Below are 254698 nucleotides of genomic sequence, written 5' to 3'. Positions count from 1 at the left end.
GTACTGACAAGCTGCTTTGAATTCATCTATAGGAACAAATATCGTTTTCATTATTGTAAGCTACTTCAGATGTTCGCGTGTGAAAAAAAGGAAACAAAGAAAGATAATTAAAACTGATAATCAACATATATAAAATTATTATCGAAAAAATGTACTTTACGATATTTATCCCTATGGCAATTTGTAAAAGTTAAGAAATTCAAAAAAATTTTATCTCACTAGTCATGCGTTTGTCTAACAATTACTAACAAAAAAGCATTTAATTGAACAAAAGCTATTGAATGCCATCAATTTCGCAGAATTATTGAACGGAATTGTTCAAAAAACAGAGCACAAAATTTTTTAACTTTTTAATAATTAAAATAAACAAATGCTTTCAAACAATTTTGTACGATTCACATGATTTTTCTATAAATTAACAAAAATTGTTCACTTTGTAATTTATTGCATTTTAAAATTAAATTGTAAAGTTACGTATGCTTTATTCAGCAACATCTACTATTATTTCATAAATGATGGGTTTTTTTTTTCAATACATAATATTATTTGAGTCTCCAAATATAGCCTGTACATATTACTATAAAAAAATTGTTCATGAAAATAAAATAATAGGCATTTTAAAAGGAGTAAAGTTTACAACTATTAAAGACAACTACGGTAGCTATAAAATAGCTAAAAAGAAAAAAAGGCATGCAAAGAAAATTTACATGGTTAAAAGTTGATAACGAACGAAAGGCGATATTTTTAGGAATAACTTTAGGAAAAAATATGATGAGCAAAGTGGTTTGTTCCTAAAAACTGTATTATAATACGCGAGAGCGCACTCTGTGAGAGGCGGGTCGAACGGCATAAAATTCAAAATTCAAAATTTCTATTTCGATAAAAATGCGTAGAGTGTTATGTCCTTTTGATAAAAATTAAAGTGAAAAAAAAGTGATTTAGAAGAAAAAAAAAAGATAAAAAATAAAAAAACGTTTGTACAGAGATTCTGGTTAATAAATTTTGTTACGTGGTTGACGAGAAAGGAAGAAAGGACGAGGAACAAGTACGCTAAATGGAAGAAGAGATTAAAAAAATAAAAAAATAATAAATAAAAAATGAACAAAAGTGGAAATCATGTATATTTTCTTCGTGAAAGTTTCACATCTAAATAGATAAACATTGCAAAAATGCTCTTTATGCTTAGGCTACATAAAAGAAAGGAACAAAAAATGGAAAAAAAAGTAATGTGAGTTATATTCGTGAGTGTCATATTTCTAAGGAAAACGCAGATCCACGGGCTAATGTTTCCAGCAGTTTCTGGCAGAAATGTCAGCGCTCCGCGCAAAAGCAACTTTCTTTCGGATACAGCCAAACGTCGATGCCGGTCATAAGCAGCAGCAGCGGGGCCAGTATCATTTTTGGATTGCCACACAATTGTATAAAATCTCTGTAGTACAAAGTCGACTTGTAAATGAAATTAACACGGGCAGCAAAGTAAAAAACCTTTCGGCAATACTTGGGAGGAAACTGCTCTCGAAACATTACTCGGTGAAACCAAAGTTCCTACTACATTTTATAAAGTTACTCGACTGTAAAACTGGGATTGTAAATAAAGGAGATACACAAGTATTACATAATTAATTAATAGTATTTACAGAATATGCACACACGAAAAAAAAAAAAAAATAACCTCCCCCTCCCCCACCTCAGGAACACAAACAAACACACGTCCATGTACACACACGACCAACAATTTCAAGGCTATTATATGAGAAAAAAATGTAACTTCATGGAACACCTCAATCGATACATTAAAACACAATATATCAAAGCAGTGCTTCTCCAAGTCGCATGTAAAATGTATCGACGAGAGCAAAAACCATCTCTATCGCCACGTCATTGCGAAAGCGTATCGTTCATTCATCCACGCAGATGTTATTTCGCTCTTCGACAGTGACGGGAGAATATAAAATATGCAGGCGTTCGTCCTGTTCGTCGTAAGCATTTTTGTCGCAACTTTTCACTCGAAAAATAAAATGAACAAATGATAGATCATGGCGAGTGAAAGATAGAGAGAAAGAAAGAAAGAAAAAAAACAAACAATAAAAACCTTGAAACAGTAAACGTACGTATACAGTCGAAAATTAAGCACATGAGTATACAATTAGCTTTAGATTGAATGTTAGCGCTTAGACACGATGTAACATTACATTACGTATTAAAAATTAAAGCAAAAAGGAACTTTAGCCCGTAAGCGAATACCTGTGTAAAAGCTAGTAGGTGTCCACAAAAATTAAATAAAAACATATATTGTGGTACGAAGCAGAGATGAGCATTTATTTATTTATTTATTTATTTATCAACTCCATTGTCTTTATTCAGTCGTCAAGTTTACATCAACTTCTCCTTCCATTAAACGTATCCCTTGCCACCTTTCATTTATAAATCATAAAATTAATTTATAATACGTCTCCTGAGATCGATGAAAATTTTTTTATAAAAATATTGGCGTCGCGCGTATAAAAAAAATACTCGGTTTTCGAAAATGCCACCGTATAAAAACACAATAAGTCATTTAATCAGTATTTTTCGGCAGTTGCGACTAACGCAAAGTCCGCTTTGTCGCGGCTCGTAACTTTTTTCACTCGACCCGTGCACTCGATTATCAAGTAACAAGTCACGCCTACGATCAAAACGACCATTAAAATGTACAATTTGACGCTGGTGCGCAAATATGGACTGTAGGCGTAAGTGATCACGGAACCGGTAGCCTCCCACAGCTTGAAGTTGGAATAGCCAGACTCTTCCTTTCCGGGAAACAATATTCCGCTTAGCGCTGAAAAAAAAAAAAAAATTTTATACATGAAATTCGAAATTTTGCAAAATAAGTATATATTGAAAGAAACATGATCTACTTTCACCGTTGGAAGTTCACAAAATTTTCGTGCGCCGATAACGAATCTCCCGCGATAGCGTACCGACTACTGGCCAGTTACCATTTGATAATCACCGAGGAAGGGCTCGACATGAAAATATGTACATATTACCTACACGTTTTCCAAATAAGCGCGACGAAAAACAGAGTGCACTTTATGTACAAATTTGACCGGAGAAGCTTAATTGTGTTTGTTCTTTTTTTATTAGATTATTAATCATCATGTATAATTGATTTTATTTATTTGCTTGCTTGAAAAGAAACTACTCAACAGCTACTTGTAACGAGTTCCTTGCCAAAGTTTTGCCCCTCAAGGGTGATTGAATCGGCCAACAGGTGTGGTACCGAGTGACCCGACTGAATTACAAATTTTATTCCGGGAAATGTGGTCCACGGAAAGCGCCGCCGGGCCATTTCAACACGAACGCAATCAGTCCACCTTAACTTTGAATAATCCTTGTAAAGACCAATGGTACATCGACCACTGAATTATTCAGGCCGCTAACGAGGAAAAAAACTTTTTTCCCTTCCCCGGAGTATGTATACATCACCGATTGGAGTTTCTCGGGTATAATTTACAAGGTAATTAGAAACGGCGAGAAAATTTTCGCGCGTTTGCTCGATTGAATGGCTTCTATGTTGCGCGTATAAGCAATTTAATTCAATAACCGAGAGAGAGAGGCAGCGTGTTTCATTAGTATTTACTGCCTCGAGAGCGGAGATGATATTTAAATTTGCCCCGGTAAGCAGGTGTGTTTACCATTGCGAAATTTAATACGCGATGGTTTGGCAGTGAATCGGAACGCGAAGGAAAAACAAACCAAAATTCGTAATTGGTTACGCGAACCGTGAGATACATATCCAAGTTAAGATTATCGATCGCGCGTGTATGGCTCGTTTCAGAATTTATCTCGCGAAACGCAACGAATACCTAATGCGTTGTGCTTCCAAGGGAAATACAAATCCGATGATTCTTCCTGGATCCGAATGAATTTGCATTTTTCGCATCGATCCAATCCCTCGAGATTTTAGTAAGTTTTTCGAGAGTTCGAGATCTCAGTCCGTTTCGTACGATCATTTTTTTCATCACCGGCGCAAGGGATAACAATGCATCAAGCACTCGACGGGGCATGAAATACAGTACGTGCTAAAAAATGTTTTATACATCCCACAGCTGTTACCGTTTTCCGAGATGCGTCCATTCAAAAGTTTTTTGCTTCGTCGAGTCGACCATCCTATTTCATAGTGCGTGCACGAGGTAAGCAGGTCTAGATTGTACCAAACAACTCGACAACGTGATGGGACTCGGGTGGCCGGGGTACGAATAGCGTGGCGGTCAAGCGCCCGCTCGTACTTGGGGTCACGTGTGCGAGAGCCGAAGATGAGATTGCAAGCTTACTACGGGTGTGCTTCAATTTCCGGCGCCCCCGAGTTCTGAGGTTGGATCGCCAAAGGGGAATCGAAAAGCATAACTTTGACCACGCGTCACAAACTGGCGATGCCACGTCCGTCCTTTTATTCGTTTTGAACGAAAAAAGGTGTGCGTTAAAAAAAAGAATCGTTGAATAATGTCAAAAAATCCATTTTTGCTCGGGGTTAGCTGGGAAAAAATAACCCGTTGCTTTGAAAAACTCAAAACCTTAAAACAAACAAGCGCGACGGCTGACAATAGAATGTCTTCCTGGTGGAAGAACAGGCCAACCGATGAATAAAAAAAAAAGAAAAGAAAGAGCATGCAAATTCGGAAAAATATATCCGCACATCTGGTATTTTCTTTGAAATCTCGCGCGTACAGATGCCCTGAATAAAATATGAGAGGCGGCTGGTCTTTGTAAAAGATTGCTCATCCATATTCAAACGCACGCGGGTCGATTAAGTACACGATAGCAATCGATGGGACTCGACAGAGCACACTGGGCTCTAATGGCTTCGTTTATTTTTATTTGAGTTTCCAGCTACTTTTGGCCCCCACCGGCTACCGTATACCAACAGCAAAAAGTCCATACTCACCGTTGACCTGCACGAGCCAGACGGCGTCGCAGACTCCCCAGAGTCCCGAGACCAGGAAAAAAATCCAGCCCTGCTGGGCTTGGGGCCTCCAGAGTAGCAGCGCAACGAGGATTCCCAGGTGCAAGCAGAAGGCGAACAGCATAACCGGCATGCGTCCCGTTACCTTGACTATCGAGCCGATCGCCGGGGCCGCTATGGCGTTCACGACGCCGAAGCATATCATCACGTAGCCGATTTTGCTTATGCCCCAAGCGCACGAGACGAAGGCCTGTGCAAACAGTATATATTATGCGTAATTAGAGCTGCCATTGCGTGTACACGTGGATAATGATAGGAGTAATTGCTCTTATTACTTGTAAAAAAAGAGAAAAATGGGGGCGTGATTATGTGTACAAATTGTCGCAACAGCGCAGTGTGTTTTATTTTTCCGTTTGCAGTAACGAGATTTCATCGGAAGAACTGGGTGTTACATAAGTGTGATCGGTTATCGGGAGCCGGTCGATTAACCAGCTCGTTGGAGCGCAGATGACGGTGGGTAAAGTATGACTTACGGCGTTGTAATCGGCAAAGAGAAAAGCCTGCTCCGCCCCGATGAATATAGTGATCGGCAAAATGAGCTGTTGGCTTCTTTCCCCGAGCAATTCGAGGGTCACGGTGAGTAGCTTCAATCCGGACTTGCCGCTGGCCGAGCCCTTGCGGCCCCTGTCGTACCTTCGATCATTTTATACATCATTTTTAACTGGACGAGTCGTGGTGTCCCTTGTAATGCCCATGAGAATTATAACTACTTTCTTTCCCATTTCCATTAGTCCATAGGGACTGGAATGATATCGGGGCTTTTAAAAAATATTGGACGATCGGGAGGCCGAGTTTTAATTCATGTGCGATTGCACTTCGAGTCCTTTCATTTGTCAAATGGAATGATTGATACCGGTAAGAAAGCTCAACAAAAAAAGCGTCAAGAAAGTGGCTCATGAAAAATTATAGTCGAATAACTTTTTTGTATAAATTACTGAGTTAATACAAATTGAGCGTCAAAATTATGTAAAATTCAAGAATCTGCTTACTTATTATAATATTCATAAATACAAGAAAATTGTAAGATATACAAGATTAATAAATTTTTAACAAAACGTTTGTGCGTTCGTGGAAAATTTAACAAATAGTCTAGTGCCATAACACAGGGTGACTTTACACTAAGTTTAACATATTTGTTGAGTTTAATTACTTTTCTCGACTGTCGGTCATAACAAAGAATCAAATATTAGTTTTATCAACCCAATATTACACAGATTGGCTCATAGTACCATGCAAAGCCGAAAATATATTGTAGTTACGCTGTAAATTAAACATTTTCGGCTGAAAATAATTAAAAAATTAAAAATCGCTGTATCTCCTCAAATAATGAAGATATCGCAAAACGGACGATAATTTGACAACATTAACATTTCAAGAAATGAATTTTCCAATCTGTTGTACTAAGGCCTATTGAGAAGATTAAATGATTGTTTTATTAGTTAAATGTCACCTATTTTACCTTATTACACTATGCAGAACTCAATAAAATTGGTGGCAAAGTTATAAGATTGGAATTTTTCATCTGGAAATAATCAAAAACTTAAAATCGCTATATCTCCGTAAATAATAAAGATATTGCGAAAAAGACGACGATCTGTGATCATTAAATTTCTGAAAATTTTTTTTTAATTTGTTGTACTCAGAACTATTTAAAAGATTAAATGATCATTTTATTAGTCAAATGTGACCCGTATAACCTCATTATTCTAAGCAGAACTCAATAAAATTGGTGGCAATGCTATAAGATTAGAATTTTTCATCTGGAAATTATCGTAAACTTAAAATCGCTATATCTCCGTAAATATTGAAAATATCGCGAAAAGGACGATGATCTGTGATCATTAAATTTCTAAAAATTTTTTTTTTGTCTGTTGTGCTGAGACCTTTTTAAAAGATTAAATAATTGTTTTATTAGTCAAATGTCACTCATTTTACCTTATTATACTATGCAGAACTCAATAAAATTGGTGGCAATGCTATAAGATTAGAATTTTTCATCTGGAAATTATCGTAAACTTAAAATCGCTATATCTCCGTAAATATTAAAGATATCGCGAAAAGGACGATGATCTGTGATCATTAAATTTCTAAAAATTTTTTTTTTGTCTGTTGTGCTGAGACCTTTTTAAAAGATTAAATAATTGTTTTATTAGTCAAATGTCACTCATTTTACCTTATTATACTATGCAGAACTCAATAAAATTGGTGGCAATGCTATAAGATTAGAATTTTTCATCTGGAAATTATCGTAAACTTAAAATCGCTATATCTCCGTAAATATTGAAGATATCGGGAAAAGGACGATGATCTGTGATCATTAAATTTCTAAAAATTTTTTTTTTGTCTGTTGTACTGAGGCCTTTTTAAAAAATAAATAATTGTTTTATGAGTCAAATGTGACCCATATAACCTTATTATACTATGCGGAACTCAATAAAATTGGTGGCAATGCTATAAGATTGGAATTTTTTATCTATAAATTATCGTAAACTTAAAATCGCTATATCTCCGTAAATAATGGAGATATCGCGAAAAGGACGATAATCTGTGATCATTAAATTTCTAAAAATTTTTTTTTTGTCTGTTATACTGAGGCCTTTTTAAAAGACTAAATGATTGTTTTATTAGTCAAATGTCACTCATTTTACCTTATTATACTATGCAGAACACAATAAAATTGGTGGCAATGCTATAAAATTGGAATTTTTCATCTGGAAATTATTGAAAAATTAAAATCGCTATATCTCCGTAAATAACGGAGATATCGCGAAAAGGACGATGATCTGTGATCATTAAATTTCTAAAAATTTTTTTTTTGTCTGTTGTACTGAGGCCTTTTTAAAAGATTAAATAATTGTTTTATTAGTCAAATGTCACTCATTTTACCTTATTATACTATGCAGAACTCAATAAAATTGGTGGCAATGCTATAAAATTGGAATTTTTCATCTGGAAATTATTGAAAACTTAAAATCGCTATATCTCCGTAAATAATAGAGATATCGCGAAAAGGACGATAATCTGTGATCATTAAAATTTCTGAAAATTTTTTTTTTCTGTCTGTTGTACTGAGGCCTATTTAAAAAATAAATGATTGTTTTATGAGTCAAATGTGACCAATATAACCTTATTATACTATGCGGAACTCAATAAAATTAGTGGCAATGCTATAAGATTGGAATTTTTTATCTAGAAATAATTGAAAACTTCAAATCGCTATATCTCTGTAAATAATGGAGATATCGCGAAAAGGACGATAATCTGTGATCATCAAAATTTTTGAAATTTTCTTTTTCTGTCTGTTGTACTGAGGCCTATTTAAAAGATTAAATGATCATTTCATTAGTCAAATGTCACTCAATTTACCTTATTATACTATGCAGAACTCAAAAAAATTGGTGGCAATGCTATAAGATTGGAATTTTTTTACTGGAAATTATTGAAAACTTAAAATCGCTATATCTCCGTAAATAATGGAGATATCGCGAAAAGGACGATAATCTGTGATCATTAAAATTTCTGAAAATTTTTTTTTTCTGTCTGTTGTACTGAGGCCTATTTAAAAAATAAATGATTGTTTTATGAGTCAAATGTGACCCATATAACCTTAATATACTATGCGGAACTCAATAAAATTAGTGGCAACGCTAAGATTGGAATTTTTCATCTGGAAATTATCGAAAACTAAAAATCGCTATATCTCCGTAAATAATGGAGATATCGCGAAAATGACGATAATCTGTGATCATTAAATTTCTGAAAATTTTTTTTTTTTGTCTGTTGTTCTGAGGCCTTTTTAAAAGATTAAATGATTGTTTTATTAGTCAAATGTCACCCATTTTACCTTATTATACTATGCAGAACTCAATAAAATTGGTGGCAAAATTATAAGATTGAAATTTTTTATCTAGAAATGATTGAAAACTTCAAATCGCTATATCTCTGTAAATAATGGAGATATCGCGAAAAGGACGATAATCTGTGATCATCAAAATTTATGAAATTTTCTTTTTCTGTCTGTTGTACTGAGGCCTATTTAAAAGATTAAATGATCATTTCATTAGTCAAATGTCACTCATTTTACCTTATTATACTATGCAGAACTCAATAAAATTGGTGGCAATGCTATAAGATTGGAATTTTTCATCTGGAAATTATCGAAAACTAAAAATCGCTATATCTCCGTAAATAATGGAGATATCGCGAAAAGGTCGATAATCTGTGATCATTAAATTTCTGAAAATTTTTTTTTTTGTCTGTTGTTCTGAGGCCTTTTTAGAAGATTAAATGATTGTTTTATTAGTCAAATGTCACCCATTTTACCTTATTATACTATGCAGAACTCAATAAAATTGGTGGCAAAATTATAAGATTAAAATTTTTTATCTAGAAATGATTGAAAACTTCAAATCGCTATATCTCTGTAAATAATGGAGATATCGCGAAAAGGACGATAATCTGTGATCATTAAATTTCTGAAAATTTTTTTTTTTGTCTGTTGTTCTGAGGCCTTTTTAAAAGATTAAATGATTGTTTTATTAGTCAAATGTCACCTATTTTACCTTATTATACTATGCAGAACTCAATAAAATTGGTGGCAAAGTTATAAGATTGAAATTTTTTATCTGGAAATTATTGAAAACTTCAAATCGCTATATCTCCGTAAATATTGGAGATATCGCGAAAAAGACGATAATCTGTGATCATTAATTTCCTGAAAATTTTTTTTCTGTCTGTTCTAAGGCCTATTTAAAAGATTAAATGATTGTTTTATGAGTCAAATGTCATCCATATAACCTTATTATTCTGTGCAGAACTCAATAAAATTGGTGGCAATGCTATAAGATTGGAATTTTTGATCTAGAAATTATTGAAAATTTGAAATCGCTATATCTCCGTAAATAATGGAGATATCCTAAAAAGGACGATAATCTGTGATCATTAAATTTCTGAAAATTTTTTTTTCTGTCTGTTGTACTGAGGCCTATTTAAAAGATTAAATGATTGTTTTATTAGTCAAATGTCAACCATATTACCATATTATTCTATGCGGAACTCAATAAAATTGGTGGCAATGCTCTAAGATTAGAATTTATTATCTAGAAATTATCGAAAACTTAAAATCGCTATATCTCCTTAAATAATGGAGATATTGCGAAAAAGGCGATAATCTGTGATCATCAAAATTTCTAAAAATTTTTTTTTCTGTCTGTTGTACTGAGGCCTATTTGAAAGATAAAATAATCGTTTTATAACCCAAATCTCAGCCATATTACCTTATTATACTATGCAGAACTCAATAAAATTGGTGGCAATGCTCTTAGATTAGAATATTTTATCTAGAAATTATCGAGAACTCGAAATCGCTATATCTCCGTAAATAATGGAGATATCGCGAAAAGGGCGATAATCTGTGATCATGAGAATATCTAAAAATTTTTTTTTCAATCTGTTGTACTAAAGCTTATTTAAAAGATTAAATGATTGTTTCATTAGTCAAATGTCCCCCATATTACCTCATTATACTATGCGGAACTCAATTAAATTGGTGGCAATGCTATAAGATTAGAATTTTTTATCGAGAAATTATTGAAAACTTAAAATCGCTATATCTCCGTAAATATTGGAGATATCGCGAAAAAGACGATAATCTGTGATCATTAATTTCCTGAAAATTTTTTTTCTGTCTGTTCTAAGGCCTATTTAAAAGATTAAATGATTGTTTTATTAGTCAAATGTCACCCATATTACCTTATTATACTATGCGGAACTTAATAAAATTGGTGGCAATGCTATAAGATTGGAATTTTTCATCTGGAAATTATCGAAAACTTCCAATCGCTATATCTCCGTAAATAATGGAGATATCGCAAAAAGGACGATAATCTGTGATCATAAAAATTTGTGAAAATTTTTTTTTCTGTCTGTTGTACTGAGGCCTATTTAAAAGATTAAATGATCGTTTTATTACCAAAATCTTAGCAATATAACCTTATTATTCTATGCAGAATTCAATAAAATTGGTGGCAATGCTACAAGATTGGAATTTTTTATCTATAAATTATCGTAAACTTAAAATCGCTATATCTCCGTAAATAATGGAGTTTCCGCAAAAAAAACGATGATCTGTGATCATTAAATTTCTGAAAATTTTTTCTTTAATCTGTTGTACTAAGGCCTTTCTGAAAGATTAAATGATTGTTTTATTAGTCAAATGTCACCCATTTTACCTTATTATACTATGCAGAACTCAATAAAATTGGTGGCAAAGTTATAAGATTGGAATTTTTCATCTGGAAATAATCAAAAACTTAAAATCGCTATATCTCCGTAAATAATAAAGATATTGCGAAAAAGACGACGATCTGTGATCATTAAATTTCTGAAAATTTTTTTTTAATTTGTTGTACTCAGAACTATTTAAAAGATTAAATGATCATTTTATTAGTCAAATGTGACCCATATAACGTCATTATTCTATGCAGAACTCAATAAAATTGGTGGCAATGCTATAAGCTTAGAATTTTTCATCTGGAAATTATCGTAAACTTAAAATCGCTATATCTCCGTAAATATTGAAGATATCGCGAAAAGGACGATGATCTGTGATCATTAAATTTCTAAAAATTTTTTTTTTGTCTGTTGTGCTGAGGCCTTTTTAAAAGATTAAATAATTGTTTTATTAGTCAAATGTCACTTATTTTACCTTATTATACTATGCAGAACTCAATAAAATTGGTGGCAATGCTATAAGATTAGAATTTTTCATCTGGAAATTATCGTAAACTTAAAATCGCTATATCTCCGTAAATATTGAAGATATCGGGAAAAGGACGATGATCTGTGATCATTAAATTTCTAAAAATTTTTTTTTTGTCTGTTATACTGAGGCCTTTTTAAAAGACTAAATGATTGTTTTATTAGTCAAATGTCACTCATTTTACCTTATTATACTATGCAGAACACAATAAAATTGGTGGCAATGCTATAAAATTGGAATTTTTCATCTGGAAATTATTGAAAACTTAAAATCGCTATATCTCCGTAAATAATGGAGATATCGCGAAAAGGACGATGATCTGTGATCATTAAATTTCTAAAAATTTTTTTTTTGTCTGTTGTACTGAGGCCTTTTTAAAAGATTAAATAATTGTTTTATTAGTCAAATGTCACTCATTTTACCTTATTATACTATGCAGAACTCAATAAAATTGGTGGCAATGCTATAAAATTGGAATTTTTCATCTGGAAATTATTGAAAACTTAAAATCGCTATATCTCCGTAAATAATAGAGATATCGCGAAAAGGACGATAATCTGTGATCATTAAAATTTCTGAAAATTTTTTTTTTCTGTCTGTTGTACTGAGGCCTATTTAAAAAATAAATGATTGTTTTATGAGTCAAATGTGACCCATATAACCTTATTATACTATGCGGAACTCAATAAAATTAGTGGCAATGCTATAAGATTGGAATTTTTCATCTGGAAATTATCGAAAACTAAAAATCGCTATATCTCCGTAAATAATGGAGATATCGCGAAAATGACGATAATCTGTGATCATTAAATTTCTGAAAATTTTTTTTTTTGTCTGTTGTTCTGAGGCCTTTTTAAAAGATTAAATGATTGTTTTATTAGTCAAATGTCACCCATTTTACCTTATTATACTATGCAGAACTCAATAAAATTGGTGGCAAAGTTATAAGATTGAAATTTTTTATCTAGAAATGATTGAAAACTTCAAATCGCTATATCTCTGTAAATAATGGAGATATCGCGAAAAGGACGATAATCTGTGATCATCAAAATTTTTGAAATTTTCTTTTTCTGTCTGTTGTACTGAGGCCTATTTAAAAGATTAAATGATCATTTCATTAGTCAAATGTCACTCATTTTACCTTATTATACTATGCAGAACTCAATAAAATTGGTGGCAATGCTCTTAGATTAGAATTTTTTATCTAGAAATTATCGAGAACTCGAAATCACTATATCTCCGTAAATAATGGAGATATCTCGAAAAGGGCGATAATCTGTGATCATGAGAATATCTAAAAATTTTTTTTTTAATCTGTTGTACTAAAGCTTATTTAAAAGATTAAATGATTGTTTCATTAGTCAAATGTCCCCCATATTACCTCATTATACTATGCGGAACTCAATTAAATTGGTGGCAATGCTATAAGATTAGAATTTTTTATCGAGAAATTATTGAAAACTTAAAATTGCTAAATCTCCGTAAATATTGGAGATATCGCGAAAAAGACGATAATCTGTGATCATTAATTTCCTGAAAATTTTTATTCTGTCTGTTCTAAGGCCTATTTAAAAGATTAAATGATTGTTTTATTAGTCAAATGTCACCCATATTACCTTATTATACTATGCGGAACTTAATAAATATGGTGGCAATGCTATAAGATTGGAATTTTTCATCTGGAAATTATCGAAAACTTCCAATCGCTATATCTCCGTAAATAATGGAGATATCGCGAAAAGGACGATAATCTGTGATCATTAAAATTTCTGAATTTTTTTTTTGTGTCTGTTGTACTGAGGCCTATTTAAAAAATTAAATGATTGTTTTATGAGTCAAATGTCATCCATATAACCTTATTATGCTATGCGGAACTCAATAAAATTGGTGGCAATGCTATAAGATTGGAATTTTTCATCTGGAAATTATCGAAAACTTCCAATCGCTATATCTCCGTAAATAATGGAGATATCGCAAAAAGGACGATAATCTGTGATCATAAAAATTTGTGAAAATTTTTTTTTCTGTCTGTTGTACTGAGGCCTATTTAAAAGATTAAATGATCGTTTTATTACCAAAATCTCATACATATTACCTTATTATTCTCAGCAGAACTCAATAAAATTGGTGGCAATGCTCTAAGATTAGAATTTTTTATCTAGAAATCATCGAAAACTTAAAATCGCTATATCTCCGTAAATATTGGAGATATCGCGAAAAGGACGTTAATCTGTGTTCATTTTATTTCTCGAAATATTTTTTTAATCCGTTGTACTGAGGCCTGCTTGAAAAATTAAATGATTGTTCTATTAGTCAAATGTCAACCATATTACCTTATTATTCTATGCAGAACTCAATAAAATTGGGGGCAATGCTATAAGATTGGAATTTTTCATCTGGAAATTATCGAAAAATTCCAATCGCTATATCTCCGTAAGTAATGGAGATATCGCGAAAAGGGCGATAATCTGTGATCATCAAAATTTGTGAAAATTTTTTTTTCTGTCTGTTGTATTGAGGCCTAGTTAAAAGATTAAATGATCGTTTTATTACCAAAATCTCAGCAATATTACCTTATTATTCTATGCAGAACTCAATAAAATTGGTGGCAATGCTATAAGATTGGAATTTTTTATCTATAAATTATCGTAAACTTAAAATCGCTATATCTCCGTAAATAATGGAGTTTCCGCAAAAAGAACGATAATCAATGATCATTAGAATATCTAAAAATTTTTTTTTTATTCTGTTGTACTAAGGCCTATTTAAAAGATTAAATGATTTTTTCATTAGTCAAATGTCACCCATATTACCTCATCATACTATGCAGAACTCAATTAAATTGGTGGCAATGCTATAAGATTGGAATTTTTTATCTAGTAATCATCAAAAACTTAAAATCGCTATATCTCCGTAAATAATGAAGATATCGCGAAAAGGACGATAATCTGTGATCATCAAAATATCTAAAAAATTTTTTTTCAATCTGTTGTACTAAGGCCTATTTAAAAGATTAAATGATCGTTTTATTAGTCAAATGTCACCCATATTACCTCATTTTACTATGCGGAACTCAATAAAATTGGTGGCAATGCTATAAGATTGGAATTTTTTATCTAGAAATTATCGAAAACTTCAAATCGCTATATCTCCGCAAATAATGGAGATATCGCGAAAAGGGCGATAATCTGTGATCATCAAAATTTGTGAAAATTTTTTTTTCTGTCTGTTGTACTGAGGCCTAGTTAAAAGATTAAATGATCGTTTTATTACCAAAATCTCAGCAATATTACCTTATTATTCTATGCAGAACTCAATAAAATTGGTGGCAATGCTATAAGATTGGAATTTTTTATCTACAAATTATCGTAAACTTAAAATCGCTATATCTCCGTAAATAATGGAGTTTCCGCAAAAAGAACGATAATCTGTGATCATTAGAATATCTAAAAATTTTTTTTTTATTCTGTTGTACTAAGGCCTATTTAAAAGATTAAATGATTTTTTCATTAGTCAAATGTCACCCATATTACCTCATCATACTATGCAGAACTCAATTAAATTGGTGGCAATGCTATAAGATTGGAATTTTTTATCTAGTAATAATCAAAAACTTAAAATCGCTATATCTCCGTAAATAATGGAGATATCGCGAAAAGGACGATAATCTGTGATCATTAAATTTCTAGAATTTTTTTTTCTGTCTGTTGTACTGAGGCCTATTTTAAAGATTAAATGATCGTTTTATTACCAAAATCTTAGCTATATTACCTTATTATTCCCTGCAGAACTCGATAAAATTTGTGGCAATGCTCTAAGATTAGAATTTTTTATCTAGAAATCATCGAAAACTTAAAATCGCTATATCTCCGTAAATATTGGAGATATCGCGAAAAGGACGTTAATCTGTGATCATTTTATTTCTGAAAATTTTTTTTTTAATCTGTTGTACTAAGGCCTATTTAATAGATAAAATGATCGTTTTATAACATAAATCTCAGCCATATTACCTTATTATACTATGCAGAACTCAATAAAATTGGTGGCAATGCTCTAAGATTAGAATTTTTTATCTAGAAATTATCGAAAACTTAAAATCGCTATATCTCCGTAAATAATGAAGATATCGCAAAAAAGGCGATAATCTGTGATCATCAAAATATCTAAAAATTTTTTTTTCAATCTGTTGTACTCAGGCTTATTTAAAAGATTAAATGATTGTTTTATAAGTCAAATGTCACCCATATAACCTTATTATACTATGCGGAACTTAATAAAATTGGTGGCAATGCTCTAAGATTAGAATTTTTTATCTAGAAATTATCGAAAACTTAAAATTGCTATATCTCCGTAAATATTGGAGATATCGCAAAAAGGACGTTAATCTGTGATCATTTTATTTCTCGAAATATTTTTTTTAATCTGTTGTACTGAGGCCTGCTTGAAAAATTAAATGATTGTTCTATTAGTCAAATGTCAACCATATTACCTTATTATTCTATGCAGAACTCAATAAAATTGGTGGCAATGCTATAAGATTGGAATTTTTTATCTATAAATTATCGTAAACTTAAAATCGCTACATCTCCGTAAATATTGGAGATATTGCGAAAAGGACGTTAATCTGTGATCATCAAAATTTCTGAAAATTTTTTTTCTGTCTGTTGTACTGAGGCCTATTTAAAAGATTAAATGATCGTTTTATTACCAAAATCTCAGCCATATTACCTTATTATACTAAGTAGAACTCAATAAAATTGGTGGCAATGCTCTAAGATTAGAATTTTTTATCTAGAAATTATTGAAAACTTAAAATCGCTACATCTCCGTAAATATTGGAGATATTGCGAAAAGGACGTTAATCTGTGATCATTTTATTTCTCGAAATATTTTTTTAATCCGTTGTACTGAGGCCTGCTTGAAAAATTAAATGATTGTTCTATTAGTCAAATGTCAACCATATTACCTTATTATTCTATGCAGAACTCAATAAAATTGGTGGCAATGCTATAAGATTGGAATTTTTCATCTGGAAATTATCGAAAACTTCTAATCGCTATATCTCCGTAAATATCGAAAATATCGCGAAAAGGACGATAATCTGTGATCATTAAAATTTTTTAAATTTTATTCCCAATCTGTAGTACTTTGACTATTGAAGGGATTAAAGAGTTGTTTTGTTACTTTAATATCATCCAGATAAGCTTGTTTTGCTATACAGAACCTGAAAATTTTAGTGGCTACGTTATAACATCGGAATGTTTGTTTTGGACATTATCGAAATTTGAAAATCGCTATATCTATGTAAATAACGATGATATCTTGAAAAGGACGATATTCTGTAATCATTCAAATTAAAAAAAATTTTTTGTAAACTGTTGGACTTTGTCCATCCCAAACGATGAATTATTTGTTTGTAACTCATCAATATACTATAGATTAGCTCATTATACACCACTACGAGCATGAAAAAAGCAGTTCGGTTCGCGACCAATTTTGATATAAATATGAAGCGCGCGTAATCAATCACCAGCAACGTACGGGACGGAGACAGCACGTACATCGGTGTAAGTTCGAAGTAGAAGCTTGCAGGTGGAAAAACTGTGCCGGAGAAAGAGGGAGGAGAAGGAGGAGAAAGCCATTTGTTACCCGGGTGGAAAAGACAAGCCGTGGAGCGTAATAAATAGATTTCGCCAAGTTTTGCGGGTGCAAATAGCCTTGGAATAACAAAAACCGGAGGGAAGACAAACGGGCCCTGGGCAAAGAAAATGCAGTCTGTTATGCGCGTGTAGCGATACGAAAAGACGACGTTCGTCATCGGTGGTGTACCAACCTCGCGAGAGAGTCAACGCTGAGGGCGACGATGAGCGAGGCCAGGAGCATGCAGCAGAGGTAGATCCCAGCGATCAGTTGGATCCTCTCCGGTGGCGGTGGCTCAAGGTTTGGGTTTTCCTCCGAAGCCGAGGCCACCCCATAAAAGTTAGCTCCACACAGCTCGGCCACCAACGCCAAGCTCCCGTTGATGTTTTCGGCCGTCGCGTTCACCGATGCTTCCTTTGGCTCCAGCCCGTACGACATAACTACGCACGTGTTGGAAAACATGCACCATATTACTTATACAAGACACTTTCTTCAGCCCCCGATGTTTTGTTTTTTACTTTCCTTTCGTTACGTAAACGCGAAGCTCTTGGAATAATCTTCGATAAATTAATTCTGTCCCCTCTCGCGCAGATTTTATCGGAAATGGTTAATTGTACACGCGTTGCAACGAGAAATCAGGATTTTTATTCCCCCGGTGTTAAATAAGCAAAGACCCTCGACAGCGGGCGTATAATCTCCCTCCCGGCTCTTTTCTCCCGATGGGTGAATGTGGCGCTGTTTATGGAAATTCCAAGGGCTCCGTCGCGGTGCTATCCTGAATCGATTTGCATTGAAAATGTAGATGGTAATAAAAACAGCGATCGGGGGTATTTAGCAGGTGTACTTATAAAAGTGGGGGTATTTGTAAAAGTACGTCTGACCTGCGGAGGAGATGAGGTTGCCCCAGACCTGGGCCATCTGGTAGAACATGAAAAAGAGCCCGAAGAACCTCGTGACCAGGACGTCGGCGCTGAGCTCGGATATGCTCGCGTAGGCCTCGGACGTGACGGTGAAGTAGGTGCACTGGGCGCACCAGAGTGGCCCGCCCCCAAGTCCAACCGCCAGCCCGGCGGGTATCATCGTGTAGAAGCGCGGCCAGAACTGCGCCGCGATGAAGGGCATGTACGCGACGAACGCCACGGCTATCGTCCACTTGCATCCCAGCCAGCTGTGGCATTGTTGTTTTCACGGGGTTTTCATCATTTTCATTTCTCCCTCTCTGATTGTGCCACCACGCATAACTTTCCGCGTCATTTCGACTATTTTGCTCTGACGCGTGTCGGGTCGTTCATCACGATTGGTTTCCTTCGAGTGTCAATGTGGATTTTGTTTCTCGAACAAATCTGGATTTTATGGCAACGCGGGAACAAATGGGAAATCTCCACTCGGGTGATTTGTCCCGGGGGGAGGGAGGGTGTAAGCCGAGTGCAGAATTTCCCAACTACGACTTTGCCCCCCCCCCGGTTTTAATTTACACAGATTTAAGCGAGAAACAAATTAATGAAAATCCACCTTGGCTCGCGCACAATAGCCTCGTTTGTGAAAACCACTCGGAATCTTCGGAGTCTTTCGAAGTATTTCTATTATGCCTCGAATGACTCTCTCGAACAAATTTTCCGAAAGAATTAATTTCGAGCCCTCGTGATTATTTGCTCGTTTTAACGGTGAGCATTGTTGTCTATTTTTACATTTTTCACGAGTGAGTGATCGATCATTTGCAGGTCGAAAAGCCGATGTAATTATGGAAATGAGCTAACGATCGTACCTGCAACTATTATATAGCAAGCTAATTTTTTTTAATTTTTTTAAATTTCTGTACGGTATCATTCGATAAATTAAAGGCGTGTTCCGTAGTCTGTGGAATAATCAATACCGATGCCAATCATCATGAATACAAGATGTTGCATTTTAATGCTCTTCCGATAAAGTGGGCTAAGGGTAGTTTTAATCAAATGGAAATTTTTAATTTATTTTTAAATACCTCCGCGCAACACTTTTAATCATCATAAATTAATAATGAAGTGGCATGGTGTACCCATGGGGTTAATTTAATTTTATGCTCGAAAAATTGTAACTTTTTTTAACTCGCAGAATTTCATAAATAAAAAATCCATGTACTCCAATATACGTAATACATCTAATAAATGATTTATTGACTAGATTTTTACGATTCTTTTTATACCGATCGATTAAAATCATACAGTTAAATTTTCGTCAAGTAAAGTAATGCTATTTATTTTCCGAAACCGAGAGAAAAAAGGAATTTGATAGACCTCGCACTTTTTCCTCGACTGTTGTATACGATTGTGCCACCGAGAGTCACGAATTATGCTATGAATTACCTTATAATCAAGACAGGTAGAAAAATATTGCTGAAAATCAAGCTTCCGTAAATAGCAGCCAGAGTAAATGTGCCCAGGGATTGGTCAGCATTGACGGAACTCTGAAGATTGCTCGCTCCCATGAAGGCTGTAAACTGGAGCATGAAGGCGAAGCCAATCATCAGGATGTTTTTCATGATTCTCCATCGTTCGGCTGGTTGAAAATCCGCTACTCGTATTTCCACAAACTTTGGCGACGGCTCCATTTATACTTCTTTCTCCTGAAATCTTTGGAGAGGTTTAAAAAAGGGCGTAGTGTGTGTTTTTTATTTGAACTTGCGTTTTTTCAACAATAAATTTTGCTACTCTAGTCTGAGGTTCTAATTGTAAATTATTGGCCGCAGAAAATAATCTTAAATACCCGACATTCAAGTGGGCACCAATATTCGTGAATTTTAATATAATGTATGAATTTTTACAGTAAGTATATATTTGGTGACGTAAGTAAATTCCATTCACTTTTGGGATGATAAATCGAAAATGTTGGCCAAGGATAAATTCTGAGGTTATTAGTGATTGGCAGTGTTAGCCTTTTTTCGAGCTCATATCCTATCGGCTTTTTACTTTCCCGATATTGATGTAACGGACGGTAAGTCCGTATAAAAAAATATTTAGCTTTCGGTTTGAGATTTGATTGGTTAAAAAAAATTTCTCATTGACCTAATTTGTGAATAAAAAAAAAAAATCCAATTAATTCCATACGCAAATTCTAAAACATTTGCTATTTAAGTGTAAATGCCACTTTAGTAATAAAAAAATAAGCTACCATGACGATTTATAATGAATTTGAGAATTAATTCAGTCGAGAAGGGCTAAGAAAAATTAATTAGAAATTTTTTTTTTTTTATATATCTCTTCTTATCCCTCGTAACATCACCAGTTTAACGCTGTATAAAATTGTTGCCAGTAATATCCCATTCCCATATAGCCGGTAGAAAAAATTTTTTCACGCAAAGTCATTCGATGTATAGCCGAGCTTTGAATACCACTACGGTACATGGTACGGCGCCCACTGTCATCATGCACGTACGCCCGCGCGCAGCAATCACCCAAGTACTAAAACATTCACACCACAGGATATTACATCAATGGGACTGTGTGTATACAGCGGCTGCGACGGCGCACGCTATACGTATATGTGCAAACACTGATTACCCGATTGCCGCCCTAGGCGTCCGTGACGGAGTATCCTTGAATAAGCGGACCTTTCACGCGCGCCTCAAGCCTGCTTGGGAGCGTCCCACTGCTGGATTAAAAGATTTATCAAGCTAAATAATTAATCGAGATTTTCTCGCGTTGATTAAACAAATTTCTAATTATAACGAGGATTTCATTGGTTATTTTTAACTCCAGTGATGCAAAGCTCTCCTAATAGCGTTACAAGGATGTATTTTGCGTTAAATAAATGAGCGAGCGGTGAAAAGTTGGTTTTTTTTTTTTTTTTTTTTTTTCTACAACGTAAAATATTAATCAAATTGAAGCTTGGTGCGAAAAATAAGGAGAGCAATCCGGCTTACCTTGAAGCTTTACCGGAGACTCCCGGATTTACTGCACATGCATTTTGAAGGATCGCCTGTGAATCACAACAACTCGCTAAATATTCGTTATACAATATGTACTCGATGTTTGCGTTATTTGCTTCCGAATATAATACGCTTCGCTGCTGCGTTACTTTGTTTACTTACGGAACAAACATGTACAAAGTATTTGTTTCAGTGCACGAGTAAGTATCGACTTTGATGTTACGGATTTGAGTGCGCCCGCCCGCAGTATTTTTAAACGCCGAATGAACAAAACCTGGGGTAAAAAAAAATAAATCACCAGATTGATCAACAGTTTGACTTTACGATACGTAGCTGCAAAAGCGTAAATTTCACCTTTTAATAGTGCGTATAGATAAGAGCGAGAAGATTAATGTTTGACTAGGTAACGCACACTGATATACCGAGATGTCGTAGCCAGACAGTAAAATTTATTTCTTTATTGTGTCATTAAAAAAAAAAAAAAAAACTCCATTATTTTCAGAATTTTCAGTAAATAACGAAAAAGTTCACTTTGAGATCGCGTTATTTAAATAAAGCTAGTTGATCATTAAAATATGATTCACTTTTGTTTTTCCTTACAAGTCCATTAGGTGTAGTTACTGATTGAATACACGTTTCCTTTTTACTCTGCTGCGCTTTTATTATTATTATTATTTTTTTTTATAGCTCGACACATGAATTTATTTTCCCGTACTTACTGTCCCCGGAATGAATGGAAGATAGGATTAATCATAAGGTTGTATTATAGAGTTGTAAAACCGTACTCGAGTCGGCTTGGCGAATCAACTATACGACCTTCACGACTTGCGCGGTCTTGTTATCTTTAATACTATGTACATCAAAGATCTCCAATGCACATTTTTTTTTCTAGATTTACATTGGATTTTTTAACCGATAAAAAAAGCAATGTGATAATTTATGTACTGCGGATCACACACTTTCAACGGAAGGCATTGCCAGGTATGTGTCAATTTGAAAATTAATTCATTGAAAGTGTTTGCTCTACCTCGTTGCGTGATGAATATTTTCATCATGCAAATAACCAGGACGCAGTGAAGTGAATATTATCGAGCAAGTGATGCATGTGCCTGCAACCGCATAGTTCAAAAAGTTAACAGTAACTAGGATATAAATTCAAATTACAACTGTTAAATGAGTTTGTGAAACGTTGGAACAAAGGGATTTTATATTGTTTTTAAAACATTGAACGTTAATTTGAAGAGTCAGTTGCGTGAAATTACACGAGGAGCTTTTGATGATAATTGGTAGTGCACGAATGATACGATTTTGAGAAAAGAGGGGCATTAACGTGAGATTATGGACATTACATTTGTGCCACGTGCGCTAAGAAGATTATTACAACTATTAACTCCTATTACTCAAACGATTCACCGCGCAGTCTATAGGAGTTTATATGATCGGATTAATATTGCGATAAAATTACCTGATCGATTTTTTAAATACCCAAACATGTACTTATTTGTTCGCGTTAAAAATCGAAAAACAGTAAATTAAATTTGTGGCTGCATAGTATCGGTCTTTGGATGAAAATTTAATTTGCGAGCACTGTAGCGAAAATAAAACAGTTACTACAGAGATGACATCGAGACATATAGAAAAATTAAACATTTAACGCGACAAACTCGTCAATTCGCACCTCCATTGTAACAGATTCACGCGGCAGGATAGTTTAAATTGCTAAAAGAAGTAAATACATAGACTAAACTGAAAAAAACCGAAAACGGTAAATCAGTGCACGAGAGGTGATGTTTGAGGGGTTAAACGTAACAAATTTTACTTACGTGGGTTGGCGCAGTCTCCGCGTCAAGTGAGCATTACACTGTCCAGTGGTTGATGCTTGTGCTACACCGCAAGCAACGACGGTAGCAGGGCGCTCGGGCAGGAGACACTCCGCGCGCGATATTTGATCGAGAAAAACCAGCGATACGTTTGCACACCCGCGACACTTCAATTTCAAACTGAGCAGTATAGGTACGGTCACGCGTACACACCAACAGACACCTCCTACCATTCCTTCCCGCCGCACTTTCTGTTTTTGTCATCCGGCTATGTACCTATAAGCGAGTCCGTCTGTGCCCTCTTACGCGCTGCCCACAGCTACGGAGCTTCGAATCACTGCGCCTACGCTTACGCAAATTGCTCCATTATACCCATTTAGCTTTATCGAATTGTTCCCCAAGCAGTGATATTTCACGCGCCGAGGCCGGCTTCCGGCACGTGTTTTTTATAGTATGAATGTAGGTACGCCAAAGAAGCTGAAGAATCGGTACACATCGTAACGAGGAGCGGTATATTTGATCGGTATCGAATCAAGTGGGCCTTATGATGATAGTGAAAAATCAAGACTCGCGTAAACCGGTTTTTTCTACCATACGATCAATAATCCTGCAATCATTTGCACGAAGGGTTGTTCAATCAAAAGCCCATATTTATGGTGATGGAAAAATGCTCCTCCCGCATGTAATCAGATGCTGCATATACGACCTGGCATATTTCAACGTTGGATACGTATAGCGAGTCAACTGATGAATGAGTCGCGGCATGATTTAGTGAGATTAAGCGCGCTCGAGCGGACTTAATCTCAAATGCTCAGCGAGATTTTTATCTCCATCAAATATGGAAAGGTCATTTTTCTTTGTGTATTTGCATACACGCGACACCCGAGCCCAATGAAAATTCAGTGGCACGGCTTTTCAAAATAAATTCCATTATATAATATAAGAAATTGGCGCACCCTTTTGAAAAAAATGGCCTTTCGACGTAACGCTATGAACCATTGGGTTATTATTATACTCGTGACTACCCCTCAACATAATTTACGGAGGAAAACCGGTAGCCAAGGGAACAAAAGCATGACGAATGCTCCTATTATTAAAAAATATTTAATCCCCTTGATCACGTCGAGTATACACAATGTATATAATATACTCATCAATCGAGAGGGGAAACGTGATATACACTTGAAACACGTACAACGGGATTAATCACCAATGCCGTGGTAGATTTTTAGTCATCATTCGTTATCTCGACTCCATATTTTCTTGTCCGCCCTCGGATGATCCTTTTTGATGACGCAACGATCCCATTCTTAATTGCTGCACTTTCAAGGTGAATACCAGAGATGGTTGATAAATACAACAAAGTAGTTCCCGAGCTCTTAGCTGGTGTCGGAGTAAAGTTTGGCTTGCTCTCATGAGCGCGTGCATAAGTAATGGTATGGAAGGAAGGATGACCGCGGTGTGGGTAACGAAGCCGGTGCGGGACATGATGAGCCTGGGACACTCGGTGCAGCGAGTCTCGGGGGTAATCTCTGTTTGTTGTCACCGCGAGACGTCACTCTTCCGCAGATCCTTGCCGCAATTCGCAAAGTTCGCCCCAATTATTAAGGTGAAACGAAGTTTGACGCGTGTATACATATACATTCAATCTTACATAGTCTATTGCGGGTAATGGGTAATTGCAAAAGAGTCGGCCGACTATATGGTACACCAAACTCGAAAATATGCGCCACGCGGCCTTCTTTGATTGCAATTTCCGTAATGATGACGTTAATTCACTTCAAATTATAATTCAAGGGATCATCATCAGGCCAGGCTTTTAATAAGATTGCGGGGCTGCGTCCTCAAACTTTGAAATTTATGGTAATTGTCGGCGTGATTACTGGGCTATCAATTTGAAGTAATAATAATTTAATACTCGAGAGAAAATGCTAACCCGGAACGACTGCGGAATTATTATTATTATTGATAGGGAGCCAGTGGTGGAGCTCGACTGGGCCGCGGGTATGTGCGTCCATACAGTTATACGCGTGAAGGGGATTTCATTAAATTTTGGGGGTACGTAAATTCATCGTGGACCGTTTCCGATAGTTCTGGCGATAAATTACGCCGAGGCGCGACCGAAATTTTGATTGAGACGATAAGCCACGTGCTACCAGCGCATTAGCTCGTTTTCGAAAGCTAATACTCCGAAGATGCGCGGAAGATGAAGGGGTGGAGTAGATATATGGGCGAGCTGTGCAAAACCCGGCCCAACTTGCCGCATTACACCCTCGCACGCGACGTGTGCGCTGCGTGTACGGACAAATGCATCCGGTTAAACTTTGGTAATCACGTGTGCGCGACAGAACTTTATTGAAAAGTTGCAAAAAAAAAAAAAAAAAAAAAAAACTTTTCGTGTTTATACTTTCAAAGCTATGCCGTGTACCAGTCTGCCTTTTTTTTTCTGCTGTGGCCACCAAGAGAAGTAAAAAATTTTTTCAGCTACATTTTTCCTCTTTTTCAGATATTTACAGACATAAACTCCTAAATTACTCCCATTTTTATTTACTGGCTCGTTAAAAGTATAAGTAAACTAAACATGAGCGCATGAATGGCACGGCTGTTGAAATTGACACGAGGTTTAAAATTTTTACTGTAATTCGTTATTATGACGTTACCCACTTTTTTACAAACTGTTTAATAGTTTTAGATTTTTTTTTCATTTTCATACACGTACGATAATTTATTGATACATATTGATATTTATACATTTATTTCAACTTTTGGCTAAACATGATCTCAGATTTTCGTCACCCTTTTGAAGTATAAGAGTTTAAAAAATGTATTTTTTACTGTACAATAAAAATCTTCTTTACTCCCTGTACTTTCAATGTCAAATTTTATTGTTACGAAGAGAGTCTTTGTGTAATTAGTATACTTTTTTTTAGTATTTTCGAACTAAAGATCCACTATTTTTCATGCAAAAAATGTAATATTTCTCGGATTTTAGCACAGTGTGCGAGGTACAGTTTGACGGGTCCGTATAGAAGTGTACAAGTGAGAGCACTCGAATTTCAAAAATTTTTACACTGAGAATCAAAAAATACACAATTTGGCCAGTCACCACTCGCTTCGTGCAATAGTTGCGTAAATATTTTCATTAAATTCACGAGCATATAACAACCACTGAAAAAAAATTAATATATTTCATGGGAACAAAATTCAGAATTGATTTGTAATGATTATTATTTTTAAATTCAAGTCCCACTATTATGAATAATATAAATAAAATTGATAATAGAAGATTTTAGCATGGGATTGTCCAAGTACATAAAGGACACGCGCAAAGAGAAAATTTCAATTGCAAATGAAGTAAGTTTAATTCACGCTAATAACAAAAGAGAGCACTATCATTTGCATCGTAATAATCCACTTGGAACTTTTTCACGTCTCCCATTAACATTTCCCATTATATAAAAAAAAAAAAAAAAAAAAAGAATTAAAATAAAAAAAACAAATTACTTTTTTTTTTTGTGTACCTTTTACTCGAGTAAAACCACGCATATTGTGCGTGTGCTTCTCTGCATATTGATGAAGCTCTCGACATGCGTTTCCATCCAATTAAACCGAACAAAACGTTGTTTCCAAAGCGTTGAGTCAAATTAATCGATCAAAGTAAAAATCGTCTCACGACAAGTCGAGGGAACCAATGAATCAAAACGACAGCCTTCACCCGATCGCTTGTTTTAGAAAAATTTGCGATCGGAGCAAACGTATTTCCTCCGTCCAATTATGTTTTTCTGCTCCCAAGTAAAACGCCGAGAGAGGGAGAGAGAGAGAGAAGAGGAGCGGCGGAAGAGAAAAAGTTTGTGGGCTAGTAAATTAGAGGAGGTACGGCGAGAAGAGCGGCAAATGAAAGAAGTACAAAGTTATCGTTTGCCATTAGTTTGTGTGTTGGGCATTGTTTATTTCCCTCTCCTCCTTTCAACAACGGAAAGAAGCTCCGACGCGGACGAAGGGAAAGTGGAATTAAAGGGAAAAACTTGGGAGCAATCTGCATGAACTTTTACGCGGCGACTTTTTTTGATTTCGTCTCGCTAAAGGCCCGCGTGAATGTAGGCATTGTCTATAGAAGTATAGGCGTGCTTCAGTCGGACAAACAAGAAAAATAAGCTGTGGGTGGAAGGAGAAGTGGCGCGCGACAAGGGGCATGAAGAGCATGGGATGCCTCGGCTGAGATGGAGGGGGTGGGGGGTACGCGCGGTGAATGCCGGTGGTGCGCGCTGGGATCCAGAGGCAGCCGTACAAGTTCAACCCTTCAGTTAAAGCGCGCAGCCACGCTCGAGCGGAGCCTGGCTCTTTTACCCTGTTCGAGTCGCTTATTCGGGACCTTGTACTTTTTTGGCCGACCAACGAGTGGTGGAATTTTTGAAAACGCCAGTACAACTACTAACCGCAACGTTTTGAGAATATTTTTTTTTCTTCTTTCTATCTTTATTTTCAGTAATGTGAAACAACTTTTACCGTTTATGGCCAGCACCGCGCTTTGGTGGATTTTACCGAAGCCAGCCTGCCAGTGTGTTTAAAGGTGTTGTAGCCTAGCGATTTTATCATGTGACGTTGTTTGCCTTTTTTTCCTTCTTTGCTGGATGTACGTGCTACTATGGAAATTTTTATTTTTCAAATTGCATGTACATATATATTTTAGTGCATCAATCTGCTTTTTTACCAAAATCAAGCTTTTTCGTAATTTTTCCATGTGCTCTCTCGTCGTTAAATTTATTTAATAATAAATTCTGTATACTTTTTTTTTTTTTAATTGCACAATCTGTTTAACGTGATGAAATTAAATTTACCTAATTCTCGTTGCTACAATCAATAACTCTATGCTCGTTGATTACAATTGCCGTCTGCAATAGACAACGTCACTGTGACAATAGTACAAGACAATATCATTAGAATTGTTATCGTTCAGATATAGACATTGAAAAGTGTAATTAAAGTACACGTAAACGAATGCAATATCGTAGCTCAGTAATTGCGTTCAAGATTGTAATGTAATTAAAAATACTCCATCGGCGTTACAAAGCTCTGTACTGGGATTGAAATTAAAAAAAAAAAAAAGGAAAAAAACGCGCTTTTCCAGAGCATTATCGAGCATTACTCTATTATAGACGACGGCAAATTGAATTTCCAAAAAGTCGAAATTAATCGACTTACAGGACGAAATCGACGAGGAAATAAGGTCGTGAAAATTTAACCGGAGCTAAAAGCGAAAACAATAGGTAACATACGTATACACTCTACGTTACGGATAAACGTAACAACGCGCGCTCGCGGGTAAATTTACAATTTTCGCCAAAGTGATTGCTCGACCTGCACTACTTACCCCTCCCCCCTCCCGTGATACGATCGATAAAACGAAACGAAATAAGCCGTATTTAAGTCGCAATGTCCTTCGATGTAAGTGAGGTAAGAAGTAGCTTAACGAATGGTACGGGACATTCGACAGGGAAAAACATTTTATTGCCTCGTGAGACGTCTTTGCACCTAGAGGAGTCGTCAGCCCCGGCACTGCGAGCTTTTCATTGTCCTTGCTTTGGTTAACCTGCATGGATTTACGGCAAACGACTTTCCTCCAGCTATACATTCGACTTGGTTTGCCTAGAAAAAGACGCTGACTACGGTTGCAAACTATAATGGAGGTTTAAGGGTGGTCGCGCACGCACAAACTCGCGTTTATAAAATATCCCAGGAATTTCTCATTAAATAAGAATCCCACATATATCCGCAATTGCGCTTTATTGCGTTGCGTTTGTTTTCTTTTTTCACTTGATTGTAAGTACTCGGAATTCCGCACGCGACACATGACGCTTCTAACAAAAACCCATTAATTATCAAGTGCCATCATTCGTTTGATTGAAAAGTTCTCATTGGCTCTCGTATTTTTATACCTTTTGATGTTAAAAATCTATTGTATGTCGGACTAAAATAAAATTTATTGAGGAAATTACAATTTTTAAAAGCAGAGGTGCAGGTCTTCAAAATTTTACAAGCTTATTTTTGACGAATTTTATAACTTGGCAGAGAAATATATCATGAACCGAAATAATAATTGTTTTATTTGAGTAATAATTTTACTACGAAAAAAAAAAAATGTCCTTAATTGATTAAGACGTAAAATCTTATGAACAAATGGAATTGACATTTGAGTTAATTACGAGAACAAAAGAACTACTTTGAATTAAATTGATTTAAGTAAGTATACAACTCTAAAACTGGAAGCTTATACGAGAGGATTTTTGTTCGTTACGTCTTGTCCTTCGCAATTATAAATAGTAATTATTCTTCGTGACAGTCAAGCGAAAAAGTCGTAACTCGAAGGCACACAATTTACGTTTTAATACAGCGTAAGCTGTCTTTACCTCTTTGTGTACGTTTAATAAAGCTTTTATAATAACACTGCGCTCAAACTGCTGATGATTAAAAGGGTCGCAAATTTAACATTTGTCAGACTTGAGATCAAAATTTTTGTGCATTTCGAGTGTATCTTGTAATAGAAAAGCTAAAATTTCGATCAAAGATAAATAAGAGGAAGTGTATGTAGGTATACGTTTAATCTCAAAACAAATTTTTCTCAAACGCTTAGAATGAAGATTGCAAATAGCGTATTGACAGTAGCAAGAAATGAAATAAAAGTATAGCAAATGTATTATTTCCGTCTAGATACGAATATTGCGGATCAAAAAAGTCTTGAATAAAAAATGAATGAAAAACTTGAATTATTCGTGTATATTTGATTTATTTGAATAAGAAAATTTAATTGAGAAAATGTTGTTTTACCATGACGTATATTGAAACAATTGGGATAAATTAAACAACGAATTTTATAAATTAATGCAATGTCATAAATCTCAGACGTCTAAAAGTAAAAAAAAAAAAAAAAAATCTTTGACAGTTCCACACAATTGAGTGACTCTTTCCAGATGCTTGTAGCGGAAAATCAGGTCAGCCGATGATTTCGTAATTTCAGGGGAGAAAATTAATTAGCAGCTCGCGTATAAAATTGAAAGACAAAAAAAAACCTTTTGAAATAAAAGTAATTTAAGTTTATGAAATTAAAAAAATCGAGGACAATACGTAAGTGTAGTGTCTCAGTATACGCGAGCGTGCAACAATGTAAGAGAGCGCCGTAGTTACTTTCGCGGCATTATTGCCGAGCTCGAGATGGAATTTTTTGATACTCCTTTCTCTCCAAGTTAAAAGTGCAGGCATGTCTCGCCGGTAAAATTTAAAAAGGAGCCTTTCACCCAAAGTTTTTAAATTCTTTGTACTCCAGCGCTTCCGATCCCTCGCTGTAAAAATTCATTTCATCAAAAAGACCGTCTTGAATACTCTCGTCAACCTGCATATGTTCATACTTACAGACATAACGTCGAAAATTAAACGTCCAATCCAAAAGTAATATGAAAAAACACGCCTACGTATAGCTAACTTGATCGGTGGACTTGATCCATTTATGTATATAAATTTTGCAACGCGTAAAGTAACTCGCAACGAGATACATCAGATGCCACCGGAATGACAATTGATAAAAGTACCAGCGGAGTTAAATTCTCCATTGTCGCCCGATGAATCGCGCAAAGAGCCTCGGGTTGGATTTAACTTTAGCGCCTCGGCTCACCGAACTACCCCGACATAAAACCAGATTATTGCCGGACGTAAAGGAAGCTGTGACTCCGGACCACCGCTTGATACGTAGCTGATCGCCGAGGGCCGTTGACTGATGACTCCTACGGCGACCCTGGCCGAGCGCGGAAACGCGGGATCGGTGCGAAGCTCGTATAAACGCCGATTTCTTTCCAACACCTGGTAACGTAATTAACCTGCCACGGTGTAGATGATCCACTTTGTGATGAGAATCATCTTGGTTCATTTGATTAACGCGTAAATTCAATTGCAACGTTTGCGAAAAATACACGATTTACCAGCGACTCGAGTGCTCGTTCTTTAGTATGCAGCAAAATGCGTGTAGGTGCAAAAAGCCGAGTAAGCCACGAAAGGCGATTGTCGCGGCTCGAAAATTCAGAGTCGCGAGCAAGGGAAGAAAGGTCAGTGTAGCGCCACGTAGAGGAAAATAATGAGCAAGCATGGGAAGGGGAGTATAATAGCGTCGGCGGCGGGGGTAAAAATTTTTACACGCTCCTTGCATCTGGGTCACCCAGGTCCTGCCTCTTTTCGAGCTCTCCCCCTCTCTCTCATTCGTATACAAGAGCACTAGAGTCGCGTGCACAAAAAAACGTCATTCCTCTTTACCGCTTCTCGACTCCGAACGTCTTTGTGCGCGTCTCCACCACCAGAGCCGGGTGCCAGTGTGGGCATTTTAACGAAGCCTGTTTGCCCTCACAACTTTACCCCCCCCCACATGTAGGTATATGTGTAGTGGGGCCGTGATATCTGATCTACACACGCGCCGAACAGGTCCATAATCGCTAAAACAGCCGGACGAGCGGGGCCAGATATAATGGCAGGTGAAATCAAAAAGGTACGCGTATTTACCCCACGGGGGGTCGCACAGAAGCCGAGCTGATTTTCGGGGCGAAATCGGACGGGTTATCTAATATACAGGGGAGTCCTGTATCGAAAGTACACGCGCGCACAAGTACCTGCCTCCTTTCGGGAAATCTAATAAGCCGCCACGGCTTGCGCATAGGTGGGGTACACAGAGCACCGGGGCGCGTAATTACGGCAAGAAGAAATATGCCCGCCTAATGGGGGCTTCTCGAGATTTATGAATACATTAGGTTGTAATACGCGAGCCTCGTGGACGGAAATTTCGAGGCGTATTTGAATTATTTGCCGGAGTATAACAGAGAGAAAGAGAAGAGTGGATGTATAAGGACGAGTATACGTGGGAGACACCCTGAATAATCTACAGGAGCCTCGGGAAGGGTATACATAGTCGAGGGAAGCAAATCGATCGGGAGCTGCTTATCGAACAGCCCCGCCGCTGAAGTAAGTATTTATCAACAGCCGGGACACAGCGAAGGAGGGGGGGCTCCATCATTTTTCCTCCTCTCGTCGACGCTCGACCAGAAATCCATTTCCCGTCGGCCGGCAGCCCGATGCGATTTATCGCCGAGGCGTGCCGGGCGCAAAAAAACTCGCGCCAACCGCCAATTAATACACGTTTGCCGAGAGACGACCACTCGATACTATGGCCGCTGGTACTTTTATTATACACTGGTGTATATATACACCTACCCTCGGCGCACCGGATGGGGATCACGTGTGTTTCGAGTGTAGGTAGCCAAGTAGCCTCGGGACGTGCTGTACTCCCCTTTAGCCACGGACGTGCGGTGCTTTCGTTAAATTTTTACCCGCCCGACGCCGCTGATGCTTCCTCCATCGGATAAATTGTTTTCGCCCGATGCTCGGGGCTGTTCGAGATGGCGCCGAAAAGTGATGTCGGACGCTGAACTCGAGCGAAACGATTCCCCCCTTCGAGTAACTCTTCCGCTTTATCGGTTCGGAGAGGAAGACGACAATCGCGGCTTGGCCATTTGAATTCTGGAGGAAAAGAAACTGGTGAGCGGAAGAAAACGCGTGGCAAGCGCACTGGAACAGAAGGTGTACTTACGCAATGATTGGTGTCGGCTGTAGGAGGAACAGGGGGCTTTTATGTAAGTTTTTAAATGTTGCGAAGCGACGATGTTTACGCAACGTGCTCGATGAAGTCGATACAAGTAATGACGTTGTCTAACTCTATTTATTGGATGAAAAAAATAATAATTTCATCCAAGTAATCAAGAAACGTCTCATTGATCATTAAAACTCGTACCTATAAAGCACGGTGGAAAGTGAAAGAAAATATCGGCAAATTACATGTTAAAGGGGGTCTACTTGATTTAGCAGGAAAAGAGGAATACAGTTCAAATCTTTTGTTGTAAAAATGGCATATTATTTATAAAAAAAAAAAAAAACCTTTGTTTTACAGCTTTTAGCGCATCTCCAGCTTCAAACTTCATTTCGAAAGTTATTGGCGCTACGAATTTTTTCTTGTACACGGCAGGTTGTCATCTAGTGTAGAGGAATGCAGTTTGAAGCCGAGTCAAGGTTTTAATTTTAAAAATGGAGTTTAATATACTCATTCGCTATGCGTTATAGTGCGGATCAAGGTTGGCGCGGAAGCTTGTTGCTGCGCGTTTTATTGCAACTTTATCCCTTATTGCTCGAAAAAAAAAAAAAAAAAAAAAAATTGATAATCCGCGATAAATATTCGCCAATAACTTTCGAAAAAAAAAGTGCATACCTCGTCGCCCGGGAAGAAGAAGGGGTCAATAAATTCGGCTTTGCGATATTTGACTGCGCACTATAAAGGGGATCAAGTTGATTTAGCAGGCGAAGTAGAGTCATCTCGGATATTTGAACGAACGGTGTTATCGCCTTGGACGAGTGAATTTAAAAACGTGCAGTAAAAGTATGACAAGCTGCTTCAGGGTTATTTCCCCGAAATAATAAACTCCTCGAGGAGCCGCGACAAACATTAGTCACACGAAGCTTTTGGCACTCGATCAACTCCCCGTGAAAGCTCATGAGATTCGACTAATGTTTTTTTTTTCTCGCAAAAAAAAGTCCCTCGCGCTTCGAACGATCTTTTCCTCTTTAATTTGCTCATCGCGCGTGATACAGTGATACCTTTGTAGAGCCGAATTCCCTCCCGTTTTCTCCCAAAGATCCGAATCGATCCCTATTCGCGTGGCGGAGCCTAACTTGTCTAGTTCCTCTTCCGCCGAGCCTCTCCTTATCGCCCGTTCGCGGAGGCTGCTGATCTCGGCGCTGCTCTTCTTTCTTTTCTCCCGAATTTTTTCGTAGAGAAAGCCGCGGAGACAAATTCCGACCTACGAAAATTTGGAAAAATTACGACGGCGATTACACTGCTACTCTCGAGCATCCACCCACAACTTTTTGTATGCACCATGGCGTACCTATATATACGTGCTCATGTACTTTCAACATAAATAACATAAGCTCGTACAACTTGTATCCAGCAGCTCATCAAAAGCGTGCTCGGTCAACTCGCCCTCTTGTTTGCATATCATTCCTCCCACCCTTCCATCCTATGGTTTCTTCATCTTGCGCGTAAATATTATATACACATAATTTCTCACCTCCCTGCACGCATGGCTAACAATTTAAACCCGAAATAATGGCACGAAAAAGCCCTCGGTTGAATTTACCGTCCTTTTGGGGGGCAAAAAACAATAAGCTCCGATACCTAGTGCGCGAAAGTAAATGATTTGCAGGGAACAACGGGGACCCGCGTGTCCGCGAGCTGCAGCCCACCTTGGGGCAAGAAGGAGAAGAAGAAGAGAGCCCGTGGCGTTATATATACACGTGACGCGGTCCTTCGGGGGCCATAATTCACGGGAGATGGAATGAAAGATGGCCGTGGCCGTGACAAACGAGCTCGGAATGAAATCTCCAAGTGGCTGAAATCTGGCAGTCGCCCCAAGGGGGGAGGGAAAAAAACACACACACACACACCACGAGCAGTAGCACCGGGGGATGGGGGTTTCCGCTCCGGTGACGGCGCAACAATTGCCGCGAGCGTAAGCACAGCAGTTTTGCAAATGCTCGGGCTGTTATAATACGTATACGTGGCCGCGAGGGGAGCGTGCCAAGTTAGCGGAACGCAAAAGTGTCGCGCCACCACGGCTCAACTCGAAGGACCGCGCTCCTTGTATTTATTTAGCCGACTTGGTTGATTTTTTGCCTCTAAGTAGGTACGTTACACGTATAATGGGTGCAGGGTGGTGGAAAACAAGCTAGAGCTGAATAGTTTATTGAGTTTTGTTTCCCACTCCACCTCTTTTTTTTTTTTTTTTTTTTTTTCTACGACATTCGAGCACAGCACGGGGTTTTCCATTTGAATATGTAAAATGACGAAAAGTTCGAGGGGTGAGGGGTTAAAACGATTCGTATGCGCATACCTGCACATGCAACTTTCACAGGTGAATCCATTCTAATATTCATAATTTTACCCTCCCTCGGCTGTACTATACCTGCGTTCCGGCCTCTGCAGTCCGTGATTAAAAGTACCATTTTTTTTTTTTCATGCGAAACGGAAACGATTCGCGTTGTAATGTGCACATGGTCAAAGTGAGCGCGAGGCGGTTCTTTTTCTCTCACCTTAAGTTTATTAACGTTTGGAAAATCCCATCTTTGTCGTTTAAAGCCGGTGCGGGGAGGCGCTCAAAGAAAAGTACACTATTGTAGAGTCAAAAGGGTCCGTTGAGCCGGACTTTACGTATGCACTTTTGTCGTTGTGTTTGCAGGGTAATGGGACGCGAGTGGGAAATAAAAAGAAGGAATGAATGAAAGTCCCGAGAAATGTAGGTAGGTAATGAGAAAAATAAATCATGAATTTTCATTACTGGTTATGAGTTGCTAATTTGTTGATATCGTTTTGTAATCAACTTAAAATAGTAATTAATGTTGACAGTCACGGGACACCGGCACTAGGTATGCATTCATCCAAGGGCAGCTCGTTGGGAAAAAACCGTAATCAGGTTTATATACGCACTTGCGGCTAAAATTTCCAAATACTTTGCGTGTACGATTGTGGGTCCAATTAAAACAAGCAATCTTGGATCATCGGTGAAACTTTAACGCGAAGGCAAAATAATATCCCGAGAGAGTTGCGATCTCCTGCGAGACGCAAACTTTGCGAGTTGTATAAAAGTTCGAGCGGATGTATATACGTATATGGAGTTCACAGATTCTTCGGAGTCGGATGGAAAATGTTTTCTCGGCGCATCAGTCGGACGGACGTGTATCGAGTCTATATATATACGGTACTTTTAAGAACTTGTATTAGCTCTTTTATCGAATATCGAATCCATACAGTATGACAATTAAAAATAATGACCAATCCGTAAACTTTTTCAATTTTTTTTTTCTAATGTATTATTTATGCCAAAGACATTTTTTCAGTTTTTTTATTACTACTCACAGTACGGTGCTTAATACAAAATTTTCCAGCCAAAATAATGCACTTTAATTTGAGAGAAAAAAAAATGTTTCCTTTCAGAGCGCTTAAAAATCATCAGCATAAAATAATTGTGCCCATACGTGCCATCGAGGAAAAAGTGAATTCAGACCGACAGCATCACCCGCGTGATCCTATCGACAAAACTCAACCCCATATGCCACGAAATTACAGCTCACCGAAAATCAAAATCATTAACTAAACGATTCCTCCTCGAGCCTTCTGGCGTTATAAGCCGAAAACCCATCCCTGATACTACAGGTACATATAGGTACATGCACCTGTAACAAGATGCACATCGTCCCTATTGCAATGACAAAGAATCATCGACAACGACATCACCTCGTATACCTGCCGCGTATATATATAAATACGTAATTTTCATCGGCCGTAGAAGACCGTGCTTATTATTATCGTTCCAGCTCGTACAGGTGCTGCGCGCATATACGCACGACTTGGCATTCGGTAAGATAGGCGCTCGCTATGTACATATACGTAATAGCTCGAGGGCACGGTACAGGTATACGGATAATACGAGCGGCACACGCGCGCGCCCACATTAGAAAGCTTTATTGCGAATTACCGGGTCGTAATAACAAGCCGCCCGAGCGGATAATGCCTTGTACGATTCAGTTGTATACGCAAACACTGGCACAAAGCCTTTTAGACGTATGTATATGGGAGTTGTTGTCGGCGCGCGAAATATTTACATGAGCAGCCATTCCGTAATCGGTTGAGTTGTTGCTGTAGTGTCGTGTTGTACTTTTGAAAAAAAAAGAAAAAAAAAAAACAACGCTTGGTCGATGATTCACGAGTCAAATATATAACCGGGGGAGCGCCCGAAAATCCACGCGAATATTTAAGCTTCGCTATTTACGGTCCCGAGTTTCAAGTTTTTCGATCGAGGTCTCCGGCCTTTAAAAGGTTTAACCTTTCCTCGCTCGACTCGCTTCGGAAGCGCCCTCCCGACTTTGGCAAAGTTTAGCCCCCCCCCCCAACTTTATCTCTTTGTCGGTGGAAAAAGTAAAAAAAATCCACCCACTGGTGCTCCAAAGTTGTGCCGGCGGGGACAAAGATTCCCACTCTGGGGCCGATACAGCGCTCGCGAATCTGCATAATTTCATTACAGCTCCCATAAACCGATCGGTAGGTATAATACTCTCCAAACTCCGACTCTATTGCCACTGTGTACACCCATTCGAATCTGATCGCAACGTGCCAAACTTTCTCCGATAGTGTGTGTTCCCCCGTGGACGAATGGACGTTTGTTTATTTTTTCTTTTTGGTAAATTTAATTGGTCGGTTTATCATGCAACGAGTAGCTGGATAGTTATGTGCTCTACCAATCAAATCTCGTTGGAGCTGGAAAAAAAAGAAAAAAGATCCGTTACCCCCAACTTTGATTAAAAATTTGTTGAGTCGAGGAAAAAAGGGTACTTAATAAAAGTTCGTGGAACGAGGGTGCGCCGAGTTGTGGAAGTAGTTAAAATTTCAAGGTGCCAACGATCGTTTTGCAAACAACCGAATCGATGGCTTGTCAATTATTTCACCGCTTGTCTGTTAAATCTATATGGTAAATCCCGAGTCGAGTTGACAATGTCGAAAATTTCCAAATCCCGACAATATAAATATCGCGTGTACATTCGACCGAGACATTATTTTCCGACTCAACGAGTCTCGAAGTGCAGTCCCGTCCCACGTGTGTGTTCTGTTTTACATTTTCCACGGTTCGTTTAAGCCCTCGTGGGAAAAGTTACGATCGAAGAGGGACGTTTTTCCTCGAAATTTCAATAAAAAGCCCAAAATCTTTCGCAACTTTTAATGAAACACCCGAGTGATGTGCTGTAAAAAAAAAAAAAAAAACTTTTTTTCTTCTTCCTTCGACGATACAGACCAGGTTCAGGGGGGGTAGGTAACCGCGAAATAGATAAAAAAGTTCCCCAAGTCGCATTATTACGGGTGGAAAAATGATGTTACGACGTCTCGAGGGCGCAACGAAGGATATATACATATATATATATATATATATATATAAAACCCGTGCTCCCGAAGGACACGTCATTTATTCCAACTAGCGAGTAGTACATGCTCTCCCGCGTGTGCTCGTATAGGGTATCGCGGAGGGCGCGAGCAAACGTCATATTGGGATTTCTCTCAGGCACCGGCGCATCTTGCGAATTCTCGCAGCGTCTTTGCCGTCTGGGGGTCGGAGGGTCTGGAATTGCACATCTAATCCACCCGCAGAGCACCACTACGAGCAAGTGCACGCAGCTTGAATTTAAAAAAAAAAAAAAAAAAAAAAAATCGAGCTCCCTTCCCTCTCTCTCTCTCTCTCTCTCTCTGTTTATACGCACTTTTTCGCGCGGCGCAGGGTTAATTTTGACCTTTGAGCGCGCGCGCTTGGCGCATTTTCGATGGAGGTATAATTCCCCGTCATTTTCGAGCGTGAAATTGCAAAAAGGAGGGAGCCGTGAAACGCATCCTCCCAAGGAAGTCTTTTCAACCGAGTTTTTTATTCCCTTTCTCCGCCTCCGGTCCGCGTGAAATTTTAATAGAGTCCCCCTGCCACCCGGAGTTACGTGCGAGCACTGCCAACTCCTTTCAACCCGGGGACTTTTTAAAAAACAATATTAAACGTCTCTACGTTGCCCCTTTTTTTTTTCCTCCGCCACTACACGAATATACGCGAGAGTACGCACACAATCGACGAGACGTCGCATTCGAAAATTCTCATCGAAGCGTTGAGAAATTGAAAAAAAAAAAAAAAAAAAAAATGGGCGCATAAATCAGGTGCGCGTATGCAGGAGCGCCATGCATTTCGAGGGAAAAATCGAAATCGAGCACGTCCTCGCGAGGTCCAAATATTATTGGTTTACGAGGAGTGGGGATCACACGCCCATACCCCAATGTATATATACACACAGTGGGGGACCGCGCAACAATCGAGTAGTCTTTTGTCAAGTATCAGTAACCGGGCCATCAGAATTGCAAATTGGACCAACAACAGGACCAACTCGAGGAGGAGGAGGAGGGTATATTATCCGCGGGCCAACCTGTTTGCCAAGTGGCCGAATGATTCACACAACGTGGCTCGCTGCTCTGCACACCGGGTGTATAGTTTCGTTGGCAAACTAGCCACCAACTAACAATATTTCGTTGCTCCTGAAACCACAAACACGCTCGGCTGCTCCTTCGCTAGGGATGTGCGTATATATATATATACTTTGGTGTGTTTGTGTGCAGGGAGTACCTATCAAGTAAGCCGGAGGAGAAAAGCCTCGGATAGGTCGGACCGCTAGCTCGCATTAATTAGGAACTCGGGGTCCAAAGTTGCAAGGGACGCGCGCGCTTATGTGCGCACGTAGTCCCGCGTCGAACTGCTTTTACACTTTTTTTTTTCATTTGATGAATCGGTGGGGAGAATTTCATAGATAGCGACATTTTTATCGAGTCGAATTTCGGGGTGATTTTTCGCGTGCCATTTCAGCTCGAATCTCTTTTTTCCGAGCGCACTTTTCGAGAGAAACTCGGTACTTTTGTCCAAACGACCCAGGCAGATATCCACCGTAGTCAAACTTTTACGACCCAAGGAAAGGCGAGTCACGCTCTTTTAACCACAAAAAAAAAAAAAAAAAAAAAAAAAAAAAAAAACGAGGTTGCGGTCGAAATATTTCTGCTCGAGGAAAAACGCCGCGCGGCCGCGAGTAAACAGTAAGCCGCGAAGAGTAAGCAGATAAGTCGCCTCATCCTTTGCGCATATACAGCCGCCCTTACCCCTTCCCGTTCCATTGCAAGGAGGTATGTATACAGGGGAGACAACGCGCGAATCATCCGAAGCGACGGTAAGTGGCGGACTCGGGGGATTTATTCAAATGTTATTCATTCCCGGGGTAGGAGTGGGCCGAAAGCCGCGCTTCGACAAATTCGGAACTTTTGCGCGCAAGGGGTAAGTACAAGCGGAGGTACCGGGAGTTGTGAGTTTGACTGGTTTTTTGGGTCGGTTGAATGGGAAAAAAAAAAAAAAACTATTTTCGACGAGAAGCAATCGAGCGCGTCCGTCACGGACACCCGACGGGAGCAAACGCACCTGCAAATAGACTCGTTTCCACTGCGGCAACAACACAGGAAGGGGAGATTGGTATACGCGCCGCGAGAGTTGCACACATACATAATACACACACCCAGTGGGCACCGCGCGTAGCTCGTTACGCGATCGGCGTATACATAATCTGCACACACAACACGAAAGGGACGCATGCAAGCGAGATTGCATCTCCGCAGACGCACCCGAGCACAATCAGCTTGTTGATATTCGCGATGTTATTGCTACGGAGTGCATCGCGCGATTGTAATAACACGCGCTCGGTTTTTTTCACTTCGTCCCTCTCGCCGCGTCAAAACGAGCATAGACTTGCGGGACGGATTTTTCCGACTACAGTTGGACAACTCACGGACTATCGCACGCGCAAACATGTGTGCCGGGCTGTTAACGGTATACAGTTACCGTGGCACACGAGCTTTGGGCGAAGGTTGCCTTTGGCGCGGCGTGTACATATACATACAACTTACCCACGGGAAGTTTGTGCGAGCGCTCGAGGGCCCTGTTAAACCGCCCTTTGCCCGCTTCGTATATGTATATACATATATATATTTACAAGAGCACTTTGCCTCCTCGACGTCGTCTAACAAATAAACGGCACTGAAACGTCGATTCGCGGCAAAGCTGCTCTCCTGTACACATTATACGCACCCGTGTGATGTACAGCACTGCACGTTGTATACTGTTATAAAACGCGGAGCGATTTCGAGGGCTTCCAGAGGCTGATTTGTATCGACACGCGGGAAACACAGGTATATACATCGGGGTTGCCGGGGTGTTTTTAATCCATCCGCCTCGCCCGCAAATTACGGTAATGGACCCCTGTTGCGATGTTAACTCTAAAGCCATGCAGAAAAGAAAGACATCGTGATTGTATCCAGATATATCCTGCAATAACCTTTGACGTAGCGGACTTTCAAGCGAAATATATATATACATGTCAAGTTTTCGGGTTCACCCGGGCTTTGGTGGAAGCTCGCGATTTAACAGTATAAGCAGAGGTCCAAAGGGATCAAAGAGGACGAGATGCGATACGCAACGGCTTTTTGTTCTTTTTGCTTACTATTATTATTTTCTTTTTCTTGAATGTAACTTGTGACAAAAGACAGAGGAGGGGAGTCCAATGGTAAAAAACTCAAAGGTCCACATCAAATGTATGACAGAGAGAGAGAGAGAGAGATAGGGTGAGGGCAACGGACAATGATACCGGCCGTTTTCTGTTTCAGCGATGCTGCCAGACAACACGGGCCGATGATACGGCTGTGCTCGAGGCTGGCCTTGATGGCCCTTTGGAGTGCCGCGCTCGCCGAACCCCCTTCCAAATTGCCCTCCCCGGCAATCACCGGCCTACGGACAACAACATTGGCCGCATCAAAGGAGGGAAATGAGCTGAAATTACCGTCGTTTGTTGAAGATCGGAGCACACCCTCTCTGGGAGTAACGACTCCGGGCTCCTCGGCTGCAGCTGGCGTTCTCCTTGCGAATGGTAAATTCGATCGAGAATCCAGTGCCGTTAATTGGGAAGCCAGCGAGGGCCGTCGGCCCCTTATTCTCCTCGGAGAGCCGTCCCTCGGGAGCATAATAGGGGACTCGGCCGTGGCAGCAACAGCGGGAGCGCCAACCGCGTCGATAGAGCTCGTAAACAACGAGCCGCCAGAGGAGGCATCTCCGGACTCGGGGCGTATCGATTTTCCGGAGGGTAGTAGCTCCTCGCCGGCGCCTCTGGATTATCACGCCGAGTTGGCTACCAAAGACGGGGGAACAATGCCGCCTGACAAGGAGGAGGAGGTGATGCTCTTGCCCCGCGAGCAGCCAGCCAAGCCGACCTCGGAGCTGTGGCCGGTCAAGCACAGCTCAGTGGTCGAGGGCGAGCTCGTCCTGGGTGGCCTGATGATGGTGCACGAGCGCGAGGACTCGGTTACGTGTGGGCCCGTCATGCCCCAGGGGGGCATACAGGCCCTCGAGGCGATGCTGTACAGCCTTGACAAGCTCAACGCGATGCAACTCGTGCCGGGCGTCAAGATTGGAGCTCACATACTCGACGACTGTGACAAGGACACCTACGGCCTCGAGATGGCAGTGGACTTCATCAAGGGTGAGTTTTGTGGAACCAGTTTTATACAAATTTATTCATTCGTTTATAAATACTTGCGGTGGGGGATACAGGCTTTCACACGTTACTTAGCAAATTAAGCAAAATCGGTAGTACAAGGTCGGTTTGGTCAGACCATGTCCCTCTTGTGTTTCCCCTTGTAATTTTGCTAAGCTCCATTATATGCACGTCTCATCTTTACAGAATTTTTGTGGAATACACGTAACATTTTACGTTCATAAAAATAAAATAAAATTATAAGATGGACATCGAATTTCATGCCCTGGAAAATGAGAGCTTTAGCTCGTTTTAACCGAGTTAAGTCATATTAACTCACATTTCGATAAAAGCCCTTTGAAATCAGGACAATTGGCAGTGATGCAACTTAATTTTTAATCACCCTACTCGAAGAGCTTACCCCCCAAATTTTTTTTTCCGCTTCTCGTGCTGTTTAAAATTCAAACGGAGACACCTCATTCCTAGGCCCCCCTTGGCTTTATCGAGTCGAGCGAAACTCTTCGCAAAGCTACGTAATTTCTCTTCGCTAATAATTTCCCGAAACGTGAGAATTGAAGTACAGCCTCCACCCATCTCTACATGTAACATCACCGGAATGACAATGGATGCCGAGCCTCGCGCGTTCATCATTAGCATAGAATGTAAAGCGGGCGTGGCAGAGTGAGAACCCACGACGCTTCCTCAACTCTGACAATGCACCCCATCGCGTATCGAGGATTACTGGTAATCGTGTTGACTTTGAAAACTTGCGGTTGTAACACCTCCGTCTAAAAATCAATTGACGCGTCCACGGGATACCTTGGCTTTGCGGACTCAACACCCGCAGCGTGTGAAATTTTCAGCCAGTAGCGAAGACTCGCGCCAGATGTCCACCAATTAGCTCATTCAAACGGCTCAGGTGCACCCACAGCCCAGGGGCGTGTATAATAAATGGAGGCGCAGCTACATGCGCGTGGTCATGGGGCTGCAATAATTTATACGGCTGCAGCACGCGGTGCGTATATATACTTACACCAACTGGGTAAGTTCTCATCCACCGCACCTCTTGCGTATACGCGTATCTTCTTGGAGATTCGGGTAAATCAAGCTCCTCCCTGTTTCTTTCGCTCGCGCACCCGGCGCCTGGGACTCTTAATTTTGTCGGCATATACACATATCGGCCGAGTAGCCTCGCTCTTTCTGTGCAAACTTACGATTTACCCGCACCCAATCATGCTCTCCGGGTGCATCTTCACTCGTAAACTTTTGAAAAATATACTACCAACAACCTCGAATGAGTAAAACATATTGGATACGTGTTTGGTCTTTCTTTGCGAGAACAATAATATGCTGAGGTAGAACTGTGGAAACAGTTAAAATACACAATTTACCTGACGCGCCGAAAGTACATAATAAACCCGAGACCCTTTGCCGTAGAAATCTGATTCCAAGCCATGCCGTAGGGCTACATAAATCTACATTTATTTTTAACAATTGATGACGAAGGCAATTAGCGAGTCCGTGGTCTTTCTCCCCCTTTAAGCTTGCGCGCCGAAGCACCGGGTAGCAGGCAGCCATTCATCGCGCACCAAGAGCGCAGTGGGGCGTACAATTGTTTTCAAAATCCCGGTTTAATTATCATCCTGTCGTGTAACGGCGAGTTTACATCCTGTTGCAGCAATGCTCCGGTTAAATGCGAACAATTTCGAGTAGCTGCACCCGCGCGTATATACACGAGTGCTAGAGGGGGAAAAAAAAAAAACGGTAACAAGCTGAGCTTCGTCGCTCCTTGAGTTTTCGATATTTCCACGTTCTATTTGATACAACCATGAAGCGAATACAGGGCGACGCACCACCATTATAACGAGCGTCTCGCGCGACTAAAGCGCCTTTTCCCCTCGGCTGCATCATGCCGCAGCTTAATTTACTTACGCGTGACAAGTTCCCGCTGCCTTTTCTTTCCGGGATCCTTATTGTTCGTCCCCCCCTTCCACCGTCGCGTTAATTCCATTTCCGCCGGAACGATTCAGCCTCGAGCTCGAGCGCTCAAAGTTTCCCGGCAGTAGGAGTATATAGCTCCCTGCCAGCTTGTATACTTAAAATCGAATATTATCGAGAGCCTCTCGCACCCTCCCCTTATCTTATCGCGCGGCGCTCGATCCCCCTCTAAATTGGCAATCCTCGGAGCAAGCCTTGAGGGAGACGGCTTTCTGCGAGCTGTGTAACTGAGCAGCGACGAGCTTACCCTCCCGTATCACCACTCGCTCCAACGGCAGAGCTGACGATCGCGGGGATGAAAAAAAAAAAAAAAACAGAGATTTCGCAACCAATAATATATCGGGAGTTTGCAGTGCTTGTTGGACTAGCTTTCCCGTTCGTTAAACTCGAAACAAGGGGCAAAACGTGTCAACAAGAGACGCGCGACCGTTGTATGGTATTATCCTCCTTCTTTATTTCCCCGTCTTCCCCCGGCAGCTAAATTAATTTCGAGGTTTACGTGCAGTGGCACGCGCTCGTGGAGAAAGCGATACGCACAATGTACGGGAGCTTACCGGGGTATACGAGTGGAGCTTTCATTCATCGTCCGCGCGCCTTCCGTTTGACTCGGGGCAAGAGGAGCTTTCGATAGCAAATCCCCCCCCCTACCTCCCACCACCCTTTCTACGCGACAGTGGGGGGTTCCGGTGTACGGCCAGTGGGGCACGTTCTCGACTTTTGTGCGAATCTATGCGCGTCCGATCTTTTGGTCCCATACACCATCTCTTTTGCCTTACTTTACTGCCGTGGCTTTCTCTCCCTTTGCATTATGCGCGCGCGTACATGCCCCGTTTATGAAAAGAGCGGGCATGTGCTTTTTTTTATTATTATTATCATCGCCGCAGTTTTTTTTTTTTTTTTTTTATTTCCCTACGGGGAAACAGCGGAATTCCTTCGGAATGGCCATTATGGAACGAGTCCTTTTTTCCCTCCGGCCCTAGCTGCAACACCGGGGACAAAGAAAGAGCGGACGCGGAGGGGGAAAAAAACGCGGTGCTACTAAATCTCCCGTGAAACCAACGGCGGGCCTCCGAGCATACGTTAATGCGCGTACGCCACGTCCTGCCTCGCGTCTGTTAATTTGAAAACAAAGAGGTCGATGAGCTGGGTGCTGCTGCTTTCTTCTCTTTTATTTTATGGGGGGGGGGGGGAAATGCGTTGCTTGCCGTGTTTACGAGGATCTTTGCTCGTAAAAACGATACCCTGGCCGTTGTTCATTTCGCGTTGGTTTTAACTAATTTTTAGGGTTTTCCTTTTGGAAAAAATATACGGAAAAAGGGCATGTGTCGCGCTTCTTTTTTCTTTTTTCCACAGGGCACCCGAGGATTTATCATTTGCGTAAAATATGCGACTTTCGAATTTTCGAAATCGTAACTCACGCTTTTAGGTATCACCGTACATCACCGCCACCCTCCGTGGCGCGGTAAGTAAATTGAAAAATAAAATGTTACCCTCGCGGTGGTTTTTTTTTTTTTTTTTTCTTTCTTCGTGATACCCAAACACCCTCTCTAATATGCTAGAACCTGTTTGGTACAGTTGAAGGAAAAAAAAAAAAAAAAACAAGTTGGGTTATTCTTTGGTGTCGTGAGTACGGTACACGTCACTGCTGGTAATTGGAGTCCACTGGTACATACTTTTACGAGTACACTGTAAAGTTGCGTGGCTGCACCAATACACGAGCACGCAGAAATGGAGCGAGGCGCGTACAAAAGTTATGACCAGAGGGTTATTTTCAAACGAGCGTGTGTGCTCCTCTCACTCACCGAAATTACATCGCGCAAGACAATGGAAAAAAAAAAAAAAAAAAAAAAAAACTTTGCACCTGCGAGGCTGCCGGTCGAATCAGCACTTACGCCGTTGTAGGGATCGCTCCCGCATCTTTAGCCGATCTTTGCTGTAAGTGACTGCTGGGAACCTTCCCGGGGACGAGATTTTCCGAAGCACTGGGTTTTACGGGCGCTACGGCGTCCCGTGTCCGAGACGAGCTCTGCTTTACGTAAGAGCACCCATCCTCCCTGTCGTTGCGTAACGACAAGTTGAGAGCGAGTAGTATGTTTTTTTTTTTTTTCACTCGTATCGCAGGAGCCAGGGAGGGATGAGGCTCCTCGCAGCTTGTTCCGCCGAGTCGTCGTTTCACCTCGCGAGTGCTCCCATCAGCTCCTGTCAAGCGGAGATGGCGATAGGAGAAAATGGGAATCGAGCCGCCCCTCGAGCTACTTCATTGAAAAATTTATACGAGGAAAAATCAGGAAAAGCGGGGAACGTTGACAACACTTTTTATCTCGCTACTTCGTTACAGCTGTACTCGTGATTTATCTATTGACGGCCGCTGCTCGCCCATCTTACCCCACCTACCTCCTATTCCCTTGTTTTACCTCTTTTCAGTTGCCCCCCTCCGACGTCAAACTCTTTTTTCTCCTAATTTATTCCATGAATAAACAAACAAACACCGACAGCGATATCCATCATTCGTAGGTATAGGTGGAACCTCTGGGTGGGGAAAAAAAAAAACTGCAAAAAAAGTACAAACATTGCCATATAGCCATCGACCGTATTTCAAAAGGGGTGAGGGATATTGTGCCTATGATACAGCTATAGGCGTGCATAGCCAAAGAGCTGCTTTTACCGGCTAAGCGCTTTTAACGCGACCTTCTCCTTTTCCCTCGCAGCGTTATGGGCCACGCCGTATACGTGGCATTAGGACGGGAGCAAAAGAAACGCTATGGAAGCGATAAATCATAGATTTTCCCAGCCGAGAGTCATATTTTAAACGTCGCGTTACAAAAATGCTCGGAGGAGGAGGAGGTGGGTGTTTCCCGAACGCGAAAAAAGCCGGGCTCGCCGCTAATGTCGTGTCATATCGCCCCGAGTGCCGAGCTATTTGGTTCGTGGGGGGGAAGGAAAAGAAGAGTCAACCGAGCCCGTAATAACTGCAGATTCCAAGACTCCAGCTCTGCCGTGCAGTACATTATTATGTGAAATCTGCGTACAAGGTTCGCGCGCCCGATTCTCTCGGAGTCGCGGGAAAGTATTGCGACGGTGGATGTATACTCCTCTGCGAGCACGGCTATGATAATAGCGTATGGAGAAAGAGCCGTGTCTCTCCTTCGTGATATATCATACGGAAGCCGTACGTGCGCCTAGGTTGGCGAGGCCAGTTTAGCGCTACCTTAGAGACGCGCTCGAAGCCGCATCGAAGTTCTCTGCAGTTCGAGGGCAACTTCAAAGCTCTCTCTTTGGCGGTGCTTTCACTCGGAGCTGGCCTGGTATTGCGGTAGGTGTAAATCCGGCTCTCGTTGCGTCGAGCTGGGAACGAGCTTCTACCGGTCTAGACGATCTTTTGTCCGCCATAGCGATTTCGAGCAGGTCCTTTTGTATTTTTTCCGTAACACTGGGTGATATCGATTTTGTACGTGATTGGACGTGTATTTTGGTTTTACCTCGAGAATTTTTTTTCGGAATATCTCGGGGCTTGATGCTTTACCACAGTTTTTATCGGGGGCAAGAGATTTCGCCCGCATCGGAACTGCTGCGGTTTGATTTTTTTTTTTTTTTTTTTTTTTTTTAACAAGAAAATTTTTGGAGGTGCCCTTATAGCTGAGTGTGCAGTTGAGGAAATTAATTTTTGGATTTCAAAAAAATACTGCTTTTTTTACTCACCGTGTTTATTGAACAAAAACTGTGATTCTTATGCCTTGAAAATAAAGAAAAGTACTCGAGAAAGGGAAAAAACAACTCAGTTACCGATCCACAACTTGTGAATTTGATATTTTATATACTTGAGTGAAATATAAATTTTTTTTTTTTTCAAAAGTTTTTTTCTGGAATTTATTTTATCGAAGCATTGTAAATAAATGACATAGGAATAGAGTTGATCATTTCCCAAAAAAATAGTCATACAGACTACACTACACACGTTGCTTCAAAGTCTTGTATCAGCAGCGGAAAAAGTTTCTATTTTGTTTCGAAAGTCACGGGCTTTTGTACAAGCTTAAGCACTAACGGCAAAGTCTTTGTTAACATTGGAAAAAGATACAAAGCGTCTGTACTTTTTTTTCAATATTTTTATATTAGGTAAGATTAAAAAACTTTAGACGGGTGTCTGACCATATCCAGATTTTTCTACTGATCCATTTCACGATTTGAAAGGATTTATTGATTAGGTTGTTGATTAAACGACATTGATTAAAACAGTTATAGTGCGACAAAGTGAATGAACGAAAAATAGAGTTTGCAGAAAAGGTTGCTTTTCTGGACTTCTGTTTCAATGGCTACGAGAGCGTAAAGAAAAGAAATGCGCTTGACACACTTTCTCTAAAAGAAGAAAAGAGTTGCAAGCTTCAGTGCACCCTATCGTCAATTTTATTTCACAAGCGCATACTATATAATGTTTCCTTACATTTGCCGTCGCAGTACATAAGTGGACACAAGAAGGCTCTCAAAAGCTAAATAAAAATATTTCGCGTGGCACTTTGGCACTGATGATGCTCATAACTTTTGAAGAACAAAGAAATTTATTAGAAACGCATCAAGCTAGAATTAAAAACAATTTTCTATCCTTGCGGAAAATTAATTTTCATTAATCTTTAACCTGCTCATTCGTTCATTTAGTCATTCATTGATTTATACGTATTATTTGAATGTTTCCACTGTGAAATCAGTAGTATAGGTCTGATTTAGTCAGACAATGTTCTTTACTAGCTCGTTGGTAGTAAACATTTTTTTTGCACCCAGCCATCTTATCGAGAAATAAAATTAGCTTGGAGCGAAATCTCACCCTTAAATCCCGTAAGATTTGTAAGGAGTGATGGGTACTAAAGCAACCCTCTCCGAAAGGCTGAAAAGGCTAATGCAAATGTGGATGTGTATACTAGAGATATACTGGAATTGTAGAAATGAAAATCCGAATACAAAGAAAAGAAGGAAATAGGCAATGATTTTTGCAACAGTAAAAATAAAAATAATAACAACAATAATAATAATAATCACCCATATTTAGTATTAATGTTATTTAAGTACATTAAAAATAGTTTTAGTTCCAACTAAAACACAATGTAAAACTATTGAAAAAATCGATAGTTATTATTAAATTTAATTATTGATTGGCCATTACATCCGTACATAATTTTATTCATGAAAAATTTTACTGTACGCGAACATGAAAGAACGAGTAAAAACGTGATGAAATATTTAAATTCAAAATTCAATCAACCCCTCTGTTTCTCAAAGGCCTATTGAAAAATATTGTCCCAACAACTTATCCAATATACCTTACACTGCTACCACTCGCTGAAGAAAAATTTAAAATATTCACGCGTAGCTGATACACGACTGGAAACTTTTATGAGTTTCAGCCGTCGATAAGGCAGTGAGCATTCCAACGGTGTGTCGATAATACGTCTGACTTGTTTGGGAAGAGACTACTGCGGGGATTGATTTATGTTTCCCTTGCGAAAGATATATCCCTGCATTCGGCTGGTAAGCAGATTCATCGAATAGATGGAGCAAATTATACTGATGAAAATTTTTCAATCACAATAAACTCGTGTCAAACATTTCTGTTGCTGCTTCAAATTAAATCCACATCTTAAATTCACTCTGCAACTTTATACTTTTTTACTCAAAGTTACGATATTTATGAGGCGCTTCAGCAGATGCCGTTGCGCTATCGATTTTATTAAAAAAGTGGTTTTTCAATCCAGTGGCCAGTTTTTCTATATAAAATGGCAAACAACCAAAGCAGATTTCTTCCAACACGTGAGGGATCAAAGAGAAAACTCTGCGGATTATCCGCTGTTTTCTCAGCTGCCACTCGCGGAATCGTTCAATATTTGCCTCATTTAAAAGTTTATTACACGAGGGGATTAAAAATTTTCCCTCATCCGACGTGGTCCGTCAATAACATCCCCAGATGAATGTTTGCCGTCGCATGCACTCAGCGATTCCCGATATAACTCACGCACCCCTCGTCCTGGCGTTTTCAGCAGACTGACTCGGCACCTGAGTAATGTCCTCCTGCTCCTGACGCTCAACACTCGCGGCCAAGATTTAAGCGCACCGACGCATCTCCCGTGTGGCGATGCGCGTTGATTCATGCAATAACAAACGATTTTTTTTTTTTTTTTTTTTTTTTTTTAGAAGGCCTCGGGTGATGTTCGGTTTTTGACTCAATCCTGCACGCGTCACTGATACTCCTTGATCAACCAGGTCGACGTTTGAAAATATTCCACGCGCAGTGCAAACAGTTGGCACGGAAAAATGAATGAAAATCAAAGGCCACAGCCGGAGGTGCTATGCGTCTCCACCTATATATATATATATGCACATTTGTACGCATGTTTGGACACGCATACGTACGAGTTGTGCTACGGGTGCGGCTGTTATCCGCATCGATATATCCAACCAACTTGCGCCCGAAAAGCAACAACGATGTGCGATGGAGCGCGTGTATTGTATGTCCCCTATCGCGTGCTCCGGCGAGCACAATCAGTATAACTGCACGCAAGATCAAAAACCCCTACGACTTTACCTATAATACCTTTGGACGTCATTCGCGTCACTTTTGTATATACGTATAGGAGCTGCGCGTAGCAGTTAAAAAGCAATAATCGTTTTCGCAATCGAATCACGATCAAATTCCCATCTATACAAAATTTGAATTCCAAACGCGTGCATTATCGATTCGTTATTTATTTCATTGCAAGCTTGCGGGCTCGCGTGATTTATTGTTATACCCACGTATATATACCTACGACTCGATGCATGGCTGAACTGCTTTTCTATACATGCTGTTGAATACGATTTCATATTAATAGGTTTACTGGTATCATTTTTGTTGTTATTATAATTATTATTATAAAGTGGGGCAGACGTTGAGAGGTAAATAGTCTTTTTTATTTTCGATGCAATCACTCAGCGATTGGCGATTTTTACGGCACCGGGGGAGAGTATGGAGGAAAAAAATGTATGGTGTTCCAGTCGATCCCACCTGTGAATCTATTGAATAAGTAAAAAGGCCCTGATTCGCGGTGAATCTTTGCTGATTGAAACACTTTAAATGGAGTTGGTGCAAATCAGCGAATACATTCACGAGAAAAATCGCGTGAAATTTAAAATATTCAACCACGTACATCGGTACTTTGAGGTTTTTTTGTGTTTTTTTATTTTTTTCATTTTTTCCATAGATCGAATATTTAAAGACTGGTTGACGGCGCGCTCTTACCGTGTCCCTGGAGATCTCATCAGCATTCGCGAGAGTTCGCCTCTTTATCCCCCTTATTTTTTTTACGCCGGATTCGCCCCGACTTTATTACAAAAGCCCGTCACGGAGCTGGATTTTTCCTTCCCGCCTCCCTTGCCCTCCTTCTTCTCATCATCATACTTTGAGTATAGGCGTGTTTATTTGTCATGACATTTGGGTCTTACCTACTCTTTCTCTTGTGTGTAAAATATCAAAATATTATAAATTGTAAAATCCAGAGTCTACAGTCCACATAGCGGAAGCAAGGGCTGCGTCGAAAAATGTGAGTAAAAATGAATGTATTTTTCAAACCTCTTTACTCTGGTCTGGTTTACTTATCGGGTTGCTGAGTACATCACGTATTTTACCGTTGGGGACTCGTGGTATTAAAAAAAGTGATAATATTCCATATTTGATGTTTCGATCCACGTAAAATATTATGTGTCATTGTGCCGCGTTGAGGAAAAAATACTGTTTATCCAAACTTTGTTATTCAACAAAAAATTTACAAAGTATTTCAAAATTATTGAATCATCTCCTTAATCCATCATTAATGATTGTTTGTTTCATTAATTGTTATAAACCACAACAAATGAGGGCTCGACCAAACAAATGGAAAATCAATCGATGGATGGGTTCGTCCAACGATAATATTGAACACACACTCAACGCGTACGTATTATATCGCGTGTAATCAAATCGAACGCAAGCCGCAAATTTAACGCAGTAACGATAATAATAAAACAAATTAAAAATCGAGGCGAGTTCGATATTCAAACGAGATGGAATTGTTGATCCGGTCCCCCGCACGAACAAATTTAAGCTTTATTTGCATGGTAATGGCGTATTAAGTCAAAGTTTCGCGAACGCGGCTATAAAGGCTAATTCAAACTATTAATGGCATCGCCAACTTTCTCGTCTTTTTATCCGGCATTAATAGCTCGGTCGACGACAGCGCTATGATACTTCCCGGCACGATATCACACAAACACACGCCTCGCGATGCAGCTATAAAATGTAAAGGCGCTTTTTATGCCAGCGTTACAAGCCGTGTATTATTTATGTATATTTTTCGATAGCGGGAGAAAGCACAAACAAGCCATTCGATCGCATGAATTGTTGTTACACGGTGGGCCGTGAAAAGTGTAGTTTTCTCTTGGAAATCAACTCTGTTGTTGAAAGAAAAGAAAAAAGGTACGAGCGTGGGTATTGCAATTAATTTGGACACGAGAAAACTCGGCGCTAGTGAAGTGCAATTTTTTTCCCGCGCCTGGGTACAATCGAGGGTACGAGGAAAGGAAAGCTGCGGGAGAAGGGCCGTGGCTGCGGGGGCACTTGACTAAAAGTGGCCTCTAAATTCTAGCTCCAATTTCTGCTCGCGACACTATTAGCCGGATGATCTGGTGGCTGCTGCGGCTTCTTTGCCTCGCTCAAGTGTGCGGGGGGAGCGAGTGGACTGACGCGTCCTCGGTGAACTCGAGGCGCGAATTAGCTCCGATGCGCGTCGATGAATTTTCGCCTCAAAACAATTTTTTTTTTTTTTATAACAAAAACTTTTGATTTAACGATGCTTCCCAACAATCGGCACGTGGCTGCTGGATGGGATGGTCGAAAATTTTTTCATCGAGAAATTTAATTTTAAAATTCTCATTACTCCGCCATCCCAGAGGGCAATTGCAAATTAAAAATGCACGGTATCCTCAAAGTTATTAGAAAAGCACGGTTTTCATTTTGCAATATGAAACGTGCGCTTTAAACATTATTAAATATTGTGCCACTCGCAGTTCAATATTAAAACTCGCCTTTGGTCACGGTGTATAGCATAAGTGTAGCAACAAATATACAGGGAGATTTCTTGAATATTTTTCACACTTTTACAAGTACTGCAACGGTAAAATAGTGCCACATTTTTCATCTGTTGATGGTTAAAAGAAAAATTTATTTCAATTCACTTAAAGCAAAGATATTAAGTCTATTTTTTTGTTATTTTGCATTTTTTTCAAAGAGGGGATAAACATAGTTGGAGGTTAAAAAAGGTTGAAGTTTTTTTTTTCACTACTTTATTTTTTGGATTATTATTTTTCGAGACGAAAAAACATCCACTCGTTTCCGTTTTTGGAGTAAAAGCATTAAAAAAATTGTTTATTTCTACCACGGGGCAATTTTCGTTACATTTGGACGTTTACTGGGCCCTCGGTGTTCAAGTATTTGTTTGGCACAAATAATAGGCCTGTCAAAAAAAAAAAAAATTATATTGGCTCATTAAAAGTAATTTTCCGCCCTCGGGTGGTTTTGGGAGGCTGGTACTTCCTCGGGCGAAAAAGCAGTTTTCCGGAACTCGTTCGAAAAGTCTCCTTTACGAACCTCGTTACGTCCCTCGCCTTCGGCTCGGGCCGCAAACCTCTCGATTCGCAAACAGAGACTTTTCAAACTCGTAGAAAAACTACTATTACCTCACACTTTTGCCAGATCGGCGATCCGGATAACTTTTAGCGTCCGAAAAGTTAACAAAATTTTTAACTACGGTAAGTAGCAAATGGACCGAAAACGCAAGTATGTATGATGGACCAGATTAAAAAAAAAAAAAAATTAAAAAAAACTCACTGCAGGTCGAAAAGTTTGTTAAAAGCACATGCGTTAGTAATTTCATCTACTACTAGATGCATTAGACGGGAAACGAGCTCTCTCGAGCAGTTAACCCGGTAAAAAGTGATGGGACGCCGCTGAGAGGTAGTAAATCAAAAAGAAACGCTCAGAGGAATCGAGGAGTCTATATACACGCGATGTAATGTACTCGCATCCGCGAGAGAGTATATATCCTCGATCGTAGGGTGGCGGCTTCGTTAGCGACGGAGAAAAACGACGGGGAATCCGCTCATCTTGCTTTCACCGTAAAATACTACTTTTATTCGCTTCTTTTTTTTATTTTTTTTTTTTTTCTCACCCGATGCGGGAGGGTAGGAGAAAAGAGAAGTGGGAGGACGCGGCAACTGCGAACTGACGCCTCCTCTGCAACGCCGTGGAAGCCGTATAAATTGCAGAGTCGCCCACGGCCTCGTTCTCCGTTGCCCAGCTGCTCCTGTGCGCCCTGGGTCACGTATACGTGCATAAAGTGCCGAGAGAAAAGCGATGGGTGAAATATTGTTTAAAAATTCATTTATTTACTCTTTCGAAAGTGCGCACATGGATAACCATATATTTTAAAATTTTCTTTTTCTTTTTCTTTTCGTTCTCACAGGAACACATTTATCTTAAATTTTCGAAAAAAAAAAAAAAGAAAAAAAAGTTTGTTTTACTACGAAAAACAGCCAAATCACTATCCTTACTATTTTAACTATTGATTGAGCAACTAAAAAAGTCCATCCTATTAACGTTATGTAAAGTGGTGTGAATTTCTCAATTTGGTTCATTGGTCACACAGAACCGTATTTTTTCCCGCGCACAAATTCACCGATCGGAGTATGACGTGTTGAAAAGTGTAGTCGTTCCAGTGAAATACACTTATAACGGCAAACAATTGTGAAAAGCACATCCGGCCATCGCGGATAAATTCACCACGCTCGCATTTACACGCGGAGCACAGCTCTTCCTCGAGAGGTGAGAAAAGCGCGATAGTCCATTGGCAAATTGCACGCCTCGGCTATTCTATTTATCGCGGCAGGCACGCGAGCGACCCCATACACCCCGTATATCTTCAGCTCGATTGTGGCACGCAAGTAATATCCACCTGAATTATTACGTGTTTTTTTTTTTTGTTTTTTTTTTTGTTTTTTTCATATCACCCCTCTTAGCGTTACCCTTTCGAGCAATATTTTCAAGATGTGCCAGTTGTCCTTTATTATTTTATGACCGAGCATGCACAAGCTCCATTGTCAATTTTGTTACAAATATGAACAAAAAAACAATAACCAAATTACCTCACTTCACTCGGATTGTCAATATATTACACTTTCAAAATTGTGAATTAACAACGAGCCAACGAATATTTTGTTCGATGCAAAGATACCCGCAAAAGCAGCGAGCTAAGAGAAACGATAAATCAATACGTGTGCATCTCGTGTTGCAATAAACCGCGGCCGCGAATACACATCGCTCAATGCCTACCCGCTTCGGTGAACGTTAAGATGCGGATTATAAAAAGAAAAATTGATCGATGATCCCTTTTTTTTCTCGAAACTCGACGCGCCTGATATTTTGAGAGTGGCACACTCGGAGCTTTCGCGGAGGAAAATAAACGTGTCAAATGAATTACACGTGGGCAATAAAGTTGTATTTGTACATGTTTCTATGCCTCTTATCAATAAAATTGGGGAAACCCGCAAAACTCTGATAGGAAATATACCTACTTCCACTGTTGGTCGCTAAAAATAACAGCATCAAGTAGAAACATCCGAGTTTGGTCAGACACAACTGTTTGCGGGATATAGGTACGCACGTGATGTATTACGAAGTATAAAGAGCATCTAAACACTAATTCGTATTTCTGTGGCATCTGCTTATGTAGTAGGAAACAAACGTGAAACTCATACAAAAAATACCTTAATACTTTGAGGCATTAAAAATAACAGGTCCAAGTAGAAACACTCGAGTTTGGTCAGCCACATCAGCTAGTTGAAGAGGATCGTGCGTATACTTGATATGTTACACGCGCGGGTAAACTGGACCGAATCAAACGTATTTCCCGTGGAAATGCTAATAAGGTACTCTAATTTGGTTGATAAAGCACCGCGCCAAAGCCAAGGCTGCATGGATATGACGATATTCGATTTGTTTTGAATAACACGCGTCCGTAAACACGAGCGCATTTCTCCGCTTTGAGAGAATCGACTAACAAGCTTTTAGCTAATGCACGCACGGTAATTACAGCGTATCATTACTACACAGACCACCGCCGAACTAAAGAGTAACGAGCTTATTTGTCCGCGTACATATAAATGCCTTTGTGGGGAAAAATCGATGATTCCTGGCTAAACGCACCTCCAAACAGTTAATTTATATAAGAGTAAAAGCACCAACCGTTTCTCAACATCTACTTCTCAGTGGGCATTTTACGATCAAAATCGAACCGAATTTCCTCCGTTCGCGATGCCATAGAAAGCGCAATGATAAATTTATCGAACAAACGCGCACTTTGGTAATAAAATGCGCGACGTCGATTTACGAGGGAAGGCGAAACGCGGGGTGGATCGAAAAGTGACGATTGCACAGAGCTTCAATCGAGACCACCTACGCGGCCCAAACTCCATCCGCGGGGTGTATGGCTTCCGGCCAAGAGCGGAAAATCATAAAGAAAATGCACGGAACCTCTCCGCGTGCATTTGTATACATATATACCACCGAGCTCGAATGGCGAAACTTCCAGCGTCCCTTGAATGGCAAGATCGCCTCTACCCGCGCGCGGCGTCTATTTACAATGCAAGCGACTCTTCCCCCTCCGCTTCGGCTCGGGTGCGCGAACCGACGTTTATCGCTCGAATAAAATACACTTTGCACTGCCATCGGCGCGTTTGGCTTGTTTTCACGCGTCGGTGTTATTGTTGGGCTGGAAATTAATTTCGGGGAAATGAAGGCCAATCAGATACACCACGACCTATTACGCGTGCAAACACTGTCGCGGCTTATCTGCTGCCTCTTTTTGCACACCACCCGCGGTGTGTTGTTCCAGGAATAACAGACCGAGAGAGAGAGAGAGAGGGTTCGAGGTAATTGATTACACGAGGGACTCGGCGAGTCGAAAAACTACCGACTAAAGTCCGTCAAGTCAAGTGCAGGGGGATAAAACAGAGTGCGGGGTACGCGAAGGAATAGTACAGTAGTGGGATGAGGTGGAAGGGAGCGCGCGTCGGAAAGTTGGTGCAGCAGGTAGTGGTAGCTACTTGGTAATCCAAATGCTATCCAGGAGCGTGAAATTAATATTAGCGCTATAATGTGGAGGTCCGGAAAACTCGGAGCTTGCGCGCGGGACGACCCGAAAGTGTATACACACACACACACCGTTTGTCGGTGCGGTGCATGTGTATACACCGTTGCTGTTACTGTCAAGAGCATCGTTGATTTACTACCGGCGCGCGAGTGTACACGCGTACAAAGCGGCTTGTCAGTCTGAGCAAACGAAGGGAGCCCGGCAATATCCCATGCGTGGTATTCCCGTGATGTGGATCATCATCAGAAAATTGGTGCAATCACCGACAACACCCTATACACTCCCTCGGCTTCTTATTATTAGTTGTATAATTATTATTGTTCATATGATCATTGGTATCATTATTGGTGTGATTATATCCTCGAGTAAAATAAAATATTTTTGAAATAAACACAATATAGTACAATAAATTGTGGAACCGTTGCATATAAACTGGTGATTCTCATGCAAGTATTGTTGTTATTCATATGTTATGGCAATCACAGCGAGGATAAATAACAATTGTTATTATTTAAAACAAGCCAAGAGAAGTTGAAAAGTTTTGTATACGATGGCACTTTATTCAAGCAAATCCTTACAATGCCCCACAGTAAAGAATAATGTACGGGATATGGGACGAGGTGCATGAGGTAAAGTCTCTTCTGGAAGGGGGCACGGAAAAGGGTGAAACCTTTCTACTGCGAAACAACAAATAAATTTTACCGTAAAAAAAAAATGACTCCAACAAAAACAATCTCCATCTGGGAGTAAACGCAATGCTCCGTGCGTTTAAAAAAAAAAAGACTGTACATTTATGTGGTAAAAAGTGGAGCATTTTCTAGCCCGTTCAAGTTGAAATATTTAATTTTAATTCTCTTTTGTTTTATGTTATCGATTTAAGATTTATAAACATATTAGCTCTGACTGCTAATGAAATTGTAAAATAAAATTTTATTTAAATAATCAACTAAAATTCTGAGTACAATAAAAAAAATTTTCCAGTCGATGAAAAAATATCATTTTATTATTGAAAATTTTTTATGTTAAAAATAAAAAAATCATATTATTCCACTCAGTAAAATGTATCTTTATAGTTAGCTGTTTTATTTCAAAAAGCGCGTAATTGTAGTGTTAATAAACAAAAAATAATTTTAATAAACTCAATACCTCGTACGACATCAAATAGTATCGAGGGTCCTTCCGATAGCTACATTTCATCATCGGTCTAGTCAATCCGAAGAAATTAGGGTTCAGAGGGAAGAGGGTACAGCTCTCCAAGTTCCATTACAGCAGTGCGAACTTTGTTTGGTTTGCACGAGTTGCTCGAATGCTCCGATTCACATCAGCCATAAGTACCCCGATAATGATAATATTTTGGTTAGCTAAAATTGGCTGCTTTAACGATTGCGAGAACTATGAGTGGATACAGGGTCGTACCACCAGTATTGGATGTGTAATTGCAGATTCATCGTTCCGCTACCCTGCGCATCTCTGTATTTTCTCAGATCAAACAACCTCAGAATTCGCTCGGTTTTCATATTTACCCCGAGAACTTTTTGAATTACCTTTTGAAAAATCTATGGGGTAGTTTAACCGCACGGCCTGAAAGACCGAACAAAGTTATGAAAAAAAAAAAAAAAAAGGAAAAGTTACTCTAAATGAGTATCTTTTTTTTCTATTTAACTTAAGTACCACAGCATTCCCACAGTAAAAGAGATCCACTGCAATTCACAGTTTACCCACTAATACCATCCAAGGTCCATACGGGCGCTTAAAAACGTGACCGAACAGGTAACCAACCCGTGTAGAAGCGAAGCAAGAATAAGAAGAGCCACCAAGTGGGATGGGTACATGCGTCAAAGAGACTCGGGTGTGTATGATCCGACACCGCGGGGTGGTGCGATGTGGCCGAGGGTGGCGCGCGCGAAGGGTCGCGGAGGGAGGCACGAGTCTGGCGCGCACCTCGAAGTCGTCGGCGCCTCAGTGGCTGCCCCGACGCCGAGCCGCGCGCGTCGATTGCCCCGCCGATCGGCCGCCGCTGGTGCCGTTCAGCGCCGTCGTACTCCCAAGCGCAGGGGCTGAAACTGAGAGACTTGCTCGGGACCGGCAACCGAAAGATACCGGTTTCTCCTGTGGTTTAGTTGGTGACGATTGATCGGCGACCCAGGTAACTTCTTGCTCTGAAATTAATCGTCCCTAGCGCTCGACGATATTCTACACTATACAAGAGCCGTCGTCGTCTCCGCTGACTAGGCGTTTCTCAACCACTTATGTCTATGTATACGCGGTTGAGGCATGACGAGGCAGCTTTCCTCTCTTCCGATCCTCCGTTTCTTCGTTTTTCCCGCTGTCGTGAGGGCGAAAAAGTTTCGATCGCTTCGCCGGCCCGACAATGGTAGATTGATGATGGGAAATTTTTTTTTTTTCCCACGACACCCGTAAAATTAACAAACTGGAAGGAAACGCTCAACGAGACCGAATTTCGTCACGCGCTTCGTTATGACTCTGTATACGGCAATTTGAAACTTGACTTGTTAAAAAAGTTGGCGCGGTCACATTTGATTTCCCACCACACCTTGCCCTTTCCGATGCTAATTTATTACTTTGAATTCGAGGCGAAAATTTTTATTAAAAAACTTTTACCCCGACGCCGCGGTGTAACTTCATTATGTCTCATTCCCAGAGTGGTAATAACAATAACCAAGCGAGAAATAATACACGTTCGTCCGATGGATGATGAAAAGCTGTTTGTTTTGCTGAAACAAGTGTCGTGTTTTTCATATTTTCCACGCGATCATCGCATCGATGCGGGTTATATTTTCTGCGCTATAAAAACGATGGAGCACAAATGCCTTGGAAAAACGTTTGATCGATCTCGGCATTGCTCGTTGGAATATTGAAGTCTATATACGGATGAAGGAGAAAAAAAATCTGCTATTCCTTTCACAGCCATATAGTTGAGCGTCCGAGACGTTATTACGAGGACATTATCAGGATTCTCGGCGTGTCGCATGATCGCACCTATTATAACTCAGCGAGTGGCCTTTGTTTGTAAAAGAGGCCGCACAACGCAAGCATCGGCACTTGGATTTTTTCCCGATACCAATAACCCAATAATATCTCGTATCGTCTTGGTAATTTTTACCATATCCACATGTCCAACGAAAATGAACATGACGGGTCAGGAAAAAAATAAAAGCAAAATACCAATAAGCAATAATTGCAGTGGGTGCACACCGCAAGAAACAATGTCGATTTAAACTTGGCCAGAGCGAAAACAACGAAAAAGAGGACAGAAAAAAAGGAGGGAGGGTGAAAAACGTCGCTTTTTTGGGCGAAAGTTACAACCGTCACTGGATCAATTAGACTTTATTGCTCGACATTCGCTTCTTTCGATCGAGCTCCGCGAATTCCCCCTTCGCATGTTGTCCCCTTTGGGATCTGCCGCGCGAGAGAGGATAGCGCCCAACAACAACGAAGGAGCTACGCCGTAAATTCCTCGGAAATCCAAGCCGGGTAACGAGGCAGCGATAGACCCGCGCTCGGGTACACGCGGGCGATACATAAGATATACAGGGGTGGGGGGAAGCTCCGTTGACACGCGATTTTTCAATTGATCGCAATTAATCGGCCACCGTGGCGTGAGTTTACACGCAGAGAGAGAGAAGGTCATATCTCCCGGTTTGTCGGTTTGAGCGAACGCCACGCACACGCGAGCACGTATTTTATCGACTGTTCGGCACCGATGGCCCGTAACAACGACGTATTTGAAGAGCATTAAATTCAGTGTGTGTATCGCTTACGGTGCTTCGACTCGTATCGGCGCCGATCGATATCTCCGTGTATATGAGAAATCTTATCCGCGGTGCAGTTGGTAACCTACAATTTTCACGAATTGGCAATTGGATCCATCACTCGAAGTAGCGATTGGAATTTCCATTTTTTCTCCTCCCCCTCGATCGCAAAGATATGATTGAAGCGATGGGTGGCAGAGTGGCAAAGAGCAAAAAATAGAAATTAATTGCACGGTATCGACCTTTTTTCTTTTTTATTCGCTTTTTTCGTATACGATTCAATAGCAACGCGGCCCATATAGATTCGAGATAGCCGTGACGTGTGTAACGCGGCTGTGAAAAAGAGCGGAAGGTAAAACTTTGGCAGGGTGCTGCGCACGTATGTTGCCCATGGAATGGGGTTGGAGGGGGAGAAATAGCGTGTATACGCTCGTGTCAGAATCGACAGATCCGTCGCAGTAACAGGCGGTACTTACGCTTTATGCGTGCACTCGCGAGAGCAAGGGGGGAAAGGAAAATATGCGCGCTAGAGCGTACACACACTTTTCCCTCTCTCTGTTCCCTCGTTGGCGAGGGAGGGAGGAAAAAAAGGGCTCGGACGTCCAAAGCGGAGACGATGGATTTTTATTGGCACTTGGCAGCATATACACGCGCGCGATCCGACACACGTCGTAGCTGTTTGACTGCCCGGGGGGTGATTCCCGCCCCGGGTCGTATAAGCAAGGGCTCGAGACTTTTTTGACGCCACTGTACTCCTCCCCCCCCCCCCCCCGTCCGAAGGAATGAGCTCTTGACACCGATACCTTTCTCGAGCCATCGGCACGTAAATTAACAATTTGACGTGAATTAAGGGAGCCGGCTGTATATATTTTCCCCTTCATTGTATTTCCGTACGAAAAAACGTGACTCAGGGACGACGAAAAAGTGCTGGTGTCGATAATAGCGAAAGTTTAGGCGAAGAAGCTGCATTATGCAGCCATTGCCATGATGTTCGTCGAATAATGCCGGGAAGGTGCTGGGGTGGGCGGGTCACGTGAGCCATTCAATAGCCAAAAGTAATTCCAACTTGGCGCGGGCACGGTACACATAGACTGCCTGTTGAATTTGGCAGTATGAGTTGGACGGCGGGTCTTGGTTGGAATTAATCTTGCAACCGATGGACAGGGCGGTGGGGCTGTCTTACTCGTTTTTCGACCATCTCGATTAAAGGTGTTTATGAATTTTCGAGCGGCTTGCCGAAAGTCGTTAAACTCCATTGGAATGTCCTCTTTTAAAGGGACGGGTTGAAACTTTACCATTTTATGCGCGTTTCGAAATGTACATTAAAAGTACGCTCCAAGTCCAACAGTGGTAAATATATTATACATCCGATAAAGTAAAAATACAACTTTTCTCGCTTTTAAAAGATTTCAAATCGTTTCAACTTTTAAAAGAATAGTTAAACGAACTCTGAAAATTTAAAATTTTAATTTTGTGTTGGTTCATATACTTATTTTCGTTTCGATGGCATAATTTTATTTTGAACAGAAAAACCCTGAAACTGATGATGACTGCCCAACTTCTCTAATTTTCAGAAACTGGGTTATAGACAGAGCATTGTGCCCACTTATATAGGAGCTCACTCACCCAATTAGGCATAGAATTATGAAATCTCGGGTTCCATTCGATACCAAATGGCATTATCCTTATTTAATGAAACTTTCCGTCACGATGTCGTTCAGATACGTAAAGTGTGAACAATTGAGGATATCTTGCAGCATCACCAAACCCTCATAATCTCATCGTGGTGTCCGATATTATTTTCAATTCCAACCCAACTCTTTAAAAATAGCTTTAATTAATCATCTTATTTTATGACGAGACGGAGATTTTACCTCAAGTTGAGAGAACCTGTAAATTTAAAAATATTCGACACGTCTAACTGCCCTCCAATAAAAGTATATGCGCAGCATCATACTTGCAAAAAGGTAATAAGGTAATTAATTCCTCCATTTGTAGTATCGCTGAAGCTCTGACAGCCTATTTTATTCAGATTTGCATAGCGACGAGCGAGGTGCGCGATGATGAAATGGCGCTTTCGTTTATTCATTAGTTTGTACCATGTTCTTTGACTATTCTCTTGACACAAACAATATCAAATGCACGAACGAGCGAAAGTAAAGGTCCAAAGTGATAGTAGATTAAATAAGAAATTCCGCGCTCTCCCGCGAGACCATACGTAAATTAACGCGTGACAGTTGTGAAAGTTATCTTTTCTACCACTGCGGTTTGAACAATTTATTATGCTCGCTTAAGATTTATCGTTGCCCTGTTCTATTTTAACGTTTTACTTCCAACGCGGTCCGGTACTGTCAGCGGTCCTAAATAGTTTATGTTTAGCTAAAATGTATATGTAATTAAAAATTCAAAACGTTATAAGGTATATCATAGCGCGAGAGCTACTTTACCTCATGAATTTTAAAATATTCATTGCGCAAAAAAGTTGTCATTAGTTTTAACTTACCGATCTTATCCCTCGTTAAAGCAGCGTGAGAAAAAAACGTCTCATTTTTAAGGTCACATGTATTATATACATGTTGGGCAACGAGTGCTTTTATATCCCCATTTTATCGTGTTCTCTTCAATCTCATTAATTAACGGCACTAAAAAAGTCAAGTTTTGTCGCACTTTTTAATTCGAAAATTCATTACGCTTCAGTAGATTGTTGTTTTTCGAGGGACGATATTATTCCATGATACCCTTGTTTGTTAACGAAACACAGGAGGAATTTTCACTTTGATGTTTCAATATGATTTAAAAATGACCTGGTATTCGTACAAGAATGCATGTTTATATTAAAATATTAATTAAATGCTCATTAAGGTGCTTTTAAATAAATATAAAATCCTACGTAATCCAATAATAACACGGGAACCCGACATATATAAGCTATTATTACATTTCTTCACGTTGATTATTTAAAAATGTTAGAAAAGCCGGTCGGTATTTGCTGATGAATCAACAAAATCAATGCAACTGTTGTTTTCCATAATCTGTTTGTACGAAGCGCACAGGGTGAGAAAACAAACTATTACAAGATAAATATTCGCCTCGATTAAGCCAGCCCTTTACCTCGCGTAATTCCCCTGGGGAGGGATTAGTGTGGAAATCCCGTGAAATTTGTGGCTCATTAAGCGAGGCTTTTCCAATATGCAAAATAAGCAAGTTGGTCTTGGGATTTTCTAATGCGTTGAAAACGTTAGTTGACTGTTAAGCTGCCAAAAAATAAACACCAACCCGACACTGGGCGGACGCGCGATAAACCGTCCACTGACCTCTGCGAGCTAAAGTCAATTTGAGGTATTTTTAAGGTGGACTAAAAAACAAATTGTACAATTTGTGCCTTTAATCCCGTGGCCATCAGCAGGTTACGATTATTAAGGATGAGTAGTTTGCGCCATGCTCACGTTCCCTGTTTTTGTTTTTTATTTTTAATCCGATGCTGTTAGAGTTTACGTTCACCGCAATCGGTCAGTAATTCATCAAGCTTTATCAGTGCAAAATCATTTACTATTCCTCGTCCAGATCCCACCGTAGGCCGCGTAATAACCTGAACCACTTAAGGGATCAGCAGCTAATTCCATACTAAAAATTATTACATTTTTTTAAAAATTGCGAGACTTGATTTTTTGTTTCTTTTTACGGCTAACCAGCCCCTGATGATCCATTGTGAATCAATTACTTGCTTCTGAATGATTGGACCGAGGTTTAAATGAGCTTTATTGCGTGGGTATCGATCAAAGTCCGTCCCCCTCAGGCCGAACAAAGAGTATCAAAGTGTTTCCTATCCGAAACCGTATTACGGGCTCTCAAAAGTTTTAGATGAAGAAAAAAGTGAGTAAAAAGAGCTCCTTTGTTCGAAGTATCGAAGATCGGTGTACGAGCGCACACATCATCCCCGGCTTTTATTACTTCAAGCCTGACATTCCGAAATATCGGGATTCGCGGGGGCAACACGGTAGTTTATTGCAAAGTGGGTCGACCAAACAGAGAATCGGAAAGAAATAAAAAAAAAAAGGGGGGGAGTTGGATTGATGAACAGCGGCGACGACGACGATGCCGATACACGTGTAAATATTTGATCAGCGCTTGGGTGGTACATCGTTCATACGTACGCTGTCCTCCATTAGTGGGGCAGGATATAAAAACCATGGTAGCGGCGGCTCGATCGGGGCACGGGTCCGCCGTGAGTAGGCCATGAGGTCCGTCCCGGGGTTGACGTCGCCGCTGCTACCGCTGCTGCTGCTGGCTTTGCTGGGACCGGCCGGGGCCCCGGGTGCTAGGCACCGGCGGCGGCGGCCCGAGAACCCCGAGAGCCACCATCCGATCCGCCACGGTGACTGGCAGGGTTTCCTGGCGAGCTCCCGTTGGCAGGCCCACGGGGGCTCCGGCCAGTTGCAGCTCCCGGGGTCGCCCACCTGGCCCGTCAAGCTCGAAGCATTGGTTGAGGGTGAGCTCGTCCTGGGTGGCCTAATGATGGTGCACGAGCGCGAGGACTCGGTTACGTGTGGGCCCGTCATGCCCCAGGGGGGCATACAGGCCCTCGAGGCGATGCTGTACAGCCTTGACAAGCTCAACGCGATGCAACTCGTGCCTGGCGTCAAGATTGGAGCTCACATACTCGACGACTGCGACAAGGACACCTACGGCCTCGAGATGGCAGTGGACTTCATCAAGGGTGAGTATTCGGGCTACTGGTGTTTGACAACATTATTTCTGACACAATACGTAATAATCCTGGCTGTTTTTATACAAATTTGTTTATTTTTTTGTTTATCGTACACGTACTACGTGATACAGATTTGAAAATTTTAATACTTGGCAAAAATGTGAAATCAGTAGTACAAACTCGATATGGTCAGACAATGATACTTGATACCCCCTTGTTACTTTACAACGATTATTAGGTGCGTTTTTTATTTTCAGTGAATTCATATGATACGCTTAACAGTTAACATTCACAAAACTGTGTGATACAATTTTTTGAAATTTTGACCCGTATTAAAAAAAAAAGCGAAATCAGTAGTACAGAGTTAGTTTGGTCAGACAATGTAATTTTGTAATTTTGCAAAGGTTATTTGGCCATATTACTTTTATTACGTGCATAATTTTTTGCCACCTCGTCTGGAATTTGTACTCTTGCTTTTGTAGGAATTACAATCATACCATTATATCGTATGCATCGATAAAATAACTTTTTAAACAGTAAAAATTTTATTTAGTTTATTCAACTTATTTAATGTGTAAGTTGTACTCTTCTAATAAGTTTGACATTTTTTATTAATCCAAATCAAAAGAAAAGTGCAAAGCTTTAAAACTACCGCGTAAAGTAAAAGTTGGAAAAGTGTTTCCTTATTAACAGAGTTAGTGCTAAAGTTCAAGTCCACAGTGCAATAATTCATACGGTCTATGTTTATTCTTAAACTTTTCATCGAGAAATTAAAATGATACCAAAGAATCAAGTAAAAAGTAAAAATTTTCAAAGATATTTCACGTACACGTGCTGTACAGGCACGCATTCACAGTCGTGAGGACAGAGAAAAATTATTACGGAGTAAAAAAAAAGGTAGAGAGGCACACTTGATGAAAAAGACAGAAGAAAAGAAAAGAGTCCTTCATGCGGACGCGGCAACAAAAGCCTGAAATTTTTTATTACTCGAGATTTCGTATACTTTATCGCCATCCATTTTTACTAAGCGCACAAATTCACATGAACCGCAGAGAGCTCGTTCTGCACTGCCACTGCGGTGTGTCGCGACAGCCCATTCACGCTGGGCGTGAGTAACTAATATCTCACCTGAACCAAGGCACAAAGAAGCGCTCGCGAAATAGAAATAGCTGACGCGGCAGGCAAATCGGAGCGGGTTTTCATTAAAATGAGTCCTTCTTTTTCTTCGTGCCCCCCCCCCCTGTTTTTTCCTTCTCACCTTCACCCTCCACATCTCTTATCCGTTGTGTTTTTGCTGTTCGCTTTGTACAGATTTATGAAAAATTTCAAAACGTTTTTTACTACTGTGGCCTTGTCACCCGTTGTTGTCTACCAAGACACGTTGTATCATTTTTTCGCTTTCTTAATTTTTCAAGTCAAATAAAACGGCCTCACATTTTTGAAGAGAGTCTTAAATTACGCGATAATTGATCGAACTGCTGAGCAGGATTTGACAGTAAACTGTCCATGAAATACAATAGAAATATGTTATAAGAAAAAAATTAATCGATTTGCAGTGTTTTATACATGTACTCTTAGTAATCATAAAAAATGAAAAAGTTTTCAAAGCTTTTTTCAAATTAAAAAGTTTTTTTGTATATTCAAAAGCTTTCTATTTTCAGCAATTTTTTGCGTTAAACATGTGTTTACGAATATTGCAAATTTTATAATAAATAAACTTATTCCTGTACTAAAGCTTAAAAATTATAAGATTAAATATTTTGTGATTTGGATGTCATCTAATTACCGTGAATGCCTTCGTTCGATGTGTATGTACGTTATTCCCATCCACTCCAATAAACAAAAATGTTTCCCAAGAATTCTTGTCGATCAGTTCAAGGAATAAATGAAAATATGTGTTTCATCTCAAGTGTAATTCATTGTGCTAAGTTTTGTCATCCATTTTTTATATTCTCAATATTTTTTTGTACAAGAAAAGTTTTATATTCACAACTTGATTATGATTTTATTAAATACCCATAAATTCAATATTTAAAAATAATACAGTTCGTACAAGTCTTAAATCTTACCGCACTCCCTGGTTTTTATAAACAAAGAGCATCAGTACCATAATACCCAAATATACGAGGAAAAAATTCCAACTGTGAATCAGATGCGTAATCCCTTGTCCGAAATCGCTGTCACACGAGGTATAAGAACTCAGAGCTCAACTTCCTCCGACTCGCCGACCAAGTACGCGCTTCTTTGGCAGCTGGATGAATATCTCCGGTAGGCCTCCTCGTCGCATGGCTTCCGAACGTGCGGGTAAGAACGGCACCAAACAAACGGGCACATGGCGCGACTCGGATTTTCTCATCTCCGAATGTATTCGGCATTTGAAGTTCAGGCGCAGTCGAGCGAGTTTGACCCAATAAGAGGATATATCCTCTCTCTCTGTAATACCAGACTCGCATTTCGCGTACATTACGTGTAACGTAATCTTATAACGCTCGAGTGTACTATCTTATTCTGTGCCTCTCGCGAGACTTGCTTGGAATACTACAACGTAAACTGCTTAAGAACTTATGCATAAGCGCCAACTTCGTCAGCTTGTTGTTATCATCAGTTTATGCAGCTTCGATGAGATGATGCAGCAAATGTTGGCTGATGTTGAGTGGAACTGAAAAAAAAGAGAAAATATAGAAAATTAATATTTTTCCGTAAACACATTTTCCCCTTTCCTGCGTAACTATGAGCCCAGAGTTAATAAAAATATTTTTCCTCGGCAAGCAATACGTAGACAGCGCTTAAAACGTTGAAATTAAAAATATCGACCCAGTCGGTAGCTACGCACAAATAAAAATAAAACAAATTGAGTAAAGATCCCATGTCGCGTAATAATGTGATAATCTTAGACCGACGATTCAGAAATCTTCCTCGTTGTATTTTTCGTTTTTATCAGTTCATCGACAAACTTTCAGCTCCGTGATTGACGTGTTTAAAATTGCAGGATTAAAAAAAAAAAAAAAAAAAAAGATCAATTTTTCCATCAGTGCTGAAATACTGACTGGAAATTCAATACACACTACTTCCAATCGATTCACTTCATCAATTGCGTAAGAAAAATCTTTTTCATCAAATCCTCATGAAACGCGGAGCTCGTATGGTTTTCAAAAACCACTCGAGAGTCCGCTCTCTCCGCACTGAGTTAATTAATGGTAGCAAAAAAAGCTCCAAAAAAAAAAAAAAAAAGAAAATTGAAAACATCATCGGCAAACGAAAACAACCAATTAAAATGATTAAAAATACGCAGGTGCGATGCCGTTGATTCGATTTGCAACCACAAGCGTACAGTGTCAGTACCATCGATGGCCAGCCCACACGCAGCTCGAGTTTGAAATTCGATCAATTCGCCGGACCAGGTGCATCCGACGCTCGAAAATTGCCCCAATGACGCGTCTCTACGCCTTGTCACCCGAATAACACTCACCGATTTCTTCCCTCCCTTCTCTCCGCGGTTGTTTGCATATACCGATTTCTCGTTCGAGTTTCGAAGGGAGGGATAAGGCGCGCTTTGATCAGCGATTGATAGGCCCGCCATGAAAATTCAAGTACTTAGTTGTCGGCCGGCCAAACGGCTCCGCTGAATGTTTAAGAGCCCGGTCGCGTAATGCGGCTCTCCCCCGAACTTTTCGAGTTTGAGCAAGTTCGAGGGGCTTCGACACGCCCTGTGGCCGGCAATTCCGGGAAACAGGTGTCGACGGGTCTTGGGACGCGGTATGAAATATCGCCGATTCAATGAAAACGTCCTCGATCATTTTTGTGGAGCATCGGGATTGGCAATATTGGGTCGCGCTCGGATGTCTAGCGCGGATGGACGGAAATGGAAATCTTCGGTGAAATACTTTTTGGCCGGGGCACCCGCGTGAATGCCATCGATACATGTATCGGCACGTCACGAGCTGACCGAACGTGATGTGGATGCCACGCGGGACTCGGAAATAGCTTTTTATCAATAAAAAAGTTACAAAAAAAAAAACAGACGGTATGAATACTTCTCGTACTTCGAACCACATGTGGTAGGCTTTTTTTTCATGACCTAGTTGTGTACATTTCCAGTGTTGCGATCAATGGAAAAAAATGTTTGTGTCTTTTACATATAAGGTGTCACTGAACCGATGTGGAAACAATTAATGATTAAAAGTTTCATGCGTTTGATGGTTTTTTTCAAGAGGAACTCGCAGTTTTTTCATTGACACGTACGTACGTGCACCATATGTGTAAAAGATGCCCTTTGTTATGACTTCGTCGTGCCTATATTTACCAGAATCGCTATTGCTTTATGTGTAATTATACATTGCATCCTTTTGCAATGAATTACCGGGTAACTAAAAACTATTGACTCGTACGCGCAAGCGAATCTATACAATTATACCGATTTATGTGAATGGATTTCGATCATTTTGGAAAAAATTAAATTTTAATTGCATCATAAATTGCGTAAGAAAAAGTCCGTGTGAGCTCCGAATAAGTAGGTATGCCAAATTAGTCGCAGGCTTTTCTCATTTCCAATTTCACGGTTCGAGAAGCAAAATCAAAACTTTAATCGGTATCGTGAATTACACGGTTGATTGGCATGTTTTATTTTATTCGTCGGTATTTAGCTGAACCGATCGTCAACCGTAGCACGAAAATCCCTATCGACGAGAGTAAGTTTCTCGTTCCAGATACCCGAGGCCCTGAAATCCAGAGATTGTGGGTAAAAAACAAGGCTCCCTTTCATACGCTGTATTGCATACAGCACAGATTTATTGCAACCACTAATGCAGTTGTAGCAGCATTGTGTACGTATATACGATGCTCGGCATTTTTCATTGTCGATGCTTTTTCCACTTAGTTTATTCATTTCGTAATTTTATTGGGCAGTAGATATTTCATCACAAGATACATTTTTAACTATTTGCATTTGCCGCTTTTGAATGTCGAATAATGCAGATGGTAATATTTTTTTATACAATACAACGTGACAGAGAAAAAGTTTCCGATGCGTGACATTTTTCATTCCAATGAAAGTGTATTACTATCACTCTTTGAACGAACTTCCGCTTTGATACTATTATACAATGGTGGTTTGAAACATTTTTTTGTTGTGGACACTGATTAAAATGGTTACATTCATCAGCATGTAGGAATTCTCGTACTCGAGAATGAAATGTTAACTCGAGCGAATTATTATTTCCATTTTTATCAACTACAAAGACCTAATTAATCTCAGATTCAAGTTTATTCATGCACTTCGGATTATTCTAGAATTAGTAAAAAAAAGTACAATTTTAGACTCGTGTACAAATGGAACTGTGCGACCGATAACTCCCCTCTAATCGGCTCACTTGTATTTGTGTACATTTTGAGAGAACCAGAAATTCTATAGGTATTGTTGATTTTCTGGTTATTCACGTAATGAACGTCATCGGAGAGCAAAATTCAAAAGGGCACATTAATTTCAGCCATTGTCATTATTTAGTGCAATTACTAGTAGCTGCAGAGAATGCAGATTTTTCTCATTGGTTAATAATTATATGGGGATTAATTTTAGTTCTACGTGCAATAAAATAAAATAACTTTAGTTGAAATAACGGAAATACCAATTGATGAAAAATGTACGTTCTGCATCCTGCTCTTTGTTGAAAAGCATACATTTAAGAACCACAAAAGAATGAAAAACAGAAAAAGAATGACAATGAAGCGAAAACGCTTGCGCTAACTTATTAAACGTCGCCAGAACTCCCTACAGCATCTACTTGCGAGAAAAACGGGCTCAAAATAAGATTACATTTTTCAAAACAAGAGAGAGGGAGGGAGAAAACACTTCGAGTCCTCGAGGAGTAATCCCGCATTTGCAATTCGGACCTCTTCGCTCCCGCAGCCCTCTGCTTTTCCCCACAGCGAGCTCTTTTCAAAAGGTGCCCCACGGGTCAAATTGATAAAACAGAGCAAAAGCTCCCCGTGGTATCATCGAGAAACCGTCCTCTCCCCTCCTTAGACGCTGCGACGTTACATTTCAGTCCGATGCGCGCATCCCTGGTATACATACCCGAGGACTCCTTTTTTCCCTCTCACTCGTCCATCCGCGCCTTTTGCGTGCCGAGGTTTTATCCCGAGGCCATTCCGCTCGCTTCAAAGGACTCGGCTATGGGAACTTTTCAATTTTGATATCTTCCGTACCCCCGTATTTTTCATTACTTATCTCCCTCCCGCGCACGGAAGGGCAATACCAAAAGAGATACGCCATTCTTGCACTCGTCGATTTTCTCCCGGTCAGTCGCCTCCTGTACGTCTCTGTGGTATATTCGTTTATGAAAAGTAAGAATTTAACGACCATACACACACTTACCGGAAAGCTGCAGTCGAGTTTGAGTTCGAGATGGTGGACGTTTACAACTTTGGGCGAGATTAAACTCCCAAAGGGGACATTTGATGTTGACGCTCAACCATGAGCATTAAATGCAACGCGGTGGAGAACACATCGTCACGTACCGGGTGGAAGGGGGTGGAAAGAAGCGCGAATTTCACGCTCGAGAAGAGTAACGGATGAAAAGTGGTGGCCCGAGGTGAAAAGGCTTTCCGTTGGTGTTGCCATTGTAAACTCTTCCCAGTCGCGAGATTCGCTCGTAACATACGCTACTCGCCGTTCGAACTTTGGTATCCCCTGAATGAAAATCCATCGAAACGTGTCTCATTAATTATACGCGCACCCCAACGATTATTGTACAAAAAAAGCAAAGTATATATATATACATGCACGAAACTTTGTGGAAAAGAAAAATTCACGGGAAGCCTCGACGTTTGCCTCTGAATTAGTCATCTCCGTCTGAAATATTTCTTCGCGACAGCATCCATCCCCCCTTTCTATAATTAGAACAACTTTCGTCGAACTTGCCAACTTTGATCGAAGTTTCAGATACAGGCGACGGTTCGCCGGATTAACTTTTTAACTGGATCCTCGTTTATATCAATTTCCAAGAATTTTTCCGGAGCTCACGCGAGACCCACTTAAGTATTTTGCGCTCGACGCAAACGCGTGTCATGTTCGTCCTGGAATCTTGGAAATCCCAATCGTACGGATGCCAACCCCCAGACTGATTTTTTTGACCCCTTTGCAAGCACGCGCTTGTACATGCATTGCACTCGGAGTCGGTGCATCATATTTAAATGGCCGAAAATTCATGTAAATCCGGTGAAACGTGTGGCAAAAGCAACTCGTGTATATTATTCAACTCGACGAGAGAGGGCACGCGCTTGTACGACAAATCCGATTACAGCCGCAGATCAGCCGGTGTTTTCCAAGGGAATAATCAACAACAACGGATAATTGCTCCCATGGCGTATAATTTTCGCAATTACCGGAGCCTCGGTGGAAAAACAAAAGCAACGGCGGACCCAATCAATCGTTTCGATCGGAGCTTTAAAGATCCCGAACAACAGCAGCACGTCCCATTATACTCCTGCTCCGCCGTTATTTCTCGAGGAGCGCGTGTGCACGGACCACAGCTCACGGTATATAGTCCAAGGTTGGCCCGAGAGTTTTCGATTGAAACCATCGCACGGAAGGGGACAAAGACTTGCTCGACACGGTGTGATACGAGTGTCGTGACGTGCTCGCCAAGGAGGAAGCTCTGCGTGGAACACTCGTGCCCGCCTAGATCGTGTACCCGGAGAGGAGAAGCCGATTAAATTTACTCGAGCATTCGGAGAATCGTCGGCCCTTCTTGCACCTGTACAATACGTTTCGATGCAGTCACTTGCCGGAGACGCTTGCGTCAAGTTGAGCTAACGGCCCTTGGAAGCGCGAGGTGCCCACGATTTCTTCCCTCGTGCTATTTTTTAGTCATATTTGAGGAAGCTCGTACAGTCAATTGTCTCCGTTTTCAGTGGAAAGTACCCAGCAAAGGCACATTTATTCCCTCGAAAAACAAAAACTGCTGATCCTCAAACAGAGGGGGGCTAAAATTTTCCCCCCACGACATGGTACACATAGGTATACGCGCACGTGGTAGCGGCGGGTTGTACAAGTCACGCTAGAAGTACCAGTGGGAGTGGCCGTGTTTGTTTTCTGCCGTTCCAACACTCGCTCGCAAAAAAGGGGATTGATTCGCGTGACTTGGCCTCTCCCGCAAGAAAATGTTTGCACACCCATACCGCGGTAGATTATCCATGTTTATGTATATAATATATGTGCATGGTCCGCGTCGCCCCATTGCGGTTCGGTTAAGCTACACACCGCGTGCGTGTGTCGCTCTCGTCCCGCAACGTCCCCTGCATCACCCTGTAATTACAAAGTGCATATACGCAATTTGTTATTCGCAGTGGCCACGTCCGATGCACGTCCTCCCACCCTGGATACCCGTGTGTTAAGGGCGCGTGTATACCTACACGTGCAGCCCATAAGTGCGCATACTACATGCGATAATATGCTTCAACTGTGTACGTGTACCTACCGTGGGCAGTTTGGGGGGGGGGGGAAGAACAACCGTCCAACCCTCAATATAATATAGTATATACCTACGCGTGCGTGCGCTCGGGTGCTTACATCAGCATCTCCCACCCCCCGTCGACTGTATACCCTCATCATCCGCTGATTAATTATGTAGACCGACCTGCCCATCTACGCGCCAATAAGTTATTATGTACTCGCTGCTACTGCCCAACAACTTACTCTGGTTAGCTTGATTGTCCCTCTCTCTCTCTCTCTCTCGACCTACCAGTGTATCGGAGGAAAGAACAATCAGCACTCCTGACACCGGATATCCGTGAAATTCGGCAATAGCTCACCCGACGATAGCTGTTTTTTTCGCGACTTTCGATGCCTTCGCGAAAGTCTTCCCTTTATGTCAGACGAGCGGAGCTCCCGCCAGTCTCTTTCCCCGGAAACACGAAAGTCGTGCACGAGTAGGTACGGAAAAGACAAACGATGCGTCGCGCGTTTGATTTCACGCTCCCCCGGAAAAAAAAAAACCATCTCGCCCCGGTGTATTTTCCCTCGTCGCGCTCAAACTCGTGAAACGGGCATTTCTCAATTAGCCCCCCCTAATGATACTTTTGATGTATAGGAGAGAGACCCGCCACGTTTATTTTCGACTAAATCGCTCGTACTTTTCAAAGACTCTCGAGATAAGTATACGTGTACACCGATACGCTACGGCGAAGAAGGGGAGGGAGATCGCAATTACGGGGCAACGCCTCTATATTCTTTCAGCAACCGGGGGGGTGCGTAGAGTCGACTCGAGCGCGTATTGTCTCTCTCTAGAGGCTTTTTAGCGCGCATTTATACACACCCGGGCCTCCTCCTCCTCCTCCTCTTCTTCTTAATGCCGCGAGATGCATCAGTAAAGTTAATTAAATCTAGAATACGAAGCAGCCCCGTCGTCTTGGGATTCCTTTGAATATATATATATATGTATATACCTAGAGGTGCTGGGGCTAAATTGCCTTAAAAATTCCAAATTAAAAGTAACATTTGGGGCGACAACTGCAGATGAGTCGGTTGGATCGTTAGGATTGATCGCCGAATAGGTACATACTCCAAGTTATTACACGTACGAGCGGCGCATCAATCGAAGACCCGGGTACACATCCGAAGCTCCTTTGAAGCGCCGTGCAATAATTAATACACAAAACGTGGCCCATACCTGCTCGGCATTGGGGTGCATGACTGGGTAAAGCAGCTAGTTTTGCTCGATTGGGAGGTACAGGGTATAATTTGAAGATATCCATATCTACAGGATATATATATATATATATGTATATGTTGCTTTGTGGCTGCAGCACTACACCGTATACCCCGGCTTTGTTGCACAATACGCACACGCGTGCCTAACCCTCATAGATATACATGTATGTATAATATATACCTACCGATCCTATGCACGTAGCCGGGTTAGATTATATGGATACCATACCGATTTCCACACTATACCCTTTGTACTTAATCCTATAGCTTTTTTTTTTTTTATTTTCGTGAACAACTATTGGCCCGTTTATTGTAAAAGCAAAAGACAACTCTCGGACTCGATTAAAGTCAATCGTACATCGTAGCGTGTGATGTCTTGGTACTCGGAGTGCTAGAGGGAAAGAACGAGGATACCTGGGGAAGAAAACTCGCGAGGGAAGGACCCGGAGGGACCGGGTGAAGCAAGTCGGAACTTTTCCCGCAAACAGGCAGAGGGAAATAATCGTCCCCCCCCCCGCCCGGGGAGACGATCGTCGGCAAGTCGAGCTCATTTCAAGGGAGTGCGTATCCTGTTTCTTTAAACTACCCTGTTGTTCCTCTCCCTGTCGCGTGTCGCGGCGACAAAGCTCCGGGCACACAGATATATGTACGTGGATTGTCTCCCAAGAATCCCAACTCTTCCTTTGACCCTTGGAACTCCCCCCCCCCAAAAAAAAAAAAGACAAAGATGGAGAGCTCGGCTCACGTTTCGGCGTCATCCTCGAGCAGCTCCAAGTATACGGCGGGAGGGTGATGCGCGGGATCAAAAAAGTTTCTCCGCGGTGGAACGTCGTTAGGTGATTTCGTGCCGGCTGTGCAATGCGGGAGGCTCATCTCATTAGCCCCGAGGTGAGGGCTTGAATACAAACAAGTTCGGCAGCAACAAGTTACACCCTGGTTCTTAGGCTGCTGATGGCGGGGAAAAATAAAGGCTACCCCGTCGCAAAGCGCATTAGGGAGCACGACATTCCTCTCGGCGCTTGTATACGCGCGTTGGCACGCTTTTCATTGTTTTCCGGGGTTTTTTTTTGCACCACCCTCCCCCCCTTCGTTTTTTTTGCACCGCATGAGCGCCTCGAGCTGTGGTTCATCGCTTTATACCCCCGACGGAGGAGCTTACACTTGCGCGCCGCGGTATGGGATTTTGCTCGTTTTCCAATGGAGGTATACCCACACACACCCATGAGCGCGCGTAAGCGCCTCGCGGCAACTTTCAAGGGGGATATTGATTTTCAACTCTGCCCTCTCTCGCGATGTATCTCTCGCTCTTGTACGTGCCATTCGCGGCCATGTAATTTTATTTTCCATTTCTGGACTTTCGGCCCGCGTCTACATGACCCGCGTCTTCATAGCTTCGACAGTTTTTTCGGGATGTGCCCTTTGAAACAAAATATAAAAACAACCGATGTATTATCGTACGGTTACTATTATTGCGATTCCATTGTAACAGGTTACTTTGATTGTTGTCAATTGATTTGCGTATTATTATTATTATGATCCAACGATACTTGATTCCTTGGGTCGACCTCTGCACCATTGCTATACAGTGTTGTACCATCTACTCGCAGAATTTTTACAGAGAGTACAATTCGAGGGCTGCTCGGCACGTGCTCCCGTTAATTACTAGCTGTTTTTTATTACTTTCTCCCCACTTCCACTGGTGTATTGGTAATTTGAGAATCAAGTAAACACACACACACACACACACACCGAGTGCCAGGAAGTTTGTTTCCGAACCTGTACGTGGCGAATTATAAGAGCGAGTCGGGCCAAGACTTTTTCACCCAGGACGGTTTAATAACGTCACCGCCAAAGGGTTAAAGAGGGAAAAAGAAATCGGTTTTACAAATCAAGAGGTTTTTATTCTGATTTGAACGACCATCGGAGCTTGAATTTCGAATGAAAATCCAACGCCCGCATGGAGCGTGCATCGGACGAAAAAACAAAATCAACAATACCCCCCTTCCACCCTCGGGTTATCTATATGTTGTACCATTTGTTGGCAGTGCAAACAAAAAAAAAAAAAAAAAAAAAAAAAAACGTACGAGATGGTCGGCCCACATACCTGCCTTTATCTAACTTTCCCCTTACGTCGTGCTTGTTGTTACTTACCGCCTCCACTCGCATCGGATATTGCCCGTCAAACTTTACCCTCGTAAACACACTGGGCTACTAATACCTAATAATCGGAATAATCCCTGTTTATACGCGTAGTTGAACTTTGATCGCGTAATGGATCGCAGCTGTATACGTGTATGTATATCGTACACTATATTTACAGCATAGGCCATCCGGTCAATTTAGGATTTCTTTTTATATTTGGGTAAGAGACATTTCATTGTATCCTATGCAACACGCAAAAATGATTCAACCTTTACAATTGCTCACTGATGCTTTGTACTCGCTACGATGGAAATGGGCAAAAATAATAAAAATTTACCCTCCATCCGTACGTATTTTTGGCCTCGAATGAAAATTCATACGGCACTCTAGCACTCGCTACCGTGTGTTCAAAGAGTGGGTAATAATACAAGTGATACATTTGGAAAGCGGGTGAAAAAATAACTCAACATTGCGATGTAATTAGAGCGAGAGAGCCCGAGTATTTTTATCGAGTTGGAGTTTATGACCTGATACAATTACGAAAAACAAAAGGTTAAAAGAAGCGAAAGACATTTTTTTTTTTTTCAAGAGGATAAAAACGTTTTGATGAGCATTTTTCTACTCCACGTAGTTTGCGAGCTTTTAATCCGCGAACAAGACTTTTACTTGCAAACGGCATTAGTTGTCACTCTACGAGTGGAAAACTCGTGTAAACTGGCACTGAATCAAATAATCCACCGACGCGCACTCAAATATTAAAAGATTAAGGTTATCCGCGCGTTGTTCATTATTGATAAAGTTGATCGAACATCGTAATACCCGAGGGATTGACGTATTTTTCGAAAGCACATTTCTCTCGTTGCAACTGTCGCCAACAGCCAAGCTCTCGATGGACACTTCAATATGCGCAGGTGTCGACAATCGCAATTCATTTCACACACTCGGCCTAATCGGATCAAAAACTTATTTGACAATGGCGAAGAATCAACCTCGTATATATACATATTACCTTTCCCGATGCACCCATTCATTAGTTGAATTTCAAATTAAATATTTAATTACACGCTCCACGGGTTCATCACCCGTGATAGGCATAATGTGCTTCTGTGCAAAACGAAAGCACCAGCTAACGCCCCCGGAGGAGGTAACAGTCGGGTCGAATTATTTTCGCTGAATTTCTCACCGAGGGAAATGTCATTTGCGCGCCGGGTATAAGAGGGAAATCATCCCAAGTAAGTGCACGGCGCGTTACCGCGAGTGGTAGTGGCGGGCCTTCCAGCCATTACCTCGGCGGGTATGTACACACCTTCTAGACGAGCTAGATAAAAGAACGCGTCAAGTACCCACTTTCCTGCTTTCCTGTATTATAGGTACAGAGAAACGAGTATGAAAAAAAATTTTTTTTTTTTTTTTCCTAAATCACGCTCATATCGTACGTAACGTTATATCAATTGTACCGTTATCCCTCGGGTGATTTCTGTTCTCGAAAGGAAACCAAGTGAGCTTGGGTGTATAGACACTGGAATCCGATAACTATTGGCCCACTACCTCGGGTATGCACGGAATCTCGGAATTTCACCGAAACTAAGCCCAACGATTTATGAAGGCATACAGCGAGCCTTGGTATACGTATGTCTTGGGTATGCATAGAGCCCGGCTTTTCCAGTTATATACCCACGGAAAGTGGCTAGATCTTTCTTCCCTTGATATCTCATGCGGTATTTTTGAGAGAACGAGTTCGCGCGTAAATGTACGGCGTCCACTCGAAAGAATGAAATTTCGATTAACGCCGACAGTGGGAGGGAGTCGTCTTCGTTGCTGAAATGTGACTTTGCTGCAAAAGCGCAATAATAGTGTATTACAGTGCCGAGATAAGCCGGGGGAAGCAGGGCTGTAGAGGTATCGCCCATTAGTCTCGACGAGAGACGGCGTAAACGTGCTCGGACCGTGCCGATTTCCCTTTTTTTTTTGTCTTTGAGAAGTACTTGGCCTTTTATCGCGTCAAACGCTACCTGTGAACACCGATTGATTTTTATTTTGTGCTTTTTTTTTTTTTTTTTTTTTTTTTGTCTACCATCCTGCCTGGAAGAGGCCAAAATTTTCCAATATTCGTTACCCAAAAGTCGGATTATGGCTCATCGGTTCCTGGGATGAGCAGCCTTTTGTACTATAAAATATTAAGGTCCCTCGAGCTGTTCGCTGCAGGAGTGTACTCTCGAAATATATTTTTCAACAATGGGAAAATCGAAAAAAATTCACGTTACAGCTGTTTTTTTTTTTTTTCCTCCAATTTGCAGCGTATATATATGTACGCAGAGTACAACATGCAAACATCATCGAGCGCTTTTATCATCAAGATCGACATTCAAAAATCTGCAGCTCTGCCCCATCTGATTGCTTTTCGCGAGCTCCACGGAAATACACGAGTGGGAAAGGCGAAATTCACGTTTATAAATCGTTTCACAACGAATCAATCGAAAGAGCATTTCACCGTTGATGGAAACCAACTAATATATTGCGCTCAATCTCCGACGCTAAGGTCGAGAAATAAAAAAAATTTTTTTATTATCCTTCAGTACCCCTTTGAAATTACAGACAGAGAGCATATATAATGTTCGTTTGAGTGGTTGGCTCACGAGTCCACGCGCAAAATTTCGTGGTTAACCTCGTTCGCGCGCACGAAGCCGACGCGTATACCGAGAAGTAGAGTGACCGGGCCTTAGAGGAAAATCTGACTTAAGCCGAGCCACCGGCGTATAAATCACACAATAACCCGCGCGCATCGTATAGATCGGTGGTCGCTAGGAGGGAAACCTCGGAAAAATTTAATCCCTACATCGCGATTGGGTGACGCGTACACATTGGGGGCAAAAGAGAGAAAAATGTTTTAAAAATAATGCATTGTATCGCCCCCCCCCTCTCTATATTCAAATCGCATTCCATTCGAACCGAGTGAGCACGAAGCTATACCGTATAGAGTTGCCCCGCTCAATGGAATATCGTGCACGAGATATTTTTACAAAATTAAACAGGATATATACGCATCGCGCGTTCGCAAAATTCAATCGGCCAATTGAAACGAGGAAAAAAACCAACGTAAATATTAATGCAGTGCCGCATTATCATTCGAATCTACTGCGCGCGTGAATTTTTTAACAATACGATTCCACCGTCGAGTTACTGCAAAACCGCGCAATAACGTAGCACGTTATGTATACTATACGAAAGCGCTCGCGTGGAGTTCCGAAAGACGGGGTAAAGGGCAAAAAGCAATGCATAAAAGAAAATTTTGTATCAGAATTCGAGAGAGAGTGTATACGTGACGAACAAACGGAGCGGGATATATTGTGTTTGAAGCGCGTCAAAAAGACGCGGTCGGATAGTGGGGTGGGGGGGCGGGGGTGCAGGTACAGGGTGGAAATAACGAGAAATAAAAGTGGCGGAGAAAAGGGAGGTGAAGAAAAAAAAAAAAAAAAAAAAAAAATAGAGATGTCTTATCTTTCTGTTGTGCGCATCTGATCGAGCACGTAACCCGGTAAATTCAGTCCCGGTAATGCGAGACGTTTTCCAAAGCGTCTTGTATTTATGGCGCTATAACCTTCGGCTTTTCCCCTCTCTCCGGCTCGATGCAGCCTCTATTTGAAATCCAAGCTCGCTCGCATCCACCGGCCACCTTGTATCGCCCACGTAGGTATATACACATATACCCATACACCTTGGCTTTTTTATATACCGATCCATACATGCGTGCCGGACGAATTTTTTACTCGCTCACACCCACTTGGTTGTAAAAAATGCATTTCGCTCGCGCGGCGTAATGAAACTCCATTGCCCCCGTGCAGGGAGATGGACCGATCAATCGCGAAAGTTTTCCCGAGCCGATTAAAACCCCGACAGTATGCTGTTGGCATTCTCGATCTCCGAGTATACCATGTATATGTACATATGTATACCATTCGAGTGGGTGTGTGTGTTCACATCGTCAAACAGAGGCGTAGCGTTTTCTTGGTGTACGCGATAGTTTCGATTCCCAATCAATAAACTTGGCTGCGAAAGCTACTTACGGGCCACCGAGTGAGCCTCCGCGATAAGAGAGCGCCAGAGTGAGCTTGTTACTCCTATCGCACAGTGGGACTTAATACTCTGGGAAATGCCTCTTGTGCGTGCAATCGAGCATCCAAAAAAAAACAAGGTTTTTCCTTACTCGATCTTTTAAAATAACGCGATATAATTTTCTCGACTCGTTGTAAAATTCTCAAAATGGCCCATAGAGAAATTAAGTTGGGGTATGCGTCCGATCGGTTAGACTCAGGATGATTTCAAATCATAAAATATTATTTACATCTCTATGTTTTTATTTGTCTCGGTGTTAAGAAAATGATTTTTTAAATATTTTTATTTTTTATTTTCATGGTAATTTTATTTCATTTTACTTCCCAAAATATACAGTTATGCAAACAATACTATACAGCCATGCAAACAATACTCTGTAAAAGCATACTTTTTCGTTGTTTTGTTATATAGTTAGGGAAAAAAAAAACTTGTCAAAAATTGCAGTTTCAATACGTACTAGTAAAAATATATCCCGATAGCGCACCTGTATATTGTACGCGTAAAAAAGCCAACCCATACGGGGGATATAAATTTCGCGTCGCGTGCTCGCGTGAACGCGCACTCCGCGGGCTCGCTGCCGTGTTAATCTTTGTTATTTACGTCTGTGATTTTCCGCAGCCAAGGCTTTCACTTGATACCGCGTGTATGCACAAGTACATATTATTATATATATATATATGTGTACGCGAGTTGAGAAAACAATCGGCCGAGTATCAGAGAGTATACACAAGGTAATGAATGGGCCTTTACACGTGGCCAACGGGAGAGCTTTTATCAAGTAAGTATATATACAATAACCCTGTAGGTATAATTAGTCGGGGACCACGTGTAATTGAAGGATCACGGCGCTCGCTGATGGAGACGTCAAGCGTGTATACAATGGTACAACGCACACGATGGAAAAACTGTGGTCGAAAAAAATTATTAGCTCGCTATATCTAGCACATGCATCTGTAAGCTTCGCCATCCGCGCCACACGCACACACGTATAGGTACAATCACGTATACGGTGTACAGCATAAGTATACACGAGAGAGAGTCCAACGAAAGAAAGAACAAATAATGGCGGTGAGCTCCCGTATATAGTTGGGTATGGGTGTAGGTATGTGTATATATATACTTGTTTGATGGGCGCAATTAAACCGGAGAGTGAATAGTCGTGTTTCCGCGAACAACTCTCTCTCTCGCCCTCCCTTTTTTCCCCCAAGTTCTCTCCGCACCTCGCGCTTTCTTTCTTTATTTTACTTTTTTTGTTTTTTTAGTTGTTCCCTCCTGATGCACTATAAGAGTAAGGCACTCCTACAACTCGGTACGATTCGAGCTCGCGCGAAGACATTCTTATTCGCAGGCTGCACTTGTATGATTAACGGGCGTCCTCGGCGCGGAATAATTAATTGCTCGCCGGTGCAAGTGCTCGCCAGCCCGGGCTACGTGTGCGCATAAGGGACTCTCTCTCTCTGTCTCTGCAGCTCGGCTGTTGTAAGTACATATACGTGTAGCCCTCGAGAGCAGTGTGAAAACGCTGACGCTGCAGCGCATGCCATATATGTATAATATATATATGACGCTACTCATATGGGGGTGTACAGTGTAGCGCGCGAGGTGTGGACGACGAAAAATTTCACGTGCCCTTTGGCCCCACCGTCTCCCGGTTATCATTGCTCGTTTCTTTCGTAATACGTTTTTCCCTTTGCCACCCGGACACTAACGAGTAAACCATACCCCCCTCCCCGTGGAAATTAAAATACGGCGAAAAACGCGTTTGTCATGGTTATTATTGCTGTTGTTTCGCAAAGTGCTTATCGCGTCACGGGGGGGGGGGGTAGGGGTGGGCAAAGAAAATTACGAGCCAGCGGGCGCCCGAGTGTTTTTCCGTGCCGGTTGGCGAAAAAAGCGATTCGTCCGGGTGAGCGCAAAGTGGCGGAATTTGCAAGCGCGCGTGTACGCACGGCAACTCCTTTTTCTCGCAAGGGGCTATATACGGTGAAAAATGGAGGACAAACAGCCGCCCGTCACCCCATCCGGTTAAAAATGTGCGAGGACATTTTTCACCCTTGAATTATTGAATGGAGCCGGCCCCTCCGAGCGATACTTCACCATCAGCGCGAATAATGAAACGCGTCTTCGTGATGACCTGGTTTTTATGTGAATGTAATACCTGGGGCTTTTGCCCGATACACCAAGACGCGTCGAGTCGTATCCAATGATTTTTATAATTTCTCCCGCGGAAGGGATGAAAAGCAAGTCGCATTAAAAAAGTTTGCCTGTGTATACGCAACATCCGGGATCAAGGGGCGCTCGCGACGAAGATTCATAGTTGGAGCTTGTTTGACGCAAATTGTGAAAAAGTATACACACAGCTCGTGGAAAGTGACCGGGAAATCCAAGTTTGATTTTTTTTTTTTTTCCCCCCTCCCAACTCTCCGTATTAAGGACTCGTCCGACAAAGTGCTCAAACTCCGTGTACCTGTATGTGCGTGTATATATGCGTGAACAAAGAAATGGCGGAAGAAAAAGATCGAGGAACGTATACGATGTTCATGTATTACATCATACAAAAGTTTTTTCCACCGGCACTTTTTCTCGATAAATTTTCTGCCTCGTCGAGTCCTCGAAACCATTATATTATCCACTATAGCTCTGCGCTTGCTATACTTGTACGTGCGCTGTGATTGTATACTCGCGAGCTTATTAGGGAGAGCAAGAAGTTTATCGAAAATTGTGCATATATATGCATATACTTTGTACTCGTTTCTATATAATTGGGGTGAAAGTTGTGCTTTAGTACTTTGTCTTGTCATAACATCACTGAGAGTTAATAACTATATCTTATAGGCAACCCAAACTAGCAATCGAATTTTTTATACCACACATCATTCTGTGATTTTATATGATTAAATGCCGGAAGATGTTTTATGTTTGCTAATTCGAGCACTCGAGCGTCCAACGGAGGACTTAATTTTGTCTGCATCTTAATTAATGTCCGCTAATGCACGAGCTCTAATGTGTATATGAATGTATACGAGCGTTTTTTAAATATGCATTTTTTCACGCATAAAAGAAAGATGAAAACGTGGCTGAATCTCGGGCGAAAAATTATTTTGAAAATCTGTTGATGCATTTACCCGTTTCAAGTGATAAATACATCATGCGACTCTGTACCGTTATAAGAATTAAATAAAAGAGGTGCATGAGTTTGTGTACTTTTAATTATTCAAAAATGTTAATGGCCACTGTTACCAATTTTTATTTTGGGAATATCAATTTTCACTTTGCATGCAACAAAGATAAACAAGACGAAATTTTCAAAAATTAAAAAAAAATCATGTGAAATCATGACGTGTTTGTGCAAGCGTATAATATAATACGATGTATTTCATTTGAGCTTTCAACGTGTTTTGAAAAACACGCAAGCAAACAAAAATTTCTGAGTAGGTGGATGATGTATTTTCAAATAATAAAAAAATATTGCGGAGGAATATCCCATTACTTACATTCGTGCCATGCTCGACCTTTTTTTGTAAACTTTGTGAAGCATTTGACATAAAAAAAAAAAAAAAAAAAAAAAAAAAAAAACTTTGAAAATGGGAACTCGGCATCGATGAACATCCAATAAATTCGTAAGATATGTCCGTTAGTATCGGCAAATACCGATGATGGATATCCCACTGTGATGCGCGTCGCTGGCGAATTTAAACCCGAGTAACCACAGTGACGCATGTAAGTGACGATAGTGCAGTGCCGTGGGCAAACGAGCAAATAAATAAAACAAAAAGTACTGGTCGGATTATCAGTTGGAAGTGGTTATTTATTTTTTTTTTTTTTTTCACCCAGAGCACAATCAGTAGAGCGTTCCCGTGGCAAACAGCTGCTAATTTTTCTCCCTCCCTCGCACCCTTACCACGCGCGTATACACACACCAGAGCCTCCGCTCTCCTGGCACGTACACCCCGTTATATCTCGACGACTTTTTTTTTTCTTCCTTTACGTTGCGCGCACACACCCCCTTTTTCCCTCGAGGTACGACTTTGCCGCGAAAATTATTAGCCCAAGGTGGTCGTGTTAAGTCGGAATTTAAGCTCCGCCGTTGGCTGTTAAGCCGCAGGAAATAGAGAAGAAGAAAGGAGGAAGCGCACCTGAAATAGCCCACCGGTGCAAAGAAAAGAGCAGCGAATTAGCTCCGCTCGTCAGTGGTGCGATGTGCTTTTTTTTTCTTTTTCTTTTCGTTGGCTCGAGTTATCGTATTTTCGGGACTCGAGGACAATATATACAAGCGAAAAGATGGGAGGGAAAAAAGTTTCTTCCCTCCAGGTCTCAATACGGGACGAGACGATGTCTTTCTTTCTTTTTTCCCCTTTCAGTGCACAGGCTTGATTTGACGACTTGTTGGAACTCTTTCTTTTTTATTTGTATCGTTATTTCCTTTTCAGTCTTCTCTCTCATTACTACACTCTCCTTCTCTCTCCCTCCACAACAAACTGTGCTGCACCACCTTTTCTTTGGGTATTTCTTCGTTTTTTTTTTTCTCCTACTTTTCTAAAAAATATATTTACTCACCTGGCTCCCTTGCGATTCTTTTCATTTTCTTCTCACATTTGTTGCAACATATATCGAAATAATGGTTTTGCGTGCCATTTCCCAACTCCGTCGGTTTTCGATCCTTTATCACAGCACGCGGTGCACGGAGAAATAATTTTACAAATCTAAGTAACAGGAAATTTCGTAGGAAATAATGTAACATTAATTAAATTTCCTCACAATATTTTTTCAATACATTTTCTTTTACCTTTTAATGGCTGATTAAAATGAATTTCTCACGAGAAACGGCAAAACCACTGTACTTGATTATGATTTCCTGGATCATTTTACAGCTAGTTCTGAGATATGCTGGAAAGAAACACTTTCAACGAAATTAAAAATAACCATCACACGGCAGTAGTAATAAAAAAAATTTTTTTTAAAAGTACAAATCAAGGAACGTATTTTTTCAACCCTTACCATTAAAAGTTTTTTCAATGTAGTTTTTTGTTTTCTTTTTCTTTTTCAAATCTTCCGATAAAAACAAGAGTAAAAGAAATTAAAACAAAAAAAAATCTTCTCTCTTTCGTTGCTCCCTTTAAATCGTCGATTCCGTGTTCGCGCTTAACTTACCTTCACTTACAAAGCTCGACTATCGGGATTTTAAAAATAAATCTCAAGTTACGTACCGGCACTCTAACGCCACAATTACTCATATAAACGCGCGCCGGTTAGGTAAATGCGACGGAAAACGACCTCCAACGATACACCGGTTATTGTGCGATAAAAATGAGGGAAAAAAAAACGCTCAACACCAAGTGCCTCGTTAAATCACCACGGAAGTTTTTTCCACCGCGTTTACCTTTGAACGGCGAACTGTATACGCCGACGCGCGACTAAAAGCCATACGCGGCATAAATGTGACGATACCACGAGTGGGGTCGACACGAAACCTCGACCAATTCGCAACGAGTTGCCAATTCAGCCTGGGCTCCCCAAACGTCACCGTACGAGTATGTTTTTCCTCCTCGAAGATGGAATATAATAAATTTCACCCGTGCGGGGATAGGTCGAATCAGCGAAACCCCAGCACTGCACTGGAGAGTACACACAGGGTGGCCGGGGTCGATCTGGCCTAAAAGGTTTTCCGTGTGACGGAGGCCCCGATATGAGACGCGCGTGCCCGGGATACGTTCGGCTGTTTTGCCGCTCCAGCGCCCATCCATTCGTCCCGGCGTTATACTCGTCCTCCGTTTGTTTGCTCTCCACCCCCCTCCTCCGTTTTTTTTTCTTCCCTCGTCCGTTTTCTCAAAGAACGCTGATTTTATCCGAGAAAAAAAAAACTAACAAAAAGTTATGGCCCCGGTAGCTTTTGTTTATGTTAATTTCATTGGCCGGAAAGGGGTTTGATGTTTTTCCAGCGCGAGCTGAGCCGTAATATGTGGACCGATCGATGAGAATATACCTATACCCAAGTGGGTACTATAGCTTCATGAAATTTGGGGCGAAATCGTGAAATACGGGATTTTAGGGGGAGGCAAATTAATTTGCGCGTTCACTAGGACGAATCGTTTGAAAAAAACAATCGCACATTAGTCACCCCGAGTGTGGTTTATCCAACACCCCCTGGGAGTTTCCAAGTTAAGTAAAATATGTACACGGGGTCTACTCTCGAAGCTATAACGGGAAATGTTCATTCCTAATGCATTTGTCGATCTCGCGTTGATCGTTGTATGGTTTCTCGGCGACCGGTGGGTGGAAAAATAAAAAAAATCTCTAATTAGCCACTACCAATTACAGATACGTTTTTCCAACTATACGTCCAACCAAATTTTCATAGCCAGCTCGAAAAAACGGTCAATTGCTTTAATACGCCGCGTAACGATTTCCAGGACGAAAATCGGCAACTCCATTACGAAATATCGTGACTCTGAAACTAGCGTTTATGTACCTATTTACGTAATGTATACTTGTAAGGGTTGACGCACCCCCTCGTCTGCGCTTATTTCCCTGGCCCTTCTCCTTTTTCCCGTTGGATTAATCACGGTAACAATCGCCGCGCATCCTTTGGCGAAGAATGAGCTCTCTCAAGTTAGATCAGTCGAATTAGTCAATATTGACTAATTATAAGTGAAAAGTCGTTTACTTATTGTGATGAGTAAACGATATTTCACTGACTGATTCAACTTTAGAGGGAGCGACAGATTGCAACGCGTCAAGCGAGAATGCACCCCCGGAAGGAAAGAAGAAAAGGTCGGGGGGGGGGGGCACAGCCACCTGGGAAATCACGTGGTATAGCGCTGGGCTCGATCGTGAAGGGTATATATACAAGCGGAGAGACGGACGCCTGCACGCGCGAACAAACAAGCGAAGGAGATTAGACGCGAGAGGCGCGGTGATCAGGAGGGACACACAATATGATAAGTAAGGCTCGGCGCGTCGTTTATTATACGGGACAATATTCAAATGTGGCCCGTTTGACGGGTACATATGTATATTGTATACAACAAGGAACTCGTGCACACACGTGTACATATCGAGTCTGCAAATATTTGTACCTGCGTGTATACATATATATATATATATATAGGGTACGCGTAATCCAATAAGGCACACACACACACACACACACGTTATAATGTATGTATAGGTACATGACCCGCGTACGTGCATATCTTTTGTACACATTGTGTATAGGTATATACGCGCGTGCACGTGATATTACATGAATGTATGAAATCTTGGGAGGAGGCGGTGGGGCGCAGGTGCGCCACGCGCTGTGCAAACAAGCTCTCACGTTCGCATCAGACACGTTTCGAGGGTCGAGTAAGGCGAGCATACAAATGTAGCGTATACGGGGGGGGGGGATACATTTTGCACACTCCCTTGGTCTTGGGAGCCCTCGTTTGCGCGAACGGAGGTGCATCGAGTGCAGCTTACTCGCGAAACGAGCGCTGCTAATTAACCAAGTCTCTCGCGGCTCAGATATAGTCCAACAGCCTTTTTTTTCTTTTTCTTTTTTTTAGTCCTCCCGTGGTATCACGAATATCATTTGCAAACGCATGCGAATCGCATTACCGCGTTAAAGTGTACCTACTCGAGGCCATTGCGGCTATTATGGTACAACCGCGATGGTATAGGCAAAAGTGAATACCTGTGCCATTCAGCGAACTTTGAGTTGCGTGTTTTGGGATATGTACATTTTGCCCTTTGAATCTTCGTCATTGCAAACTGTACAGCGTGGCATTTACCGCCATTCGGTGGCCTTAGCGTCAAAGCAACGGTGTAATAGCAACGCCTTTGACCTCGTGCCATTGGAGTTGTTTCTAAATTTACACTCCACGTGAATCGAGTACACTCGTCGTTTCAATTTACGTGAATCGACTTTGTGGGGGAAAATTTTAGCTCAACAGACACCTTTGCGCATTAAATTTCAATTGCCCCATTTGTGGCGTACAAAAAAAAAAAAAACCCCGTTTGTAAACCACTTTTCTCCCCTCCCAGCGCGGTTATTCTAACTCAACAGGTGCTGGATTCATCGCGCTCGTTCGCGGAGAAATGATATACATTTGCTTCCGTCTTTTTTTTTTTTTTTTTTCTCTTCGCGTTTTTACTACCGTCCGCGCAGCGAAAAATGAACAAGGCTTCCTCGCACGAAAAATTGCGTGGGATTAAAATTCAATCGGGAACGCGTTGGAGGGGATTTTTATTTGATCCGAGATCATCTGTATGAACCATTGCTGCGTAGGCGCAAGTGGTACAAGTGACTTGATCCGAAGGTCGCGCTTTGGTGGTATGCTTAGCAAAGTTTGTTGGGTCGATGGGCGATACTTGGAGCGTCTTCGCTCGGCTAATAACGTAAAATCACCGGCCAACTCTAGAGGTCGAATGTACAGCGTGGGGTTCGGAAGGGGAGCCAAGGTCGATCTCCTATACTCGTCGCGCAGCTTATTAGCCAAACGAGTGTGCCCGACCACCTGGTCCAGCGCGTGGATAGTCTACAAGCGTCCGACCCCGTCGACAAGTCGCTCCGAAGTAAAAATTCGATTTGCCCGAAAGTGGCTGTCCGAGGTTGGGTATAGGAGCGCAAGGTCGGTGTATTAGCATTCCGGGGCTTCCTGTCCGAATAACCCTGTGTATTATACGAGGGTCGATACAATCTGCTCGGGCAATTGATCATTAAAATTACCATATCAATTTCGCGTTTGGTGCGCGCCTTTGGGTTACTATATACACGAGACCATGGCCCTGCTGATGGTTATAGCGCGTCTCGAGGCTGTACACGTATAAGCTTGATTAATGGCGTTTGTCTTCCCGTGAGCGTAGCTTGACTAATGTGCAACGCGACGCTGTACGCGAGATTATGTGTCCAGAGTCTCCCTCGCAGATGCGCACAGCCCGGCAAGATCTTGATGATTTTTCAACCCCCCCACCCCCCTACGGTCTTGCACTCGAGCAAAGAAGTTTGGCCCTTCGTGCATTGTCTCCGAGATTTTCCCTCCGGCTTCTTCGTTAGTTGTATAGGTATACTTGACAACTCTACCCCTACCCCCCCCCCAGTATCGCATATGTATAGTAATATATATGGTTGGGAAAGTTTGTTTGCGGCACTTGCTCGCGAAACAATTGGCACGAGAGTGCGTTAGAAAAGTTTTCTCGAGTGGCCTTTAAAACAAAGAGATTTTTACGTTTTTTCCCACGATAGGTCTAAAGTGCAACTTTATGTGAGTTTTCCAAGGGTCAAGTGAAAAAGGAGTGAAAAAAAAGTGCCAAAACGTGAAATTAACGAGGTGGGTGGTAATTAACGTGTTCGCAGGTTCCATAAGCAACATCGACGGAGCCGAGTACCACTGCAACAAAACAGCCGTTCGAAAGGTGATTAGCGGCGTCGTCGGGGCCGCAAGCTCCGTAACATCGATCCAAGTCGCCAACCTCCTCCGGCTGTTCCGCATACCTCAGGTTGGTAACCATACGCTCGATACATTGAAAAATACTCGATGTTATTTATCTTACTCACCGGTACAATGAGCCAATTAGAATAGCGCTCAACGGGGTCAACGAAAAGGGCGTCGTTGGCACATCAGAAATTTATTTGGAGGGAAAACCCGATATTGGCAGGGATGTATTTATGTAATATTCCGAGTTTCGATTACTCGCGGGCCAGTTGATGCATGCGAGCGGTGGTGATTTCGTTCAAGCTTCACCGAGCCGTGCGAGCGAGCCACTGGCCTGAAAAGCATTGTGCCGTGAAATCACCTCGCCCCTCCTGTCATCTGACCCCCCCCCCCGTATCTCGCAACCTCCAGACGCTCCCTGCTCCTCTCGCACCCTATCTCTTTCTCTTTCTCATTTTCCGCCCCTGGACACCTCCCCCGCGCCAGCCTTATCCACCCAGCCACTTTCTTTCCCGAGCCTCTTATTGCCATTCTCCGTTCGCATTATCTCCCGAGCACCTGAATCCCCGAGATATATCCGATATTATATACCACCTACACCGGGTTGCATAGTGTATTCACCTTACTTGACCACCCTCCCTTGGGATATAAAAGGGCATAAACAGCTTAACCGATTGCATTTATAACTGCTACTATGCATATATGACCAATAACCCTCGTTCGAACTTTGTTGATTGAAACAAGAGGGAGCCGGATCTTATGCAGTCGTATTTTATGCAGCAGCGCATCATCATTTATTCCATTCCACCGTCAGAATGTATAAGTGTACGTACGGACGCGGAGATAATCAGTTTTTCGCATCTGCAATTTCGCGGTTATTCCTCGGATACATATATATATATATATACATGGACGGGGAGAATGGGGTGACGGAGGAAAAATCCAGGGATCATGTAAATGAGCGTTTGGCTTGTTTGATGGAGAGTCCCTGACTCACTCTCGAGTGTATATAGGTGTGGGACGACGGGGTATTCCTCTCACGTAAGCGGGCCCTATTTGCATCGTCGACGAGTTTCGACGACCCGTCCCAGCTGTGCAATCGCTCTTAATAGATCGGCCGGATGATGATTCGGCAAAGGCTCTTTGAAATGTATCGCGCCGTTGATGTGACCCCTACTCCCTTCCGGACGTAATGTTTAAAAGAGCCCCTGCCCCTTTGATATTTCGAGTTGTTTTCTCAGTGGGGCAAACTAATGTTTTTTGCCAAATAAAAGGTCAATTATTCGTGATCTGTGTAATAAAGACACTACTGTACGGCTATGATCTTCAACCAATTTTTTTTCAAAGATCGTGGATTTGCAGCAAAAAGGACGATAACTCGTTACCCTTGCCTACATGTTATTGTATGTGAATACTGCATTGACTGGATTTTTCTTAGACAATCGTCTTCTTTGTGATATATTTTGGATTAGTAAAATACAAAGAAACCCAAGAGTTAATATTAAGTCTTTTATTCAAATCTTTTATGATCCATTTTAATAAACACAATGAAAGCACCAAGTTTTTTCTGATTTATCTTAAGAGCTTTGGAAGCTTTTCTATGTATTGTACCAAAGAATAACCAAAAGACAGCGGGTAAATATTGAAAAAGACGATATGATTTGTTGTCACTGACAATTTCCAAAACGATGTCAAGCACAAAAATGCGATGGTAACTTTATACGATTCGACGCGAAATCAATATCATTAGCTACGGGTATGCAAAGTACGGCAAGATAAATGTCAAGTTGGAGGAATTTATCAATGTCAAACTGTTGGCCGTAAAATTTTTACAAAGCCGCGAGTCAGCACAAACTTACTTTTCAGCAAACAGCGTTTCCTGTCCTCCGATTCGCTTCGCGCAAATGCAAAATTTCCGACTGTCTGTTTCCCCCCTTGCCTACCATTGACAGTAATAGGATGGCAAAAAGTGAACGGGGAAACGCACGCGATGGGTCCCCATTATATGAGCTCAAGAAGTGAATAGAGGAGAGCTTTTTTCTTTTCTTGCGTTTCTCGGCGTTTTTCCCGAACATTAGTATAATACGTAGCATTGTCCCGTGAGCAAATGGTGATTCCATCGAAGAAAAATAAAAATCGTGCATGAGTTGTTCCCAAAGCATGTTCACTGTAACTAGGTACTTTGGAGGTGTTTCAAAATAAGACGCTCTAATTGAAATTTCAATGTTATTATGCAAAAAAGCTCCTCTGCCTTATTTCGCGACCCGCCGACCCTCGCCGGCGCAATATCGAATCCCTTAGTTTTCCCCGTTTCGTATAAATTTGCATACAAATGCCCAAATAAGAGCCTCCTCGAGAAAGTCGACTCGAACTTCTTCAACCGGAGTGTTGTGCATCGCCACGACGAGTACATGTATAATATTACTCGCACATAAAAAACAAAAGCAAGAAAGGGTTGAATCTCCGTCGAGGAGGTGATTGGTCCAGCAAACGTTTGTCGCCCCGCGGCGATTGCTAAAGTCGAAAGCAAAAGTGCTCCGCAACGAGCCGGCGATTAAACGAAGAAAGGGGGGGGTATGGGAGTGGAGTTATGGAAATTATCGATCGGAGTCGCGTCCATTAGCGGAATAAAGGAGTTATTAGCCCGGCACCAAGAGCTGGGCCCCCCGACCCTCTCGGATTTCAGACGAAGATGGAATTCTGGCACTTGACTTTTCCGCTCTTGCGCTATACAATTCGCCTAATCGATTATTCATGCGCTGCCCGCCACCGCCGATAAACTGCACAGGTGGTATACCCTGCGCAGTCACTCTATTTACAAAGTGTGGCCCCGGTATTGGGTACATCCCTCTCCAACCCTCCCTCCATATAGCCCACCGACTCGTGGACTCACGCTCTTTTACAGTTTTCATTTTCGAATCTAATCCGCGTGGATGCGCCCTTTAATTTGGCACTCGCGGTTGTCCAACATTTGACGCGCCACTGCAAAGAGAGAGAAAAAGGCGCGGGGGGGGGCAAGCCAAATTAATTAAACGGGTTGGAAAATATAGACATTCGCGTTGCGCCACCCCCACGGACGAAACAAACCAGTCGCTCTGGCTGTGCGTAGTCCTCCGGAATTATGCTCGATGACGTAGTCAGGATTCTCGGCCTCACCGAAATACGTTAACAAGATTATTCGGCCTCCGAACGATCGCTCGACGAGGTCGATTTCTTTGAAGAGCCCACTCGATTCGTTTATCGATTCTCATCAACTACGCCGCGATCCCGCCATCGTCATCATCGTTCGATTTAGCGTGTTACCTACTCCACCGAGCTCGAGCCTAATTTTCGTGGTAACCTAATTTCTCGTCCTTTGTATACCGATCACCGATTTACTTATTTAAAAAGGGAAGTATCCTTCCGTTTTATTAACAACTTTTTGTTTCTGTTGATTCGAGAGGAATAAATATGCCGACGATGATGAGCGTACACGTTACAGGTAACAATCAAGACGAGCCGAGTGGAGCGAGAGAAAAAAAAAAGGATTGCAAAGTATAGTGAAAGGAGATTACATGTATACAACGAGATGATACGAGTCTCGGGAGGTTCTACCATTACCGAGCTTTTCGATTCAAATTTCAAAGAATACATACAGCCACTCTCACGGAAGAGGTCCGTGCAACCCTGAATACTTTCAAAAATCACTCGGGCCTAAAAACAAAAACTTCCCCCCCCCCCACCCATTTTACGAAAGCACCCCTCGTATTTCGACTCTTTTGTGCCGAAAAGCACAGCTCTCGCATAAATATGCAAAGCGCATATTTTTCGAGTTTTTAAAATTCACCAGTTTTAGAAACGACAAGAAACGTTAGAACGAGAAATTAAAAAACTATAGATACAAATAAATACAGCGTAAACAATCAGACGAGCGCGTGTCGCAGTTTATCTGGAGCGCTCGACGCCCCAACTTTGAGCAATAAAAAGGAGTTTGAATAACAGCAAAAAGTCGCAAAAGCAATGAACCCCGACACCTCTACAGTGAGCGCGAGATGGGGGAGTAAAAAACAATTACAAACACAGCGCATGCAAATATGGTTTTACGCGCCGAACTCCTTTCTTTCCGTTAGATCTTGGCCCAACCGGTACGCGGTGCGAATAACCGCGGGGGTGCCGCAACTGCGAGAGCGACGACGAGCGTGGTAATCGAATTACCCCGAGCACAAGGGGATGTGTATATGTATCGCGGGATTGAATTACCGACAAACCAGATTGCTCTGTAATTTTAAAGCGCTTTGCCGGTGCACCACCACAATTCTCTGTACCCCGATCCCCTTCACTCAACCCGCGGAACGAGCTCTCGCGCGCCCGAGCTATTCGATGAGCGCGTGGAACGTACCATCTTTCTCGTTTCTTTCGATGATTTTTATTGCTGACAAACACTGAGCTTATATGCACCTGTTGGCTTTGGGTTTTCAGTAACCAAGACACCTGCCATTTGATTACATGTAAACTACTTGTATACACTGTGGGATGAAAAAGAAAAAAAAATTTGGCACATCTGTACGATACGATTTAAAACGATTCAGAGTGAAATGTGTAATTATCGTAGGTGTCGTTTTTCTCAACGAGCCCGGAGTTGTCGAACAAACAGCGCTTCGAGTACTTCACCCGCACCATACCCAGTGATCATTACCAGGTTAAAGCCATGGTCGAGATAATCAAGCAAATGAACTGGACTTACGTGTCGGTCGTTTACGAGGAGAGCAACTACGGAGTCAAGGTGATTTCAAATTGTACATGCATACACCGGATAATATGCGCGTTATTGTAACGAGGCTGTATCCACTTGGTGTTCCAGGCCTTCGAGGAGCTGGAGAGCCTGCTCGCCAAGAACGACATTTGCATCGCGGTGAAGGAAAAACTCGTCAAGGACTCGGGCGTCGCCGACGAGAGCGTCTACGACTCGATAGTCCAAAAACTACTGACGAAGCGCCGAGCCAGAGGTGACATTTCTCTTCATCTTAATGCTTTCGTTCACGAATTTTCACTCCCGATAATCCCGAGAGACCCCCCGTTATCTCATTTTCATCTCGCACACCCACTCCCCCCTGCACTCTTCATCACACTCCTAATCCCCCGCGAATCACAGCCGCGCGTATACACCCATCGGTATAGATGGATACGCGAGAACCGGCTTGTTGAGGCCCCCTCGCCCATCGATGTATCGTTTCCAGTGACGAGCTCCACGAAAAATCGCAAGTGCCATTGTACAGAAGCTTAAATTTTTAACAATCGCTTCGAGAGGCCGGGGGCGGACGTGATTAACAGCGTGATGGGGGAAGATATAATGACAGTGGTAATGGAATTGTTGCAGGTTGTATAATCTACGGGTCGGACCAGGAGGTGGCGGGCCTGATGAGGGCGGTCCGCCGGAGCAACGCGACAGGGGCGTTCTCGTGGATCGGCAGCGACGGCTGGAGCGCGCGGGGCTTGGTCAGCGACGGCAACGAGGCCGAGGTCGAGGGCACTCTGTCCGTCCAGCCGCAAGCCAACCCGGTCGAGGGCTTCGAGGAGTACTTTTTGAATCTCACCGTCGAGAATAACAAGAGGAACCCCTGGTTCGTCGGTGAGTCGGGCCTCGACCCCAATTTTGCTGAACCCCCTCCTTCATTCCACGCCTCGCGACAATCAGCGAGCTCAGCCGGATAATAACAACCCCAACTTTTCTTACACCCCCCTTCGCCCGTGGCCAGGTGGGAAACCTCTCGATAACTATACGTATATGTATACACGGTTGGGGGGAAATTGATTCCGACGTGTACGAGATGCGCGATATAAATGCGAGCTTCCCCTGATGGCTTTCCTATACGTGTCTGCAAAAACAAGCGAGACGCGAGTTGGCGGGGTCATTTACTTGGGCAATAAGCGAGTCAAAGGGGCCGAATTGATCGGTGGGATTTCGCGGAGCTTAGGAAGGAAGAAATGACTTGGAAGTGAAAAATTCGCGCCTTTGAGGAAAACGGAGGTGGAAGGGAGCTGGATTTACGTAATGGCATACGTGATCCCGAAAGACATACGCGACTTTTTTCCGGTGGTTGGGGGGGAAACAAAAAATTCCCAAAGAAGCGTGTTCATCCTTCCCGCAAAGTTTTAATAATCCATTCGACGCGCTTAGGGGCAGATTAGCGGGGGGGTTAATATAAATTCAGGTACGCGCGATAACAAAGTGTAATAGGTAGACCTCGGCGACCATCCAAGTGACCCCGATCGCTCGAGAGAGAAAAAAACAAAAAAGAAAAAAGTTTCGTAACGGCTTTGTTTGCGTGGCGCGGATGAATCGATATACGTGAAATACACCGAGTGAGCGCGTGGGTATTATACATACATAAGAGATTCGCTCTCGGAATCTTAATCATCGATGTGTATAAAAAGAGCTCGCAATTACGGGCGACCTTAATTAATACATCAAGTGAGAGCGCGCGGGGGAGAGAAAGCAGAGCGCCACCTCCCTTTCTCAGTGGCTCATTAGCTTTTGTCGTGGACTATATCTTGACTAGTGCCCGAAGGAAAATCTTGTTGTTGTTGTTGTTGTTGTACTTTGATATTATTTTCATTTTTTTGGATACGTCTATTTTTTTCCCTTTTTTTTTGCTTCCTCCTTGTGTGTAATTTTATTTTTTTATCATCATATTGTGAGTTTAGAAATAAAAGGTTTTCCAACGAATGGAGGTATTTTCATCTACGTAATTTACTGTATTTTCTTATTAAATTTTACGTTTATGTAAAAAAAGAAAATATTTCTTTATTTCATAGTAATTTTATCATTTTCATAATCTAACAAAAAAACAATTTTTTTTTAATTTTTTCGGCTTGGACTCGTTAAAATTACCTGATATATGAAAAACTACAATTAAAAACTTGATTATTTTCTAAATTAATACATACTTCTTGTGCGCGATGAAAACACTGGAAAAATTTCAAGTTAAATTTCTAGGCAACATTTCAAATATCTTATTTTTATTTCTTAACCTAATATTTTTCAAAATAAATATAAAAAAAAGTACAATACTGCAAAATTAAATTAAGGACGCGAAAATCTTTTTTAAATAAACTTAACTTTTTCACAAGTAATTGACAAGACATTTTTTCCCATCATTATAAATTACGAACCAAAGCCCAAAGTTTGAATACGCATGTCATGTACATCCAAGCCCTCCTTATTATGAATTCTCGCAGATGATCTTCTTTAGAGATTAACAGTTTAAGAGGGAAATCGTCGTTATCCGCGCAGCACTGAACGAACGCGAGCTGCGGCTGCAACGAAACTAATGGGATGCCCCAGCGAATGAAATCTGCTCAAAGGGAAAAAACACGGCAGAACGCGATTCAAAGAAAAAGATCGTATGTATAATGGTGGTTTAAGAAAATTTTCCTCGGCAAGAAAAAAAAAAAAAAAAAAGTTGCAACATTTTCCAAGATACAACGCCAATTTACTCGACACCTTACACCTACTTAAGCTGAAAAATTCACGTGTACAAGAGGCGATGGATGTCCCGCGTCAGCCGCGGACTCGAGTCAATATATCTTTCTTCCCTACTTACACCCTCGAGTGTCTAGCGACTTGGCCTTCTTTTACTTCCTCGCAGTAGCTATACCAGATATTATGTAGTACTAGCAAAAAAAAAAAAAAAAAAGAAAGAAAAGAAAAAAAGATTTCTCTGTAGCTCGAAGCCACGCGCGCTTAGAGCATGCAACTTATGACTACTTACGTCAAACACTCGAAAGGGAACCGCTTGAACTGAAAGCGACTCTTCTTTTTTCTCCCCTCCTCCTCCGCCCTTCTTTCACTCGACTCTCGGCAAATCTTAGACTCGCGATGAGCCCGAAATCATGCACTGCCAAGGAGCGTGCTCGTATTTGTTTCATTGTTTTTTTTTTTTTTTTTTGTTTTTTTTCTTCTACTTCTTGCGCGTCGGTGGCCTTAGAAATCAAGAATTAAATCGGCACGCCATGCACGCCGTAATGGTAAAAAAAAAAAAAAAAAAAATTATTGTCATGGTAGTAATTCTACAGAGTGCACTTCGAAAGCACACACGGATGCCACGTGGAATGTATACGAGCGTAAATTTAATTTCCAGCCGCATCAGGATACGTCGCGCGTGCATCAGAAAAAAATGTCATTTCCCGGATAACATAAGAAGAAAAAAAAAAAAAAGAATCGACGAAAGGAGGGTGGAAGAACCGTATTAAGGCGGAATATTGAGTTGCGCCCTGCATATCCTTTGACTTTATGCACCTCACATATTTGCGATGGTACATACGTGGGCGGATACACGTCACATAATATATATATATTATGTATCGTAGGTACGCCTCTTTTGCGACGTATTGATATTTCGCGATACTCGAGGTGTACGCATGTATGGGTAAAATCAAACATAAAGTCCATCATATATTTATTATACCCTCGATACGCGTATGCAATTCTCGTGCATTTGCAGCAAAATTTTTGTTAATGGTCATTATCGTATGTACTTACATGAAAATGATTTCAGAATTTTGGGAAGATCATTTCAAGTGTCGATATCCAAACTCATCACTGACACCTTACAACAGCAAATACGAGAATCTGTGCACGACGAAGGAGAGGCTGAGCAAAAAGGACATGGCGTTCGAGAACCAACTGCAATTCGTCTCCGACGCCGTGATGGCCTTTGGCTACGCGTTTCGGTAAATTTATCCGCGACCACAATCATTTTTTCATCGAAATTCGATTGATGTTATTTCACACTTTTGTTACATCCCCCCCCCCCACACGTTTGATGTTGCAGCGACATGCACAGCGACTTGTGCCGTGGTAAATTTGGCTTGTGCGACGAAATGAAGCCAACGAAGGGGGAGGAGTTACTGAAGTACCTACGCAAAGTCGATTTCGAGGGTAAGGCTATATACGTATACTGTTACTTTTTTTTTAAATAATCCAATCACCGACTGAGAAAGAGGAAGTAAAATTGATTTGTCGTGCAAGGTCTCAGTGGCGACAAATTCAAGTTCGATAGCAACGGCGATGGTCCGGCTAGGTACAACATCCTTCACTTCAAGCAAGTCGCCGCGGGCCGGTACGAGTGGATTCGGGTCGGCAAGTACTTGGAGGACACTCTGCACCTCAACATGTCAGGCAAGCCTTTGTTTATTTGTTTGTTTGTTTGTTTGTTGTCTCGTTGAATTTTACGCAATTGTTTCAACAACAGCACAGTGAACTATAATCTTATGCGTACACCTGAAATTTTTGAGCCAATGGCTGTGCCAGAGTGTACCTTTTTTTTTATTAAAATTTTCTAGAGATCACGTCTTGAATCTTCTTTAATTTCTCGAATCGACTCGAGTACGACAATGTGCAAAACGTGTAGTAAAAGCGACACTTTTAATAATTTGTTTGATACCTTTTGTTCCGAAATTCGAGATGATTATCTCTGGATATTTGCACATTACTGCACGTGCCCGCCAGTAAGTATCTGTCATTTCAACGTTTCCCGTGCAGGCGCGCAACTAAAACTCTCATCTCGAAGAGACAGAGTTCGCGTACAATGAACTACATAATATTATACTTGCGACGAAAGACAATGAAACTTGCGCCTTACATATATATATATACATACCTACACGTGACACGTGCCGCGGGGGCCAAAGTAGTTTATTCGTGTCTCTCTTGCCTTATGCTTCTCGGTGTCGGTGTGTAGAAGTGAGATTCCGACTGGAGCGAGCCGCCCCACCGGAGAGCGTGTGCTCCCTGCCCTGCGAGTTCGGCCAAGCAAAGAAGTACGTCGAAGGCGAGAGCTGCTGTTGGCACTGTTTCAATTGTACTCAGTACCAGGTTGGTCATGTCCCGCACGTCCACGGACGCCCACCCTCCGCCCCATTCTCGTTCTCTCCGCACGTTCCCAAGTCCATCTTTCTCCCACTCGCCTAATCTCCATCCCCCCTCTCCTTTTCTCCCTTCTCGCTTTGATCAATAGCGAATACACGCAGCTTCGTCCTGATTGCTGGATCGCTTACTCTTCGCTCATTGCGCACCTATTGAACCATCCCCGACACGTTTCCTTTTTTTGTCCCCCCTTCGCCGATTAGTTTCATCAACGGTACGTGCGATTGTTACAGGCGGAAGAAAAAAAAACGGTTTCTGCGAGACGGTTTTCTTTTTTTTACCTTTTTTGGGACATGATTTAATTTAATTTAATTTTGGGGAACTGAAACAAATAGCTTACTCAATTGTAAATCGTACGTTATATAAATCCGAGCTCGAACTTTGGTGAAACAATCGAGGCGAGAGGGGTGGAGGGTGGTGGAGAAAAAAAAAAAAAAAAAAAAAAAAAGAGTCAATTTGAGAATGCAAATTCAATGAGGCGAATGAATAATTTTCTCGTTCTTCTGGCCCGGCCCGCAGATACGGAAACCAGATGACGAGACTCAATGTATCGATTGCCCCGAAGGAACCGTCCCGGACGACACTCACTCTTACTGCCGTGATATACCGGAGGAATTTTTAAAGCTGGAAAGTGGATGGGCCATCGGCGCCATGTCCTTCTCCGCCATCGGGATACTGGTAATTGATGAAATCGATTCCCATTCCACGCCCCGGTGAATCAAATGAACGACCGCCATCGATACAAGCCATACATATATATAATACCGGCGGCTCTGATTTACCAACCTTTTTTTTCACTTACACATACACTTTATTAACAGCAACAGTGGCGCTATTTTTAATTTCAAAGGGGGCACGAAAAAAAGAAAAGAAAAAAAAGAAAATACTTTTTTTCAGGTGACGCTCTTCGTGGCGGGCGTTTTTCTCAAGCACAACGACACGCCCGTCGTTAGAGCTTCCGGCAGGGAATTGTCTTACATTTTACTGTCGGGGATCCTCCTGTGCTACTTGGTTACGTTCGCCCTCGTCTTTCGCCCGACGAACATTGTTTGCGGAATCCAGAGGTAAGACGACGGCTTTTCCACCTATTCGTGCGCACACGCCCCAAACCGAAAAGCTTGGAATCATCCAGGTACGCGGATTACTCGCGCTTACACGTGTATTAAACTCCATTCGAAATTGCCCTCCTCGTTACAGCTCTATTGAGGCTCTTAAAACGTGTTTCCAGCAACTTCTTGTGGCTGTCTGCCCCTGATGAAACGCCCCTTGATTGATTTACCGTTAATTGAACGCGACGCTAACTTGTAAATTTGCATCAGTAATTACGAATCGACTTTTTAACTTGAATCCCCCCGCGTAATTTGGCAATATTTCACGTGTTTACATTGATTCTCCGTCGCTGAAATGAAGTAATTTTTTCTCTTTCGGTGCATAATATACAATTCAATTGTGCGCTTGGCACTTGGAGCTGCACGTACCATTTTCATACAGAGTTCAAAAGGAGCAGAGTGTCTTTGTGTGGATACACATTTTTTTTCTCTGATTTATTTTTTAAATAAAAAATAATCACGCTCTCCCTCGGTCCGTACAAAAAAATACGCAAGAGCGCGTTCTCGGCAGCGCAATTACATTAGCCAAAGCACTGCCTCTATCTCGATCTCAGCCGATGCCTTGGGGCCGCGTGATTCAGCGAACAAAAGTTCGTTGCGGCACCACCTCAATGATCCCCCGAGAGCTTACTCGCAATTAAAAAAATTAGGTTAAAATTAATTAAGATCGATGTCGTTCGATGGGTCTAATAGCCTCGCTAAAGGGCTCCTCCTTTTCGTTGATTAAAAAATATTTCTCCGTCAAAGAGAAAGGAAGGGAGGAGGGAGGAGAGCTCGTTAAGAGCGGGATGAGTCACAAAGGTGTGTGTAGGGTGGGGAAAATAGAGTCCACGCCCACCCTATGAATCTCTCTTTTTTCGCATGTAAGTCCAAAGTGAATCGATGGAGCAAACGAATGTGTATCGCCGTAGATTCGCGGCGGGCTTTTGCTTCACGGTGGTGTACGCGGCGCTGCTGACCAAGACGAACCGGATATCGCGGATTTTTCGGGCCGGGAAGCACAGCGCCAAGCGGCCGTCCTTTATATCGCCCCGTTCGCAGCTGATTATCTGCTCGATGCTGGTCTTTGTGCAAATCCTCATTAACGGGGTCTGGATGGCCATTGATCCCGCCCGGGCCATGCACCATTACCCGACCCGCGAGGACAATCTCCTCGTGTGCAACAGTTACCTCGACGCCAGCTACATGATTGCCTTCACCTACCCCATCATCCTGATCATCGTGTGCACGGTCTACGCTGTGCTCACCAGGAAAATACCCGAGGCTTTCAACGAGAGCAAACACATCGGTGAGCCGTGCCTTGCCACGCTTTAATTGCATAATTTTACCACTTTGGCTGCATGGTCAATTTTTAACGAATCAAAACAACAACAGTAAGGATTTTGTATGTACTCCAATGGTACTTTAATGGGATTGAGTTTTAATGTAGCATTTTGTGTTGTAGCGTTTTGAGGGGGCTGAAAATCTGTATGTGTGTAATAAATAACCCAATGCCAAGGAAGAAAAATATTACATGCATACGTTATTTTTTATCAATATCATTTTGTTTCGGAATTTATGGTCTGGGAACGTTGTGTCTTTGAATTTTCGCTAGAAAATCATGGCAATCTTGAATTTCTGGAAGAAAAGTCATTAAATTCCGAAAGTGTTCGCAAGAAGACATTGCATCTTGGAAACTCTTGGGATTCCATGATGTGAATTGTAAATCGATATTTTGCAGCATGAAAAAATAGTGTTTGTGAAAAAAAATTTTTTTAATAATAATCATACTTTGATGTGAATGAAATATATTATTACGATAGAGGAAAGAATTTTCATCAATCCAAAGCAATCATTCATTTCGTTGACGTTTTAAGAAGATTCCTTCTCTTTTTTTTTTTAATTTACTAACAAAATAACTGTACCATCCAGTCCTGAGACAACCCCAACCACCGTCTGGGTCCATGTTTTTCTTTTTTTTAAACGTTGGTTAGAATATTGTTTCACATTTCAGAGAAAATTCTGCGGTATGCCAGTTTCTAGTTTGTGCATCGTTCTGTCCATACACTAGCAGGCCATCGTATTGTTACTGCAATGTAGAACAATTTTCCGACCAACGTTTACAAAAAAAAAAAAAAAAAAGAAAATTTTTTTGGGTACCCAAACTGCAACAGTAAAAACACATACCTGGTATTTTTTACCACTCTTTCCTTTAAAATTATAGTGTATAAATCCCGCAGAAAGGCTGGAATAATTATTAAAGACGATACTTTCAATCAAAAAATAATTAAAATTTTATATTTTATATCCATTTCCACAAAAAAAACTCTACTTTACCTCTCTCTCTCTAAAACCCGTGTTTCGGCCTGCTATGGCCGATCGATTAAAAATGGGCTTTACTCCCCCGTTTTGTCCAACACATATACATACTTTGCGGTGGTGTACTGAAAAATAAATGACCTCCTGCCGGCCACCCCTTGTAAAACGCAACCTTGTAACCCAACGAATTTTTTTTTTTTTTTTTTTTTTTTTTCATCGCCGGCTCTCCCATCACATCGTTAAACGGCTCGACGCTCGACTGCCCACCTCTTCATTCATTTCATTGGTTTTTCAATAAAATTCTCATTATCCGCGAACGCGAAACCTCGAGCCCTCATTTTTAGCTCTAACATGATCAAAAAAAATCCCTTCGTTATAACGCTAATGGCTATTTGTGTAAAAATGACGGGAAATGTAGGTCGCCCTCTCATTTGATTTTAAAATGCATTATTTTTTAGCACTCGCGTGAAATCGGCGCCCGATGGTATTAATAACTCGACATCGTGGACCAGCTTGTGAGAGTAAAATTCTCTCGTAAGAATCTTAAAAAGAAAGGAAAAAAAAAAAAACTAAAGAATATTCAAATTACCTCGTTGCTAAATTATTCGTAGAAACGTGAAGAGTTTAATAAAACCTATCGAGCTTGCTACAAATACCTAAAGGTCGTTTTTTTTTATCGCTCTCGTGAAGTTTGACGGAAGTGAAAAAAAAAAAAAAAAATAAAGAATTTTCAAAAGCGGGCAAATGAAACGAGAGTCGAGAACGCCAAAGGGAAAGACAAGTATATTAAAAGACCAGAGAACGAATGAGAATTAAAATCCAAATGAGAAACCGTTAAGCTCTTAAAACTTGGTGCATGAACTCCTCGAGCTTTACTGCCCCGCGCAAGTCTCACTCCAAGACGTGTATATAAACATAGTTTACTACGCCATAAAGCTGATATAGGCACCGTATTAACTGTTTGCAGGTTTTACGATGTACACAACTTGCGTAATATGGCTGGCCTTTGTGCCGCTGTACTTCGGCACGGGCAATCACGTAGCTTTGAGAATTACCTCCATGTCCGTGACCATCAGCCTATCGGCATCCGTGACCATCGTCTGTCTCTTCAGTCCCAAGGTATGACAACCACTCCCATCTGGCGGTTAATTAAGTCTTTTTCAAAGTCATTTCCATACAGCCGTACATTTTTCTTGAAAGTAAGATTTAATAACCGACCAAAGTCTTGGTTTTGTTTCCTTTGTCGTTTGTTTCGCGGTGATTGTTTTTTTTTTGTCAGAATCAGAATTACGCACTGCTTAAACAAACCTATTGATGTATATTTCGTAGGTATGACCGCCATATATGCACGAAAAGCTTGAAACGTGGTGAAATCCAATTGACCACCGATTCGGTAGTTAAAAAAATAATTATGCACGTTTCACCGAGTTAGACTAACAGTTGACTTGGTAAAAATTCACAGTGATGGATTTTCAATGAATTGGTGTTGAAAAAAAAAAAAGCGCAAGCAAAAGCAGAGAGTAACAAGGAAGAGGGAGGGGTTGGCTTTTCACGCACGTCAAGAAAGTCGGACTGGGGTTGGGAGAAAAAAAAGGCATCAAGCGATGGCAACATGGAGAATAATTACAATGAGTCTCGTGCTCCCTCTGATCTTATACGTATAAATACATGTATATTTATTGCAGCTGTACATCATCCTGATAAGGCCAGAGAGAAACGTACGGCAGAGCATGATGCCCAACAGGCACAGCACGACAAAGAGCTCCGCAGTAACGGGGACGAACGCGTCGAGCATGATGGCCCCGATCACCCTCACCACCGCAACCTGCGACGAAAACAAAACCGTACAGAAGCACCACGCCGCGACAATGGATTGCTCGACGCAGAGCGAGTGTGAGCGCGAATATATATATATCTCTGCACCTCGTACCTGTTATACCTACACCCCATACCCCCCCCCTCCTTTGGTGTATACATCCATCGACGCCCGCGCGCCCGGAATTCCGGCCGCGCTCGCCTTTCAAAACCCTATTTTCCATGTCAGCTCGCCTGCTCCATCGACTGCACTTTGTGTCATTTTTCCGCGGATCCGTGTCACGTCGATGTTTCCTGCAATAGCACCATATATACCCAGTCACCAATCAGCCTTTCAAACGAATTGCCCTCCTCCGTTCGCTGTGCTAATGACACCCTGTAAAAGTCCGTGAAAACTACTTCAAACGCTGTTAAATTATTACTTTTTGTACCATATCGATGATGGCCCACTCGAATGGTCACACGTTTTTCCAACGCTTTCATTTCGAAACGACTCGAGGGCCCGGTCATCGAACGCGTAGAATTAAATACTCGAGCGTTTCAAAGATCATGGAACGCGCCGGTGTTTAAAATCCGTAGGTGAAATTGAACCTACACAATCACTCGTGTGATCAAAGTCGAAAATCGTTGGCTTTATATTTATATAGGGGTGGTGGTTGAGCGAAGTGGTTTGTACAATCGTGGGTTTTGCATTTTCAGATTACGAGATGACGGTGAAGGAGCCGGTGGCGCAAAACGGCAAACCAGCGCTCGTTTCAACGGCCACGCAGACTCAAAACGACACTTTGAGCAAAGCTGGCTCGACGTCGCCGAACGAGGAGGCCACCAACGGCGAGTTTTCGGACAACTCGTCGAGGCAACCGAACAACGCCTCGAGAATCGGCAACGGGCCGTTGAGCCAGAAACGCTGACGAGTTCATTTTTGTTCGAAAAACTAGTAAAAGAAAAACGCTTATCGAATGTTATGTCGCTGACGAACGGGTTAAGTTTATGTTATCGCGCGCTTGCTCGGTGTATGAGTGGAGAAATTTTTCGACTGTTGGTGTATTATTCGGAGTGTGGGAACCATAGTAGTACGTTTCAATGAATGTATGCTCAAGCAACAGGAAAAAATTGTGATTACGTGTGTTCATGAGATTTTTGCGATTTTCAGATTTTATGCATCGCCAACGTCGATTCGAGTACTTCGTAACATGTAACCGTATATTAGGATAAGTAAACAACTTGGATTACAACGTTACTGGCAGGTTCAGATCATACGAATCGAATCGAATTGATTTGATTACTCGTAGCATTATGACTATACTAGTGCGTATTTTGTAACACTTTATAATGACTCCGGTCATGCAATCATACAAAATCACGTATTGGTATGTACACCGTATCGAAAATAATTGTACATTTTCTTAAACAACTGTGGTTTGTAAAATAAAATCTGTAGATTATCAAATAACATTTAGGATTTCTTAAAAAAAGAAAGAAAAACAAAACAAAGACTGCCGTTCAATATCCGTGAACGTGCCAATATTTCAAATTCATCAAATGTACACGTAAAAAAACAAATGTAAAAAATTATGTGTATGAATAAAAAATACAGTAAATTTTAAATTAAGTACATGTGTGTCTCCTTGTTTGTAAATATTTAATAATAAAAACCGTATTGAAAGCACCACGTTTAGCAATATAAATAAAATAGGTTAGTAGGATAAAACCAAGTATTAATCGAAAAACCATTTTATCTTTCAAACCCCGCTAAAATCAGAAATTTTTAACGCTACAGATTTTGTAAATTATGATTTTAACAAATTTTCTAATTAAAAAGAAAAAAAAAAAAATTTTTAAATTCAATTTTTGTTGGAAATGTGTTTTTAATATTATTTCTTAGTTTAAAATTGCAGTAAAAACTTTCAATTTTGTAATACAACATACCAAAATTAAAAAGCACTTGAAATAAAAAATTAAAAATGAAGCTATAAAGAAGTTTTTAATTAAAATTGTTGAAAAGCTTATTAAAATTACGTGTTAACCAAACATTATTTTTTGTGAACATTTCCCTTTAATAAAGTACAATAATCACGAACATTTTCTAGGATGAGCATGAGAAAATATGCAACATTAATTATTTACCCAATACATTTGTGATTTCCACCTATATATTTATCATAAGTATTATTTTGAAATAAAATTTATTTAAATTTACATGACAGCAATGTTTCAATGCAGGCCTAAACTGATTTTCACTAAATGAGTAAATAAAACTGTGTGAAAGTGATGTCTTGACTTTGTTAAATCAAATTATTTTTATATGAAAAAAAAAACATTTAAATATAGTAATTCAACAAAGTCAAAAACTTTCTACGTCATATGTTATAAATAATTTAACGAGAGTTTTTACGAATGTTTCATAACATTTGAAATGATATTAATAGTAAAAAAAATGTTCGATTATTTATGGGTATTTTTTAATAACAACAATTTTATGTAATTTAAGTAAAATAATTTGTATCATATCATACCTTTTTACAAGGACAAGTGCACAAGCACCAAACACTGTACATATTACGACGTTAAGTTTTAAGTTATATTAATATACAGAATTAATAAGTGATTTTTATTTTTAAAATACGACGCATACGTGGTTTCTTTGGTATTTCAAATAAAGTTTATAACTATTAACTAACAAATATCACTGTGTTCCTCACAGCATAAAAATAAAATTGTATTCACGTAATCGACTACTACTTACCACAATTCGGCATATTTTGTATTAAATATAATAACATGCTAGCGTCTGGGTAGTTCCTCAAATTAAAAAATTTTTAGCTACCAACCCTTCATTGCTTCCTTGTATTGTAGCATGAAACTAGAATCATTATTTAAAAAAAAAATATTGCTGACGTATCATTAAAAATATAATTTTTACTAATTTTATGTATATTCTTAATTATCGTCTCGTACTGTCCTACGAAAATCATGCCCAAAATGTTTTTGGTTAATTACAAAAGAATCTGATTTTCTAGTTTGATACACATTCAGCGACGGTTGAAAGCAAAAAAAAAATTTTATGTAGAAAAAGAAGCATCAACGTAAATAACATAAATTAAAATAAGTAGGTAATCATTCATAATTCATAATGGTTTGTTAGTATATATCAGTGCCCTCCGGTGAATTTGGAAATTCAAAGTGATCAGTGATCCGTTGGGGGCGAAATGTGAGAAAATAAATAAATACAAGTAAAGTGTATTTAAATTTTCTTGCGTTGATTTATTAATGCGCAACGTTTCGCTGACAATATGCGTCAGCCTCATCAACCGCAGGTACGCGAGAATTCGTAAGTTTGGTTTTGGTTTGGCACGACAGGTGACGAGTAAGTCAACCAAACTTACGAATTCTCGCGTACCTGCGCCTGATGAGGCTGACGCATATTGTCAGCGAAACGTTGCGCATTAATAAATCAACGCAAGAAAATTTAAATACACTTTACTTGTATTTATTTATTTTCTCACATTTCGCCCCCAACGGATCACTGATCACTTTGAATTTCCATAATTCATAATGTTACGTGAGATTGGTCCACACTATCGTATGTGATTGTGGCTGTAAAAAAGACCGAGGCAAATTTGGAAATATTTAAGTAAACTTTTGGACCAATTATAGAAGGCAGTCCACTGAGTAAATAAAGATAATAGTTTTAATTAAACTTTCAAGATATTGGAAATTTATTATTTTGTTTTTAAATTTGCATTTATTGTGATTAGTATTTTTTTTTTAATTTCATCTTATGGCTAATTTTTTCGGATACTTGTATGTATTTTTACGTCAAACTTTTTGAAAGGAAATCATCCACTTGAATTCTTTAGTTAAGTTGTCTAGTTTAAACTGTCCATGGACGGTCTTTTTTCTCTTTGACGGGTTGATAAAAAAAATTGTTTATTTATATGTGACAATATCATCACTTGAATGTAAGAAATACGATAAATCAGCAGAATATTTTAGTAATATTTTATTTTACTCGATACTTAAATTTTTGTTAGACTCTATAATCGATCTTGTACGAAATGAAAAGGTTCAGTGAAAAAGTCTTACAAAAATTTTGAATTAGAGTCTGCAACTCTTAGTCTCTTGTGATTTAAGATAACTATCTCTTTGATCCTTAAAGGTGCTAGTTATACTCGAAATAGGTATGATACTTCATAATTTGTGATGTACTCGAGAAACTGTAAATGAAAATTTCAGCGATGTTGTATAAATCATAGAATCATTGTGTATATAACTGTAAGCACCTACATAATAAATAAGAAATTATTACTAAATCAAGAAAAAAAATACAATTTTTTTGCTTCATTTCTGCAACCACATTTTTTTACAATTTTTCAGCAACAGTTTATCGCAAACAACATTATTTACAAAAATGATGTGATTTCTTACTTACTGTCAGAAGTTAATTTTTCTAATTCGTACAAAACTTTTTATTTTTAAAGTTTCAATGAATCATGCGTCATAAAAAAATTGTATTGCAGGAAAATTCGAAAAACATTCCTACTTGGCTGATATTTCCTTGATCCAAAGGTAGCGATTGCTGTATGATTAAACAGCAAGGAATGTCACGTCAACCAACTCTTCATTTTCTTAAATCATTCACCAGTTTCGATCTCGAATCCTTTTCTCATTAACTTGATGTTCGAAAATCAGAAAAAATGAATTAGGTCAATAAAAAAGAATAATTCAAAATTAATTGAGAAAACGATCAAATCCAAAGGAACACGTTTATGTGAAATCAGACTTGAAATATTGCTGATTGAACACTTTCGGGGAACAAAAAAAATCTAATCATATTTAGATACGAATTGAAAAAAGAAGTTAGCTGGACACTAAGATTGTAGTTAAAAAAAAAAAAAGAAAAATAACTTAAAAGAAATGTCTCGTAAGCAAAAATCAAATTAGACTTTCTCAATAAAGTAATATTAAAAATACAATTTATTTTATCACTTTTTGTTTTTTAACAAATGTTTATTATTTGCGACCACAATCATAACCCTAACTTATACTTAATTACAGTCTGTGAAATGGGTAAACATTAAATCGTATTACTAGTAAAAACTGACAATATACATCAAATACATCAACGTACTATTTAAGAATAAAACGTCGATGTTTATATACGTGTAATCGAAATAGTGATAATGCATGTCGATTTATAATGGTAAGACGTAATTTATAGAATATTTTCTTCATCTGACTGATGCAAGCTTGACAGTTTTTTTTATCAATCAGCACGTTTACAACACCATCAATGAGTTTTCGAGCTAAAATAAAAATTAGCTTAGTTCTTCCAAAACTTACCACTTCCTCTTATGATTTTTCCTTTTGGCAACTTTTTCTTTGCATCAGGAGGAACTGGTAAGGCTTCCCGACAAGAATCATTGCTTCCTGTGCCGGAGCCACCTGCCACCATCTCCACTTCTTGAATTCCACCAACAGTAAGTTGAGCAACAAAATTTTTCTTTATATTCGCAATCTAAAAACAAAAGTTTTTAAATATTAAAAAAAAAAAAAAAAGTATAAATAAAATTAAACTACACTGCTGAAAAAATAATCACTAACATCTTGCTGTAGTTTATCTTTGTGATGCGTTGCTTTTTGTTTCTCAGTATTTGCTCGATAAACTTGCTGATCAATACACTCCAAAATGGCACTGCAAGTCTCTCCCCATTCTGCAAGCGTTTGAGCAACAGCGCCCGTGTCCCCGGGCCTGACGTCTCGTCCCAAGCCTGCATAGTCGACTTCGAGCTGCGAGTTTTTCTGATCGAGTTTGCCGTGTATAATGTCTGCATACACAGCCTCAATTATCAAGTCCTCGAGGTCTCTTACGTTCTTCACATCGAGCTCCTCCTGGAGGACAGAGTAGGGTATGCACTTGGACTTGGTGGCCAAGGTAACGATGGTCAAATGCTGAAGTTTCTTCTTCTGGACTGGTGTAAGCTCGAGCAGCTCGCTCTTGTTCTCCAAGTACTGCTTGTAAGTACCATAGGCGAACAAATTGAGCGTGTTCCAGTAGGCAGCATGGGGTCCGTCCTCCAGCTCCTTGATGTTGGGCATGTCGAGCAACTCGCCAAAGACGTGCACTCCAGGGGTCTCCACTGCTTGCTTGATGAGCTCCAGGGCAGCAGCGCCCTTCGCCGTCTTGGCCAGCAAAACAAACTGCTCCAGCGGGTTGCTCGCGGATTTCTCCGTGCTAGGCGCCGGTGTCTCGGCTGCCGCCTCCGAACCCGTCATCTTCCTCCTCTGCAATAAAGTGTAAGCTTGAATCAACTAATCTAATTTTTTTAAATAACACTGCCGTGCAAAGAAAGTCACAGTTTCGAGTTGTGCGTGTGCAATTGCTCCTCCTGCTTCTCATAACTCATAAGTAAGGTTATGTTACCGGTCTGCTCGTATACGAACACGCACCCACTTTACTGATTGGCTTTGTGTAAAAAAATAGATTGAGCTTACCTCGTTATCTAACTGACACTTGTGAAATCGTTTTTTCTTGCCTTTCCAGTATTAACTTTTAAGGGATTTTCTTTGTACGCATATTTTTTTGGCAAAGTACTCAACGAACACAAATAAATAACACAGCAAGTTTACCAAACTGCAGCAGCCTCTCTCCTGTCATTTGCCAAAACAGCACCCTTATATCTCTATGACAGCACCTGACCTGACCAGTGAGAGGAGAACTTTTGCTGAGCTACAGTCGATAAGGTAGACATGTACTTATCGACTTGAAACTGTCAAAGCGCCAAATTTGTTTAGTTCAAAATTTTTTGAAAAATAATTGATTTAGAACAACGAGTGATTTTGTTTGAAACCACGCTATTAAATTGACGTAGAATTTTTTTTCTTTAATTTATAAAAACAGGCATTTGCTTCAAAGAAAGAATCTCGTGAAAATTTACGCGATTATACTGATGTATATACTCTGATGCACAGCAGTTTTTGAAGATAGCGTCTGACAAAATAAATTATTGTTAAATACCGTGTATCTTTTGAATAAAAAATAAATTTGAAAATTTTGGTAGATTTTCTATTATGCTCAAAATCATTTGAGTACAGAGATATAATATATAAAGTTTACTTAACAAGATTTTGAGAACGAAGTATTTAAATGCACAAAAAATAAACTAGAAATTTACACAAGTATATTTTTTATTTGCCTCTTTATTGATCCTTTGCAGTCGTTAATTATTAAACACAATTCGTTTCTGTACACAGATTATTTCGTAAGAATAGCGTTCAAACCATTCATTTTTAATAACAGGCGGTCAACGTTGAAAATGTCGTTCCATGATGTGAGTGAAATTCCTTGAGTACAGAGTTTTATTGTAAAGTTAGATCGTAAAATATCATACATCACGTATTGTTTGTATAACATTTAATTAATGCACGTTAAAATGCTTTAATATCAATAAGTTCTTAGTCTTTCGCTTAGGAACTATACATATTAGCGTACTTGAGAGTAAAAAGTTTAAGTACGTATTAAAAAAAACATGATAGTAAGAAAAATAAACTAAAAATGGTGAAAAAATACAATAATCAAGGCAAACTCTTGAGTTTTTCTTGAATGAAACGAAATTATTTTTTTTTACAATAGAACGAGTATAGTAGCACATGCCAGTGAAAAGATAACGAAAAAATTAATTCGTTCCTGTAATTAATTCTGATTTTCTTATTTACGCACACAATAGGTGCATCAAAGGTTCAAGTAAAGCTGTAATAACGGAAAGACCGCCGTATACGCTCTGTGTTATCAAACAAATGATCACTTTCTCTTGAAGCAGGTCACTGCGTTCAAATAGCAGCGCCAGTAAACACGACCCTTTGCCTGTCCACGCCGTTGAAGATCCATCTGCAAGATTATTTTTTAGTTAAAGGGTAAACTTTTGCCTGAAAAAGGATTAAGAATAATTAAAATAGGGAAAACGAAGCTCACCGTCCTTTCGTCAGTCAGTTGCATCCCGTGCTCTGACTCGGGAATGTCCGAGTAATTTGGGAGGGTTCTCGCGTACGTCTTGTAACCGTTTTTGCCGATTTCCTCGTTGTCCACGGCTTTTTGCAAGGCCACTAGTAACCTGTCCAGCAAAAGAGCTGCTCTCTTTGGCATGGCTTTCTGTAATCAACAAGTAATTTTTTTTTTTTTTTTTTTTTCCAGTGTACACAATCATAGCATTTGGTAACCTCATGCATGTATATCCATTCAAGATTTATCCAATATAAGCAATTAATGAATATTGTACAATTTGTGTAACGATTGTATAAAGTTGATTAAAGAATTTTTTTTTCTTTGTTATAAAAGTATTGGTATACTTTTAAAAGTTTCGTGTTGCTGATAACCAATTTCTTAGTCAATTCAGATTTATGGCATTCAATTCTACTTAAAAAAAATCAAAAAATCTTGCAGTATCGAACATCTAGAGAAAAATCGCACGTAACGTATACACATAATTTTTAGCTAGGCAAGGCTTACTACTCGCCACATCACGATTATCCCTACAGTCTTCTCAATATTGCCATGTGTAGTTGATCCCTAATGCACATACCAAAAAAACTTGAGCTCTTTTGAATGACATTCAGGAGTTGATTACGAAATCTGCTTTTAATTGAAATTTCTCATCTTTGCGATTGTAAACCCAATTTTTTTTCCAAATTATTTTGGATATTTAGTGATGGATTTTTTAAAATATATTTTTACCAACTTTCAAGTACTCAATTACTTAAAAATTCCAACGAAAAGGACTATAGTTACTATCGAAGCGCAAAACTATAATTTGAAAAACACCTAATGAAGATTTAATAAAAGAAAATATCATCGGTGTACCTTTGTTTCCTTTATATTGATTTCCCATAGGAATACTAGTTGTTTACCGGTAAAATCAACATTACTGAAATATCTTGAAATTATATATATACACACGGTAGGATTTAATATTACTTATCAGTTTATTTTATTCTCGATCATATAGATTATTTTTTCTAGTAAAAAAAAAAATATACACTTTTCCTTTCAAAAATAGTTAAAAATATTTGTTCGCGGTGATGTTCAAAATAATTAACACTTTAGCAATACAACGTGGATGTATTGGCTCATCCGAGGCAACTTTGTTAACGCATCAATCTCCAGTGATATTTCAAGTTTATCATGATAAAGTTGACAGTCATTAGATGCACGGGTAAGCATCCACATCAATTATCGGAAATAATTATCAACTACAAACTTTTGATAACTGGATTGCTTGATTTTTTTAATCACGTAATGCGTTACATCCGATTTTTTATACAAACATGCGTCAAGAATCGCTTATTTTCACTAGTGCAAAGGGGACTTTACGCGCTGTGCGTAATGCAAGTGATTAATTTTTCAATCTGATCGATGTTTCAAAAAAAACACGAGAAAAGTGGGTAAACACAATTTGCAATTAAATAGATTGATTATGTGTTCGTTTGCGATGGTATGTAAATACATTTTCTTTAATGTGACGCATCAAGAGTACAATTATTCTTTTTTGTACTCCCGTAATTATAATATGTGTAAATACTTGTACAATACATTTTATAAAAAAATTAGCTAATACAGTAAGGTACCATCTGCGTGATAAAAGTAAAAGTATACCAATACTCATGGCGAGCCGTTTTGTAATAATTTTTGCACTAAATTTCATTGTTTCTTATGATCTGTGAAGAAAAAATTAATTTTTTATTAATATGTCTTTTTATTGCTTCTTATCGCTAGGGAGCTTCAATTTTTCTGTTTGTAAAGAATATTTCGTATCAGGATGCGTGACGTGTACCGAGTGAAAAGCATCAAGTGGTACAATAAATTGATTGGGTAGCTATAGTCGTGTGAATCAAGGATTTATTTTTCAATAAATACATGCGACGCATACGGAGATGCAGCGTATGTGGACTCCGAAAAGTTCATTGTTTGCGTGGGATAAAGGAAAAATTGAAAAAAAGAGGCCTAATAATTCCCAATTAGGCGCAAGAAATACCATATGGTGGAAGAGTAGCGCAACGCGTATATATATGTGAGTCACAGTCGTTTTTTATAGCTAAATATCCCTTTTGGCGAGAGGCGCCCACGCGCCATAAACAGATTGATTTCTTTTATTTGAGTGTTGGGCGACAGATGATGAATTTTATCAAAGTAAGAGCAAACATTTTCTTCATGCGACGTTTAATACGATTACGTTTTTCCGTACCATTTTTCCCCCATCAAAGCTCTTGATCGAATTTCGAAGGAAAAAAAAAAAAGAATTTCGTCCATTAGCAGGCACGTGAGTGAGTTGGTAAGATGTTCGAGTCTAATTCACTACGTGCACTTTCATCTCGGCTTATCTTCAATCAGAGACATTGACCTGCGAAGCAGTTGATGAGATTTCATACAAAAGTCACTCCCATCGCCACCAAGGATACCCACGCGTGTCGTGGAAAGAGCGCTATAATTGTCATTTAATGAAAAATTAACCAGAAAACACGTAAGTCGCGCGATCGAAAAATTTTTGTCAGCAGGTCTACACTCGTGCGGGTGACGGCAAGCAACTCTGCGAATTAACTTCTCATCACCGTTTGCACGTCCTATATTCCTCGGAATTGCTCCAAAGCAAGCCGAGCAGAAATACAGGCGTGGAGTTAAACTTTGAGAATAACTGGATACCAACCAGGTGTATTATGTCAATTTATAAAATACGCGAAAGTAATATCCGTGCCACTGTACCGATGCAAAAAAAAAACAAAAACAAAAAACAAGTATTTCCCTTAGGAAGTGCGTTTGGGACTCTCGGACGAAAAATATTTGTTTGCTTTTATTTTCGCGCACTATTTATTCGTTTCAACTTCAAAGGATCCGTTGAGGATGTCTCATCTGTACCCTTTGCACTACGTCATCCCGAAATTGCAAACATTTTTCAATCTTTTTTTTTTTTTTTTTTTTTTGTTACCCTATCGGGTACGACTGTTTACGAGAAAATGCTTTGCAAAAATAAAATTGGAGCTCATTTCTTGAATCAGTTTACAACAGCAGACCATCCCATTCGTATCCTCGACGTATCAGGAAACTTTGCTGCACGGCTATATACCCCGGAACTTTTCCCCCCCGTATACTTTTTTAACCGTCAGGCAATAAGTACTTTGAGAAAATTTATCCAACCGCGGTGTGTTGAAAATCGTCGGTTCTACGCAAATGGAAATCCTGAAAAACAACTCTCTCGCACCTTTTGCTCGTACACCGAATAATTACATACGCCCTTTCCACGCGTAATATTTTTTTCATCAATATCTCATTCAACTCTACAAGTAAAGAAAGTGATACAAATATTTATTTGCATGACGAGCCCATAAACGTTTTCTTCTCGATAATATGACCCCTTCGGTAAAAAAAAGCATGTAAATATATGTACATGTCGACCTTCGAGTGCTTGTGCAATCGTCATTTTGCAATTCGCACGTCTCATTTACATCGAGATGAGCCCTGTACTGTTGCTGATACATAATTTTCTTATGATCGGATGATAAAATCCTGTCAGGAATATCCTTAACATTTTTCAACGATATTTGAATGAGTTGTGAAAAAAAAAAAAAAAAAAAAAAAAAAAAAAAAAAAAAAAAAAAATGGAATCGTTATCACATGAAAGTTTGCGCAATTAATGGTCACCAGATTGGTTCGTATGTAACAATGTACTCAATATATACAGGGACACGGCAAAAACCGTGCCGCTGAAAATAAACTTCTCGCAACTCCCACGTATTTTCGAACCCTTTTCACGGAAATTTCACCCGACGATCGCATTTCGCCGCCAATTAGTTCGCAACTATCAATCGCTCGCGCGATGTTTCCCCGGACACAATCATCCCGACCCGAGAGCTTTAATTAACGGGCCAATTGATATACACATGCCCCTACGTGCTCGTGTGTATAGCACCGGAGACTCAAAAAACTTGCGAATCGGTGAACGAAGAAGAAAAGGGAAGGAAAGAAAAAATCGGTAAGAGAAGGGGGGGGGGAAAAAGATCGGTAACGAAATCTCACCTGGTAGTCCGGGTAATCGGGGTAAAGTTCGGGTGTGCCGGTGGCCTCGGCGCTTCTCTTGTCGAGCACCCGCCCGAGCACGCCGGCCAGCGCGCACAGGAGGGCCAGCGCGAAAAACGAGCCGCCACTGCTGCTGATGATGGTCATATTGCTCGCGGGAGGACGACACCGCTCTACCGAACGAGACTGTTATTTACCCTATTGCCCCAGCGCACACGACGCGTATGCTTATGTACACTTGCTCGAGGAGAAAACAGAAAAAAAAAAAATAGTTTGTCCTTTTGCGGGATGGGCACTGCAGCTCGGGTTCCGCGCGCGCTCGGACTCGCAACAGGTAATGCGGCCGACAGTCTCTCGAAGGCACGAAGGTGGCCGGTCGCTCAATCGTCGATCGGCGCGGCGATGCGACGAAACGGACGTACGTCCACGTATATATATATTATACACGGCAGTGGGGCTACCCGACGACGTAGGTACCTACAACCTTTCGCGTGTATATATATATACGTGCGCGTATAGGAATGTACATGGGGGGTGGCTTATAGCTACTTACGAGGGGGAAGGCGACGCAAGCGCGCGTGAAAACCACACAGCCGTACATTTATATACCTACTTAGGTTGTACCTACGCAACTAAACTATACTCACTCACTTGTATAGTATTACTATATACCGAGGGATATATATAGGTACTTGTGCTCGCACGTTGCGTACGACATTTAATCTGAAAATCCACCCTTTTTTTGTTCAACCACGTGGGGGTGGAGGTACATATATGAGGTCTAGATTAAATTTGGTACAACCGCTTGATTACCCTCGATCACTTCTGGCTTCTTTTGCCATTTATTGGCGTAAAACTGATTGCCAACTTTGGGTGTGGGAGGAAGGCTATGATTCACCTTATGAAAATATCTAATAGTGTAACGATTTGTTAGTGCACCTCCCCTTTTGATGTTGTCTTCCAAAAGGTAATAGTTGCTAATTGTAAGCAAATTGACGCAAAAGTAATGTTTAGTCAAAAAAAGGAGAGGATATTTTTCATCGTTTTTACAGATTTTTTACAATCACGGATGGGTTACTGGGACTCTACTGACCTGTACGTATCGCGGAAAGTGCGGATGACAAAGTCAGACTTTCCAAGGGAGAGCTCGGACCAGTTACGACTCTCCGCTCGCAGCAGCTCTTCTGCTGATTGCGCTATCGGGCCGATTGATGTCCACCGACTCGTAGTGTACTTGTACCCCAAAGTTGTTTTGTAAAATTTTTACCCAATACGCCGTGTAAGGCACATCACCATTTGGTCCCCAACGGACTAAGCTTATGTATCCTCGATATTGTTTCAGCTTTCAAAAACATTCAACATTATTTGCCATTGTTACGATATTTGACGGCTATTTTTGTCGATCCCTTTTGTTTCCTTGCAATCCTGTACGGCGGTTATATTTAAAAATCTGTCATAAGGAGGGTGAGCGACGTTCAACAGCTTTGTCGTTATACGTGGTGATTGAACACCTGTCAACGTAAAATGTCCACAATTATATATTGTACCTCGTTTGCCTGCCCACAATGGTGATTGCGCGTTTGTCTGACTAAATTGAGTTATATGCTTTCGGATGATGTAAGAATAAGACGAATCTTATGCCATTGTGTCCATCGCCTAAAATAACGAGATCAGGAGATTTTACGAGTCTATGAAAACTAAAAAACCTATATGCATGTTTTACAGGCATTCACTTTTCGTTTCTAGGTGGTGAAATCACGGACAGCTCAACCCTCGCGAGGAGGACGAGCATCTCTCCATTTTTCAAGTGTCATGTACAACGCGTACCATCGATGCCCCCATTGTCTCACTCGCGTCACGTGTACTTCACGCAAACTCGCGATTTTCATATAAAGGACAAACATTGCTGGTGAAGAATAAATGTGACTTAAACATTACTTCCAAAGAACCTTACTCGCTGATTTTTCTGATTCTGACGTCAGTTGATTATTTAATTGAGGGAAAGAGTCCGGGGAAAAGCACTGACATTTTCACTGATTATAAGCCTTTTTCTCGCCCCTGCGACACATTTACGCAGTAAAGACCAAAGAGGAGACGGAAGCTCGGGTTTCTGTTGCTCGCGGGTAAGTAATTCGACCGGAGCACACAAGTGACGCGGCCCCGACTCCAAGTTCAAGGGAAGTACGCAAGCTCGATTATTCATTAATTTCGCGGGAGGAGCACAGGGGGGGGGGAGGAGGGTAAAAAAGCGGAGGTGCGCGCAATTGTGGGGTACACACGCGCCACCCGTAATTTCATCGGCGAGCCGCTTGAGGCTGACGCGTGCTCGACTACGACCACTTGCCCGTGGGTACATACATGTATGCGGTCGAGAGAGCGCATATGGGGATTGCGTTGGGAATTTGCTCTACTTGGATTGGTAAAGTTCGGTTGCCCGAGAAAGAGGAGGTGGCCAGGTAAGCAGCTACTGTCAACAATCGCCTGGCGACCTTGGCATATGCCCATCAGGTATACTCCATTGCATGTAATATGTATACGACACGTGTGAGCGAATACATTTTAACCATATTTATACACCGGACGCTTTTCCGAGTAGTCGATTGCGTAATGGCTGCCCACCCCCTGCGACACTTTTTTTTTTTTTTTCCATCGCTCTGGCCGGTGCTGCGTGAAATCGCCAGAGGTACATTATTCATTCGCCTCCTCGTTGGAATAATATTGAGCGCTTCGGGGAAGAGGAGCGCAAAGTCCTTTGACGCCTCCCATTCATTCGAGCTACTTCCCCCCTCCCCCCTAACTCTGGGCGGGTTCAGTAATCGTGAATTGTGCGATGATGATTTTATTATTAGATACCGTCTGGCGTGAAAAGAAAAAAGAAAATTCATCCGCATGGATTACAAAGTTATCTCCATTTTTTTTTTTTTTTTTTTTTTATCTACAGCGTTTTCCTTCGGGGACAAAAACTTGGGAAATGTTACCTTGAAAAAAAAAGAGGAACGAACGAACGAACGAACAAACACGTAGCGAAAGCAATTACAGGTCGAGGGGTATGCATCACGCGCCTGACAAAGTAGCGCGTGACGTAGTTGTGCGGCACTTTGCCGCTGTCACTACTTGCCATACGAAACATGCCAAGCCTACCTACCACGTGTATATATTTGTAAACTTGTGACATGTGGTAATCATATTTAGCTCCAATTTTGTTGGTGAAGCGCACGAGTCACAAATATTTACGGGTAATAATCGATGATTTGCCGAATTTCGTGCCTTTAAATTTGTTTTGTTTGGCTAGTGCGATGAACTCTAGAAAAAAAAAATCAACGAAATCAACATTGTCCGCTGACTCACACTTTAATTTCCACGCGTACTTCGAGAGAGGAAATTTTAACTGTGCCAATCAGCGGACATTCATTGCTAATCAGTGCTGTTTCGCTGATCATCAACGCGATGCTTTAGGAAAAATAAAAAAAATAAATAAAAAAAATAGAGAAACAATTGAAAATTAAATATGTTTCAATGGTAAAGTGCACTATAACACAATGATGATGATGATGATATATCGATGAATCTTTGATTTCACGTGATAAGACATCGATGTCGAGGTCTCTCAAAACAATCAAGTTTACTTGTTGCCTTAGTGTACTAGCTATAATGACGTCATCGAGACGAAGCATCGGAAGTACATCGACAACTCTGGGAAAAAAATCTTTAGTTGAAAATATTGTGCAACAGTAGTTAATTTTTTTTTTTTTTTTTTTTTTCTTCTACAAAATTCATAGTCAAAAAATATCTTTTAGTCTCGCATTTCAGTAGTAAAAGCGCTACTGGCATTTTTTCATCTCTGGTGAAATTAATCTCTTTGGTTGTAATCAACCAGATTCACGTAAGAATATAATACCTATACCCTCTGATTATGTGTTGGTTATTTTTTCATTCCGAGCACTTTTAGGGAGGCAACTGAACAATAGCTGATTGTTGCTTTAGAATTTGAGCTATCTGCCATGCGTTTCGAAAATGAACGGCTGACAAAGTAAATAGCCATAAAATATAGTAAAAACGAATCAAATATTCATACGAGCGAAAAATTATATTATGACTAAAAAAGTATCAAAAAAAGGCCACATTCGAGATCTAGGGATTGGGAGCAACTGCAACTTTTGCAATGATTTCAAAAACAGTCCACGCGGATTTTTTTGGGTCACGAGTAGAAACTACGTTTTTAATCGAATCAAGTTCGTTTGGATTGGCTATTGAATCAGCTCATGCAGAGGCACTCTTTTGCAAAAAAAGGGTCACAAATTTCCTCACGTCCCAAAAACCTCGAGAATGATTGTTCCGGAATTTTTCAAGGAATACATTGCGAACACGTATTACAATTGTATTATCATTTTACGCAGCCAAGGCATAGTTTGGAGACGTCAGCAGCGCAGCAGATGCAGAGCATATTCGTTTTTATCACTCGTATATGCAACACCGCGCGTCGAAAGTTTCACCCCCTCTTCCGAGCAAACAAGAAATCTTTCCCTCTGATGCCCGTCACGATGGCACTTTGATCATTTTTCCCTCCGATGCGATGACAAATGGGAAAACGCGCCACACATTACCGAGACGGATGCCTCCCAGCGACACAATGATTATTTTGCGTTTGCCCTGCTCGTGCGATGTTTTAAAGCCAAGCGACGCATTGTCCGCCGGACGAATTTTCCATCCGAGGCTAGAGGGAGAGAAAAAAGAAGGGAGGGGGGGGGGTGGAAAAAAGCGTAATTTAATCTCATTTAATTTCTCGACTCGCCGGCCTCCCGCTTTTCCCAGCCACGGAGGGGGGGGTGAGCGCGGCATAACAGCCGGAACGGCAAAACTCGATTTGACGAACGTCTCGCGACACTGGAAATCAATCAGAGCCGGTGCCCGGTTATAGCCGCCGGTAGCCCGCGGGGCCGAGGTTTATACACTCCGGGCACTCAGCCACCCGCTGGTCACGCACAACCGGTCGCAAGCCGCTGGTCTTGCCGTTTGCTCTATATATATATCCCGAGAAATAAATTGGATCCAGCCCTGTACTTGGGGTGGGGTACGATGTAGCCGGCGAGCCGCACGGAAATAAAGAGCTCAAAGGTTGCTTGCACAACTTCTTGCCCCTCCGTTTTTATATTACGTACACACATTATAAATGTTGTTATTGTCATCATCATTATTATTTTCATTGCTTTCGCTACAAGTACAGGTATATATACCGAACCCACGCGATTTCATGTGATTCCTCTTGGATCGATACTTCTTGAATTACTTGCATCGCTCGTGCATCCCACGTTGTAAGAGATTTGTTGTAATGGTAAAGAGCGACCCATTGGTTGACATTTATTTCCTGCTCTGAATTTAAATGAAAATATACAGCATGACGTATTTGCATTGCAAACGAAAAAGGCAATTACATGTATCTCGTTGGGGCAACGAGTGCCATTTTACTCCTATTATTGTATACCAACTAGCTTATTCGTACGGATATCCTTGTTACAGAAAAAAACGAGAGATGGGCACACACCGAGCAAGCATATATATATGAACACGGATGACGCGAGCAAGCGTTTACAGTCAAAAAGGAAATAACGTTAGCGCGAAGGGTAAGTGGCTTCGGTTAGTCGGGCCAGTCGATGCGGGAACGACTCTGCAGTGGGAAAAGGTAATACCGATGGAGGAGCAGAGCACCACCCCATCGACGCGTTTTTACTGTGCGAGCGCCCCCAGCTGATCCCGGACGGTCGGGAGGGTTGGAAGAGGCCGCGAAGCTCTAATGAGCTCGGAGAAACGGCAGTTCGGCCGTTAATTGACAGATGGAAGCGGAACTTGGGATTTGAATGGATTTTTCGGACAACCGCTCGATTCGGTCGCGGATTACGGTGGTAAAACGCGCTAACGGATTTTTCGTCGGAATTTCGCTGCGATTAATGGCCCCGGGAAAAACACTACCCATCGCGTAATTGTAGCTTGGAGGGTGTTTGGTGACGGCGAAGGACGAAGTCGGGATGTAATTACCGCTAATTAACGTTGCTGCGCTCAGGGTTTCGTCAAAGTGGGAAAATGAACAAAACAAAAAAATTAAGTCCACACGTGATGGCGATCGGAAAAATTTAATTTTGGATGTTTTTTTAAGAAAATTCGAAAAGATACCAAATTACAATAAGCTCTTTGTAAATGATATCACGATTTCTTGACATTTTTATTAAAAAATAATCAATCTCTCGACAATTCGAGCTGAAACACCTAAATATCAATGATAAATAATTTACTTGTGCATGTGAACAAATTATTAATGTTTTATAGATTACGTCGACCAATACACACATTTTGAATACAATTGCACTATTTCGTGGAAAGTTGCTCAAACTTGTAGAAAATAGTTGACTTATTATTGTAATTAATGTTATTATTTCTCTTGCGAAGTAATGTCCAAAGGACCTTTGTGATAGCACTTGACAGATGCACACCAGTGGCGAAGGCTACTTTTCTTGTACCAAGGGCGCAGCACACGTGAAAAGTTTGAAAAACGCCCAAGATAGAAAAAGTTATTTAATGCCGTTTACGATTGACATGTAAATTTTTTTTAATTAATAACGAATTCCAATCCCTAGTTTTCATGGGAGTAAAGTAAGTATCATACTTTAAAGTTTTAAGAGTTTTTAGTTTGGAAAAATTAAACAAACAAACAAGAATTTTCAATTTCGTACAGCATAAAGCACATTTGCTAAAATCTTAAGAGCGATGAATCGTGAATGCCGCGCACACATTCAACACTAAATTTCCATAAATTCTTGTATTTGTACGGCTCGCGCTGTATTTACATTATATTGTCCTTAATTATCATACATTATTAATTTCTGATTGTACACGTATAACGTCTACTTTATTGAAAAGCACCTCCATAAGATTACACGAAACAAAGTCGTAATAAAGGTGCTCCATGTGTTATCTTGCTCTTTTGCCAAGTATATAATACACATACGTAAATTGCAGGTACGAAAACAAAATTTAAACGTCGAGGAGCTAAGTACTTAATCCACATCGACTTTGCTCGCTTGCTAAAGTCCAAGAGCGACAATTATTTCAAAATTGCATCTACGAGCGATGTCGATCGAGCCTTCGCTGATCCCCTTCTCTTTGTAAAAAAGGCAGAATATTGCAAGTAAAAAGTCTGCATCTGATAATGTTCACCGCCAAAAGTATCGAGCAATGAAAAAATTACATCGCAATCATGCCCGAGTAGTATTCCTCGACGCATGGATGTATTCGCAAGAGCCGCTCGGAGCCACTTCGGACACGGCTCGCTATAGCAAATAAGGGCTCTCTCGCCAATAAATCTGCCATACATGTCGCGTATAATACAGGTACACATCACGCGCACGCGGTACAATAAATATATTGTGCGCGCACACGTGGTGGACCGTGCGTTTGAGGAGAAATAGGGCGATACAGGAGGAGGAGATCACGCGTAATGAATTATTGATTGGCGCTGGGCAGGCAATAATACCCGTGGAGATCTCGAGGAGATGCTGACCGTCGCAGCTGCACGAGAATATCTAGGACTACGCCCGATTTAACAACTCAAAATTCGATACTTATCGTCTCGTTACACCACCGCCACACACGTGGACAATCCGCTACATGGACGTGAGTCGCAGCATGTTTTACCTATACTCTGACCCATTTCGAGTTGATTAAATTTTTCATGAAATATCATCGTCATCTCGCGAGTAGGTACATCATACGTATACCCCCGTACTTTCATAACTCAGGCGCGAATGTCTCTCTCTCTCTCTCTCGCCCCCGTGAAGCGATGATAAAGTTTAACTTTTTTTTTTTTTTTTTAATTTCACGAACGGAGAAAGAGGCATAGCTCCATTCGTCTTTGGGCGCCTGATATATGAAATCCGATTGACGCTCAAACATCAGGTGGGTGGGTGCACCGTTATGGGGCAACGAGGAGCAATAACGAACGAATCTTCCGGCGGTAACGAGATCGAGCGCGCCCAATAGACTCCCGATCCTCGATCGAGTACACACTCGGCAATCAGAGGTCTGTCGGGCGTCATTAGGCAGTGACGGCGTGCAGAGGCGCACACGCATTAATCATTCGATTTCCGAGGCGGCGAGCGTGTCCCCCTGATTTCCACGCGCGCCGCACTTAACTGTGTACAGTGTAGCGTGTGCCGCGATAATTTTCAACTCGTACGACTTATCGTAAACTTTGGGCGCCCCAACTCCGAGTAACTTTTGTTTCGTCGCGCGTACCTTTCGCCAAAATTATATACCTGAGAAATTGTCGCGCGAAAGTTTAAACGGTTTGGCACTCCTTCGCGTACTGGCCTGGTGCCATTATTTCGTCAAAGCGACCCTTTATACAATAGTCGATCGCAATTCGATGATTCTCAATGTCAATGAGAAGGGACGCAACTTTTGTTGTGCATTAGAAGTACCAGCATCAATAATGAAACAAATTGTCGAGGTAAATGGCAACGCACGTCAATTACAAATACAATACAACAATTAGATGAATCGAGCTGAGAGCATTTCGGTCACATATATAAATCACTGCCTGTGCGGGTTTGCGTCAATCGTGTGTGACTATAACGTATGATGAAAGGGCGCATGGAAGCTACCTTAATAATTCAGTGCATGGCGTTACATAAATGAGATCAAACGGAAAGTATATCCAAGGTGGGGGGTAACGATACCATGTGTAAATAAAAAAATAAGATATACATAGGGTGAGGGGGAAGGGGGGGGGTGAAGTTAAATTGGAATTGAATTTATTGTGAAGGAGAGTCGAGTTAGCTGTTGGCCCGCGGCGCGTTCGCAGCTTCCTTCCGTCCCGTCCTTCTTCTGCGATCACACAGCGATTTGCCCTCGAGGGCGAGCGTCGTCGTCCGCTACAGCGCGGGCGCCACCACTACCGTCGCCGACGCCGCTCCCTGCCAGCACCGGTTGGATATAAAGTGCCCGCGTGCTTGCGAGCTCAGTCACACTGGCGCCGAGACACTCGACCGGCTCTCCCCTTCCGGATATACCAACGGCTTGCACTTGCTCCTCCTCCTCCTCTGCCGAGGATCTTTCACGCCGATTTTCACCCGCGCACCGGACACCTGCCGATTTTTTCAAGTAAGTCCTACAAGCCTTTTTTCTTACCGATTTCAAGCGCCCGTTCGTTGATTGGTGTCACCTTTCCATCTTGTCGCTGTTGTTTTTTTTTCTTATTCCCATCGTTTGAATAAATTCACAACGGTGGGCACTGACGTATCATGGTACCTTAATTTGAATTTTGATCATCATCCAATTTTGAATCTTAATTACATATAAATGACAGCTTTGCGTGAAAAAAAAAAAAAAAAAAATTCCCTTACAAAATTTTTTGCTAAAAGTGGAATGTATGTATTGTAATAAAAAATTTTTTTAGCAGAAAAGTAGTCCCTTTAGATACAATAACTCAGCGAAGCTTGAAAGAAAAAAAAATTCGCAATCGGCAATGAAACGCTTCAACCGCGTTCATACCGATTTTCATCGTTTCCATTTGTATTCTCTATTTTTGGTCCTCTCCTCCCTATGGAACAAAACAAAAAGCCGACGGCTCACTTTTTTTGCCCCAATCGAGTCGACCGGCCAAAAAGTGATGGATCAGCGCGATTATCTTTTCCGGCATGTGCTCGCCTAACTTTTTGGATTTCGTTATTTATCGTTGTCGCTGCTCCTTCCCCGAGGATAATCACGTCAATCAACGTCCCGCTTACACCGACAAAACGTTTTTCCCTACGAATTTGAATTTCGTATGTGTCCCAGACGCTGCGGTGTATCTTAGCCGCATGATTGATTGTAATTGTTTTGATTGGCGGCACGTGAAAGCACACACCAATTACGCATCCACTTAGTACCGGTGACGAGGTGTAACTCCGAAAACTGAATTCGCTCGGCCGTTAACCGAAAAAAAAAAAAAAAAAAAAAAAAAAAAAAAAAGCGAGATGACGCGTTTAACCTTAAACGACGCCCGTGAGAGCTTAAAAGATCGGTGCTCGCTTCGAGGCTCGTAAACCACTTGTTTTCCACCGAGACCGTAAAAGTCGCGCATCGCTCTGTCCCGCGTTTTGCTCATGCGAATCACGCGAAAGTTTTATGGGACACATCCCGCGCACACCCCATGTAGGGCGGACGTGCATACTGCCCGGGGTGCGTTAAAGGATTGAGACTTGATGGATAGCGTGTGCCCACTCGGATCTGTTTCAATGAAAATTTTACAGCGCTCTATTTCCCCCGTAAAGCGACCCGAGCCGCCTACGTGACTCCCTGGCTGGATCTCTCTTCATCTGCGGGGTAGCTTTGCCATAGCGAAAGCCAAAACATATGCGTGCTATCGAACATTGCAGCGGTTGATCGGGCAATTGCCAATTTTATGGCTTGATTTTTAATGGTGTCGCAGTACAACGCGTCAAACGACAATAGCTGCGGCTTCCCGGGGGGCTGTAAATTAACGTATCACCGAACCGAGTAGCTTTTTTCTGTATACAGATCCAACTATAGTTATAATGCAACATCGAGCAATAATGATATTAACATAATGGGCACCTTGGAATACTCGGGGTCGATCGACGCGACGAGCGCCATCGTCGAGATAATTTAGCACAAGTGGCCCTTGAACGTGTAGCGATTCAGGTATTGTGTGTCCACACATGTTGTACGTTTGTGACCCTTGGGAATTCCGATTGATGGTTACGGAGTATCGCGATATTGAAATTTCGATGAATTAAAAAGAGTAAATATATAAATAACTTTGTCGAGAGTACGATGAATGAGGGAAAGAATTTCTTTGAAAAACAAAGGGGGGAGTCTTCCCTCGGTCTCACCGGTGAGTATTTGTCGAGCATTTAGGACGCGGCGTACGTCGAAAAAAGCCATTCCGGAATCGTGCACGTGAGGGGAGACGCGTTAAATAAAACATAACACGGTTGAGGAGTACAAATATTTTGCCTCGGGTGCGAGGAAGGAAGAGGCACCGCGTACACAGGCGTTTACAATCAATCTTGTGTGTTACATGGACTTTACGGTATAGAAATCACAGGTTCCGGTGTCGATGCGATGAAATGTGTAAAATAATTTCATAAATTTATTGACTTGCTTTCATATTGATCACCAAGTGTCAATAAATCGGGTTGTAAAATTATTCATTTTTTTTTTTTTTTTTTTTTTTTTTCATCAACGTCACTGCACCGAACGATGAATCGGGAGGAAAGCCGTTCAACCAAATGATTCTTTAATGGCATGATTGACAAAATCTCACGTCCAGAGTAGCAAGTCACGCCAATGAATAACATAAAAAATCCATACCATTGAACAACATATTCCCCTTTTTCTAGTGCAACCACGAGGTAAATCGTGTTTTACGTATAGATAAAACGGTGTATTTCACAGTTACGAGTATTTAAAAATATTTTAAAAATTTAGCAGAGAGCGAAATTTGAGGTAATTCTGGAACCCAGTGGCAGTAAATGCATAAGCGGCTATTGCGCAGATAGCAGCGCGGTATACGTCGTATTTTCTACATGTGTCTTGATAACACTGCAAAACTGGAATAATAACGGCAGTATTTTTTTTGCACGACTGCATGTTGCAATTTTTTTTTTTTTTTTTTTTTTTTGATAAAGATCACTTAATGAAGCATTTTGGTTTTATTAAAAAAATATGCTGTCTTTTTACATGTCACTCGATGGGGAATTTAAAAGGCGTAACAATAACCCCAAGGATTCGATGTCTTCCCACACGATTCAAATTACAATTTCGCCCGGCACCAGCGAACAAAACCCCTCGGTAACGCGGAAGATTTAAATTTTCAATTCCGGCACTTTCTCATTCAAGCAGTTGCGAGGATATTTGTAAATAGTATAAGCTTGCAGGTGGACAAAGGACGTTATCATCTGCCCAGTTTCCTCGCTCTCGGGTGCTTTATATTCTACAAAACGGAGGAAAACCCACGTTTTTTTTTTTTTCCTTTGCTGTACACACCGCACTGCGACTACCACCCGCAGCCTTAATTCGATCAGTCTCGGCGAAGAGCGGAAACACACGGGACCCCGGCAAAGCCATCATTTATCTCGGCTTATCCATTCGCGGCGTCTTGGTTTTCGTGAATCTTGAATTTACATTTTTCAAAGTTAGATTAAGTCGTACCTTTGGGTAGGGGAGGGGGGAGGGGTGGTACGTTTGTTCGGCTTCTGTAAAGGAAAGTGGGTAAAAAGCGATACGGAAAAGGGGGGGCTTTCGAGTCTCGACAATACCCTCCGTTGCGTCAGCAGAAAAGAGCAAGTCACCCCGGGTGTACCCGCAAACAATACCCGAGACCTTTGGTATTGTTACACCCAAGCCTTGAATTTTTTGTTGTTGTAGTAACGACAATGATAACAACTAATACGTGTGCCAGTAACTATAACCGAGCAGGGGCTCGTAATGTGTTTGCATATATATTATATACGTAATATAACCGGACAAAACTTGCTCGTAACGATTTTACCAATAATGTACGTAATCGTAAACGCATCTGGTAACCTTATGAGCTTACATCATTTTTTTTTTCCACGTAATACTTCGAGGTGATACATTATGTTGCACATTATACGCGAGACTGTAAATATTAAAGATCAAATTTCCGTCGTGCCAGTGAAGAGGGACAGTTTGAGCCCCTCGTTAGAACCATTGGTGGGATCAGCCGAGTCGAGGCTCCTCACGCGGGATTAAAGGTGTTTACTCGTTTTCAGGAGCCATAAAAAATGATGAGCCTAAGAATCGTCGTCAGCACGGCGCTGGTGCTCGTCGTCATCGTCGACTGGACAAAGGCTTTCCCAGCGGAGGATAAACAGGCCATTATAAACGGTCTCGCTGTAAGTAAATATCTTATTAAGGACCGTTATACCGCGCTTTTAATCATTTCATTGGACGAAATATTGCGCAACACCTTTTTTTTTTTTTTTACTAAAAAAATGGAGTTCCTTAATGAAAAGCCGGAACCGTAATGAATTCCCGCCAACGTTTTTGTGCCGCGCGATTGTTTGCCAGTTTTTCCCTAGAGAGTTTTGCGGGGCAATTAATCGCCGGAGTGATTTCTGTTATTCAAAAGTTTACCGGGAACTAATTTTTTTTCTCCTGTATTAGTTTTTTCACGTTGTTTCGTAATGAGGAATCATGTACAACAATTTCTCACTGCCTAGTAGGTATGTAAATTGTCTTTGATCGACTTTGATGAGAATTTGTACGAGAATTGAAAAGCTATATACGCGTTGCGTAACTTTTTTTTTCAGTATAATGTAATTTTTCGGGTAATATTATTCCCGTTTCTTCGTAAAAAATTTTCCACGTATCATTCCCGCTTTTCAGCACCGGCACGCACACGCCGAGTATTCAAGATATACGCGGCCTGTTTTCCATAACCCTTTGTTGTATCAAAATGGAAAAATTATACATATATTTCAAGGAAACTCGCGCGCACCGCTTTATCCATGTATTCAATATCATACCCGATCACAAGGGAGTGCATTTTTTACCAACGAATGCCACTTACCTTTGAGTTTTTAAATGAAAAATTCCAAACTTATCCGGAAATTTTTCTGCAGCGGGAAAAATATACACCCACCGGTTCTCCTGTAATTTCCTCTAAAAAAAAAAGGAAGCTCTTGTGGAATCGTAACGGGAATTAACGTGCGTGGGCCTTCAGCTCGAGCTCACGAGCAGTTTATTAATAAAAGCTTTCGGAAGCTTGTATATCGGCAAACAAATCACGGTCTTAATTAGCCCCTGTCCTTGCAAGGATGAGTTTAATCCCTAAAGGTATTGGAAATCATACTTTCCCGAGCTAATTTCAGGTGGGCTTTACCTTTTACGTGCTTCAAGCTGTTCGAAATAAAACAACCTTAATTTTTTTTTACTTTTCGTATACTGTACATCTTTTTAATAAAAAAAAATGCGATACCTTATTTTTGAAAATTCAACTTTCTTTCTTTTTAATTTACGCAACGTGACCTGGACGCTTCAACGTTTTACATTTAGAGCCGTTTTCAATTTTTTACATCGATTGAATTTCCATTTTTTGAAAGAACGATAAAATATGAAGTAAAATGTAAAAAAACCAAATTGATTGTCGATCGTTTTCTGTTGATAAAAAAAAAAACTAGTATTACAAATTGAAAATTAAGAGTCCCCGTCGCATGAATATCCCATCTCGATGGGCGTATTTAGTTTAAATAGAACTCGAGGACTTGAAACGCGTTTTTAATAGTCCAGCTTCAACTCGTTCAAAGCTAGTTGGAAATTTTTACAGAAAATAACATTAAATTATAAATGTAGAAACGTTTTGCAATTTATAATCCATCTTGACAAAAAAATCGATTTTTCAAATCGAGGTTTGATTCCGACTTGAACGATGTAACGGCAAGTTAACGATAAACATAAAAGCCATCGTAATAAAAATAACATTACAAACAAAAGCACGTATGAAGGGTAAGTTAGCTGCCTCCTCCCCTTTGCCTTTCAAAGTTAAACTCCCCAGGACAGAGGCGACTCAACAATGACACGCGATAAGAAACTTTATTTATACAGAGTTTCCCTGTCCACGCGTTTCGGGAGATATAACTCGTGTATACGGGCGATTCCAATCCGAACAAAAGTCCGAGGAATAATATTAAATTCGAGTTAAACGGGTCGATACACATCTCATGGTGATTGATTTACTTGTTCGAAAGTTCAATCGCGATCCCTATGCTTCGACCCTCGGCCGAACTCTTTTGGCCCCGTGTCTGCCCAACAGAGGCTTGTTCTACTGAACGTGCATATGACGCGAGATCCTTTCTTCAACACGTATACTGAGGTACAACTTGGACAAAGTTTCGCCAACTCGTGCACACGTGATACGACTGTGCCTTTTTAAATGTACTCTTTTTCCTGCATACGTACCAAACTCTTGAGTGCGCGTGTGCGTGCGTAATTCAGCAACTTTCCGAGGGTACGGAAACAACATTACCAAACAGTCGCAAAGCAACCGGGAGATGCTGTAATTTTATTCTCGCTGAATTTCATTCAACTAAAACCAGCAACGCCGCACGTAATCAGCCCCAAGTTGAAAAAGCTCCGCGTTCAAAGTAAACAAATAAAAGCGAGGAGGTGAAAAAAAAAGGGCAAATTTATAAATGAGCACGCGTGAAATCGGAAATTTCTTGCCTAGAGGTGGCATTAGGAAAAAAAAGAGAGATGTGATCTCTCGATTATACCCCCTACGGAAAGGGCGATCGCGCACACATACGCAATGGATGGGCGTCAGCGTGAGATAATGGCTCGTGATTCTTTTGGGCCAAGCACGTGTGTGTGTATATATAGCTCCTCCAGACCAGCCGTCGTCTCGCGGGAGGAGGATAACGTCGTCACGGACGGCCGACCCTGTAATGTATACGTATATACCGTCGCGGACTCCCCCTCCTACACGCAGATACGGATGATCTTCCGATTGCCGCGTCCGAGATTGGCGAGAGAGGCCCGTCTGATTTTATTACACGCCGGACTGCCTCCCCCTGGCGCAAATAACGCACCGCTCCGAGGTGTACCTAACTTTTAACGAATTTACCCGGGAGAGAGAGCTCTAATGTCGTGCATCTGGCGTTAACAGTATAGCTTCCTTCTCCCCCCTCCCTCCATCGCCCTCTTGCCTTATTACATGTTGTGTATACAATGATACTTCTGTCCTCGTGCTGTCGTTTTTCGTGATATTACACTCTTACCGTTTTCGTCAAACATTCCGCTTTTGTGCTTTTTCTCATCAACGCTAATGCATAATCATTTTTCAAGACATCGACCGGTGAATGCTGGCTTTCGTTTGGTTTATCGCGACTTTCCATATGGAACACCCCCTTTTTTTTATCATTCAAGCAAAAAAGGAGTCGATGATAATAATTACATTGATCCAATCCGATTAAAACTTTTCAAACAACTGCCAATGAATAAACTTTCGTTACCGATATATGTATTTCACGCGATCGGGAAAAATGTCTTGAAAGTAGAATCGGCCATAATCATGATCATCGTTGCGGTGTACCTACACCCGATGAAAGGTATATAGATATTGTGTAACAACGACCAACGTATCAATCAACTCAACCAATTGATCGGCGTTCCCTCAACGGGAGGGTTGTTGGTGGGGACAAATCATTTTAATGATCAATCGGTGAAATTGCCGTTACCTCGTACGAATTAATAAAAATGAGAAAATAGTCGTATTGTGTGGCCCGCGTAGTGGTGGGAAAATTGTAAAACAAAGTAGCTGGCAAGCGATGAAAGGTTGCCCGATAATACGAGAAAGACGAGATACTTACGCGGCCCCCGACAGTGGAGAGCCCGTTAATCCCCTCGAGCGAGCGGAGGCGTACGTGGTTCTTTAGCTCGGGAGGGGGTTGGTAGAGGGAGTGTCGGATGAAGGGTAATTAGGATCCACTCGCTCCTGTTGCAGTTGGCGGACGAGCGGGACGAGGAGACCACGGCGTTGGAAAGGGACCTGGTGAACTACTTGCTCGGTAGGCGGCTGCTCCTCGTGAAACGCCGCAATCCGCCCAACAGCATCGAGGACCTCCAGCTCAAGCGCAACTATTGGCGGCAGTGCGCCTTCAACGCCGTCTCCTGCTTCGGCAAGTAGAGCGCCCATCCGCAACTACGCCGAACGAGGGACAATGACAACGCGCTGCTTCTTCCTCCCCCCCTCTGAATTCAAATTTTGAGATTTCAAGACGATTCAGTCTATACGTGTCACTTTGAGTATATCCTCGTTGTTTCCTGCCCTTCGCTATAGCACTCCTTTTACGTTGTGTTCGGTCGAGACATGTGCTCCGTAGTTTTGTCATGCAGGTGTGCGAATCACTATGATTGTTTTACACATTTCTCCCACATGTCTATTCGTGCACGTGCAACTTCGTGTGTGTCTTGCGTTCCTCTTCATCACTAATGTGATGGCCATTGAGAGTTTTTACACCGTATAGATGTACTTGTGTTGAAGTCCGCGTTATTATATGGTAGTAACCAATAATTTTTTGACTCGAATGCAAGACACGTGTCTGTTTTAATCTGTTCGCGTTTGAGACTTTTACCCATTTGTTTCATTGGATTTTTCATGTCAACAACCGTACATTTCTCATGTCGGACTCAATTTCCTGCTGTACAAAAATTGATTTGTGTTCCTGTAACGAATATAGTCAATAATTATCATACCAAAGGTACAAACAAAAAATTAAATTTTGACGCACGTACGAATACTACGAGTGAAAAATTAATGTCACCCTTGCGGGTGCAATGTATGCACGAGCTTGACGTATAATATACTCGCATCTGTCGCTGTAATATGCACATACACAATTCGTATGGCAAAAATTAATAAAGAAATAAAAGTAAGTACGTGTTTTGGAAAACCTAATTGGCAGCTAACGACAGATCCGAGGGATCGAAATTGCAGCCTTCGTTCTCGAGCACATATGATTATTATTATTATTATTATTATTATTATTATTATTATTATTATTATTACTATTATTATTATTATGTAGTTACTAGCCGTTAGACTTTCAGCCAGTTAGACGTAGTTGCGAGAAAAAGTGACAGATGAGTATAGGTGCGAATCTCCGGTTCGCTGAATGTAATTCGACAACTGCATTTTTCTGCTCGACAATGGCTGCGAGTCTGTTTTTGTTTCGCAATGTTCCGATAGAGTTTATACATGTTTATGATTAAGTGTAAGCTCGAAAACGAAATTATAAAAAAAAAAAAAAAAAAATTAACAATAATCATCGCTACGGTAGAAATTTGTGTTTCTTTTATCAACGTGGTCCCATGGATGTTCGTCAAATGTGGAAATAAAATTAATTTCAACGCTTGTCTTACACTTTCAAAATCGTTTGATACGACACGTTATTGAAAAATGTTATAATTTCAAGTGATATGGTTGTGTAATTATCGACACACCATTGTTCGTTGTGTTACTTGTAAAAGCATGTAAATTTAAGTACAACATGAGCACAATTAAAGTATTTTTAAGCAAATCCTCATGAGTATCTATTTTGTGATTGCCACCATTACCTGTGCCCTATCCTTGTAAATCCAAATTTTTCAGACAACGACGCTGCAGATTCACCAATTTTCACAGTATGGTTTCCGGCTCGAATGGGAGAGAAAATATTCCAGCTCTCCGATCTTCAAAGGGTAAATTTTCCAAACGGATCGAAGGAAATAAAAAAAAAACCGAGTGTGCTGATCACGAGGAAGCCAGAGGAGGGACATTTTGCAACGTGAATTTGTTTCCAACGCCGCGAGACTCAATTTAGCGCGAGGAAAAGTTTCTACGAAGACGAAAGGCTTCTCGTCGTTGTGACGCATCGATCCGCCCTGCACCGCACGCGTTGGATTACCACAACACATCCGGTTACGTTTTCAAGCGACGGGAAAAGAAAAAGTGCGGGGAAAAATTATGTCACGAGAGTTAGCTCGTGGGTATACTCACATGAAGGTATACTTTCAGGAATAAGACGATTTGAGTGGAACAACGTGTCGTCTCGCGGTGATTCAGAAAAATACGTTTCAGCCCATCGTAAAATTTATTCGAGAAAACGCGTCATTCGAGGTGTTTCAAAAAATCCGTAAGCCTCTTTTCTTTTTTCCTCCATTCAGCTGTCGATACATATGTCAAAGGCAACGAGAGCAACTCAAATGGATCCAGCTTTATTTATTATCCAGATACCAGGCAGTGTGGTAAGTGCGTGTCCTGAACATCGTATACAATGCAGCCCCTTATCACTTGATGTTTTTATAAAAATCAACAGTACAAGGCGCATATATATTTCGATTCCAAGGTATACCAAGAATGTCCAATCGAAATCATTGATGTATCGAGAGACGTGCACTCGAATATGTCACGTATGTTATGTAGGCCAAGCGTTTTACCATATTTCTACTAACAGCTCACTTATACTTACGCGCGTAGCCGCTCGGTCGTTCAATTTCTGACGCAATACACGATGGCTCTTGTGCTTCATATTACCATTATGTATATACATGGGTGCGAGCAAACAGGGGGGATGTCGTGTGTACGTATAAACCAAGTCAAAGCTTACGGAGGGTGTAGGTATAAAATGGCTTTAACAAGACGGACCGAGGCATCAAAACACCCCAGCAGAGATGTACATCTCGCCGAAATTACTGCTGAGCGTAAGTCGGGGGTGTATAGGGGATAAAAAAGTATAGGTGGGGCGTAAAAGTCGAGGAGGACGTGGACCCGGTCGTCCTTTTAAAAATCGCCTTGGAGGGACGGTCGCGTTGTTTCCTCCGCGCTCTTTGTCTCTCGCCACCCCGAGAGACGTATTTGCAACAGAACCGCTCCTTCCCCCTCTTCGCGTGTAAGTCACGTAAAGAGTCCCCGCCCTCCGATGTACACGTATACGCAGCTTCCATCCCCCGAGTGCTTGAACAGTCCGAGCATCCGTAGATATATGTACACGGCTACCCTCATCAAGCCCTGATGCGTAATACGTGACGGAAAGTAGGTATACTTATACTTACCCATTACGGCCATCCCTAATGCTGGGCGTTTCAGGGGCTGTGACTTCATTTACTGCGTAGCGTCGGATCGAGGATTGAATATAAAAATCGGAGTGCCTTTGGATTTCGTTGATTTTGGATTTGCACAACAATGACTTTTTCTTCCGATGCTAAGCCGTTAGATTTTTCAAAAAAACTCCGCCGTGGCCATCGGCCTTATAATGTAAATTAATTTTCCCATGGGTAAAAAAACAACATTTAATAAATGCGTTTTTCAAAAACTATACCTAATCGGATTTCAACTCCGTTTTTTCACTACCTAGTATCTTTAGAATAACTAATTCGAAATCCTATAGCTATACGTGTACAGGTATATTGGAAAAAAATGCATGCCATTTGCATGGGGTTACAATCTAATTTTCCTTACTTTCCTGTGCCACTCGTACTGCCGTAAGTAGGTGTGTGCACAGGTTTGTGAACTCGCTCTATATCCCATTTTATTACATGTGCAATGTGTATACTCGGGTAACGCGCGTCAGCTACAGGTATTATGTGCTTGTACTTTCACGGACGCTCTGCTCCTCCGATTTCACGGTGACAACGTTATTTTACGAAGGTACGATCAACCCCCTCTGGGCTACTCGTCCTCATTTCTTTTTTTTTTTTTTTTTTTCTTCTCTTCGAGCGAAAGGACCTTTGGCTGAATTTTTACTGTTCTCTTGGTCGTTTTTTCACTGGTATTAAATCAGTTTTACTGCGCGTGCACGCCGGAGAAAAAGAGATGATATTTCACCTCTAAAGGCTTTCCACCATCAATCACTTAAAAATGACAAACGACTGTTTTATGGATGCATTGAAAAACTCGTCAAAGTGCACAACATAACGAAACCCTTATTATTTCCCTCTCTACGTGCACCAGCTAATTTAGTAATGCAAATCGCGTTTGCGGTCGCTTTCAATACGCGTTATTACGAGCAATTTGATGATTCGATTTGTACTTGGTTGTACACGCTCGCCGCAAGGCCATTTTTACTTTTATTGACGATTTTCATTTGTTCGTTTATTTGAATTTCATGCGATGGCACTTACAAATTAATCCATTGGTTTGGAAAAGGGAAAAGCTTTGACAACCATATTTGATAATTTATTCGAGAAAAATAATTCAAGTGTACGCGACTGTGAATATCAGTATAGTTTATTTAAGGTGAGCGAACAAATAGTACCGAAGGAAAAAAGTTATGAAATGGAAGTTATTCGAAGGAGTCCCGAGAAGAAGGAAAAATCGGAAAATCAAAGGGAAGTAAATCCAACGTGTAGCTTAGCCAAATAGCGGGCAAAAGTATCCGACGTTTTTAGAAAAATACATTTCTCAGGAATCAGGATCGCTATATAGAAGAAAGACCAATAAAATGGTTTGGTGGGTATTTTTTTCTTTACAATGCAAACGTTGGTTGACCTGTTCTCAATTTTTACGTTAGATTTTTAGATTTATTTGTTGGACGAATCTTTCTAATTTTAGAAATATTAAAACGAGTATAAAAATGCTCCCACCATCAGTCTTTACTGAATCGTAAATTGGAATCTGACGTCTGCCGTGTCTATTAGTTACTGTCAAGTAAATTTTCTCCTTTATCATTTTTTAAATCAAGTTTTCTGTCCTTTCCGTTCAAACGTAATAATTTTTAAGGCAAGGCAGGATTTTTCATACTCATTGCAATGCTTCCTCGTGACGTATATTGCAAAAGGACCTTACTTTTAATACCATTTCCAGGCGTTCATGATTTACAAAACAAAATAAAGATTTTAATTCATATATATTATAACTTTTATTTTTCATTCGTACAACAAATGGTAATTTGAACACAGTTTTACAAAAAAATTATTCATTTTCGTGTTTTATTGTACAATTGATACAAAAATAAAGAATCCATGATTTTTCTTACAATATTCTCGATACGATTATTGAGCGAAAGTTTTAATCGAATGACGGTCTTAGAGTTCACTAAAACAACAAGTCCACAAATTAATCCTCCATATGTGGACACCGACAGGAACAATAAACCCCGAACAAAGTAACCGCGTGATTCTCGGCGTTTGCAATTTTACTCTTAGCAGCTGTAGCGTCTATCCAGGACTCTGTCACGTGTCTAGCTGACTTTGGCACATTCGTGGGCTCCTGAATAAATACAAAATAGCAAATCACAACATTTTAATTTCTCAAAAAAAAAAAAAAAAAAAAAAAAAAACTCCAGAATCGAAAATTATTAAAAATTTTTTGTAATGTTGCAGATCAGCCTGACGAATACTAAATTAAAATAGCACTAAAACTTACGGATAAAATCGTGGAAGGGACCTGAGAACGTCCGTGAATTACGTATGTCGCTCGAGATTGTTCTACCTCGGGAAGGACCGTTGCACCGAGTCTATGTGTGTTTCAATTAAGGAAAAAGAAGTTTCGTTTATCTACGCAAAGAGGTGCCCGCAATATCAACTTTCCTTCGTTTGTTTTACCTCCGAACTACGTTGAATAGTTATTGTTATAAGTTAAACAAATATAAATGCAAATTGTACATTTTGATCACTGAACTTGGTGAACTTCCGTGTGAGTTTGCAAGTATTCAATTAAACTCAATACGGGTGTCCGTAAACACGCGTAATTGAATTATTTTTCTCATACGCCGAAAGTAAAGTTTAGCCGAGCGAAACCTAAAATAAATTATGGACCAGTACGTTTCCGTAAAAGTTGTAATCTGTTAAGTGCAGCTGTATTTCTGGTACCTGTTTTTTTTACCCCTTCGGACGAATACGACTAATGCAGGTGGGAGAATTAGAGGAAAGGGTTCTCGGCCACCGAATTTGAAAATAAACAGTTCCATCAATTATTTACATTTTTACTAAGGCTAATACACATATTCGCGTGTTGTTTGCAATAATAAAAAGAGTTTTATTTTGACATTTATAAATACTGTTGGAAAGTAAGATATTTACAACACAATGTAACATGTGATGCCTCAAATGAAGAGTGCACGTTCGAATTTTGTCAAATATAAATATTGTTATAAAATTTAAGTATCCGTACAAGATTTCCATTGATTCTTAAAATACTAATAAATTACTAAAATAAATAACACCCTAATATTTACCTTACCTTCTGAAAATTATAAATGTATAAACCTGAGCAAACGCCAAGCAAGACGGTTTAATAAATTATTCAAAGGATACGTCTTCAGAGTTCGCTGAATAGCTTGTCTTCTCTCTCGATCAAGGTCATTAGCTAAATAAATACGGGTATTGTACAGTAAACAGCGCGACCTCTGTGAAGATAGTGCATATTAGATCATCATCTACCAACATTGCAAATTATGTGTAAAATTCAACGTACCATTTTATCTTCATCGCGCTCTGATATAGGTTTTGCTTCTTTCGGCAGATGCTTCGGTGGCTTTCTACCTTCGACCCAATTCAAGGGACTACCTGCCGCGCTGTACTCGATGTACTACGGTAAGTAACAAACTTAGCTGTTAGAACCACAGCTGTACATTAGTGTATAAATAGCATTAAGAAAGCAAAAACTCACATCCATGCCGATGAAGGAATAAAATTCTGCTTTGCCCTCCTCGTCAGATCTGTCGTTCACGTCAGCTCCGTCCAGCTCGTCCTTGTTTGTGTGCTCGGGGGATCGTTTAAAATACTCCGATATCACCTTACTGGATGATTTTACTGGTGATTTTTTGGTAAACAGCCTTTTGGTCTCATTCGTCTTTGACTCGATATCTTTGCTAGTTGTCGCACTGAAATTAACATCGGAGCCGCTGCAAGACCCTTCGTCATCCGACATCCGAGTGTCCCGTCTGGACGTCGAGGCTTCTCCAGCTCTGGACCAGCCTTGTTTCGACTTACTGTTATTTTTTACCGGACGCTTACTGGAATCCGAGTCAGTTTTTAAGCCAAGGAGGAGCGAGTAATCTGGTTTGGACGTCGAAGCTTCATCTCCGAACCGTCTTCGTTTCTCCGATGACTTTTTCCTCGGGGACTCATCGTCGCTGTTCAACGGACGCTTACTGAAAGTGGTGGCGGCTCGCGAGTAGTCTGCTCTGGACGTCGAAGCTTCTCCATTCTCGGATCGTCCTTGTTTCTTCGGTGATTTTCTCTTTGGGGACTCGTTTTCACTGTCCAACGGACGCTTACCAGAAGCGGTGTCGGCTTGCGTGCCAAGGAGGAGCGAGTAATCCACCGAATCTGCGCTGTTTTTGAAGAGGGTGCGAAGCTCTGGCAGGTTAGTGGCCGTCTTCCAGTCTTTGTCATCACGTATGCGCGTGACGCGTGGGAAGCGTATGCTGATGCCGTCGGCCGTGTGCTGGCCTTGGTTCGTGAATTCAGCTCCTGTTATTTCCCACACCGGTTGTTTCTACGGCATTTTTGTTTTTTTATACACTCATCACATGTACTACTACGTGAATTCAATAGTCGAGCTTAAACGCGACACGAAAGCTTACCTTGGGATCTTTTGCCACGAAATCGGGTACCATAGCTTTATTCGCTTTCAGCCATTTGGGCAACAGATTCGGATCTTTTCCTATTTTCACCATGTCCAGGGTAGTTTGAAGTTCGGCAAGTGTTGCGTCGTCGTGACCTCCGTGCACCTAAACAGAAATACGTATCTTGGAGCTGAAGCTTTATTTTACGTTATTTTAAGATCCACGTGTCATACCTTTGTAACTGTCAGCCAAACATCTTGATCAGGATCATGGCAACCCATCAAAAATACCGACATGATGCCACCTGAGGAATTAATTAAACAAAAACAGGTATTCGGATGGTTTATGAGTAGGGTTGAAATTTTAAATAATACAAATTGCGAGGGATACCTTTTTTCCCGGTGCCGTACCAAGCGCCGAGCACTACGAGATCTGCGCTATCGGCCATGTTCCCTTGAAACAAATAATCCTTCTTTACCTTCAACCAGTGCCTTTTCCCCGGCTCGTACTTGCTCTGTCAGTTAAATGGAAATTTCAAATGTTGGTGAAAATCAATGCTATTGAAAAAACGAAACTAAAATCAAAACTTACGTCAACGTCCTTCAACACCAGGCCCTCCAAGCGAAGTTTGAACACTTTGGCTATCATTTCCGTCAGTTTTCGTGAATCCTGAAAACGTAGTCATAATTATTTTTAGCATTAGATTAAGTTTATTGTTATTATCATTACAAGCACGTACCTTGATTTCCTGAGTTTCCGACAGCATTATTCTGTTTTCTATGGGCGTCATTTTTTGCTCCAACAGTTTTCTTCTTTCTTTCATTGTTCTAAGGTAATTTCATGACATTTTAAGCGTTTGGTATGGAAAAAATAGTCACACGAAATGCAGTGAGACAAATTACGTATATTTACCGATTCAACAGTGATTCTCCATTGTAGTAGATAATGTCAAAAACAAAGAGACACACATTTGCATCCTTAAACTCGCTCCGCTGAAAAACGTTAATTTACCATTAATAAAAGCAATTATCCAAAATTACATTGACGGAACAATACCTTGTGAACACCCAGTGATCCGAAAGGAAGAGGTTTGCCGTCTCGCGCATCTACCATGAGAATTTCCGAATCGAGTATTAGATCATCGCCGTGTGGGAAGGCTTTTGGTATGTACTCTTTTAAAAAGTTCACCTAAAATTTATGATTCAAGGGTCCATAAAACTCAACCATTTGAAAAAATAAAAGCATTGTGATCATGAACTTGATCATCAAAGCCGTAACTGACAATGATTTTTTGTTATATGCTCCACACAATTGAGCAACTCGATGAGATCCAGTACAAAGTAGAAATAGTTCGGATGAGGCCAAACAACGAGCAATTCATTGATTCTGCCGCGAAATTTTGTATTACCCAACCGCTATGTAATATTGTCGATTATGGCATTTTTTTTTTCATTGTGATATACTACGATACATTCGTTTCATTTTTTTTTTTTTTTTCTCTTTTTTGCACCGACGCGACGCGCACATTTATTCACGGGAGACAGGACAAAGACACTCGACGAGAGAAAGAACACAATGGAATAGAAAAAAAGAAAAAGTAAAGTAATGGATGCCATTTAGAGAGCATCAATTAGCTCATCAATCAACAACATAACGTTGGCGCTCGCTTGATTTTCCCGGGATTCCCTTGATTTTCCAAAAATAAACTCAAGCGCCTTTAATCGTATTAGGGCTGAACGCGTTTCTCCGTACCACTGGAAAATCTACTTGAGCGAAAATTCCCTTTTTAGCATACACAGCTCGTACAAACTGCCAGTGATTGCCTACGTTCTCGTATTATATAAAATTCCTGCGCGTGTCAGATTGCCAACTACAAGAGCTAACTCTCCTGAATTTTTCGATGTCGCAACAGCATAAAAATTTCACAAGCCGTCACTTACTTTGTGAGATAAAACTGGTTTCAGCGAGCGGCTGAAGTAGAGGAAACTGCTGCCCCTTTTGTGGACCTGCACCCGCTCGCCGTCGTACTTGACTTCGGACAGCATGCCATTTGGACATTTCTGCATTGCCATCTCGACGGACTTGCAAGGCTCGGCCTGAAAAATGAAAAAACAAAAAAATAAAATAAATTCGACACGTGCATCGATAATCTTCGAGGAGAATACAAAAAAGATGTGTTTGTCCGATTCGCTAGAGGTTATTTATTATTAAAAAGCGTCTCATGGCGGGACGAAGCAGGAAAAGTGCCGCCCGGCGCATTGCAACTTGCCAAAGGAGATTAGATAATTTCGGTAACGAGGTTTAATAAAAAAAAAAAAAAAACAAGACTTACGAGCATCGGTAGGACCGGGGTCATCAGCGCCAGAGTCGCGGCTTTGCCGATTTTCGGCAATTTTGCCGGTCCGCACGCCGAAGGCGACGAGGAGGAAACTCCCCGGAAACGATGCACGATGCCGGGGAGATCCCTCGACGCCTGAAACGCCGCGTAGGCGTCGTCGTGGACGGCACCCAGACTGAAAACGAGAAAAAAAAAAAAAAAAAAAAAAACACTGGTCTCAGTCTTTTCGTAGACTACGATTTGAATGGCTTTGCTTACATGTGCTTCGGCCCGGCGTTGATCCTCAAGTCGTGCTTTATCAAGCGAATGATCATTTTCAGGTCATCGGCTGTACACCTGCAACGTCACGTTTCAACATTCCTCAATGGTATCGATGATTTATTTTTCGATTGAAAGACTATACGTATACATGTTTTGGTAATCAAACGTAGCAAGCTACTCTACCTGTTCAATATGGACTTGAAGTGGTAGGTTTGCTCGTCTTCCTTGGTCAGCGTGGATAATTTTTCTAAAAACTTGTCAACCTGCGAAACAAAAGCAACCCTCAGTCTCGGACTGAAATCGGCCAATAAACGATTCGTATACCTCCTGTAAGGTGAGGTCACTCGTCGCGCGGGGTTCGACAGCCGAGCTACTCTCGAAAAACCTTTTGATGGTCATGGCTACGTCCCCCTGCTCCAGATCCTCCAGCATCGCGTCCTCGTCTTGCTGTAGTATCCGCCCGAACAGTTTTATCAAAGCTTTGCTCTGTAGGTTGTAAATTCGTTTGACCGCGCCGGGCAAGAGGAGCCTACACCACAGTGTCAGGTCGCCCTCGAAGCCACCTAGGATATTAAAAATTCGCGTCAAACTTTATTGGAAAAATCCCCAAACTGCTCTTGATATCAATTTTTTAAATCAGCTTTACCGAGGCGCATAAATTTCATACCCCCGAAACGACTTGTGCGTGAATCACGGAATTCGCCATGAGTTATTGCCGATAGCGACACTTGCACAATAATAAGATAAATTTTAAGTAGGCTCACGTACGTAAGCTTCTTACTTTGTCGCTGAAAAAACAAAAAACAAAAAAAAAAAAAAAAAAAAGAGAGATATCATCGCTGCATGTACTTCTAGAGCAAAACAATTTGTCGCTCCAACGTAAAACTGTTGGTTGATCGGCACGTAGACAACGCCGTGTTCGGGAATCGCGAGACTTTTTTGCGACGCGTGATGTAAATTTTACACACGTCCCGTCGCGCTCGCTTTCGATAAAGAAGCGCCGAAAAGAAAAAAAAAGAAAAAAAAAATGCGCAATTCGGCACCGCGATAACGAGCTGAAATTCATAGCGAAAAAACACTGGCGCGAGATTTCTCAATGAAATTGAGCAACGCAATCGCCCCGTCGAAGCTCAACTTCGGATAACAACGCGCGAATGAACGCTGCTCGTAATTAAATAAAATAAGTACCATCGAAAAGTCCCGTGGAACAAGAATCGCGGATGGAGAGGAGGACGAGTGAGAAAGATATAGGGGGAGAGAGTCGCAGAGGTCGCCCATGAGCGCGGACGGAAAATTACGGAAAGCGATATCGGAAACTGATGACACTCTCTCGGCGGCTTCTTCGCGGAAGGGTCAACGCTATTGCCCGAGTCTTGCTAGACTCTCGGCCGCCGGCGTCTTCGTTGTCTCGTTTGCTCCGCACATGCATGTTTCGTGCACTCGCTCGCTTTCAAATCTTTGGCTATACACATTTACATTGTCGTACATTTATACAATACGCGCGACGCTTCGCCCACGACGCGTCGTATAATATGCTTTTGCTGACTCTTTACTAAGTATATATAGCTTGGCGAGAGCAACGCTTTGCAACACTCTATAGTGCGATAGTGAATATGCGAAAAAATTCATTATGAAAGACAGAAATTGAATAACAAGTTTGCAGCTTCGCTTTTATTTGCGGGACAAAGAATTTTGTAAAGTGTGCCTTGAAACTAGACATTTTCTTTTTCTAAACTGTCGCTTGCATTTTTTTTTTTTTTTTTTTTTCATGAGTTTATGTGAGTATATTATTCTCCCACCAACTTTTTCGGTACCTTATTTTAAGAACATACGTTATGCTTTTGCAAATAAACAATAATTAATGATAAAGCATCTCAATACAATTATTCTAAAAGGCGCACAAGCAACTTCCCTGTTATATATTTTATGGTGTGCTCTTCAGATTGTTGTGGTTGTCTGCATGGGAATCTTTACAGGAACTAGAGTCGTTTGGACATTCATTTTAAATATCTTCGCGATGGCATATATATATGCTCGTGTATACACTAGTAATAACAAATTTTTTTTATTAATGTACTTAAAAATGATCACTGCACGTATACGTGTCGAAAGTCTTTGTATAACCATATGTACATAGAACTTATAGTAAGTATATGATCAAACTTTTTTAGAAATTAAAATTTTTAAAGGCTAAACTAAGTAATTCAAATTGTGTAACATAAAGAATTCTATGAGAGAAGTATACACATAAAATTTCAATCGATAAGCATTTTGTGGGTTTGTAGTTCAATCGCTTTTTACATCTTATACATTTTTCAATCACATAAATTTTAGCCTTAAAAAGGAGGACTGCGATACGTAATTGTATTGATGAAAATTTACTGCATCACCTACTCCTTCCACCATGTCATTCGGTGCGGATGTATATTTTCAAATCAACAAGTGATTGCAGCTATAATACCTTGGGATGTCAGTGTTTACGTCTCGCGCGTACTTTTCCACGCAAAATCAGTAACAACCAAGGTGGGAATTGGCTCGCAGTAAAAATCATAAAAAAAATCAACACAAGAGATTTGTCGTACTCTTTTTCTCTGAATGGAAAATTCCAGAATCACCAGAGTCCGGTGCAAGCCCATTGAAACAAGAAGAAAAAAAAAACAACTCCGGAATAATATGTCTATTAAGAGACAAATGTTACTTGATATATGGTAATTACTATTGAAAAAAAAAAAAAAAAAAAAAAAAACAACTCTCCCCTCGTAATAAGGAATTCGTATGCGCGACAAGCGATCGGTAAAAAATGAACTTGGTGTTGTGAAAAAAGAGCGTATGCAACCGCACTACGACACGGAAACCATCGGTGAGAGATACACCGACACGAGCGCGTGCTATTATAGTTACAAAAGGAAACGATGATGCATAAAATATGCGCGAGACAGCGTGAAATCGTGATTGAACCAAAAACAACCTGACGATCAAAAGTTGCCAATGGCTTTGAAAAGTAGAGAATTTTTTTCATGTTTACGTTAGCAAACATGCATGTGCGTGAACGCCAAGGTTATACTTTTAGACGCTAAAAAGATAAGAAAAATGAGACACGCTTGCTTTCGCCGACTTTGCAACTTTCAAGTCCCACAGCCACCGATTACCTTCTCGGAAATAGTATACTTATGCCGCACGCCACGTAATGAAACAAGTGATTGCGTGCTCGCGGGTCAGCAGCTGATTTTCGTTTTCCGAACGAGGAAAAATCTGCAAGCAACTCGATCGTGTACACAAACGATGACATACATTCTGACGATCAAACGTACGACGCACTATTACGTACGACATTTTTTTCCCTTTGGAGATTCTAGAAACGAGAAATCAAAAAACGTTTACTATTCGGAAGTGAGTCATCCTTCTCATGTTTTCGCGTTCGGGGAAACGAGAAAACAGCTTCTTCTTCTTCTTGCGCATGGAATATCGGAAATAGTTTGCAGTATCCGATCGGCTAATACCTACGATTCGGATTATCGCGCGGTTTATCGGTGTTTTGAGAAAACACGTTTATTCATCAATAACTTGTAACTCGCGTGCGCTACCCAAGACAGAGTAAGTAGATTTCAACAAACGATTTTTTGGTCCCAAGTATTGTGCCTTACTAAAAAAAAAAATTAGAAGGTCACATACAATCGACAGTTGGTTCGTAAAAATGATGCACACACGGTTGCGTCTCTTCGCTTGAACCGATAGTTCATCCGATCGATTGCCTTGAAAAAAAAAAATCGATCCACCCAGATAAAGATCAGTGCTACCAAGCATTTTAATAATGCGTTTAAAACACGATTTTTCATCTTTTTCGGTATACTTTACTATTTGATTCATGAAGTCAATAGTTTCGATCGCGGAACCCTAGCAGATCTTACAGATCGGAGTTACACAAATCGTCCGAATGAAAAATTATACAAGAGTACACAGTGCAGTGTGCGTGTGACGCATTTAGAACTAGATGGAAATTCACAGTGCAATGGCATAGATTTTATTATGTTGGCGCTAGCTGAGGCCGAGGCCGGCGTGAAGGATAATAAAACGTTATTATGTAAAAACAAGGCTTGGAAATTCACCTGAAACACTTTATTCTCGGAGCCGTGTTAAAGACCGAAGAACTTTTTTTTTTTTTTTTTTTTTTTTCACGCTTCGCATACATCCGCGATCGAGGTATGAATAACCATCGAGTTTTCAATATACGAAAACTCTTTTTCTCGCAGCTGTACGTCAATGACTCGGCGATAGCGATAAGAGGAAGAAAGAGAAGTTGCTCATTGTAAATAACGGAGTTGGGCCACTGCGGATGAGCGCACTTGTTTTTTCTCCGCAAATCATGTAAGGCGTCCACTCTCTTTTCCGCCATTCGTCATCTCGTGCCTTGTAGCTGTGCATGAGTAGTAAAGCGGCAATTAATGCAATCTGTGGCGCGATAACGGCGCAGACTGCGCGGCATCAAAATCAAACAACAATGTAAGCACTTTCTCGTCGTTGCAGCAACATTGCAAATTTTTTTTCTCTCTTTGCAGCTCCATACTATTTCCACGTGCATCTACTTAGTATAACACCGAGCTGCATTTCACTTTTTTTTGTTGGGCCGATGTCTAATAGAGTTGGGTGAATATACACTAGGGGCAATTATTTCCTCCACCTCTTGAGAGCTCTGTTTTCTTCTGCAAGTACTTTTTACCAGTTTTCACGATAACTCGACTCGTTTTGCCTTTTTTTTTGGCGTGACGCGCTTCAATACACTCATACTAACTATTTAGTACATGTTGTTTCAAGTATGCCTTTTAATTGTCATATTACATCCCCATAGTAGCATATAGGGTTTGATTAAATTTTAAACTTTTTTGTGGGTATATAGGATACGATAGTTTTGGCGAAAAAAAAAATACTGAAAAACAAGGTGTATTTTGTAGAGAATTTCAGCTGTGCTGGAAATTGTAAGACGATAGCTGTCAAACGTTGTGGGGTGCAGATTGTGGGCTCTTGATGTTTGTCACCTGTTTTGTAAAGTTTAGCTAGCCTAACCGTGCCATTTCATAGGAAGCTACTATTATAATTATATTATTGTTTCACTATAGGGGAGGTGCCCGACTATCTGCAGCACACTTAGAGTAAGGCACTTGAGTTGACGTTGTCCTTGAATGCTTGTTGCAAATCAACGTTATCGATGTACAAATATTTTTCGACTTCCCCTCCTAAAAGAGCCAATCGGAATTCCCAAATAGACCCAAATAGGTATTGAATCATCTAGTGCATCGATCGAAACCTCTTTGACACAGGCTAAACCTTGGAATGATAATTCTTATCCGCGATCGATTGATAAAAAATGTCGTGTACTAATATTACATTGTAACAAAAGATAAGTTAATTTTTTCTCGCAGCAATGATGCAAGAGGTGCATGCGTGTGTTCCATTGATGCCCGAGTCCATCGTAAGACTTTTGGTTACTTCGGCGGTAAGTGGGCAGGCGTGCTTTGTTTTGATTAGTTGAAGAAAAAATAAGCCCAAACAAACGACGGGCGATACGGATGGTTTTGGGCAAGCGCGGAATGGAAGCCATCAGGAGTCGAACATCGCCATCGGATGATTTAAGAGCGGACACTCGTTACGCAAGGTGAGATATAAATTATTATCATCTCGTTTTATCTCGTGCTTTGATTTCAATGTGCATCTGACGTAAAATTGTACACGCTCTTCTCGTACACTTAGAAATTTGTCAATGGTTTTCGTAACGCGATATCGCAAATTAGTTGCGTAAATTTATATTTTGTAAACATACGCCAGGCTCCGTGTGTATGTTTACTGAGTGACGAAAAAATCCGTGCACCGATCCAGATATGATTTTTATTTTAGGACTTTAATCTTGTTCAGCTTGGCTCCATGCCACGTAGATCCACCACAAGCTCGTCCCTTTACGCTCAGCTGGCACTCTCGTAATACTTATCTCTCGTAGTAGTAACAGGGTTAATTATAAAACTCGATAGGACGCGAGCGTGAGTTTATTCCCCGGTTCTTTGCATGTGAGTTCCGGTATGATGTAACTTTTCGTATACATACCGGTCGATCTTATGCTACGCGTGACGTTTCAATAAAGAGGAATTCCGTCGGACGAGCAAAACGTATGTACATAATGACCCCGTGCGAGTGTACATCCAGAATGTCACCAATTGAAATAAAAGACATTGATAGATTTTTTATACTCCATCAGCAGCGCTTGTAATTCCATGTATTTAACTTTTGAACTGTCAATTTTGATGAAAAAATTTCAACCAAAATTTGTTTACTTTCGTTTCGTATATCAAATTCATTGATGATAACATGTATACGCTGAAATAAAATTTTTATAAATAAAAAAAAAAAAAGGTTGCTAAAACACTTTCAAATAAATAATCTATTGAAATAAGATTTAATATTTTTTTCCCAAAGGGGCTATCCACGTGATTCAAATGATTCAGAATCACTATTGAATCATTTTAGGAATATTTACTATGTACTATTCTAGTACATATATTTATGTTAACTAATGCTTATTTTGTATCTTGTAATTATAGAGTATCCATATATATGTACTCCACAGGTAATACAAATGAGTAACGCTGTAGGTCTGCTAAAACTAGTAGAAAGATTATAGCAAAAGCGTGTTATATACATCGTCTAAATCGAGTTCACAGCCGTGGGTCGTTATTTGAGTAATCGGCTTACACTAATAATATGGAACATGCAAAATACAATGGGTAGCTAATTGAAGTGTCCGTAACAATTAAGATTGTAATAGGTACTTTGGCCATTATCGCGATAAGAGACAACAGCCCTGCAATAATAGAAATGGGTGAACGTACCGAGAATCGGCAGGTCAAGTACCCATCCACAAATACTTGAACTAATCATTAGAAACCGAGGATGTATTTTGGAAGGAAAAAAAAAAAAGAAAAAAAAAAAACTTGGCTGCTCTAATCAGCGAGTCGTAACTATATTTTAAGCTTTCGGAAGCCTCTGCTCCACCGAAGAGTCGCGCGCCTAATCGCGACCTCTCGAGATCACGCCATAAATCAGCGCTCGGAACTAGATCGCGGCACGCTTTCTCTCCTCTGCGTATCAATATACATGTACACGCGTCGGGGATCACCGCATCGAGCGGGAACGGCTTGTAACTTGATGTTTCGCGATCGACATCACTGCCGCAACCAGCGCGCACCCCCCCCTCCCCGATTACAATTACCGAGCAAGCGGAGGGGGTGCACAGCCGTGACATCATCACTCGAAACCGAGAAAAGCCTCTGCTTTTGTGTCATTTGCAGCTGGTAATAAAAAAAAAAAAAAAGAAAAGAGACTAAATCAGCTAGATGTACGCCTTCTTATTGTGCATACGGAGCAACCGATGGACAACCCGACGACAGCTGAGGCGCGTGAAGCTAGAAAAGACCATTCATCATTCAGCTAAATAATTGGATTCCGGAGTAAGTGACGCACGAGAATGTTGTGGGACCAAAGGCACTCCGTTGCATGGGGTAAAAGGTATACCACCATGTGAGCATCAGAGACAGATTTTCGAAGCAAATCCTTCGCGACTGGATTCTCGGGTGGCGCGAACGCGAGAGGAAAAAACATGATAGCCGGAGCACGTGTATAAGCGTGTACGCAGAGGGTGGGCCAAGAAATTGCAATCCGCGGGTATAGTCTCGGTGAGCGTGTATCCGTGCGTATGGGTCAACACAGCCGTACGTGGGAGGTTGGGAAGAAAAGGGCTGTTACGGCACGCAGGATGGGGCGTTCATCACCTGCAGAGGGAGAAACGATTCGGGAGTTGATGGATGTAAACGCATTACCGAGAGGAGAGAAAAGCGGGTACTCGGGCACGGACCTACTTACCTCGCGTCTCCGATGCGAAAAAAAAAAAAAAAAAAAAAAAATGAAAAACAGCGCATGTGTTGTAGGATAAATAATATAAGTAAGCGATGGCTGGTGGGTGACGACGACGAGGGACGCGGGGAGGGAAGAGAGCGTACGAGAGAAAAAGATAATTAGAGGAGGAAGGAGGGAACTGGAGAGGAGAGGAAGACGGCGATCTCTGGTGCCAAGCAGGCTGCGAGAAGGGGCTCGTCATCGGCATCTATGATTGGGAGCTGCTCGGTGGGGGCAAAGAGCTTATAAGTCACGGCGGTCTTCTTCTTGGACCAATAGTCGACAAACAGTGAATCCACGGTTGTTATTGTTGTTACTTGTATTTGGACTTTCCCGCTTGTTTACTTGCGGATACTTATTTTACAAGCCGAACAGTTTGGTTTTCGATTTTCTTTGTCTCCGTCGCGAGGCCGACCAATGCCTTTTCTCAAGTCAAGGCGCCGTTTGAAAATCAAAGCACAATGACTTAGGGGCTTCGAAATCTTTGGATTTTGAGATAATAATACATACATAAATAAATAAATAACTTGGGAGGGCCGTAGAATAGCAAGTTTTTGTTGTTTTTGGAGGAGGTGAAAAAACGTGTGATTACAATTATACAAACTCTACCGTACACTCTGAATTTGTTGTACAATCGCAATAGAGACGATACCAAAGTGAATCGATCCCAAGTTCTTTTACATCGTCAGGATAAAGGACCTTTCACGCCGTTTGAAATACAGGTAAGGATGCATTTTTTTTTTTCATTTCTCCTATTGCTGTACATTATGAATCAAACGCCAAATGATATATTTTTTTTTCTAAACGTCAAGTCAAAATTCGGATATCAATTTTAATACTTAATATTTTCTGTGAATTTGGGGGATTGTACATAGGAGCTGTCTCGTCGTGAAAAGGGACATTGATCTTGGGGCACGTTTTTTTGATTAACTGCAGCTTTGTGTACAAACAAACGTAGCAACGATTGGTGTAAGCAAAAAAAACCTTGAAAAGACAAATTTGAGAAAAAAAAAAAAAGTCATAAAAATTTCGATTATTCGCCAAGTTATTCAACGGAGATTTATATAAAGGGCGAGGGGAGGCGATACGAAACGATGCACGCAGGCTTGTTAATCGGTCGAATTTTAATTGTATCGGCACTTGTGTCGGTTTATCTGCGAGCACGCGCGCTCCCAAGATGTAAATACACAGGCATCGACGCGAGCGATAGCGCATACCGTGGAATGTATGAATGTGTGCACAGAAAGTGAAGACAAAAAGTTTGGGTTTTAAGAACAAATGAAAAATTCACTAGCTCATCGACTATCTTTTGCGAAGGGTAGCTCATCCGAAACAGCGCCATCTGCATGGAACAAAAAATCGGCACCAATAGTACCTAGTATCGCAGAATACGTGTATATTTCTCATGGAAAAAATTACTCTCCCCCCATTAAAAGAATAATATACTGTACCGAAAAAATTCATCATAGACGATAAAGATATTACATAAGATATCACAATAAGTCGCTGACTAAAAGGTAAACTAAAACCGTTGATATAATTTTCACCACCGTCGTTTTATTACAAAAACAGCATGCTTATCGGCAATTCATCCCCCCTCCCCCATTGAGTTGTTCCCATGCAGGGGACGCTATTTCAAACTGCAGAGTGTTTGTCGTATCTCGCCGATATTTTATGGACCACAGGCAGACTATTCAGTAGGTATAATAAATGTTATGTTAGCTGGAAACCGGTAAATCTTGGGTGGCGGCAAGCGGCATCGATCGTTGGATCAGAGAAAAAAAGGAGGGTTCTGTGGTATGAAAAAAAAAAAAAAAAACACTGTGGACCGTGGAGAGAAGTTGGGAGCACGCGGAGCAGCAGACAATGGTGATAAAAATATCGTTTTCTCTCTATCACTTTGTTTTTTCTCTCGGCTCGTCAATTCATCGACTGCTCGGCTGAAACAATTACACGCCAAAGAAAAAAAAAAAAAAAAAAAAAAAAAGACAGAAATCAAAACAGTGCACGCGTGTGTGCGAGCGCACACGATCGGCTCCGCGTGTAAATCTTTCCATTCGCGCATTGAGATTTCGCGTCGCGGAGAGCGTGGAAAAGTTGGACATTCTTCGTACGTACAATTGCAACGCAGTACTGAAAGAGAGGGAGGTTTCAGGGACTCTGAAAATTCACACGGGAACGAGGTCGCATTGATAAAAGCTCGACGCTCGGTAGCCGCGGAGGCGGTCCTTTTTCTCGGTCGCCCCCAGGCACGCGCTTAGCTGCCGGTCGGTTTTCTTTCTCCCAACCATTGGGGCATTAGTGATCGCTCTTCATGGCCTATACTCCGAGAGCCAAACGCGATAGGCGATCTATTCAGCCAATTGGATATCGTGAGATTACTGCGATCGGCAGCTCGTGTATGCACCGACAAATGAAGTATAGCTCGAGGATCAAGCAACTTCGGCTGGTCCTAACATTTTTTTAGATGCAAGTTTGCTCACTTTAATTGAAGATACTTTTATAATTTATCGATAAAGACAGTCCCAGGAACAATTATAGATAGTTCATGTAGTGCTCAGTTTTTTTAATAATAATTGCGGCGATTTCTCTGTTTCTCTCTGTATCTTAAAATCTTAAGATCAAATTTTCGTGCAGCGAAATTATATTACTTTGTGTACTATGCCATCACATCGATTAAGTTTTTCAAATGAATCTAGTTAGCAGCTTTTCAACCAACCATGCGTATATTAACAAATTTTTACTAGAACTCCGATTTTTATATTGAAAAAAAAAAAAAAAAATACGATACTTTTAACTTGATTATTAAAATTAATATTATAATTATCCAGTTTTAATTTTTGATAACATTTCTAAAATAATGATTTCAAAAAACTTTTGAACATTATTGAAAATTGTTATCAATAAAATGTTGCTAAATAAAATTAGAAGATTCAAATCACCGATCAATTTTTACTTCTGTTTAGGAACCATCGCTTTGACCTACACCTACACAAATTGGACAACAAAAATTTATAAATCGTCGAGTTATTGTATTTTAATGATTATACTCGGTTTTTTCCCACAGTGTCACGATTAACAAAACAGAAAAATATGATAAACGCACTTACCTCCACTGGATCCTTTGGTAAACATTTTCTTAACGATCGCAGTTTTTTCCAAGTATGCGCTGCAGCTGGAGACTTGGTCACAAATCGATTGGAACTCCAAAAACGTGTTATCTCTTGTAAATTTTGTCTTTTTAGTGGTGTCAACATTGGCGGACTGCTTTTGTTCGTCAGTACTTGTCGTCGCCTTTACACTTGAGTCATTTTTTGATGTTTTGTTGCTTTGATTAGTTTTCGGAGATTTTGCTTTAGCTTTCGCTTTGGCCGCCTTAAATGGTTCTGTAAATTGTGGAAATTATTCAAAAAAGTTGATTACACGTAAAATAAAAAATACTAGTATACTCTCTAAATCTGAACCAAAAGAACTTAATACATTAATCATCAATTTATCGCTGATTAGTCTTGAATATTGTTTACTGACCAGCCCATAACTTATTAACAATTTTCATTTAAAATAAGAGTTTTCGATTGTTAGAACGTACGAGATCCACAATAAATAGGGAATTAATCAGTGACATAATTTCAATTGATTCCGATTTAAAGAACGAAAAAGAAAAAAAAAAAAAAAAAACATATTACCAGCATTTTCGAAATCTGCAAGCTTTTCCAGTATGAGATTTTTATCTGCGTCGCACAGGGCGTCCCAGCCACCTATATCCTCCTGGGGATTCTCGATTCTCTTTGTGGTCGCGCGCTGCTTCGTGAATACCTCGAATACACAAGACACGTGGTGCCAGGCTTTCATCTTGCCCTCACCGAAGGGATTGGCCATTAATTTGGCAATTCGCACCTGATCTTTGTCGATCGGGCACTTGCATTTCTTACACTTTGCTCTGCCCGATTTGGCGCGCTCGACCTCGAAAGGTTTCTCCTCCGCCACCTCTTCGTCCGACATTTTCTGCGAATTGAAAAAAAAATTAATCGCCACGTAAATATTTTCACCAAAAGTAAATAAAAACGAAAAAATTTGGAAAACAATAATGTTATGATTCAGAAGCCAAAAATAAAAAAAGGAGACGTGAATAATTTTTAAACAAATGATGTCATTCGTCACATGTCAAGACACGCGGTGCAATTTTACAAATTTTCACTAATGTAATAATGGTTCGGTACGAAATGAGCCCGCGAACGCAAAAGCGAGAGCATGAATAGCGTCGACCCCGTGTACTTACTAATCATTTCTCATTCGTATTTTGAACGCTACCTGCGTTACGAGAGCAATTTCAACAATCGCAAGTTCGAGTGCGCTGGATCGATCGACTTTCAGACGTACGTCATAAACGTGCCAATGTGGATTGATTTTCTTAAATGATTTCTTTGAATTTTTCGAAAGCGATAGAGTCACTGCCCTTAAAAAGCAGAGATACGCCAATAAAGGTATAATATTTTAGGAAGTCATTCGATTTTTACGAGAAACATTTGGTTGGATGGGCTACGAGTAATAAAGAGCATAAACAACAAAAACGAGCAGCTGGTGGTAGCAGTCGGCCATTTTGTCGCAAGCGGCAAAAGCAGGAAAAATCGGTTATTCGGTAAGAATGAACATTTATTACGACAACTTGGCTACGTACATGAGTGGGCAGATTAAAGTGGTGGCACACACACACACGCGGCTCTTGCGGTCGATAAGAAGTTGCAGATCGGCTTATCACCACCAGCTTGAGAACGTTCCGATGGGCCGAGCTGCGGATCGCGCGAGCCGACCTCCGCTTCGATTCGATTGGCGCATTCGTCGGGCAAAAAAGTGACGATGAATAAAAAAAAAAAAAAAAAAAAAAAAACAGCAACCATATTTTCATTGCTAATTTCAATGCTAATCTCGTCAAAGGAGTGTGGTAATCGCTGAGATGATTGAGACGTAGAAAGATACGCTCGTCGCTGATTCGCTGGAAGTGCGCCTGAGGCTCGATTTATGAAAATTCATCACCACCGGGATTCTCGGTATGCATCTCTACTTTTTTTTTCATACGTGCAATTTTTCAACCATCCTTTATTTCTCTTCAATTTATGCACAACTATGATTCCTCGTAAAAAAACATCAAATAAATAAGTATTGATGAAAAAATGAGTGAAGACTTTTATGGTTCACGTAAATAACGATTGTGCGATTCCATAAAATTTCATAATCCACTTTCATGTAAAATATGCGGAAATATTTGGAAATACTTTACTACGTATACGTTTTGATGTTTAGAAAAATAAAAAAATAAAATAGGACATTTAGAAACGGAAAGATCTTGAGATGCTGTTGTCTGCCCGTATCTTGACCATAACTACTGATTACGACTCAGACCCGTGGGCAAGAAGAAATAAGGAGGAATTTATTTTAATTATTCTTAATAACGCAATCATAAATTACATTTGGCAAATATTGCAGAAAAAGAGTAATTGTAGAAGGCAAAATAGGCAATAGTAAAAATTTTGACAAAGCAACAAATATTATGACTAGAATCAATGTAAAGGTTGGGAGGACGAGAAAGAGGGGGAAGTGCTAGAACTGCCAGCGAGGAGTGAGAAGGCGCCCTGTACCAGAGCGTGAGTGGGATTTCACCCTTATTCCACGATTCCACAGGTGGCAGGAAGGTATCAGTGTAGCTCGAAGGTGGTGGAAGTGGGCTATAATAGACAGGCTATCAGCCACCGCCGCTCATTCGTCGGGCGTTCGGCATTCCGCTAAAAACAAATTCCAGAACCGACCGCGGGAGGGAAGAAACATATGTTGATGTAGTTAGTGTGATAAAATGACGGAAACATATCAGACGAAAAATTGTGAAAGTGTGAAGTAAATGTGATAATGTGACGTACAGTATCTAGAACCTTTCGCGCCCACAACAATAATGTCTTTAGTTTCCCGTTACGTAACGATTTCTTCCATGATGGTGTTTTAATGTTATACCGTATTTAGTGGTGCTATGTATTACATTAACGTTAAATGTTTAAAAAACTCTTTCTGTAGATCGAGACAATCCAGTGCTCGTAAAACCAAATTATAATAGTTAACATTTTTTTCTCAAAAAATTGTAAACATATCAGTTTCAGATGCGAAAATCGTTTAATACAATACATGAACATTATTAGATCGTCTTACAATTAATCGAATGTTAGAAATTTTTTGTTTATTCATAAACCATTTTATAACTTTTTTTTTTATTAATACTATATTTTATATTTTATAATCTTGTTTGAAAATTGATAAAGTAAAACTTTATGTCGCAAGAAATATAAATCTGATGAAATTGGGCGAGCTCGAGCAATCACGTAAATTAATCAGAGTAAAAGAAAAGACCCTCCCACTGCTACGGTACTTAAAATTTAGATTAAACATTTAATCGTTCAAGTTCAAGCGAATAATTTATGTTTTAGTGCGCAACATTTGGTGCAAAAAGTGCGAGTGAAAAAATCTCGCGTAAAGTAATAAATGTTTTTTCATACATCTGGAAAAAAAAAATTTTGTAAAAGAAACGATATCGACAAAAGCATTTAAAATAAATGAAGTGCGATTGAGGCTAATATAGGATTCTCACTTTTCTTTTTATCATGAATAAGGGATGACAGAAAAAAATTTATTTTGTTTAGAACATCTAGTTACAATCTTTCAGCGTACATTAATATTATGTTGTTTTTTTTTAGTTACTGTATGACTAGTTGTTTAGTTTATATAACCAGTTTTTTTTCACGTTGGATATTATAACTACACTATGACATAATAACGCGTAGGAAAAAATATTTCTGTGATAAACATTGAAACTGAATGATATTATGTAATATTTTGAGTTGACGTATGTTTGAAATTTAATGCTGCGTCCTTTTTCACAAATGAAAAATACCATTTATACACTTTTAGAATCATTAAATTAACGATGGATAAAACTGTCACACAATGCTCAAAATTTTTTTTTTGCAGAGCATTTCATTTCCGGGGTAATGATGAGAAACGCTAGCGCAACCAAAAGGAGTTTGTGTTTCCTGGCTCTATCAGTAGCCTGCATGTTGAGCAATCGCAGGACAGCCGCTGCTCCTCAACCAATGTCCTCAGGAATGATGTATCGTGAAAATGGATACGATGGATCTATTAAGGTGAGCGTATTTCAATAATGAATGATGTTTACTGTGCGAACTATGCCAACTATTTTACATGAGTATTTCTTCGTTGGCGGGGGTATGGCTTGACGTTCAAGTGTAGTGAAATAACTAAAGATAATTTATATTATGTCCAAACAGAATTCAGTCGATAGATATGAGGCAATGGAAAGAAAAAAAGAAAGAATCTTCAAAGAAATAAGAAAAATGAGTGAAGAGCAGGAAATTGCTTCTTTTGTGAACGCACAGTTAAAAAACAAACAAGATCAAGCTCAAATGTTTTCGGAAGAAGATCCTGAGACACCTCCAGTAGTGCCCGTTGTCTATCGCGATGAGGAACCCCCAGCGGAAAAACGCAACTGTAAGTATTAAATGTTGATTTATACACGAAATATTTCTAAATAATAAGTAAAGTAAATATTAAAAGTGTGCAATTCTTTAGTTACATTTTTTAATAGATTCTGTACTCACTGTGAAATATTAAAAAAAGAAAAGAAAAAAAATACCTGGAACTTAAAACACCCTTATAGTGAGCGAACTAAATACAACCATAAAATTTATTACGTTACTCATTTTGATATGCCCGAAATAAGGTTTTAAAGAATGTTTTTTTTTTCAGTTGTGGCTCTTTGTCACTTCAAAATTTGCAACATGGGCCGGAAGCGACAACAAAGGTCTGCATCGTAAAGAGAAACGTAATATACTCAGGAGGTCGTTATACATGTTGATTGCACTTCTCTTACATTTTTCAAAATCAACATGCACTGTAAATAAACCAAGGATTCATCCATCCAAGATTCATCTTCTAACTTAAATCGGGAAGCAAAAGATTCCAGAAAATAAGGTTCAACTTAAATATAACTAAAAGTATTCTTTTTTCGTCGTATTTCCGTTATTGAATTTGATTTTTTGTTTTTGAAGGTTGACTAAACTTTTTTCACATACGGTGTAAGAATTTCATGGAAAGTATAAATATGTGATTCCTAAAATTAAGACGTATTTTTTTATTGAAAAAACAATCTGATCGTATTGAAAAATCTGATCGTATTAGGTTTAAGGTGATAATAAACCCTGCAATTTTTATTTTCATAATTTTTTATCGAGAAAAAAAAAGAAAAAAATGGAATTTCGGTATCGAACTGAAACTGATAAACTTTATTGTACTTAATTTGATGATAAACAAATTTTTTATTCTATATTAACCTAATGCTTTTATTTTCCATGGAAGACTTCACAAATTATGAAAGTTTAACATTTATAATAGTAGCTGTTGCTTCATTAATATTTGTTAATCAATAATCATTTAAATAAATTAGTTTTCAATTTTAAATTTGATGAGCTCCTGTATTTCGGGTACAGTAGTAAATTGCAATCGAGAATGATATTAACAGTATTGTTTAATTTTTCAGGTAAAAAAACCTTTGCAACGCTTCGTAAACATTTTATCTTTGAGATGAAACTTCTGATCCATTGTTGACGACTTTAATAGTACTCTGCTGAAAACTTTAAAAAATTTGACTAAACAACTAAAGTGATTCACAAAAAAGTTTATCAAGAATGAAATTGTGATTGATTATTAATAATTTCATTCTATGAGGAATTTCATGATCATACATGGAATATATATATATATATATATACGCATAATGGAAAGTAACAAGTGTATACAGGTCCAGAAAAATAATAAAACTAATGATAAAAGTAATAAAACTGTCAGTATTGTCTGCGTAAAATTACAACTAAGATTGAAAAAATAAAAATAGAATAAAAAAATGTGCATCAAAGTTTTTTTTATTTATTTTTTTTTAACAAAGAAACATAATAAATTATTAACATGTTGCAAGGCTGATGAAACAACCTTATTATATTTATATTGTTAAATGAGTGGAAAAACTAAATTAAAAGAAAAAGTGAAAAAATAATGTGCAGCAGTAAAAAATTGTTTCAATGTTCAAAATATCATGTAAGCATGAGCCACTTGCACTCTTATTGTTTATTGTTAACTCGTAAAAATTGAAAAATTTTTTGTGAGTAAGAAATCCCTTGTCTGGCAACTTTTCAAGTCATTGTATTTATTGTATCAATTGCATTACTTTATTTTTTAAGGTTTCACTACGATTATCAAGCATTGATAATAAGTATTTATAATAACCAAAAAAAAAAGTAGTATTTATTAGTTATAGCAAAAAAAAATTTTTTTACATCAAGTTTAAAAATATTTGTAAACTCTCTAAATACTGGTACTTAGGATTTTAGTGGGGGTTCTAAAATTTGAGGCATTCAGTTCATAATAATGTAAATAGAAGCTTAAATAATAGTTATTATTATTATTAAAATTGAATTTTAAATGTTTTCTTATCATTATTTTAATTTACCTGACTTATGTCCACTACACTGAAAATAGCTTGTCTAAATAAATCAGTTCTTTGTGAATGACCACTGAATATGTATAGCAACTACTGTAATTTACTGAAAACTTTAGTCATCCTGTATAATATATTTTTAATAAGTAATTCATTTCACTCAAAAGTTGTTCTTTATGTTCAGAAATGTTTGGCTAACGACAGAGGTATACTGCTTATATGACAGATGTAATGACATCAGGTCGCTAGAACTTTTTTAACAATTATTTCCTTACCACTAATGTAATAAACAAGTTACAGCAATGCTATTTTCAGTTGCTCACTTGTCGGAGCTATTAATATACACAATAATGTGTACTGAATCTTACATTATCTTAAATGCATTTGACAACTGGTGTGTATTTACAGTTTTTGAATTGTCACACAGTTCAAAATATACATCTGAATCTTAATAAATAATACACTGGGTAATCGCGATTATTTCATCCAAATTGTACATTTACACAATTGACAAAAAATTAGATTGAAGGATTGATTGGAAAAAGAGCAAAGAACTGCAGTGAAAAGTGTAGCGAACTCTCTACGGTCATATTCTGGCAATCTTTCAAATCAAGATAAATAAGTAAAAAATGACCTATTGAAATCTAAGCTTAGAATGAAAATGAGATTCAAAAAACTTCAAGTAGATGCAAAATCTCATCAGTCACTTTTATTGCAAACCATTCAAGTGAGTATGCAAAAATAACTTGTCCTTTGTTATTTGTAAGCAATTAGAGAAGATCCATACTTTTTAAAGGTTACTGCACTGATAAAAAATCATTACATGACATGCAAACAAGTATACATTATCAAAAACTAGTTCAAGAAACATTCAAAATTTGAATCGTTTATAACCTCGAAAAAATTTATTAGGGAATGATAATAGCTCGATAAGGTCTTACCTGACATAAACGGTCAATTTGTCAATCGTTTTCAAAACTAATTTTGCTGCCTTTTCATTTGTAACACTAAAGTTTAAATTTGTTACTGTTTACACGAATCTCCGCACTTTAAAACATGCCGACAGTTGTGTTTGTTGTTTTTTTATAGCGTACTATTTATAGATGTAACTTTCTTACCTACGGCGTGCTTATAACACCTAATGATGGTAAACAAGACTATTCGTCTGTTGATAAGTAAGTGTTCTAACTCGACTATAACGATGATTGCTACATTATCGATCAATGTTCTAATTAATTTTACACACTGCTTGGATTCGATATTTTCAAAAGTTTAATTTATTTATTGACCTTTTATTGATAAACTTAATAAATGATATATATGTATGTATATAAAATTTTATGTCAATAAGTATAATATTATATATATATTACTTAATAGTGCATCTTATGCATTAATAAGAATTTTCATTGAAATTGTGAATTGACAAATTATTTCAAAAAAAAAAATTTGCAGCCTCGATATGATTTATAAATAGTATAATTTTTTTAATAAATACACAGAAATAAAAAACTCCATATGTTATCATTAAAGATTTATTTATAATATTACACCAACAACTATTATCGAGTTTTATGATAATTTCTTATTTTAAAAATGCGAATAAACACTTATTCTTTAATATATATATAATTGTGTGTATATATATATATTAATTAATCCTAATATCGAGTAATTATAATATAATGTATAGCTCAAAAAGATACGACCAACACGTCGTTTACGATTACAAGGTCAGAATGTTAACATTCCAATGGCATTCCCGCGGGCGGCTCACTCTTCTCGCACCCACACCTATACACCCATCCATACTCTTTATAAATTTTTTTTTTCTTTTTATTTTTTTATTTTTTTTTTGTTTTTGTTTTTTTCTTCAATCTTTTAATTATCTTTCATTTTACTTGGAATGCTAGATCAACAGAAGGTTGAATGACTGTATGTATGTACGTTTGCTTGCTTGAGCAACGAGTCGCTTCGCTCTGCAGTTATAAAAGTGAATTATGAATTTTACTAATTCCGAAAACCTCAAACAGAACAAAACTCATAATCAGCGGCATGGCAAAATAACGGCAGAGCAAATCAACGCTATCTCGTTTGGATGACTTTGTTATGTGCGCAAAAAAATTCAACGCATAAGTATATCATCGGTGATTTCGATTATTAATTCTCATTGCGTGTAAAAAGCCTGACAAATGATCATGCGTGCACGCGTTTATCATCACTTTATCAGTATATTAACGAAAATTGCAGTTTATCGCTACATTGACGTAATAATTATAACGTAACTGAATAACATATACATTTATATATTTATATGCGTATGTATACATAAATATTCTGTAAAATATAATATGGCGACTGTTGGGTGCGCAACGAGTCTTACAGGTGCAAGCTTTCGACAGGATTCAATCGTACGTACTTACAGTACACGCTATTAGTACTATTGCATACTCTACAATCATCATCATTATCATCTTACAAAGCATTGCGTTTTCCTTCATGTAATAAAGTGTAGAATAGCTCAGAGCACATATAAATGTGTATGCAAGTACAACCGATCCTGGAATAGCCCGACACGTAAGAGGCTCGCATAATACAAATGTCCAGACATTATCGATAAAATACGAAGAGTAAGTACAACACTATCGTAGTTAAAAATTAATTAAAAAAAAAAAAAAAAAAATTCCATTCTAGCCAAGTCTCGAGGGCACCACAAAAACCATGCAAGACAAACATCAGTTTAAGTTAATTCTTTATTTTTCCAAGCATCCTGGTTATCTTAAGAGTTTTCTGGCAGTGTTGAGCAAAAGACAGTTTGGACAGTATACGATTTCAAGCAGCCAAAATGGCAGGAAAGAGTTCGTTTTATAGACCGTTGTACTGATTCGGAGAGTAAAAACTGATGTTTATATTTGCAAGTCAGAACTCAGTAATTCATACATGACAACAGCGACGCTTCCAAGATTCGTGGATTTCCGAGGTGTTCGCGACTGCACGCGATTCCTCCTCTGTAATGTCCGCTCAATTATATTTGTTAAAAATTATCATTTTATTATTAATAGCACACTTGTTTCGACAAAACGACGGCATGTTTATTTACAAAAATTTATCTCCGCTGTGCAATGCGCTTTATTATATTTTTATTTTATTTTATTCACTTTTTTTTTTTTTTTTTTTTTTTTTTTTTTTTCTTTCACTCCCTCGTTACATTTCTTACATAATAAACAATTTCTATATTTCATATATTTTAACTACCAGAATTCTTTCCCTTCATTAAATCGAAGACGTGTTTTATGTATTCGTAAATTTGTATTCGTTTTGTACTTGTACTGTTTAGCAAGGCAGCGTGTTGCAGTTTGTTACATATCATAAGTCAATCGAACCGTGAAACTCTTTATAAAGACTATTCCAAACACACAATGTTTATTCATATTTAATACAACATTCGCATGATCCAAAGCTAATTTAACGTTTTATCTACAGACATTCTTGTATCCATTGTCATTTTTCAATTTAACAGCATGACATTGGCTCAGCGAATTTGAGTGACATTTTGTTCTTGGAGCTGGTTTGGATTTTTTGTTTGGATATAAGAATTCTTTGAAAACATTTGATTGGGCAAATTTGCAAAAGTTTCATCATCGAGTGTACAAGATTCAGCACGTTTGGTAGTACACACATGTTACACGGTTCGATCTAATAAACTTTATTAACTTGTGTTCTACTCTTTAATGAAGTGAAAAAAAATTATACTTGATTGCATTATTCAACAACATTGAGACTCAAATGTAAATCGCATCAAACAGTACACACAGAAAAATAATTTTTAAAACAACCAAACAGGAAGCTGCCAGAGAGATTGTCTCTTGCAACTTCGGCGGCGATAACCAGAGGAAGCGCTTCATTTTATCTACCACCTTATTGATTTAACTTGTCACACATGCGATGCAATGCGTACACTAGTTTTTCATACATTCAAAAAATTTATTTTACACTCACGATGTTTTGAGATGCATGTACAAAGTTGTTATACATTTCAGATGTTAAAAAGAATTTACACACATAATTAAAAAAAAAAAAAAAAAAAAAAAAAAAATTTGTCTCGAGAATAATCGTTGGGAAAAATTCACAATGATAATCAGGATTGCAGTTTTATAATAATATTAGTTGGCAATCACATTTTCGTAGTAATAATTTTAAAAAATCATCATGAAGTTAATAATAGTAACATAATTTTAAAGACAATATGATTAATATATTATAATATTAATATTTCGCTACATGTATTTCAACAATTACTTCAATAATATAGGTTCAATAATAAGAACATAGCTTAATCATTGTAAGAACAATAAAAGTATTATGAATTATAATAATATAACTGAAGAGAAAATAACTTGAATAACATGAACTTATTTATATAATATATGCATGTATTCGTATTTACATGAAGAGTTAACATAACGTGCCATCGATTCAATTTATCATACAAACGTGTATGATACGACTAATTTAAAAAACATTGTACATTAATGATGTTCACGATGAAAGACTGTAGAGTGTAGCAGCAGGTATTCAACGAGCCAAAGTATATTGTGAAAAAGAAAACAAGATAATAATTTTTACTTCGGTTATTATTAACACTACTACTGATATAAAAGAATCATCGTAATGTACAGAATTTATGGAAATACTCGACAATTGCCATCGCGATTGTATTATTTTATTATTTTAAGTGTTAATATTATTAATAGTATTATTATTATTATATTATTATTATTATATTATTATTATTATTATAAATGAGTAGTAAAACATGAAAACATATATAACAAAGTAGTACATATAGTTAAAGTCTACTAATGTTATTGAAGTGATTATCATTAAAGTTAGCTGTTTCTATTATATGATCTTTAATTTGTCGCATGGATATTTTTATCTGCTTTTTTCTTTCGCGTCTATTTTTAGAGATGAATTTGTCACTAGATTTCGTAAGTAGATGCAAGGTTTCATTTTATAATGCATTCAAAACAACTTACGATTTTTTTTTCACTTGACGCAAAAGTACACTTTGATATTTTCATGAATCATGTAACGAAACTTTTTTATTATCACAATACGGTGTGCGGAAATTGTGCGCATTAAAAATTCATAATGTATTTCAAATTGACACAAGATGTGGAACCAATTTTCATTCGAATCGTATTGATAATCCAACCGACGGCCAACTTTGGTCCACTTTCCAGGTATCATTGTCGACGGCATGAAAAATAACTACGTCACCTTGCCGTGAAACTGGCGGTGAGCTCGATATGCTGATATTAAAGTCCCTTACTATCATACAAACGAGACACTGATGATACATTTTTTTACTTATACTATGTATATTCTTTTTCCTTTGTTTTAATTGAAGTTATTTTAACTACCGTAATTCTCTCATACAATCGTTATCTTAAAATCTAATGATGATTAAGAAGTTATAGTTATTGTTATATAATGAATAGAGTACGCGCCGTCCATTAAATGTTTCACATTTTTATTACTTTTACGCAGAATTCGAATCTTACCGTCATCATTATATCGTCTTTTCCGACCCATTCGCACTTTTTGCAATTTTCCCTTTTAATAAATTTAAAATTTTTTCAATAACAATTAATTTATACTTAAGGTTTGTTAATATTAAATATGGCACAGTATAAATATTATATTACAGTCTTCGTGAAGAGATAATAAAAATAAATCTAAGTAGTCTTTCTTTTAAAATGTCTATCTTCAAAAATTTTATTTTGTCCTTACTATTTATTATAATTCTTAGAAGTTTTTCGATTAAAAATGTATTTGCAATGTACTGCAACTGTCTACATTATCATAGAATTTTTGTATTATATGCATTATTTTTCTTTTTTTTTTTTTTCTTTTTTTTTTCCGCCAACATGTACTATCAACTCGTTTCCTAAGTATTGTCCCTTGAAATAAAGAAATGTAGCTGAAATAATGCAAAAGAGCAAATAACCATATTTTTAGATTCGTGTGACTTATAATTTTATGCGTTTTTTTAGAAAATAACACCTACCAACGCCCAAATCGAATAAAATTTTTCATAAATAAAATTTGACTAAAAATGTGACATTCTGACTTCTGTTGTAGAAGCTTTTACTGTAAATAAATTTTCTTTTCTCAAATAATGAGCCACACGTAACGTAAACCCAAGAAGGTCAACGATTTTTCGATGCTCTTTGGTACGTCAATATCACATTAACAAGACAAACTTTTAACCAATCAAAAAATCTAATCAGTCAATTGTTCCTAATGTTAGGAATTAATAGACGAAAAAATAACAAAGTTACAAATAAATTTTTATCTCATTTATTTTCTAATTAAACTGAAATTTTCACATCAAGATCAGCCTTTCCGACACAATAAAATTCACTTTATCAAAGTATTTCCTTCACAGCGCCGAAATTTTACTTGAGCTCCACCAAAGCTGTAGCAGCTTAGCCGGAAGTGTAGCGTCAAAAAAAATATATATAGTTATGTATATATATTTAATTATACAATTATACGAAAATAATAAACAAAAATAGTATTATTAAGTCTTATCCCTCGATTTGGGTTAAAATGCATACTATGTAGAGATATTTCAATTAGTAAGAAATAAGTAAATAGATGCGCTATGCTTATTTTAACTAGTAAACATCCACGCAAATTTTCTTAAAGTAAAAACAAAATAATTTAGAACAAACAATAATGAAAATTATTCACCGATTCTTTTAACTAAAATCGAGTAAACATAAAAGCTTGCTATTAAAAAAAAAAATATTTATATATATATATATATGTATGATTTTTTTATTGGACTTCTTTTAAAAGCATCGAAAACTTTTTGCCAAGTTCTTAAAATATACAAATTAGAAGATACGATACGTAAAATATATTAATTATCAATTAATTCATAGTTCGAGTTTGATTTACTAAGTACGATTTTTTTTTCAATGACTCATGCAAGATAGAACTTAAAAAAAAAAAAAAAATTCATTCATATATTTTTTCTTGCATAAATAATTGAAAAAAATATCGAAAAACGAATTTTTAGCGCCTATTTATGATGTAAGTTTATTAGAGAATAATATAGTTTCAACTGTTTTATCAGTTATATCTTATCGAAAGAAACTGAAAAAAAAAAAAATATTTCAATAATTATTTCAACTATTTCCTGAAATGAACGCAATCAAGCATTTTCTAAATGTAAAAATAAATCTCCCAAAGCAATGTTTTTATGTTACAGCCCTTCGTACTTTTTTTTTCCATTTTCTGTCAATGCTAAGACGATTCTATTGTACCTCCGAACTCGAAGATCACATGTGTCTGATTCTTTCATCACTTTTCTTATACATAACATATAATCGTATCTATTCATCAATATATCATATATTGTATATAGGATATCGTATTTACACGTGTACAGAAATTTTATAAAGTGCCAATAAAAATAGACAAGTAAAAAGTTATTTTTATTGTGCTTATTGTATATATGTATTTATATATACAAGCATATGTATGCATACATAAAAAAAGCATTATTATAAGTCTTGTCAAAATTCAACCAATAAGACGAGGAAAATCATAACATTCTAAGCATTTAAAATATTTCGATTATCCTTAACTTAACGATACAGCTATTCTTTTATGTTACGATCCGAGAGATTTATTCCTATTGTAACGTGTATGAGTTGATGTGTTTATATGCAGAACTGTATAGCAAAACCGTTGTTACCTAGCACGTAATATTTTTCCCCCAAAAAAACAACGATTATACGACGCACCTCAGTCCCCCTTACCACGATACTCAAACGTTTAATTGTTATTATAGTTATCGATATATTTATATATATTTTCATACACTCGTGATTCTGAAAGTAGAATACTTGGCACATCATAGAAGATTTTTCATTTATCATTTTTTTTTATTTTTTTTTTATTTTTATTTGTTTATTTATTTATTTATTTTTTTTTTATGAGCATGCTCACTTTCAATATTTCTCTTTATCTTGACGACATTACTTACGAAATTCAAGATAAAAAGACAGTGTATATATACCCTGAAAAGATATGTTTAAGAATTATTCGTATAGAATGAATATACTTAGGGCAAAGAGCACCGAGTCGCAACATGCGCTTCTTTCTTTCCTTCCACTAATAGTTTAGAAAATCGTCTTCAGAAGCTTTGGTTTTGTTTTCGAAAGAGTTAGAATCACAATTTAATAATTTTATAATTCCATAAACTTTTACAAACGAGCAGTCAATCAGCCTTTGGCATCGTATAGCAGCGACGTCTTTCGCAATTTTTAGTTTTCAAAAATTTTTCAATTTTCGTCTACTCGTAAAACTACCTTACCAATCACTAAATTAATAAATCAAACGACGCAAGTAACTCGATGCTCTCGGCCCTCTAATTAACTCCTCTTAATCCTATTCTATTGTTAATTTTAAAAATTCATAAATTTTGGAAGAATATCTTTGTTTTTTTTTTTTCTTTTCTTTTTTCTCACAGTCATTAGATTCGTATAGCTTAACAATTTTACACATTTATCACGAAACACTGACGTGAATAAATTCCGTATACGATTTTTCTCATAAATTTCTTAGCGCTTTTCTCTCATCACCTATTACTATCTATATATAATTTGTAAACGAAAGAACATCACAGAATTTGATTTCCTACATTTTTAATAGCCAATTTTTTGTTTCCCAACTTCCCTCATACACGACAAATGGGAAAGCTAGTGCACGTGCTTGTTTACGCAATCGTAGAGAATTTAATTTTTATAATTTTTTTTCTTTTAATATTTTTATCCTCTCGTTGATCATTTGCCTAATCTATTCCTCCTCTTATCACAGATACGAAACATTCCGAAAATGACTAGTTTCAATTTTACTAGCGCTTAAATTTTTTCCTCGAATTAGCTCACGTGAGCTGGCCCGAAACAAATCAAAATTTTTTGCGCAAATTTATAAAAATTTTGAAAGCTCTCCACGCTTTGCGTAAACTACGTGCTATTAAGTTTCTTACTCATTACATTTACTTTTGTTATTATTATCGATGGATCAAAAGACCTTTTTTCCTCGAGAATAAATTTCAAATTGACGAAATCATCTTCAAACCGATTAGCTTAGTTGTTCCTTCGATTGTACAATCACGAATAGAAATTTTCCTATGCGCGTGCAAAATTTTTAAAAATCGCGTCTACTTTATCCGCTTCACACCAAGTATCGATATAGAAGATATGTTTTGGATTCTCCTATCAACTTTCCACAGATTTATTTTAGATTGATTAATTCTTACTTTTCTTAGCGTGAAATCAAACGTATCACTTGATAGATATAAACGCTTTCCTTTTTGTATGAGTTTGTACTTGACAATGTTTGAAAATTTTTGTTTTGTTCTATCATAAATGGCATCATTTCTTCAAAATTCATTTTACCCACCTTCTGGATATCGAGCTTAACACCTAAAACACGTGGCATTTAACTTTTTTTTTTTTTTTTTTTTTTTTTTTACGGTGTTTCCTTTCGAATGCATCTTCAGGCGTAACATGAACTTTTGTACAGAAAAAAATGCTTTAGAAGTTTTACAATATATTTTTTTGCACAAAGTATCAAAAAAAGTTGTTATGGGCAATTACATCAGACTGAAACTTCATTGATTTTTCAAAGACTCGGCCAGAGGTTGGAAAAAAATCCTCCGCACTCAATGTCAAAAATCTTAAACAGGTAATATTAATATTGCACATCTACCAATTGAAGATGCGGAGAAAGGACTTGCCTTCATTGCCAATAGGAAGATCTTATGGTCTACTGGTGCTCCGCTCTGAAGAAACATTCGTCTAATCCGAACTCACCACGAATCACCTCAAATCATACTCTTTATTTTTTTTATCATATACTTTTCCTCCCCGTAAAACCAGAACAAGAGAATATTAGTTTTTTCTCGATAATAGTGTTCGCATACACCTATATATGTACACATTCACATTTGTGTTCGCATGTAATATACGTTTGTATGCACGATTAAAAATATTCAATATTTAAAAGGTTAAAAATATAATTTATGATCCGCGCTTGTTTGATGGACTTGTGCAAAAGTTTGTTTACTTTACTTTTTCTTTTTTTTTATCGTTTGTTTCGCGTAATTTCACTACAATAATACACCGAGAAAAAAAAAGTGTTTTTCCTTCTATAGCCAGTTTTTCCATCCTTCCCCCCCCCCTCGGCCGTCAGAACCTTGTCCAAAACATCAGGCACGCGAACCTTTTGACGAGACACTTTTAGAAGCCGACCGAAGCATCAGCCCCCTCATCTTAAAAATAAACTCTTTTCGCGTACAATATACACACATTGTGTCGGAGCAACCACGTGCTCGTAGTTATGTAAGTCATATAAATGACCGTGATGATTTTGCAAAGACACGTAAATATGAAACAACACAGAGATACGGCTCTCCTCGACTGCACGGACTTGTCAGTGAGTAGACGAGGGGGTACAGGGATACTGTGTACGACGAGATGCGGTAGAAGAGATAAGTGTGGAAAAGCTCACTGCCGAGACGGCTTCCAAGGCTGCTCGCGCTAGAGGACGTGGTGCCGGTGGTGGTGGTGGCTCTGCGTAAGGTGGTGGTAGAGCGAGTAATGTCGACGGCGGGCACGCCACCTGTCTCATTGGGGCTGCGGGGGATACTGCTGCTGGGGGTTATACTGTTGCTGGTGGATGCTGCCGAGGACGGTCTTGATGGCGCTGGTCTTCAGGAGGCGCTTGAGCATGCCACTCGAGCCGCGGTGCTGCAAGCTCTTGTGGGTCGTGAGGGAGTTCTTGGTGCGGTAGCGCCGGTTGCAGAACTCGCAGACGTAGAGCGTGTCGGATTGCTCGTGCTTGTCCTGGAAGTGCCGCTTGAGCGAGTAGTAGCAGGAAAAGGTGCGCCGGCAGTACGGACACTCCTGGGGCTCGTTTATCCCACCTGACGTCGGTGGTGGCATGTGGTACACGGCTAAGGGAGCCGCCGCCGTCGTCGTCATTGCCGCTGTTGCCGGCATCCCGTTGCCCGTACCTGCAATCCAAACACACACGGGGCCACGATTGGCGCGGTTATTACCAGTCGCCTCGGAAAATCGCCGGCTTGCCCAAACTTTGCATGCTCGCTTTTTTTTTATTCTCATTGTTCGCCAGTCTTCGGTTCGACCGAGCTTTTACTCGAGAAACAACAACAACAAAAATTGCACTTTTGTGCGCTCGGCAGCTCGAACTGAAGACGGGCGGGGACGCTGTTCAGAAAATTGGGTTAACAATTGATTAATCACTCGAGGTTTCAAATATCCCTTACACCATCGAAGCAACTTGTTTGGCCAAAACACTCGGTTGTTAAGTTAGCGTGAATTTCGTGGTTTTTCTCTACACATATATACGGAACTCGATAGTGAGTACAGTTGAATTAATAGTATGCACTTGTTTGCCTTACGCTCATTTTTCATAGATTCCCAAGCACAGAAGAAGAAAGGCACTTTCATCGACAACACTTAGCATGCACACACAACAGCAAACATCGAAAGCCAACATAAAAATAACGTTACAGAAGCAAACACAAAATTTTGGAGGTAACAAATACGTGAATAAGCAAACAAAATGTGACGGGAGTAAAAGGGGAGTTAGTGAAATGAAGAAACAAAAAAATAAAATAAAATAAATAAATAAATAAATGAAAATGGAACTGAACTTGGATTAGTGGTATCCTGAAGCTTTTGGTACAGATGTGTTATCTCGCACTGCAGTGCGGTGTAGATTCGTCGAGCCTATCAGACTTGAGAACGACTCTAAAAATGTTTTATTTATTTATTTTTTTTTCTTCTATTCGGAGGAAATATCAAACTTTTGTCATCTTCACAACTGGGGCGTGAAAAAAGATGGTCGGGGAGAGAAAAATTTTTTTATCAAAACGATGTCGTTCTCGAGTTTTAGCAAAGTTCGTTCTCAAGCCGTACAGCTGTTAAAATGTATCCAAGACCACAGATAGGATCTGGTAAAAAAATCTATAGCCATTACTTTGAATGACAATTGACACGATTATTAAATCGTGAAGTTTAAAAAACTTTTATACATTTTTTTGTTCTTTTTTAATGCTAATTAGTGAATCAATTATAATTTCCACATAAATCTAAAGTAAATTTATTATTCATTATTACCAATTTTACACGAATGAAGAATTAATGTGTTATGTTACAAGTGAGTAAAAGAGTACTTTTTAAATGTTGGACTGTAGCACATCAATTATCACGAGTGAAAAATTTTAAGTAGAAAAATCAAGTAAAAGTATTAAATTCGCGCCACATGCAAGTAACCCATTAACAAAAAAAAAAAAAAAAAAAAAAGACTTAAACCTATAACGCAAAACTTAAAATAAAAGGGTTAAATCAACAAACAAATCAATGAGAAGAAAACAAAATTAGCAACTGTTAATAATAAGAAGTAGAGGTGGAGGAAGAAAAAGTTATCGGAAAAGTAGTATACTGTTAGTTGTAAAAACCAAAGTCGCTTCGATGGGTTGAAATTAACTCAGTTGTCGAAAAGCGGTGGAATTTAACTCTTGCAATATCCACATTGCTGATCCCTCCGTTTACCGTGTTAAATACTATTAGAGATAGAATAAAAATGAGGAGAGAAATTAATGGGTAACAATAGTAATATCAATCAAAATAAAAACAAAGGAAAAAAAAAAGAAAAGAAAAGAAAACCAGTGTGAGGTTAGTATTAGTTGGCGTATTATTGACAAAAAAAAAAAAAAAAAAAAAGAGAGGAGGAAAAGAAAAACAAAAAACAAAAAAAAAACGAAAAAAAGTTCAAGTCTTGCGGTCGTGGTCGCCGTTCACCGCTCACACACTCAGAGAATTGGTGGCGGCCTACCTTATCTAAAGCTTCAAAAGTACTTAGAAGTAATGTCAATGTCGCCGGGTCTGCTCTTATGATAGGTATAGATATGGGTCATCAGGGAGTTTCGCGAGCAGTAGACCCGCTCGCAGATGACGCATCGGTACTCCTCCTGTCGTTCGGCGTGCTTGTCGGCCACGTGGCGCTTGAGGGATGCTTTGCTGCAAAGTACCTTGCCGCACAGTTGGCAGGTGAAGAGCTTCTTGGTCGACGGTGCGTTCAGGGAGTTGAGCGTCAGGCCAGGCATGGAGGCGAGCACTGAAACACAACAATGCACCTCATGCAGCAGAACGGCACCATCCATACCCCTATATACTCCTCCTCCCACTCTCCTCCGACCATTTTCCTATACCAACAACCTTCCCTCGCTCGCCCTGTCCAACCCTATGGCAATTTTACCACCCCCCCCCCGACTCCCTCGGATGTCCAACGTGTGTCTCCGCCTCCCCCTCCCGTCATGCATCCTAAATGTACCTTCCACAGGACCATTCATCGAAATATAATACGTATACCCTCTCGAAACGACGGATATATTTTTTTTTTCTTTCTTACTAAGATGGGATGGACTGAGGAAGGACCATATAGACCCGCAGAGAGTTAAGTTGCTCCCGGTGCTCGAGAAATTTTCAAAAAACGCGAGATCGTTCTTTTCACCGGTGGAGGATCGTAGAAATAGCGCCGCGGATGAAACTGGAAATAACGAGCCGCGTTTACTTGCATTGAATTCGCGGACTCGGGAGTTTCTTTTCGCGGGTGATTGCAGAAAACGAGCGTCCCTCACTGAAATAAAAGGGGTAGGCGAGGGCTAGCTCTCACCAAAGACGCGCAGAGGTAAGAAGCGCGATGCGCGGGGTAGCTGGTTGGAGAGTTTATCTCTTTATTGAATGCGCGGAAAAATGTCGCGGCGTCGTTGGTCTTTCACGCGAATCAAACGTCAATAAAGTGCAACGTCTCGTTTCAGCGTCGCCGTCGTTATATTAATTAAAAGGGGCCGAGCAAAGGAGAAGATGCGTCGCAGAGGATGGGCACGGTTGGACGGAGAAAGGAGCGCTAAAGAAAAAGACGGAGGAGCATCGCCGCGCTCGGGGAGCCTGAATGGCGATAATGTCGTTGGCTCTGCCTCCTTTCTCTTTTTTTTTTTATATTTTTCGCGTGGATGATATAAGAGAGCGTCGCTGCTTCTGCTGAAAAAATTGTGTATAAGACGGTGATGGTTCCCCCTTTTCTTCTTCTCGGCTCGGCTGCTGCCTTTTCCTCGACACCGGCCGAGGCGCGGCTGGATCCGCTCATTCATTCTCTTTAGGAAATTGCTCTTTATCCAATTTCTCAAGTCGTGTCTCATTAAACTTCGGCCGGAAAAGAAACTGCACCGCTTTATACAAGGGCACAATGAGGGCATGTGCGCGCGTCAGGGGGTGCGGGTGAATAGGCAGGTAGACCTTAACTTTGGCTGCCATTGCAGCGCGCGCTCTGGGATTGGTTACCGCGATGAAATAATGTGATGGATAAATATGACGAAAAAAAAAAAAAATGGTAAGGGACGTCCTAGGCAGCGGAGGTAAGAGAAAGTGGGGGAAGGAAGCTGTAAGAATGGGAGCTAAAGAGGCTGGGACTTTTCGCACGTGTACGTGTGAATACACGCAAAGCCATTGGAGAACAAAGAAAACGAACGAAACGACATGAGATGGTGAAAGACATCCACAAAGAACAAAAAAAGAGAAAAAAAAAAAAAAAAAAATAGGCAAGAGTACAAAAATAACAGTAACGATGTATTTACTTGTGAACGCGCACTGCGAGACAAAAATTCATTAAGGCATCGTATGCATATACACTCGCGCTATTCTCTCGTATCGGAGTGGAGTTTCTATGGCTAGGTACACTATACGACAAAATGTGAGGCGACGTATAGAAAAACAGTACATTGAGCAGCACATTCTTAAAAGAACACTTAAAGCATGCACTTCGAGCCGAGCGAGATCAAAGCGTGCTCTCCCTTCTATTACATGATATGGGTACGTCTCTGTGTTTTCGGCCATTTTACCATTTTAGCCATTGACATATACAGCTATTAGCAGTCTACGAGGGTACGTGCGTCACTTCCCTCAGGGATGACAAATTGTGCATCTTTTTTTTTTCATCTTAAATGCAACGTTTCAAGTAGCTGGGGTGTGCTGAATTTTTACAGTCAGAGTCGTCATCCCTGATTGCTTTTACCGATACAACGGTGTACAGCCATTCAAATGACAATTTTACGAATCTCAATACACAACAATAAGCCCTACAGAAAAATCTGTTTGGACACACACGCACACACACGCACTCAAAAGCTGACTTACACGTGCGCTCTCGTATCTTAATGCTGAGAGGAAATGAAAAAAGAAATTCAAGGATTTACGTATTGTGTATTGAAAGTCTTAATGAAGGCGAGAGAACGGAGACATTTTTATGTATGTACACGTGTACAAATAGATCGTTGTATATTTGTACTTTTTTTTTTTATCTTTGACAACAAAGCTTGAAAGCTGGCTCATTCTACACTGGATGTTTCTCTAAACACACTTACCTGAATGTTGATAAAGTTTGGTTTTTTTTGTTAAATTTATATTCTTCGATACTTTTATTTTGCTTATTTCTAAATATTTTCACCATCAATTAAAGGTGGAGGATTTATAAATATGGGGGATCGGGGAAAGCAGATAAAAATAAATGAAAAACACTGTAAAATTATTAAACCAAATAGTATACATTTCTAGTAGAATATAAAAATGAAAATGTATTAAAATGCATTTGACATAGCATACGTCAGCAGTAATAATAATAATAATAATAATAATAATAATCATAATAATAATAAAAATAGTAATAATAAAAATAATTGTAGTAAAATAATGATATAGTAATAATTGTTAATAATGATCAATAAATATGTAACATAACCAGAACACCTTGGCAGATAACAATTAATATTTAAGCACGATAACGTAGCAATTTACTATTTTTAGTTTTTTTTTTTTTTTTTTCTATTCACGTCTCTTAATTGGAAAGAACAACTTCCGTAAACGCGAGCATCTGCGAATAAGTCGTATGTACTTATAAAACTTATTGAAGAGCGGGTAATTTTTTCGTACTGATTAAAGAGTTACTTGGCCTAATTATAAATGCAAAACGCTTGTAAAAATCTTCGGCGCTTCTGTCCTGTAATTAATATAAACATGCTAAGATGGTTAATATAGAACAGCAATTATTTAAGAAAAAAATTGTATTATATGTGTCTGGATTGTGCTTTACAGCGCAACAAAGATAATTAATTGTATAAGAGGGCAATTAAAGTCTTACTATACATTGATTAACATATGTTTGATATTGTAGAAAAGAAAATTGAATTGTGCCATAACAGTTCTCTTTGCGCAATCAAGTATATAAATCTAGAGTTGATATAAGATATCATATGGATAATGCATGTGATTTATGTGAGTGTTTGTGAATAGGTATGTGAAAAGCTGTAAATATTTGTGATAATGTGCGTGTATACATCTTTTGACCACTCGCTATCGCACTCTAAACATAACAAAAAGAAAAAAATTTGCTGGGAGCAGTAGAAGCGAAAAAACAAAAATTACTATCATCCACTTTGTCTTTTTTTTTACAAAGTAACTGTACATTACTTAAAACCATACAAATAATAAAGAAAATCAAAAATTTCTCTAGTTGCACTTGGCTACTTCGGCCTTACAGAGAGTTGTTGAAAAAATTAAGAAAAATACGTAGTCCTCTGCCACTATGCATATAAATTTTGTGTTGCTTTTACGTTATATATTTTTTTCGTCTTAGAAAAAAAAACCCTCAACTAACGCATTAGGTACTTTTTGTTAACGGTTTGGTAACATCAGTCAAACTTTAAAATCAGTCCAATCGTATACTTTGACTAATTAAGAAGTAGTTTTTCACGATTTCGTCCAATTCAGTCGTACGGCAAAACAAAAATACGAAAAATTACAAATTTTTACAATATAAAATTTTTAATGACAATTTTTCAGTCTTTCCGTTTTCAATTTTTATTCATTTTTTGAATAAATAATATAATTTTAAGAACAAAAGAGCGCGTTTCATCGTCGTATCACAGGCCAATTTCGACGAAATATTGTCGACTTTTTAAGTTCAACGACAAGACGCGAAGAACGTATTCAAATTGACAATTTACATTTTTTTTCCGCACATAAATTATAAAATAATTCGTAAAAAATATTTTCAACATAAAAAAAAGAAAAAAAATAATGCAACTAAATAAAAAAAAATAAACTCTTATAAAAATCTACTAAATATTCATATAGTTTTTTAATTAAATATTCCATTTGATTTATATTAATTTCATTAATAATTTATTATTTTTTTTATAATAATAATGCGCCGCCCAGCAACCAGGTTTGTGCAGGTGACAAATGATTCGCATTACGTTTTTGGCCATTTTTACAGTAGTCACGATATAATAACTGTCGATTTTCTCATACATCATTTTCTCCCACGCCCCCCTTTTTTCTTCCCATTTATAGTTTTTCCATTCTTATAATCATCCATCCTTTTATTATCTAACTATATATAATATATTATCAATATCAGTTCTCACCATTTTGACTACAATAAATTTTATTTACTCCTTTCTTCTCATAATTTTTCTTTAAAGCTTCAGCAATCGCTTTCGTGTCTAATTTTTACTCAAATTCTATATTTTTTTGCCTTTTTTATTCGTCTATTGAATTACCAATTTTCAGCTCAAGTCTTTCCTATACTATTTATAAACGAGCTCTGTGACGAGCATAATTTTGACAGCCTCAACTTTCTGTATACACTTTTATTGATACATATATGTATATATTTTTTATGTATATAAAAAAAATCTTTGTATACAATTCCGCGCTAAAGTAAAAATATATAACATGCTCTTGGCAAAATTTAACTACTGCATTCTAACTTCAGCAAAAAAATCATTGGAATACTTTTCATTCTCTCATTTTATTTTTAATCAATAATTATTGTAGTGGTGAATTAGGAAAAATTTATTTTCATCAATAAATGATTGAATTTCATGGTTTTCAGTTTAAATAAATTCCGTTTCAAAAATGTGCCAAAGGGAATCAATTAATTTATTAAGGTCTTTTTATGATAAATAAAAAAAAATCAAAAGATAAAAAAAAAAAAAAAAAAAAAGATTAATTACGTAACGAAATAATAAAAGAGAATGCAAGTATAGTTATTTTCCATTAATTTTTTTTGTACAAGTCTCGCACTCCACTCTGGTCCGACTGAACTTCGACGTTAATCGTTCGCCCGTGGCACCGAACAATATGCGCGAGTTGGAGCTTCGCTTTATACACACCCTTAAATTTAACTGTATCATAGCCTATTAATTAACATATGTTTAGAAGTGTAACGTTTATTTACTTGTGTACGAAAGATGTGTTGTATGTGTCCTATACGTCTATGTGCCAATCTCATAAAATGTGACGTTCTTAAAATTATTATTCATTATACGGGATTTTTTATTTGTTTTATGTAAATAGTATTAATATGGTAGCCTGTAAAATATAATTAAATAAGTCACATAAACGTCTTGGATTCGCCGTTACACGACTTCTAGTCCATTTCTGCAACAGAACAACCTAACCTGTCTAGAGTTCGTATTTTTAGTTTTTTCTTTTTTTCGAAGCCTTTTTGATGTTACTGTTTCACTTGATTAATTAATGACCTTAAGTTGGTGTCAATTCAAATAGATATCGTTTGGAATGTTAAAACAATAATAATTTAATTTTTATTAATTATTGAAAAAAAAATGTACAAATAATATGGGAGTCATCAAACGCGCGACATCAAAAAGGCCATGTGTGTCGCTTTGCTTGTTAAAGTTCTACTAAAATATAGTTATGTATGTATATATGCTAGTACTTTATTATATGCAATCAGCTATATGTGGTTAGTTGATTATTATCGATTTGTTACATAATTATCCGTCAGTGCTAATGGACTGTAGCTTTTTTTTCATCTTATATTTCTGCATCATAATTATTTAAGAAACTGGCATTTATTTGTATTATTTATACGTCATTTGTGTATTTCCAGCCCAATTTTATAAAAAAAGAGACTAAATCGTGACAATACCCCTGTGCAGAAATATGGGCTTGCACATGATGCTCTTGTGGACGTAAAACACTGGTGAAAGTAGTTGATCAGACTTTATATTTTTTTATGAGTGAGACTGGGTATTTAATATAAATCAGTATGATTTTTTTCGCTTAACTGGATATGATAAAACTTATTGATTCTTGTAATAGTATAATGCGTGGATGCAGCTGCTAGGAAAAGAAAGAAAAAAATGGCTCAGATTACATGGGTAACAGACATTCTTCACTTTAGTTTCCTAATAGGTGCGCACTTCAAATTACAAAAATTTTATTTAATGAATGTAAAATAATCAAAATAGCAACTGATCAGGGGTTTTGAAAGCTATAAAATATAATAAGAGATTGGCATAAATAATCGATGTCTAGTCCTCGATTTTTTGTAAAATTTTTCATGTTTTTTCGTATCTTATTCTAATAAAGTTCGAAAAGGTACGTCATTAAAGCCCTGTTTTCCACCGTTAAAACAAAGAAAAGTCAAAGGCGGAGCATGTACAAGATAGTAGTCCGCTTAAAGCATTCAATCGTTCAATCAAATGGAATGAATGTATCAAGATAAAATATATTATATATATATTCATACCGTTGCAACATGTGCGACGCAATATAACACGAGGGTGGTTTTATTTAACTAGAAAAAAATTTAACAACATCCACCCATTTCACCGATTTTTAAACTTTTCAATAAATTTAAAAAAAATACTTAAAAAGTAAAGAAAAATTATACACACCCGCGAATCATTTTCATGCCGCGATACAGGTCTCTCGTTCTCATAATTTACATTATTACTTATCATCAATTTTACTTCCTTTTCCTTTTTACATTTCGAAACTTTAAAAAAATCTTGAGTCTTTTAGTTGCATAATAACGTTCGCACAGTCTTTCTCCTATCATTTTAAAAATCACATGGACTACCGCGTCTCTTTGACTGTTGGAAAGTCAAACTATTATTTATTTATACCCTTCTTTCTATCAAGGGATCAAATCGAACTTAAAAAATTTTTAATAAAAAACGAATAGCAATTTACACATTATTGCCACGATCACGGAAAATTTTCAATAATTTTCTCTACTTTCTTTTTACACGCATGGACTACTCGATTACTCGTTTAACAAAACTAGTGAGTACAAGACAAGTTTGACTCGTCCATTGATAAATTTTGTCAGTCATTTAATTTTTGGCCGTTTTCATCGTAGAATTAAACATGCGCGTTTTCTTTCTTTCTTTCTTTTTTTTTTTTTTTTTTTTCACGATAATAGCTAAGTATAATATTATCCTCCGAAATAACAACTTATGGTGTATCGTCACAATAAATTTGCCTATAGTCGCCGGCACCTATATAACAACCGATAAAATTCTCGTGTAACTCGTCGCAATGACCATCTCTAAGATTGCCACACAATCAGTCCATTTTTACTATAATTTCATTTGTTACTTTTAAATACGACCGTACCAAAACTCCTAGAGTTTTTTTTTTTTTTTTTTTCTTTTTTAATCTCGAAAGCTCGTTTGTCTTCCAATTTGTCTTTTGTTTTCCGTTTCGCTTGAAATACCCACTGATTTGGAAGCACTGTATATATCGTTTATTTTTCGCCCCTTTAAAAAAAAAAAACTCTTTTTTTCCCTTTTTCACCCTACATAGTCATGGGGTTATTATTTTAGTTATTAATATTATCAATTACGAGAAGATAACAGGCTTGACAACATTATACAAAAAGGAAAATATACACGATCCACAATTGTGTTCTTGCAACGTCGACGAGTCAGATGCGCCTCGTGCGTTCACCGGGAGAAGATGACAACTGTTCGAGCAAACCCAGTTGGATATATATTTTCGCGGATCTGGTGATGCCCACGTTTCACGTCAAACTCCCAACTAAATAATTATAAAAGCTTCAACTAAACCGTGTGCACAGGTGTATATGTACCCGACCAACGACGAACAGGAAAATGAGGAAAAGCCAACAGGGGGTGCTCGAGTTGGAAGTTAAAAAAAAAATAAATAAAAAAAAAAAAAATAAACGACAAGTGAATAGTATGTATAATAGCCTACATCAAAATCTACAGCTAAATCAGTATAAAAAATATAAATTTTTTTTACTCCAGCGCAACTGAAAAACGCGCGTCTGGGGGGCCCCCCTTGGGTACTGGAAGCAAGCAAAATTGCTTCATTATCATCATCAACGCGTCGCGATCATCCGACTCGTCCTCACTTTATGAACGCTCGTCTATCACACTGTCTGCCTATTTTTTAATATTTTTTCTATGCACGCGATAGGACAAGCTGTCCACGACCGAGGGCTCCATCCTCCGGTTTCCCTCGGAAAAGCAAGCATACGCGAAAATCGCGATCGCAAAGTGAGTATTAGGTACTCGCGTGTAATTAAATACGCATATGTATGTATCTATCGAAAGCAGTGGTGTGGGCAATCGAGTTATTGTTGTCGACGCGGTGGTGGTGGCGGGGGAGGCGGCGTCGTCGCGAGGCTGCTCCTGTTCTACTTTTGGCGGCGGTGGTAGATGCTCTTGTGGTTGTTGAGGCTGTTGAGAGTCCGGAAGACCTTGTGGCAGAGGCCGCAGACGGCGCTGTTGAGCGGCTGGAAGTGCTGCTGCTCCTTGTGACGTTTGAGCGTGAGCTTCGTCGAGAGCGTTTTGCCGCACACGTCGCAGGTGTAACAGACCCCCGGCGGCAGGAGGCTACCGTGCAAGGGGTGCGACAGCCGCATGGCTAGAATCGCCGAAGGCGGTCCTTCGTGCGTAGGCAGCGTTTTTTTTTGTTTTTTTTTTTTCGTTTTCGTATCGCACAGTTTTTTTTGCATTTTTTTTTGACGCATTCGACAACATCGTGCAAACATTATGTCGACAACAAAAATATGGATTGAAAAATCATAATAATAGCAATAATAGTATAAGTAGTAGTAGTAGTAGTGGTGAGAGTTGTTGTGATTGTGTTGTTGGTGTGACAATGAATGAGTAATGATGTATTGTTGTTGTTGATTTAGTTTGATTGGATTGAATGTCCGTTACGAACCAATATTCGGCGGAGATGGTTCCACGTGTGGATGGACCCCCAGCACAACACAGTCCGTTGGTGCGCGTGAAGGTAGGTAGTAGTAGAGGTACACACACAGAACAATGACGAACCAGAGCACGTATAGCCGAGCGAGACCGGGACCGGGAACAAACAAGAACAAAGATACGGCTGACATTAATATTTTTCTTTTTGTTTCTTATTTCTTTTTTTTTTTTTTTTTTTTTTTTTTTTTTTTTTTTTTCTTTTTTTTCAGTGGACATACATCAGTTACGTTGATGGTACTCGTGGTACTCTCTAAAAAGTTTATAGACAGACTGGACGAATAGACAGATAGATAACAGTTGGATGGTCAGATAGAGAGTAGGTAGGGGATTTGGGTACTACCGGGCTACAGAGGAGCTGAAGAAAAATCAAGGTAACGACATTTATTTTCGTATAAAAGATTGACTCTATGCTTTACTCGGTAACTGAGCTATTTGCTTTCAAACAAATTGTAATGGTAAATCATTAGAAAAAAATCTGCTATGTAAAATTATAGAAAAATAAGAAATAAATAAATAAATAAAGAAAACGAAGTAAAAAAATAATTAAAAAAAAAAAAAAAAAATTGGTACTAGATAACAATACTGTGCTTTATATACTGCTGCTTTGATTGTTTATCACATTCGTATTTTTATTGCTGACTCGGTAAAGTCTACTGAAGCATCAAACTTAAAAATATCAAAACGCTTCGTCGTCATGACAACAAGAAAGGCGGATCTTGTTCAAGAAAGAGAGACAGACAAGAGAAAAGGCTCGGGGCTCTGGTTTGTCATTGATTATGGTAATGTGTGACTCTTGTTGGTTCAGAGTTTTTTTTTTTTCTTTTTAATTTTCTTTTTCGCCAAATATTACATGCCAATAAATCGTTCATCGTTGTATCGTCCGTGTCACAATTGTCGATAATAATTGCGACGCGTGTACTCGTACGGTGGGATGGCCAAATCAGTGTTAATGTTATGTTTAGATATTTTTTCTTTTTTTTTTTTTTTTTTTTTTGTGTAACAATAACAAGTAGAAACGATGAGAGTACAGTAAAGTTGTGATCGGTCGTATCGTGTACATTGTATCAGGCAAATCAACTCTAGAAGTGCAACTCGATTGCGCGATGTACCATTATATACATACATATATATATATGTGTGTTTATATATACACAAGAAGAGTATTAGAATATAGATTTTGAAAGTGAAAATCAACATACCATTCTCAATGCTTCCCCGGGCGTGGACGAGTGTAGTGTCAAATAATAAGGAGGAGGAGACCCCGCACTCGTTAATTCCAATTCATTCGGTTCGTGTTTTTTTTTTCTCTCGCCCTCTCTCCCTCTTCGTAAACACACGTACTTCTTATATATACTTATGCACACGTATTCTTTTTTCTACGTCATTTCTTTTATTTTCGTTCGTCCTTATCTACATACATATGTATACAGAGCGTCGTCGCCCTGCATTGTTCATTGAGAGATGAGAAGGAGGGATGATGGGACGACAAGCCAGTTCGAGTAGTTCTCTTTCTTTAGCAGTATAGGTGGATATATAAATGTGTATGTATATAGGCACTCGAACGCGGCTGTTTGATGTATAAAGTGTTGAGAGGAGGTGTTGCGTGGCCAAAGTCCGGGCTGAACAGTGGCACAAAAATTACACACTACGACACGTTGGTTTTTCTTGTTTAGTGTAAAAAATGACTTTTATTCATGAATAATAATTATTAATGATTATAATGATAATTGTAGCGATGATAATAATAATAATAATAATAAGAATTATAGTAATGAGACCACTCGTGAGTGTACGCCCGAAACAAAAAAAAACCATTTAAACAAAAAAAAGACCTGAATCCCTTAAAACGCATATAAACTATGTAAAATCACTAAGATAATTTATAATTTTAGTGATGATAATTAGTATGATAATTGAGTAGTTAAATTAACAATAATAACGATGAAAGTGTAATAAATTAAGAAAAGGGGAGGATAAAAAACGAGCACTATCGTTAGTTAGCTGAAGTACAAAAAATTTTTCCCTATTTACATGGTTCGACGATGAGAGAAGCGCTCTGTTTCTTTCTTTTTTTCTTTTCTCACACACGCACTCTTGCTTTTTTTTTATGTTTCTCTCTTATTCTCTTTCTCGCCTATAAAAGGGACCTACACGTTATGTGTATTGTATCTTTCCGTCAAATATACATTTCGATCGCTTATTCGTAATTTTGAGTTGTACAAAATTCATATACATATACAGTTAAGGTATTCGTTGTGTCCCACCCATTTGACAGCTCCGTTTTTTTACTAAAACTAGTGTTTTTGCTCCACAAATCTTATAGTTTGAAAATTGACCCATTTCCTCGATAGAAATTCGATTTATATTATTTTCTCATCACAGTAAAAAATTTTTTAAAGCAAAAAATGTCATTTAAACTTTCTGGAGAATTATTTGCTTCAATATTCGCGTAAGATGTCAAAGAGGGTAAGAAAAAATTTTTTTTTCATTATTATTTCACGAAAAATTTTACTAGCAGTAATATTGAAGAAAAATTACTTAAAATGACAATCAAAATTAAATAAACACAATTTTTAATAAATCCAGTCATACGTAGACTGGTAGCACACACTAATGTTTTAATTTAATAATTTGCAGAGAAAAAAATCTTAGTTTTATTAAAAAAAAAAAAAAAAAAAAGAAAAAAAACAGCTATCCAGGATTTCCCTAACATGTCTGTGTAACGTACTATATAATATAATATTATAAGAACAATAATGAACAATAAACATTTGAAATGAAAAAATACGTAATAACAATGTTATTTTATTTTGATATTATCAATACTACGGTATAGTTAAATAAATTTTCCGCGGCGATGGTAATAGGTATCGTTTGCACATAATACATACTTAATGCTATACTAATAAAAATAATAATAATAATTTATCGTATGATTGATGATCGTGAACTACGCCGTGCTTGTGCGATGAGTGGCTACATTTGCTTCGCGAAACATGTTTAAAGGCTAGCTGCCGCTGATTATACTTGAAAATAATTTACTCGCAGAGTGAATCAGCGTTCATGTATGTGTATGTGTGTATATATATATATATACATATATACGTGTACCCATTATACGGAAGAAGGAAAGAGTGGAAGGAAGGGAGGAAGGTTGTATGACGTAATTCACGGTGTTCTCGCGTTTTTTCGTACAGTAGGCAGATAACACGTATATGCATACACGTATAAAGTCGCTTTGAGGGAAAGTTTAGCGCGTGTGGCAGGTAGAAACTCGCGCTTCACGATTAAAGTGATAATTATTACGTGTGCAAGCGTATGTGTGTGTGACTCAAGTTTTGCAAGGTGTACATGAATTGAGGAATATTGCATTTTTTATAATACAGATAAGTATATCGTTGCTACGAAAGACAAAGACATCTCGTGTGGACTAAATTCTCGGGTACTAATTTATTATTCTCGCTTCGGTGGCAAAAGTTTCGATGGGTTTAAACTACATGAAATATGCACCGGTTCGTCTTTAATTTTTTTTTTTTTAATTGTTCCGTTTGTACCTACTATGAGAGTTGCGTGGAAAATACAGTTCTAGTAATTAAATTTAATTCGTACTAACAACAAGTACCCAAGTTTCAAACAAGAATTGTCATTGTAGACCATACCACTTTTAAATGTCGAAAAATAAAGTTCAGACGATCTTTCAACTTGAAAAAAAAAAAGTAAACGTGAAACGAAAATAACTTTTAAAAAATACAGTGATCGAGATGCACGAAAAGTAGAAAAGGTACCAAGTATACGTATATATTATGAGTACAAAAAAGTAAGTACAATTATTTATTTACAAGTGACAACGTTTCGTACTTGAATGAGTATAAGTAAACAGGTAAGTATATTTATAGGTAGTGTATGAGTGATGAATGATCCAAGTGAACTATGGGCTCGGCTAAATAACTCGCTCAGGCCTCTATCGGCAGGTACCAGTGTAAAAAATAATATATATTAGTAATAATAATAATATATGTGCATATGTGGATTTTGTTTAAATGTAATCGCGATAGTTTCGCACTACGCTGGGGAGTCGTATCATATTGACGCACGATTTCACTGACAATCATCAAAATATCGGTTTCCACCGCCAGCACGACTACAGATAGTAATAATAATAAAAAAAAAAAAAAAAGAGAAAAAAATAAGAAAAATAATAATAATAATAATGATGATGATTATTGTAATAATGTGCTACTGGGGACGTGGTTGAAATTGTTGTTGGCGTTGGCGCTCGTGCTCCTTGCGCTGTTGCTCAGCCTTGTTCTGCTGGCGGTGGTAGATGCTCTTGTGGTTGCGGAGACTATTGAGGCTCGAGTAGACCCTTTTGCAGATGTTGCAGATCGGCTCCTTGCTCGGCCTCGTGTGCACGTTTTGTATGTGACGCTTCAAGCGCGTTAGGGAGGTCAGGTTTTTGTTGCAGGGCTCGCACCGAAACTCATCGGACGCACCGCTGCCGGCCAACATACCTGGCGGCAAACCAGACACACAAATACTTAGGATCTCATGATGTGATATCATGATGATGATGGGACATTACTCATCCTCCCTCTCGGCTATACGTCTATAGCCGAGCCTTCCTCATCACCTCCTCCCACTCATCGGTGTTAGCTTACTTTATTTCTTTTTTTTTTCTTTTTTTAATTACTTATTTCTCGTTCTTTCAAGGCAAAATTGGCTTTAATCTCTCTTTGATGAATTATTGGTTGTTGTTTTTTTTTTTTTTTTTTTTCTAAGATAAAGCGCTTCTCGAAGAAAGGACGAACAAGAGTGCAAGTATGTATATATGATAATTGCAATCGTATTACGTATGGAAATATACGGCCTTGGCTCTTTTGCATTCATCATTAGGCTTTTCTCGCTCTCATCTTTGTTTTGATTTCTTACTTTTCATTATTATTATTACTTGTTTTGTCATTAAATGCTTATATATTCATGATTGTCATTATTAATTATGTGTGTGAGTGTGTGCGTGTTTGTGTGCACTGCAGGTCTACGTATACAGCCGCGTTCCCATCGGAGCTTCCGAGCGCTTCCAACTCCCATTGTCTTTCTCTCTCTCTCCCGTGCGTGCATTGAGTGTGTGTGTGTGTGTGTGTGTTCGTTAACTCTATAATATAGCCTTCCCTATATTGCCATTCACTCTCGCTCTCACTCTCTTAATTTCACCCCCAGGGCAGCTGTTTCACTCAGTGCTCCACCGCATGTGTGTGGCAACACGCTCTATATACTCACAAGGCTTGTTTACATGATACGTACCACCGACACCCGGAAAGCCGTGCTTTCGTTTCTAACTTGGTAAAATTATTTCATCCTCATTAGGTATATTATATATATATATGTATATAATTGTTATGAGTTAGAAACCATTCACCTCAAGACTTTTGACTATCGTTTCGTTCTTCAGAAGCCGCTCTCGGAAAAGATTCAATCTTTAGTTTATTTGCGTCATTAAATATGTTATTCTCGTGCGATTAATTTTGTGATTCCTCGTCACGGCAAATTACCATAATGGATCGAATCTTTCTCGAAAACCCCTTCCAAAGTTGTGTACAATAACGAAGAACCTTAATTATTACATAGCGTATATGTATACATTAATATATAAATATATTTTTATATAAATATAAAATATAATAGCAAGAAGAGTGCAAGCAATCCAAGAATCCAGCGACCAAAATCGAGAGGGATATTATATATCGTTAGTGTTGGTTGGTTGGTTCAACAGGTGGATGTATATATATATGTGTGTGTCTAATACATAATTATGATAGTAGAGGGGCGGGAAATCCAGGTATTTTGATGCAATTATTATTATTAATATTATTTACAGCATGGATATATTATTAAGACAGGTGTGGTGCGTAAAGATTATTCGCTTGAATGTACATACACACACACATATGATAAAAATAAAAATAAAATATATATGTATATGTATGTAATTACTGGTGCGAATGCAGGAGGATAAAAATATAATAAAATCTTAGTCGTTATATATATATATATAGTTTGTAAAATATTTACATAGACAGAATGTGATGTATGAGTTACAATGAGTTGATGCGTTTATAGTGGAGTGGCCGAGGGAGATATCGTAACTTGCGCATCGCATATAATCAAAAGTCAATCGAGTATACCGCTAAAACGAGAGTATTTGAGACAAATGATAATCGTTCGATCAACAAAATCTTACATATTACGAAAACGTTTTGTGACGCAGGAGAAGTAAGTAGATATACATACTGTACGATGACGGACCTGTTGCATTAAACTGCGTTAATTGCACTGCGGTTACAGGCGTAAAATATAATTCAAAACGAGACTTCAGTTGAGGCCAATATTCTTGTAACACAAGTAAGCGCCCACTGCGTGCATACGATCGTTCGCTCGATTGTTAAGTTTACAACTTGATAAAAATCCTCGACAGTTGGAAATAAAAAAAAAAAAAAAAAAAAAAAAAATCCATAAGAGCTCGAAGGTGGTGGTAAGCGACGGAATCTCGAGTATATTCCATAGTCCCACTGTTGGCGCACTGATTTATTCAAATCCAGCACTAATTGCAAAGCGCTCCGTCAATGATTATCTCTTACGCGGTTCTTCGGCTGTGATTCTAGTAGTACAGCTAGAGGGACGGTCAGCCGGCAGCTCGTCAAGGTCAAATGAGCGCGCGCGCCTGTGTCTCTGTATACGCGTGACATTATGCTCATCAGCTGTGTGTATCCTGGTGGTACGTGCACACAAATCACCCCAAATATGGTGCACGGCCGAGGTGAGGAGGAGCTCCTGCGCGGAGCTTGTATCCCTATGGCAACCCCAGCCAGGGGGGGAAAAAATAAGATGAGTCATTTACACAACGGAGGCGAGTACACATTGTTCCTAATAAGCGAGCCGTGTTGACTTTCCCGCGAAGGCGCTCGTTTCTTTTCTCATTCGCAGCGCGGGCTCCGAGCCCCTTCTATACACTTCCTTTTCGCCCGCTCGATCGATACGCAAACTCGACTCGAAACGACCGGAGAGTGCATAAAATGTAGGTATTATTATGAATACCACAGCAATCGTAGCGTAGCTGGGCATGAAGGTCGACTCCAGCCCTCCTCCACCGTTGAGCCGGTTTTCGCTTCGTGACACCCCAACTGGTGGTATACGTCAAGGGTACTCTTCTCATCATCTCCATCCGCACGTACACGTATACAAACACACAGCTTGCGATGCCCTTGCAACTCTTTACTCTAAGTATGCGCTCCCGCGTCGTGCAATCTCTCCGATGTTGTTGCGCGGCTTTCGAGGTCGACCCAAGTTCATCATCGATAGTACACTGCACGTATATGTTATGCGCGCACACACTCGCAGCGCGAGCGGCAAACAAACCACTTAACGGAGCTAGAACTGATGACCGACTCCGAGATAGCGCGCGCTCCCTCTTTCTCCGTGCCTCGTATTATACACATGACAAAAACACACGGAATCGCAATTTGGTGCTAAAGAGCTGATGATGCTGTCTGCCGGTGGTGTGTACATTGACATACCTTGTATCATTGGCGCTGTACTTATCAATTATAACAAGCTTCTTTTTTGTTTGCCGTTATATTTACGTTTATTTTATATCCACACGTTTATCAAGCTTTGTTTTGCTCGATTATGAGACAAATGGTTTTTGAGCTTTCGTTTGGGTGGTCAACAGAATCCAAGAAATGTAGCATCGCTGCATTTTGCCGTAAAAGAGGAGGAAAAAAAGAAAAAAAAACAGTCCCACGGTACTTTGGACAATTCGCGCTGTATAGGTACCTACTGGCGCACGAAACCCCATTACCTCCATCGATTCCATTCAAAGAGTCGTCCGGCGTAAAACCCGAAATGAGATTACTCGCCGCGGCCGTAAATAACGAAACTTTCCAAATTTCGCCGGATCCGAGCGAGAGAAGCGTCGCGCGGGCGATTCCCGAAAGCCGAGCGGATCTCTGACCCCGGGCCGTATTGTACGGTAAACAAGCTAATATCAGCGCGAGCACGCCCGAGTCTGCGGTACATATAGTGGCCCATCAATCGGAAGACTGACAATGACAAAAAAAGAAAAACTGTCCTCTGAATCGAAGGCCATATAGCTGCAGTCACGATAATTCATTTTTAGAAAGATTACCTAACTATGGTGTCAATTTCATCAAACAGACTATGCAATTGTCCAATCGATGGATGAAAAAAATTAGGTGAACCGCAGCTCAAAAAATACCGTAGCAGGTACGTACCAGAGAGCACGCGTCCCTGCGTTATTTTTACGCGCCCCTCGAAATATACAGAGTCAGGTTTCTCTGGTAGGAGTTTCGGAAGGTGGAGGCGATAAAAAGCTCAAGACGAAAAAGAGAGTCGCTTCGGTTTTAAAAACAGCTTCCCGGCGTATATATAAGTCACTTCCCTACGTTCCTTCCTCTTCCGGCACCTCGCGCCCTTTCTTTTTCTCGCTCGCTCCCAAGAATAGCTGAATATAATTTTATTCCTCACTTTTTATTTTTTCACAAACGGGAGACTAGAGATTTCGCGAAAGAAGTATACAAGTCTACGATGTGTGTATTTGTATTTGTATTTGTATTTGTATTTTTTTTTTTTTTTTTTATTGTCTCCAACTGTCGCAGTCAAGTGTACGTTAATGCATACGAAAAACAGTACGATAGACAAGGAAAGTAGCCAAGTAAATTAAAAAAAAAAAAAAAAATATGAAGGAGACAACTTTCTCGATTCCGTCTAGCAAGTACCGGTAGAGAGAGCCCCTTTCTCTCTAGCCGGGCCACCCCAGCGCGGGCGTCGTTTCCCTTTGGATTCCGCAGCCTCCACTCCCTCCTCGTTATTATTATTTTTTTTGCGCTCAACACCGTATTACGCGTTGCGATAAAAGGGCCACCTATACCTCGTTTTCCTCCCCTCGTAGTCCCCCCCCCCGCGAGAGCTCTTCCCTCCCTTTTCGTTCACCCTCGAGTCTTTAACGCGGAGATTCAATAAGGAGACAAGACGACGCGTTCGTGTGGCTTGGCATACGCACCGTACCGTATGTGTATATATATGCTGTTGTCCTTTACGTTGTATCGTGAAAATGTCGTCGGATACTCGTAAGCGCGTGACACGTGATACCACCCGTACGCGGTAAAAAAAGCCTGTTTGTTAACGAATTTACTCGAATATTAATTACCGAATGGAAGCCTGTTTGTTTTCTCCGTGTACCTATACGCTGCTGATCCACGGATTTAAGTAATATGGGTACCCGCCTATTAATTATATCCCGATAGATCTCTCGGACACCACCCCTTATCTAAACTTACCAGAGGGAGATTATAAAAGTTCCGCGACTCTCGAGATGTGTATCCTACCTGGATTGCGATTTTACACTGTAAATTTTCTTTTTTTTTTTCATCATAGAAGCGAATGATTTGCAGTTTTGCAAGTCGAGGAAAGTTTGTCGATCGCTCGGCTTGTAAATGTAAAGTAGTGTTTGTTTTTTTTCACTATTGTTTGTAAAGAGTAATGCAAAAACCGACAGAAGCCGAAATTTCGGGGCTGATAAAAGACGTTTGGCGCGCTCAATCGCGAAAATAATATTTTTTCGTCTCTCACGACGACACGGAATAAAAGTACAAGAGGAGCGCCTAGCTATCTTGAAAAAAAAAATTTCCGCATCATTTAATACTCGATCGGAGATAAAACTTCAAAATCTACATACACACACTTGCAGGGATCATTATTTTTGTTTCTTTCGCGCGTGTCCTCGTCGATCGTTGCAAACTGCGTATGCACAAACGCGCGAAAATAAAAAAAATGAAATGAGCAATCGACAAGTTTCCCAGAAAAGGTTTATCGTCAGAGTGCGGCGCTGATAATTAAACAGTCGGTGAAAAGTTATGGCACTAAATGTGCGAGACAAAATGTCATGGTAAACAAAGTGCCCGAAAATCGTCACTAACCTTTAATGCAAAACGAAATCCAATACTCCATCTCGTGCGAAAACTGCGCGTACAACAGTAAGAAAAATCGTAAGTATATTACCCTCGTGTATGGGCAGTGGCACATGCACGAATGAAAAAGAGAAAGATAGAGATAGAGGGAGATCGTCGACCCGATTCGGTATTGAGTTTTCTCGTTTGAAACGATGCCAAGCGGCCCTCGTTACCCTCTCCTCCGGAGATCTCGAGGATGTTGTTCGAAGAGGAGACACAGTAGCCTTACATCCCGATATCTGGCAAAGAAAGGCACAGTCGCGGCGACGCGAGAAAGCACATGACGAAGCAACTAGACAATAAGCGTATAGTTTACTGTCCCGGGAAATTTCAACGGAGGACAATAGTGGGAGCGAAATTAGTGGGGCTCGCCGGCAATTTTATCGCTCGTCGTTTGCCAAATTGTTGATTTTTATCTAAGGAAAAAACATGACGCAGACCGAAGTGACTAATTTACAGAACAAACACATCGGTCATCGCAAGGACGCCCGGCGTAGAATAAAGAAGAAGAAAAAAAACACACACGAGAGAGAGAGAGAGAAGAACAAAAAAAAAAAGCACCGAGCGCGCTATCGCTGCCAGAGTATTCCGAAAATGTGTACAGCAAAAGGGGGGCTAAGGGGTAAGGAGGGGGGGGGGGGGTGGCAAAGCTCTCTTTCGTCGAAAGCTAGCTTATACAATAGTCGAAACGCGGGGAGAAAGGAGCATATATGATCCTCGCATGTGCGTAGGAGAAAAAGGGGGGGGGGAGCAAGTGAGGTGTATTTTTAGTATTGGGCCGGTGTTTAGTCGCCGATGGTGGCGTGCACAGATATAGACGGACCTTGAATTTTGCGGATAACATCTACACCGCGAGTGGTCTTATCGAATTCGCTGGCTCCCCCCGGCCCCCCTTTTTAGCCACCTTGACTTTTACACGTATGCGCACACCTACACACGAAACGAGTACACGCACATTGCGTATCGGCGCGTCCGATTAGCCGGCTGATAAGTGCTTTTTTTTTTCTTTTTTCTTTTTTTTCCCCTCCCGCGCCGAACTAGCTCTCTTTTTTCTATACTCTTCGACCTCTAACTTCGTCCAAGCCCATTTGAATTTGTCATCGCAACACGTCTTTTTCCATCGTATTGTGATGTGCCCAATATATCTATACACCATTGAGTTTCCCTACACGTTTTTTTTTTTTTTTTTTTTTTTTTCGTCAATGTCAGTCTAAGTTAACATAAATCACGAGTCCACGGTAACGACTGTGTATACGGTTTACGCAATCCGAGAATCTCGACAGCTCCGCGCAGCGAAATGACTTTTTCGAGGCTGTTTGACAGTGAGAGATTTTTTTGATTGTTTTGTTAAATAAACATACATGCACACAAACGTTTCGCTAAATTTCAGCCTGCCGTGGACAACTCGTGTGTGTGTGTGTTTGTGTTTTTTAAACACATTTTCTCAACACCGATCAAAGTTATTGTTCGATTTTGACAATGCCACAACTCACACGCTGTAGTCTCGCTTGAACGAGCCAACAAAATATGTTTTTTTGTATACCGATGGAAAAATTTATTTTTCAAGACCGACGACGCGACGGAGGTAAGGCGCAAGAGCAAGTATCTCTACGTTGTAGGCGAGAAAGCCGTTTGAGTACAAAATTCAAACAATCGCACACATCCGACCTGGTCGCAGTTTCACAAAATTGTTCTTCAAAGAGTGTACAGTAATTATTTACTTGTGCATATTTCGCTCGTTGTATTGCCACCAACAAATATTTTTCCACTTGGATGGATTTAACAATTCGCATTTCGACGAATAAAAGGGGAATGACGTATATATACTAGTAGGCGAACGATCGAGTGCGATAAAATTAATGCGATACATATAGGTATATATGTACCTACAGGCGTAAGAAAGTGTTGGTCAGATCAACATGAACGTCGAGTGTGCAAGTATACATAGGAGGAGGAGGAGCGAGTAAATGGAAAAAAACTGACACTTGCATACTAAAATTAGAAGGAAAGCTCGCGTTACGACTCTTTCTTCTACCTTTTCTTTTTTCTTCTTCTTTAAAAGAACTATCGAACGCGCGATGATAATTGATAATGATGATTGTTGTTATCATCGTCGAACGGGTCGAGTGACGATCAAGAAGAGTCGGGGTGGTAAACTTTAGACGGCCTATCGCGCATCGGAGGTAAACATGTCGCGGCGATTTCATAACATTTGTAACGGCGCTGTAATTATACCTATACACGCCTCGGCTAGTAGCGCGGCCTAAAGTACGAAATTCGAATCGCACCTTTTGAGTTATTCAAGCACAGCCGTGTCGGCTTTTTTTTCTTTTTTTAAAATTATTTTTATGTATCGTATCACCTCTTTATATTTCGTGCATGTATATAATAGTGGTGTATTGACCTCATAAGCCTCCACTGGTGCGTGGAGGTGAATAAAATTCTATACTGGTAAAAAACATATTTTCAATGCTCTAGTATGATGAGAGTACATGGTTGGTAATGCTAATATTGGCGTTTAATAATTTTTCAGTGTTTTTCATTTACATTTGGATTATTACAAGATATCCAATCTCAAGGTATATATCTGGCTATTTGGTATCGAATATTATACTTTCAAGGGCATGTTGTGCATATGCTTAAAAAGTAAAAACAAACATGGAACGACAACACTTAGGTATACAGATAGTAAACTTTTGCCACAGTTTGGACGATACGAGCACGGCAAGGTTCAACAATATAATATATGACATGTACATATGTATATAGACTGGTATGTATTCATATAGTGTGATTAAAATCAAAGTCGTATGATCAATTTGTACTCAATGACGCGATGTACAGATGATGGCTGTCGAGAATCGTCGATTATTGATTTCGCGGACGGTCGTCTTTTGGCTCACAAAGTACAGTACCGACAAAGTACCAAAAAAAAAAAAAAAAAAAAAAAAAAAGTTTTGGTTTTAAGAAGAAAAAAATAAATAAATTAAAAAAACTTGCAAGACGACCGCGCGATTAAAAATTGTACAGTAATTCTCTCTTTCTTGTTGCTCGCCAATTTGAAATGACCGGCTGCTCATCGACAAAGCTAAGGATTTCTACTTGCGACTCGGCATTTCGATCGCCCTTACTTTTCAAAATTTTTATACTATTTTAACGATGCGTATCAATAAAAAAAAAATAAATAAAAAATTATCTGAAAAAAGCCCCGAAGACGAGCGGGCGATTCGGAAATTCGTCGCGGCAACTATTTTTTTTTTTTCTTTGTCTTTGCGAATGAATTCAAATGATCAATAATGCAAGTGCAAGCAAGTATATATATCGTTGTACGAAAATAAATGACGCTTTTTATAAGTATATAAAGTATACAGTAATGATGATATCGATGATTTGGTAAAAAAAAAATAATAAAGTGGCATGCTAAATTAGAAGAAACTTAATCTTCCAAGCAGGGAGAGACAGAAGTATAGTGAACTTTCACCGCAACCAAATAAGTAATAATAAATAATAATAATAATAATAGTAAAAATAACAATGATTATATCTTTTCATATTTTTGTGTTCATTAAAAACATATGATGTATATATTGTATGTATATATGTAAATATATATATATATTTTTTTTTAAATTTTGTGATTAGTTGGTTTGATATAACTGCACAAGTCGCAGCGACTTTGCGATTCCGGCCAAAAAATGTTCGAGCTGGTCGGCCGATCAACGCGCGCCCCAGACCTTATACTGTTTCTGTGATTATAAATATATATATATTTTTTTTTCTTGGTCGTCATTGGCGCGCGAATCGATGCGACTCGGACCACTCGGCTTGAGAATCAAACAGAGTAGCGAAGAGAGCCCTTTGAAAAATCAGAAGAACGCAGACTCGAACCTTTCGTCTGTCCTTCGATTGCGCGACGATCTCTTTACGTTCGCTTATTTTGTTTTATTTTTTTTATTTTCTTATTTATTTTAATCGCGGAAAAAGGGTTGTCCAAGTCAATAAAAAAAAAAAAAAAAAAAAAAAAAAAAGTAAATTTAAATAGTAATACAACCGGTTTATTTTGTCAATAGTGTAAAAATAGATAAAAGTAAGATTAATTAATATAAATTTTGCAATGACTTTTGATTTGATTTATCATAGAATTCTTGTGATTTCACAGGGCAGATTTTTGGACGAATGGCATGATAAATCTCAACGGTATTGGTGTGTATCAAGTGTAAAGAGTAAAAAAAAAAAAAAAAAGGAAAAAATTCAAAATAATAGATAAAATAAACAAATAAAAAAATAAACAGGGTATGTGCGTTATTGAACAGTGGCATGAAAAACATGTTCTTACCTTGTGAGGTGCCTGCCAGATCCGGTGTCTGCAGTCCGTGGCCCAAGCCTGGAAATTTTACTAAAGTCACGCATAGATAGAAGCGCTCCCCCAACAAAGTGCGGTCTCTCGGGCCTGTACGCAATTTCGCAACTACGAATCCAATGCCAACAATAGCAGGCAAGACAGTATACACAGAAAATTTGACGTGCAACCCCAAACACATAGTTATATGTAGTTACAGATAGACGTACGCATAATACATGTACATTCAACTCGAGCTTGACGCGAATTTCGTTGGCTAAATTTACTTTGCTTCTCATAAAATAATAATCAAGCTGACGCACGAAAAGCATCATACAACACACAACAAGTCTGGATATTTCGAAAAAACGTAACACACACAAAGAGACGCTCTTATCTTAACCTTGGTTACGTAAAAAAAACAAAAATCGTTTTTACAGCGGCTTTTTTTTTCCGAAATTGCAAAATTATCTTAGATTTTGCGAGCTGAGAGTATAGGTACACACGATATACACACGCCGAAGGGGGAAAAAAAGGAGAAAAAATTAATTTTGAGCCGGATAAATTGCTAAAATGAAGAGAAAAAAAAAAAAAATGATAAAGCCGTGTAATGAGTTTTTAATGTGCGTTGCTGGTTGAACAAATATTTGAAAACGAGCGAGAAAAAAAAAAAAAGTTGCGATGCACTAAAAAAAAAAAAAAAAAAAAAAAAAAAAAGAAAAGCAGACGTGTTATGCGCGTCAAGGTCATGCTTATCTGCGAGTAAAACACACGAGAGGACATCGAGCGAACGGCGAAGAGAAAACTTTCTAAGAAAACACGCAAACTCGATATGCGACAGCTACTATAACGATTGTACAGTTGCACCTGGAGATCACATGGCCAATGAAACATATACACACACTCACGCATCGAGCCGAAGACGTATCAAGCCCCACTGAGGGAATTAAAAATGAAAGACCCAAAGTAGTGAAAAAAAAAAAAAAAAAAAAAAAAAAAAAAGAAATTCGTATGTAGTTGTTCGGTGCGTACAGGCTGCCGTGAAGATCGTCCTGCGGACCACTCACCTGACAGGGGCGGGTGCTCGGTCTGGGCGAGCGCGGCCATGCTGAAGTTGAAGCTACCGGGCGTCGTGCCGAAGAGCTTGGTATCGGCGAGGTAATTGGGCGTGTGGGGGTGCTCGGACTCGTGCTCGTGCTCGTTGCTGCTCGCCGAGGCCGGCGGCCGATCCGAAGCCGCGGCCCCCGAGTCCGAGCTGTCCTCGTTGTGGTGCTGTTGGCCCTGGTGGTGCAGCTGATTGCCGTCTCCCAGCCTCAGGCAGCCCGAGCCGTTGTTGTTGTTGCCCCCGGTCAACTCGAGGGGCTCGCACTTGACGTTCGTCCCAAGCTCGCAGCCACCGGCCGAGTTGTTGTTGCCACCAACGTCGAGCGGCCCGTTTTCCTCGTGCAGGAGCCCATTGTTCTCGATCTTGGCGATGAGCTGCTGGTGGTGGTGCTGCTGCTGCTGCTGGTGGTGGTGGTGCGCCGCGGATAGGTGGTTGCTCTTGACCATCGAAAAGTCCGTGGGGGCGGCGTCGTTGTTGTTCAGGGGCGGCGAGAGGATGCGCGGCCGCTTGGCGGGGTCGTCGTGGGGGTCCGGGGTGTTCCTCTCGTTGCGCCGGATTTGGGCGCGGCGTATCAGCTGTTGGACCGTCGTCGGGGTCGGGGTGGCCGGGGTCGGTGGCGAGCCGCCTCGCGGGAAGCCCTCATCCGAGAGCTGTTGCTGTTGTTGCTTCTCGTGGTTGACCGGCAGGTGGTTGCCAGCCGCTAGCGCTCGCACGTGCGACAACTGCTCGTCACATGAAGGGTAAGGGGCAAAGCAGACTCGTCTCAGCTTTTTTTTTCTCTTTTTCATCACAACTACTATTTCTACTCGTATTACTAATTCATCGGGATTTGCTCATCGACCGTCGTTGGAAATCGATGGCCCGCTTTTATTTTCGTTTCACGCGGACGACTGTTTCCATCTTTCGGTTCGAAGGCGACTCGAATATAGCTCGGAGAAGCGAGGATATTTTCACCCCAATGACGTTAAAAGTACGACTCGGCCAACGGTGTTGAGGAATTACATTATCTCTTTTTTCCGCCGATGTGTGCCTTGTTTATCGGATTGTCATCGATTCCGGGACAAAACAGGGACACTGAGGGTGGAAACAGGGACTGGAGGTCAACAGATTCCGTGTATTATTCACGCGCATCGCCACGACTGTTGGTATGCATATTTCGTTGCGATGAAAACCCACGCGTCCCGCGAGATCCCGTTTATAAAATTCAACTGACCGAGTTGCGCAACGATCGATAATGCAAAAAAAAAAAATACACGCACGAGTATTTGATCGGTTCGAGATGGGGATCGGTAGCGAGTGGTATTTATGTATCCGGAAGGCAAGAGATGGGGGAAAAAAAAAGTAGCCATTTAAGTTTGAAACTCGGTGCTCACCTCGTCTCTGTCGGAGTGGTCGGCCTGTTGCGTGAGGCCCGACACCCTGAGCACCTCGGCCGTTTTGAGGAAGCTGCTGAGGGAGCGCTGGTGGACGTTCACCTCGCCGTGGTAGATGAACTCGACCAGGGCGTGCAGGTCGCTGAAGGCAACGTCCTGCAGTACTATCACCGGGTGCTTGCATGGTGTGCTCTGGAATCAAACGACAAAAAATCATGATTTTTTTGCTCTTGTCGGGTGGTAATGATGGTAGAGTCGGTGTCGTGTATAGTGGAGCAACGCGACGCTTGTGTACCTTGAGAAGCTCCCTGAAGTAGGGACTACAGGCCGAGAGGACGACCCGATGTGCCTTGAGACTCTTGCCGTCGCACGCCAGCGTGACGTCCACAAAGTCCTCGTCATCCCGTAGGTTTTCGAACGCCGATGTGATGCTGCTTTGGTAATTATTCCATCGCAGGCAAAAGTGTTGTGTATCTACCATCGTTATGCCTGTTCACCTGCAACAGGGAAAGAGCGAAAATAAAGCTTGATTAGTAATTTTTTTTTTTTTTTCATTATTATTATTATTATTACATTGTTTTTATAATTGTCGGGTTTGTCAATCTTGACAATGTTATCTTTTTACGAAGATATTGTTATTCCTTTTGTTATGCATTTCAAGCTTGTAATAACGTAATCTGAGAAATAAATTTTTTTTTCTTTTTTCAATACTCGGTAAAAACAATACTCCTCGCTATCTTCTCTTTGAAAAAAAAAAAGAAAAATTAGGTTGGATCAATTGCATTGTCAAGGAAATCTATGGTCTAAGTCATAAAGTTGCAGAATTACAAGGAAATTTTTTAAGGGTTATTCCCAAGATATAAAAAAATTCATTTTAAAATCAATTTTTCAATGGAACCTCTCACGAAGAGGGATCAAGAAATCTTATGCTAATACTGGGACCTCGAAAAACGTAAACTGATAATAACAAAAAACAAAGTTTAATCAAAAGATACCAAGATAATCGTAAAAATGCTTGCTGCGCTAAATGCACAACTGCATGCCTACTTGATTTTTCTTACGCATCGCCATTATTTTATGGAATCAGATAGAAAATTTTTTTTCAAACACAAAAACACAGGTTAAATTAAACGTTGTACACGTGAATCCCAAGGATGTAACGAAATAGTATGAAGTGGAAAAATTTTATTTAAAAATTAGACCAATACAACTTAAAAATGTACATTAACATAGAAAAAGAAAACTGAACCTTGTTAATGTACGCACACATATGATATTTACAGTGGTAAGCAGTGGTGCGACGATTGTAAGATGTCCGCACCCAACCCCTAAGGTATAGAGTGTAGTCCGTGATTGACGTATGTATACTTGGTGTGCACTTGAAAACGTAGCGAAACAAGCAACGATAAAGTTTAATAGCGAGAAGGAGGTGGAGACGCAGCGCAGTCAAATTTCCTAAGACAGCGCATTTTTCAAACTGTCGCTATCCGCGAAAGTTGCAATTTAACCTTACTCCCAAAGCACATACGGCAAATCCAGATAAGACGGCACAAAAGCACTGATAAATTTAGATAAAGCTTGTTTAATTAAAAAAAAAAAAAAAAAAAAAAGATGGCCTGCAAACTTGAAAAGAAGTACACGTACACGCGTGTAACGTTATTAACATATACATGAGCGAAACCCCCCCCCTCCCCCGCCATTCAATGTCTATCGTTTTATTTTACTGCAACGACTGGGGATCCGAGAAAGGGAAAGGGGAGTGGGGACCAAGTGGCCAAATCTTGCCAAAAAGACCTTGCAGCCAGTCAACGCGAACAAAGTGTACGTTTATAATATATACTTAAGTAACACAAGTTGCAAGATGATGAGTTTCAAGGCAACGCGATTCTGATTAAACCCCCTTCCCCTAGCAATCCCCCCACCACTAACCATACATATATACACATGTACACACATACACACACTTTTTGGCCAATGATTCGCGTTGCACCGCTATCCATTTACGCTCCATTCAATTCGCCAGCCATTAATTATTGAGCGTGTAATACATTTATATATTATACATATGTGTAAGTATATACATTGAGGATGTCTTTTGCGTGTGTTCGCCCTCTAGCTCTTATCGCCGGGGATTTCGCAAGAAGTTACACATCAGCGATCAAGTAGTGAGTTGCTGCTGCCGAGCGCGTAGAAAGAAGAAAAGAGAGAGAGGGAGAGAAAAAAAAAGAGTTACCGCGTCATTGGGTTTCCAGAAGACACCGCGATATATATACCTACATACGATTGCGCGGCCACAAATAAACAATTCCACACGGCCAGTGCAAAAAATTACACACATTTGCGTGCTTGCACTCGGCAACACTTACGAGTTAGAACTTTGCTCTTTTTTTCTCTGCCGGTAAGAGGGGGCGAAAAAAAAAGAAAAAAAAAAAAGTAGGAGTCTCTCTCGGCGAGCTGATAAAAGACAATAAAATGGCACAAGATAACGGGCGCTCTCGTTGCCGGCCCCCCCCTTCCGCGGCGGAGTAGTGGAACAAGCCCTTCCAACCGCTGCTTCTTTTTTCTGTATCTATCTAGGCTGACGCTCTTTTTTTTACACCACACGTACAACTCCGGCTCTCCTTGTCGTCGTCGTCTTTAGCGCGAGCAGAAAAATTAGGTCGCCATGCTGGAGCCCCGCCAGAACATGTGCGATTAAATAATTCCCGATCCCCCCCTCCCCTACCTGCCCACATAACACCCCCACCCACTTTTTTTATTTTCTCTTCCGCTTCGCGTACACGCGCAAACACTCGAGTACACGTCGTGTAACATACACACACGGTTATCTTCGCGAAATGATAAAGAAGAAAGGAGAAGCGTCTTGGATCAAATTTGCGGTTCTCTACAACAGCCCCTTCCTCTCCAACCCTGTTATGTCGTGCTCGATAGGCAAATCCCGGTGCTTACACACACACACATCGCTACTATAACTCTACTAACACTACAGCGCTTGTTAGCTCACTTTCTCTCCGGGCGTCGAATTATCGCGAGTCGTTGTAACTCAACCAGCTGAAGGTACATTCATCACCCACCAGTTCTCTCGAGTTCTCTCGTGTGTGGCGGAATAAACACATATACGTCCTATAAAAAGCTGTACTATCAATGTTTTATTAGCATAAGATAAAAAAGCCGCGTTTCGTAAACGCGCGAACCAGGTCAGTAGTTTGTTCGCGGTGGGATGGAGCTTGTGAGTATACCCGAAGGTGGGCGCGCGTTGCAAAAATTAAGCAAAACAAAAAAAAAAAAAAAAAAAAAAAAACGATGAATCCTTCGTAGGGTCGATCAAAATCGAGCGCCGCACGAGTTGTATCGTTTCCTACCCCATTAATACGATTGGGCGGACTTGGGTAGGGGTGGGGGGGGGGAATACACAGACACATGCTGTACAGGGTGTTGAATATTTTCCTGCAGCCACGGTATCCCGAAGCTGGGGTTTAAATAAATCGGCCGGCTTACGCCCCCCCCCAACCGTTCACTCTTTGAGAGGGAAAAAAAACAGCAGGCGCGCAGCGGGTGAAAAAGATAGCGCGCGGGGGAGTGAATCGCCCCGGGCGTTGTTCGCGCGCGACCGTGGCTCGATTTCCGGCCGTACACTTTCACTGGTGGAAAAGCAAAATAAAAAAAAAACAAACCGGGGACGCGAAGTAAAAAGTACAGACACGTACAAACAGAGGTGCAGTATACAGGTATGTGATGCGTGTGGAGTGGCCTTGGAAAACGCGGAAGGACGTGGCCGATGCAATGACATCGCAGGAATGCGTCGAAGTGAGAGAGAGGAGCTGCTCGGTGGGGTGTGCTATATGCGAGTATAGGTGTACGGTCGGTCCCCCCTTGTTGTAAGCGCCTCCTCACCCGCGCTCGTCTCATTGACCGGCTCGACGCGCGCCAGCGCGTGCTCTACCTACTTACTGGGTCACTTGCCCGCTCTCTTTCTCTCTCCTTCCTTATACCCCCGTGATGTGCCCTCCTCGGCGTCGATGCAAATAATCCCAATAAAAGGACACGAATGAGCTCGACGTAAGAACAAGCCAAAAGCCGGGGTACGGCGATTCCGTTCATTCGCAAGTGTGTGCAGTAAGTACAGCTACTATTTAACATTTGGACGGGCAAAGTATTGCGTTTCTTATCGACCGATTGTATTGCATTAGTCACGGGAAATAATAAAGAGAGAGAGAGAGAACTAGAGCTGCAAGAAGAACAGAATTGGTATACGGGGTACACGCAGCCATATACGATTTATATAACGTACTATTGGTTTGTCACATTTTGTGTGGAAATACATTAGTTTGTAATATGTAAAGGAAAAAATATATCGTGGGATGCGTAAGTTGGCGCGTCTCAATTCCGCGCTCCCTACACCCCCTGGTCCGACTGATTGATGTACGAGGTAACTCGTTACATGTTTATTTTTTAATTTTTCTATTTCATATAGTCATTGGCACAATAAATAACCACCTCAGATTTATGGTGAATCGGTCACTTACAAACAACAATGGGGGCCGATGTTTTACATGGCTTCCGAACCATCGGACCGTAGTTGGAAATGCGCACATTCGATTTACACTTTTTTAATATCACGAGTAGGAGAGCAATGCAGTGGCGGCACGTATATGCAATGATCTCTTTTTTTTTTGCATTGTTTGGGTTTTCGCAAGCTGATACAGCAGATCGCTTTTTTTTTCTTCTATCATTTACATGTGTGTTCTTGTAGAAGTACATATGTTATTTTTTTCTCGATGGTTCGTTAACTGTGGATTGTCTCAATTTTCTCGACATTTCTATCGGAAGGCAAGTTATGCGTCAGCATCTAAATTTTTTAACTGAAACAACGGGTGTGTTTGACAATTGTCATACGCAGGAATTTAAGAATAACTGTCACACCGTAAAAATGCCTTGATCATGGATCTCTTTTTTTACAGAAAAAATGCGTTACCGATTTCGCTACCTTATTCCAGCAAATCCTCTTACTCAAATACGACATATTTCATCCAAATTCGTAAACACCAACGAGTGTATCACAGTGAAATTTTTTTGGTAATTTTACTACAAGCATTGGAAATACATGCGACACTTGGCATTGCCTAGTGGGATGTCTCATTGTTTCCAATACCCAATATGGTAAAATTACCGTTTACTTTGAAATTTTCACACGCGGTAGTTGAATAAAAGGTATCTGTACCTCAGTTAATTTTTTAACATGGATTTTTTATTTTCTACTAGAAAAATGCGTCACCAGTTTTGCGATATCGTTGACTCTCCCTTAAGTGCGGCATTTTTTATCAGTCGACTTCATAAATATGAAGCACAGATGTTATTTATTTTCTCTGTAATTCGTCAAATAATCGATATCTCGATTTCTCGACATTTCCATCGGAAAGCGAGTTATGCTCAATTATCTCAATTTTTCAGCTACGACGAAGACACATTGTTTTTGCTAACAGATACAAACTTGAGATGCACACGCGTAACTCGCCTTTCGATGGAAATTTCTGGAAAATGGAAATAATCCACATAATGTATATATATATATTCTTTCTAATTTTTGTTTTTCATATTACAAACATCAACACGGTTTGCGCCTTTAATTTTTGCTGTATTCCGTGGTTCTTTAGTGCTGTCATTTTATATTATGCTTTCATCTATTTCTCGCAACAACTGTAAAAGTACAGATTGTTTGGAAAGCTTGGAATTTTCAGCGAAAAGATAGCGACACCTTCAACACCTAGACAAGGCAATATTTTTGCTGTATTCATGTATATTATTCGTGTCAGCGAAACCGATGAAGCTTTTTGCTAGCTTAACTTTTAGTAGCGGCTCACGTATATTATATTTTTATGCCATTTCTTCCCATGAAAAAAAATCAAGGGAATCAAAACACTAATTAAATTACTATCTTAATTTGACTTGAATTCAATTGGTCAATCCGCGATCCTATGATCCTATGACCAGATGTTTTATAGGTTAAGCACTCGCCATCATTGTTTACGAATAAAAAATTTTTTGCCTCCATCGAAATACCTTACACTCCCAAACTCGGATGGAGTAAACGGTCAACTACCGTCTGTAATAACCAGTATTAATATATACGATAGATCTGATATATACTAGTAAAGGTAGTGGAGAGATTCAGGTGATAAGGTTGAAATTTGACGCTCGATTTTTTTAGCCGATAAATGAGTAAATACGACGTGTAGGTATATCATGCGCATCAATTTTTGGACATTGATAAAACTAGCATCAAACACGACGTTGTTACTACTGTTATCGTTACGACATGAGAGACGCATCACTCTTCAAGATACGAACATACTTGTGATGGGAGAAAAAAAATAAGGAAAAACTTACGGTCATTTAAAAACTTCGCAGAACTGAGGACGAGGTAGATAATGCTCCAGCAATTGCAAAACTTGCACAAGTACTCATCCAAGGGGTTAGCGGACAAACTGAGAGAGCAGTAGCCAGACCGTAATATTATATACACGCGGCAATACACTGCAGTTGCCGGCTGATTATTTCCCTATAAACAACAGCACGCATCGACGCGGCGCCCACTGAAATATATGTATGTATATAGTACACACAGTCTTCTCCGCCGCAGCAGTCAAGAGTCTGAAGTCCGGAGTAGCGCACGTGTAGGGTACTTTGCAGAAACGGATGAAAGTGTGTAAAAGCGCGTTGCTACGGTATACTTATATCTGCAGTAAACCGATCCTCGGTGCGAGTACGGAAGTCGTCGTCGTCGTCGTCGTCGTGTTGTTGTTGCTGGGTCTTCTGCAGTGCCTGATACGCCGATATAGTTGCTCGTCTCCTGCAGGCACTCTATAACGGACGCACAAGTCGCAGCCAAGTGAACAACAAACAATGAGCTACGCAGTCAACAACAGTTGAGCGATAACTTATATGTTTATGCAGCCACGGCACTTTCGAGTATGTATAACCACTGATTGATACAAACTAAGTGACTCGATTAATATGTTATAATAATTCAGTGCCCACAACGCGTGTTTCACACCGGACTTGAGTGTACATGTATGAATAATCGTACACCTACGTGATTCTCTATGGATGTGTGTGTGCGTGTGAGTGTACAACTCGAGGGTTATACAGCGGTGGCAGCCTACGACGGGTATAACGCGAGCACGACTAAGTAAGTATCATGCGGGCCGACGAGCAGCCGAAGAAGAGCGACTAGGTATTAACTCTGTGTGTAAGCATGAGTCGTCTTTCTCCCGGTTGCGGCGCGTCGTTGTCCTGCCGCTCTTTCTCCGGCACTCTTTTCTCCCCTAGCTAGTTGCTATATGGCACCCGGAGCGCCCCTCCCGCACCGCGTAGTCGTCGTTCATCAGTGGCCCACTCCCTCCGCTGCCGCTGTGGTGTACTGCTCCGCTTCTTTCTTTCTTTCTTTCGCTGATGTTTCTGCTCGTGTAGTTCGGTCCCCTTCCCCCCCCCCTCTCTCCCGACTCATATTATATACCTACACACACACACACACACAATCCACATAGCTTATCGCCGTTTGCGGAGAACTGACACGCCGGCCGAAAAACGCCAAGCTCTGCGCACGTCGCTTTCTCTCCTGCTTTTTCTCTCTCCACGATATACGTGGATATATATGTATTTATACCTCTCTCTCGCCGAGAGATATAAAGTGAGAGCCGTATCAGCAGGTTGCCCGCGAAATACAAAAGTCCGCTCGGAGTCTGCGCCCTTGAGGCCATCCGCACGCGGTGCTCGCGGAATACGTTCATACACGTGTGTGTGTGAGTGTAAGTACACATAGTTTTGGCTCCCCTTTTAACCCCCGCGAGCGCTGCCGAAGCGTAAGAGGGGAGGGCGTCACAGGGCGGTAGGGGATGACGGGGCGAAGGAGGGATGCTGCGAGGACTTCCCCTCGTGCGGCCCTCGACTTGCACGTGTCGACTCGCGTATATACGTGGCTTTGGACTGTACTGGCCGAACGCGAGAGTTATGAATTTTTTACCAGCCGGGAGGAAAAATTACGCTCATGGATCTCTGTGCGGGTGTTGTCGGTTTGATCGTCGAAAGAGGAAAATTCGAGGTTCTTTGGTGCAGAGAGAACCTTTTATGAGAAATACCGGACACTTGGAAAATTTGGCTGTTACTGGTTGTTGATTTGAAAATGAAAAAAAAAAAAAAATGAGTAAGAGAGAATTCCTAAATAGTATTTTTGTTACATTACAACGGTAAGTTTATGATGATAGGATACGTGTATATCTATGACGAGTGCGTGGTTTGTTGTGGAACAGCTTGCACGCAGGGGCCATGTCTTGGCATTCCCGAGCATTACCAGGGAGATCCCAGTTTAATATGCAACATGCTACCAACGGTACTTCCCATGACTCCCTTCCTTTTGTTACTGGGAAACAGATTTTCCCGACTATCCTCTATCTCTAAATGGGTATCGGTGCAAATGATAAACAAAAAAAGAAACTTTTTTGCCGAGGTTAACAGCGATTTGTACCATATCGATTGATTGCACTCTGCCTATATTATATGTGGTTGATGAATCTTATCGAAAAATCGGCCTGAGGTAAAAATTTTAGTAGGTATTTACTTTGAGCTGTAAAGACACTGTCGCGTAGCCCCATCACCGTAAAACATCCCATTTTTAACAAATGCTCGATACACCGAGCCCAACGCTTCTCGAAAAATTAGACAATGCGAGCAGTACAGCCATGTACATTTTTATACACCTAGAGGCCAAGTTGTACGTATTATTAAACATTATACATATCGAAGAGGTGGGAGGGGGGGGGAGCATCAGCACCCGAATATATGTTACACGTATAATACACACACGCATCGCCATCAGCAAACGGAGAAAAAGCCGGCGGTGGTGGTGGCGGCAGTAGCGCGCGACCCCACTCGATTCGCCCCCTCAAAAAATCATTACGCCCTTCCGCGGCCTGCGCACGAACGCCGTTTTAATTCGCTATACTAGAAAAGTAAAATACACTCGCCCTACCTCCCCCCCCCTCTCCCGTAGGGTATATGGTGGGGGGCACTCCTACAACCACCGCTCCTCCATGTACATCACGGCATGATTATTATCATCATATCGTTATTATGATTATCATTACTACCACTATACGAGTCGCGTCGCGAAAGCGTCCGGCGCTTCTTCTCTTCCGCGGCGTAGTTACGGGACTGTAGCGGGTGGGGGTTATAGTTCCGGAGCCGTCTCCTCTTCGGCGAGACTCGGCGCTTAGAAAAGGATAATTTCGGGGAAGAAGCAAAAGTAGAAAAGAGACAGCCCAAGGGTGCAGGCGGGGGTGGGGGAGCGCGAGATATGCAAAAGGTATAATTGGAGAGTAGCTGTATAATTATATACAGCGACAGCCGCCCCTCGAGCGAGAAAGACACACCGAGCTTAGGGAGTATAAGGAAGCTTATTGTACGGAGAAGGAGAAAAATGAAGAAGCGCACGAGGGGGGAAAAATCGAGACGGGGTATAAAAATATGATGTGGGCACGCGTACATATAGGCATCAGACGGTTGTACGTAGGTATATATATATGTATGTATGTATTACATTATACATGTGTATGTATGACGATGGTGATAGAGAATACGAAGAGAGAGAGTATAGGCGGCGACCGCGGCGCGTTCCTCACTAAAAAGATGAGGAACGAGCCTCCCCCTCCTAGGAGACTATACATACACACTGTAACGGAGGGAGAGGACCTCCTTGTAACTCTCCTCCGTTCGCCTGGCTCCTCTCTCTCGCTCGTTCCTTGCCGTTAGCTGCCCTACCCCCACCCCCTCTCGGGACTCCATTGTAATATTTATTGATTGGGCTCCTACACGCCGAACTTTCGCGTTTCTTTCTCTACCCCCCCCCCGCGCGAGGGAGTCTCGGCCCCGTTGCTTCCAGCCTCCTCCTCCATCTGTGTTTCTTACTCCTTCTCTTCTGGTCTAGGATGTACCACCTGTATACCATATACACTCTCTCGTGCGTTATTTCCCCGAGCCAAGTTTCCTTTTTTCTGTCCGTCTCGCCCCATCCGCTTTGGAGCTTCATTTTTTACAAATTGCTTTGAATAATTTTAATGCTATTGAAGATTGCTAAAAAATAACCCGCATTTGAACCCAAGGAAGGTTTATCCTCTCCTCCCTCCAATCACACGATTCGGTCTCTCTTTGGCCATCGTAGATTCGCAGTCCCCTGTGGAGAAACGAAGAAATTCGGGCTGCTCGACGTGGAGCGCGAAACAAGCATATACCAGTGCAAAAAATGTATACATATAAGGTATAGTGTAGATCTTTGACGCGACGCAACGGGGCAAAGCTCACAAATTTTTGGTCGATTTCGTACTTGTTTTTGCACGCTTTATCGCTCAATCGAGCAAAATATATACTTTTCAATTGAAAAAAAAAAAAAAAAAACGTCCGTGTACAGTATGTTATCTTCTACTCACGGATACAATAGGTGTACACCACACACGAACGGGGTGAGTCCGTGCATCTGCAGAGACGGGCTTTCGAGCGCGCTGCTATTTATTTTGGTGCGCGCTCGCGCCGAAGACGGAACGGGGCAAACGGGCAGAAAGGGGGACGCCCTTGAGCTCGGATGGAAAAAAGCACGGAGAGAGAAAAAGAAAAAGAGAGTGGCGGCACGTATATGCATGTATATAGTACAACGTGAGCTACATCACCGTGTATAACTTACTGTTGTTAGCTCTGTTTGCAAACTTTAGAATACTCTTTTTGTAACAATCATACTTTTTTCATATTTTTTTTATTATTATGTTATTATTATTGTTATTATATATCATATTGTATTTCAAATTTGAAGTCATACTTAATACTTATGCTTACTCTAGCACCAGTCGCGCGCCCTTGCATTATACCCATACTATGTGTACGAACTGTTACCCGTACTAGCGGGGCTCTCTGTGGGTGCCAGCAAGTACATAATATAGCAAATATATACACATAACGTTTGCACGTGCGGGTATATTCACGGTAAAATTCGCGAGATTTGATGTACACGGTCCACAGTAGGTGCGATACGTCCATTGTATCTAGCCTCCGTTTTTTATTTTTTCTCCGTAAAACATACATAGCGTTCGATCGATCGGAGGGTTCGTGGCTGTTGATGTTGTTTAGCGTTTGCTCCGATAAAATTGAACCTCTGCCAAATAGAAGCTGTTTACCATATTCAAGCGCGCGCGTAAAAATATTTTCCATGTATAAGTACAGTCCCCCCTCCCCCCTGGTTGCCGTGCGCTAATGTATTATACATCCATGTGTACATATACACATCTCTATAGGTGGTGGTGCAGCAGTTGTTTGTTCAAGCAAATTAAAAGCTCCCACGTATACAAGTGACTTGTATTTATAAAAATATACAATCAGTAAGTAGTACAAAATGTCGTTGTCAGCGCGCGAACGTTTACATAAATGCTAGCTAACTCGAAGCTATGCTCCCATACTGTATATGTATTTGTGTATATGAGTGTATGTGGCATATATACATAAGAAACAGGAAAAAAATAACCGCTCAGCCAAAAGAAGAAAAAAAACCACCTGCGAGTATTATTCGCCACGCTGTCCCCCCACTTGAAAATGTACTTGTCAGGCTGCAGTCATGTTCGACGTTCAATGATGTTCCCGGTAACAAATCCCTTGCCCGCAGTCAACCAAAGCGTGCCACGTTTACATATTTTTTTCATTATTTTTTTTTATTTTTTATTCTTCGCTTGCCCGATTTCGCCTTGTTATTTGTTTTCGCGCTGGAATTCGCGTAACACATTTCTCTCTCTCTCTCTTTTTTTTTTTCTTCCTTCGTTCCCCCTCTAGCGTTTATTGCGCTATACGCCCGGCGTGTCCCGTTTGCTAAATACTCGTGACGAAATTTCAGCCGGATTTACTTTGCAACGGATTATCCTCGCAAATGTTTTCTTTTTTCTTGTTTTTGCTGCTTCTGTTTTCGCAGTTAGCCATAATCGCGTCGCCATTGCTTTTGATGTAACAAATTGAGTTGACGAATTTCTTGTAAATTCTCTGAGGGTTACGTGATTCCACCTGAACTACACCGTTGCACACCCGAAATGGTATATAGTAGCGCGCGTGTCCGCGTAAAGGATAATTCGCCAAAGTGGAGATGCGACGGGAACGAGGTGTAGAGCAGAAGGAGAAAGGAAAAAAAAAGATGTTGGTGCACCTACACGCGTGGCGGTGAGGTCGGATCGACGAGCCGAGAGCTTTTCAAATACAGCAGAAAAGCAAAAAAAAAATAGAGCCAAAGATGGGAGTATAGAGAAAGCGAGAGAGAAAAAAAAGAAATTAGCAGGGAGCCACAGAGTCACCGTCACGGGGTAGAAAAGAAGGAGGGGTTGGCGGAGTAGGAGCGATAAACGGGGGTGGGAGATGGATATTCGGGCTGAAAGCGGGCATCGCACTCCTCGGGTTCAAGGCTAAGCGCCGTGAAATACTGGGCCAGACGTACACATAGGTACCGAGCCATACGTCCTCGCTTCCTGCAAGCTCTCCCTTCCCTCGCGTTCTATACACATCATCGACGCACGCACACACGTGACACCAGAGAATCACCCTGAGTGTGTGTGCGTGTGTGTATAACGTGTATGTGACGCGCTTGGATGATATCCCTCTGGAAACGAGGGGGGAAGGTATGTATCCTTGTCTCTTCGTTACGTCTCTTTTCTTTCTCTCTCGCGATCAGAAATCTGTGGCGAAGACCTGTATGGTTTTTTTTTTTTTTCTCTCTCCACACGTCCAGCTGACCATTGGATGTTTAACGCCGCTGTGCTCGCAGTGCTATATCAATTTACGACTTTGGTCAGAGTGCGTCAACAGCAGAAAACAACACCTTCCTATGAATTGCATGATTCACCATACTGGTAAATGGGGTGTCCCGCGTAGATGGTGGGCCAACTGTGCGCTAATCAACCGAGTGACGTAACGCAGCGTGTATGTGTGTATACAATATACCCGTAGGGCAGGCTCTCCCCGTGTTGCATATACTTTGGCGATTGGAAAGAAGAAGGGAGAGGGTGGGGGGGACATTGAGGAATCGAGCGCGCAGGAGGGTCAATTTATAACGTTGCGTTTTTTTTTTTTTTTTTTTTTTTTTTTTTTTTTTTTTTTCTTACACGTATAATGTATACTTATACTTTGGAGTAATTGTAATTGCAGTCGAGGAGTATTATGACGGTGGCTATGTACGAGTGCATAACGCACTGCCTAAAATGCGGGTGTGTTTTTTTCCCGCACGCGTACCGATTTTAATTGCAGAGTCCTTCCCCTATGTGTCCCCCACCCATGAACTGACGACGGCGATGACCGATTGCAGTTGCAAACAAAAAGAAAAAATTAAAGTTTTCGTCGCTGCGGTAAAAGTATACACAAGTACGATTACTCGATACTCGTTGCAACAAAAAAAAAAAAAAAAAAAAAAAAAAAGTTTTGTTGATTAAATATACCTGAGCCCATCACGTGACGTGTCGAATGATGTACACGCGACTTCGTAAAAGAGGAAGTTCATACGATAAGTAGCCGGTCTACGTGAAGGGGGTGTCTTTATGCAGCTGCGCGCAAATTCCTTCTCCCGTGCGGACGTGTGAGCATCGGGGTGCAGCAACACAGGGAGCGAGGAAGAATGAGAGTTTAAACGCCGAGAGAGCGAACGAAAAAAAAAAAAGAGTAAAATAAGTAGAGGCATTGTCGACGTGTCGCTTCCTTCTTTTCGGAGCGCGATGCATATAATATATACATATACGTATAGCAGCAGGCAAGCTGCGTAGCTGCGTCGCACCAACACACACACGCGCGCAGGCAAGCAGTTGCTCGACTCTGCTTCTTCTTCTTTCAGCCATACACACACGCAGGCCGTCCTTCCTCTTTATTTGCTCGGCAACGAGCCGAGTTGTTCTCTGGTTCTATCTGCAGCGTTGGCTTCTTGCGTTTCGGCAATATTCGGCGGGTCGTCGACCCCTCCGCGGGCGGCGACGAGTATATATATATATATATGCGTGTGCAGCGCGAAACGAAAAGAAAGAAAAAAAGGGAGCCTCACCTTATTGGTCGTGCGTGCGTTACACACACACGCACGTTGGCCGAGCGTGTGGGTATATAATATATACATGCACGGGGCAGGACTCTATTTTTTAACCGAGTGCAATAGCCTCTCCTCGGTCGGTCGGGCGAAAACCTTGGCCGGCTGCTTTTTACCCGAGCCAGCAGCGAGCTCCGGTTACTCGCGCCTCCCTTCTTTCTATCGATGGATGGTTTTTCCTCGGTGGAAGACGAATTATTGCAGCCGGAAAACCATCCGCGCGTCGTTTGGAACGATCAGTAGTTCGAAGTCTCATTGGTAAGACCGAGAGCGCCTTTCACTCGGCCCGTGTCTGCCTATCGCTACGAGTCTACTACTAGTTTTTCCACCGCTGGCTCCCTCTCGGCGCGCTTGGATCGGCTCCTTTGGTTTTCCGAGCGCTTTCTTTCCTTTCGAGGGGGAAAACAAAACTGATGAGGAGCACAAAATTTCGCACTTAACAATATAACAATAACCGGTACAAAAGGGGCATCACGCGTTATTGGTGAATAGACGCGCGGTTTTTATCGCTTTTGCCACGGCACTGGGGAAATCCCAGGGAGAACCAAGACTTTCCTCCTCTCTTGCACTATTGGAAAATTCTATGCATCGGCTAGTGGACCCGTGTATACATGTATAACATATATATATATATATACGTACACACACTTTGTTTAATGTCGTGTTAATATGCAGATAGACTCTCGGTGGTATTTCCCATGTGTCGGCCAAGTCATTTCTTCTTCTTCGGACTTTTTACACGCGACGCAGATCGGTCGTTTGAAGAGAGAAACATGACAAAGGCCAAACGACACATAAAATATACATATACCCACGTATTCTTATACATTACCAAGTGTCACGTATACACGTATAGGCGTGGGGAATAACGTCTTCAAAGGCCGTCCTACAGTTGCACGCTATATTGTACGTAGAAAGTAATATTCTCGAGTGAGTTGTGCTCCCGGTCGTGCGTAATAAGGTGCAAGTAAGCACAGCAATGGGGTGGGAGTGGTCGAGCAGAAATCTTGAAGGGACTGCATATCGTAGGTACACACGTATATAGAGTGTAAATATATACACGATGAGCAAAATAAACGTGACAACAGTAGGGCGAGTTTGACCGAGTTAGCGGATCGACCAAGTAAAACGTCCCTGGCGCATCCCGCTTTTAAATAAATATGTATACGTGTATATATACTCGCGGTGTTCCTAAAAATATTATTTTCACAGGCGAGCGCGACGCTAAAAGTGGCAACGTACCGCGCGAGGATTATTATCGGAATATATAGCTTACACACTGCGTGCCCCCTGCATATGCTGCGCTGCTCCTCGCGATGATGAATACACGCTAAGGAAGGGAGGGACACAGAGTCTCGAGAATAGCCCTCTCTCTGTCTCTCGAGTGACTCGATAGGACTTGAGAGATGCAAGCCGGTGTATATATATACACGTGCCCTCCGAGGCGCGAGAACCAAGGCAGAGAGAAATGGGTCAGAGAAAGAGAGGAGAGCGCCGTAAGTAAGTATTTTTAATTGCCGCGCAGACGGCGATACAGACGGGGAGGAACGCACATGGGGAGAATTCTGATGCCTGGCTATCGTTGCATCACGCGAATATAATAAGTATATATGTGCGCCCTCCTCCGACTTTCCGTACAGCTCATCGGCTTGTTATTTTCTCTCCCTCCCTCTCTCTCTCTCTCTCTCTTTTATAGGTACAGTACTCGTGTGCAATAATATTTGCCAGCGACCATCTATCTCCCTGCCCTCCTCTCCGCACACCGTTCTCCTTCGAGACGCTTCTCTCTATCTCATCTCTGCTTTCTCTTCTCCTCGCGTTACCCGCGCACACTCGCATATATATATACGCGATGGCCTTCGCCACTTTTTGTACACATATACGCACACGTCCTCCAGGCCTCGGGCTAAGCCATTCAAATGAGCTACGTGCGCCCGTCGATTCTCTCTCTCTCTCGGCTCTATTTAAAATCCCAAATTTGGACTACGCGACAAATACTTGCCCGAGAATTCATACATACGTATATGTATACAACGTGTGACAATAGAGCTCTCTTTGTTGCCGCGCCGTATAGATTCGCAAATTTCGTCACGACATTCGGACTTTCTTTTTTTTTTTTTCCCTCGGGCAGCATAGAATAAGTTTCGCTAATTTATATATGTATATTATATGATGTGCACAGGACGCAAGACATGTATAATTATACACACACGCGTGTATCATCGGCGAAAGAGTGAGAATTAAAGTCGAAGCAAAGTGTGTAATATATACGTGCATGTGTGCGGCTAAAGAGAGGGAGACAAAGAACCAGTGGTGAATTTGCATTGATGTATATGTATATATATGTATATATATATCAAACGTCCACGAAGAAACGAGGGGAGAGCAAGGGACTGACATGTGTGTGTATACCTAGGCATGTGTCAGCTGAGCGGTGTATATGAATGAATGTGTTTAAGTATCGAGGTCAGCGTTGCAGTAGACCACATCATCATCGGATGGTGCCTTGTATACTTGACGCGAGCCACCGGAGCTTGGGTGACGTGTATACGAGTGGAGTCGAGGCGAGCTAATAAAATTTCGACGATCGAGAGGAGAGAAACCATATACTTAAGCGAGTGAGAAAAAACAAGTATAGGACGAATCAGTGGGAAAAGCCCATCAGTTTAGTTTAAAGAAGCGAGAGTATGATATACAATGCGCAATAACGTAAGGGTTTCGGGGAGGGAGGCCAAACAAAAGACGAAGGAAAAAGCACCGCAGGAATTCGATACGCGTCCTCGGTGTGCAATACACGCAGCACCGCAGGACCTATATATATACGAATTCTCTCACGTCCGTTCTCGCCTTTACTTTGCACCTTTCTCTCTATCTCATTGTACACTCCTGGCGCAACCGAGTACCCATCATTGCTTTTCCGGTCTTTTCGTTGATTTTCCGACATCGTAAAAGAGCACCTGCGGATACGCGCTTGCGCAAGGCAATCGGCATCGGAGATGATGAATATATTTATGCTCAATTACGAGAGAAAGGGAAAGAAAAAGAAAAAAATGTATACGTATATCCAAAATGATATCAGCAACAACCTCGAGCAGCGATTGCCGCTGTTATCCCTACAAATATATACATACTTGGCGAGAGGCAAGGTCACGGATTCGCACTTTTCGAAGCCCGGCACTCTCTAGTGCACCCCGAGAGAGGGGCAATTGATTTTGATCGGCTCTTTATCGACAATTTGTCTCAGGGCCCAGATAAGCCGACTCTTTCAAAATACGCCTTTCACTAGCGCAACTAAACGGAGATTATCGTGAAAGTCGTTTGATTATGAAAAGGTCACAGCCTGTGATTGCTCGATTTTTTTTTAACTCTTTTTTTTTTTTTTTTTTTTTTTCATCCAAGAACAAGGCTCGAAAAAATTCACATCTCATCGTGAAGCCGGTTGGTGGGATTTGCAAAATTACAAACTATCGTACATTCGATCAGAGCCATAAACTGCACGAGCAAGACCCGCGTGACAAATCAACTCTGCGGGGTGACGGTATAATTTTTCGTTAAAATGTTCGGAAAAAAAAGTGGGATGAAATAATCGACAAGCTGATCCGCGTGACGGGCGTATAATTATGACGGACACTGTACGGTGGACCGTATATACGAGAAAAATGGATAAAAAAGTCCCGCGTACGGAATTTTCGGCAAATACAAATTAGGCCCCCATAATTCATTCGCACGATAAAATGGCCAATTTTTGACGAGCCTGGCACCAGAGTATGAGCGACTGGTGGGGGGAGGGAGTTTTAAAATTACCGCGTACATCAGGTCGAATTTTCGCAAAACTCAATTACAAAGCAGCGCTCGTTTATTTCGCGAACAATACACACATCCCTCCGTCCCCGTGTGTGCGTTAATGCCACTCGAAATTCCAAAGCGCTCGCGCTCATATACACAGGCACGCTCGACCGAAAGTTTTTGAAGAACGTGTTGCATAACGCGGGCGATCGAAATTATTATTATTATTATTTTTTTTTTTCATTCGAGAATAGACGATCCACGCCAACGTAACGTGAATTGGAGAGTCGACTCGCCCGTGGTATCTACGTACACAAACACATGGGTCGTGTGTATCTCTCCCGCAATCTAGTTGCCAAGCGGATAATCTAATCAAACTTTGCAAATATAATAATATAAATATACTAGCGTCTAAGTTAGCCTTATGTGTAACAGCGCAGCTGGTCTAGCCCGTGTGTAAATATTCAGCCGAAAATTTCAAAGTTAAACGTGCCGGCGTCGCCGCCAACCTCATTACGGATAACCCACGGATTCCCTTCCCTCCAAAGACGAGTCTTTTTTTTTTTTTTTTTTTTCAGCAAGTACACCTACACAGTTTACCCGATCAGCTTCCATCAGTAGCGAAATAAAGTGTACGTTAGGTTGTATTGGTCGAGGTCACTTTCGGCGAGGGGAATTGCAGGGCCGATAAAATTATTACGAAAGTGTATTTTCGGTGCTGCCGAGTTGCATTTTGCTGATCGCTTCGTTGAATAATACACCGACACGAGAGTTGCAAATTTAATATCAAAACCTGGAATTTTTAGCACGACAAAGCTCAGCCCTCGCCAAGTGCGTACATTATTCAAGCGGAAGCTCTCGGCTATGTGTGGTACACCTATACTCACGATTATTAATACAAACTCATACATATATATATATATCAATTACGATGTAAATGTACTTAGTCCAGCAAAACAAAAAAATAAAATAAAAAAACAGAATCACCTTGGGATCCAAGAATTCGTCCGGGGAGATGGTTAGTGTATGTCGACGGTGAGTGAAATAAAGCGCACGAGCGCTTATGTAAAAGACGCGAATGGATGTATATATATGTATACATACGTCGGACAATAGGCGTATGTATAATGTACCTATACAGAGACGGTGGAAGGTGAAGTAGTATGATATACATCATAGGAGTAGGGATAGCCGAGAGCGTATTTTTTTCGCAAATGGCACTCGCGTGTGTGTACGGGTACGTCGCGTATAGTCGAAAAATTCGCACATCCGAGCGAGGACGAAAATAGACGCGTAGCTAGAGATACGAGTTCACTACGTATACACATGTACTCGTATGATTCGTTGCGTGTGGTTTTGCTCGTATACGTTCTAATGCGTAAAAAAAGAACGCCCGCGTTGCAGAGAGTTTTTTTTTTCTCTCTCTCTCTCTTCCCTCCTCTTCCATCAAAATCGTGGTACACTTGACCTTCGCTCTCGCCGCCGAAGCTTTTTAAATGCCTTCGCTTTCCCACCGCCCCGTATACTTTTATAAATACCTACCTCCGCCGCCGTGCGCCGATCGATCTATCGAAAATTCGCGGATGAACCGAACCGGTACGATCTCGCGCGTTGCCAAAAGAGTATGGCGAAATTCCCCCCCCCCCACCCCACCCTCCTGCGTGTACCTAATAGTTTATGGGCGAATTACGCAGCGCTCGATCGAGGAGTGTAGGAGGAGGTAGAGTGACGTAACTCGCTTGTGCAAAAAAAATATTAAGGAGCGAAAACTTTGCGGGAACCGTAACGCGTATAGTATGGGAGTCGCGTTCAAGGCCACTAAAAGGTGTATATTTATATGCGCACACGCTAACTTTGTATCGTAGCGGGGCCGCATGTGCCAAAACCTATTTGTTCCTGGATAGGAAAGGCGATGACGGTTTTATACATATATATATATATATATTTTTTTTTTCATTGTTACGCATACGTATATAAAAAATGATAATACGTTTGGCGGAAAAAGAGCCACAAGGACGCGCCGAGCCGCGGTTTGCATAGATAATAGAGAGCCAAGAGGGAGCCCGGCTTATATATGTATTCATTGGGACCAAAGAGCTTTTTTTGTTTTCCTTATTTTTAACTTGAACTTGAAATCGGAGCGAGGTGCTTTCGAAATAAAAATTTTTCCCCGGAAAATAAACAAACTTCCTCGCGTACGTGTGTGACGGCGGTCTCTCTCGACTATTTTTTTCAACTTTGGTGTCGCGAGCTGTATAGTTTTGTCAAGCAAGAAAAAAAAAAGAAAAATCGAGGCGAAAAATATTTCACAGCGACCGGCCAATAACAACTCCGGGGAAGCCGGACTGCATTGTTTCATCGCCGCGAAAAGAAAACATCAATCCGTCAACTCTCCGATGACGATTCGCGAGGCGCCCAAGGACGCCATAAACTCGCCTCCGCTTTCTCCTCCAACAAAGTAGAAAAAGTCGCGATATCCGAGGGTAAAAAAAAAAAAAAATAATAATAATAAATAAGACTATACGTTAAAACTCTATTTTTACGCTTTCGCGGCCGAGAGATAGGTTCGCGGTGTTTTCGATGCGCCGTGCAAAAGTAATATTTTTCCCTCGACTTGGATCCTTCGTTCTATTGCACCGTTGCTGCTGCGTAGAGGATAGAAGTTCTTGTTGCCGATACTTGACCCGAAGCGGGCGCAGCGTTCCAAAAAAAGCTCATTATCAGGCGCACAATGAAGAAAGAGGTGCGCCATTTGACTGCCAAATATATTTTTCGTTGCCGCTGCCGAGCGATTGTTTGCAAACAACGGCCGATTGGTATACCGATTTTCCGCCTCCAGCCAGCGTCTGCACTTGCTTCACACTCTCTATACGTACTTTTTATCATTTAATTTCACGGATGCTTGTAACCACTTGTAAATGCATGGCCGAATTCGACAAGTGCGATCGGTACGTTATAATGGCTACTGCGACGCGAAAGGAGATACGGCAAGTATATACACACATATAGAGTAAACAGGCGAGGCGCAGTTATAGTAGTTGGCGCGGCCGATCCAGTTTTTATCAGGGTCACGCGCTAGTCTACAATAGTCGACGCGTTTTACGGACATATGAATATATATATATATATTATTATACATTACTCTCGTTGCATCGGTATACACGCAATGATGTGCGCGTTCGAGATACGACGGAGATAACATCGCACGGGTGTATATAGATGAGAAAATAAAAGAAGGGTGATAAATAACATTATACATGTATGTATTATTATATGTACGTATACATACGTGTGTATACTAGAAGTGACAAAGGATCGGTCTGCGTGTGCAGGCGTGTCTGCGAGGAGGGAGATTACGTCAGAGCGAGGATGAGCCGATGGGCGGTCGAGGGGGGGAGGCAAAAAGAGAGAGCCGGAGGAACGAGGAGAAAAATAAAAGAGGAGGCTCTGCTGGTGCTGCTGGCCGAGTTCGGCGCTCCACTATGTGTTTGCTTGCGCTTCATGTGTACACTCTCGCACATGCATACATACATATATGTAAAGTATACATGTATATAGCTGGGAAATAGCTGAGAGCGTGCGTGTTGTACCCTCCCACCCCCCCCCTCACTCTCTGCCTCCTTCCTTTCTAACGCCGCCTGTGTGTGTATGTGTACTCTCTCGTCTCGTCTAGCGCTCGTCTAGCCGCTGCTCAGACATACCACCAGGGTCTAGGCCGCCCACACCCCCTCCTCCTCCCTCGTCGCAAATGCCTCAATGAGCGCGAGAGTGAGCAAGCTCGGCTCGAGAGAACTATAGCACTGCACCAACATATTTATGTGTGTGTGTGTGTGTGTGTATGCGCGCACGTTATACGTATAGCGATTGCACTTTACTTTCCTTACTAAGCATTATAAATATGCCTGCCTACCCGTGTCTGCACATACTAGGGGTAAATGACCCAATTACTGCGCACTGAAATTTTTGATTGCATTAAATTTCTCATTTCTCAATGTTTTTCAATGTAAATTGAATCTTTATCTGCAGCATCTTGTGCGATTAAAACGACAAACATTTTTCTGTTGAGTAACTTTTTTTTTTTTTTTTTAAGTAATTGTTTTAGTGCTGATCTCACTTGCTGGTATATTACTGCGCACGGTTATAAAATTAGCACCAATCGCTGCACCCCCAATTACTGCGTGGGTATCTCCCATAAGGTTTTCATGCTGAAGCCCTATAAACCCAATTGCTGCGCACTACGCACGACTACAAAGTTTTGTAGGTTAGATTCGTTTAGAGTCACTCAGTTAAACAATTATAAATGTCATGATGTAAAGTATGATTCTGAACGTTATTAATGTCCGTACGTGTTACAATATCCAAGCACCCAAATTTTTCAGTCTGTTTTTCTTATTTTCAGTCACCGTCGAGTGCGCAGTAATTGGGTCATTTACCCCTATACGGGTACCTGCCTGCAGATTGCACTTTCGCTTTTTCCCTGCACTTGTCGTTGCTTCCTGTTTCTTTTTTTTTTGCATCTCGCAACCCTGGCTTAGTCTCCAAACAATTGGTCCTCGGACCATATAGTGCTGATACGAAAACAGTTTCTCTCTCTTTTTTTTACATGGGATATAGTAAGAAAAAATTTCTAATTGTATAGTACGCGCAAATAAGCATAAGGTCCGAGAAGCGAAAAGTGGGCCTGTGAATACGGAACGAGGAAGGTCTTCACCGACGAGTTTCGCAACAGCATAGGTATATCATCACATGCGTGTGATGTGCTCTAATGCACTGACCTCGACTTGTTTTCTCGTTTTGATCGACCGGATGCGACACATTTTTTCACTCATACGATCGCATCTTTGAAAAATCCGAATCGCGAAATTGCAAATTGCTCATCTATCAAGCGAATAAGTCGCCCATTTGCCAACTTTCCTCTCTCTATCTCTGGAAGATTCGCTCAAGGTCAGCTCGCGTGTACGTGTTGTTTCGCGCATCAACATCATTTTATAGCTAGACGGGCGTACACAGGGAGGAAAAATCACGCGTTCTCATGAAAAGAAAAAAAAAAACACCCTCGTAATTTCATCGGGGACAATGAGAGCGTCTAGTGTTATAGCAAGCACAAGAAAAAAGAAAAAAAAATGGAGAGCGACAAAAAGTACGAGTGGGCATGCAGTGAGTCGCTTTGATTGACGAGAAAGTACTGTGGCGACTGCAGGGCGAATAAAACGGAGAGACTGGGCAAGTATATATGTGTATGTGTTTACGTGGTGCACGCAGCTGTGCCGGCTGCTGCAGATGCATGTCTGTCTGTACACATATGCAATGGATGAAAAAAGAAAAAAACAAACCATGTATAAAGTGCGATGATAAATAAAAGGGAGCGGAAACGAGAGTCGCTGCTCAATGCATACCTCGTCCGTGTATATACATATTAACATAAGGCATATATAAATGTAGGTATATGTGTTAAGCGTATTATAATGATTACAATATACGTATACTGTACCTTGTTCAGGTTCCAGCTCTTGCGTGAAAAATAGAAAAAAAAAAAAAAAAAAAACAGCAAAAATGCAAGTCCTGATGTGGTAACGGGTGGTGTTCCGTTGCAGGAGGTGGTGCTCGTCCTTGCACAGCAACTTACGGGACGAGGAGTGAGCGAGTGAGTCGTAACAAGCGTGCGATAATATTATAACGGTGATCTTCTTCCTCTTTTTCTTCTTCCTCCCTTTGGTGCTGTTATATCGTAGCCGATGTTCTCCTTCTTCTCCTCATTTACAAACTTTTTTCGCGCTCACGCTCGTGCTCCCCACCTCTATTTTCCCTTTGCACCCTTATATGTCTCGTAAAATGTATTTGTTTGTATTAGACCAAGTAAAAACGGCAATTCTCGTTGCAATTTGTCTCGCGATAGAGCGTATCACGCGGCCTCGGCTTCCTCGACCCCGAGTCTAATAATACGTCCATCTCTTCGATCATTCCCTTACAGTAATCACAGCAACCACCTGCACACCATCGGCAGACGCACACTCTCAAATTTATGTATTTATTTGCTTTATACGTCGCACAGTCTCTTTTATTTTTTGTTTTGTTTAACTTTTAAACGTCACTCATCTCCCCCCCGGCCTTAAAAACTCGTCTCCAGGTACACAGGCTATATACTTAAAAACTTATGTAATCGTGTACGTCCAAGGGCTCTGCGTGCAGTCTTTCCTCTCGACAATTTCGGCCTCTCTCTCTCTCTCTCCTCAGTCTTGTGAATGATCCCTCCTCCTCCTCCTCCTCTCCACACTTTTTTTCTTCTTCTTGTTCTCGTAGCACGCACGCACAATCGTCAATGATACTGATGATGATGATGATGATGATGATAATGTCCCAAGTGTCTGTATTATTCAACACCAACTGCGGCGAAATTAATACACTGAACTCGCGGCTGAGAGAAAGATCGGCCAGGCGCGACGAGCGTGCGTGTGAGTGTACGTCGCGGTAAATGTGCTAGCGAGCGTCGTAGCACGTGCTCGGTCGCGAAAAGCGGGGGAAAAGCGCGCGTGGAAATTCAAGTTGGTCGGGGCCTTTGCTCGGATAGGACGACGACGAGGGTAGTTTGCTCGAGGGGGGGGGGTTGGGTCGGTCGGGTGATGTGATGTCGGAGCGGATCTACCGAGGGTGGATCGGGACTTGTGTCGGGATAGGGAGTGAGCGCGAGCCAGGGGACAACGGCCACCCGATAGTCGGACACCACCGGGGAGTACCTAGTCGTAGAGTGATTGGGAACGCGACTGCTGCTGCTGACTGGCCGCACCACTTGATTCGCGCGCGCTTCTTTCGCACAGCCGCCCGTCCGTCCGTCCGTGTGTGCCCCGATGGCTCCTTCTTTCTTTCTCTCTCTCTCTCTGCTCGCGCCTCTCCCCGCGTGCACTTTTTTCGGCGGCGGTGGCGGCCCGAACTCTTTCTCCGCCCGGACCCCCCCCCCTTCCTGCGTCTCCCTCGTCCTCTACGCGTACATTTTACTACAGTAGTAGTCGTAATTGTAGTAGTAGCAGCAGCACCAGCTCCTCTCTCGCCCTCTCTCCGCTTCTCTCTTTTGGCCAATGCTAATCATTCTGTGTGCGCGCTCCTCCTCGTGTATATGATAAGTACGACGCGCGTGTGTGCGCCTCACTCGGGACAGAGGGGGGTGCGTGTAATGCATAGCACATAGTAGTAGTAGTTGAGCACCACCAGGCGATGGGGCGAGAGGGGTACGGTTACCGAAATGTTAACCTCGTGGAACCACTTTTTATTGAGTGTCGCGAAATTCATAGGAACCTCCGTAGGAGGAAAGGAGAGAGCCAAACGTCCCGTGAGAGGGGAGGGTGGCCGTGTGTGTGGGGGAGGGGGGGCGGTCGCCCCACCCTGCTATCTCGGCTGACGCGAAAAAAAGCCCGTGGCCGAAATGCGAAAGAAGTAGGCGCGCGCGAGCGGCGAGAGAGGAGCTGCCCCCCCTCCTCCTCCTCCTCCTCGGGTCGTGTCCTGGTCCTTCACCCGATATATATTCTTCGGCGCCCCTACCCCCGCTGCTGTCCTCCCCGCTCTCGGTAAGCGCCCCTCCTGCACCCTCTTCCTCATCCCTACGTAGCGCAGCCCCCCCCCTCCCCCCACGGGCTGATGCTTTCTCTCTTCGTCTTCTCTCTTCTTATTTCTCCGGCGACAGCCTAGTATTATTATTATCGCGTGTACGTTGGTCCTCGCTTATTTCGCAGTCGAAAGTCCGCGTGGTCGTCCTCTTTGCTTTCATCGTTCCCCCAGCGCATCGGGACAAACAGAGACGTATAGAAACGGAGGAGGAGGATATGTCGCAAAAAAAAAAAAAAAAAAAAACTCTCACACCCATATATATATACGTGTACAGTTATCGATGCAGTGTGTCGTTTATATGCGGGGGCGTGAGCCGAGATGTAGCGAATTGTTAAAAGGAAAGATGTGTGATGGATCATTTTTTTTTTTTTTTTTTTTTTTTTTTGGGGGGGGGAGGGAAAAAAAATCCCGTTCGACGTGATTAATATTTCGCGGGACGTTACCAATGCGCTCCTAATTGACCAGCTCCTCGCGGAATGAATCCCACCCCCGTTTGTTTCTCGAAAACAAAAGGCCCCGATCGCCGAGACGATGTATACCGATCGGATCGGCGTCCATCCGTACGTGTAATACATTGCAGATGAACCAAGACGACGGGCTTTTTTCCCCCGCTGAATGAGTTATAGCTGCACCGCCGTGCTCACCGAAGCGACTCGGACAATAGAATAGGAGAGCATCTCACGGAGCTTCGCCCCATTTTTTTTTGTCCACCCAGCGCCCCGTGATACACATATGTATATATATTTTATTCGTTCCTACGAGGTGAGGGACATCTTCGTCGTCGTGGTGCACCAAACTGGCTATGCATGTAATACTATACACAAGTATATCCGCGAACGCTGCTCCTCGACTGCCTTGTACACACACTATAAGCCTCCCCACTCGGGGCCCTCCCCCTCCCTCTTGCTGTGCAACTTTTTTTTTGTATCTTTCCTCTGGCGATGGTCCTGCAGCCGGTGCAGCTTTGACTCGGGCAGGCCTAGTCTTCGGAGAGATCCTTAGAAAAATATGTTCCCACAATCGGGAGAGATAATTCAATGCGCCAAGGCTCTCTCTCTCTCTTTTCTCCTGCTTTTGGGGCCAGAACCAGCGTTTTTGCGGCCAACTCATTTACATACGTGTGTGTATTTGTGACGAAGATCCGTGTATCGCTCGTGACACTGCCGGAGAGATATTACGTACTTGTAGGTATGCATTTACGCACAACGTTCGAAAATAGACCTTGCTTAGAAGGTTTTTTTTTTTTTTTTTGCTCTTCCCCTACATGTATGTACTTGAAGGATTTTTAAAGTTTTCGGGGGTGCAAAAACGCGGACATTGTTAGTTTTTCCTCCTCGTTTGTCCCCTTCGAGCAAAGCGAACCCATCATTAAATTTTTTGTACGGTGTATACGTTGTAAAAAACGTCCTTAAAATCAAGTGAAAACAAAAAAGGAAAGAATAGGATGAAACGAAAGTGGAAGAAGTTGGAAACGGAGGAATGCATCAGGCCAGCGCTTCTAAAATTCATCCGGTGAATCTTGGCGGGGCGTGTATATATGTATAATATAGAGAAGCTTCTCGAGTCTCCTTCAACGTATATACATACACGTTACGAGGGTTCTAGCAAATTTTTTCGGGGCCCATCGGGCCGATGCAGCGAAACTGCGCGCGTGCACTCGCTAGAGTCGCATCGAGAGGGCCATGAACCCCGAACAGGTTGCCCCCTTGGACATTCACCTCCTCGAGCCCCCCTTTCCGTCCTTGCCTCCTCGCCACCTTCGCTGCAACCGTCTTCTTCTTATTCCTACTCGAAAAATTTCGGAGCTGCTCCCACCCGCCGGCAAACCACGAGAACTAGCCCCCCCCCCTCCCCTTCGCCGTTGCTTCGGCACTTGGGCCCTCTGGCCCTTTTACTTCTTCCCTCCCCCTTTTTTTTTTCTTCCTCCGCTGCTGCCGCTTCTTCTTTTCTATCTTTATCTTTGCGAGCTTCTTCGCTTTGCTAGAGCGAGCTGCGGGCACTTCTTCTTACGAGAGACTCACTTGTTCTTTTGAAAATTACTTTGCACGGTTGTACCTTTCTGTCGCACTTTTCTAATTTTTTTTTTTTTTGTTTAATTTGATTCGCAGTAACGAGCTCCGGGTAGAGAACAAAACGAGAAATTATAAATTCGCGATGAGAAAATAAACAAATGTACCTCGAGAAATTTACTATTCGTAAAAAAAAAAAAAAAAAAAAATCGGTTCGAAGTAGAGAAATGTTACAAAAGTACACTTTTGTCAAATATTCACAAGGCGTCTGGTTAAACTAAATAAAGCCGCGATATGAAGTTGAACCGCAGGTATTCTATGAATTTTTGAAAACCGAGGATGTGTCAATAATACACTCCCGTCTATTCGAGGAGACGGTCATGGATTAATTTTTAGTTGAGTTTTAGGGTAACTATTCATTTTCCCTTCGATAATTCAAGTCATTATTGCATGAGTACCTCGAGACGTTTAGCCATCGGTTATAGATGTACACCTTGGGTTCGAGGCTGAAATTGTGCAAGTACAGTTTTACATTATCGTCGAATCGTGCATGATGTATTATGAACTTTTTATTGCTATCCATGGCTTTCGAGGCTCTCAAAGTTGCATCAAATCTGGCAGATGTGCCGGGAAACATGTGATCTTCGATGCACATAGTTATGTACGCACCTGTTTGCGAGAGTAGACTCGGGGACCTGATTTTTCGACGGTTAAGACAACATATTCAAGATCGCGTGTCTTGCATATGGCGAATGTATAATAATTAATCAAAAAACCCTAATAGAAGATCAGTTGAAAATATTTTTATCTATTTTGCAAAAGTTTCCATTTTCCTCCTTATACACTGTACGGACGATGGTCCATGTTGTATCTTTATCGTAATATTTTGTTGGTAAAAGTACGCACATCGAAAAAATGAACGAGAATGGCATCGACGGTTTGAATAGTAGTAGACTTGTCTACCAATCACCGATTAAAATAAGCTTCTCCATCACATTATACGTACTTCATGAAGTATGTGGCTGTATCTAATTAATAAAAAAAACACGCGAAGCCACTCCGCAATAGTCTAACACGGTGATGCGGAGATATCAGCATTCAAACAACAATGCCCAGCCGAAGATTCTCGATCTCGAACAAGATAAACTTGCTTATTCATCTCAACGAAATGGGAAAAAAAAACGGTAATCAAACGTAGATTCTCGAAACATATTATTTCTTTCGCGATATGAAGCATACTATGTGTATACTCAAATATACTTCATATCGCGAAGGAAATTATATGTTTCAAGAATCTATACGTTTGATCCCCTCTTTTTTTCCATTCCGTTGAGATGAATAAACAAGTTTATCTTGTTCGAGATCGAGAATCTTCGGCTGGATTATAATCACTATGTACCCAATCTCTCGCCTTCTAAACTTGTTGTTTTGCAAGTATTCTTGGTGCATCGGCATGCACCAATCGATTGTTGAGGTTTCAATTGTCAATATATGATTGAGTATCAAAAAAAATAGCTGCATTTTTTACAAAATTCCAAGTGCATCCTAATTTGGCTAAAAATTTTCGCAGGAAGCAATAAATGAAGTACTTCCCAAACAAGACAAAACACAGACTGCCTCTAAGTATCTGGCACAGCTGAGTTGGTAGATCTCTCGGTCGTGTGAACGATTGGGTAGCAATAGTTTTAGTGCAATTGCGTAACTGTATAAATACGTCGTTGATACTACTGAAATCTCGCAAAATTTTTTTTTTTTTGCTGTTGGTACGCAAACATGAATTAGTTTAGTAGTAGTAGTTTTTCTACCTCGGGCGTTTGTGAGAGGCTGGTGCGACCTTGGTAAGAAAAATAGCATTCGCCACATAAGCCACATAATACTATTTCGTTGGATAAGTGCCATCGTCTCCGTGGCTACCTTACGTCCCTCTGGCCCTGCTTCGCACGTCCCTTGGGCCGCAAAATAGCTCCGGAGACGATGGCGCTTATGTGGCGAATGCTATTTTTCCTACCGAGGGCACACCAGCCTCTCAAAAACGCCCGAGGTAGGAAAAATTATTGTTCTCTCCAGTTTGATGTGATGATCAATTGAAGAGTAGATTTCAGCGCATACGCATCACGTAAAACCCCGAGCTCCCCCGCATACTTGCACACGCACGCAATTAGTCAATGGAATTGCCCAACTAGCAAGCTCAACTATGCCTTTTCCAGCCACGGCTAAATAACGTGCAATTATTGTTTTCTCCGCCCCGATAATCCCAATGCAAATAAACTTAGTTCAACTCGCGATCTATCGCCCTTATCGTCTCCGCAAAACTCTTATCGGTCCCAATCGTTTTGGTGAAATAACTCTTTTCTATACGCTCTACGTTACGCTGCACATGGTATAGTGATATACTATGCTCGAGGGGCCCCGGACTTATCTTATCGAGCAATGCCTCAGACGCGCGTGTGTCCGTGTTTAATCTCGAGCTCTCTGCTTGTGGATTAGAGTTTTTTTCCTCTCTCGCGTATATTGGACAACTAGTCGTTGTCTCTCGCAATAATCGTACGAAATTGTAAAAAAAAAAGAAAAAAAGGCGTACCGAGTAATTCTAAGAATCACATTAAAACAAAGTTCATCGGCATTTACTCCCCGCTCGAAAAATAGTACGACTCTGTGTACACTCGGCTGTAGGATATTTACTCAAATGAATACAATTATTATTCAGATGGTAGTGCGAGGGGGAACAGCTTTCGTTTATCGGGGATGGATTTTTGGTATTCGTTTTATCGCAACTACACACAACTGGCCCAACACGTCGCGCTACTCGCGAAAAAACTCAACGCACATGCAAAAGCTGTACATATACCTATACACTCGACGTAGCGTCTAACGCGCTAATTTACGTCCAAAGAAAAAGATGGTGCTCTGTTGGGATGCACGTTGCGGTTCTTTGGAAAAGTCGAACCAGCGCAAATGACGAAACCATGGGGGGGAAGTGCAAAGTCGGCCACTCGGGAATCTACGTCACGCGAGGACTGTCGCAATTCGCCTCCGAAAAAGTGTACACATACGAGCGCCCGAAATGCAGTCGCCGGCATAAAATTTACACCGCGCGCTCGAAGAACAAAGACGTACGTGCATTTATAATGTGACGGGCACGAGCTGCGTCAGGCCCTCCGATTAAGTGTGTCATCCGCCATAGAACGCGGGGGCCAAAACGACATATTCGATTGCGCTGACTCTGCGCGGTGCAGTGGTCTCAGGTGACGCGCGTTAGATAAATATTTACTCCAATAGGGGAAAAGATTACTTTCACGCGCGGAGCCTTAAAATTCGGGACGACTAGAGAAAGTATTTCGCGATGTAGAGAAGAATTTTTTGTTTTTTTTGGCATCGTGGTAGAAATTATCTAAAATTTTGAAACGCGTATAGTCGCAGTGGCTGGCCAAACCGCTCGTTATCTTTTTTTTTTTTTTTTTTTTTTTTTTTTCGCGAGATTAGAACAAGTATAGGCCAACGCGCGAGTGTTAAAATTTGTGATTTGCATTGCGTATTCTTGCTTAGTAACAAAGTAACGATGACGTACCGTGTATTTTATACATACGTAAATTTATAATAATAATAATAATAATACACGAGCTACTCCGACGCTCGTAAATGTAGTAGGCAGTAGTGGGGCAAGTATGATATTTAACGTTGTATACAGCAGAAGGCGGTGTGATAAGTGACACGTGAATCCTCTTGATAAACGTTGATTAATTACGCAAACACGCGACTATGAAATCGACGATGATAAAATGAAAAAAAGAGCGCTTTCTTGTTCGTGCGAAATTTATCCTCTTCCCCCCTCCTACCGCCCAAACCCCTCTTAGGTAAGTATGTAGTAATGTTGCCTGCAAACACGAAACGTGTAGATAATGAAAAAAAAAAACAAAAAAAAAAAAAACAAAGAAATTTGATCAAAACGCGTCGGGCCTCTATACGTTCTTTCTACCCGGAGGAGACCTCTTTCTTTTTTTTTTTCCTTCTTCTAATTTTGGCCATCTCAAGCTCTCTTTGCTCACCTTATCTTTTAATTACTATTCCACGTATAAATCATGCCTCGGTCGCGATCGTCGTGGTCTGGCACTATTGGAAATTCGCAAAATCATCAGATGCGACGGTTATTTGTCCAAAAGTAGTTGTATTTGGCAAACAACCACCAATATCTCTTGCTTTCTCTCTGTAAAAAAAAAAAAAAGAAAAAAAAAAAAAAGACTTGTATCTCAAACACACGCGCTCCACCCCACCTATTGCAAAATTAATGTTAAATCCTAGTCACTGTTCCATCGAAGGGAATTGTTTTTAGCTCGAGCTTTCGAGCTTTTGCTCCACCCACGATTTGCGACCGAATTAGTATCGACGACACACGTGACGCTTAACCGAAGACGGAAATGAAAAGTGCATCTGCTTGAAGATACGTACCCACATAGGTGTACAGTCACAACCGGGACGAAACCAAATCAACAATGAGGCCGCGTTCCTTGCACTCTGGGGACTATTCTTCTTCGTTCGGTCATTGTCTCGTGCGTTTCGGGGATCGAGGGGAAAAAAAAAAAAAAAGAAAAGAAAAAGGTGCTATCTTGTACCGCTGCAATATGGGAAAAAAAGGAGTTGGGTTCGACGTACCCGGACCGAGAATCCGCATAAACTCTGCGGGAACGAGGCAGATGAGCGTGTATGATTGTTTTGGCGAAAAAGGAGGGAGAGCCGAGGATGCGTGCATCGGCCCGGCGGATGATCCCACCCTCCAATTAGCCGAGCGCGTTTTTCTAAAACACGCCGGCCGAGCGCATAATGACCGGGAGACGGAAGTGCGTTTGTTCATTCACACGCGCTGCACGCACCCAAAGTGTACAAGGGCCCACAGCGCGGGCCTCGTTGTCCAAAAATCATAAATGCACGACTCCGTGCATAATGTTATGCATCAGTGTACGGCGTGGACTCGAGTTGGTATACATATATATACGTGCAGTTTATGCATATATATACAGTATGTAGGCAAACGTAAATGCACCGACACTCGGAAAAAAAAAAAGAGAGAATAAGCCCACAGTATGTGTATATTACAAGTACATATATTATGTATATATATATTCAGCAAAACGCCCGTTACGCGTCGAGTATTATTATAATAATATATTGTACGCTGTACACGAAGACTGGCTTTGTCGTGGATACAAACGTTGCGTGCGATTACTCACCCTTGGTTCTCGGCTTTTGGCCGTTTCGTGCCGATTTCGCACCACCGCGGCAGCGCTTTTTTTTCAGAATGGGTCGTCGAACTCCCGAAAAGCAGAGAGACACATCGACTCGCGAGATGCGCTTACGACAGCCTTAATTTTTAGGCGCCACCGCTGTATTGGAGTGCCCATCGGTACATGCCCGCGCAGTCGTGCTTTTGCTTTGCGGAACGAATTTTGGCGCGAGTGTGGGTGTATATACAACAATGCAAGTAGGGCCCGGCGGTGGAATGCGTCGTCGGATGCACTCACATGTGTGTATGTATATGCCACGAGGGCCGGGGACGAGGAAGTGCACATGGCTGGGTTATTGCAGCTAGTTACATACGCGGCTTTTGTTGCTGTATAATATTAAGTATTGTACGTACGTGTGCACCGAAAAACGACGAGCGCACTCGCCCGCCTAATTACAACTATCTCACATCCATACGTATATACCGTGTTCTCCCGTTGATTATATATACATTCATGTTATTGTGATCGTCAAGCCATAGTGCATCCGCCAGCCAGTGCTTCTTCTGTGTAATGTGATGTACATGATTCTTATTTGGAGTCGCAAAATTTGCAAGGGTGCAGTCAAAGCATACAAGGTATTGCTAGCCGAGCGAGTTGTTCTCACGCTTGTCTTTCTCAACGGGTCTATTTTGATGTATAGATACGTGTGGCTAAATGTTGATATCGAAAATGACGAGTGAGCAAACAATGTTTGTTAATGCGGCGTTTTGGCATTTCAAATCAAAGTGCTGGGGAGGTTGTCCTCAGCGACGGCGAGTGTCACGCGTGCATCATCGACAAAAGTAGCATATGGTGTATACTCGAGAGCAAACGACTGAGTCGGCGGCACTTGCACTTGACGCAACAACCATGCGAGTATACGGTATAATGTGCGATCAACGTGTGACTAACATCCCAGGGCCGCGTCGTCGTCGACCTCGTTATTGCGCTCTGATCGAGTGCGCCGCTCGTGTCGGAGGATCCCCAAAACAATTGGCGCTTTTGGTATGCACATGATACTCGAGTATAATAATCCGGGACGGCAAGTGTGTCGAAAAAAAATAACTGCGAGCTTGCGCAAGCCTGAAAAAAAAAAGAAAAAGAAACATATATACCAAGCTATTCGGCGATTTCGTGAGCCGCACTCGCTCGCGAGTTGACAAAACATATACCTGACCCGCCGAGTAAGCACTTACTTGGGTGGTTCGCCGGGACGAGTGACTATACCTACTTACTTCTAATCGAAACTCATTTTCGAGGAACGGCCTCTGTCGCTTGTGTGCTTCGGCATTATTTTTTTCGCTCGTTACGCTTACAAAAATATCACAACTATACATGGTAAAACCCGACGTTGCAAGCGAATCGCTACGGCCTTTGGAAAACGCGAAACATCCAATCGACTCGTTATATATTTTCACCCGCATTGTTAAGTATATCGTGTATGCGAATCCGCTAGATATGCATTTGTATGTATTAATAAATACGCGCGGCGTAAAGGGCCGACCCGCGCATTAAATATTCGAATTTGCGAAACGAGTTGGAGGGATGAAAAAAACACACACGCACATCGCGCCGTGTATATTGAATATCGGAAAATATCGGTGCACGAGTTATGGAATAAATTTTCTCTTCTCGCGAAATTCGCAAAAATCATTGCGTTCGTATCGCGCGACGAGGGGCGTGGGGGTGGAGGCGCCTCGTTGTTGTCGGTGCCACGGTTGTATCTAAATGTAAAAGCTTACGCAATCCAGCACTCGGGTGTAATTATTCGTCCGTGTAAAATAAATTCCGAACGTAAAATCTGCAATTTCAGTTTTACGCTTTTTGCACAATAACTGCAAATTAACGCTCGGAAGCTATTTCCCCCGAATCTCCCTCTCGCAAAAACAAGATAAACATTATACACAAAAATGTAATAATAATGACGCTGCTGCTACTGCTGCTGATGATGATGATGATCATAATGATGATAATAAAAAAGCGCGATGCCATGTTGTATACCGCCGCTGCAGTTGCCGGTGCAAATAATTTATCAGCAGTATTTTCAGGCTCTGCTGCTCGTGCTCCACATACAATAAACAATGTCTAAAAGGTTACCAAATATTCGATCAAACTAACGCGATAAAGCAAGCATCCATACACGGGCGCACAAAAAGGGTCGCTCGGGCCATTATTTATCGCGTACGCATAGATTTCATCGAGGCTGCTTTTTTTTCGGATTTTTAAACAGCTCCCTCCCCCCCCTTCCCTTGGCCATGTCATTTCTTTTTCCGCGTATGCACTCTTCCGTTGGATCCTCCTTTCCCCGCGCCTCGATTCGGCCGATGCATTTATAATAATTAAATACGCGCTCGCGAGAGCTCCCGGGAGGGCCGAACCCCCCTTTCGCGCAGGTAAATAGCGCGGTTATTATTTACGCACTTTGTTTGCGAAAATTACGTATTCGAGCGTCGCGATTATTGCGTTTCAGTTGGCGAATCTGTTATTTCAACGTTTTTGCGAGAGGAAGGGAGAGAGAGAGCTTCCAGTATACACGGGGCCCTCCCTCGCTGGGCAGTGGTGGGCTTTGCGACGTTATTAATGCTACAGCAGCGACGCCCGTGTGTGGCGCAGTGTAGCGACAAACAAAAATAATTAATATTTATCGTCGACGATTTCCGCGCCCGCGAGTATATCGGGATACGCCGTCTCGCTCTCGGGCTAATGTCCGTACCGAGAGAGCGAGCGAGCCATCCGAAATTTTACGCTGACGCTAATTCGATAACGCCGATACATCCTAGCGTGCAATTTATTCGGTGACCATCGCTTTTCCGTTTTAACAATCTCTCCCTATTTACCGCCCCCCCCCCCCGCGATCGAGCCTGGATTTCGCGCTCGCTCCGTCTCTATTGTATGGTCCGTGACTTTTTTCCACCCCCCCCCCTCCAGGTCGTTCGACGCGCCCAATGGGCTATGATAACAAAGTGTCATGTGCCGGTGACGGGAGTAGGCGCCGTCGCCGCCTGACGACTACATTTTTATTATTTCCCGCGATTTATCCGGTGTTTTTCGCTGCCGCTTCGTGTGTTTCGTTCGATCGCGAATTTTCATTTTTTCCATGCTTTAATAAGTACATGGTGCCAATTACGAGGGAGAATTGCATTTTTATGGTAATCGTTGTTACTTCCCTCGCGCGAGGGGAATCGGAAACTTTTCGCAACATTAATTAAATTTAAAATCAAATTTAAATATTTGCCCGCGCTCGCGGGACTTGGCGTCGCTACTCCCAGTGATTTTCAATTATAAGTGATTCCCGTTCGATTGTGCTTCAAATTAATTAAAATATATTATATGAGTCGAAATTTATAAAATTTCAGTAAACAACGAAACGAGTGGAAACGAACGCCAAATGAAAAAAAAAAAAAAATAAAAAAGAAAAGAAAAATGATATCCATCGCACGGCAACTAAAGTATATAATAACAATTCATCGAATTTGCGAAAATTCATTAAAACGGACAATGCATATAGTATATATATATGAGTATAGTATTACCGATCGAAAATTGTATCGGCTTCCGAGCCATCGGGGTGTGCCGAATCACGCTTCGAGGCATCATAATATTTTTTCCGCCGAAAACAAGGACTCGCTTGCACGCAGTGGGGATACAATTTTTAATGGTAATTTATACGACAACGGGTACACTGCGAGATACTTTTTCGACTGGGACGTACACGTTGAGCCAGAATTGTAATGAGTGTGTACTTAATCGAGCAAAATTGCAAAGCCGAAAAATAAGATAGGAGATAAGAAGGGCAATAGAAGGAGAGGCAGCTAGCGCTTCGTCGCTCGTGGGAGAGACAGGATGCGACGAAACAATTACGGGAAGGAAGGAGCACACGGGCCCCCGAAAAAAAAAAAACGCCGGTGTGATCGCGGGACCGTGACACCCGCTCCTAACTACGTATATAGGTACACTTTTACCATCGGTCGAAATAGGCATCCATGTATACTTATACCGCCTCAGGAGTGCAATAACAGTTCTTTTCCAAATTTTTTTGGCGAACGGAAGCAAAGGAGGAACAACGAAATTTGGTACTCACATTTTTTTTTTAACAGCGAGCCGCGCACGCGGTTTTTTCGATCGGGCGCATATACGAAAAGTACATCAGTGTGTGTCCAAAGCAGAATTTTTCTGCGGGAGCGCTGCACCGGTGCTTCGGCGAACGCAAGCTATTCATAACTCTCGAGGCATCGATGATATATATATATATATATATATATATATATATATATATATATATATATATATATATATATATATATATGTTAGTCATTCGCGTGCCTAATACCAGAGTCGCCATCCTCGCTGGATCAAGAACCTCGGGGTTTCGCGGCTGCTCTACTTCTCCCGCTCCAGCGTTGGCCGAGCATATGTTCTAGAAATAAAATTGCCCGGCCTCCGGTGCGTGGCCTCTCCGCGAAAATCTTTTTATCGGCTCTGCCACTCGGGAGCAAAAATCGTTCTGTTTCGGGGCTTGCTTGGATCATCTTTCACTTTTCCTTGGCGCTTCTTTGACGAATTTTCTAGTCTTGTTTATTTGTTTAATGACTTTTTAACATCAAGTATATAGAGGATGGTAACTTGGGTTTTTTGATACTTGTAGTTATTTACCGACGCGAAAAAGGAATCACTTGGCAATAGTATAAAGTAAACGTCAATACTCATAAATGGCCATTCGGGGTAAAAGTAGGCTAGATTTTTCGTTAGTACATTTTTTATTATTACATTCTGGCACAAGCAACTCAGATACGCGTTTTACCGCGTAAATTTGTATGTTTTTATGCGCAACGTCAACAATTTTTTTTTAATTGCATTCCAGCGAACATAATCTATAAAATACCACCATGTAGAACCTTAGATTGCCTCAAAGTTATTATTGTGTTTTCAAGTAAAAGTAAGCTATAAACAATGAGTCGTCTTCTGCAGAAATTTTTATGGGTTAATGTATACGATGCAAAGTAAGAGATATTGAAGTGGCATGAGTCGATTCACGAACTTGAATGAATATTTATACATCATTCGAAACTGCTTTCGGTAATACATATATACTCCGATTGAATAGAAAATATGTTTTTTAATTGAAAAGAGACCTCGTGGGTGACATTTGAAGGTCTCACCAAAAAAAAAAAATGTTAAAATCTAATTCTTTTTTCGCAACATATCTACAAATTGACATTTAACTCAAGCGTTTTTCAAAAAAAAAAAAAAAAAAAGTATAGTGGAACTCACTGTGAAACAAACTTTACTTTTTATTTAAAAGTCAATCAAATACTCCAAGTTGCCAAAACAACTAAAGATAGAGAGAGAGAGAGAATTGAATTGAATTGAATTTATTATTAAAGAGCTAAGAGCAGAGCGCTCTTTATAGCTTGGCTCGTTACATATGATTTAATACAATTGTAAAGTTAATTACTAATTGACACTGGAGAGAGAGAGAGAGAGAGGAAAAAAGTAGTTTTTTATCGGTGCAAAATATAAAACACTACAGCTATCTAAAAAAGCATACTGTAGTTGCCGTGGTAACAAATTTTGCTCTCGTTATAATCGATGCATCATGCGTCCCTGACATGTAAAAAGCATATAGTCTTTCACACGAATTTGACCACTTGTGTAAAAATCACAAAATAGAATACGTATTATACACACACGATGTGCAGCTACGAGTTATTTTTCCAGGCCGTAGTTTTGTAAGGAGGAAAAAAAACGTGAAATTCCCCGGGGCAACCTTTTTTTCGTACACCGGCCAGTGTCGTCGACTCGCTCTCTCTTTTACTTCAACCGCTTGCCGTGTAACTACGATGCAGCCATACGCACTGCCATTTTCTCTCCGGATGTGTCCCGCACAGCAGTGACGTCGCGTATGATTGAAATCGACTCGACTTTCATTTAAAAAAAAATCTTCATTTTATTTTTTTTCCCTTCATCGACTCGTATTATTTATCGGCCGACTAGCTTGAGTCCGCTATTACGTCGCGTTTTAAAGCACATTTCGCTCATTGAATTTATGATTGTCGCGTGTCGCGCGATTCGCGCCAATTGACATTCGGTTATTGAAGAATGAGCCCAACGTACGCATAGACTGTACACCTACACGCGTATACCCAATTGCATGTGTCACGTGCACGCCTGATGGTTTTTCCGTGATGATCAAAGTACACTCGTAGGTACGATGGCCCTTCCACATAACGCACCCACAAAACGATGTAAATGTACTCGCTGATCCGGAAAAACATTCATTATTAAAATATTACATGGTTTTCCGTCGCAAGCTCCTTTTTTTCCCCCCACCCCAGACTCTGTCACAGCAACCCCTACGTGCGTGTGTGTACTGTTGTTACAATGTCCGTGCGGTCGATGGCTTCATATTTGGGCTCACTGCCCATGAAAATTATCGTTAAAAGTCTTTGATGTCTGGTACAACGCGGTAGGCACATGTCACACATGTACTTTTTAATGCTCGTTGAATCGCGTTAGTTGCCCTGTTCATACACATCCAGCATTCATTTCCCCGTCATGTTTGTTCCACGGCTACCGTGAACAGATCCAAAAACGATTGGTTCAGCTGCACCCAAACGTTCGATAACGATTTCACTCTCGGCTCCGTACATTTTTTTCTAGAAAAAAACCCAAGGCTCTGATAACACACAGACACGAGCGGGGGGGTAGGAAAAAAAGGGCTCCGCCTCGTTTTTTTTTTCCCCCTCTTTTCCCACCGGGCGCACGAAAAAAAATCGCTCGGCTCTCTCTGCATTTTTTTCGCCGCACGCAACTTGAACGGCTCTTCTATAAGTGGCTAAGTCAAGTTGACGCACGCACACGCGCACCCGGTCCCGAGGCCAATGCACTTGGCCGCGCTAAAGAACGAACGAAGAAGAGAAAGAGAGAGAGAGAGGACGGGGCGCAGAGCGCACGATGACCAAAGTTTCGCGGGCAGGTGGTCTCTTCTTCTCGTTCCCCTTGTGCTCCAACCTGATGCAGCGAGCCGTCAAGAGCCTCGGATGTGCGTATATTATAATATGTACTCTTGATTCCGATAGACGAAAATCGGCACTTTTTTTTTTCTTTTCCTCGCCGACGCTCGTTGTCTCGATGCGCGTGTGTATCGGGTGCAAAGTATATTTTTGCCGATCGCTGTGTAGCAGCAGCAGTTGGGCGACTAGCAAAAATAGCGGCGTCGGGTTTCCTGATGCAGGCTATACAAGTTTTTTATATACATACATATACATACGTGCACAGGCCGAACACCTATATATTACATTGTACACGCACCGGCGGGGAAACGCGATACGTGCGTGCACATATATATGCGTCGTCTGCGTGAAAAACCGTTGTCGGCGAGGTGCAGGGTGTATTATTGTAATCGATTTGAAAAATGTGGATGCGCCCAAAAGAGACAGGGGGGATAATGTACACACCGGTGTAAGTACTGTATAGCACAGACGAAGAAAAAAGAGGTCGTGGGTGTTTTGAAACTACCAAACATGTTGATGACGATTCGCGTGATATTTCCAATAGAGGAGGAAAACGCAAGTGTATTTGGATCTAGAAAAAAAAAACAGAACGAGAGTATATGAATTTCGTAACAAGTTGCAACGACGAATAATCATTACGACCTCAAGCATCAGCAAAACATTTAATATGATTACAGCTATATATATGCGGGCGTCGTATGTATGCAACATGTAACACTTGAACGCGCGACTAAGTGAGCAAATAAAGTGAAAACGAGATGCAAGGCGAAAAAAAAAAAAAAATGCAAGCCGAGTGAGTAAGGGTATACTTATATGAGTACGCAAAGTTGACGAAAATTTCGCGTAGGAGAGCGGCCCCGCAGCATGTCATCGATTATTATGATTATGACGATGATGGTTGTTGTGCATACATGCACAGGCATAGTAAGAGAAGGCCAAAGAGAAAAAGCAAAGGAGGAGGTAAGCCACTGACCGTCCTCGAGTATATAATATATTAGAGACGAGGAGGAGCAGCCAACAAAGAGCTATGGTGACAATTGCTGCATTTGACCGAGAAAGAGAGGTTGAAAACAGAGGGGGAGTAAGACGTATAATATAAGCGAGATGTATATAAGTATGTGTGTGTGGGCATCACCAGCGAGAGAGAGGAATAGTAGGAGGTGGAGGCGAAATTTGGCAGAGGTTCTCTTTCTCAAAGTTGTATACCGGCGTCTGGGGTCCGCGAGGAGGGGGTTTGAAGGAGGGCCTCTAGAAATTAGGTTGTTGCACCGCGTTCAGGGCTATATATACGCGTGTATAGGTGGTTGCATCGGTGGGGAAAGCAAGCTCTCTTTGGCCAAGGTCCCTGCAGTTCGGCTATTGCACCTCCTCTCCTCTTTCTCTCCGCGCGTGCACGTAAATACTGTGCGATGCACACGCGCCTCGTGCGAGGCTCTTCTTTCTCTCTATGCGCTGCACTCTCTTAACGCCATTTTCTTTCTTTCCGATGCTTCCATTTCTTTTTCTTTTTTTTCCTTCTTCCTTATTTCCATACGTAAATGTCCTACATCTCGATGGCTCGTGTATTTTTTTCAAAGAGATTTCATTCTCCTGCACCTCGAAATCGGTATGGTGAAGCGGATCGGTACATTTTTTTCGATATCGCCACTGTCCCCATTTGTAATCAAAATCGATAGAAGTATCCTCCCGAGTATTCGGGAGTAGCAAAATATACTCGTGCAAGTATTTAAAAGCTTCAGAATTTATGTATCCACGTAGCCAATGCTTGTACGATGGATCGTTGCATTGGAGCGACGAGAAACAAACATTTCAATTATTGTGAAAACTCTCGCAACGCGTATTCGCGATGTATACTTGTCGCGTGCGTCAGTGATGGCGAAGGTTGAAAAATAGAGACTAGTATAGTTCCCGCGTAGGCGAGCGCAAAAAAAAAAAAAAAAAAAAAAAAGAAAAAATAAAATCCGGCGAGGAAAGAAAGAGCTCTCTCGAAGCGAACAAGTGGAGAGAGAGAGAGAGGAGCAACAGAATAAGCAGCACACGTGTGTGTGTGCGTGGGTAAAAGCAAACGCTGCTCTCTGCCTGTTAGTCGCCGCGAAATTTAGGCCGTTGCACTTTTCGGCAGTCGCGGTGGTGGGGAGAACAGCCAAACCAAACACGGACAAGAGGGGGGCGAGGGGGCAGAAGATAGCCACGGAGGGGAAAGTTGCTGCCATCGGTTGTAAAAAAAAAAAAAAAAATGAAAAATACAAGTAGAAGAAGCGAAGAGGCCCATCGGTGCAGTGCGCTGCGCGGAGTGCATTTTACGAAGGGGGGGGGAGAAAGAGGGCCCGTAGCAGTAAAACTTTCGGGGGCGCGGGGACGGTCGACTGGGGCATAGCGATGGAGGGGAGTATAGTCATATCGGGGGTGAAAGGGGGATGGGTGTGTACTACGTGTATGTGTGCTCCTTGGGCCTGTGCTCTTTCTTCTTTTCTTCCTCGCGCGCGTGATGCATGCAGGCAGCCCGTAAAAGGAGGAGGAGCGGTGCAGCCGCCGCGGGCTGAATTTCTTCTCGCCCGATTTCACCTCGGAAATGCGCGTTTCTTGCGCCAATTTTTTTGTTTTTTTTTCCTCCCCCTTTTCGAAACGCCTATATACCCCCCCTGTCCGTTTATCCCCTTAGCTATTTGGACCTCAAAATGAGCTGGGTTGCCTTTTTTAATGATACGTAACTATACCTGCTCCTTGCCTGTTATTTGGGTGCCTACTTTTTGATTACACCTGTTTAGCAAATTCCAAATCATCGGCGTTACTCCCTTAAAGATCCACTGATATTATAACCAATGTGTATGATTTTGGACTGAAAGTCATGAATTTTCAACGCTTCGTGCACACATGAAAATTGTTCACGTGTAAAACAATTTTTCCGTATTTAATTTTTAAGGATATCACCACATTTTCGGTTAACCACTCAACATAATATGTATTCGGAAGGGGCCAACGTGTAAATGTAAACGCCGATTTCTCAGCCAGTGAGGCCAAAGCATACAGAGATACGTTGAGGCGTGGAGCAGGTTTTTCCCTCCTCGTCTCGAGAAAGCTTTTCATACATTTATAATATGAAACGCTGCGTTTCTTTCTTGCGACACCCAAATACTGTATACGTCGTAAAACTTTTTAGCCTTCGTCGGGATGATTCAAAACTCGTCGGGGAGACAAAGCGAGGCTCACCTACTCGGGCGCGTGGGACACTGCGCGTATATATATATATATACGCTTATTCGGCTACTGCTGCGTGTGTACAATATATAATATATACTTACTCACACGGGCGTCGATTTGGAGAAAGTCGCGCGGCTGCTGAATTGATACGTATATACTTACTCATTGGGCGCGAGACTGACTCTCGCGTTTTCTTCTCGTCGCGCACTTTCTGCGAAACTATGTGGTCGCGTTTAAGCACCCGCTCGTGTATATTTGTGTCACGTGGTGTTCCACAATGGTGACGTCATTGCCAATGAGCCCGCATCGTTTTTATAGTCACTTAATTGGCTGCTTCAAAGGGTTCCTTACTTATACATTTTACACGGAGCAACGAAACCAAGTTCACATTTTTTTGTGTAAAATACTTTTTCAAACCAATACGGATTTATTTTGATAGTACACTTTCCTCAAATAGCGTCATACTTTATTTTAAAACATTCACCTTATTATTTAACTATGATATATATTCAGATTTTGAAAAGTACAACGTTTTATCTTATTTTATTTTATTTTATTTATTTTTTTTGACAAGTCGCAACAATCATAAAGTTATTTTCTGTAACTACGTTGTGTATTCATTATTATAAATGAAGTTAATTTAATGCTAAAAGTTTTTTTTACATTTCTTGTTAACATGCATTTTTTTACTCTTTCAGAATCACAGAGATCCTCCTCAAAAAGGTGTTATTAGTTTTGGCAACAATATATTGGAGGACACCACTGATGGACGCTAATCTGAATGTGAGTATTAAAACTATGTATTTAAAATATTTCCTCTTGGCTTTTGCAGTAAAAATGTTAAAATTACCAAAAAAATGAAACTGAATCAGTGAAAAATATGGTGCGACCAAGTACTGAATACAAAATACAAATTCTAGGTCTGAAAAATGAAACCTTTTCATATTTTATATCGCCAAAAAACGATTTGTACTGAATCTTTTTAGAAATACAGACAAATGTCAATAGAAAAACTTTACTCAAGTATTTTTAATGATGATAATAAAGTTGTAGATCTTAAATAAAATATAACTCTAATCTAAGTAGTTTAGTTAACCAAGAAAAAAAAAATGCTTTACTCTAAAGGTAAAATATAACGTAAATATTTAATAATAATTAAACTTTGTCAACAGAAAATTTACTGGCACTGCTAACGTGAATATTTTAACAACTGGCTCGGGTACAACTTAAAAAATGCCATTCTATTGTTCCTGAAGAGAAAGTATTTCATCAACTTGAAAAAAAAATTTAATTATTCACAATGTTTTTTCAAAAAGCACTTTCATACCTTGAAAATTCAAGAAACGAATTCTCTCCTGCGAAGCTCCCATAGTTAAAAATCTTAGCGCATCTTTGAAAATCCGCTACCATTTCTAATTGGAGCACAGATGATGAAAGCGAACAGCATTTTTAAAAGGAGTTTCGTAAAGGGCGAGGTACCTTGCATTGAAAATAATTAACGAGACTAGAGCCGCATGGTGCGCTCAAAAATAAAATAAATACAAAATTTAAAAAAAAGAAGTAACAACGAGTGACAATTTATGTTACGAACGCAAATATTCAATGACTTAATTATTCAATGCGAAACATAAATAAGGAATAAGAAAGAGGCAAAGGCAAAATCCCGTACAAGTAAGCTTCACACACACAGAGACAACAATATGGTCCTGGGAGCGGTTGGGTGACCTCGTCGCAAAACGCAACAATATAAAATGTCGGGGAGAATATAATTACGCATTGTGAAGTTTATACTTTTTAAAAAGGCAAGTAGAGCTGCTGCGCGGGCCGTGTCTACCACGTATTATAGGTAATACCTCTATCCGAAACAACAAAGTCAACTTTCTTTTGTGAGCACGAGAACACAGTGCAAAATAAGGCTTGAGCCCTGATGTATAATATACATGTATCCCAGTGGAGTTAGCATCACGTAAGTGAAACACCATCAAAAAACTCTGGGCAAACATTATAGACACACATTGGTCGTAAGGGCACGACCGTGTACCACGTATACTTCGTGCACGGCTCATTATCGGACTCGAAGCATCGCTTCGGGGGGTCGCAAGCAACAGGATCTAGTAGGTATGGGCAACAATAGCCCGACTTCAATTTATAAGTAGGTATACACATGTATCAGCGCATAACAAAGAACGGACTTGCGTCCACGACTTGGCCGTGTGACACGTTATACAGGGTGTATAGGCATGCCCATGTACTTCATTATTGTTGCCTCGCTACGACAAATACAGCAGCTGGAAGACACTGGGATGTATGACAATAATGACCTTCGGACGAGAGTGACGCACGCACATACATATCCTTGGAATCTTCTCGCGTTGCGTAACTTCGGCCCATTGTTGGCTGGCAATGTATACGCGCGTGAGGAAGGACTTGCAAAATCGACGCGCATCTCCCCGTGTACTTACGTGAAAAAAGCCCCTGCGTTGACAAACAGATCTTAGATCGAGTCGCTCAAGATCGCGATGCCTTCTGGGACGAAAAAAAAAAAAAAATCTGCAACGCGTCGTGCCTGTAGTATCAAATTTCGAGGTCTCCATCAGTACAGGCGGTGCGATCGGGGCATGCCTAGGACATTGCGTAAGCTGCGACGAGAGCGCATGTATGCTTACGGTTGCCCCGACCGCGCAAAAGAAAAATAAAACTCGGGCCTGCCTTGGGCAGTGCGGTGCGATACACCAGAAGGGAGGCGATATCGGAGATTGCAAACTTCCATCGCGGAGAAAGAGTCCGCACACGCGCGCGTCTGTCAAGAATAAGGCCTATGTGGAGCGCATATGTAGGGCCAGTTAGAAGGGCCGAGAGGGGCATCGTGGCGGACAAGGAAGAAATTGCATTTAGGCCGCCGGTCGCTGCACCAGATCATGTACACGTATATACGAGTATACCTAGTGGGGAGTTTTAAAACTCGAATGAGCTCACACATATATACTATAACCACACGAGCGTTACGTGCTCGTTACGATGTATAGAGTCCACCACATGCGTTCGCGAGCATCTTTTTTTTTTTTTTTTTTCTTTCTTCTCGTCCTCCTCGACTCTCGCGTGTTCCTCGGATGCATCTGTAGGTACGTGTACCAGCGTTGCCGCTTGTTCTCTTTTTCTTTGCGACTTTAACATTTTTTTTCGGCCGATCCTCCGATTACTGTTAGTATACAGTGTGGGGCTGCCTTGGGACTATCTTTTTTCACCATCGAGATTCATCCGACTCTAGCTCCTCCAACATTTTTGAGCTCCAATGAAGGTACTTGCAATACTTTTTGTTGGGCACGATGAAGTTCAAATATTTTTGGAAAAACTAAACTAGGAAAGAAAGCAAACAAATTATTCTTTCTACCACTGAGTCCCAATACTCCCAATCCAACGTTGTATCAACAAAAAATTTTACATTGGAACAGGTTTGGTAATTAGAGTTACACCTGTACAAGACATTATTATATTATCGAATGCACGAAAAGCATGGAAACTGCAGCCGCGGTGTAATGGCGTCGGGGCAGGAGGAGGGCCGAAAAAAATGCAGTTGCGCTAAAATCGGCAACGTCGCTCCGCATATATATCCGTCTATTTGCGAGAAAGGGGGGGCAAGTGGACCTAGCAACTAGAGGGGGGAGGGAGAGACTTGCATCAGCAGGGCCTCCTCCTTCTTTAGCCGGGCCAAGTGCATTTCGCCTGCCGCAGGAGAAGAAAAAGAGAGGGGGAGAACGAGAGAAAGGCCATATATATATATATTTATATGCTTGTATGTGTGCCTATATACGAGCCGGTGAAGGAGAAGCCGCATTTTCGGGCCCTCCCCCTTCCCTGCATGCGAGCGGCGATGCATCCTGCATCGGAGTTGCAGAGAGGCCCGCCGGGCTAGGCTGCTGCATCGGCCGGTTAGAAGCACGACCAAGAGGGAGAGGAGAGAAAAGAGGCCCCGAAAAAGGTGCACTCTCGCGCCGCCGCTTCTGGCCCTCTCACCAAAGTATGCAGTGGGGATGAGCCATGGATGTAGCATTTGGGCCCTAGCAACGAGGAGAAGACACCTAGCAACGCGTACCTATACACATAAATGCGCTCACCGGAAAAGGAGGACAGCGTGATCAGCTTCTCGGTCCTCGACTGCAGCGTCCAAAAGAACTCGCGGGGGTGGGAGAGCTGCACGTACCAATATCTATACGTACATGGTATATACCTTAGAGGCCCCGGAGGATCGGATATCGGGGAGGGAGTAAAAGCGCTACCAGCGGAGGGGGACTATACTCGCGTTGGACCAAAAGTGAGCCGGCTGTTCCGCTTCTATATAATATATACATAAAGTACTGCGCTTCGTCGAGTGGTGGGGGGTAAGTAGGGTTCACCCGAGGTTTTCGACTCCTTCGCTGCACGGTCCTTCCTTACGTACATTAAGTATATTATACCTTTAGCCCGTAACTTCAGCTATCGCATCGCCTGACTAGTCCCAGTGGCTCGCCATTTTTTCAGCTTCCAAGTCATCTTGCAACTTTCTCTCTGACATTAATCGAAAAAAAAATGCTTTTAAATCATCTACCATGAAATAAAAAATTTCACTGCAAGCAAACACTTTCACATTGTTAAAATACACATTCACGTTTATCGAGTAATTTCAGCACCCGATGTTGAAACCTATACAAATGAGCTGAACTACTCAAAAAAAGGGGGAATGTGTATAGATGGAAAAAAGTGGATCTATACATAAACGATCGCTAAAAGTAGGGGGGAGGGCCGGGGTAAGAGGGGCCAAACAGAGAAGCACGCATTCCCCGGTCCCCACTGCTCATTGATGCGGGGATGGCACGCGTGCGAGGCATATTATGAAAGCAGCTTCCCTTACCCGGAACTCTGCATACTATACTTCCTTCGTCACGCGAGCTTTGTCATGAATCTCTCGCAGGTACACTGCAACATTTGCACGTAAACTTGGCGAATCGCAGTATCGTCTCGGAAATCGATGGTCCTTCAAAACGTTACCACATGTAAACTCCGTTGGAGACACAGTACTATACGGATGCATCGATAAATGTTCCAATGAGCTCCGATTGTTACATAGGTATATATACAGACACTCTGCGGCATAGTCGTATCAATCGAGGCAACTTGTGTCCGTCGTCAATGATTGTGAATAATAATTGATGCGTATTACGCGGAAAGGGGTACAATGAGCATCGGTACGAGCGTGTATTGTGAGGCGAAACTTAGGCCACTGGGCAAATAAGTGGAGTATTACATCGAATCTTTCATCAACAGCATGGGGTGTACACCAAACGCTCCTATTATGACGTTGTAGTATATTGTACATCACATCGAATAGATAAACTCGAGTAAACTGTATGGTGTACCTCCATTATCTACAGACAGAAATGCCAATCGCTCATTCGTGCGGCTAGTGACGGATCCCTCTTGCCCCTCGCGCGTCCCACCGTCCCACATAATACGGTCTTTTTGTCCCCTTTGTCCGCATTCCCGGACAACCCGATCACGAAGGGCTGTTTCGCCTCTTCTTCCGCCTTTCTCATTTCCTCCCTATAAGTACGCGCTCTTTCTCCCCACACCGTTACTATTGTTACTCATGTATAATGAAATCGCAAGAACTAGTCGATTCGGCATATAATATATGTATATATATTGCACAGGTATATACGGTGGTGTACACGCGTGTTATCGCTATCGATTGTCTTTCCCGGTGGCTCTCTCGCGCCCTCCCTTCGACTTCCTTCTCCGCGAAAGAATAGCACGTCGTCCCACTGACGCTACAGCATATACATATCCAATGACTCTCCCGATTTCGTTCGCCACGAGGCCGAACGATCGATCCACCAAACGACGATGACTGACCTTTTTTTTTTCATACCGCGCACAAAAGCCGGAGTAATCAAGATGGAGCCCCGACGGTTTCTATTATTAATATTAACACTTGTTCCCTCCGAACGGAATCGATGAACAGTTATCCCCGGTGATGCCGCAAAAATATCTGACCCCTTTGTGCACACATTCAAATTTCCGTCGTCCCAGATATAAAAGGGAGAAGAAGAGCTTTCGTGTATGTATATACACCTGCATGAATATATTTACGCGTGCCCGGGTCAAAGATTATTTCCATCGACGAATGGACGATTGCAAAGCTCCCCTAATCTTTCAGTCCAGCGACAGGATAGCCTGCAAGTGAATGAGCGTGATGACAGATTTTTTTTATTTCCACATTGTATTGCGCCATATTTCGAGGCATTATTTCGTACATGATATTTATACGCGCAGAGAGAGTCGGGGAGCCAGCCACCCGTTTAGCGAGTGGTGAAGGTAGCCGGGCTCCTAAGCAGCGTCTCCTTCTCCGGGTGCGCGAGCGTCTTGTACGACTCATGCTGGTACACCGGCGGAAGGAGCGAGAGAGTTTGGGGGGTGAAGGGGCGGGAGAGGCTCCTCCGCGCAAAAGCCGATGTAATGTTTCTTTTATTGATTTTGCGGCGACCCGAGAGAGAGAAAATTACACGCCCACCGCGGACAAGAGGGAGGGTATCGCGTTCGCGCCCCCAACCCCGGCTGTGCTGCTGCGAGCACACACCCTTCCGTCCGCGTCGCTCGCTCGGGTTTTCTAATGTTGTTTTTGCTTTGACCTTTTTTCGAGCACCCGCTCGAGCTGTACGTGTGTATACTCGTTCCGAGAGGAGCTTGGCTCTCGTGCCGAGGTGGCGGCGAATAAGGGCACTTGGCGAAAAAAAAAAAAAAAAAAAAAAGTTGGGCTGAGGGTGAGTTTGGCGAGCTGCTGAATTTTCGACAAACGACAGCAATGCCAAGTGTATTAAAAGTGTGAAAAAACCTTCGTTTCTTTCCTTTTTTTTTTAAGTGTATAATTAGCTTTTTGATTGAAGTTTGGGGACCAGGGGGTTTCTCGTGTATAGCTGGGGGATGTCCAGCCAATTTTTTTTTTTTTTTTTTTTTTCATAGGAAATTTCATAATAGTAGGACATGCTTTTTATCGTACAAGGTACTTTACACCAATCATCATCACCACGAGATCAATGATTGCACTTGACGACCGAATTCCTTGAATCAAAGAATATTTCTTTACCCTCATTCGGTTTCATATTTTCTTTGAAATTGAAAACCTTAATTTTATTGGAATAATGATTGCTTTCAATTTAATTTTTTTTTTTTTTTTTTTTTTTTTTTTTTTTTTTTTTCTAATTTTCTATTGAATTTTATGAAGTATTTTTTTTTTTAATTTTTTTTTTAACCAAAAGAAAATACTTAACAGAGAAAATATAGAATATTTTCTATGATCCGAAGAATTGGGTGGCTCAGTAGATATATCTTCTTTTCTATCTTACCCACATATTACTCTAAAACACGAGTAACCGCAAAAAACGCAAAACTATAACTCATACGGTACTTCATCTTTGCTTTTCGAACAATTATTGTAGTTTAAAATTGTTATTTAAAAATTGAAAATCAACACAACTTCATCAGGTGTGACCGATTCAGATAAATTTCACGCTACGAAGCTTTTACTTAAAAATTTTTAGTTTTTCCGTCATACAGTATATTTTATTGTTTTTCATTTCATAACAATAATCATCAATAAAAATAATGGTGATGTTAATCGTTAAACTGAAAAAAGTTGTATCCAACACAAATATAGAGATTGATCATAGGTAATCTTATACATTTATTACTAAGTAAAGTTAGTGAACTTTTCCTTGAATTATATAATTAAAAAAAGACTGCAGCTACCAAAGCATGTAAATGCACTTACAGTTTCTTCCATACAAAAAATAGGTCGAGATGGATCCGAAAGTACAATATTTCATCTCTCCTTCAGAAATGAATTTTTTTGGCTTGTTTACTCTAATATAAGTTATTTATGCAATTTTAAATTATACAGTTGGATCTCAACCGAAAATAAGTTTTATCAATTCTTCCAGTTATATTGGCCCGATACTTTTTTTTTTGTTTTTCAGTGCAGCATGTAGAGTTGGTAAAAATTCAAAACTTTTAAACAGTTTTTAAATCTGCAGTAGAAAAAAAATGAAAGAATGAAAAAAAAAAATTTTTTTTTGAACAAATAGCCTTTGTTTAGATAAACACACAACAAGTAAAAAAAAGTCCTTTTGGAACCTTAAACCAGTTGAAAAAATTATAAATTGTTTTTATATTGAGACATTTTATGACTGGTCACAAGTAACATTGTCACCTACATTATAGTGCACACACTTACACAGCAACAACGGAGCAGTAGCGTTGTAAGGTAATTCCGGCTAATGACCCCCCGCTGCAGTGTCCCGCGTGCACATCGACTCTTTTGCGCGCACGTGCGAGAATGCAAAGATACGTAGGGATACAAAAAAAAAAAAAAAAAAAAAAAAAAAGCGGTAAAGAGGTAAAGGAAGGGCAACGAGGAAGACACACCAGAGGCGTGTACACTTTACCCATATATATACGACACGTACTTCGCCGTTCTGCAAAAAAAGAGGCGTCGATAGGTCAGGGACACGTGTTTTTTTTCTCCCCCCCCCCCATCTCCACTATTTCTCTCTGCTCTTTTTTTCCTCCTCCTCTCGCTTCCTCTTTTTCTCTCGGGGTCAGGACGACAAATCACTTTTTGCCGGCTGTGTGCCCGCACGACCGAGCCCTTGCCCCTCGTTCGCTCTCTAGTAGCTGTAACATCCGTGAAAAAAAGCAAGCTGTATACCGGCACAAGTTCCACTCACCCTTTGCTTTTTTACGCTCTGCACACAAACCCCCGTTTTTTTTTTTTTTTTTGACCAGCGATCTTGCATCGTGCGTTGATTCTTTCGTAAAGTGGCTCGGAAACCTCATCTAATTGATGCAGAGCGATGTAGCGGATTTTACTGACGATTTTTCTGCCATCAAATCGATTTTTTGAAAATTTTTGAAAAAAAAAAGTTCATGAAAGTTTGAGTCGAATATGCTTGCAGTAAATGGAGTAAATGAACATTTTACATAGTTTTTCTTAAAAGTCGTATGTGATGAATATACACTCCCGTAATTTGACACTTTGGTCCGGATGAACTAAACATTTGCACGCTCCGGGTGCGATACCCACTTGTGTGGCCATAATCGACTTTTTGCGCCAAAGGTACCTACGTAGCAATGTACGGAAAGAGAAAAAGCTTCGGTTAATTTGCGCGACGAATCGCACGTACACGAAAAAAAAAAAAAAAAACGTGGACGCAGCTTTGATCTTCCGTGAAAGCATCATTTCGCAAACAGTGCCGGGAAACGAAAAAAAAAAAAAAAAGGTAGGCAAGCAAACGCAGGGGGGTAAGGGAAAAACGCCCGGCATCTAGCGGAAGGGAGAACTAGAGAGAGCCGAGAGCCACGCCGGGGGAAAAATCCCGGCCGGAAAATCGACCTTGGCTGGGGTGTAGTATATATATACCTACGATTCGGCAAAACACGCGCGCGGCGTGACTCGGAGGGCAAAAACGAGCTCAACTCCACAGTGTCGCTCTCTCGCGCACGAGTCTCCTAGTCAGGTACAACCACCGCGTGTCTTTTCCCACTACACTCGTGTAGGTAAACCCATACACTGCACCACTGTATACATGCTATAACTACCTGCTCGAGAGAGAGAGAGAAAGTGTTGGCGTAAATCCGCCGCCACGTACGTACCATGTATACGTGTGGTAAACGTTAAAGCTCTCCTCGCGGTGTCGGCGTGCCGACGTACGTGACTCTCGTTTTCGGCGGTGCGCCCGTATAGAAAGCGAAACCACCGCTTCCACCTACATTTTCGCCCATTCACCCGGAGAGCGGCCGCCACTGCCACAGCGACGCTTTGCAAAAATGGGAAAAAA

The 254698-nt window shown here is 40.7% G+C and overlaps 8 protein-coding genes across 12 annotated transcripts; 3 read left to right on the top strand and 5 right to left on the bottom strand.

Annotated features, from left to right (window-relative positions):
- Positions 1–2298: 2298 nt before the first annotated feature.
- LOC106644048 (UNC93-like protein) lies at positions 2299–23266 on the bottom strand. Its single transcript, XM_014359394.2, has 9 exons — positions 23133–23266; positions 21472–21583; positions 21304–21359; positions 19748–20014; positions 18287–18573; positions 17599–17845; positions 5479–5638; positions 4928–5195; positions 2299–2818 (listed from the first exon to the last, which is right to left on the bottom strand). Exons 4-9 carry the CDS (start codon positions 19990–19992, stop codon positions 2562–2564), a joined length of 1464 nt encoding a protein of 487 aa, XP_014214880.2. The 5' UTR covers positions 19993–20014; positions 21304–21359; positions 21472–21583; positions 23133–23266; the 3' UTR covers positions 2299–2561.
- Positions 23267–65559: 42293 nt separating this feature from the next.
- Positions 65560–107806, top strand: Glurb (metabotropic glutamate receptor B). The gene is made up of 15 exons (XM_014359388.2): positions 65560–66040; positions 91330–91472; positions 96000–96170; positions 96249–96393; positions 96765–97016; positions 99946–100120; positions 100222–100328; positions 100419–100568; positions 101131–101264; positions 101835–101993; positions 102213–102379; positions 103336–103712; positions 105690–105841; positions 106408–106615; positions 107237–107806. The coding sequence occupies exons 1-15, from the start codon at positions 65560–65562 to the stop codon at positions 107446–107448; spliced, it is 3033 nt and encodes a 1010-aa protein (XP_014214874.2). The 3' UTR covers positions 107449–107806.
- Positions 107807–110540: 2734 nt separating this feature from the next.
- On the bottom strand, positions 110541–113197 carry CSN7 (COP9 signalosome subunit 7). 3 transcript variants are annotated; one of them, XR_016293337.1, is made up of 5 exons: positions 113033–113197; positions 112142–112822; positions 111881–112055; positions 110970–111210; positions 110541–110754 (listed from the first exon to the last, which is right to left on the bottom strand). XR_016293337.1 is itself a non-coding variant. In XM_014359399.2 (4 exons), the coding sequence occupies exons 2-4, from the start codon at positions 112811–112813 to the stop codon at positions 111176–111178; spliced, it is 882 nt and encodes a 293-aa protein (XP_014214885.2). In that variant the 5' UTR covers positions 112814–112822; positions 113033–113197; the 3' UTR covers positions 110937–111175. The 3 variants fall into 3 exon arrangements, 1 of the variants encoding a protein (XP_014214885.2); XR_016293338.1 differs by having other exon boundaries at positions 110732–110754; positions 111081–111210; XM_014359399.2 differs by lacking the exon at positions 110541–110754 and having other exon boundaries at positions 110937–111210.
- A 1090-nt stretch (positions 113198–114287) lies between these two features.
- Positions 114288–118790, bottom strand: LOC106644051 (uncharacterized). Its single transcript, XM_014359400.2, has 3 exons — positions 118602–118790; positions 114510–114686; positions 114288–114425 (listed from the first exon to the last, which is right to left on the bottom strand). The coding sequence occupies exons 1-3, from the start codon at positions 118746–118748 to the stop codon at positions 114339–114341; spliced, it is 411 nt and encodes a 136-aa protein (XP_014214886.1). The 5' UTR covers positions 118749–118790; the 3' UTR covers positions 114288–114338.
- An 8843-nt stretch (positions 118791–127633) lies between these two features.
- Positions 127634–136160, top strand: LOC106644049 (prohormone-1). Its single transcript, XM_014359398.2, has 3 exons — positions 127634–127754; positions 131393–131515; positions 135124–136160. Exons 2-3 carry the CDS (start codon positions 131405–131407, stop codon positions 135304–135306), a joined length of 294 nt encoding a protein of 97 aa, XP_014214884.1. The 5' UTR covers positions 127634–127754; positions 131393–131404; the 3' UTR covers positions 135307–136160.
- Positions 136161–140008: 3848 nt separating this feature from the next.
- Positions 140009–163831, bottom strand: DNAlig3 (DNA ligase 3). Its single transcript, XM_089596394.1, has 20 exons — positions 163698–163831; positions 156893–157211; positions 156317–156592; positions 145593–145831; positions 145452–145531; positions 145266–145343; positions 145002–145182; positions 144610–144765; positions 143726–143857; positions 143582–143661; positions 143409–143496; positions 143261–143338; positions 143060–143183; positions 142903–142973; positions 142688–142834; positions 141769–142599; positions 141574–141687; positions 141414–141505; positions 140524–140614; positions 140009–140367 (listed from the first exon to the last, which is right to left on the bottom strand). The coding sequence occupies exons 2-20, from the start codon at positions 157206–157208 to the stop codon at positions 140215–140217; spliced, it is 3327 nt and encodes a 1108-aa protein (XP_089452520.1). The 5' UTR covers positions 157209–157211; positions 163698–163831; the 3' UTR covers positions 140009–140214.
- Positions 153501–161894, top strand: LOC106639832 (uncharacterized). Of its 3 annotated transcripts, XR_016293333.1 has the most exons (5): positions 153501–153928; positions 160218–160390; positions 160535–160754; positions 161013–161237; positions 161803–161894. XR_016293333.1 is itself a non-coding variant. In XM_089596395.1 (4 exons), exons 2-4 carry the CDS (start codon positions 160238–160240, stop codon positions 161078–161080), a joined length of 441 nt encoding a protein of 146 aa, XP_089452521.1. In that variant the 5' UTR covers positions 153501–153928; positions 160218–160237; the 3' UTR covers positions 161081–161239. The 3 variants fall into 3 exon arrangements, 1 of the variants encoding a protein (XP_089452521.1); XM_089596395.1 differs by lacking the exon at positions 161803–161894 and having other exon boundaries at positions 161013–161239; XR_016293334.1 differs by lacking the exon at positions 153501–153928 and having other exon boundaries at positions 160136–160390.
- Positions 163832–173468: 9637 nt separating the features above from the next.
- br (broad-complex core protein) lies at positions 173469–208396 on the bottom strand. The gene is made up of 6 exons (XM_089596267.1): positions 208211–208396; positions 202119–202320; positions 201824–202015; positions 200413–201172; positions 199343–199402; positions 173469–173857 (listed from the first exon to the last, which is right to left on the bottom strand). The coding sequence occupies exons 2-6, from the start codon at positions 202302–202304 to the stop codon at positions 173469–173471; spliced, it is 1587 nt and encodes a 528-aa protein (XP_089452393.1). The 5' UTR covers positions 202305–202320; positions 208211–208396.
- Positions 208397–254698: the final 46302 nt, after the last annotated feature.

The sequence above is a fragment of the Copidosoma floridanum genome, unplaced genomic scaffold, assembly GCF_036245765.1.
Source record: "Copidosoma floridanum isolate Cflo_tuat_1 unplaced genomic scaffold, Cflo_Japanese_pri ptg000030l, whole genome shotgun sequence".
Taxonomy (NCBI): Eukaryota; Metazoa; Arthropoda; class Insecta; order Hymenoptera; family Encyrtidae; genus Copidosoma; species Copidosoma floridanum.
This window is presented reverse-complemented; position numbering and strand designations above follow the sequence as displayed.

Coding starts and splice junctions, on each gene's coding strand:
- LOC106644049 (XM_014359398.2), top strand. CDS start 131,405: ATGATGAGCCTAAGAATCGTCGTCAGCACGGCGCTGGTGCTCGTCGTC. Junction 131,516..135,123: donor CCATTATAAACGGTCTCGCT/GTAAGTAAATAT, acceptor CTCCTGTTGCAG/TTGGCGGACGAGCGGGACGA.
- LOC106644051 (XM_014359400.2), bottom strand. CDS start 118,748: ATGACCATCATCAGCAGCAGTGGCGGCTCGTTTTTCGCGCTGGCCCTC. Junction 114,687..118,601: donor CCGATTACCCGGACTACCAG/GTGAGATTTCGT, acceptor TGTTGATTACAG/AAAGCCATGCCAAAGAGAGC. Junction 114,426..114,509: donor AACTGACTGACGAAAGGACG/GTGAGCTTCGTT, acceptor ATAATCTTGCAG/ATGGATCTTCAACGGCGTGG.
- LOC106644048 (XM_014359394.2), bottom strand. CDS start 19,992: ATGGAGCCGTCGCCAAAGTTTGTGGAAATACGAGTAGCGGATTTTCAA. Junction 18,574..19,747: donor CTACCTGTCTTGATTATAAG/GTAATTCATAGC, acceptor ACAATGCCACAG/CTGGCTGGGATGCAAGTGGA. Junction 17,846..18,286: donor CAACCTCATCTCCTCCGCAG/GTCAGACGTACT, acceptor ACACGTGCGTAG/TTATGTCGTACGGGCTGGAG.
- DNAlig3 (XM_089596394.1), bottom strand. CDS start 157,208: ATGTCGGACGAAGAGGTGGCGGAGGAGAAACCTTTCGAGGTCGAGCGC. Junction 143,662..143,725: donor GATCACTGGGTGTTCACAAG/GTATTGTTCCGT, acceptor AACGTTTTTCAG/CGGAGCGAGTTTAAGGATGC. Junction 142,835..142,902: donor TTTGGCTGACAGTTACAAAG/GTATGACACGTG, acceptor ATTTCTGTTTAG/GTGCACGGAGGTCACGACGA.
- Glurb (XM_014359388.2), top strand. CDS start 65,560: ATGAGGTCCGTCCCGGGGTTGACGTCGCCGCTGCTACCGCTGCTGCTG. Junction 91,473..95,999: donor GGCTGTTCCGCATACCTCAG/GTTGGTAACCAT, acceptor TAATTATCGTAG/GTGTCGTTTTTCTCAACGAG. Junction 96,394..96,764: donor GACGAAGCGCCGAGCCAGAG/GTGACATTTCTC, acceptor GAATTGTTGCAG/GTTGTATAATCTACGGGTCG.
- CSN7 (XM_014359399.2), bottom strand. CDS start 112,813: ATGACGGGTTCGGAGGCGGCAGCCGAGACACCGGCGCCTAGCACGGAG. Junction 112,056..112,141: donor AAGATAAACTACAGCAAGAT/GTTAGTGATTAT, acceptor TTTTGTTTTTAG/ATTGCGAATATAAAGAAAAA. Junction 111,211..111,880: donor AAAAATCATAAGAGGAAGTG/GTAAGTTTTGGA, acceptor TCGAACATCAAG/TTAATGAGAAAAGGATTCGA.
- br (XM_089596267.1), bottom strand. CDS start 202,304: ATGGTAGATACACAACACTTTTGCCTGCGATGGAATAATTACCAAAGC. Junction 202,016..202,118: donor ACTTCAGGGAGCTTCTCAAG/GTACACAAGCGT, acceptor GTTTGATTCCAG/AGCACACCATGCAAGCACCC. Junction 173,858..199,342: donor TCTGGCAGGCACCTCACAAG/GTAAGAACATGT, acceptor TTTGGATTGCAG/GTACGGGCAACGGGATGCCG.
- LOC106639832 (XM_089596395.1), top strand. CDS start 160,238: ATGATGAGAAACGCTAGCGCAACCAAAAGGAGTTTGTGTTTCCTGGCT. Junction 160,391..160,534: donor GATACGATGGATCTATTAAG/GTGAGCGTATTT, acceptor ATGTCCAAACAG/AATTCAGTCGATAGATATGA. Junction 160,755..161,012: donor CCCAGCGGAAAAACGCAACT/GTAAGTATTAAA, acceptor TTTTTTTTTCAG/TTGTGGCTCTTTGTCACTTC.